At 40.4% G+C, this 288,358-nt stretch overlaps 2 protein-coding genes, 2 long non-coding RNA genes and 1 pseudogene across 7 annotated transcripts; all 5 read right to left on the reverse strand.

The window, feature by feature from the left end:
* Positions 1-1,626: 1,626 nt before the first annotated feature.
* On the reverse strand, positions 1,627-32,801 carry ALKBH3 (alkB homolog 3, alpha-ketoglutarate dependent dioxygenase). 3 transcript variants are annotated; one of them, XM_080641534.1, is made up of 10 exons: positions 32,667-32,801; positions 30,692-30,841; positions 30,247-30,350; positions 28,950-28,984; positions 26,748-26,795; positions 25,741-25,844; positions 23,927-24,015; positions 18,119-18,328; positions 2,969-3,067; positions 1,627-2,016 (listed from the first exon to the last, which is right to left on the reverse strand). In XM_080641534.1, exons 2-10 carry the CDS (start codon positions 30,768-30,770, stop codon positions 1,924-1,926), a joined length of 861 nt encoding a protein of 286 aa, XP_080497660.1. In that variant the 5' UTR covers positions 30,771-30,841; positions 32,667-32,801; the 3' UTR covers positions 1,627-1,923. The 3 variants fall into 3 exon arrangements, with proteins under 3 accessions (XP_080497660.1, XP_080497659.1, XP_080497661.1); XM_080641533.1 differs by having other exon boundaries at positions 32,422-32,787; XM_080641535.1 differs by having other exon boundaries at positions 32,658-32,786.
* Positions 32,802-43,502: 10,701 nt separating this feature from the next.
* On the reverse strand, positions 43,503-184,227 carry HSD17B12 (hydroxysteroid 17-beta dehydrogenase 12). The gene is made up of 11 exons (XM_080643200.1): positions 183,920-184,227; positions 135,038-135,084; positions 129,435-129,510; positions 84,647-84,754; positions 69,561-69,625; positions 68,722-68,766; positions 59,738-59,772; positions 52,298-52,379; positions 50,295-50,360; positions 45,183-45,332; positions 43,503-44,910 (listed from the first exon to the last, which is right to left on the reverse strand). The coding sequence occupies exons 1-11, from the start codon at positions 184,077-184,079 to the stop codon at positions 44,806-44,808; spliced, it is 939 nt and encodes a 312-aa protein (XP_080499326.1). The 5' UTR covers positions 184,080-184,227; the 3' UTR covers positions 43,503-44,805.
* LOC308234807 (TATA-binding protein-associated factor 2N-like) lies at positions 153,536-155,220 on the reverse strand (annotated as a pseudogene). Its single transcript has one exon. The product of its transcript is annotated as a TATA-binding protein-associated factor 2N-like (transcript).
* A 4,820-nt stretch (positions 184,228-189,047) lies between the features above and the next one.
* LOC308233980 lies at positions 189,048-211,942 on the reverse strand. The gene is made up of 6 exons (XR_013959017.1): positions 211,723-211,942; positions 206,525-206,630; positions 205,607-205,707; positions 204,198-204,276; positions 195,987-196,096; positions 189,048-191,437 (listed from the first exon to the last, which is right to left on the reverse strand). It is a non-coding gene; the product is annotated as an uncharacterized lncRNA (long non-coding RNA).
* A 15,196-nt stretch (positions 211,943-227,138) lies between these two features.
* LOC308233981 lies at positions 227,139-270,478 on the reverse strand. The gene is made up of 3 exons (XR_013959018.1): positions 270,345-270,478; positions 265,293-265,407; positions 227,139-227,578 (listed from the first exon to the last, which is right to left on the reverse strand). It is a non-coding gene; the product is annotated as an uncharacterized lncRNA (long non-coding RNA).
* Between the last annotated feature and the right edge of the window lie 17,880 nt (positions 270,479-288,358).

Raw genomic sequence — 288,358 nt, forward strand, 5'->3', positions numbered from 1 at the left:
CATGCAAAAAAAAAAAATGAAACTAGACCACCAACTTACACCATACACAAAAATAAACTCAAAATGGATAAAGGACTTAAACGTAAGACAGGAAACCATAAAAATACTAGAGGAATCCACAGGCAGCAAAATCTCAGACATATGCTGAAGCAATTTCTTCACTGATACTGCTCCTAGGGCAATGGAAACTAACGAGAAAATAAACAAATGGGACTACATCAAAATAAAAAGCTTTTGCACAGCAAAAGAAACCATCAACAAAACAACAAGAAAGCCCACTGCATGGGAGAACATATTTGCCAATGTTATCACCGATAAGGTTTAATCTCCAACATTTACAGGGAACTCATACAACTTAACAAAAGAAAGATAAACAACCCAATCAAAAAATGGGCAACAGACCTAAATACTTTTCAAAAGAAGACAGAAGGAAGGCCAAGAGGCATATGAAAACATGCTCAAAGTCACTAATCATCTGAGATGCAAATCAAAACAACAATGCAGTACCATCTCACACCTGTCAGAATGGCTATCATCAACAAATCAACAAATGACAAGTGCTGGCGAGGATGCGGAGAAAAAGGAACCCTCGTGCACTGCTGGTGGGAATGCAGACTGGTGCAGCCACTGTGGAGAACAGTATGGAGTTTCCTCAAAAAACTAAAAATGGAACTCACATCTGATCCATTGATCCCACTTCTAGGAATATAGCCCAAGAAACTAGAAACACCAATCAGAAAGGATATATGCACCCCTATGTTCATAGCAGCACAATTTACAATAACTAAGATTTGGAAACAGCCTAAGTGCCCATCAGTAGATGAGTGGATTAAAAAACTGTGGTACATCTACACAATGGAATACTACGCTGCAGTAAAAAAGGAGTTCTTACCATTTGCAACAACATGGATGGAACTGGAGAGCATTATGCTAAGTGAAATAAGCCAGTCAGAGAAAGATAAATATCACATGATCTCACTCATTTATGGAATATAATGAACAACATAAACTGATGAACAAAAACAGATCCAGAGACAGAGAAACATCGATCAGACCATCACACCTTAGAGGGAAGGTAGGGGAGGGTGGGGGTAAGGGGGAGAGATCAACCAAAGGACTTGTGTGCATGCATATAGGCCTAACCAATGGACACAGACAACAGGAGGGTGAGGGCATGAGGGGGGGGGGGGAGGGGGAAATGGGGGGATAAGGACACATATGTAATAGCTTAATCAATAAAGAAATTAAAAAAACAAAAACAAAAAACAAGTAGTCAGGGTGGTGGCTTGAAGATGGCGGCCTAGCGAACACTGCCTTCACCTTTATTCCCGGCCGTAACCTGTCTGGGTGTCCCGGGAGGACTGGCAGTTAAATACAGTGCTCCCAGAACACTCGGCTTTCCATTACAATAGCACACGCGCCACACCGCTACGGAGTCAAGGCCGACTTCAGCTAGGCTCCGTGAACCACGTCTGTTTGGGTTTCTGCAGCTGTCTGCCTACGGACGGCTCCAGAGGCCCTGACGCACATTTGTTATCTCCACTAAATTTAGTCACGAGGAACAAACACGTGTGCATTTACACCAGCGCAAAGGCCATTCAGATTTCTTCAAATGGAGCAAGGGAGGGCAGGAGAAAAACTGTTTATGGCCAGAATCATCCGTGAGCACAGCCGTAGGGGTTTTTAATTTGCCTAAACAAAATATGTGCTTTCAAGATGTGATTAGGGATTACTGTTCCCACAGTAAACATATTATGGATGTGAACTGCTGGCTGGTAGTTAACAGGGCTCTGAGCTGGGAAGTCAGTCTACCCTTGTCTTCCAAACAGCCATCCGGGGAGATCAGCTGGACCAGCCTCTCGAAATTTCTTCACATTTGAAGGGTTGCTCAGTCTTGGCACGGCTTCTCTCAAAGATTTCACATCACTGTTGCGCCCCTCTCGGGTCTGGATAGACTGTCCGAAAGGTCAGGTTTATTCTCTGAGCTCTAGAGTGGTATTCTTTGGGCACCCGATGCTAAATGGAAATAGAAATAACTTTGACATAAACACACACACATTTTTATTTCAAAGCCATCTGAAACTTATTTATGAGCACATACACACATTTCGATTTTATGCGCCCTGAAATGAGCAGCGTTAGAGTCTTGTGAAGAAAGGTCTCCTTCTGTGAAACAAACCCCACCCCCACTACGAGATGCCAGCACCCTCACAGTGCAACAGTTTTGTCTTTTCTAATACTTGCTCTTCCTCTCAGCCTCCTCCCATGTTTCTGAATCTCATAAGAAAACAAATAAATGGTTGAGACCAAAGAAAGATGTGGGATTCTGCTCTTATGCTAAGTTCTCACATTAATTTGCACAACATAAAAATGACCTGACTGCTGGTGTGCTTAGCGGTTGAGCGTTATCTATGCACCAGGTCTCCAGTTCAATTTTGGGTCAGGGTACATGCCCGAGTTGCAAGCTTGATTCCCAGTAAGGTGCATGCAGGAGGCAGCAGACGGATGTTTATCTCTCATCAATGTTTCTCTCTCTCTCCCTCCCTCTCCCTTACTTTCCTTAAAATCAAGAAAGACAGTTTTGTTTTGTTTTGTTTTAAATGACCTCCCCTTAAGATGGCCTGGCCTAAGCTGTGGATCTACACAGCTCAATATGGCAGTCACTAGATATCTAAAGCTACTTCAATTTATTTAAATTAAAGCTCAATTCTTCCACACACCAGCCATATTTCAGGAGACCCACAGTCACATGTATCCAGTGGCCAGAACACTGGGCTGCAGAGATATGGGACATTCCCCTTACTGCAGAAGGTTCTATGAGGTCCGGTTTGACTATCAGTAGCATCAAAACTCCTGGGCAATTATAAAAGCAACTTGCTCTGCACCATGTTTACAGAAATGGGTTATTGTAAGCCAGGCAGGATGCTGCCTCCACATGAGCGAATCCACGTTACTTGCACGTTCTCACCTGCCAGTCAGCTTGCGTAGCTCCTTCCATGATTAGCAAGGTCCCGTGATCCAAGGGTATCTTCACTCTTTCCACATATGTGTAGTCTCCATTCTCTTCCTAGAAAACAGCATTCACCGCACTGAAGTTTGTGCTTGTGTGATCAAGATGCAACAGAACACAACTCTGGTCAAAGAAACGGGCGCCTGCCCAGTCAGACTGCAGGGGTCAGTGGACGGCTGTCACCTGGCAGCAGCTTGGCCGTAGGCCAGGCATTTCCCTCTCTGCACTGTGGGATGACGACAGCACCTGCCACATTAGTCACAGGGCCGTCGGGAGCCTCCACTGATGCAGTATGGGGCAATCACCTGGAGACCAGCACAAAGCGAGTCATCGAAGTGCTAGCTGTTGTTATTATTAGTATCAGCATCCAAAACGCAGAAGAGCCCCTTCTGGCCCATGAAGGAATTAAAATTCATCTATCCAAGAACTCTTTACGTCTGCTTTATGCTGTGCGCTGTGTTTAACGTAGCGTGGGAGAATGGGTTTCTAAACAAGACATGGTATGATGAGTTCTGATCATCGTCCACAATTTATGCTAATTCACTAATTAGTACCTATGTTAAAACTAGTCCTTCGGTGTTTTGGCAATATATTCCTGTTTCTTTCCAGAACAGTCAACAGTGAGATTTTCTCAGAGAAGTGAGCTCTGGCTCGACCAGAAAGCATAGCAAACAGCCTTGCTGTTTAAGCCTTGGGAAGTGGACCACAATTCCTGAACACTCGGGACACAGATGCCTGGTATTTTACATTGCCCTGTCTTCCAGAAAGCTCAGGCATGGCCGGTATCATAATGAAGCTCCACGGCACAGCCTGCGAAGCAGCCCACAGGTGGTGTTGCTCCTCCCGCACAGCTGATGGGGTGCATTACACAACTTCCCTGCTCGCAGAGTTGAGACTGGGACAGACCCCCGCTTCCTGATTTCTTCATCTCTCTTCTGAGCAGATCCACCCATTCCTCTGCTTCACTGGTGCACGGGACTACCTCTGGGTTAGTGCAGGATTGATTTCGCTGCAATACCGTGTTTATGCTTATTATTGCAGGGGTGCTTCTGAGAACATAACAGTTTACAATGACTTCCCCCAGGAAAATCAAAATCAAAACAATAATGAACTAGAATAAACAGTCTAAGTTCCAGGCCCCAACCCTTGGTGCAGACTGTGCAAGCAAACTCATAATTTTTACAGGCAGAATGTAAGAAACAATGTTTGAAATAACTTTCTTTCAGTGATTGATTTTAATGGTGTCTGCCACCTCTTTTCTATGCACCAAAGCATTTACCTCTGACCCCGTCAGCCAACCAGAGAGCAGTGGAAAGGTGACCTTGTCCTTCTCAGAAAGGCCCCATCTCAGAAAGCAAAAGTTTGCTCTCTGAAATAAGTGTTCCCGACGGAGGACATGATGTTTTACTGGAGAGAAGATATCAGGAGGGAGTGAGCTGTCCATGTGATTAGAAGGCCCCAGGCCCTGTGACAGGCTGGAGAGTCAGTGACCAGACCAAGGTTCGCACAGCGAGAGACAGACCTGTTGCCCTCTTCATAATCTGGGAGGCCACGGGTCTTAATCTACCAAGTACAGACACGAGGACAGGAGAGGGAAATGAAGCAGAGAGGAAAGACGCTCAACCACAACATGAAGATAATCCTGAGATGAAGATCTCGTAGGACATTTAAAACAATATAGGGAGGAGGGGTGCCAGGCCAGTTGAAGAGAAGAGGTGAGCACTGTAATTCTACCTGGAAACATGAAGCAGGAATAGGCCTAGCGAGTGAGAGAATTCCAACTGCAAGAGGGAAATACCAGTGCTAATGGAAAGTGATGTTCAATTGATCTACATTTCCCTTACTGCCCCTAAGATCTGAACTTTCCACATGAGAGAAAGCCTCAGGTTGGTTTGAATAAATTTCATCCAGTATAACCATTAGTTGGGCCAGAAAGTGGAAGGGGGTGAGCCTGCACTTGGGAGGGAGCTACTCTAATCAACAACACACTGTGCACCCACCATGAAAGGTGACACCAACGCCTCGGGGTTTGTTATTTGTTCCTTCCAATACCCCCCCCCCACCCCCCGGCTTAGAAAATGCGTTCCCAATTTGCAGGAGATAGAAAAGGGGGCAAAGGATTCTACCAGGGCAACACGGAGCTCACAAATGCTTCCTTCTCCTAGGATCAGAGGCAACAGACCGCTGTGTCACCGTTGAACTTAACCAAGAAGCACAGAGACTCTCCACGTAGGAAGCAGATAAAAGGCCAGAGGAGCCCATGTGGCTGTGCTGAAGGCTGAGCTGATCAATGATAAGAGCAGGGGTGGAAGCACAAGCCAGTGAGAGGAGCACACTCACAGGCATCAAGCATGGCTGTTACCAAAACACACCTCTGTAACCTTTCCATTTAACCAGCTCTTTCTTCAAAACGAAACAAAACAAAACACAGCCCTAAAAAACCATGGCTTAGGATAAAATTTTCCATCCCCGATCCCAGTTAAAAGAAGCTTTTAGGCCACAATCAGTCTACAGGGTAGGCTTTATTGGTCCTGGTCTCGGTTTTCCACACGCATGAAACCTCACAATTTGATGGGAAAAGGAAAAATATGTATTTTATATTAGTGGAGATCAGCATTCTCCCTCCTTCCCAACCACAGCCAGTTCATTTGAATATTGAAGCATAATCTCCAAGGAACAGGAGGGCTTCGCAAAGTTCCACAACTCTCATGTCCCCCTCACCAAGATATGAGCCTTTTCAGTTTCCTTTAGAAAAATGCTATTTAGGAAAAAATGTCTGGATGTATTTATTATGTCATTACTAACCACCCAACAGACAGGCTATCTAAACGTTATTTCTTCATTGGAAAGGTAACTTCACACTGTATGAGCTCTGTGTCAATTTTTTCATATAATTATTCCTTCCTTGTCCTAAAAAAGTGTCTTACAAATTACAACCAACCATTAATGCCTGAAAAATCACCATTGGCATAGTTTCTTTCTGCTATAAAATTAACCTAAGCTTACCAAAGTAAATGACGCACTTGTAATTTACCTGTTCCATGTCTGCCTTCCTACTCTGATAAATCCATGAGGGGAGGCCTGTGTTGTCTTGCCTTTCAAAATATGCTCAGTGCCGCCCTAACCGGTTTGCCTCAGTGGATAGAGCATCGGCCTGCGGACTCAAGGGTCCCAGGTTCGATTCCGGTCAAGGGCATGTACCTTGGTTGTGGGCACATCCCCAGTAGGGGGTGTGCAGGAGGCAGCTGATCGATGTTTCTCTCTCATCGATGTTTCTAACTCTCTATCCCTCTCCCTTCCTCTCTGTAAAAAATCAATAAAATATATTTAGAAAAAAAATATGCTCAGTGCCAATCATCACATACATCAACAAATAAGTGCTGAATGACTGAGGAAAAGCACCAAGAAATATAAAAATTACCTTTAATCCTACCATCCAGAATTCATATAACACATGTACAGGAATAGTCTATAGATTATCCCACATTATTCCACAACTGTGCACTCTACATGTTAACACTATATTGTGAGCATCTTCCTATGTCTTAAATATACGTATTTCAAAAATATGGCCATATGATATTCCTTTGTCTGAACATACCCTTCCTTCTTTAAACTCACAAATATATTTTACCACCTGTTTATGTTAGGCACTGTGGTAAGGATAGAGCAGTGAGGTACACATGTTTGGAGATTGAGATTTTCATATACAAGTACGGCTAAAAAGAAAAGAGAAAGAAAAAACTACTGCAAAACATTTCTGAATCTATTTCTAGAATATATTCTTAAAAATGGAATTGCTGGATCCAAGGGCATGAACTTGAAGCAGTTTGAGTTATACCACCAGACTGCCTTCTTAAGAAGGTAAGTGGCAACGAATGATTCCATCAAGAAAGTATGATAGTGCCTGTCTTCTGGCCATATCACTAATACTGAACACTATCAACTGTCTACGATGAAAAAACTTAGGGAGAAATGGCAACTTATTCTTCAGAGTCCTTTAATTAATAACCCAGTTCAACAATTTCTCACATGCCTATTTGCTGTTTGCACTTTGCTGTGAACTCTCTGCTCATGTTTTTGTCCATTGTTCCACAAGATGTTAACATTTTTCTTTTCTTTTTTTTAAAAATATATTTTATTGATTTTTTTTTTTTTTTTTTACAGAGAGGAAGGGAGAGAGATAGAGTTAGAAACATCGATGAGAGAGAAACATCAATCAGCTCCCTCCTGCAAACCCCCTACTGAGGATGTTCCCGCAACCAAGGTACATGCCCTTGACCGGAATCGAATCTGTGACCCTTCAGTCCACAGGCCGACACTCTATCCACTGAGCCAAACCAGTTAGGGCAACATTTTTCTTATTGATCTGTAAGTGCAGATAGTAAGATATTTTGACTTTGTCATACTTTCTCATTTGCTACTTGCCTTCTAACTGTTTTATCATATTTAACACAGAGTAGCCCCAAAACTTTTAGTGTCAACTCTAATGACCTTTCTTTGGCTCTCCTCCACAGTTTTTGTGCTTAGAAAGTCTTTTCCTATCATGAGGAAAGTTAAATATACAACTGCATTTCCTTTTAGTTTAAAAAAAAGGGGAGCTTATATCTTTTAGATTTAACTCTTTAATCCACTTGGAGTTGAGTTTTATTTCTCTCAGGCTTCTTTTTATAACAATTTCCAGGTACTTAAACCAAGGGATCTGCTGGACTTTTTGGACAGAATTAACCGTGGGGTGTGTTGCTCAGGTGCCAGGCATATTAACATACTATTAATACATTATTTCTAATCCTCACTACAGTCCTCTACGGGAGGTTATAGTATCCATTTTTCTTAAGCCAAGGGAGCTGGAGGGAAAGGCAGGAAGCGGGTAGGGCTAGAACTCGAGTTTATATTTGCCTAGTTTTAAAGCCTCTATTCCAGGGGTCCTCAAACTACGGCCCGCCGGCCACATGCGGCCCGCCGAGGACATTGATCCAGCCTGCCAGGTGCCGCTGCCTGTCCTGCTTAGCAGCTGACGCATCCCGGGCCCGCAGTGCGCATAGGAATTTGTTCGTAGTTGTTTTTTTTTAAACTATAGTCCGGCCCTCCAACGGTCTGAGGGACAGTGAACTGGCCCCCTGTTTAAAAAGTTTGAGGACCCCTGCTCTATACTTTCCACTATCCTGTGCTCTCCAAAGTGACCTTTGTTCCTTCTGAAATCCTGTAATATTTCCTGTCCTGTCCTAATTATGTGGCACCCTGACTGCACTGTAAAGGTCACAAACACCAGCAAGTAGCATAAACGGGCGGGGGCGGGGGGGACGGGGCGAGTGCAACACAGCGGGGAGTGGGGACCACGGAGAACCAGGGAGCATGGGGCCTGCACAGGGGTGGCTGCTCTGCAGAGCCAGCTCACTGTTCCCCCATGTTGCCCAATCTGGGCAGCTGATAAGTGAAATTTTTACGTAAAAGCTCCTGAGTTATCCATTTTGGCAACTAATGCAGTTTCTTTAAAAATACTGGGTAGTATAAACAAAACAAGTCTGAGGACCAGATTCAGCTCAAGAGCTGCCCAGCTGTGCTGCCGATGGACCCATCACATGACTCCTCCTTTTAGGCCCATGTCTCATCACCCTGCCTGGCCGGTAAGCTCCTAAGCAAGGCCGTCATCTGCTGGGCTTCTTGATGCCCCTTTGCTATTCCACATAGTAGTGCCTGACAGGAAGCTCAGGACACACATGCTACTTCATCTTCAAGAGTCCTATTCTTAATCTCAGGTACATCAACTCAAGCAGAAAAGGCCGATGAAAACACACAGGAACACACACTCTCTCACACATACACACACACACACACACACACACACACACACACACACGTTACTAAATGCTGGGGTCATAATAATGAATAGGACAGAAATGGACCTTGCCCATATGGCGTTTGCAATCTATTGCCAGTTTATAATCTCCTAAAAATAATGTAGGCAAAGATAGCACAATCAAAGATAATCTTGAACATCCAAATTTAGGGGGTTGAGGCAAAGGAAGATACCTCAAAGGAGATAGAGAAGTAGCAATGGGAAAAGTATGAGAATAACGAATATAATATAGCATTTCAGAAGCCAAAAGGAGAAAGTAAAAGAAGCTAATAGATGGCTGAGTTTCAAGCAGAGAGGTGATGGATATTGGTGACTAACATCACAAGAAAGAAGAGAATAATGACGGAGAAGAGGCCAATGTGTTTGCTCTTTATGTCAATGGTGTCATAATAGCACAGTGGTGGGGATGTACCTAGACAGCAGGTGTTTCCAGAGTGAGGTAAGTTGTGAGGAAAGGGAAACTGCAGATATAGACAACTTATTGCAGAATTTGTGCTTCAAAAGCAAGAAAAAAAGCAAGATGTTCTGAGAATGTCTGCAGCGTCAAGCAAAGTATTTCCTCAGGATGACAACAGATATAGTAGGGGCTTCCCTGGCTCTGTGGTCCAGGATCAGACATATGCGGAGTTCCTTGAGAAGTACGGTCCAGGCTTTTCTTGCAGAGTGAAATACTTCAAAATCTAAATGTCAGCTTGAGCTACAGTTGCTTAACCTGCTGAGGGCCAACTGTCCCTTCACCTGCCCTGGCTCCCAACTTATGACTATGCCAAAATCATTTTTTTGCCTCGCCCTCCGCCCTGGAAATTGTGGTGTTACCTGGCCCTTGAGAACCCTGCTGGCTTCTAGGCTGCTTCCTGGATCATCTGGATCATCTACTCTAGCAGCTATATTTAGACTGCAACATTGTTTCTACAATGCCAACACAAGAGCGTAGCTGGACTTCTTGTCCACAGTGGTAATATATTTTTAAAATATGACAAAAACAAGCATATTAGCTATGAAAATTATGGAAAGACAACAGAGCTAGGACCCTGCAAAGCCATCTCTACAGTGTTCTGCTGACTCAAACCACACTTTAAATGACATCCTCAGCATCGATCTGAAATACATTAATTTCAAAACAGAAGCAGCTGTTTCTGAAATAAGATCTGCTCAAGTACGGCTAGCTGGAAAAGCATAGATTTGAAGTCGCTGAGGTTATCTGTTCAAAAGGTTTTAAACTCACTTGCCAAAACAAATCCTTGGGTTTTTACCAAACTCTTTCTTGATTTTAAGAAAATATACATTTAAATTTATTTCAGAGAGGGAGAGAGAGGTAGAAACATCAATGATGAGAGAGAATCATTGATTGGCTGCCTCCTGCATGCTTCCTTACTGGGGACTGAGCCCACAACCGGGGCATGTGCCCCTAACCAGAATCAATCCCGGGACCCTTCAGTCCACAAGCCGATGCTCTACCCACTGAGCCAAACTAGCTAGGGCATCTCTTTCCTGATTTTTGGCACCGATCTGGCATGGAGGGCTCTGGTGAGGTGAGTGAGAATACTAAGCACAAGGACTGGCACGTGCACTCAATCATCCTATCCTGGCACACCGTGATCTGCACCTCACCAATGCCACACTCACTTATGGAAGAGGGCTTGCGAGGTCAGGGCAATTATTCACTGCAGAGGCTCTCTCCGCAGGCATCCAGAACTTAGCACTGCACACATGACTAGTACGGGGACTCCCGTCTTTCCTTTCGGACTGGACAGGTTAAAGGCAAATGCAGCTGCGTCTGACATACTTGCTGGTAGTGTTTGCTGTTCAGATTTGTTGTTGATATAGTACTGGGGTAGGACAGGGACAAGAAGCAAATTTAAGCAAAAGCAAACTTCTTTACACATACTGTCACAGTCAGTTCAGCTACACAAACGTGCATTTGAAATCAGAGGAGTTCGTGAGATGAAGATTCCATTCTTGGTAATATAATACAGTATTTCCAAGATATGCACCTTAAAGGAGCTGTTATCTCAAAAGAGCTTTCACCTCAGACTGTGGCACCAAAAACAAATGCTCTCTTTCCTCTAAGATTTTATGAAAACACTAGAGGCCTGGTGCATGAAAATTCATGCACTGGAGGGGGGTCCCTCAGCCCAGCCTGCCCCCTCTCACAGTTGGGAGCCCTCAGGGGCGGGAGGCGACCCGGTGATCAGGGGAAGGTGACACCCCATCACACCTCTGCTGCTGCCACTGCCGGGTGCAAGCCTCGGCCGGCCCTGGTTACCTGAGCCTTGGGTGGCCCTCAGCAGCTGGACAGCTGCCATCTGAGGCTTGCCTGCACCTCAGGCTGGCCCTGGGCGGCTGGGCAGCTGACATCTGAGGCTTGCCTGTGCCTCAGGCTGGCCCTGGGCAGCTGGGCAGCCAACATATGAGGCTTGCCTGCACCTTGGGCCAGCCCTGGGCGGCTGGGGGGCTAAGGGGACTGAGGGACTCCAGAGGCAGGCACGTGGGCCCAGCCTTGCCGCGCACCTGCCACCCCGGTGGGGCTGATTGGTCTGGGCGCCACCATCTTGTGGCTGTGGGCGCTGCCATCTTTGAGGGCGTGACAGTCAATCAGCATATTCCCTCCTTATTGGCTGCGGGCACTGCCATCTTTGAGGGCGGGCAGTCAATTAGCATATTTCCTCCTAACTGGCTGTGGGCGCCACCATCTTTGCAATGGCATGAGGGTCAATTAACATATTTCCTCTTTATTAGATAAGATGTTCCACCATTCCTGACATCCAGCTGATCCCAGTCCCCAGCAAAAGTACAAACTTCTCCAGTCATCTGTTAACAGCAGGACATTCAGCCCCAAACCATTCCTGGACATTCCTGGGCTGACCAGACATAATCCCACCCCACCCTCTCCTTCCTGCACCCTCCACTGTGTCTTTTAAAATTCCCATTTGGTGATAAGCAAATACCCCTACATCCTCTCAACCTTGTGTGCTCTGAGGAATCCCTCTACATTTACTTGGCCCAACTGAAACCTAGCTCTCACCAGAAGACTCCAAATTCCCTGAAACTTCCTCACGTGGAAGGTGATGGTGTCTCTCCCATCCAGTAGAGCTCAGAAACAAGAGACAGACCTCCAAACTTTCAGACCATTATTCCCATGCCTCTCTTACAACACCCTCTCTTACAACACCTTGCTCCTTTGAGCTTCATCCACGTGTCCCTCCTTCTCTGCCTCGATCCCACACATGTACAAGGTCTAACAACCGCCTGATGGGTCTACTGGCTTCTACTCTTGATCCTTTCTAGTCCAGGCTCTCCACAGTAGCAACAGACCCTGTAAAATTGTCAGAGAATGTTGCTCTCCTGCTTAACACACTTCAATGGCTTCTTGATGTGCTTAAAATAAAATCCACTCCTTCCCAAGGTTCATGAGTCTCTGTGTGGCCTGGCCCTGCCCACTCACCCCATCCCATTACCCACTACTCTCATTTGCTCACTTCTTCCAGCATGGGGCATCCTTCTTCTTCAAATTCTCTAAGCTCTTTCCTGCGTCAGCTAAACAATTATCCACCATGAAAATGTGGCTTGTGAGAAATAAGAAATCACCACAAGGCTTAGGATTCATTCCTATGAGTAAAGGGAAGGAAAAAACCCCTACCATTGGGACAAGGTCTAAAAAAGCTAAGTTTGGAAGCAGACCCCAAACCCAATACAACAAATCTCATTGTTCGTTCTCCTAAGACTAAAAGCATTATTACCGGAAGCACAAAACTGGAGGGCTCTTTGCAAAATTCATCACACCCAGTGGCCACCAGAGCCTGGATTCTAGCCTGAGATAAGGCCCCAAGGAAGCAAAGAATGATTCCGACTCCCAAAGGATGTCAAGACTGAAGATAATTCAAGTCCTCCCAGGACTGCCTGCTTACACATGAACCCATTCATTTACCCACTCACACTCTCCAAACCACTTATAAATGACCCTAGAGATAGAAGCTCAAAAACTCAATCACCTGCCTGATTCACAGGCCACTTCATGCTCCCCGAGCCTCCTCCACTCCCTCTGTGAATGCCATTTCATGGGCCCAGGCGATCTTGGAGTTCAGCTTCACTGCTATTCATTTCCTTTTTCAATTCCCACATCTACAAAGTCACCATGACATCTAGCATTTGTAACAGTTTAAAAAATTCACTGATTACTGCAACAACTTTCATAGTACCTTTCCTGGGAAAACTTGCTATTACTCCTATCAAGTGGCTGCCAATTACCATCTCCATCTACAAAAAAGGGAGTAAGTATAAATGAGGCAGATGAGTGCTTTTTACCAGCATCATTTCAGAAACAGGAAACAAAACTAGATTTTCTAAATTTCATTAGGGTATGTATTAAAAAGACGATGGTAATCAAGGATTTCTTTCAAGTATTTCTTGTAATTTCTCAGGACAGATGTTATAAGAAGGGAATAGACTAATAAGTATGGATAACTGGAACAGCATGGGGGGGGTTGTTAATACTCTATGAAATACTACACATGGTTTATCCAGTTTTCAAATTGAAGCTAGTCAATATATTATTTTGGTCCTAGCTGGTTTGGCTCAGTGGATAGAGCGTTGGCCTGTGGACACAAGGGTTCCAGGTTCGATTCCGGTCAAGGGCATGTACCTTGGTTGCGGGCATGTCCCCAGTGGGGGGTGTGCAGGAGGCAGCTGATCGATGTTTCTCTCTCATCGATGTTTCTGGCTCTCTCTTCCTCTCCCTTCCTCTCTGTGAAAAATCAATAAAATATATTTAAAAAATACATATATATATTATTTTGGATTCCAACATTATCATTTCTTCTAAAGTCCTGGAAAAATGTCAGTATTTATGATTAAACTGACCTTTTTATACTCTGCTCTTAGCAAGGGAGGCATTGGGAACTCCAGTTCATTGGGCACTCTCAGAGCCTCTACCATTACAAGTGGTTTTACAACCATCTCTTCTGGTGACACAAACAGGGTTCACATCTCTCAGAAGGTGCTAGAGGGAGGAGTGGTAAGAGAAATGTCTAAAGTGCCTCAACTCAATCACCTTGTAGTAGATAAGAAGCCCCTCACCTTTTCAGGATCCAGCTGATGAAGGACAGAACTTATCCATGAGTAATTTGCTACCAAAAAAAAAGGCTTTTGGCATCTAAATCTCCAGTGTATCACAAACTTCCTGTTATTACCTAATAACAACCCCCAACTCAGCCATCACCGTTTCCATGGTAACTGACGGAGAAATAGCAGCCTGCCAAATGGCTTTTGTAGTTCCTTGTCCAGTTTGTTTTTCAGTATAGAATTAAAGCTAGCTGGGCAAAGAACCAGACTAATCTTTACAACAGGGACACGATGCAGTTTGAAAAGTACAACTGCATTTGGGACAAGGAGTGCAGAAAAGCTTTAACAAACTCAGCTTGGTAGAATAAAAAAGGTTCTTGGTTTCTAAAAAAATGTCTTCTGAGGTTTACTTTTGTCTTAAGACAGTATATCCTGACATTGGCCAGTAGATAGATAGAAGTGTGCTATTCACTCAGTCTTTAACTGAATTAACAAAAGGGATGGGGGGAATGGAAGTGCAAGATCCGGCTAGTTTACTATGCCCTAAGCACCTTATTATCATTAAAGGAAACAATAACCTACTCTACAATCACAGTGAATGGGCAGGACAGTGAAAAAGGATGGGCATCTTGGAGGAGAGAAATGTGTAATCCTAGGGATGATGCAAGCATGAAACTGACTGAGCCAACAGCATGAATCAGAGGGGCACTGATGCTTAGGAAACAAAGATCTCCTTACCATCTCAGCACAGGGAGAGATTGTTAGGACTACAATGTGAGGAACTGGAACAGCTTTCAGAAGATCAGCAGCTACAGAGATCTGCTTAAGGTGCCAGACCAAAACCAACAGCTGCTGCAGGGGTGGAGGAGTGTGAATGTAAAAAAGAAAGAAAGAAAGAAAGACTATTTCTCTTTGAAAGTACTCCATAATTTAAACAGATGCCTCTCTGTCTTAAAACTGCATATTTGAATGAAGTGCAGGAAATCTCATGATTATTCTATGTCAGTTTCAGAGGAGAAACTGACTCAAGTCAAACAGCTATTAGCTTCCCTTCTGATAGGTTAAAACGAACAGGATTTTGAAGAGGTTCCCTCTGACAGTCTCTAGCACATTCTGATTGTCTTGGTGACAGGCAGGAAAATTACAACCTATAGTGCCATACGAAGACAGGTGCCTAAAAGCTACAGAAAGTCAGACTCCTACAAATTCCACACAGCAGACTCACCCAATTTATGCTTTTAAATTTATGTTTTACCTGGGGTTGTATGAGTCATGAGTCATGTTCCCATAGCTGTCACCGGAGTGTGGAAAGAAAGTAGACAAAGACTTGCAATAACCATTTCCTTTCCATCCTTCAGAAAGTGATCATTATAACAGGATGAAGACGATGTGCTCTAGATGCCCTGTAGGCTATCAACTAAAGAAAGGCTTCTGCACTTCTAGTTTTGCTAGATTTGCAGAGCCCCCGATTTTTATCTGTTAAAGAAACTTGCAGGAGTTTTTGGAAAAGTTTAAACTTGGGTCCTCTTTACCCAAGAATGGGATCTATAGGTTTGGGGCCGGCGGGGCGGGGGGGGGGGGGGGGGCGGGGGGAGGTGGGTGGGGGAAGGGATTCATTTTTTAAAGGTATTCATTTATGCATGATCATAATTTAAATATATTAACATTTAACTTCCCCATCTTAAACAAAAGCCAGAATTGAAGGAACATACAATTGCATCAAGTTCAATCATAGCTAAGACTATGTAGGAAGCCAAACTTATTAGAGTCAGTAACCTGAAGTAATGACACACTTATATTTCTTCCCAAATCTGTTTCCTTTGCCAACATTGTTTCCAGATCTCAGACAAATTTTCTTACTTATTAGATCTGTATTTTCATCAAATCAGCTACCACAGTTACAGTGCAGATTCCCTTGCTACTGGCAGACAATTAAAGGGACTTGACCACATTGTTAGTGTTTCATGGCCTGTACTTTCCCTCATGTTCATCAAAACAGACTCCAAGATGCCCTGAGATAGGGCTTCAGTATGAGCAGTCCCTCTCTTTAACGGAGGTTTTGTTCCAAGCGGTTGCCCTGAGAAACAGTGCTATGTGACAGTTATATTCTCCACCCACGCATTAAACTATAACATAACTGAAGTATGTTACCAAGAAACAGCTCCTGAACACCATGAATGTTTTATATCAGTAAGTGAAGACCTTCAGCTTCCTGGAGGCGAAAAGGAATGGGGATATTCTGGGCACAAGAACATTATTAATGCTTAATAGTAGCTGGAGACAGCTTATACAGTAAAACTAATTATCCAGAAATAATGCTTTGGGAACTCTAAACTTCAATCTATCAAGAGGCCAAAAATGTTTTTAAAAGGGGATGATGGTAAATGTATGTGTGTAAAGAAACAGTACCTGAATATGTAAATACTTGGCAACAAAGAAAATAACTGTGAAGAACCAGACGCTAGGATTACAGTAAAGATTATGTTGGACTTGTTACAGATATTTGTCAGTCGGAAGGAGGGAAGGACAACCCGGGGGGAAGGCTCAGCACTAGTATGTGCTGGATCATGAGCTCCAAGGGGAGGATCACTTCATCTTTTTCGTGGCTACAGCCCTGCGTCCAGGACCACACTCAGCACATAGCTGGTTTTCCATATGACTGGCTTAAGAAGAGAATCTGAATTAACAAATGAGACATGGTGTTCCTCTGCCACTCATGTAACAGGGCAGGATGAATTTAATTCTTCACATGTGTGAACTTGGGATTTAACTGAGTGGAAGCCTCTGTAGAAACGCGTAAGCAGACCTAAAAGGAATACAGCAAAGGCCGGGCAGTCTGCTTCTCGAATGGTATTCACTGGTACAAGAGAAGGCTGACTGCCAATGAGAGTGCGAAGAGAGTGCTCAGGGAGCAGGATCACACAGTAACTAACTCACTGGCAACTGACAGTCCCCTGCTTACACTGATCACAGTCTCTGTGTAAACAAAGTAAAGGAAACCTAAATCAATGGGAATTTTACAGACAAAAGGTACTTAATGGCATAAATGTAAAATAACACTTTATGCTTCCAAATACTGTGCTTTGAAACCCAAACACAGGTCAGGAAATAGTCCAGTCCATTAACTGCATTCTCAGGGAAGATGACTGACAAAGGACAGACACAAGCACTGACTGACAGTAACTCTGAGGTCTGGATCAAGTCACATTCAAGACAGCCTCGCAGGCCTTCCACACTGCCTGGGTCTGGTTCAATGTTGTAAAAGGAATGATTGGGAACCTTGGTTAGAAAAAGACACAAACTCTAGAAATAAGATAATTTGGGAGAGATTTGTTTTTTTTCTTAGAGTTTCTACTGTCTTTCTATCTACCTTAGTCCTAAGCTTCTATACTTAAAAAAAAAAAAAAATTAACAGCCTTGCATCACTCAATGTTATATAATACAAGAGCTGGGATGGAGAAATGAAATTACTGTATAGTCAATTTAGTCACTGCTTCTCTATCTGAACTTGGACAGACCACCACTTCCGATATCTGGCTTGAACTTCCTCTCTGAAGGAGTGGCAGGTGCATCAGTATTCCGGGAGAAAGCTAAGGAGGCAATGCGAATGCATGTGATGCTCCCTCACAGGGAAGAGGCCACAGTGCCATGAAGAACACTTACTTCAAATAAGGCTTCTTTCGGAGCGTCTTTCCTGGAGCCTCCTTCCTTTCCCTTCGCGCCCCCTCTAGCTTGGGCCATCTCTTTATAAGTCCTCCTTTATAGCATTTACCATCACTGTCATTATGTGCGTAATTAGTAATATCTGTCTACCCCGTCTCCAGGAGCACAGGGACTGTCTGTCCTTTCCACCAAGGACAAATTTTCTTACTTATTAGATCTGTATTTTTATCAAATCAGCTACCACAGTTACAGTGCAGATTCCCTTGCTATTGGCAGACAACTAAAGGGACTTGACCAGCACCTGGCACATGGCAGGCAGTGTCTGGTAGAAAAGTGAATGAGTGAATGGGCACTTTGGAAGTCAAAAGTTAACCATGGAGTAAGCAATCAGTTCAAAATGTTTCATCAACAAATCACACACTTCTATCCCCTAAATCTGAAAATAGGAGCACTCCTTTTTTTCACAGAATAACTGGAGGCAGGAAGAACATAAGAGTTAAAAAACTTTAAAAAAGAGTACTCACTGGCGGGGGCTTCTTTCTCATCTCAAAAGTGCGTGTGGCACCAAAACTGAGAGAAGCAATGACCGGGCACCTCCCCAGCGAGGGTTCATCATCGCTGTGCCAGTCCACACTGTCCTTCTCATTGCGGTAAAGGTTGCAGAGCAAGGAGTTGAAGGTGTGGCCCGTGTTCTCCTCAATTTGGTTCTTAAGTGTGCGCAGCACAGGGTGCCACTGCAGTCACCAGGCCAAGGAAAGGAGCAAAGAGCCACATGGAAAAACAGAAAGAAAATGCAAATTCAGTCACATTTTATACACAGGAGCATGGAATAAGCAAACCACTTGGAATGCAATAGACAGAAGGCAGGAAGAGCAGTTTAATTCCCATCCGTTATTTCTATTTTGAAGCAAGTTAACCTCTGCAATTTTATTAAGGTACTAAATTTAGTATAACAACTCTACGAGGACCAGGCCTATCCACCCATCTCATCCCTTCCATGTTAAATACATGACCCTCAGAAAGAAGAACTGTCCATTCAAGGCAGTCACCTTGGCTGTCAATAAGGTGGGAAGTGGAGCAGTGAGTCTGGTTTGCACCATAGTTGATGGGCTGCCAGGTAGATAGCTAACACAGACTAAGGTGTGAGAAGCGAAACAACTTTCTTGCTGGGTGGCCCTCTGTCCATCCTATTCCTATTTTATTGTGAATGGCAGAATTGCTTTAAAAAATTAATATTTCCCGAGTGGCTAGTTTCCTAGAAACTCAACCTAATGGGGGAAAATACTCCTTTCTACAGGATGAAATTATGATATAGCCTTGATAAGTGTATGGTCTGTGAACTAGAGAAGATTTAAACAGATCCACAGCCCTACCTTCTGAGCACCAAGTTCATTATGTAGTTTATACTTTAGAAATCACAATCTACACTACAGGAAGCTATGACCCCTGACCCTAAGTTGTACTTTGGAGCTATAAGCAGCATAGCTTGTATTGATTCTTGTTAAAATTCTATGTCTTTCCTCCAAGAGAACACAATGCTTTACAGAGCTTCTTTTCGGACAGTGGTTGCACTATCAAAACCTACTGAGGACCCCATAGACCTTCTGTTTATATGAGTTACGGCTATGAGATTTGCCATGTTAAAAATTACAGCGGAAAAAATGTTAAGCTATTGGTTAATTCATTTAAAAAATAGCAAACTCATTACATGTTAACAAAATAATGTTTTATGAAAAATAACTATATTTTCCTATACAAACAATGGGTGAGAAGAGCAGCACTGCTTTGCAAGTCTCTTTAATGTCTGGCTTAACTGAAGCCAGCTGACTGTCAGATCTGCTTCTGCATTCAATCTGTTACAGTATGTTGTTTTTGCTGAAGTATGTGAAGAAAATTGCCTTCACACAGAATGTGGTTAGAAAATAGCCTTTTATAGCCTTTTCAAATAATTACAGATATTCTTTGATATCACACCAAAATTCAACAAGCCCTGATTTCTAAAGGTTAGGTGCAATGTGGAATCTGAAACTGTATGAACAAACTTTTCATATTGTTATTTTGAAATCATTGGTCCATGCTGCATTTCGAATGGGTTTTTAATCCTGTATACTTCTGTAACATCTAGGAAATATTGGTTCACTGAGTTATACAGATCTTCTAACTGTTGACACATTTCATTATAAAATATCAAAAAATCACATCCATTAACATTACCATGGCTCTCATCAGAAAAGGCAAAGTAATGACAAGAGGTCAGGCTCAAGGTGGAGGTTATGAGTTTTTCCAAAATGATAATTTTTGCTTGAAAACGCAACCTTTATCATTAGTAATAAATCCTGTTTTTTTCCTTGAAGAGATACTCACTTCATTCATTTTTTAAAATATGTCTGCCAAATACTCAAGTGTGAATAACTATAGTTTGTCTGCTAGTTGATATTTCAAAGAAAAAATGGCCCATAAAAAAGTAGTCAGTTCAGCTTACGGCTTACACAATCACACACCTTTTTTCTTGATAACCATCATACTGGGCCTGTATCAGGATGCTTTGCACATACTTCCCATTTCCTCAAACTATTAAAAAGATTGAGATTTCATAACACTAATGTTTATCGCTTCATCCAGGGGCATTCTTAAAGGAAACCAGCATTTTTTTTTTTAAAACTGGAAGTGCACAAATGTGAATACAATGGTTATTAGTACAGTTCGATGACAATGCCTGGTTCAAACTAAGTTATATCCACCATTACTTTTTTTATTCACCATCAATGCAAATTCAACATAGTAAAAATGTCACCCAGTCTTAGTATTACTATAAAAATAGTTTGACCTTGTGGATTTCCAAAAAGGATTTCGTGGCCCTCCTCCAGGGTCCATAGATTGTACTGTAAGAACTGATATGTTACAGAAACCCTTCAAAGTCCATGTTCTAGGTTTGGTAGCGAAGGAATGAATGTTCAGCAAAGTAAAGCATAATAATAATGTTATTATATTGTTGTTATTATTATTATTATTATTATTGTTATTATTATTATTATGTATATCCCATGGCTACTGTCAGGTAAAACTGCCATGGAAGCACATGGGGGAATCATTCAGCTTTGCTGTGATAGGGAAACCATGGCAAAAGCTGGGATTCCTTATTATGAATGTTAGCATTACATTCTAACAGAGGATTTTAAAAGATAAACAGTGATAAGAATAAAACTTAGATCAATAAAACAGAAATCTTATTAAATTACCCTATATTCAAGAGAATAATTTTCAAGTGAAATTCCATAACAATGTTAGCAAGCCATATTTCCTATTTATTTTAAAGCTTTAAGCTTAACTTCATGGAGATAAAGATCAGATGCTAGAATTATACTCAACAAGAAAAACCAGAATGTAACGGAGGAAGATAGCTTTTCTGCCATGTGACTGAGAAACCAATTAGCACTTCCCTGACTTGCTTCAGGACTGAGCACTGTAATAACATCAGGTTTGCATTATGTTTCTAAGGGGCTATGTATTTTTTTCTTGGTTATTTTTGGTGGTGAAGTAAGGAGAAAAGGAGAAAAAGGGGGATAATGAACTAGAGGATTAATTTAGACTCTCCACCCAATACTCTATATACAGATCCCTCAGAGCTGAATGTCTAAATTAAAATTCAGCGTCATCTCACTGTGCAGTGAAGCCATGCTATCCTTAAAAGACATTTGAGGAAAGAGCCTGAGAAAATATGAATCGTAGAAGAGAAAGGACGCATTCAGTGGATTTCAAACAGTGTTTTGTACAGTCCTAGGTACCTCAGAGGTGCCTCTGGGATTACACAGGGGAAAGGAGCGGGCACGTGGTGGGACTCCAGGCAGCTAAGGCTCTCAGCTACTTCCATATATCGGGTTCATATGAGATTTAGTTTGAGCAAAGACTAAAAGAAGTTTAATAACCTATGACTGAATCTGCTATGTTACACGATATTAAGCTTGAGATAATTATTTTAAAATCAAACAAGTATCCCCGATACACACATATATACACATTAGTGAATCCCCCTTTAAAATATGAGAAATGCCCTGGTCTGGTGGTTCAGTGGGTTGGAGCACTGTCTCATACACCAAAAGGTTATGGGTTTGATAAGGACACATATGTAATACCTTAATTGAAAAAAGGTTATGGGTTTGATTCCCGGTCAGGAAACAGACCTAGGTTTGGGGTTTGATTCCCAGCAGGGGTGTGTACAGGAAGCAACCAATGGAAGTTTATCTCTCACATCTATGCTTCTTTCTCTCTCCCTTCCTCTCTCTGAAATCAATAAAAGCATATTTTTTAAAAGCAACAATGAATGAATGAGTGGAACAACAAATCAATGTTTCTCTGTCTCTCTCTCTAAAATCAATTAAAAAAAAAAAAGAATAAAATCTTACCATTTGCAATAGAATGAATGGACCTAGAGGGTATTATGCTGAGTGAAATAAGTCAGTCAGAAAAAGACAAATACCATATGATTCCACTTACATGTGGAATCTAAAGAACAAACTAAACAATAAAAATAAAAACAGACTCACAGATACAGGGAAAAGACTGATGGATGGTTGCCAGAGGGACAGGGGCTGAGGACTAAGTGAAAAAGGTGAAGGGATTAAGAACTATAAATTTGTAGTCACAAAACAGTCCCAGGGATGCAAGGTACAACTTAGGGTATATAATCAACAGTATTGTAATAACTATATATGGTGCCAGGTGGGTACTTGAAATATTGGGGTATAACCTTATAAAGTATATGACTGTCTAACCACAATGCTGTATAGCTGAAACTAATACAAAATACATAACACTGAATGTAAACTGTAACTAAAAAACAGAATTTAAATTATAAAAAAGAAATGTGGTATACATAATTTATTTTATTCTTTTCATATATTTGCCTAAAATAAAATAAAGAGACTGGAACCAAAACATCAGGTGGAAGAATTACCCCAAATTTTGGTATTCTTCATGTTTATCTGCAGTTTCTAAATTTTCAATAATACATACTTATTACTTACATTATAATAAAAGGATTGTCATTAAAAGAAATACCCTTTAAGAGTTGTCAAAATGTCCTCCAAGCATAAAAGACTACTCTACTCAGCAGATCCTATGTGCCTTACGTTTATTCTAAAGCAGTGGTTCTCAACCAGGGGCAGTTTTGCCCCTCAGCAGATGTTTGGTAAAGTCTGGAGTCATTTTTGGTTGTCACGACTTGGTGAGAGTGCTTCTGGCATTCAGTGAGCAGAAGTCAGATTAACTGCTAAACACCCTACAATGCCCAGCACAGCCCCAACAACGAAGAATTAACCAGCCTCAAAGCAGTAATTCTAAGGTTGAGGAATCCTGTTCTAAAAGATTAACTAGAATAAATGAGGAGCTTCTTCCCCACAGCCTGCTTAATCTTCAGCTTCTCTGCTGTGACTGCTGACAAAAAGGTAAATTAATTCGGACAGACACATGCAGCAGTCTAAGTTGGGTTGGCCTGGTTCCATTCTCTTGTTTCCAAACCAACCTCAGATATAAGGTCTCAACACCTCCCTGGATCACACTCTAAATGCAGCCCAGAAACAAAGCGCAGAGCTCTCTCCTTACGGAAAAAAGCCACGCACCCCACACCAATGTTTTACCCACGAACGTTTTAGCACAGGGATAGTTTATAATTATAAATTATGAGAAGCTCTGAAGTGTGTCATGTCACATTTCTGTTTATCCCAATGCCGTAAGCAAACTCCATTTTCTTCAAAGTCTCTTTCCATAAAGCATAACATTATCTGCCAAAGGCAAGATTCCAGGGACTAAACAAGGAGCTATTTCTTGGATCTCAACTCCATCCTCTGGACAAGCTTAATTTATACACTAGCATCTCTTTGTCTGTCATGGAAATTTTTAGAAACAAGCCAAAGCAATAAGTTGAGGTCTAAGAAGAAATCCAAAGTCAACAAGAAAAACACCAGTGTTTTCCACAAATGACAACACAGCCTGAAAAATGAAGAGACGTTCTGACCTCGCTGGCCAGCCATAAGGACTCTGGGCTCACAGTAAAGGTGTCCCAGGGTATGCACAGAGGGCTGCAGCCAGAAAGGCTTGGGGAAGGAGGAGACCAGGAGAAGAAGTGGTTCATTTTCCTGAAATCCGGGAGTCTGATTCCATTTTACTTCAGTTCCAGATTTTCTCACCAATGACCGTGCGCACAAAGACTCAGTGTTTGAACCCAGAGGGTTTTTGAACTAGGAACCATCATGCAGCTCTGTAAGGTGTTTTATTGTTCTTTTCTAGTACTTTACAGTTATGTATAGAAATACAACAGCAATGTTCCAACATACGTGAGGATTTGGTTCCATAGTGATTCTGGAGTAAGTGTAAGGAAGTTCTCCATACCATGCTGTGAGTCTTGGTTGCTGGTAAGTTACATCTGAGAAAGAAAATACAGGGCCTTTGAAATGGTTTAATGCTATTTAAGGTGTACCTACTGAGTGCTAACCACAATGTGCAAAAAGCTATGAGAAATACAAAGGCAGAGCAAGGATGGGCGCTGACCCAGGCTCCACCTTCAGAGAGAACATGCAATTTCAAGACGAGAAGAGGTGTTGGCAGAAACAGTCTGAGCAAACTATAAGGTGAGAATGTGTGACTTAGTTGTGTCAGACACAAATAAGAATGAAGGAGTCAACAAGAGACAAGGAGGATCGAAAAAGCAGGACCCAGAGTCTGAAGCCTTGTAGGTAGGAATTTGTGGCACCAACATCCCTACAAAAAAACAGGACAGGCCCTGGCTGGTGTGGCTCAGCTGTTTGAGCATTGTCCTGTGCACCAAAAAGGTCACCAGTTCAATTTCCAGTCAGGGCACAAGCCCAGGTTGTGGGTTCGATCCCCGGTATGGGTGCCTATAGGAGGCAACCAATTGCTGCTTCTTTCTCACATCGATGTTTCTCTCTTTCTCCCTCTCTCTTTCAAATCAATAAAAAAAATATATATTTTTAAAAAGAAACAAGACAGACCATTTACCTATGTGCCACCACCGTATAAGCCCCTTTGATTCTGAACAAAGGAAAACGTACTCTGATCAACCACAGCATGCAGCTGATTTTAGAAATTTTTTATGTCCAATTTATTTAGAAAGGGAGTTATTCATAGATCTATTTTCCCCTGCAACTGGTATCAACTACTACAACAATAAGAACAATAATAATAAAAGCAGCTAACATTCATTGAAGGCTTACTATGTACCAGCCATTCTGATAAGTACTTACCATGCATTATCTCATTTAATTACCACAACAACCTTATAAGATAGGTATTATTATTATTGGCTCCATTTCACATATCTGAAAACTAAGGACTAGGAAATTACTGTATTTTGCTTAAAATTAACAATTACTTTGAATAACAGAGTCTGTAATCAAAGGCAAGTTTGTCACCAAAAGTCCTGCTATAGAAACTGCAGGGAGTGAGGAGAGAGAGCTGAGTTATTCCGAAGTTTGAGTCAAATGAAGCCAGTACACTTGGACTTTTTCTTTACAGAAAACTTAAATTCACTTGATTTGCCAGAAAGGAATTGTGTAAGAGCACAGATGCCCCTCAGTGGCCACCTCTGGTACTACAGGTGCTCTAGTAGCTTGTGGCTGACCACAGAGCAGCTCAAGGCAGGTAATCTTGACAAGCTCAGGAGAGTACAGCTGAAGCTACAGGAGGTGGGACGCTTCCAGTGAAACAAGAAAGAGACTAAAAAGCCGGTAAGAAGGATTGTGAAAAAACGTAAGCCGAGTAGAATCAGAAAAAAATAGAAAGCCCTGGAAGTTTCTATGAAGAAAGAGGGATACTACCTTTATTACATGTGATGGATATGATGGTAGTGAACAAACGCAAAGGGAGATAAGCGTGCCAGCCACAGTTCGGCCAACCCAAACTGCTCTGGTTCCCTGAACCCCCGCCCACCCCGTTCTCCTGCCATGTTCTGAGTACCACCTGTTACTTCTCTATCCCCTTTCTCTGACTGGCTAATTTCTACGCATCCTTGAGGCCTGGGAGGCTTCGAATCTCTATTAAGACAGCTGTGAAGAAAAGAGGCAACGGCGTTGGAAAACACTCCAGAAAGCGAGGCAGGCGGCAACAGCTGCGATCTCAGAGATCCACTTACCCTCTCTGACGCCGGTCCTCTGTTTCCAGGGAACTTCCCGACAAAGCTGCTCCAATACCCAGTCGGCTTCTCTCAAGTCAACAAAGCCAGGATACAAACGCACCCTTGAAGCAAAAAGAACCATTAGTAGCCAAACTACACAGGAAAGATGGGCTGCAGACTCTGTTAGCAGAGGGAACTGAGCTGGATGACGCCTCCTTTCATGGGGAGATGAAATCATCTCACCGCACCTCCCGTAGCAAGCAGAGCCCAACGTCACCCAGGTCACGATGCTCGGATGTAAAATAAACTTTTGTGTTAAGACAAATAAAAGCATGAAGGATAAAGGGATTCATAAGGGCTCTTATAGACATGGTTCAAATTTGCTGCAGCACTTCTTAGCTGTGAAACCTTGGGCAAGTTATTTAACCTCTGAACCTTGGTTTTTGTAACCCGTAACATGAAGTTCATATCCACCTCAGATGGTTGCTGTGAAAAGTAAAGTAAGCCTGGCCCTGTGTCATTTTAACAATTGGTAGTCTTCTGATACTATGCCAATTGTAGGGGGAACAATAATTTATGATTACATTGAAATTAAAATATCCAAATGATGGTTCTTTCTCTCACTGAATATACACTTATTTCAACACTGCTAAGTCAGTTCAAATCATTTTGGAGATCCTTCTTAAGAAGTGTTCTGAAAGCCCATGGAACATTCTCTTGAACTTTTTTACTCTTTGAAGATGCATTTGATATTCTGAAAGAGCCAAAGCTCACCTTAAGCCATACCTGGTTAACAGTGAGATGTGACCAAAATAATGCAACTGGTTTGCTTGTGTGACTGTTAAACTTGCTTTAGAAGGGAGGTTCCAGAAAGGGTTATAATAATGGCAGTGCCACTGAGTAATTACAGAGACTTCTTCTAAGCAATTAATTTAGATATGTAAGTTCTGATATATTTTGCTTCAAATACCTCATTATTTCATAGTGACAATTAGTACACTCATGCATTGATTAATGTCACTTACCTAGATATGCCTGTGGGTGACCAGCTGATTTCATATGCACCCTCTTTCCTAAAGAAACAAAGAAACAAAGAACACAGACTTGTTAGTATCAAACAAAACAATACCCTCCACCCAGTGGAAGGGCTGTCCTTTGGATTCTCAAAGTCCTGGCCCACCAAAGTCATTCAACAAGGAGGGCAAGAACAGCCCCACCTTCTTCTGCCACTGAGATAAGGGGCGAGATGGCAGTACATCATTAATGGCACTGGGAACAGATCCTGACAAGATCAGACCACGAAATGAAGACTGTAATAACATAAACTCTGATCCTACCCCTTTCTGTTCACCCATAATTTAGGCCGAAATGGTGCCAAATAGAGCGCCCTTTTGGAAACTCTGGAAAAGGGGTGCATCTAACAGGTAGCAAGGGCTCTGTGCATCTGTTGCTTTCAGATACATGTCTAATGAGGTTCCTCCTCTGATTAAAGTCCTTCAAGGCTCCCCAGCAACTTGTCAGCATTGCATTTAACGTCCCTGTGACCTGGCTCCACTTCCTGATAGCTCCACCAACTTTATTGCCTGGACTCTCCTGACTACACCACCACGTTTCAGCTCAGCATCACCTTCCTGACCTTTAATCCACCCAAATGTTAACATCTCGTCCTCTGTGCTACCATAAGGCCTTACATACAAATCTACTGTTTCATGATACACAGGATTACAATGTATCTGGTCACATGTCCATTTCATTTACTAGACTGTGGGCTACTGAGGGGTAAGAAATGGGTTATTACTGTTCCCCAGCACCTAGCACATAGTAGCTGAGCAATAAAAGCTAACTGAATTTAATCAAGTTTGCAACAGTACAAAACTGCTGCATATGTGCAGGGTGGTGAGGTCCATGTAAGAGAAGTGTTCCCGACTGAACAGGTGCCTCTATCCAGATAACTGTGCCAGTTCCTTCTTGGAAGGAGGTATGTTACTGAGGATAATACAAAGGGACAGTTTTCACACACCCCTCTACCATGTGAGTGAGTAGCTCACAATCGCTGAGCAGGCTCTTAGGCAGATGTGTGAGCCACTCTGAACCAAAATGTAGCAGAACTACTGTTACACATACAATATTGATCACATTTCTAAACATGTGTGTGAATTCCCAGAAGGTGAATACAATGTTGCTATGTGATATATCTTGGGCCACAATTAGAAGCTGGCTCACTTCAAATGTGAGCCACACTTAAAAACATACTCTTTCTGTAAGTATGATGACATTTGTGTTAGTTTAAAATATTTCTAAGATATACAAGTCAACCTTTAACAGCCAAACAGCTTAACAGACTGCTCATGAGCAATAACATAAGCATAATGCTAACCTGCTAAAATAAAAGGATGCTTTAGACTGACAATTTATGTACATCAGATGGAAATTGAAAAGCAGGAAAAGAAGAGTCAAAACACCTTTAACAATTTTTGAAAAGAACATTTTAGACACATTAATATGAGGAATGGAATGTTTCCTATCATTCACTTGCTCTGAAACAATTATGTGGTTTTAAGAAATAGACTGTAGGGCCGAAACCGGTTTGGCTCAGTGGATAGAGCGTCGGCCTGCGGACTGAAGGGTCCCGGGTTCGATTCTGGTCAAGGGCATGTACCTTGGTTGCGGGCACATCCCCAGTGGGAGGTGTGCAGGAGGCAGCTGATCGATGTTTCTCTCTCATCGATGTTTCTAGCTCTCTATCCCTCTACCTTCCTCTCTGTAAAATATCAATAAAATATATTAAAAAAAAAAAAAAGAAATAGACTGTAGGGTTATCTAGATTTCTAGCAGCTTTCATAAGCATTGCTAGTAAAATGGTACCTCAAGGCTTCTCAAAGAGCCATGTTTCAATGACTCAGGAAAAACGCTCCTCCACACCCCGTCTTAACCTAGGAGATATTTTAGCTCACTATCTGCAGACATATTAGTGAAGTAGGGTCAGGAATCTACACCAGTCAGAATTTAACGTAGACTATCTTGTTGCATTTTCCACACCATCAGTAAATTCAGAAAGGCTTCTCAAAAGACCCAGCTTAACGACATCTGAGATAGGAATATCCCAGCCTAAAATTAAGACACTAACTGAGCTGTTATCTCTTCCATACGGAAAAACCAGGGGGAACAATCCTGGACTCTCCATTTCAATGCGGGCAATAGTCAGAGGAAGGCAGCAAATTACTTACTCAATCACTCGCGGCTCTGGGGCTGTGCGCACCACCTGCAAGGAAACAGGCAGATCTTACTGTGGAATGGCTCCTCACCCTCAGCAAGGCGGACTTGCAGGATTACCATAGCCTTTCATTCTGGTCAAAATAAATCAGGTTCAAAACTATCCTTTTTTATTCCAAGCTTACTATCCCACCAGAAACTCTTGTTTCTGCTCTTCTTAGTTACTAGTGAGCATTAAAAGACGATGCAATTGGAATGGATCCATTTTCCTAACAGCCAGCATTAGGAAAACCTTTCCAGGAGATTTTTTAAAACAGAAGATATTCTATAAAGTAAGGGGTTTTAATCATTTGTGAAATCATTACTAGAACACAGCAATTTTCGATCGCTGTGCCACAAGAATTTTTAACACACGCAATACCTGACTCTTTAGTCAGGGGCACTGACCTCTTTTCACTTAGATTGTCAAATAAGAAAATGACAACAGCCAACACAACAACAGCTATCCGGTGTGAATGCCCTGTCTGAACCATAAATATGTAGGTCATATAATAGGGTTGCATCTTATTGGTTATATCACATAATCAGGTGGCGTCTGATTGGTTAATTCTTGGTACCAGAACTCCTTATATACAAGTATAGGTACCTGATTCTTTAAAAAGTCACATTGGAGAAAAAAAGATGGAGAAAAACTTTCTTTTTGGTAAGCCAATCAAAATTATACCTTTTTAAATGTCAGATCGGCAAAAAATATACTTTTTGGTGTGCTAAAGAATTTTAGTAATTAGTTTACGTGTGCCATCAGATGAAAAAGGTTGAAAATCACTGCTATAGCATGATGCCTGATTTTTAGCTTTCTCCCTTATTATTAAAAACAGTGAATCTTCACTGTTTCTTACATTTTTCCCCATGGAAAAAAAGCGCTAAAATATCAAGCATTGTAGTTGCTGAAATTTCAATCCAATTCCAGAGACATTTGCTGCACTAGCACTGAAGACAGCACCGTTTTAGGACTGTGAGACTTTAACCAATGAAAGCTCTAGTCATGTTGTCACCTCTAACCTCTAATCATGTATAGCCTTTGTGCCAAAAAAAAGGGGGGGGGAATTATACATGCCCATAATTTGGGGGAAGACTACAAAGAATTCTCAGACATACTAAGAAATTGATATTCTACATTTCATTATTATTATAGAGCTTTCATTCTCCTTTTATTAGTGAATTTATTCAGTCACTACTTATTTGCGTGTCTACACTGTGAATGTAACTTATAAACCATCTGTTACTGTTGAAGGAGAAACAAGAATTTACCTGCTGGGGTTCTTTGAATACAAACTGTTTGTCTGATGGATGATGCTCCTTGTTCATCCAGGTCTGACCAGGGCTCTGGTGGAGATGGCTCTTAGCAGTGGTAGCTGAAGCAAGAGAGAGAAAAGTCTGCTCTCATCACCTCCTACTGAGCAAGGACCAATGAAATCCACTTAGAGGTGACCTCTATGACATCTAAAAATTAATTAGTAACATCTACTGAAGACCTCAGCACATGCACTGAAAGGTCTGAGTGTAAAGACTAAATGGGAGAAACACTAAAGATCAACCCTTAGCTCACCGTCAACAAATTCAGAGAAAATACCAGCCACATTTTAAATAATTCTTTAACATCGAAATGGGAGTCCATTATAAAGCAGAGGGATAGAAAGGAAAGAGGATGACAGTTGTCCACATTCACACGCACAGGATCCCCGCTGGTTCTTGCCTGGCTGAGCCACGGTCTGGCTCTTGGCTGAGCCAGCCCAGGCTCCCTGCACGCGGGCTCGCCGTCTTTTGTCCTCCATGTCGACCAAAAAGGCTTCTGCTCTTAGCTTTCAGAAGATTTCATTGCTGGTATGAACTGCACAATGGTAACCTGTTTTTTAAAACACACACACACATGCTTTTAATAGGGGTTGTGAGAACTTCTACTACTAATGGGTAACTCTAATCCTTCCAGGCAGAAGAGATTGCTCAACAGCAATCAGAGCTTCTATATAAAATCAACTTCTGTCATCACAACATCTCAAGCAAGGAGCCTACTAAATCCCTTAGGGCTACTGGTGTTAAGGTTTACCTTTTGCAATCTTATTATAGTACCTTCACGTCATTCACAAGAAAGTGCACGTTAAGAAATTCTACACCAGGATTAGAAACTACATTACTCTTATTAGTCCCCAGAGCAGAATTTAAGGAAACTAATACTCCACCTACCTGGAAACTGAGAAATAGGCTAAGGCTCAGTTTCCAAAGACATTTCCATATCCTATTATCACTGGTGGCATCAAACTTCCCTCGAAGCTTGTTAAAGACATCCATGGCCTTGCCCTGGCCAGATGTCTCAGGTGGTTGGAGCGTCATCCCCTACACCAAAAGGTTGCAGGTTTGATTCTCCATCGGGCACATACCTAGGTTGCAAGTTCAATCCCCAGTCAGGGCACTTATGGGTGGCAAATAATTGATGTTTCTCTCTCACATCAATGTTTCCCTTTCTCTTTCTCCCTTCCTGTCTCTCTAAAAATCAAAAACCATTTAAAAAAAAATCAGTGGCCTGTTAGAAGATTTGATGCAGGATGGATACAAGTGTAATAAGCATTGTAGGAGACATGTATGAGGACCACAAGGTTAAGTGCCTCACTAACATCACTCAAGAAGTCAATAGCAGATATATTACTATTCAAATTTTATTGTTACAGTCTTCAGCTAATTGAAGAATCCACCTCATAATGGTCAGTAACGTCATATTACTTTGACATTTTCACCAATAAAGTTTTAGTACACAGCATATACAGGAGCATGCAGACCTACCAAAACCAGGGAGGTATAGGCATGTTTTGGAACTATGATCCATTTCTTTATAAGCTATCTAAAAAAGCTTCTCATCGCAGGTTCTCGAAGGTAACAAGCATATTTCATAGCCTGTTTAACCACCGATTACCAGGACCCACCCATCCCCCACCCCCACCTTCTGATTCAGGACAGCTGGGATGGGCGCCCAGAAATCCGAATGTTTAACAAATCCCCCAGGTAACAAATATGTAATTCTTCTCAAAAGTGGGGAGGTGATAGGGGCTGTCATCTGCCCCAAAATACCAACTCTCCAGTCCCACAAGACGTGTAGAGGAAGCCCTCGTTTGACATTTTCTCTCAACTGAGGCCTTAAAAGCTTAACACGACAATTAGCTAGAGTTCTTGCTCGGCTCACGGGCAGCAATATGTTATTACATGTCAGGGGACAGATGTTGAAAATACAGGTTCCAGAGCCCCTCGCAGACCTAGCGAATTTATGACGCTGCAGAAACTGTTAATTCACCCCACTCCCCACCCCGGGATTCCCATCCCAGATCAAGCTGGCGAACCCCGCAGCTGGGCAAAGAGCTACGGCGTCGGCCAGGACTCGCTCTGAATCCAGATCTGGCACTTCCCAGCTGCATAACCTGGTGCAAATGATTTCACCTTTGGGGGCCTCAGTTTCCTCCTCTGTGAACAGGACACCAATCTCCCCCTCACAATTGAAATGTAGATTACACGGTCTTCGCGGGTGAAAGCCTGGCCCTCAACCAGGGTTAGCAACTTTCTGTAGTAGACCCTTCCCTTCCAGGAGGCTCGGGTGAGGTCGCGGAGGCCGCCTGGGAAAGGATCTCAGAGGCGGTCCCCGCCCCACCAGCCCGAGCGCCCACTGGTGAACCCACCGGCCGCACCTGCCGGCGGAGCCGGGCGCGCTCCGCCCTGGAAACAACCCTCAGCCTCGGACCCGCTTCGCCGCCGGCAGTCCGGGGAACCTTAAGAGTGCAGCACCGACTCCAGCAACTCCCAATCATAGGCCGTGGCGTCAGGCACTTCCTCTTACGTCATGCGCCGCCGCCGCTTCCGGCGCCAACACCTGGCGTCCGGGCTGCTCTGCGTTCCTGCCTTCCGAAGGGCCGCGTATCGGAAGGTGCTGAAGGGAGGGCCGGGTTGGAGGGGAACACGGGGTTGGAGGGTTAGATGGATCCCCGCGAGGTGCCCGGATATGGCGAAGGTAGGAATGAGGACGTGTTTCCGAGGCCAAGGCCCCTCTGGATATCGCCTATTGGAGACGTCCAAGCCTCTTTTTCCGCCCCGCTAGTGGAAAGGCGAGGGAGTTGGGGAACCAGGTGCTAAGCAAAACTATTTGAATTTTGCCCAGCCCGCGTTGCTCAGTGGTTGAGCATCCATCTATGAACCAGGTTTGATTCCGGCTAGGAAACATGCGGGGGTTGCGGGCTCCATCTCCAGTGGGGGGCGTGCAGGAGGCAGCCGGTCAATGATTCTCTCACCACCTCCTGTGCGTCCAGACCAGGGATGGAACCAGAAACCTAGACGTGTGCCCTGACTGGGAATCCAACCGATATCCTTCCGTTTCACAGGAGGACGCTCCAACCAACGGGACCACACCGGCCAGGGCAAGTTATTCTTTAAGATCTACCACAGCGTAGTCACTGTAAAAGTCTTTAGAATGAGCCTCATACTGCTTACCTGCAGGACGTTCAATATACCCTATCAATGTAGCTATGTTGTTGCTACTATCTAATTTTCACAGCATACACTATTCTTTGTTATAACTTGTAACATTGAAGGAGAAACAATTTAGCCTGGAACTGAAAGGAGGGGAAAGTGGTATGGTCGGACTGCAATTTTTATGTTACACACCCATCAACTAGTAATTTGTCAGTGTCTGCTTCTGGCTCAGGAACCTTAGCTGTATCTTCCAAAGGATGTAATTTGTTTCTTTTTTTTATGGTTAATGGTTTTGGAACAGAAACAAAGAAGTCTGGATTAAGGAGTCCCTAGAAGTAGTGTTCTCCAAGTAGAACACTTCTCAAAAATTAATACATAGCCCGCTTGCATCTAAAATAACTGCATCTTTAACAGAATCACTTGTATTTTTACCAAGTGCCCAAGGTGTTTCTGATACATAGAACATTTGGAAACCTTTTGGATACATGTAGGGTGACAAATTGTTCTAGTTTATCTGGGACTGGGGGTTTCTCAGGATGCAGGGCTTTGTAAGTGCTAACGCCAGGACAGTCCTGGGCAAACTGTTGATCATCCTAGATACATGTGAGTATATACTATTAGAAAGACCATCTTGATGCAGTATGGCATCCTGGGTTGCCCCATTTCTCTTTGCAGGATTTGTTTCTATTAGGGTTGGTGGTGGTGGAGACCATGGAGAAGGGATGAAAATGAGGTGCATTGCCAATGCTTACTGATTCTCAAGTCCAAACCCATCCTTCACTGAGCTGCTCGCAGTACTGGAACATGTCTCCTTTTCCATCTGGCCGGGTGTTCAGTTTCATCAGTAGAGGGTGCTGGAGGGACATACTAGGAGAGGAGGAAAGGGCTCTTCCCGATTCCAGTGTGCGGTCTCAGCTGGCTTTTCAATGCATGGTGGCTAGCCATATTTGGCAACTCTCTGTGGGCTGAATTTCAGTGTTAGTTGAATTTATAGCTTTGTTAAGTTTCTCTTGTGAGGCTAAGGCATTGATTGGGAAGGAATGGGATCCCCAAACTTGAAATAGGCACTTCTGCTTGGGCCCGGATGAAAGTGACGATTTTGAACACCCTGTGCCTCGTTTGGCAGTGGAAGTAGTTTGCCCTTCTTTATCTGGAGACACTTGAAAACGCTGTGAAACCCTCACCTGGAGCAGATGACTTGAAAAATACAGCATAAGTCTGTGCTTCCCGGCAGGTGAGAGTGCTTCCGGCTTTGTGCGTTCCTTTGTATTCTGCCTTGACCTAGAGGTAGACCAACCTAGAGGTACTTTTAAGTGGCTGCTCTCTCTATCTACTGTGTCGGTATTTTTAGAGTTTTCCTTTTCCCCTGTAGGTAATTTCTTATTATGGTGAGTAATTCTTTATTTTATTCCTGTTTGAATTACTATATAGTTTCTGCCGAGAACCAATTCCAGCATGTAATAATTACAAGTTTTACCAAAAAGTTGGTGAAGCTTGGGGAACTCAACAGGGTTGAGTCACATGTAGTTTACCTGTTGGAAACGGCTACAAAGCATTTCCCCCAAACCTGAATAGGATTATTAGCTGCCAGACATTTCAGGACATTTTATTGCCTCCTGTTGGCCAAACACATGAATAGCTGTAGGCTATTCCCAAAACTGACAATGTTTCTGTATACCCTTTGATACCGTACCCTTTGAAGTGTATATTTCCACCTTGCCTTGGGACAAATTGTACTAATAAAAGCAGGTTCCTTGGTCAAGGTGAGAGCCTTCTAGCTCCTTCAGCTGGAAGCTCCTCTGACCCCCAATGCCTTTCAAAACTATCTTTCGTCCACGGACCCCTTCTTAATCATCTACGCGCAGCCCCTTTCTCCAGAATGCTGAACCCTTTGTAAGGCTGGGAAAAAGAACCCCGGCAGTTTCTGTCCATTTGAGTCCTGACTCTTACAGAATGATCATGATATCAGGGCTAGCAAGTGACTGCCCCAGGGTCGGCCTTAAACTGTAAGTAACTGGTTTGCCTCTGATTTGGGCCTTGTTCTAGTGCCACTCTCGGTTTCTTTAGCTGAGACCTCCCTCCTGAAGTCCCAGTAGTTTTTGCTGGCCCAGTTGCCTTGCCTCTCCTCTGAAACCAGTGTTTCTCAGCACATGGTTGGAAGACCATCTGCACAGTCACTGGGGGAATGCGTATAAAAACGGAAGATTCCAGGCCCCATCAAGATTCTGAGTCAGCAGGTCTGGGGCAGAACCCAGCATCTGGCATTTTTAACAGTGCCTGGTTTCAGTTTGCAAGAACATTCAAGAGTTCTGCCTTTTCTGGCCGCCTGCCTTCTCCAGGTGATCCCTTTCCCACTCAACAGTTATCTCGTGCCCTGGATGGCAAAACTGATCGATATTGTACGTGTTGGTAGCTCTTAGAAATGACTCTGGGCGAGTCACACTCTGCAGCCTACTTTCAGTTGCCTATTTTCACAGCAGACTCTTGCCCAGTGTTCCCTGTTTGAAACATGTGCCACTTGTGGAGCGCCTGCTGCTGAATTCCTGAGAAAATCCAATCCAAGGAAAATAATGGCACATCAAGCTAATAGCTCTCAGCAAAGGTGTTGCAGAGGGAAATTCCCAGCCCGTGTCTCACGGCCCCAGGCTCAGCGGTTCCCAGCTTGAGGAAGGAGGGTGGGACAGGAACCTGCCAACTCTGCAGCGTGTTTGTGTGGAGGCTTTCGAGACTTGGCCAATTTTAAACATCTCAGAGAGAGAGAGGATGCTTCCCAGACTCCACTCAGGAACTCCTCCTGCTCCTTGCCCAGCACGATTGCAGATGCTGCCAGAGATAAAGTCTTCCAGAATCCGCAGTGTAAACCATGTGAGGCACAATTAAAGAACAACATACTTGGATGTGGAATTGTGGATAGCAGACAAAAATCTGGGACGGGAGAGATCACTAGAGGTTACAGTCATCAACGAAGGCTTTATGGCGAACAGAGAATTATGCCAAGGCTCCAAAATATTTGGCATTCAGAAGGCCCAAAGGTATTCTGATAGTTATAGTACCCCGAAAAAGAGCAGGCAACGTTTATCTACGCATTCTTAATTATAAAAAATAGCAAATACAACTTAACATTGATTGATAGTGTCTTGCTTGCCAAATGCTGTTCTAATTACTTACATGCTGATCTGATTTTCAGAACGACCTTATGATGTAGATGTATAAATATTAGCCTCCATTTACAAAGGAATAAACCGAACTATGATGCTACATGATGCCATCATCCCACTGCAAATACATGGCAGAGTGAAAGCTAATTAGGAAAGACAGGACTATTCCTGGAACGATATATGGAGCCGTCTCCTGGGACCACATAGCTGGTGTGTTTTTCCGATGACTTCAAAAGTGAAGGGTTGGTGCCCCAACTGGTTTGGCTCAGTGGATAGAGCATCCGCCTGTGGACTGAAGGGTCCCGGGTTCGGTTCCGATCAAGGGCATGTACCTTGGTTGCGGGCACATCCCCAGTGGGAGGTGTGCAGGAGGCAGCTGATCGATGTTTCTCTCTCATCGATGTTTCTGGCTCTCTATCCCTCTCCCTTCCTCTCTGTAAAAAATCAATAAAATATATTTAAAAAAAAAAAGTGAAGGGTTGGTAACAATATAATACAGTGTGGAATATAGGCATTCTCTGTATTTTCTGCTCGATTTTCCTGTAAATCTAAAACAAAAGTTAAATATACAGTCTATTAAAAAAGACAATTAATAGAAAATATCCAAACAGAGGGAAAAAAAGATGGAGAACTCAATGGAGGCTCCTGGCAGTACGGCTGAATAATACAACTCAATTCTGGCTAAATTAGAACAAACATAAAGAGTGACCACAAAGTCCCTATGAATGCTAGCTTGAAGTTGTGTGTGGCTCCTCTGTTCTCTGCAGAAATTAAAAATTGTCCCTTTGTTATTCCATCATATATCTATTAGCTTACATGATACTGAATTCCTACCTAGAAGAAATGTAACACAAGTACCCAAACTCTAATGCAAGGCTAGAGTCACAAAAAGTAAGTAATATCTCCAAGGGCAAGACAACAAACCAAACCAAAGGGGTGAAAAAAGTGTAAGAAAATGAGATCAGAGCTGAAGCAGTTAGCAGTAAGAAAATAAGAAATCCGTGGTTGCTCCTTGGGGGAAACACAGAACCTGCATTTGGAGCAGGAGAGTGACTCGGAATCATTACAAGGTGTGAGAACTAAGCCTGGGACTCTTGCGTGGAGTCATGTACCTCCAGTGGAGTAAGAGTAGTGCCGGGTTGGTAGAGTTCCCAGGCTGCCAACAGACAGAAACAAAAAATTTATCTCTGAAGAGGAACATCCCAATTTAGCCCTCAGGATTCTCTCCAGATTAAAATCAATCAAATAGGATTTCAAAACAAAAGTACCAACAGAAAAGAAAATAAACCACTTTGAATGAGAGTCTGGAGAAATACAACCAACAGATTTAGACTCCTAAGAATTTCAGATTATAAGAATCACCAGATATGGAATATAAAATGTCAATGTGTGAAATACTTCCATAAAATTTTAAGACTGAATTTGAAAAATGAGTAAGCATTATGAAACTATCAAGAATAACCACGCAGATTTAAACAAGAACCAACTAAAACAGCAGTTGCCAACCTTTTGGACCTCACAGACCACCAGCGGTTCGCAGACCACCGGTTGGCCAACGCTGAACTAAAACATGTAAAAATGAAAAGTAAAAATAGCAGTGACTTGCTTTAACAGAAGATAAAAATATATGAAGAAAGAATTAAGGAACTAGAATATATATGTAAACAAATTGCACAATATGCAGCTTGGGAAATGAGAGGTGGAAAATGTGAGAAAGGTTATGAGACAGAATGAAGATAGGACATTTATAACTAGACTCAAAAGACAGAATTTTTTCAGAAAAGACCAAAGACATGAATTCTTACATACAGAAAGCATAGTATAAACCAAGTAGGATACATTTTTTTAAATTCCACACTTAAATACACTGTCATGATACCAAGGCCAGAGTTATTTCACCTATGAAAGAATGCCATACTGACACTGATTTCTGAACCCCAACCACGGAAGCCAGAAGTCAATGAATGATGAGGTATTTTATTAACCTTAAGATGCCATCAGTTCTAAATCACACCTTTACTCATTCAATATAGCACCAACAGAGAAAAAGTAATGGTTCCAATTAAACTATGACATGCCTCAGAAGGAAGATCTGACATGCAAGAGAGGAATGTAAACAAATTGATAAATATATAATTATTTTAAACCAGCATGATTCTATAAAATAATGAAACCACTGAATTTATGGGGTTTAAAAACAAAATCCTAGTCCACGAAAACATAGAAATCAGGAAATTAGGCCAGGGGATTGGGCCTAAAGCCGGCCGGTGGACATCCCCCGAGGGGTCCCGGACTGTGAGAGGGCGCAGGCTGGGCTGAGGGGAACCCCTCCCCCCCCATTTCAGGAATTTCATGCACTGAGCCTCTAACAAATATTTTCTAAGCACGTATGGTACACTTAGGATTTTGTCTAAACCTAGCCATAAAGTAAGTCTCATAAAATTTCTAAAAATAGGGAGTAATAAAAAGTTTAGATATGTATTCTATGTATTCTTTTCCTAAGCTGCTATAACATTACTACAAACTCAGACACTTAAAGCAAGACTGTCCTCTGACAGTTCTGGAGGCTAGAGGTCCAAAATCAGTTTCTAGGCCAATACCAAGGTGTTGGCGGGGCTGGCATCCTCGAACCTCTGGAGAGAATCTGTTTTGTCTCTTCCAGCTTCTGGTGGCTGATGGCATTCCCTAGCTTGTGGCCACATCATCCCAGTTTCTGCCTCCCTAGTCACATTGCCTTATCCTCTTCTGCATGTAATACTTCTCTGCTTGTCTCTTATCAAGGATACTTGTGATTGCATTTAGGGCCATATGGATAAACGAAGATAATCTCATTTCCTAAATTATTCACATCTGCAAACATCCTTTTTAAAATATAAGGTGACATTTACAAGGTACAGGGATTAGGACCTGATATCTTTGGGGGCCACTATTAACCTTCTACAACATTTATATATATTTACTTAATTTCAAGCTGGATTCTGAGCACTTTAAAAATATCAATTTCTGCTCAGAACTCTGAGATAGGTGCTATTAGTATTCTCATTTTTCAGGTGGCAAAAACTGAGGCAAAGCAAGATAACTTGTTCAAGTTATATCATATTCACATGTTCCTTGACCACAATGCAATTGTTTAGAGATCAATAAGAAAATATTTTTAACTTTTATTTTGAAGTAATTTAAGACATTTATAGGACATTTGCAAAAACAGTACAAAGAATTGCCATATACCCTTCACTTAGATTCTCCAAATATTAATATTTTGCCACACTTTGCTTTATCATTTTCTATGTATGTAATTTTTTTCTAACCTTTTGAGATTAATTTGCATATAGTTGCATGCGTATATACTCTATTTTGCATTTCCTAAAAATCGAGGACTTTTTCTTAAGTACTACAGTACAGTGATCAAACTCCAAAAATTAACATTGATACAATGCTATTATTTAATCTACAGATCTTACTCAATTTCACCAATTGTATCAAAAACGTCTTTCATAGCAAAAAAAACCAAAAACTTTTTTTCTCAACCTGGATCCCAACCCAAGATCATGTATTACATTTACTTTTCGGATTTCTTCAGTCTTCTTTAATCTGAAATGTTTCTTAAGTATAGGCTGGTTATTCTGTGAAATATCCCTCAATTTAGTTTTTTCTGATATTTCATCTTGGTTAGGTTCGGGTTATATATTGTGGCAGGAATACCACATAAATGATGTATCTTCAGTCCATCACATCAGAATGCACATAGTGTAAAATTCTTATTAATGGCAACACCAATACAAATTTTGTTTAAAATACATTTGTAAAATTTAAATTTGCGCTTTTAAAAACTTAAGTTTGTGCTTCTAAAAACCATTTCTAAATAATTCATAGTTCAAGGAAATCATAAGGTAAACTTTTATTATTTTTTTAAAATATATTTTATTGATTTTTTACAGAGAGGAAGGGAGAGGATAGAGAGTTAGAAACATCGATGAGAGAGAAACATCGATCAGCTGCCTCCTGCACACCCCCCACTGGGGATGTGCCTGCAACCAAGGTACATGCCCTTGACTGGAATCGAACCTGGGACCCCCCAGTCCGAAGGCCGACGCTCTATCCACTGAGCCAAACCAGTCAGGGCATAAGGTAAATTTTAAATATTAGCCCTAAAAAAGAATGTGTGTATGTGCTTGTTTGTGCACACACACACAATTGTGGGATATAGCAAAAGATCACCAAATAAATTTAGAGCCTTAGACATTAATGTAAAAATAGGGGGGAAAATTGAACATGAATGAATTACATGCCCAAATTATGAATAATAACAGAATAACCCCCCAGAAAGCAAGACATAAAAAGAGCAGAGGGGATCAATAGAGCCAAAAATTGGTCCTTAAAAAAAAAACCTAATAAATAGCCCAGCCAGTGTGGCTCAGTGTTTGAGCATCGACCTATGAACCAGGAGATCATGGTTGGATTTCGGTTAAATTCCCAGTCAGAGCACATGCGCAGGTTGTGGGCTCAATCCCCTGTAGGGGACATGTAGGAGGCAGCCAATTGATGATTCCCTCTCATCACTGATGTTTCTATCTTTCCCTCTCCCTTCCTCTCTGAAATCAATAAAATATATGTATTTAAAAAACAACAACCAATAGACAAACTTCTGACAAAATGGTAAGGAAAAGAAAGTGAGAAGCATAGCAATATTAGAAAAGGAAATATAAGTACATATCCAGCAGAGGTTTAAAAACTAAGAATATTTCTTGAGTTACTTTATGCTAACAAATTTGGAAATAACTAAATGCTTAGAAAACACTTTTGTTTTCTAAATTGACTCAAAAAGTAGAAACCCTGAGTATCCTTATTACCATTAAGATAAATCAGTAATTAAAAATCTTCCCATGAATAAATAGTAGGGCCAGATGGTTCTTATTTACTTTCAAGGAAAAGATTGTTCTGCTCTTTTACATAATCTTCCAGAGAATAGTAAAATAGGCAACACTTCCCAGCTCATTTAATGAAGTTATAATCTTGATATAAAAACACAATTTCCAAAATATAGATGCAAAAATTCCAAATAAAATATCAGCAAACTGCATTCCAGTGTGCAAAGATGGTGAAACATGACCAAGAATGTAAAGGTGATTTAATTCTAGAAAGTCATAATTAAACTAAAGCAAGATCTCTGAAATCTCCAGGAGACACATCACTTAATATATACTTCAATATATGCATACTCCTAGCCCTTCTTGGAACATACCAGACATGCTCTCCTTGGGCTCTGTGCACAGGCTAGTCTGCCTGAAATGCCCCTCCCTCAGGTCACTGAATGGCTTGCTCAAGACTGTTCAAAGGCCACCCTCACTGAAACCTGCTCTGAGTACCTTATAATCACAAGCCTCCCACCCCGACCATACACCAGCTCCCCATCCTCCTAGCCCTGCTTCAGATGGCACTCATGCTACATTAATATTATTCTTTCTGTTTATCATCTGTTTCCCTACGTTGCTCCCTTCCCCTCTCCCAGCTCAGCTGTGTTTGCTGCAGTTTCTTGGGCATCCACAAGAGTCCATGGCACATGACTGACACTCCCATCAACACACACAATGGGACGCCTGGAAGCTTTTGTAACAAGGAAGACAGACTTGCTTATATCCTTTCAGGATGACCTTTTGTAGGACCCAGGTTGCTTATTTTTCAGTGACACACATACAAGGAGAGTAATGTGTTCATGTTAGACACGTGTTCCACTTCTAGATGTCTTCATCCACATCTCAGTAGAAAGAACATCTACATTTCCACAGGGAATTTAAAATCTGTCTATATGTATGTGTTTTGCAGCATGAGTGACATAAACATGCCAATCTAGAAATATTAGAATGTCACAAAGTAGTGAGTTCTTAAAATTTAGTTTCCAACATATTCAATAAAAAAGGCTTCAATACTTCGTTTTGACCCTCGAAAACTATAGCAAAGTAGCAGAATCCAGGACCACCTAAATCTCAGGTAATTTTTTATGTCAACAGACCAAGGGAATTATAGTACTACTTAAGCTCATTTCATTCTCACAAGGTATTATCACAATAAACCTTTTCCTCCACATTGAATCAGCACCATATGTATTGGTATCGGGATTAATGTTCACTCTGTATAAAGTTCAGTTCTATTATATTTCAATGCAATAAATATCAAATGAGAAATCAGAATTCATCTCTTTAGGGCAGGACCACATTTGAGGAAAAGGAGACCAATAACATCACCTGTAGCATTTACTTATTTATTCCCAGTGTACGTGGGACTGACACAAGGACAGGTCAGAACGGCACACACCATTATGTGTGCAGGATAATTTCCCCACTATTCCATTGAAAGGGCAACAAGAGAACAATAAATTAAAATTTGCTTCCTATGTTGTGAGGAGAGCTTAGTCTACATAAATAACCAATACTGTCTCCTACTTGGTGCGTTTTGGGTTCAAAGCTTACCCAGCACATATCAGACAAGTCAATAGGGAATAAGTCTCAAATTTATGCTTTACCATGTTGAAGGTTTTGAGAATATTTGTTTCTTTTTTAGTACAATTTTTCTTTCATGTGTCTGGAAACATAGATTTTCATTTCATCCTCTTCAACCTTGAGTGTCAAATACACGAGGAAATTTGCTAAGTTGAAGAAGTCAAAGCCATAGCTCAGAAGTTTTAAGATTGCTAAGGGATTTCCTAGCCAGAATATAACTATTTCCCAACTGGGGTAAAAGGAAAAATATTTTGTATACTTGTAAACCAATCCCTCCCCTCTCTGCCAACTTTCCAGCAATAACCACATGATAACCATCAACCAATCAACCAGCGTGTGAAGGCAAATGAAATATTGCCCAGGTCATTGTGCTCTCAACAAAATGAAAGAGAGAAAAAGACAATGTTTTTCAAAGACGCTGCCTTTATTCCATTTAAATGAGAATTCCTTATTCTGAGATTATGTTCTTTCCACTTTTTGTATGCTATTAAATGTCTTTTATATAACGATGATAATTTGGTTTTCTGTTTTTATGTCCTTAACTATTAAAATCTAGAAAAACTTAAATACCCCAATTAAAAATGTTTTGTGCTAATTTATTGGTGCTTAAAACTCAGCCTTGGAACCTCAGCCTAGGAAAAGGTCTACCTTTCAGATGACATGTCTCACAACTTTGAATTATTGCTTAGCAATTTCCCCAAACAAGTTATGTAGCAGGATAAAAGTAAGCCTTAATTTATATTAAGCCAGTGTAACAATGGCCTTAATTTCAAGCACTAAAGAAATATATTTTTAATCAACACCACGGTTCTATCACCTTTCATCAAGACTAATTATATCAGTATATATAGGGTACTAATCTCAAAGTGTAAGGCCTCTTCTCTGATGTCACGCTGTTCTAGGAATAGCCTCTGTCACATATGTAAGCAGTATTATTGAAGCACAGAAACCAGGCCGCTGGGTCCACCAGGCCACTTTCCTGGGCAGGGTTTTAGTGGCATCACAGGTGGCTGTCTGGCTCAGTGTACATTTTGGCCCATTTACCTTTATAAATCATACCATACACCTTAAAGTAGCTACATACATTTAAACTGAGAAGAAATATGTATTAGAAGAAAGCATATTTTTATAGGCTTCACGTGTAAAAAAAAAAAACCTCCAAATTAATTTTGTCATTAGCTATTTGGAAAAAGAATAGTTCCATATAAACATACAAATGGGGATAGGCCTTTAGAAAAGCTTACAAAGAAACTATGCAAACTGCAGTGTGTCCTCCCAGTGTAAATCCATTCATCTCCAGTCCCTCAAACTGTTAAAAACAACGAGTAGCTGGCCATGACTTTTTAAAGTATGTTTCAGAGAAGATATAAGAGTCATCATTGGCATTTTGGGCCAGATGAAACTGTTGGGCCTTATGCCCGACTATCCTTCTGTGATTTGCTGAACTTGTGCTCCTTCTCATTAAGTTGTTCTTGTTAATATTAGTTCTATATCCAATTGATATGAGCATTTATATTAAACTACACAATAACTGCTGCTGGTAGCATCCAGAATATATGTCAGGAGCGCCTGATTATGGCCACATTCAGCCTTATTAGTAACTATTAAAATGACTGAAGATTTGGGAGCTGGGTGGGTGGCTCGCAGGGATCCTGCGTGTGGAGGCTGGAGCATCTGGCCGAGCTATGCAGAGCAGTTATCAACGCTTAGTTCTTCTTGACTTTCTTCAGAGAGCGAGCCCGCGTGGACTTGCCCATATGCATGGCCAGTTTAAAATATAACCAAGGAGGCAGCATGGAGCTGAACGTACCCTAGGAAAAGAAATGGGGAGATACGTAATTACAACCTATAGTTTGAGCTAAATTAAAACACGTGATCTTATGTTGTACTATAATTTTATAGGTAGATTTTAGAGTTCTTGGGTTTTTAAAATAAAACACAGATGACTCATTAGTAAGTCTAGCCTATATATATATATATATATATATATATATATATGTTAATTTATCACATTATTTTGTGACTCAATGGAGGAAAATAAAACACACCCAAGTGCTGATCTGGGACTTGGAAATCTACCTACCAGAAGAGAATGGATCGGGTATCCATTGGTTCGGGGTTTCAACCCCACTGTTTTCATCGCCGACTTCACGTATGTCTCTGAAGAGGGTACGTACAAAGATGTTTTCCGGATTTTAGCCAGTTTCGTAGCTACATAGAAGGGCAGGACACTCTAGAAAGGCAACACCCCCCCAGAAGAAAACATGCCATTGATTAGGAAGGCCACAAACTCAGAATTCACAGTGATGCTTGACTGCTCTGTGGCAGAAACATTCTGATAAAATATAAAGTTTGCACCATTAGAGAGAGAGAAACAGAGAAGCCTCTAAAGCCAGCTTGACAGACACATGGCAGCACAAAGCAAACTAATAAGTCAACCTCTCAATGAAGCAGAATTTGAGACAAGAAAGTCTTAAAAACAGCAGAAGTGTACGTTTTTGAACCTTTAAAATAAGGCATCATAGAAGCCTAAAGAGCAGAGATTCTGCTCCGACTAAACATTTACAGAACCACCAAGTAAGAGATTCTTACCATTTTACCCTTATAAAGAGATGATAACACTTTCCCCTATAATTTATAGTCAGTTGAGCTTGTCCTATCAGCTTAGGTCCCTCTACAATAAACATTTCTCATTCTCAGCCTTTGGCTACCACCACTTTTCTTCCTTAGTTTCTTACCACTTTGCTTCTGAGTTTTAATTTATTGGGGTAACATTGATTAATAACATTATATGAATTTCAGGTGTACAACTGCTTCTGAGTTCTATAAACTTGGCTATTAATAAGTAGGAGAACGTAAGCAAACCATGTCACAGCGCTATGCCTCAGGCTTCCTGGTTACAAAAAGAGTGAAGATTAAAAAACTGTTTGCATATATAGACCACAAGCTTCTAAAGTGTTCAGCTTCTCAAGACAAAGATGATCTGGTATTTCCCAATTATTTAATTATGTTATAACAACCCACCCCCTTATATATCTGTATCTGCATAAATTGGACTATTTGGATCAGAATTAAGTCACACTGCCTGGCCAAACCACTTGATGGCGCCACAAGTTAACTCCTCAACTAACTCATCTGGAGGTGGAGAAGAGGAGACAAGAGGCATGCCCAGAAATTGCAAGTCACATTTTCCCAGCTAAGAAGTGTACATTCTATTCTGGAAAGAGCATTCAATTATCTCCACAATGGTTTCAAATCAAGGAGCTTAACATGGCCTGGTAGAGGAAGGAGGGAGTCAGAGATGAAATAACTTTTGAGCTGAGTCTTAAACGAAGTGGAAGAGTTTGCCTGGTAAACAAACAGGGAAGAACATTTTGGGTCTGGGAACAGCAAGAGCACAGGAAAGTGCAATGTCCTCAGAGAACCCTAAGTGGTTCAGCATGGTCCATATATCAGGTGCGTGTGAAGCAGTGGCAGGAGGAAGGCTGAGCAGCACAGAAAATGAAACCCAGTCACTGGACAGTACTGACTGCCAGAGTAAGCTCTAAGAACACATGGTCTTATAAGCCACTATACTGCCAACGCTTAGAATGGTACCTAGAACGGAGCAGAAGCACAAAGAGGAGCTAAAGGAATGCAGCACTGAAGGAGAGCCTGGGCCCTTCCCCTCTGCAGTCTGGGAAGTCATTTACACCAGGAGGCTGACAATGTAACGTGAGAGTTTAAGCCACAATTTTAGATATGCCTGAGCTTAAGCAGGATTACCTATCTAAACGAAGGCACACTACCTGCCCAGAATTTCAAAAGGAACGTTTCAAATTATGTAAAAATAAATACCTTACATGTCAAAATGTCATCTAGGTACATCCTTCAGTTAAAACAAAAAAAAACCAATAAGCAACAATTAATCCATCTTTCCTGCTTACTCAGGGAAACATTACAGTGACCAGGTCAAGAAGATACTTATACTTTCAGAGGAAGTATGTCGGGCAGAGCAAATGTTAAAAGTTGCTTAAGTTCAACAATTTGCCATTTTAAATACTGCCAACTGAAACAGCCTAGATTTTGACAGGTACAGATTTGGGCAAGTGCCCCAGTCTTCAAATTCAGAACCCCAAACTGAAAATAATTAACTCGGTCACAAAGCAAAGCTGAAGTTTGGTCCTTGCCAGCCTATTAAAAAAAAAAAAAATCCCTGGAGACAACTTGGTCTTTTTTCTCACACACTGCAGCAGCTGGCTTAGGTATCTGGTTTTAACAAAACAGTTCAGAGGACCTAAATTAGGAACCGAAAAGCTACTACGATTCAATGTCATGGGGCAGTGGAAGGATGGCCGTCCCATGCTGCACGGCGGGTATTTAAGAATTCAACACTGGATCTCATAACTTCACATGGGAGAACATCTTTCATGCAGCCATGAGTACTACAGACACTTCTCACATTTAAAAATAACCAGAACAATTCACAACCATGCTTTGAAACACACGGATCCAGGCTCATCTATTTGCACAATATGGAATTTAGACATGGCGTTTAATCTGTCTTTTATGAGCATTAAATTCACTAGTCTAACAAGCACATATTCTTAAGACAGAGGCTGCAGCTTCTATGAGGCATCTGAGGGAAGTTTTTGCCCTCAGCTCTGTGTATTCATTTGCCATTTCAGGATCTGTTCAGTTAAAAAAAGCAGGAGTACTATACTCATCAAAAAGGCCAATGTCATAAAAGACAAAGACTGTGCGTGTATTCCAGATTAAAAGACACTAAAGAGGCAGGACAACTATATAATACCTGGTCCTAGACTGAATTCTTTACTGGAAGATAAAAGATGCTATAAAAATATTATGGGGATTACAAATTGGAGTGTAAATGGCAAACTAGATAAAAATATTATATCCATGCCCTAACCGGTTTGGCTCAGTGGATAGAGCATCGGCCTACAGACTGAAGGGTCCCAGGTTCGATTCCAGTCAAGGGCATGTACCTTGGTTGTGGGCACATCCTCAGTATGTGCAGGAAGCAGCTGATCGATGTTTCTCTCTCATCGATGTTTCTAACTCTCTATCCCTCTCCCTTCCTCTCTGTAAAAAAATCAATAAAATATATATACATTTTTTAAAAAGGTAAAAAATAAATAAATAAAAATATTATATCCAGTGTTAACTCTGAAGTTGGTAACTGTATTGTGGTTATATAAAAGAATCTCCTTATTTTTGGAAATATACACTCAAGTATTTAGAGGTAAAGAACCATGATGTATGCAACTCATTTACCAATGGTAAAATAAATGGAGTAAAATGTTAACAGTGACTGAATCTGAGGAAAGGGCATTTGGATAGTCCTTGTATTATTCTTATTCTTGCAATCTTTCTGTAGATTTGAAATTATTTCCAAATAAAACATTTTTTAAAAAACAAGGCTTCTGAAAGTTTTACAGAATGAATTCAAAAAGTAAAGTTTAAGGATGTCATCCTAGTGTCAGCTCTTTCTTACCTGCTCAGCATAAATGGTCAGTGCAGGGCACACAGAGGGGCCCAGTACTGGGGCCCACCAACTAGCCAATCAGGCTGTTTCTGATTGTGCTCTTTCAACGAGTTAAACATAATTTGGACTATGCTTTAATTACAGGGCAATAATGAGGACAGATAGTTTTCACCAACAGAGTACACTTTTGATTAGGTTTATGAAAAGACACTTCTTACCCGCTATTGAAAAATCATTAGACAGGGTTTATCAGACCCAAACTTCGCCCCAAGGGCCTTGATATCACTCAGTCACTGTGGTTTATTTGCATTTCCAGGAAATGCTCCCATAACAGCAAATCTGAATTCATGAAGGAAATTTTAAATGCTCTTATGGAATTATAGGAAAGAAGTTGAGGGGGGTTTCAGTTCAATCCAAAACATGTTGGCATCCACTGGAAAATCACCAAGGAAAGCAATCTTACCTGCGTTGTATTTTAACAATATCACCAGGAAATAGCACGTGGGATGCAGTGGACAGGAAAGACTCCTAGTCCAAAAAATGTGCCGACAGAAAACACCACCAGAGAAAGCCAATCATTTTTAACCCTGAGTGTCATATATAGAGAGCAGATTGTTTTGTCCCTCTGGTCAAAACTAACATGAGACTTCAGCGTTCTGGTATGTTCACACAGAAATGACACCTGTACTTCCCCTCACCAACATCTGAATTTTTATATTTTCACCAAATTCATTCCAAGTTTAAACCCTGAATGAATTCATATGAAGAACGACAATGATCAATGAAATTACATAATTCATCATTCATTATTAGGGAAAATTAAAAATAATCAAAGTCAGATGAATAGATAAACACAATGTGGTACATCCATACAATGGAATATTATCCAGCTTTCAAAAGGAAATCCTGACAGCTGCTGCAACACGGATGAACCTTGAAGACACTATGCTAAGTGAAAAAAAGCCATTCCCAAAAGGACAAATACTGTATGATTCTACTCATATGAAGTATGTAGCGTAGTCAAATTCAGAGAGACAACAAGTAGAATGGTGCTTGGCAGGGGAAAAGGGGAGGAGGAAATGGGGAATACATATTTAATGGGTAGTTTCAGTTTGGGAAGATGAAAAAAATTCTGGAGATGGATGGTGGTGATGCTTACCCAAAGATGCGAATGTACTTAATGCCACTAAACTAAATACTTAAAAATTGGTAAATGGTGTTTTCTGTTATGTATATTTTACCACAATTTTTAAACTGTTAAAAATCACTACTGTATCTACATCACCCTGGTGTTTGCTGTCATCCTTGCTCTAGTAAAAGTCAATTTTGTTCAGCTCTTGACCCTCTCTTGTGGTTATTACACAGTGGCATTGGAACAGTCATGGCACACCTTATATACCTGGCAGCTAAGAGATATTAATAGTCTAGTTCTCTCTAAATAAAATCCTAAGAACTTACAATAATTATGCTTCAACTGTTTACACTACATGTGGTTCTACTCCAGGCATCCTGACTTAAAAATTCTAAGGAGTAATTTTTAAAATCTAGACTTGAAGTGCATAAAGAAAACAAAACACATGTCTTTAATCGAGTGCTAACATCACATTCACTTACTTAGGAATGTGATTTTCTTTCGTTACCAAGACAGCAATAGTTGCTGTGGAAACCACACAAAAACAGGAGTACTTAACTGAAACAAACTCTACTCACCTGCACAAAGATGCCCTTGCTCTTATATTCCTCATGGATGCACTGAGAGAAGAAATCTACAAAAGCCTGGGAGGGGGAGGGGAGTGAGACGAAAACACACACATATCACATCAATCTGTCTGATTTGTAGCCATGGAAACAAAAATAATAAACTATCCCAGTTAACACTATAGCTTCTAATCATTCTTTTTATTTCAAAAAGAATGCAGAAGAGACCTCAGACAAACACCTCAAGCCCTCAAGTCATTTTTATCTGTCACTAAATTATCCTCTCACCAAATATAATATCTAGATCAAATTTTTATTTAACTGGAAAAGGCTCTTTTTTTCAGAAAGAAGAAATGTTTGATTATACAATAAAGGATGCAGTCCTCCTCCCTACTTGCCATTCGAACAGAAACACAATATAAATTCTGTTCAACTCTGTTCTATGGGGATTTTGTTGTCAATAAAGAGAAGAAAAGAACAAGCATCCTCGGCCCTGTAGGGTTCAGGAAGTGTAGAGATGAACCTGACAGCCCATCTTCTTGTAACAGCACGACTTTAAATCTACCTGTGAAATACAATGTACAGGACCATTTTTCAAATGTGAACTCAACGTCAGGCTTAAAATGCAAAGTCTCAATAATGACTCCACTAGGATCCCAATAATTAGTCTTGTGTCCATGGAGCAGAACAGGTAAGCAGTTGGAGTTCACCGATCACTTCCAAACACATGGCGCTCACTATACACATGCCCACTGTGTGTTTCAGAGCCATAGAAAACAAGTAGATTGCATAGAAAGCAGAAGTTGCTGTTTATGTTTTTCCAGTGGACACAAAGCCAAGTGAAAAGGAAGGAAGGTGTATTGCTCTTTTCCTTCCCTGATCTATGGCGAGTTCTTATTATCCTATATAATAAAAGCCTAATACACTAAGTGTCCGGTTGTTTTGTCAACCAATCAAAGCATAATATGCTAATGATATACTAAGGCCGCTCAACTGCTCACTATGACCACCAGGGGGCAGACGCTCAATGCAGGAGCTGCCCCCTGGTGGTCAGTGCACTCCCACAGAGGGAGCGCCACTCAGCCAGAAGCCAAGCTCACGGCTGGCGAGAGCAGCGGCAGTGGTGGGAGCCTCTGCCACCTCCGTGGCAGCGCTAAGGATGTCTGACTGCCGGCTTAGGGGAGCGGGCCTAAGCTGTCAGTCAGACATCCCTCAAAGGCTCCCAGACTGTGAGAGGGCGCAGGCTGGACTGAGGGACCCGCCCCCCACCCCGAGTGCACAAATTTTGTGCATTGGGCCTCCAGTGTATTATATTTTGCTCATTTCCCCCTAAAAGCTTATTTAATTTCAGCACCTCAGCAGGCATATCCATTTTAGAGATGTATCCTATGCCTTCACAATGTATATGCAGATGGTGCTATTGACCTGCAGGCAGTAGGAAATGCATTCTAAATTATCTTCCTAGTAGTAATATGAAGAGGTGAATGGTGGTATATAAAATTAGGACATCTTATACAGAGTTCTGGAAAATTCTCCTCTCATTCCAGAAGTGACAAGAAATATCTATGAATTCTGAATAATGTGTCAAAATACTCACAGTCTATCTTGTGCCTACTATGTGTATTTAAGTGTTGACTGGCTGCAATCCTTCTACTCAGCTCTGCTTACTTGAACTGATGCTGTATGAAGGTGACTTATTCATGAATCAAATCCCCGATCTTAGATTCATTAACGTTATGTTCTGATCGACTGAGCTATCTGGCCTAGGCCAACTTTCTCTGGAAAGTTCAAAATCAATTTTAACAGCAGTAATTTAGTGGGAGGAAAAATACCATCTGTGGATCTGAGATCTTGGTGTCCTGTTTATAAAGTTTATACCAATCAGTTCTCATTGGCTTTGGCTCCCCTGAAACCAGTGTAGGGTATTTTCCTTTTCTTCTCATTCCATTTGAAAACTGAGATAAAAAATAATTCCTCATTCTCATTCCAACACGATTTACTAAAACATTGTTCACCTTGGTTGCAGAGTAGATGGTCAGCAGTGGAACCGGGAACATGCCACTGGCGGAGGAGATGTTCAGAATCACGCCTTTAGATCTAAAAAGGAAAATGTTCTATAAACAGAATGAAATCATACAACTGTTTGTAAATTACAGATGGAGATACAGGTTTGAAACAGAACGACCTAGCTGTTTTTCTAACACACGTCTTTCCTTGCCTGTCATCAGCATGTGATATGCTAGGTCAGTGAGTGAGGCATAACTCAATCAACTAAAAATAGCTCTTGTTTGCAATTAGCTCATTTCTCAGTCTTAGTAATCTGGGGCATGATCGGATCAAATCTATAGTGTCCTGGAGTTGATCTCCACCTTTTGAGGCCTTCTCTGCCCACAGCACCAAGAATTCTCACTTACAGAAACACTCTTATACTCCTTGCCTGCTTTTATTTTGGCATATCATCACATATTCCCTTGTTATGGTATTTAAGCATTTTATGTACACACATATTTCTCTCCTTCAACAAAACCATAAGCTCCTGGACATCATAGCCTTTTCCTCAAAACACTCAGCACAGTCTGAGCATGTAACCAGTACTTAATAAAACCTGGAAATGAGTGACAGGTCCTGCCCTCCTACCTCCCTGGATATTCAGGTGCTAAATGAAGAGTTGACTCTAACATGCGCTACTATAGCTCCTCAAACCATATTCTTTGCCAAAGGCAAAGCATGAAAGCCTCTACTGTAACTTTTAGAGACTAAAGTTGAAAGTCAGAAAGTTATCAGGAGTTACTAATTCTACAAATAAATGAAAAGTAGTTTGAGGAAAGCAATACTGCAAATATATGAGTTGTTAGCAAGCATGTATGGGTTAAATAAAGTGTGGAATGAGGGTTTAGGGAATTTTAGACTTAACAACCAACTCTTCCCCCCTCAAATCCATTCTTCTCATTGGGGTTGGGCCCCTTCTTTAGCTATGGCAACCTGACCTCACCCATCACCTGTCCTCTAGATCACGTTCCTTTCCTTCAACCCAGTTTCTCATTATTCTTTGGCTGAATTTACTTCCCCCAAAGCCTATTTTTTCTTACATTTTTATTGATTTCAGAGAGTATGGGAGGACAAAGAGAGAGAAACATCAATGATGAGAGAGAATAATTGATTGTCTGCCTCATGCATGTCCTCTACTTGGGGTCAAGCCCGAAACCCAAGCATTGTGCCCTGATTGGAAATTGAACCCTGACCTCCTGGTTCATAGGTCGATGCTCAACCACTGAACCACACCGGCCAGACTATTTTTTTTTCAATATTAAAAGAAGGGACTAGATAGGCCTTTTTAATGCAAAATAAGAGAAACATGATTACATGGCATTATATTAGACATAAATCTGAAAGGAAATAATCCCAAAAGGTCACCTAGTCCAGTGGTCGGCAAACTGCAGCTCGCGAGCCACATGCGGCTCTTTGGCCCCTTGAGTGTGGCTCTTCCACAAAATACCACGGCCTGGGCGAGTCTATTTTGAAGAAGTGGCATTAGAAGAAGTTTAAGTTTAAAAAATTTGGCTCTCAAGAGAAATTTCAATCGTTGTATTGTTGATATTTGGCTCTGTTGACTAATGAGTTTGCCGACCACTGACCTAGTCCATCTGCCAGCCTCTGGGCAAGATGCCACATCAACCGTCAAATCGAGTCTGGATCCTCAGCTTAACGGGTCATTGGAAACAAGTTTGTTTTTTAACTGAAGTCCTTATCTGTAATCCGAACTTACCTAAATGGTGAAATCCAAGAACATTTTGGTCACAGAAATCAAATCTCAAATTTGAAAATGTCATATTGGAGTTTTGAAGAAAGTTGGACTTTAGTCAATGTTTTAATTATATAATTTTTGTATTTTTTAAAAATTCAATATTATTTTATATTAGTTTCAGGTGGATAGCATAGTAATTAGATAATCATAAACTTTACAAAGTGGTCCCCTCAATATTTCCAGTACCCACGTGGCACCATACATAGTTATTACAGTATTATTGACTTATTTGCACTTAGATATTTGCACTTAAGTATTTTTTGCTTGTGTCTCTGACAGAGACAGAAAAGCCTTTTCTTTTAAATTTTAAGGTAGCGGGAGTTTGAAGCCAATCACTAAAAAATAAAAACCCGTGAATTAGCAATGACTATCTAGTAATTTCATTTTATCTATATTTATGAGAATTTCCTTTGATCAACATAGACTAAAAACCACTTCTACTACTGGAGATGTTTTGTGTTTTTTTTAAAATATATTTTATTGATTTTTTTACAGAGAGGAAGAGAGAGGAATAGAGAGTTAGAAACATCGATGAGAGAGAAACATCGATCAGCTGCCTCCTGCACACTACCTACTGGGGATGTGCCCGCAACCAAGGTACATGCCCTTGACTGGAATTGAACCTGGGACCTTTCAGTCCACAGGCCGACGCTCTATCCATTGAGCCAAACCGATTAGGGCAAGGAGATGTTTAATATAGCATCAATTTATGATGCTTAAAATATCTTTATCTTTTGACAGTGTTGAAATATTCTGAAACTATGTTGCAGTGATGGCCTCATAGCTTTGTGAATATACTAGAAACCACCAAATTATACATTTTATAAATGAGTGAATTTTATGGTATGTGAAATGTATCTCAATACATCTGTAAAAAAAAGAGAGAACATGTATATTTATGATATATTGGAAGGTGCCACCTTTAAGCTCAGAGCAGATCCCAAAGAAGTGGAAGCTACAAGAGCGATAAGTTCTCACTAGAATGGCCTATTAAAACTTCATTCACCAAAGCAATGATTTCAGTATAGGAAAATTCACTTAATGATAACAAAAACTTCTTTCCTGTTTTCAAATACAATAGACCAATAATCAAACAGGTCACAATCATGCACTCACGCTTCTTTAACTGTTTACTCCTTGAGTCAACTGAGATTTTGGTTTCTCAAATATTCCACCCTAATTAAAATTTCCAAGAGGCAGAGTTAGTTTGAATTAGTGAAAAGTCAGAATTTGAGGGTACTTCATTCACAACACAATATTTGCACTCTAAAAGTCATCAAGACAAGCCTAAGACCAAGCAAATATAAAGCGAGAATGCACTAGACCTAAGTGCATTTACAAAAGGAAAGCATTTATAACCCTACAAAAATGGCAGCAGGGAAAACACCCCTTCTACAAAAACTCTGTGCTACCAAGAAGCACAAGGATTTGTTTGTCTAGCAAGAGCCTTCCTCCCACACACACACACACACAAGACAGTACAAAATCCCCTCTCTTTCTCTCAAAAGATAATCATATTCACCTTAGTTTTGTCTGAATCATAAATAACACACTGGTCTAGCTGCCTTAACCCTTGTACTGTATACAGGATCTGTTCTTTATGCAGAGATGGGGGATGAACATTTGGGAGTGCAAGGCACGGAGGACTGGTCTTTAAAATCAACTACTTTGTTGAGCTCTAATCCTCTAAGCAGAATTAGTGACGTCAAGTCAGTTTCCATGGCACAGCCAGACTCATGACAACTCTGTTATATCAAGCAGAAGGACAAAATGGGCTGCATTTAATAGCACACAGAAACAAACATAAAACCAAGCCCTGGTTAATCTCTCATTTTCCGGGAACTTGGGGAACAATTCTAAGATGGATCGGAAGGTACATTAAGAATATTTGCTGAAGTTCATAATGAAGACTCACATTGCTTCAGCGCATTTCCAGTTTGTTATGACAAATAATTCAAATAAACAAGTCAGGTAATATTTTCTGATACAATATCCTTAATCCATCTCGCTTCTTACTTGCTAATAGCCACATGATGGTGTCTCAGTGGTGCAAGTCACTGAGGCTCTACTAGAACTAAAGCACCGCAGACACAGCAGAGAACACCATTGCTGATAAAGAAGCACCTTTTCCCATAAACATGTTCTCTTCAATTACTAGCCCTTCTCACAAGTGAAATGTTCAACTCACCCAACCCTATAAAACTCAACATCGTGCATTCATAGCTTCCTATGGATAGAATTCCCAATCACAACACTCCTCCATTGTCACCTAGATTTAAAAAATGCCAATCCTTTATTCTTCTACACATGCCCCACTATTCCATCAGTCTGTTGTAGTAACCTTGTCCATAGCTCTAGGAAAACACTATTGTCACAGAGGAAGTGATAGGTCCCCTCTGAAGTAAGTCACCAATTTCTGCCTTCCTCAGGAACCTCCCCACTGCCCCACACTGCAGGTGAGGAGAGAGAGGTGGGGACGTAATTGCTGCTGTGAAGAAATGGAGCATGGTCAACCCTAATGTGGACGGCTCACTGCACGTAGAGTTTGATGGCAGTCAAGGGATACTGTGTAAAAAAGACTATCACAATTATTCATATTCCCATTTCTAAGTGTGCTCTTGGAGGGTCACTGCTTTCATTTCTAAGCTTGAACATAACACTGAACTTGGTACAGACAGTTCTCTAAACAGACTCTCAAGAAGACCGAGAAACGTATCAAAACAGTTCTAGGTCAGAAGAGAATCCTGGAACATGGGGGTCAGGTAGATAATTAGAACTAGCAATCTAAGAGCATTGTACAAATATTGCTTTGTTGAAGAAAGTTTGCAAACACTTACCACACAAAAGAGAACTGCCTGTCCTAAAACACCATAACATGTCATAATTCCACCTTAAGCAATACAGTATGAAAGAAGCTATTTTTAGCTTTTCCATGGTTGTTATGGCAACCACCTCCTGGCTCCAGCTGTACACGATGTTTATAATTCCAGGGAAGTGGAAAGAGCAAATTTCCTCTATAATGCAATTATGCACTTTCTACCTCTCTGGTAATATAATACCTTAGTTTGATTGCAGATATTTGTTTAGTGATGGTCAGTTGGCCTTCGGCTATAGTTCTAGAGGGTTTGGAAAATGTCATACATCAGAGACAGAATCAGTGCAAGCGGGGAAAACCAACAACAAAGAATCTTTATACAGGACTCTGCTTTTACTCAATGTAGATACGAATCCGATGGTAACCAAGCATAGGAAATATGCCATTTGGGACAGTGTAAAGTGCAGGCTATAATATAATCACTTATAATGTATAAGGCTTATCAGATGAGCTGGTAAATTGGAGTTTTTCTTTCTTCTTTGGCACACAGCCTCTGACTGAGTTCTGGACAATGGAATGTGGGCAGAGCTGATTACAGCACTTCCAGGCCTGGCCCATGAAACCTCCATAAAACCATTTTTATTCTCTCACCTCATCTGTTAGCTGGATCCAGACTACTCAGCAGAGAACTGAAAGGCCCAAGGGAAGAAGAGGGGAGGCCCTAGATGGAAGGAGCCTGAGACCCTTAGTAACTAGGGAGAGCAGAGCCCTGACCACTGATTCATATTGGCTGTGCTACAAGGGAAAAAATCAACTATTATGGTGTTAAACCACTGAGATTTGGGGGTGGTCTGTTATAGTAGTTAGCCTACCTTGACTAATTCAACTAGAAACTCTTTTAACTCAAGTGAATATAGCTGTTACTTCCCCCTAACCAAAAGAACTGTTTCATAAAATCCACTCACATTTCTCATTAGTTCTTAACAAGTGCCACAATCACCCCATGATGTCAGTTTCAGTCCAGCCTATGATGGCTTTCGCCAGATCATTTCTCAACCTCAATTTAAAATCAACTTGAAAAAAATAAAATAAAATAAAATCAACTTGATTTCTTGAAGGCAAGGATCCAATGAATCTTCTGTGTACTCCATGATAAAATTTACTTAATGACTGCCTGTTGAATGGATGGATCCTTTTCTTTGCATCCTTTGTTTTTATCTAATGCTCCAACTATAACTGTGATATGACTCTGAGGTCTACAGAGGTAGGAGTGAAGTTCCTAGGGCCTAGTGCAGTTACTAAATATGTAGCTTCATAGCACTCATTTAACTTAAAGTACTGAAATTCTATGACTCTTTGAATCTAATATTTTATGATCTGCAAAGATATCACAATGTTTTTTTTATTTAGTTTTTCACCAACACACTAAAAATGCCTTTTACGATACCCTCTGTGATTTATAAGTATCTGAGTCTTTCTTTTTTAATGGATGGACTTCCTATTCTGAATTAATATCATATCACTTGCAGCTGCCAAAGTAAAACTAAGATGATGGCCCAAATTTCATTCCTCCCAAGTTCTATTCTGTCTGCCCTAACTCTCTGCCGATTTTTAGGGTTCTCGTGTAGTTTGACTACTGTCCCTTCCATATCTGACCATCAGGGGGACACACTCCCATGGTCAACCAACAATAAGCAGCTTGAAGATTTTAAAGGGAAATTTGACTAAAAACAAGCTATTAAAATATACAAAACTACATATAAAATGGAATTACAAACAAAGAGCCTTAGAAGAAAGAAACTAGAAGCAGTTTCTCAACCAGTCTCTACAGATGCCAAACAAAATGGATTCCTAACCTCAGTTTCCTCATCTGTGCAATGGTGGGAGGCTATCAAGGTTAAATGAGTTAACATATAGCATGCTCTTGGTACAACACCTGGCACATAATATGTACTCAATAAACATTAGCTGTAATCCCTGCCTGAAGCTGGTTGCAGAGGTTTCTTCACAGAGGTAGGGTCCGAGGTCTTCCCTTTTCAAAGCTGTGATTCCTTTGGAGGGTCTTTTAAACTCAAAGCTATTTTGCAGAGGAAGGATGACTGTGAAGCCCTAAATTTAGCAAAGGAGCAAGCTAGCTCAAGATGCAAGCCCAGCTCTTTTCAACGAGTTTTCTTTGAAGGTCTAAGCCATCCTTCAGGCTTTTCCAAGGGAAGAACAGTTTAATCACAATTTGACACTTCATGCTATTTCAAATGTAAGAACTCAACAACACATTTCTCAGTAAAAATGAAGACATCCAGCATGTTCTAGTGGAACTCAATCTAAAGTGGAACAATGAGGCTAGTGGACATAGTCTTTTTCCTCCAAGGATGGGGCTGACATCTTATAATCACTTCATAGCCCAAGTTCCTCATACACCCATGCTCCCAGGAAGACCTGGAAAACCAGAGGATGGGGCCTTCCTTCAGGAAACTCCACTGGTTTGGGCTCTGAGAGCGCACAGCTCTGAGAAGGGATTCCCCGGGATATCCCAGGAACTCTATCCACCCCCTCAGAACAGCAGGCAATTGAGTTAGTGTTGGTGACTCAGGCAGACTTTTTATCCAGATCTAAAGGAATCACTGCAACCCTGGAGAGGGGAATGAAAAGGGGAATCGAGTGGAAAAAGCCTCCCCCACCAGATGACTCACACTTTGCCCTGTGACTCATTACTGTCACTAAGACATGGAGGAGAGGTTCATTAGTCACTTTAGTGAATTTTTCAAAGAAAGGATTCTCCCTATAAATAACCATGAGCTGTGTCTCTCCAGTTTGGAGCGTGAGCTCGTGACTCACCTTTCTACCATGCCAGGCAGCACTAAGCGTGTCATCTGCAAAAGAGAAAAACAAAACATTTGTGACAGCTGGGGATGCAGCAGAGAAAAAGTGAAAAGAACCCACCCACACAAACAAGAAGGGAATCACAAAGCCGCTCACCATCTCCACAGACAGCACCTCTATTTTATAGAGTCTATGTAATATGTGCCAAGAAAAGGAATCAGATGAAATTACTGGAGAGAACATTGGGAATACTTTTAGTGAACTTGGCTAAAATTATTCTTGCCTGATATGTTAATACTGGCACAGAGATCTTCAAATAATTAAAGATTTACAGTGAAATCTAAGTATCTCAAAATGCATTCTCAGGAAAGGACAAGGGTTATCACAAGAAATAATGTGCCTACAAGATTGCTTAAGCTTTCTAATCTCAAAGGCTCAAATGATCTTTCCCTATCAAAAAAGCCTTTAGAAGAAGGCCATAGAGTGGCATGTTGGCAAATAATAAGGATTTCTTCGCATTCATTTCTCTTGTTGCTCTAGTCAGCTGTGATTGAAACTCATCCTTAGAGAAAGTTGAGGTTAATTTGTGATCTCAAGTAACCAATAATGGAAAAACAATACTTGCATTATTAAAGGACTTCATAATTGTTTACTACATACACAGAAGATGATGACAGAGACCATTTGTAAACTCTGTTTTATTTAGTAAGCCATGATTAACTAAGGAAAGTTAAGATATTCACTGGCTTAGTCAAGGCCACATAATAAAGTTCTGAGGTTAAAACATGAATTCTTGACTCCTAGATATCACCAATTTTTGCAAGCAAATTATATTTGTATTATGTAACCTCTAGCACTTGGTCATTTTTGGTAGAGAGCAGTACAAAGGAAACACTATTTCATAAATCTCAGAAAGACAACCAAATTCATAATGAAAACATTAAAATTCAAGATAATTTAGTAAAATAAGAAGACATGTATTATCACCTATATCACCATTATATGTAAACTAGAGGCCCGGTACAAGACATTCATGTACTGGGGGGGGGGGGGGGAGGGGGAGGGTCCGAGCAAGAGGGCACAGACCGGCAGATGGACATCCCTGGGGGGGTGGGGTATGAGGGGGTCCTTAGCGCTGCTGTGGAGGAGAGAGAGGCTCCCGCCACCAGCCACCACCGCTGTGCTCACCAGCCATGAGCCCAGCTTCTGGCTGAGCGGTGCTCCCGCTGTGGGAGCGCACTGATCACCAGGAGGCAGCTCCTGCATTGAGAGTCTGCCCCCTGGTGGTTAGTGTGCACCACAGCATTCGGTCCTTCCACCGTTCGGTCGATTTGCATATTAGCCTTTTGTTATATAGGATAAGAAATAGAGTATAACAACTTGTCTTAGAATCCAGGCTATTCACACAATAATTAGGACACCACAAATACTAGTAGCCACTTTGTTCACTTTTGCCCTGCCCTCTACCCCAGAGTAATCTGCTTACTCTGGGAGTAAACAGGATCTGAATTCAAGCAACTGAAAAATGAACCCACACAAAGTAGAAGAAAAATCATACAAATGCTTTAAGCAAGTTCTCAATTGGTATCATTAACAATAATTTTAAAAACCATAGCATAACAGTGAAAAGAATTACATAAAGCAGCAAAACTGTTGCACAATGCCTGTTTTGGAGAAATTAGATGGTAACTCCATTGGAAGTCATATTAGAATAAGATAGCACACATTTCCTTTGGCAAACTGTATAATTTGAGCTCTGTGTTACCAAGAATACAACTTAATTAGAAACCCTTACAATTTAACCTGTATGGCTAACTGAATATTTACTGTGCAGGGGATGAAAGCTTAATTAGGTAAAGTTTAGAGAGTGCTCTGAGATCTCTACATACTATTTGATTTTCTCCTTTATTAATGTTTAAGTCTTTGTGGAAGGTAATAGTCTTCCTTGCCATTTCCCCCCGCCCCGCATGACTGAACCTGAAATTCAACCCAACACCATAAAAACCAAACATTTTGTAATAAATTATGGTTTGATATATACTAAAATAATTTAACGAAAGTAAAAGAGCTTTCCAAAACAGAGGGCTGTGTGTCAATTATTAATGAATCTAAAGCCGTAACTTATAAACTGTCAAAAATTTAAAATAAAAAGAACACATATATCATCATAGACTGTTTTTTTCCTAAATTTAGCATACTATAATATGCTAAGAGTTTCCATCACTTAAATTTTCCCCAAATAAGCTGACTTCTTAAAAAGTGACAGATTTTAGGAGAAAAGAATCCCTAAAGTTCTCAAAGAGATCTTTACATTTTCGCCCACATGTAAGAAACTTCTCCTTTACTAGCTTTACTTTGAGCTAGAAAGAACCTTAGAACCAACCAACAACTACTCCGTTGTGTGTGTGTTTTTTAAAGATGAAAACTACTGAAACAGTGGTTGTCATTCAATTTGGCAAACCCAACATTTTGTAGTTATGTTTGGAACAGCCCATTACTATGAGACCCCATGGCTAAATGTCCCCAGTCATAGAGAAAATTGGAGGAGCATAATGATAGCTGCTTTCAAATGCACTAAAGGACTCTCGGTATTAACTTGTAATGTCTTCATCTAGAAAAGCCCTGGGTGGGGTTCACTGGTGAAAGCCATACTCACCTTCCTGTAATTTATTAATTTCCTAATGTTGTTAACTTGAATTCTTGGGGCAGGGTGGGGGATAAATTCTTAGCATAATCCCTAAATTAAATACAATTAGACTGCTCAACAGCTTCTTCTCACTGATTTCCAAATTAATAGAGGGCTCCCCCTACTGGTACCATGTTACAGCCCGAGGCAAATCCATGTAAGAAAAAGGAAACAAATGCTTCACCTGTGCTTTTCATCCATCTGCCCGCCCCCCCCCACCCCCCCCACACACACCAATCCAAACATTTATCACCAACAGACAGGGCATAGCATTACCTACTTCCGGCTGAGTAACATACCACAAGTACATAGCGGTATCAGAAAGAAAAAGTTAGCTTTTCAAAAGCATGCAAACGGCCTCATACTCCAAGTGCTTTAATTTCTGATGATCAGAGAGTTGGAAGAGATTTCTTTAGTCAAAGCCATTCTAATCTCTCAACATCACTAAACAGTTCTGCAGTTTGAATAGACTGAATGTCTGGAATTCCCTGAACAGGGGAATGCAAACCCAAATGCCTAAAAGGGCCAGGTACATAACATACCCTAGTACAGCAAATCAGACAATAGAGACTAGTGGGGACTGTGGAAATCTGGAGATTGCAAGCCTAACTATTTAGCATAATTAGCTGCTACTCAGCTTAATCACTTGTTGCCACTCAGCTCTAATCATTTGTTGCCACTCAGCAGTTCAGCTCGGTGTTTCCTGATTTTCAGATTTTTCCCAAGAGAAGCTAGAAGTTTGGGTATGAAATGTCCCAGTTTTGAAAACACTGCTTAAGCCAACTGAAGTATGTTGGTAGGGCACATTCAGCCCACAGATTATTGGTTTGCAACCTCTGACCTAGAATCAGAAAAGGAACTTACCTTCTGCCCATTCCCCTTCTGGCAGATTCAAAGATTAGGAAGTTCTTACAATTTACTTCAGTGTAAATATCAACAACTGACCCAAGTTCACCCTTCTAGGGCCCCATACAGTAAGTGTGATCCTTATTCCCAAAGAATTAGAATTTTCAGTTTTTTCATTCATTCTTTTATTTTAATTCAAAAAGCATTCATTTTATGCCCACCACATTTGAGGCTTGGGGCTCAGAAATGGAAAGAAACAAAAAGAACATGGTACCAGTCCTCATGCTGTTCACAATCTGTAGGGAGACACTCAACCAAAAGTGAAAAGCTGAGCAAAGGGAAGACAGGCAGTGTGCGCTGAAACTGCCTGAGAGAGCTTGTCTCTTCTGGAGGGATCAGGAAGGCTCCCTACCTCAGCCCCACCTCCAAGTGCATAAACTTTGAGAACTAAAGGCTGAGTAGAATTAGTGAAGTCTGAGACAAGGGAGACTTCCATAGAGAGAGACCAGCCTGAGGGAACATTTGGTTCAAAGGCCTGAATGAAGGTGCTTTGACCTGAGCACAGTTGGAGGGGAGAGATCTGAAGGGAAACTGGGGAGGTGAGCAGGGACCAAGTCAGGTGAGTCCTTCCCTCTCTGTAGGTCACATTCAAGATTATGGACTTGAGGAAAAGGAGAAGCTGCTGAAGGATTTAACAGGGGTGCAATACAATCCGATGTAAATAACACTTTGCCTAGAATATGGAGACTAGAAGAAGACAAGGCTATTCCAGTAATTCCAGCTGAGAAATTTCACGGCTTGGAATCTGGAAAGTATCACTCGGGATGAAAAGTGGATTTGCAAAATAGGAGGTAGAACTGGCCTTGATGGTGTGTGTGTGTGTGTGTGTGTGTGTGTGTGTGTGTGTGAGAGAGAGAGAGAGAGAGAGAGAGAGAGAGAGAGAGAGAGAGAGAGATGCATGTTTCCTTTCTTCACCGAGAGAGAGAGAGAGAGAGAGAGAGAGAGAGAGAGAGAGAGAAAGAGAGAGAGAGAGAGAGATATGCATGTTTCCTTTCTTCACCCTGAACATCTCTAGTTCTTCCAACCATTCCTAATAAAACATAGTTTCAAGTTCCCACTCTGGTTGAATAGCTGATGAAGGAAGAACTACATTATGAGCCCCTGCTTAACACTCTTCCTCCTCATCCTCAAATAAAGCAAACCAAATGCAGTGGTACTTCACTCGAAGTGGAGGTTATTGATAAACTTTACCTTGGGTCACACCCTCACCTACTTCCTTCTTTGCTCTAAGAAAGGTAAGATAGAAATTTCCTAAGGGATTCAGGTCTAGGCAGGGCCATTCCCTGTGATCCACCTTATTCACCAAGCCAGTAGCAGTTTCTGGGTCCAGTACCATCAGAAGGAATAATTTTCCCACCCTTGGGGAGCTAGTTTGGGCAGTGTCCATCTGAAAAGGGATAAAGAGTCTATGGTATCTTGAGATCCTAAAACTTATTAAAGAAATAAAAAACAAGCCAGAGGAAGGATGGCAACTCCAATTATGGTAAATGCTAAAACAAGTGATCTCAAATCAGAAACAAGCAACACAAGATCTATTTTAGAACTTGTCCTTGGATTGGTGTGAAGCTCATTATCCTACCTGTTGAAACTGGATGTGTATTTGCCTGCCTCTGGAATTGTGGCACTTATTCCTTTTTCACGATTCCTCTAATAATCAATAGCAGCACAACAATTTCATTTGCAAAATCTCTGTGCTTTGAGATGTAAAGCCCTCCAGGCATGAAACCAGAACTATTTTAGAAGAGTGTGGTTCAATATCTGGAGGTTTAATGACCTCTAAACTCCACCATTTCTGCTCTGAAGGTCATTATCTTAGACTAGAGGCCCGGTGCACGAATTCATGCACCAGAGGGGTCCCTTGGCCTGGCCTGCAGGATCACGCTGAAACCGGCTCTCTGACATCCCCCGAGGGGTCCCAGACTGTGAGAGGGCACAGGCCAGGCCAAGGGACCCCAATGGTACACGATGGGGCAGGGGAGGGACGCGGGAGGTTGGCCAGCTGGGGAGGGATGCGGGAGGGCTCCAAGGCGTGTCCGGCCCATCTCGTTCAGTCCCCATCGGCCAGCCCCCAGCAGCAAGCTAACCTACCAGTTGGAGCATCTGCCCCCTGATGGTCAGTGCATGGCATAGCGAGTGTTTGAGCAACCTTAGCATATCATTAGCATATTATGCTTTGATTGGTTGAACGGCTGACCAGACACTTAGCATATTAGGCTTTTATTATATAGGATTTTAGTCACAGACCATCTGAAATCACAAGGAAAAATCCCCAGCTAGTAGGGCTCTCTTCCAGGTTAAGGCTAATCTATCTGTCATATTGGCCACCTATATAGAATTTCCATACCCCTGGCTCTTCTTACCTTGGCATTTACCTGCTCTGAAGGAAAAAGAACAAGACTGAGGTTTAACCCTGAAAGATTTGAAAGCAAAATTGGAAAGCAAGCAACAAAGCTTCTAAACATCCCTTAGGTTGCTTCAACTAACAGTATCATGCCTGGTAAAGAGAAAGCCCAGTTAAGTAAGTCACTGAGAGAGAAAAAAAGGAACAAACCTAAACTATTGAGTAAGATGAAAAGTGAACTGGAGGGCTTGATGGCTGGGGAGAGGGGACTAAACTGGGCTCTACGATTCAACATCAAGGATCTATTGGCAAAAGCATTCAGCTGGCATTTCTCTCCCAGTATTCTTCTGTACCACTCACCACTACTTCGGCTGGTGACGACCTCTAATTCCTTTGGTCAGGATATTTCATTTTTATTATTCTTCTGCTGGAATATGACACTTAAGTGATTTTTACAATGATCTGACCTACTCATATAGGATAGGAGCACATGGACCAAGCAATAATCCTGGACCTGAAGGTGTAAAGCCAGGTCATTCAATGCACAGCACCGAACTTAAGAGATGCTGCGGCCCAACCAGCAAACATCTCCAAATTCCCAGCATGCTTTGCAGCCAGTCAACCCCTATCATGGTTTGGTAAGGAGATAATACTTTGACCAACACTGGTGGTGAGAAGAGGTTTTTCTCTTTCTTATATAAACCTTTTTGATGTATTTATTGTGGCTTTAGGCTGCAGACTTCCATGCCCTAGTTCCCCTGATGTCCAGCCACCATAAAACCTTGTAAGATTCTAGAGCCAGACCAATTCTCATCTTGTTTTAAGTTACCCCAGGGCTCCAAACAACCATTCCTACTGAAAATGCAGCCCTGGCCCTGGCAACATAACACAGTCAACAAAAGGACAATAGGCACAATTCATCAAAATATACCACAGGACAGATAACAGCAGCATGAAAGAGCACTGAATCCGGGAGGCCACACACCAAACTTCATCAAGGCCAATGCCCTTTTCTCAGTATAAGCAAGACAAACACATATACCGTTACATACATATTGCCATGTCCCTCCTGCCACTAGACCTGTCTTTCTGAAATGTAGATCAGATCACACCTATTTCTACTTTTCAGCTTCCTGTGGCTCTCCATCGTTTTGAGCACAGCACTCAGCTTTGCTGCATAATCATGTCTTAACTTACTTTTCTGGCCTTCAGGTTAGCTGCCCCACACCACTCGCCTCCCGCTGTGAGCCAAACCTTTCATACCTGAACTACCCAACTGTGCTGCAGGGATGGTAACTGCACGGACCCCCGCCGACAGTACAATAAAAAGGGGCTGTGCTCCAGATGTCATTAACTCCATGACAACTAAATCAAGAGTTTTAAATGGTTTTTCCAATAAAGTGCGCATCACTAAGGTACAGGAAAATTCATACTTACACTAAAGATAAAGAATGATTATTTGGCTTAATGAAGAAGGGTTTTAAATAGCAAATGCTCTGAGTGTCGTAAGTGAGATTTGATTTGCAAAAAAAACGAGTTAATATACAAAAATGTTAAGCATTTATCCAGTTCTGCTTATGATCCTTCCCATCTACATATATAAAAGGCTAATATGCAAAGCGTCCCCTCAGGAATTCTACCGAGAGGCCAGAAGTTCCATCGCTCGCTATGATGTGTGCTGACCACCAGGGGGTGGTGCGAAACAAAGGAAGGCTCCAGCTGGCAGCTAGAAGGCCCCAATCAGCCCTGATTGCTGGCCAGGCCTAGGGACCCTACCTGTGCATGTATTTCGTGCACCCAGGCCTCTAGTCAACAATATAATAGGATATGGTACGTTTAATAATTTAGCATTGGCTCCACTAACTCATTTCATGGGAACAAGCATATTTGCCAGTGTAAAAAGAGAAAGTGGAAGAGGAAGAATGAAGAGGCGGGAGAAGCATTTTATAATTTGTCAAGATATTAGGACTGGTGGTTCACTTTCATTTCATCATTATTTTGAACAAACTGAAAGGTGCTCTACAGTGCTGTTGGATTTGAGCTGCTCTCTCCACATTTTCCCCCTGCACTGCTCATCTTCAAGCAGGGACATGAGGTGACCACCACTGCACAGGCTCATCTGTGCTCAGATGCTGCTTGAAGGATGCAGTGTGTGGCCATGGAGCACAGCAAGCTGACTGGTTCTCACAGATCAAGGTCAGGACCTTGGCCTTTTATCATTAGTGTTCTGTATACTGCCAACCAAAAACGCATGTTTTGTGAGACCGAGAAGGCCGGGGTTTTATACTTTAAGTATATACACCAGTTCAGTTCAGTTCTGACAAGCAGGAGAAAATACTAACATGTCTAGTATAAAGTTTGTATCATTTATTTGACAGAGAGATTAAAATTATCAGGAGACTAATTTGTAGCTAGTATCAATTCTATAAAATAAAATTTAAACATTTGAACATATTTTTCATCATTAACTCATTTCAATATATTATGAAATATATACATAATTTTAACACTCATTTTTTTAAATATTGATTTTAGATTTGCTAGCTAGCCTTCACTTTAGCATATATTAGCTACGGTGTCTTTGGTCAGCATATACAAGTGACAAGGCTGTAACACATGCCTAGCAACTAGAAACTAGAGTCCTTTTTTCATGGGGCTAAGAAAAATCATTCTTTATTGTCCCATACTTCCAACTCATCAACTTACATGTATCACAGAATATATAAAAGGGGAACAATTTACCAGTGATGACTCGCGTGTAGATGAAAACTTTGTAAAACTTTGTAAAAATCAATCTTCAGCCTAAGTTAAATTGTGTGGTCCCTGGGCCTACCATAGGGTCGCATATAATGGAGGCATTTAATTAATGTCTCGTTACTAAAAAGCAAAATTATACAGACACCAGTTTGGTATTCAGTTCTTTCTACTTCCTGAAGACGTAAGGAAATAGACCACTTTCATCTGGAAAACATACTTACATCAAAAGAAGAGTTGACTGAAATGAACAAGCTGATTATTTCAGTGTTCTTAAACAAAAAAGACCAAAAAGGGTGAGAAGCTGCTTACCTTACAAACAGAAAGAATGTTAACATTTATCATTTTCTTGATGGTCTGCAAAAAAACATATTATTTTATATAGATCATGGAAATGACCACAAAATACACATGTGATATGAATGATCTGGAGATGCAGTGAAAGTTTCCCCGGGTATAGTAGAAGTCTTGGGAAATGACAGGAGTTGGGATGGAGAGAGATTTTATTTTACTCGTACTCTCAGTGTTATAGTGCTTTTCTACCAAAAGCAGCAATTCATGCTAATCTGCAAAACCCAAGGTAGCTGTGCAAGTCAAATCTGAAAGCAAAAAGACAACTTAATCTAAAGTAAATATGAACCATTTGTAATTTCCTCTCTGTTAATACAAAAAGGAGAAATAACTGAAACTAAGGTTTTCAACAATTTTTTTTAAATTTTACATATTCCTTCAATGATACCCTCTTTTAGTCTTTATTAAAGAATTATGCATGTATCAAGGACACAGCTTTCATTTTGGTAGAGCTAGTCTACCTGAATCACTAGTATATTGTTGTCTATTAACAACTTCATGATTTTTAAATTGGTGTTCGGAATCCTAACACTTAAAACAAAGCTATTATTTACCCCTGGGACTGTACAAATGGGGTTATAAATATTTTCTCATTCAATCCTCCTTATGAAGTCTATAGTATGGCGAGGGACCGGACACTAAGTATGGTAGAGATCACACTCAGAGTAACTCAGGTAACAAGTAGAAGAGCCTCAGGCAGCTGGACTTCAGGGCTCACAGTCTGAGCCATTTTACCACACTGTCTTCCCAATACCAGCATGCATTCCTTTTGTTACCATAATATACAAAGAAAGACTTACACTGTCCAAGTCAGGAATTTCCAAAAAGAATTCAGGATATTCATATGATATTCCCACGTTGTTCACTGAAATAAGACAAGATTGTTAGCCTGCTAACATATATATTTTATAGATTTTTTTAAAATATTGGGATTAAATGTTTCAATAATACTATTTATGGTTGGAGTGACCTTTTCCACAACTTTCTATCCAAAAATGTATCCATGTGTGTACAGTTCAAGAGTCTCCTCTGTCATTAAACCTGTTTGTACCTACCACACTCAGCTCCTGACAAAAGAACTTATATTCACCTTCCAATTTCCATAACCCCTTGGAGTAGGTCTATTCTGCCTCTGTAAGTTATTTGTAGACATTGCTCAACTCCTTTCTAGATCTTAAATTTTCACAGTAGAAAGAGCAGAGAGTACTGTAGTAAGGGAGACTGGAAACTTGAGTTCCACTTATAACTATTTCAGAAAATGTGTGACTTGGGATAAGTCACATATGACAGGCATCTGTTTCTTCAACTCTGAAATGAGAGCTCACTTAATCATCCAACAAAACCAGAAGGAAAAGTCAGTTTCTGGCATCATGGAGCATACAATTGAGTAGAAAGAGAAAGGCACTACAAAAAAGAATTAAAACAATTATTTCATTACAAAGTACAAAGTGTTACAGGAGTCTATGCCTGGAGCATCTGAGCTTATCTGGGAAGTGAGAGAAGGTTTCTCTGTGGAGGCCAAGAGAGTGGGTCAAATATCTCCAGCAAACCATCCTTGCCTACTAGCCTATAGGCCTTGAAGTCATGCCTTAGTCTTCCTGTATTCCTACTCCTCAACCACCTACCTAAGATTGGAGCTACAAGACAAGTGAGAAGCTATGAATAAGCATATATAATTAGGTACATGACTAACACTCAGATATCCTTTAGTTTTCTTAGCCCTGGAAAGACAAAGACAAACCTAGAATAAGGAATATTTGCAGGAATCATACAAATAAAATATCTTAGAATTTATTTTAACCAAATACATAGTGAAATGGATTATCTATCTATCTATCTATCTATCTATCTATCTACCTACCTATCTATCTACCTATCTATCTATCTGTATTTAATCATCACAACAACTACATTACCTCCCTTATACATATTAGAAAACTGAAGTTCACAGCAGTTAAATTACTCACCCAAGATCAGAGAGAAGGAATTCAAACTCAGGAAATTTGACTTCAGAGGCTAGGCCCTTAACCACTACATTAAAGCCATCATATGCCTTCATCCAGTCTTCAGTTCAGAAAAAAATATCAGTAATAATTGGAGAATAAATAGAAATCTGATACTGATGTTTAATAAAACTGTGAAGTATTAAAAGAAAGGTTTCAGTAGCAAAAAGATAATGAAGTTATGATGGTCTGCTAAAGCTCATAAGGAATTGTGCCTGATAAACCTGATAGTAGTAATAGTAACTTTTTCAATAGACTAACAAAATTAGTAGCTCAAAGGAACTCAATAAGAGTTCTATATTTAGCAGTAAGCCAGTCACTTGAGGCTGTGAGTCTCAAGATTTTACTTGCACAATTTGGTCAGCATGGCCTGAACAAGATCGCTGAAACCTGTCTGAAAATCTGAAAGCAAAAGATAATGACAATGTAAACTGTATTTAATTAGGATTCTTGCCCATCTGAATAGGCATAGTATCTACACATAATTAATAACAGCAAGTCCAAATCCATTTTTGTTTTATTCAATAGGTTCTCTACCCACCAGGGGTTCTGGGATTCAATTCTATAAAAGAGCTGTTAAAATTAAGCCCAAACTAGTTGAAGGTGGGACTTTATACTCACTGGACTTTGCTTTAACCATCGTTGGAATTAGAAAGGATAAATAACTTATTTACAGCATGACTAAGAGAAACAGCAACACCCAAAATATCTATTAAAGTGCTCCACATAAAATAGTCTTTAAAAAGTCAGGTTAAGATAACAGAATCCTTGCCCTAGCCGGTTTGGCTCAGTGGATGGAGCATAGGCCTGCGGGTTGAAGGGTCCCAGGTTCGATTCCATTCAAGGGCATATGCCCAGGTTGCAGGCTCAGTCTCCAGTGGGAGGCGTACAAGAGGCAGCTGATCAATGATTCTCTCTCATTGACGTTTCTATATCTCTCTCTCCCTCTCCCTTCCTCTCTGAAATCAATAAAAAATGTATTAAAAATAATAATAAATAAATAAATAAAATGTTTAAAAAAAGATAACAGAATCCTTAAAGAAAGAATCTGTCAAATTGTAATATTCATCAGGATTAAAAACAAAAAACAAACTTCCACCTCATACATCATACTCCATCTCCCTTCACTTTCCCGTATCTAGAAAACTTTCTTTCTTCACATTCCTTTCTAGCCCATGGGAAAATGAATGCTCTACTTCAGAATACTGAAGAAAATTGAGTAGTATAATTATAAATCATTTAGATCCAGATTGGGGTTTTTAAAAAAAGTCTGGGATTTTGCAAGCAGCACACAGTTGACTTTGCAATCTTGTGACATGTACTACAAGCACAGAGTCCAGCTAAGGAAGCTCACAAATAAATAACTAAACCAGTAGGAAGTGTTATTCTGGTTAAGGCTACAGTAATGATAGAAAGCCTTCAGATATGTCTCTGCTAACTGAGCAAAGGAAAGCTATAGAAACTTTCTACTCACACAATGAGAACCTGAACATCTCCTTAACACAGCTCTAAAAGAAAACCCAGTCAATATGGAGAACTTCTGCCCAAATAAATAAACAGTATCATGTATAAGGGCTACACTTTCATAACTAAAAATACACACAGAAAAAGAAGATAAAGTGTGAACAGATCTTTCAGAACACTGAACCAAATATTATGAGGGGAAGTACCTGCCAATGTCAGATTGGCAACAGGTCCCAAAGCAGCAATTTTCAACTGGTGTGCTAAAAGAATTTTTAAAACATGCAATAGCTGACTATTTAGTAAGGGGTACTGGCCTCTTTTCCCTTAAATTGTGAAAAAAACAAAACAAAAAAAAAAAACACACAAAACAACAACATAAAAAATGGCCCTGCCGAAACCGGTTTGGCTCAGTGGATAGAGCGTCAGCCTGCGGACTGAAAGGTCCCAGGTTCGATTCCGGTCAAGGGCATGTACCTTGGTTGCGGGCACATCCCCAGTGGGAGGTGTGCAGGAGGCAGCTGGTCGATGTTTCTCTCTCATCGATGTTTCTAACTCTCTATTCCTCTCCCTTCCTCTCTGTAAAAAATCAATAAAATATATTTTTTAAAAAAAATGGCCCTGGCCAGTTCTGCTCAGTGGCTAGAACATCGGCCCATGGACCAGACCAAAGCATGCAGGGTTCAATTGCTGGTCAAGGGCATGCACTTGCATTGCAGGCTCCAGTCAGAGCACCTGCAGGAGGCAACCAATCAATTCTCTCACACTGATATTTCTCTCTCTCTCTCCCTTCCACTCTCTCTAAAAATCAGTGGGGAAGGGAGGGAAATATCCTCAAGTGAGGATTAACAACAACAAAGTGATAACAGCCAGCACAATAGATGTCTGGTGTGAATGAATAAAAATTATACCTATTTTTGTCAGGTCAGCAAAAAAAATGTATTCTTGGTGTGCCGCAGAATTTTCGCTAGTTTGTGTGTGCCATGGGGTGAAAAGATTGGAAGTCGCTGTTCTATTCTAGGGATTAGGGCTCTTAAATCCCTTTGTGCTTTATTGGTTGAACTCTTTGCTAGTGAGATATACGCTACCCACCTTCTCTCCAGAGAGGCTGTACCCACTCAGAGTGCTGTTATTTAAGAGTGTAGAGGAAAAACAACTGTTGCTCTCAAATGGTTATTTCCATAAACTGCACAATTGTGCAAATCTCTTGGAAGAGGCAAACCGATTGCAATTTTATTTTGTGACATTAGGTGGCAGCAATAACCAAATGGCAGGAGGAAAGCTTTCAGGGAACTGGAAAAGGAAGAAAACAGGCTTAGGGTAGGAGTCAAGGATGGAAATATTTCCAGGATAATTTAATTTCATTAAGAATGGGTGCATGCAATGCCATTTTAAATATTACAGGATTCATTATAGGATTCACCAAACCAAAGAATGCCACAAGTTATTTCTACATTATATAGTTGAAAACCTTTCTAAATGGAAGCATTTTATGTCTTTTTTTCTTAATCCTCACACGAATATATTTTTTTCCACTGATTTCTAGAAAGAGTGGAAAGGAGGGAGGAGGGGGAGAGAAAAACATCGACATGAGAGAGATACATCGATTGGTTGCCTCCCCCACATGCTCCTTCAGGGGCTGGGGAATCTGAAACCAAGGAAAGTGCCCTTGACCTGGAATCAAACCTGAGACCCTTCAGTCCACAGACCGACGCTCTAACCACTGAGAAGACCAGCCAGGGCAATGGAAGCATTTTAAATTGGCATTAAATAGCTGTTCATTAGTGTGTGTTTTTTTAATCCTACAAGTGAGGCATCAGAGAGAGATTTAAAATTTTTTATTCAGGGACCCACAGAACCCTTTTACTAGTGTAACACGTCATGTCTTTCAGAAAACAAAGGATGTCTGTGTAATCTGAGAATTCCAACCACTACTCCAACAATCATCACAGGACCATGAACAGATATAACATCTATCCCATCAGTTTCTCACTGGAGTTCCAATACTGAGAAGAGCTCAATAGAATAGAGGAGACAGAGAACAGGGGTGAAGACAGATCAAGAACAAGGACGAGGTGAGTGGTTAGAGGAGGAGGTGGCAGGTTCTCCATGACCCCCTCCACAACTCTCAAAAACACCAATAAATAAGAATTGTCTTTTAAAGACGCAGAAAATCCACAGAGTAATTCTGAATGTTATATAAATATTCTAAATGATATCATGCTGCAGTTTAAAAATCACTTCCACATCTCATACCTAAAAAGAAAAAAAAGCATACACAAGATTTCTGTTTCTTCTAAATTCATTTGCTGCTGCTTCTGACCTACTGGATGTTTAGAATCCTTTATCAAAACCGGCTGCTACAGAGGATAATGATGTCATTAGAAAATTAGATTTTTGGTAACTGGGTTGGGTATGAGGGAGGAGCAAACAATATAAACCAGACAATAAAAATCCATTTGAACAAACACAATAATAACAGATATGAATATACACACACATCACTTTCAAGCTGCTGCTTTTTCTAGATTAATCAGAGAAGAAATTAAGGTGATTTAGAAACACATTGCCTAATGGTTGGGCTTTCTAATATATATCAAATAAGGCAAAGTACTCTCTATTTCCTTCTCATATCAAAGTGGAAACATTCAGTCTACGTTTCAGTTATATTTGTAGTTACATATACTCATTCAGCTCAAATGAAACATTAGAGAAATGAAAAACCTATTAGAGTTCATTAATGAAAATGGATTAGAAAAAGGTGCTGCCACTTCATTATATTTCAAAATAAACCAAAAAATTTAAAATGTAGGCACCAGTAATAGTGTATGTACCCAAAGTGGGGAGAACCTCTCCTGTCTTTAGCTTTTGAACTAAAAAAAGGTATGGATCTCGAAGTCCAATACACCTAGGTTTTAGTCCTGGTTTTACTACTAACAGCTCCTAACAAGAGGATTTTACCCCAAAAAACCTGTTTCCACATTCTCTCATTCTTTCTGTCTCTAAAAATGTAGAGAATTAAACAATAACATGCAAAAATATTGAACTCAATCCTGAAACATATTAGTATGTTGATAAACAGGAAGAGTTGCTGTTATTTTGCATGGCCATTTAGTCATACAAGTGTTACTGAACTCCTATTTCGTACCATATTCCAGGTGCTGGGGAGGAAGCAGGACGGCCAAGGTCACTGCTTTGACTGTATAGCACCTGCATCCTTCTGAAAGAGCTCTGGGCAATGGTTCATCAGAATAAATGTTTACACTGATTATATTTATCCTAATTGCTTCTCTGTCGTCTTTATTTCACTCAAGGAGAACTAGTCTTCCAGTCTACAGAGAGTGTGGAAAGTGATGCAAAGAAAATTCCTTTTATGCCTTATTTAACATATTGCGGGAGCTAGCACATATTCATACTCTGGCAGATGATATTTGGAACACCATGTAAAACATTTTGCAAACTTCACAGTTTTCATACACTTGTGAGTAGCAATTTCTAAATAAAAGAGAGTTTACAAGGCTTTAAATTTGCAGTGCCTTTAATCAGAAATTGGAAAATTAAGATTGAGTCAGAAGCAACACGACAGAATGTTTCATTTCCACTGTTTAATTATAAATTGCTATGTGATCCTCATTACAACACTCAGTAAGATTTGCCATCCATAAACTTAGAAGACGGGATGAGGAAAGAAGGATAACATGAGGTTGGTAGTTAAAAGAGAAGCACCTACCAATTTCATGATTTAGCGTTCTATTTACATTTCTGGAATCACAGCTAATTATCCAGTTTAGAGATTCTGCTAAGTTAAAGATTCTGCTCTAATTAATACCATTAGTGGGTTTCTAGTAAGAGGAAATACGTTTGAATTCTAAATCTTGCTCTCCCTTTAGAAATCCGATCTCATTCCATACATCCAATGGAACTATCCTTAGTCTGATTATGTTGCTGATGACCCTCCTAGTATTAAAATGAAAAATTCCATGTACCTCCTCTGTTTGCCATGATTGGTTACACCAGGATGCTGCCTCATTCAATACAAAGGCGGGCATTTAGGCCAGAGATCCAGTCATCTACTTGAATCTCCCACTTGGATTTCTCAAAGCCCTCTTAAGTTTAGCATATCCCAAAGTGAAATCATCATTTTTCTCTAAAGAATTTGCTCCTGATCCAGGGTTTTCTGTTGTAGAGAAATAGCACCCAGTTGCTTAAGTCAGAACCTGGAAGTTGCTAATTACTAATTGTATAATTTTAAATTCTGTAAGTCTATTTCTTGTCCGTAAAAATGGCCACAGAAATATTAATACCTACCTAGGATTGTGGAGGATTAAATGAGATTCATTAGCATGGTATCTGGCATATTTTAGAAAATGCTTAATGAATGCTGGTAATAATAATTAAAACCAAATAACTATTATTGTTATTCTTCTCCAGACAAGACCTCTGAAGAATACCTTAATCAGATCCTGGTTCTGCTTCTTTTTTTTTTTTTTTTTAAGATAATTAAACTTTGATTTAATAAGGTAGAGCACTTTACACACTATTGATACTTAGACTGAAACAGTAATAACTTATTTTTTCATAATAATTTAAGTTCAAATATCTTGTACATTTTGTTTTACATTTTTTATTGATTAAGGTATTACATATGTGGTCTTATCCTCCCATTGCCACCCCCAGCCCCCACTCATACCCTTACCCCCCGGTGTCTGTGTCCATTGGTTAGGCTCATATGCATGCATACAAATCCTTTGGTTGATCTCTCCCCTTTACCCCCACCCTCCCCTACCTTCCCTCTAAGGTTTGATGGTCTGATTAGTGCTTCTCAGTCTCTGGATCTGTTTTTGTTCATCAGTTTATGTTGTTCATTATAATCCACAAATGAGTGAGATCATGTGATATTTATCTTTCTCTGACTGACTTATTTCGCTTAGCATAATGCTCTCCAGTTTCATCCATGTTGTTGAAAATGATAGGAGATCCTTCCTTTTTACAGCAGGGTAGTATTACATAGATGTACCACAGTTTTTTAATCCACTTATCTGCTGATGTACACTTGGGCTGTTTCCAAATCTTAGCTATTGTAAATTGTGCTGCTATGAACATAGGGGTGCATATATCCTTTCTGATTGGTGTTTCTATTTTCTTGGGATATATTCCTAGAAGTGGGATTACTGGGCCAAATGGGCGTTCCATTTTTAACTTTTTGGGGAAATTCCATACTGTCTTCCACAGTGGCTGTACCAGTCTGCATTCCCACCAGCAGTGCAGGAGGGTTCCTTTTTCTCCACATCCTCGCCAGCACTTGTCATTTGTTGATGATAGTCATTCTGACAGGTGTGAGATGGTATCTCATTGTTGTTTCGATTTGCATCTCTCGGATGATTAGTGACTTTGAGCATGTTTTCATATGTCTCTTGGCCTTCTTTATGTCCTCTTTTGAAAAGTACCTATTTAGGTCCATTGCCCATTTTTTGATTGGGTTAATTATCTTCCTTTTGTTAAGTTGTATGAGTTCCCTATTAATATTGGAGATAACATTGGCAAATATGTTCTCCCATGCAGTGGGCTTTCTTGTTTTTTCTGGTTCTGTTTCTACTTCCTAAACATCTCTCCAGTCATCCAACTCCCATTACCATCATCCTAATATGAAACCATCATCATTTTATGTTTCATTGCTGACATAGACATACTGGTCTCCTTTTATCAATTCTTGTCCGCTTCAACTTGGGAATCAGAATGATCTCTCTAAAATTCTATTATGATGTCAACTTACTTCTTGAAACTCTACAGTGTCTACATTGTCCTTCCAATAAAGTCCAAAAGCTAATAAACCTGGTTTTGTAAGCCCTTTTGTGATCTGGCCCTGCTTCATCTCCAGACTCCAGCCACTTCCTCTGCAATCCGTGCTCTAGATTTACAGGTCCTCTACCAGTTCCCCCAATTTGCCAAGCACATTTTCCTTCTGTTTTCTGCCCAGAAACCCTTCCCATAGCTCTCCTTCCAGGGTTAATCAGCCTTCAGGTCTCAACTTAAACATTACTTTCTCAGACAAAACATCTCAAACACTCTTAGCTTTCTCAGTAACATACTCTTTCATGACATGCAACACACTCCCAATTACTTGTTCAATGGCTGACTTCCATGACAGCAGGAACAATATCAGTTTTATTTACTGCTATATCTCTGCAACTTTACTTGTTGATACTCTGGTTTCTCTACAAATCTGTCACCTTTTACTTGTTGAGTGAATCAGTATATGATTGACTGAATGAATCAATCAACAAATAGGAAAGGAGAACTGCTGTATTGTAATTTTTTTGGTCTTTGTCAGATTCCTAGGGTAGATGTTCTAAACCTTTGCAATTTCCAGGGTAACAGCTGTGTATTTGTTATCCCTGGTGGGCCTGTTGATCACACCAGAGTTTATACTACCAAGATGATTCAGAATGGGGATTGGTCACAATGAAGAACAACTGTGTAACTGGAGGGTTGGTTGGGGCTCTGAGCCAGCCCAACCTCTGGAAAAGGAAGCGGGGCTGCAAACTGAGTTCAGTCACTGGAGAAATGAGTCATGCCTACAGAATGAAACCCAATAGAGAATCTGGACATTGAAGCTCAGTGGAGCTGTCTGGTTGGTGAACCATCAATGTGTGGGGCGTATGAGTCCTGACTCCACAAGGAGAGGACCAGTAGCTGTGTTCCAAACCCTCTCAGACCTTGCCCCATGTGACTCTTCATTGGACTGATCTTGATTTGCATCCGTCATACGAAGGCTGTTTTCTTAAGCTCTGTAAGATGTTCCGGCAAATATCAAACCTGAATTTGTAATCAGTTGGTCAGAAGTGCAGTGCTTGGCCCTGGGGAGCTCCAAATTTGTAGGTAGTATCAGAAGTAAGGGAAGTATTGTTGGGGATTGTGCCCCTGAACTTATGGAGTCTACACTAACTCTGGGTGGTCAGGGTCAGAATTTGATTACATTACAAAAGCGAAGTTTTAGAAGTGTCCTAAACCTCTAGAAAGCATGAAAATCATATCCCAGTATAATAGAGATACTCCATGGTCTCAGGAAACGAGCATCCTATCATACTCCTGTAATCCTTTCCTCTGTAACTAGGCTAATAGCCTATGCCCCTTCTGGGGCCTGAGTCATTTTATGCCTGGGCTACAGGGAAGGAAAAAAAAAAAATTAGTGGATGGAGAAGGGGATTACTTCCAAAAGTATGAAGTTTATCTTTGGTGCTCTCCTAACTAATTATTTTTTCCCCTTCTATTTTTCCTCCCCTCAAGTATCTCACTGATCACTAACCTGCCCCTATAACCTCCTCTTTAAGCCTCTTCTTTTCTATTTCAAAATAATTTCTCCATGTCTTTCACTAAGATAGTCATTTCCTCAAGGTGACTGATCCAGCAAGTAGACAGGTAATAAACTGAATGTACTAATCCCAATCCTATCTAATAAAAGAGTAATATGCAAATTGACTATCACTCCAACACACAAGATGGCTGCCCCCATGTGGTCAAAGATGGCTGCCCCCATGTGGACACAAGATGGCCACCACAAGATGGCCAGCAGGGGAGGGCAGTTGGGAGGGACCAGGTCTGCAAGGGAGGGCAATTGGGGGCAATCAAGCCTGCAGGAAAGGGCAGTTAGGGGTGACCAGGCCTGGTAGGATCGGGCCTAAATGGGCAGTCGGACATCCCTCTTGAGGGGTCCCAGATTGGAGAGGGTGCAGGCTGAGCTGAGGGACACACACCCCCTGTGCACGAATTCTATGCACCGGGCCTCTAGTCTATATATATAAAGCCTAAGCGACCGTTATGAGCAGATGACTGGCCGGTAGCTATGATGTGCACTGACCATCAGGGGGCAGATGCTCAATGCAGGAGCAGCCTCCTGATGGTCAGTGTGCTCCCACAGCCAACCTCCCATGGTCTCTTCCCCCAGCTGGCCAGCCCAATTGGCCCAATCACCAGCCAGGTCGAGGGACCCCACCCGTGTACAATTCATGCACCGGGCCTCTAGTAAGATATAAATGAAGATGGCATTGGTTCTTTCAGAGCTACTTACATTTCAAAAGGCAATTTAAAACTAATTTCTTATTAGTAAAGTTCTGAGAATGGCAAGAAGATAACGTATAGCTCTGTATAGTTCTAAAGTCTCTGAAGACGACGCAACACTCTTCTACTTGTAACTTCCCTCATCAATCGAGACTGGGAAGCTGCATAACTTCCTGGTATGCACGTATCCTTCCTTGGGGGAACATAGAGACAGTTTCCTCAACCTTGGCCTACATCGATTTCTTCTCTCTTTGATACTTTAGGGACTGAACTCTAAGAAGGCCATCCCAATTAATTAGCTGGGAATTTGCCATTTGTAAGCTAACTGGTCCTTTCCCCCAAGTAGCTAATAATTCCCTTGGGTCTTTTGTTAAGAAGCTCTGGAAACTTAAGTATAAACAGATACATAATACTTTCTTTCCTTTCATTAATAGCTCCCTTGCCCCACACTTCCTCCTATAAAAACCTTCCATTTTGTACAACACTCAGAATGCCTTTCTAGTTGCTAGATGGGATGCTGCCCAATTCATGCATCTCTTAACAGGGCCAATTAGAGCTTCACATTTACTTGGTTTAATTTTGCTTTTTAACAGTAATAAATAGGCCTGAATACACTCAGCCAGCACCAGTATGGCTTCACAAGTCCCCCTGTCTGCACCCATGGACTCTCTAGTTTCTACAACTTATAAAAACTGTGACAGTATGGGATGCCGAAGACCTTCGCAGCTTTTGGCGTGGAAATTCTTGGTCTAGGGTAGGATGCATTAAAAGCTATGATTGATTTACTTACTAAATGAATCACAAACTAAGTAACTATATTTTTCCAGGAAGACCCTTCTATTTTTAATTCTAAAATAAAGAATGTCACTTTTTTAAAAGTTAAAAACTCATAGCAGTGTAATTTGAAATAAGTATTATCTGTGGCATACTTGAAATCCAAGGCTACTCTGTTGGCCTTGGTAAATTATGCCTCCCGCGATGCATTGTGCAAAGTCCTCCAAACCAATTTGGAGCACACATGAGAGTCTCTTGAGGAATCAAGTGAGCATTAGAGCAGTCCCATTTTGTTAACCAATTGTTTGCTTACTCAAAGCAATATTGATGTCATTTTCTCTGAATAGTTGAAATTTTTTAAGCTTTCTCAACTCTGTGTTTCCTGGCATTTGCCCGAGAGAAGAGAGCAGATGCTTACTTATTTTACATAACAGCATTAAGAATCCAACCCTCAACCTTATGTATTTAGAGTCTTATCAAGTTACCATGACCTTTCAGTATGAATTCACACAATTTGTGGCTGTTTTCCTTCCACTTATCTTATTGAAAACTTAATGTTTCTCTCATGACAAAGGGCTTTAGCATTTTCCTTGGTAGTTCAGGAAATATTAATTTTCTTTATTAAGCACTGACTATACTTCGGTGGTTAATGCTATTCAAACAAATGGAGTATACCATGGTGATTTATTTTTCTTTTTATCATTACTGGTTTTGTTAATAATCAGTAGAAAAAAAATTCCTTCCTGTAACTTAATATGGATTGCTAGATCGTACCAGAAATCAATTCCCTAAAATAAGGGAATATTAGACAGGGGAGATTGACATTAAGCAGAAGTAGGAAAATAAGATTATTTCCCCTTTATTGGACAGAGGTGGGGGCATGTATGATCTGGATGGGGATGAGAGAGGGAAGAAAGAAGGTAAAGGAACTACAGACCCAGGTAATCATAAGAAAAAGAAAACATAAACACTGTACCACCCCTAAGTTCTGTACCCACACTATAAGAGTTGAAATATGACCTAACAATAAGATAAAATTAGCTCATAAAGGTGTCTTTATAATTCTCTCAAAAATCTTGACAAACTAAAATTATAATGCAATTTAAGTATAAGATATCTGCTAACAACTGTCAATAATAATTATGCAAAGCTTATGATTAAGGAGACAGGTGTGGTAGAGGAGAAAGAAAATTAAATGGATAGCCACTTAATAAGATAATGTATTCAAAAGTGCTGCTATAAACTTTAAAGGATTATATAAATATTACCTATAATTATTTTTATTATCAAACTGTAACCAAGTAGAAGTAAAAAATAATGTTGTGTGTATGTCTCAATAAGTATTCAATCAGAATTATTTAATTATAGTGTAACTTTAAAGTGTTATCTTTCCCATTAGAACATTATACTATTTGATATCAGGCACTTTCTTGTTCAATGTTGTATCTCTAGTTCATTGATGAATGAATGAATATAATATGAACTGCTATTGCAATTTACTAAGGAGCTGGCTACATAAACAATGGTTCCATTAGCATATGTGGCCTAGGAAAACATCAGTCCTTATGTCTAAATATCAATGTTTACGTATTGACACAAGTCCTAGGATTCTAGAAGTGGGGAAAACATGCTTCAGAACCACATGCCCTCTATTCCCATCCTTAACAGATTTGTCTGTTGTGCCTAAACTCATACTGTAGACTTTCTATATATTGAGTCAGGAAAGAACAGATGAAGAACGCCTTTTTTAACCCAGCAGTCCGACAGCAACCAGATGCCCAACGTTTCCATCTTCAAGGGCATCAGCTCTAAGTATCTATAGTTCAAAGTTACCCAGTGAAAAGCAGCTAAAATGTATGTAAAGCTAAGAACAATTGTGATTAACAAAACTACTTCTGAAAGAAAACTTTCTTCTCCAAGAACACAAGTTGAAGGTGTGTCTCTGCTCATTAGAGCTCCTCAATCCATGTCTCTGCCTAAGCCAGCCTTCATTCTTCAGGACATGCCTAGTTTGAAAGGGGTTATGACAGACTATGGCAGTGTCTATTCTAACTAATAAGTCATACCTGCTACTGATTTGAGAATTTAAAAAAGTCAACAATTTTACAGATGTTAGTGGTGCTGCAGGTATTCCAGATCTAAGCTGAGGAAAAAGAATTATGAAAGACTCCAGGCAATATTATAAGTATTGACCCAAGAAGAACGTGTAGACACAAGAAGAACGTCTAGACCTGTGTCTTCACTCATATTTTGCTACTGGCTATCCTATAAGTGAGGAAGAAGCAGTGCGGGTAGGTGGGGCATGGTGATGTGTGATGTGGAACAGGCAGGAGCTGAAAAAGATGGCATGGCTAAGCCAGGGTTAAGGCACTGTGTAGGGCTATATATGTTTAACTTGTTTTTAAATTGCATTACCAAGAAATTATATAAAAGACCATTCTTTTATAGTAAGGGGAAAGGAGGTGAGGTTGTGAATAAAGAAATGTTAGAAAACTGTTTTAAAGCTTTCTTTGTTTTTCCTCCTTTTACAATCCAATAAAGAAGACGAAATTCCCAGGTTCACACCAATTTAGGCAGTGAGATAAACAGGTTCAGCAGAGGAAAGTTTTTCTGAACTACATACTCTTTTTCTTCCCAGAAATGGTTCAAAGAATGTTAGGTAACTTTTCAAAGTCCTTGTTCTTTCCTTAAAAGCTGGCAAATATTTTCCATAACAAGGTACAATATTTCCATATCTCAAAAAATCATTGGTTTTTGGTAATAAGAGCAAGGTATAACAAAAGAGAGAAGCAGACTTAGATTAAAAAAAAAAAAAAAGAGGGCTGAATGCCAGTTGTATCTCTCAGTCTTTATGTGGCCTTAGGCAAGACCCTACGCTCTCTGAGCCACACTTTCAACTGGGGTGATGTCTCCCCCAAGGGGACAAAAATTGGTTGGGGCCCAGCTAGCATGGCAATGCGGTTAGTAGGTTATGGTTCGATTACCGGTTGGGGCACATGTCTGGGTTGCAGGGTCGATCCCCAGTCGGGGGGTGAGGGGTTCAGGAGGCAGGAGATCAATGATTCTCTTTCATCATTGATGTTTTCTCTCTCTCTCCCCCTCTCCCTTCTTCTCTAAAGTAAATAAAAATATTTTTAAAAATTGGTTTGGAGCTAGAGAGCATAAGATCTTATTCTTTATATGTGTAAAACAAAAATATACATACATAAATGAGACATACATAAATAAGCAATGCTTTTCTAAGTCTTCATTTCTCAACTGTAAATATGGGTCAGCATCTTCCACCTTAAAGGATTACTATGATATAAATATAAATATATACAGAGAATGAGAGACTGGAAATAAAGCAAGCAGAGAAAACAACCAAATGCAGAATAGCCATTAAAATATAACTAAAAATACAAAGATTCAAGTAAATATAGATTAATATAATCTAATAATCAATTGTATTAATAATATAATTTTTGACTCACTAGTCATTTCATCAACTGAGCACCTAATCTCCAAAAAAGAAAACATACAGTCATTGTAAAAATCAAACAATAAATGCAAAAAGAATATATATTAGTAAATGTGGCAAAGATACAAACCTAAAACACCAATTTTAAGGCCTGCCAAGCTTGTTTTAATTTTATCATATATATCTTCAGATGCAAAGTCAACAGCAATGGTCTTTGTTTCCACTTTGAATTTTTCTCCTGGGGAGAAATCACAAATGGGGAGAGAATTAATACATGGCAATTAAGCACTTAATGCCATTATCCTTCCAAACTCTTTTTACCCCCTAATTTGATATAAAATTTAGACCAGGATAATTTTAGGCAACCATGAGATGATCTAAGAGATGATATAAAGACAACACAATAGTTCCACAATAAAATTCTAGTGTTGTCACAGAGTTGGCTGGATGGATGTTCCTTAATCAGTCCTCCTTCCAAAAATCAATGACTACTTTTTAGACCCTTAGGTACAAATAATAAAACATGATTCACATTATAATGTTATATACTCTTTAAATATCACTGGCTTTGTGATTTTAATTGCAAACTGATGCTTCATTATCTCAGGAAGAAGTCTTTATGCTGTAATATATTTTAAAGTGTGATATATTAAAACAAAAGTTCATCTTATTAAAATGAAAACAAAAGTAATAGGATTCCATTGGAATTTAAAAGCTCGGTTAATAGTTAATAGTCACTACATTTAAAAATCCACACAAAACAGTGACAGAGCTACAAAGTGACACAAGAAAGACTTCACAAGACCATGAAGTTCCAAACAGAGCTCATGGAAATAACAGATTGAGAAATAAGACCCTGGAAAGACGGGACTCATCTGATGTAACCATACTGTTTACGCCTGCCTGCACTAGGGAGTCCTTTTGAGAAGACAGCATAGACTGTGAGGTCACCCAGACATGGGTACCAATTTCATTTCCACACTTACTTGCTAAATGACTTTGACATCCCTTGTCTCTGTGTGAGGCTCAAGTGTTATCTACTGGCATACAGGAGGCAATCCATAAAAGTTAGTCTCCCCTTTCTCTCCTCAACTAATCCCATGCTCACATCACTTTGTGAAGTTCAGAGGACTAAGAAAGCTTATCTTTGGAAACTGATGAGAATTCATTTTAAAATCCAGTTTCTAAAACGAAATGATTCTCCATTTGCATGCAGGCAAGTAAGTTAGCGCATCACAGAGTGTGCAGCACTAACCCAGGAAGTTTCCACTCCTGACCTAAAGGATTTATTTATGTCTCAAACTAAAGAGCCAGTTCACAAGAGATGTGGTTCTTGGTTAGACTCAATGAAAAGTATTGACCCCAGGTAGGAATTCATGAATAAACCAGAGGGTAATAATTGTATGGCAAATATCTTGCCTGCTGGGAAAGGCATACTTACTATTCCACATAAGTGAGTTACTATATGTGCTCATGAAATGGAGAGGCAGACAGACACAGAGCTGTCATTTCACATAGCTGATCCACCATGTCTCACTATAAATGGTTCGCAGAATTTACCACAAGTAAATAAAGATCTTTTATTAGAACCACAAATTCATAAGGGGGGAGGGGGAAGGGGAGACAAAATCAGAAGGCTGAAGAATACCTTTTATTAACTGTAAAATAGGATAAATTTATCTATTTTGAGAAAACCAAAGTATGTTGCCATACTAGCACCATATATTGACATTTAGGAATATTTCTAGTAATAACGCCACTTCACAACCCCTTAATCAAATTTATTATTTCAAATCTCATAGGATGTACTTATGTTGCAGCCTGATATAGATATGCTGCTAAAAAAATTCAGAGACGCTTTTGGAAAGAACGTTATTTAGTAAGAACCCTCAAGTAAACTTTTTCTTTGTGTTCACATTAGAATAAGCAAAATGGCTTCTGATGCAAGTTTTTCAAGATAACATTATGAACTTATACCTGGATTACTGTGAATCATGTTCTAGTTCAGTTAACACTGCTGCTTGTCTCTTAACTTCCCTTTCCTGCCTTTATTGTAGGCTTTCTCTTTCTTTAACGTAGGTCAGCTCATGTCCCTCTCCTCCTCACAAACCTCTCAGAGTTCCATCTCACTCACAGTAAGAGCCAAAGTCTTGGGCAACAACCTAATACTCTCTGAACTCATCTCCACCTACTTTTCCCCCAGTTGCTCCCTAGCTCCAGCACAGAGGCCCCCAGCAGTTCTTTAAACACACAGTGGTCTCCAAATACACTCAAAGGCTTTTGCTCCTGCTGCTCCCTCTGCCTGGAATGCTCCTCTGCATCCCTTGTCTCCATTGGGTCTTGAAACAGATGTTACCTTCTCAGTGAAGCCTCCTTTGACCACCCTTTAAAAACTGCAAGCACTCCTCCCCTAGCAATCTTTGTCCCCCTTCCCTGCTTTGTTTTATCCTGCTGCATTGACCTCCCTCCAATACACCATGTATTTTCATAATGTATGTGTTTGTTGTCTGTTCCCACTAGAAGTAAGCTTTGTGAAGACAGGACCTGGGTCTGTTTTGTCGAGTTGCTCAACAATGTCACAAAGGATAATGTTCCGTCCTCCTCTCTTATTCCCTTAGGCTGGCTCGCCTCCTGGTTTCAAGAAGGCCACTGCCATTTCAAGTGTCCCATGCAGATGGCTATGTTCTGAGGAAGAAATGGGGTGTCCCTCTTATATGTCCCTTTTACAGTGAGGAAAGCTTTTCCAGAAGAATCCAGCAGATTCCCCTCACATTTCCTTTCCTGGGATTATGGGATGCATGCTCTTGCCGAGGCCCACGTATGGGCTTTGAGGATTCCACACACTGCCCCTACCAAGTTGTGTGAGTCAGGAATAGCAGCACATATATAAGAATAAGACAAGAAATGCCTCTCCCTGGGCATAAGCAATCAGAAGAGAATTATGACGGGTGCTCTAAGGCTGAGATAGGAGGTAGTTGGCTTTCCTAGGAGTGGAGGAAATCTAGTCTATCAGTGCTCAGCTGACCCTACCAACGGAAGTCAAACCAGATGAACAAGAATCCTCTAATATTTAACATCAGCATAAGGATATACTAAGCACCTGGAACAGAAGTGAGGACCATATATTATACAGTATAGCATAGTGCCACACACACAATTTCCACCTTCACCACCCCCACACCTAAGGCTCATCGTAAGACCACCAGTCCACAACTCACAAACAGTCCATTGCTGGGGAAAAACTTTACCAAAGCCTTTGGAGAGGTATTTCTGAGTACTCTGATCCCTGCCCACCACAAAGGCTCAAGGGATGCCGGCCTCAGTCAAGTCTTTCCTCTAGGGTAGGATCTGTGATAGTTAAAATCAAGTCTTTCCTCCAGGCTAGGATCTAAGAGAGTTAAAATACCTTGTAAGTGTGTAGGACAAAGATACACAAATAAGTGAAGTTGGAGGTTGCAATGGGAAGAGATGAACCACTTATTTGTTCCTTTAAGGAAACTCTGGTTGTCCCAGCTTTCGAGTACCAGCCCCTTTGGGGTATTCCTCGGCTTCAGAGTCACCTGAATCAAGATCATGCCCCCTTCCCATGACGTCCACATCCAACGACAGATTGAGGTGGGAGTATAAAGCCATTGGACTGCTTGTACCTATCACATTGTGATTCCAAAATTACAGTAAGTTAAGAAGCCTGGTGCACGAAATTCATGCACAGGGAGGGGGAGGGGGGTTCCTTAGCCCGGCCTGCACCCTCTCGTAATCCGGGACCCCTCAGGGGATGTCCGACTGCCAGTTTAGGGTTAGGCCCGATCGGGCCTAAACTGGCAGCCGGACATCCCTCTCGCAATCTGGGACCGCTGGCTCTTAACCGCTCACCTGCCTGCCTGCCTGATTGCCCCTAACTGCTTCTGCCTTGGCCCCACCACCTTGGCTTCGTCCGGAATGACATTTGGAAGGTCGTTCAGCTGTCCGGTCTAATTAGCATATTATGCTTTTATTATATAGATTTTTCTGTTCTTTCATAATACCCTAGCTTTAATTATTCTAGCCTTAAGATAAGTTTTTTTTTTAAATATATTTTATTGATATTTTACAGAGAGGAAGGGAGAGGGATAGAGAGCTAGAAACATCGATGAGAGAGAAACATCGATCAGCTGCCTCCTGCACACCTCCCACTGGGGATGTGCCCGCAACCAAGGTACATGCCCTTGACCGGAATCGAACCCAGGACCCTTCAGTCCACAGGCCGACGCTCTATCCACTGAGCCAAACCGGTTTCGGCGCCTTAAGATAAGTTTTAATATTTCTGACAACGCAAGTCTCCGTTATTATTACTCTTTTTCAAAAGTTTATTGGTTATCCTTACTTCTTTAGTCTCAGTTTTTATTGGGACTGCATGAAACATTTCAATTAAATTTATGAAGAACGACAATGTGGCACTCCTCCAGGCTCTCCATTTACTCAATGTCTCACAAAAATTGTATGGTTATAAATTCTTCAAGAAATTAAAGTACTAAAGAATTCCACTATTAGAATACTATACATCATTATGCAAAGATACTCAATGCTGCTAATTATTCCTACTGATTTGAACCATTCAGTATTTGAAATTGGATGGGCTGGCATCCTGCTACTTACAGTTGTGGTCAAATACAATCATGCCCCCCTCCCATTCTGAGATGGTCTTGGCCCACTGTCTCTCAGCCTAGTGGCTGAAACCAAAAACCAAGAAGCAAAATGCCCCACAACTCTGATGATTGATATGAGATGTTCAAGGCAATCAACTTACTAGAAATGGAGGCAAAAATCAACTCTGGCTTAAATGGTAGTGAATGAAGCTGAGAAATAGCTGGGCTAATGATACCATTCATTCCCTTTTTATCTACTATCTCACTGAAAACCACATAACCACAGTTGTGGAATTACAGAAAGCAAATATTATTCATTGCTATAGAGCTATATGACAATGAAGGCCCTCACTGTCTCAAGCCACTCCATCACCTGCAAGTACGGGTGCCCCCCTCCTGCAGTCACCTTGCTGATTTTTACTCAGAGAATCTGAATTAGGTCCAGGTCAAGCCTGGAATTGACAGGAAGGAACTGCACCCATACGTAGTCTCAAGATGCTGATAAAACACCTTTCAGTATTAAAACTAAGGTATTTTTAGGTTCAAATCTAAAAAAGTCAGGAACACATTCCAAATATCTTTAACATATTTCTGGTCTGGCCATCATTATTTTCATTTTTCTCAACAAACTGATATCTCTTAAATATAAGTCTTTCTCTAAGAATAATTTTATAGGTCTTAGAAAGACTTTCTTCATTTCCCCCCTTGATGTCGAGGGATATTAGGTCTGAGAATGCTAGAAAAGAGGTCTAATCTACATAAACCCATGCATTATTTACAATTTTTCTATTAATAAAAACCAACGATAATATATTAATTCATTTGTCCCTACATCTGCTCCAAATAAACAATCTGTTTTTTCCCCTAAATTTTAGGTACTATGCATTATGAAAGTTTGTCAAATTTACCCTTCCCCATCTTTTCTGTATTAAAACTTTCATCATTTAAGATTCACACTGTGCCACCACCTCTGTGGACTGATTTTTTACAATTCCCATTTTCTCCAAGGTTAAGCTATTTACTCTCTTGGCTGTGTTCCTAGAGACAAAGCTTCCATATAACCTTATTAAATACTTACCATACTCTATTATTCAAAGAGCCCTTATTTCCTAACAAACATAGATCATTCCTTGTCATCTCTGTGTTCCCAGCACCTAGCACAATGCTTGGCATATATAACAGAGGTCACTCAATGTTTGTTGATTGAGTAAATGCATCTAGGCCAAGAAGGCTGACTTATTAACATCATCTTCTCAATACTTCTTGAACTCTTCCCTATAGAAATAAAATTACATTGCTGGAAAGAGATGTCTATATGAGATACAATATAACGTAAAGGGCTTGCTATAGGCATTTTTAAGCATTGAGAAACAACTCAGTTCTTCCATCTGTCCTACAAGGACACTATCATTCTCATAAAAATAGAAACATTTTAGAATTACTGTATAAGAAACCTCAGAAAACACCCAGGAGCTTAACTCAGGGGCATGGAGATGTTGGTTGAAGGTATGTAAAGTATGGGCCCCTCTCTCTTTACCCTGTCCTGAAAAAAGATAATTAGGGAGAAAGGAGAGACTCTTGGAGAAATAGTACTATATTCAATGACTACCAATTTTTATCTTCTTAAATTTAAATTCATTAAAATCTATTTATAACTATGAAAACATATTGCATGCTTTTAAAAACTCCTCCATTTTTATATAAAAAGTTTTTCAATAGTCAGAGATGTAAAAAGTACAAGTCCTTTGTACTTTCTCTAACTTAAAGGAAAAAACAAACAAAAATTCTCTCGCTGGAGGATCCAAGATGGCAGCGTAGGTAAACACCTAAACTGCTGCCTCGCACAGCAATTTCAAAACTACAACTAAAAGACAAAATGTCTATCACCCAAAACCACGGGAAAGCTGGCTGAGTGGAAGTTCTACAACTAGAAGGAAACAGAAAAGAGCATTGAGACGTGCACAAGTGCTGAAAAGCTGAGGTACGGGGGCGCGCGAATCGGGCTGGCAGCGCTGCTTTTTTCAACCCGGAAGGGAGACAAGCTCCCGATTACTCCGAACTCCAGTTTCTGGGGAGACGCAGGGGACCCAAACTCCTACGGGGAGAAGCTGGACTGTCTGCCATCGGGTCGGAAAGTGAGGATGGCTTGCTTGCAGGGCTGCACACAGGAATAATTGTTTACTGTGCTGGGGCGCGGGACGCGGGGACGTAGTCGGAGACGCAGAGCCAGCTTACTGGCAGCCATCGCTGTTTGCCACGCCCTAGCCTAGTGACGCCCTGAGACCCTGCCCCGCACAACCTACAAACCCACCCAAGCTCCAAGCAGTGGCTTTAGCACATGAATGGCCTGCCCTATTGCAGCTTAACCTAGCAAACTTGCAGCTCAGGTCAGACAGCTCCAAAACCTCCAAACCCCAAGCAAAGAGGAGAAAACTGTAGTTCTCACTGTAGCGCCTGCTGGGTGGCTTCAGACAGTAGCTGACCTGCACCCCATTGGAGATCCAGAAGCCAGTGTACCTAGTGGTCAGTGTGAGACACCAGATTTCAACTCCTCACATCCATAAGTGACACATTCAAGAGGCAGACTCAGTGAGCACCAAAGCCCCACTGAAACAAGTCCTGCACCATAAGCGTGTCTCCAGTGCAGCAGTTCTTCCATTATAGACACAGCGGGTCCTCACAGCCAATTGGCCTGGAGGTCAATTCCTCCCAGTGTACCAACAGCAATCAAAGCTTAACTACACCAAGACTTTGCACTCAGCCCACAAAAGGGTGTACCAAAGGCGTCCACCTCAGGTGATTGGGGAGGCTGAGCTACTGGCCCCTATAGGTCACCTACCACACAAAGCCACTCCATAAACACAGGGAAGCAGCAAAATGCAGAGACAAAGAAACATGTCACGAATGAAAGAAATGGAGGAAAGCAAACTACTGGACGACATAGAGTTCAGAACCACATTTATAAGGTTACTCAAAAATCTTCTAAAAGCCGCTGAGGAACTTAGTGAGACCTTTAAGGATCTGAATGAGAATGCCAAAAAAAAATGGAAAAGGACCAGTCAGAAATTAAGCATACACTGTCTGAAATAAAGAATATACAGAAACTCAACTGCAGATCATCGTACCCCAAGAATCAAACCTAAGATCTGAAATATGAGGAAACAAAAAACACCCAACCAGAAAAACAAAAAGAAAAAAGAATCCAAAAATATGAAGATAGTGTAAGGAGCCTCTCGGACAACTTTAAGCGTACCAACATCCAGATTTTTGGGGTGCCAGAAGAAGAGAGAGAGCAAAATATTGAAAACCTATTAGAAGAAATAATGACAGAAAACTTTCCCTACCTGGTGAAAGAAATAGACTTACAAGTTCAGGAAGCGCACAGAACCCCATACAAGAGGAATCCAAAGAGGACCACACCAAGACACATCATAATTAAAATGCCAAGGGCAAAAGACAAAGAGAGAATCTTGAAAGCAGCAAGAGAAAAACGGTTAGTTACCTACAAGGGAGTACCCATACGGCTGTCAGCTGATTTCTCGGCAGAAACTATGCAGGCCAGAAGGGAGTGGCAAGAAATATTCAAAGTGATGAACAGCAAGAACCTACAACCAAGATTACTCTACCCAGCAAAGCTATCATTCAGAGTTGAAGGTCAGACAAAGAGCTTCACAGACAAGAAAAAGCTAAAGGAGTTCATCACCACCAAACCAGGATTACATGAAATGCTGAAGGGTATTCTTTAAGAAGAGGAGGAAGAAGATAAAGGTAAAGATAAAAATTATGAACAACAAAATGACATCAAATACATACCTACCAACAAGTGAATCTAAAAATCAAGTGCATAAAAAATCTGAAGAACAGAATGGACTGGTGAATATAATAGAATCAGGGACATAGAAAGGGAGTGGACTGACAATTCTCAGGGGGAAGGGGGTGTGAGGGGTGTGGGAAGAGATGGGACAAAAATCTTACACCTATGGATGAAGACAGTGGCGGGGGGTAAGGGCATGGGATGGGGTGGGGAATCAGGTGGAGGGGAGCTATGGGGGGAAAAAAAAGAGGAACACCTGTAATAATCTGAACAATAAAGATTTATTAAAAAAATAAAAAATAAAAATAAATAAATAAAAATTCTCTCCACTTTCCTCTTTTTCTTATTTTCTTTATTTCAAAGAGGCTTTACCATCTCCCTCCACTCCCTACCCCTTGGGGTGAGACATCTCCCTTATGTAGCTCTGGAGAAAAGGTGATTGTACCCTAGGAGGGAATAATTTATCTGACTCCATTTTTAAGGGCCCATTTAATTATAATGATCAGAGATGCTAAACAAATAATGTTCCATTTCTTTTCTACATTGCCCTTGAAAATATATTAATGATAATCTTAATCTCATGAAGAGACCTACTTTAAGTCAAATCAAAAAATTTATCATAGCATTATCAGGATTCCATCTCAAACCAAGTAGCTCTTCCTTTTAAGCCAAGGTTGTTATATTTTATTCATTACAACCTATTTAACTAGAACAACCATCTGTAATAAATAAAAACCTTATACCATGTGAATCTGTTCTACTGATAGGGCATGAATAGGACCCACTTTTTGAAAGCCCTGAGTTCTACCCTTAGTTCAGACATTGTAGACCCTTGATAAGGTACCTTTGAAGAAATTTTCAAATAAGGATGTATATTTTCTACACTTTGGCGGGGAGGGGAGGCCTGGCAATGGAAACATCTGAATTTTATTTTTTGTGGTGAGAAAAATGCAAAAAAAAAAATTCCTAACATTACTATAGTTAAGATCCAATATGATTTTGCTAATACTATGGAAGCAGAGTGTTATGGACTGAATGTCTGTGTCTCCCTAAAATTTGTATTTTGAAGGCCCAACCCTTAATGTGATGGTATTTGGAGGTGGAGCCTTTGGGAGGTAATTAGACTTAGATGAAGTCATGAGGGTGAGGCCCTCATGATGGAGTTAGTGTCCTTATAATAAGAGAGTCAGAGAGAGCTCTCTCTGCCCACTCACATGCACCAAGGAAAGGCCATGTGAGCACATAGTGAGAAGGCAGCCATCGACAAGCCAAAAAGTGGGCCTTCACCAGGAACTGAATCTGCCAGGACTTCCCAGTCTCCAAAAATATCTATAATAATAAAAGTGTAATATGCTAATTAGACCAGATGACCTTCTGGATGAAGCTGCGGCGGCGGGGACCAAGGCAGAGGCAGCTGTGGTGGAGGTGGGGGCCGAGCCCCTGCACGAATTTTGTGCATCGGGCCTCTAGTGAGATGTCTGCTATTGAGGATACCCAGACTATGATGTTTTGTTATTGCAAATCAAGTTGACTAAGACCAAAGCTTGTTTGAAAAAGCATGGTATGCAGTTAGAAGCCCTGGACTTGAGTGCCAGCTCAATCACTTGTTGGTTGAGGGCTCTTCCTTCAAGTCTTTTAAGCTTCAGGAATTCTATTACTATAAGAAATAACACCCACCTTTCAGAGATCTTATGAGGATTACATGTTACAGAACATGAGAATGTACTTTAAGAAACTGTAGAGCAGGGGTGGGCAAACTTTTTGACTCGAGGGCCACAATGGCTTCTTAAACTGGACCGGAGGGCCGGAACAAAAGCATGGATGGAGTGTTTGTGTGAACTAATATAAATTCAAAGTAAAGGAGAGGAGGGGAGAGCAAGAGAACCAGATAGAACAGCCGGATCCGGCCCGCGGGCCGTAGTTTGCTCACAGCTGCTGTAGAGTCTTATACAGATATTTTCTTATATCTGCCAATGTCTACAAAGAAGAATACATCACATGTAGTTGTTTTTTTCCCTAAATAGCACAGGCTATGGTAGGCATTATCTGTATCATTAAGTCTTTTCTCTTTGCATCAGATGCATATCTTTTTTCAAATAGATCGCGGACATCCAACTCTGCTTTAAAAAAGTGATTTATTTATTACGGAATCATCCATGGAATCAATGGTCATGATATACTACTTTTAGCCACACTTTTTGGTGAAGGAGTTATGTGTGAACCCAACTGTTGCTCTAACAAATATGAACAAAGCATGCAAAGAAAAAGCAGCTCATACCTACAGAGTGGGATTTTAAATAAGAGGTGACATTTGCATTGAGTCCTTGAGGAGCAATCAGCCATGCAGAGAATGGGGAGTTTGGCAAAGGCAGAAGTGGAGGAAAGGCGCAACATGTTGAAAGAATCCCTGTGGAGAGAGTACGTGGTACACAGGGAGAAATGAGAAGAAAAAACTCTGAAGAAGGAAGCTAGTGGGGTTGTGTGTGCCGAGATAACAAGCAGGGCCAGCTACATAATTGTGGGGGCCAGTGCAAAATAAAAAGGCGGGGTTCCCCCTTCAAAAAGTATTAAGAATTTCAAGATGCTGACAGCACAGCATTAAATCAAGTCCAGGGCCTTCTAAGCACAAGGCCCTGTAAACAAGCTTATACTTCATCCTGTGTGTTGTAAGTACTTAGCAGAGGCGATTAAGCTAGGAAGTGACAAGGTCACACTTGCAAAATGCTAGTGGCAGAGGAGAGGGCACGTGGCCTGTTATAAAAAATGATGGGGGCAGGGAGAAGGCATAGCATCTGCTGCATGAGCCCCACTAGAGAAGAGGCCCTAAGGGGGAGAGGCAACAGCAGGAGTGGGAGGCAGGCAGCTCAGAGACACTTCTCAGTTAGAGGCTGATGGATTTTCCCACTGATTAGATACACGGCTTTAGGGAGAGAAAGGATACAATGGTTTATCCATTTGCTTTAGAAATCATCATATCTCAGAGCTAAAACAGTCTTCATAGTTTCATGTATGAGGCAATATATGGCTTATCATATTTTTATCATATAAAATATATCCCTGTTATTTTTTAGTAAAGCAAGTTTTGTTTTGTTTTTCTTGAGGTAGCTTACTTCCTTCTCTTTGTTGGTTGAAAAATGAAATTACTACCAATAAGACTTGGGCCAGAGTTGACCAATTTTCCATGCAGGATAACCATGAGCTGAAATCAATTTGGAAAGCAAAAGAGATATTTTTGTAACCCTCCATAACATGCCTCCCTTCTTCTTTCAAAGAGAAAGATAGCTAAAATTAATTAGAAGTCAAATATCACACAGTACATTTCTTCTAAAAATGCTGATAGAGCTCCTTTTTAAAAATAACCTCTTTTAATTTTAACCTGTCACTTTGTTCTTATAAGATTCTGTTCTGGTTTTGTGAAGAAAAGTATTCTTTTCAAGATCTGAGTCTCCCACTTTGGTATTTAGAAAAAGGAAGCTTAACAGTTGCTTTTGTTTCTTTAGAAAACAAAATCCAACCAGAAACTTTTGAAAAAATTACCATAAAATTTTAAATATCAACTATTGAAATGAGTATTTACTTTACAGCAATTAACACTTTGAAGGTCAACATAGTTAAATAAAAAAACCACTCCCTTTCATTTAAATTGTTCAAAGAGCACAGTTTTCACACATTAAACCAAAATAAAAGCAAAAATGCTTTATTTGGAGTCTCCTTCTCCTGCTCTCTAAGAACTAAGGATAAGAACCTGACACAAATTGTCACAATCTGGGACGTCCTAAAGAACCCTGCTCGAATTTGACCAGTTGTCCCAACAATGTCCTTTACAGCAAAAAGGATCCAAATCAGAATCACTAGTCATATTAGCTGCCACCTCTATTTAGCCTCTTCCAATCTGGAACAGTTTTTCAGACTTTTCTTCACCTGTTTGACTTTGACACCTTGAAGATTACAGGCCAATTACTTTGTAGAATGTCCTCATGATTAGATTCAGGTTATGCATCCTTGGAGGGAATTGCACAGAAGTGAAGTGGTGTTTCTCATTGCATCCTATCAGATGGTACACAATTTCAAATGCCCCATTACTGATGAAGATAACTTTGATTTCTTATTAAGGTGGTGTCTCCCCGGCTCCTCCACTGTGAAGTTACTATTTTTCCCTTTGTAATTAACAAGTATTTTGGAAGGCAGCTATGCTCACCATTATACCAACACTGCACACTTAATAAATATTTTAGTCTTTTGTGGGGAGATATTTTAAGACTACATAAAATCCTCATCAAAATTTCTATTTATTATGTATGTATTTATCATTATTAGTATGAGCTCATCGTTTCCTATTTTATTCAATAGATTATAATTTGTTTATCTCCTTTTAATTTTAATGTTAAATTTGTCCAGATATGGTTCATGGGACAGAGTCCCTTGAAGCTGGCTTCTGTATCTTGGTGACATGCCTGCATTTTTCTTTGACTATTTTCTTGCATTCTGGCACAAAATGTTCCAGGTTCATCTTCTATTCTCTCTGCCACAGCCCTGAAACTAGCCATTTCTCCCAAGGAGCTCTGGATCCTTTTTTAGAAAACAGAATCTAGAAACCAAGGTCTGGGCGCTGAGTTTGCTCACTGCTTCCAGGAAAGACCATAAGCTTTAGCGACCAAGTATTGCAGTGCACAGGCACAGTGCAAGTACATATAGGGGAGTGTCCCGAAGAGGAATTCATTGCCATTATCTGAGAAGCTTTGACAGCAGAGCCAAAGATGCAGTAGGTAGGCCTTGGGGTGCTCTTCCAGAGCTCAGATCATTGTAAATCATTTTTTAAATTCAGCACACAAATGTCTTTGATACAAATTGCATAATAAAGGCTGATAAAATGCTGTAATTTAAGCCTTAGTTTAAGAAGGGATAGCTTTATTTGTAGTCTTCACTTGGTAGATACAAGTCTAAATAAAATATTTGAGCTTTTTAGGGGCAAAACAAGCTCTTGGTTACTTATTGAGTTTCATGTTAAAGATATATAAGCAACTCCATTCTTTGCCTAAAGCATTTCCAGAAAGTGTACCAAACAGATATTGAAAAGTAGATTTCCACAGAAACAATTTTATAATTGGAATTTCTACTACTCATATCAATCATAGCTAAGCACAATAACATAATATAAATACACAAACATATAATATCATTAGCCTCTATAATAATTTAAAATAGTAAAATTATGCTCCTAGTACTGATTGTCTTGAGGACCCAGCTTACTATAATATATATATATATATATATATATATATATATATATATATATATATAAAATATAAAAATGTAATTATCACATCACAAATTTGGCCTTAAAATATGTTTGTTAGTCCGACAATACATAATAAAACTACCGTCTTGGAATTTAGGGGAGTTATGTGGACAGTATGTGCCTTTAAATAAAAAGTTCAAGGAAGCATAAGCTAAACCTTTTATATTAACAAATTTCTCTGTAGCAGACAGAGGCAGTGTCATTTCCATTGCCCTTACAAGTTGCCTCAAAGTAATGTCGTAAAAATTCCATAGATATTAGAACGTAGGTAGCATGAAGGCAAAAATTAGTACTTAAAAATAGCCAAAATAAGATTGGCTATTAGGCCATAATATCAATACACATTGATTGGATCCAAACCAGTTATTAGAGTAGCCCCTTAACTCCCTAAAACTATAGGCAAAATATTCCGTATACATAAATCCTCAATGTCATCAATAGGTTCTGAGACTTAGTTAAATGAAACGATGTTTAATGAAACCAATTTATCATAGGCTAATTGATATAAACAAGAGTTAAATTCCTATGGCATATCTCATCAATGTTATGGACAACACTGAATGAAATGATATTATTTGAGGTCCTGCTGTATATACATATTTTTAATAGGGTTACTTTTTTATCATTGAGATTCACAAAAAGATCCATGACACACAAAAGAGGAAATACCTTTGGTTTAACTGCTCCCCAGAAATACCCACTGTGAAAGGTCTAGGCTGTAATCTTCATGATGCATAGCTACATATTATATACACAGAGTTGTTTCATGAGTTTACTATTTGTGGTATGTGGGAGGTTCTTTTTTTTAAACATAAAAACAGACTTTTTCTAAATACACTATTCTGCAACTTACTTTTTTTCACTAGAGATTGCCTTCCATGTCAGTACATACAGACAGACATTTTAAATTACATAGAACAGCTGGGCCATAATTTATTTAATCAGTCATTCAAGACATGAGTAGGCACATATCAAAAGAAGAATTCATTGTATTGGAGAAGAGGAATATAGCAAGTTAGAAAGAAACAGAATGTCAATGAATTCAGAGAAACTTTTATAGGTCACCAAGACTTTTTTTTTTTAAAGATAAAGTAAGGCTGGGAAAACTATAGCATGTGTATATTTGTTACCTCCAAAGCAAAAGCTGCTTGACCAGAAGAAGTTATGGATGCAACTAAGGTTGCCCCTCTGCTTCCAGGACCCCTCTCCACACCAAAGACATTATAATAAAAGAGAAAAAAACATACAAATAAAGTATGTGAAATAAGTCATATCCCACATGTAGTCTAGTGGAAGCCCATCTTAGGGGAAGGTCTGGGGAAGAATTTGGGGAAGGCTATACTATACCACAGGCAACAAAGGCAAGAACTCATAAGAAACAGCATCTGAGTAATGTATAAAAGAGCCACACTGAGCCAAAGCACTCGAGAGCATTTGTGGACCCTAGTCACCTATTTCACCCCCATAATTATGGTCCTGACAGATGATAAACCATGTGGCTGCAGTTTTAATCATTCATTTCAAGGTCTGGAAGGAAACACTGGTCAAGAAGAGGTGGAAGCTTACATTCCCACTGTCTTGTGTACAAGCTGGTCCGATAACACAGAGCATCTGTGAGGGCTGAGCCCTGTCTCTAACTAAAGGGAAGAGTGAACGAGGGAGCAACAAACAAATTAGTCAGTTTCTCATTTTTCACTGCTGTAAACAACTTTATGCTGCCTGACTTTTCTTATAGGAAAAATTTCTAGACGTAGAATAGTTAGATCAGATACATGTGTTTATAGACTGGGTAGAGGAGGAAAGGGAATCACATTTTTACAGTTTGTACAACTGAATTAATTAGTTGGCTAATTTTGGAAAACAAGTCACACTTTTGTCATTTTAAGAGAAAAAAATACTCCCTTTGGTCAAGATTGGCTCCCAGTCCTACAAGAACTATAAAGAGAGCCAGGCTGCAAGTTGTAAAATATACAAAGAAACAAAGCGTGGATCAGAAAACATAGGAGTGCTGGAGTAGGAAAAAAATGAGTCACTGGAGCAGGTCTTGGAATGTTCATCCAAGCACAGGCTGGGGAAAACGGCCAGAGGCATCAAACAGTTGGTATGCTGGCAAGGTTGCTCCTGTCATGGAAATGGAGATGCCAGTCTCTCTTCGCTTCATGCCCTTAAACATGTACTAGTAAACTCTCTGGGCAAGAGATGGCAAGCTCGTGAAGGGAGCCTCTGGCTTTATTTGGCTTCCTCTGTACAGCTGCCTACAGGGAGTAGTTATACTGTCAGTATACTGATTAGCTACACTGTAGGTATACTGATAAGCAAGCACCACAGTCATACTTCCTTTGAGAAAATAAAAACAAAACACAAAACTGAGCATTCGATTTTGTTTACCAGCCTATTAAATGTGGTTTCATGGAAGTTTCCCCTCAAAAGGCATGCTCACTGAGTATCCTGACAAAAGTAGGTTTCAGGACCTATACATTTATCTGCCAGCTCCTCAATCTTTGGTCAGTTCTCAGGAGTCTGCTTTTGAGCCTAACAGGTGGAACTGAAGCTTTCTGTCTTGGAGGCACATGGACTGTCTGCGCCCTGCCCAGATCAGCGGTCTACAGCCGCAATCCTCATCGCTGCAGGCACTGCAGGTGCACAGCCCTCGTCCACGGCACTACCAACGGGCCAGGCTCCACCCTGGGACTGGGGTTGAACACTTTCCTCTTACAATTTAGAGCTCTGTTGTTCTATTTTGGACTTAAATGTTTCTGTCATCTCACAGTGGTGCTCTTTTAAAAAAACACAATAGCAGCTTCTGAGTGCCGGACACTATGCTAGGTGTTTTACTAGTATGTGAATTATCTCAGCTAATTCCCATAACAATCCCGGAACACATTATGAGAACTGTCTCCATTTTCAGATGAGGAAATTGAAGTGAAATAGCTTGCTCAATGCCAGAAAGCTTTGTTAGAGGCCAGATGGGAAGCCAGGTATCCAGCACCTGAGAAGGCATCTTACTTCCAGCTACACTAATCTCTTAATGTCAGATGCTGTTTCCTTGTCAACTGAGGCTACATCCTTGCATTTAGATGCAAATTTTTGTAAGACACAACATAAGAAAATTTTCAGTAACTGTAATTACTCTTGTTCTGCTGAATACTGTCACTACATTTAACCTATAAATCTAGTTTTGAAACTCCCAGTATAGGATCTGGAAACATGGCCCTGGACACTCTGATTGACTAATCTTCTGTTAATAAAATTAATTCAAATCTGGATAGTCTCATGATGGTAAAAAGCATATCCTCCAAAGTCTCTTTATAAGGCAGCTGATGCTATGGACATTCATCCACTCATTCAATAAATATTTATTGAGTGCCTACTATGGGTCACTCAGGCACTGTTATGAGGACTGGGGTATTAGCTGTGACCCGAATCAAGCTGCTTACCTTGGAGCTCAGAATCCATTGAGTCAGTCAGAGAAAGATAAATATCACATAATCTCACTCATTTGTGGAATATAATAAACAACATAAACTGATGAACAAAAATAGATCCAGAGACACAGAAGCATCGAACAGATCTTCAAATCGCAGAGGGAAGACAGGGGAGAGTAGGAAGGGGTGGGGGGTAGAAAATCAACCAAAGGACTTGTACGCATGCATACAAGCATAACCAAGGGACACAGACAGTAGGGGGGTGAGGTCCTGTGCTGGGGGGCGGGATTGGGCTGGGAGAGGTCAGTGGGAGAAAAAGGAGACATATGTAACACTTTCAACAATAAAGAATTTACTTTCAACAATAAAGAATTTAAAAAAAGAATCCATTGAGGGGCAAACAGGAAAGAAACAGGTGAAAATATAATGTATTAGATTTGGTAATAAATGCCATCAAGAAAAAATAAAGCAAGGTGAGAGGTACGGAGAGTGAGAGAACAATTCTTTGAAAATGAGAATATTTTTTGAAGCTAAAATTACTGCCTATTTCCGACTTGTTAAATGGGTACAATATTCTGTTTAAATTCCTATGTCAAATCCTAGTGTGCAACGAATTTGTACTGTCACAGGTAATGAATGGATGCAATTATACAACTGATTGAATGCTGAATCCTTAAAAGTGAATTTTCCTTGTTTTTTTCTATACCTTTTAATTATTTCTAACCAAAATAAACGTTTGCTTGAAGGTATTTATTTTATAAATGTCAACCAATTTAATATAAAACACAATGTGTCTATCATTAATAAACTCCATGTCTCTATATATGTATTTTCAGTCAGATTTTTAGGAAGTCTAATTGGTAGTTTTGAGAAAATCAATTCACAAATCCTAAAGATAATAAACCCAGTCAACTTCTTGGTAGTCACTGAACTGGTTGGTCTGCATCTTACTGGTACCATCTCTTAAATAGGGCTAATAAAAGTGCCAATCTCGCTTAAATGGTTTGGCTCAGTGGATAGAGCAGCCTTGGGCAAACTATGGCCTGCAGGCTGGATCCGGCTGTTCTATCCGGTTCTCTTGCTCTCCCCTCCGCTCCTTTACTTTGAATTTATATTAGTTCACACAAACACTCCATCCATGCTTTTGTTCCGGTCCAGTTTAAGAACCCATTGTGGCCCTCGAGTCAAAAAGTTTGCCCACCCCTGGGATAGAGCATTGGCCTGCGGACTCAAGGGTCCCAGGTTCGATTCCGGTCAGGGTATGTACCTTGGTTGCGGGCACATCCCCAATAGGGGGTGTGCGGGAGACAGCTGATCGATGTTTCTCTCTCAACGATGTTTCTAACTCTCTCTCTCTCCCTTCCTCTCTGTAAACAATCAATAAAATATATTTTTAAAAAAGTGCTAATCTCAGAAAGCTGTTCAATGATTCAATAAGCTGATTTCTATAAAGCTCTGAGAACAATCCCCAGCACATTTAACCACTAATGAAATAATCTATACTCATAATAGGGGAATATGCAAATTGTCCAGACTCTGTCACAGTAAGGACAGAACAGTATAGGCTGCATGGGATGACCAGGCCAGCAGGGGGGTTAGTGAGGGACAACTAAACGACTGAACAGCAGGCTGCGTGGGGCCACCAGGCCGGCAGGAGGGGCAGTTCGGGGCGACCAGGCCAGCGAGGGGGCAGTTGGGGGCAACCAGGCCAGCAGGGGGGCAGTTGGGGGCAACCAGGCCAGCAGGGGGGGCGGGTAGTAAGGGGCAACCAGGCCGGCAGGGGTTGGGGGGCAGATAGGGGCAATCAGGCTGGCAGGCAGAGGTGGTTAGGGGTGATCAGGCTGGCAGTTAGGGGGGGGGCAGTTAGGGGTGATCAGGCAGGCAGGTGAGCAGTTAGGAGCCAGTGTTCCTGGATTGTGAGAGGGATGTCCAACCGGCAGTTGGACATCCCCTGAGGGGTCCCAGATTGAAGAGTGTGAAGGCTGGACTGAGGGGACCCCTCCCCCATGCACGAATTTCATGCACTGGGCCTCTAGGGGCTTGATAAAAATACATAAATGAAAATAGTAGCCCATAGATTGCTGGACTCTCAGTTTTGCTTGTCCACAATTAGGGCTAAATTGCTGTAAAATTGTAAAGTTTTACATAAGACATCTTGATTTCCTCTTTAAATTCGTTTCAAATCACTAGAAAATGTAGCACCTGTGGCTTGCACTGCCACATAGTAACAACTGGCTAGAGCTCCTGTCTTTATGTGGGGTAAGAGCTCTGGTTCTCCAGGCCTCCCCACTCTCTCTTGCCTCACCCTAATTCACTTGGGATCCATTTCCACTGAATGAATGGTCTCTATGACCATAAGCATTTCTGACTTGGATCTCAACTGATCCCTTTCCGTCTATGCCCAGTGTATAACACCGAAACAGAAAAAAAAAACAGGTAGATAGTAAAGCATGTATTTTTAAAACATTCAATGTTTAACTTAAAAAAGGACGAGAAGCAAAAAGTATACTTTCCATGCTATTTTTTAAGTCTAAGGAGGAATCAAATGCAGACATTGAAAAGAAACATTTTGTAGGCAGAATAAGGACAAAATTTGAGATTTAAATATATTTACTTTCAGGAACATGAAAACTTACACTGCACTATAGATTTGGGGTGATAATGATACATCAACATAGGTTCATCAATTGTAGCAAACATACCACTCAGATATAGGATTTTGAGAATAGGGAGTGTACATATGGTAAATTTCTGTACCTTCCACTCAATTTTGTTATATAACTAAAACTGCTTTAAAAAGTAAAGTCTACTTTAAAAAGTAAACTGCAAAATAATTTTAAATCTAGAAAGATAACACCTTCTCCATAAAATATTCTTTACTTTAAAAAAAAAATCTTCAAAATTGCTTGGAAGTATTTTCTTTCCTTCAAAACCATTCATAAAAACCTGACAACTTAAAACACATTCACAAAAAAAGATCAAAAACAGCTTACATTCCCATGATGCTCCACTTTATTCAAGAAAAAGTATGGACTTATTCTCCATTCATACATGATCACAAGCTAGTACATAAGGTATTTTATTTGCTTCTAAAAATATATTAATATTCCTAAAAGTCTGTGCAGTATACTCAATTTTCTTCATCTACCATAAGCAGCTGCATTGTATAAAACTCCCAGGAGCAATTTGCTATGTAAAATGATGATTTAAGTAACATTAAGCCTTTCTTGCAGAAATCATCTTGTAGTTGTGCCAGGAAAGAATTCAATTAATAAAATTTTAGGCATTGCATGTGAAAAGGTGATGGAAAGAAAGCAAAGCCAAAAAAATAACAAAAATATTTTAATTCTTGATTTGATTAAGATGGTACATGTTAACATATGAATGCACATATCTGTTCTATAACATTTTCAAGGTAAATTTTTAAGGGAAAACAAGAATGGAGAGTGAGGAAGGAGGCTTACGCCTGTTTACTTTATATTTAATGCAGTAATTTACAGCATATCTAGTCCCAACTATTTTTAACGTGATCTTTAAAATGATCATTAAATCACCTCACCACCTGGCACCATGCCAAATGAAGGCAAACTGTCAGGTGAACCAACTTATAAAATCTTTGTAGGTTGAAAACTTTTAAAGCAGTTAAATGAAAAGGTTAGATGTTCAGCCTTCAAAACATGGTCAGGTTTTTTTCGGTTTTGTTTGTTTAGGTTTAAAAGTTAAGACGTAAAAATAGTTACTTTGCAATATCATTAAATATCTTTTGTTTTGTTTTTGTTTTCCATGCAGTGCACAGAAGGAATAAGGTATAGGTGCTGATTCTGAGTCTGCTACTATATTTGCAACATGATCTTAAGAAATGTATTGGAGCCCAGCCAGTGTGGCTCAGTGGTTGAGTGTTGACATATGAACCAGGAGGTCATGGTTCAATTCCTGGTCAGGGCACATGCCTGGGTTGCAGGCTCGATCCCCAATGTGGGGCATGCAGGAGACAGCCCATCAACGTTTCTCTCTCATCATTGATGTTTCTCTCTCTCTCTCTCTCCCGTCCTCACTAAAATCAATCTATATATAAAAAAGCCTAATATGCAATGTGTCCCCTTGGGAGTTCGACTGGGAGACCGGGAGTTCAACTGGGAGACTGGGAGTTCAACTGGGATACCAGGAGTTCAACTGCTCACTATGACATGCGCAGACCACCAGGGAGCGGCGCTGAACGAAGGAAGGCCCTGGCCAGCGGCCAGCAGCCGGGAAGGGAGGCCTCGGCTGGCAGCCGGGAAGGGAGGCCCTAGCTGGCAGCCGGAAGGCCCCAATCGGCCCTGATCGCTGGCCAGGCCTAGGGACCCTACCCATGCATGAATTTCATGCACCGGGCCTCTAGTAAAAATATATTTTAAAAAAGAAAGCAATGTATTGGATTACTCTCTACCAAAGACCCTGAGAGAAACAGCAATGCCTTATGTATGACAAAAAGCCTACAAGTACGTCTCAAGAACGAGTTCACTTATAGGTATAGATCCAACAGAAATGTATGCACATGTCCTCCAAAAGACATGCGCAGGACAATGCATAGTAACAGTACTGGTAACAACCAAGACTGCAACAACTAAACTAAACTGTCACATACTCATCAAAGGATGAAAAGAAATGTACTAAAGCTACATGGAAAAATATAGATGAAGCTCACAAATGTAATGATAAGAAGTCAAAATTCAAAGGACTGCGTCCTGTGTTATGCAATGTATATAAAGCCCAAAGAAGTATCAATTAAGTGACAATATTAGAAATTGAGACCGTGGTTACTTCTAGGGTGGAAGGAAGTAGTAAATGGGAGTCATATGATTCTCTCAACTTTGTGATCACTTACTAAGTATTTGAGTAATTTATAGTTTTCCTACATCTTACATTTATATTGTTTTTAATATTAGCACTTATAGATGTGTTTCTGTTATGAGACAAAAGAAAAATTAATGAAGAATATGTTATAAAGTATAAACATACCACACTAGAAGAAATGTATGTCATTGACAATAAGGCATATCCAAGTGATAAAAGGTTCTACATTCCCTGCAAATGAAACAGAATTTCTTTCTAGATGTGTTTCTTAGAAAGGCTGTAAAGGATAATAGTGGATGCAAACTCAGCGGTCCTCAGGGGCCAAGCACGTTACTCAAGTGAGTGAAGAGAGCCTAATAGAAGTATATGCACATGCACTGTGTGAGTGGGGAGGGCTGTGCCACCCTGGACAGGGCAAGGTCGTTTAAAGGGCAACTGGTCCACAATTCCAGCTGATTGCTGCCCTACAGAAAGGTTGGGCCCAGAGTTAAGAGATCATTTGGATTTTCAAAAGAAGACATACATTAAAATTTATGTGACTAACTGACATGTACTGGTTTTTAAAACAAAAAGTGGGACAAGCAAAACTTGTCTAAAAGGTACCTGTTTGATATATCAGAAGAGAAGATTGCTATGGCAACAAGTCTCTAAGGAACCAGGAAAAACCTAAGGAATCAAGATACCAGCAAGAGATGACATTTCTTCCTCTGAGGAAGATAAAAGACTAGGCATCTAGAGACACATGCTGACTAAAACAGGTCCTTTGTTAGGAGGAAAACAATAAGAAATGGCTGAGAAAGTGTGGGGAGATCTCTACAGCAGTGGTTTTCAAACTTCATTGCAATCCATTCTTTTATCAAGATAATGCAAAGCTCAAGTTACTAAAATGATCAAAACACAGTGACCAACACTGAAGCAGTAGGAAAGCTGGAGTCCCACCCATGAGGACGACCCCTATCTGGCTGGTGGTCCAACATCTAGCCACACAAATCACTACTTAAAAAACACACAAAGGATGAATAAAGGCTTTCTAGAGTTGGGTAGTGATAACAGCACCCTCCATACAATTCAGATCTGGGAGTTAAAAAAGACAGATTCTAAGCAATTTGAGATTAGCCAACAAGGTACACATTCAAGGCACCTTGAGATCCTGGATTAATACCATAAAGGATAAAGTGAGGGAGGTGGATAATTAGAAATATCAACCAGGAGTAGAAGGAAAACTAGACCTATAGTTAGATGGCCTGCAAATCAGCTTTTCAGCCTTCCCTGTGATCTTGGGTTACCTTGCCAGATTGTCCACATAATGGTTCATAGGATCAACTATGGATATTCATTCCACCGCTTATTCAAAAAACATCTCAAATATGACTGTCAGACTATTTTTAATCAAAGCTTATTTTAATATCAATACACAGTTTTATTCAGTAATTCAAAGTCATCCTTAAATACATGGCTGTGTCTTAAAAAATGAAGAGAAACAAATACATCTATTTTAATCAAAATTTTCACATATCCTTTAAATGATCCAAAGATAATAACTGTAATTCAAACACCTTCACAATGTAAATTTAGCTTAGTTTTTTTTCTTATTCTCTTGATGCTGTATTATTCTCACATTATGTTTTGGGGATGTACCTCCAAAGTTACCATTCAGTGACCCAGCAATAATGTTTAAAGTATATTTAAGAGCATGAGTGTAATGGAGCACACAGTTATGGAGAAGCTTAAGGTCTGAACTCTGTACAACCGTTATTAATTAGGTATGACTTGATTTCTCAGACTTAGTTCCCATATTTACAAAGTGAGGGTTTTAGTCCATTAGTAGTTTCTAAACAGGGATGTCCTTTAAAATCATGTGGAGTATGTTTTCCAAACTACATATGCCTAAACATGATTCTATGGATTCCACAAAAGTGAATATATTTACATTTGTGGCTTAACATTTTTTAACATATTTTTGTTGACTTCAGAGAGGAAGGGAGAGGGAGAGAGAGACAGAAACATCAATGATGAGAAAGAATCACTGATCAGCTGCCTCCTGCACACCCCACACTGGGGATCGATCCTGCAACCCGGGCATGTGCCCTGACCGGCAATCGAACCATGACCTCCTGGTTCAAGGTCCACACTCAACCACTGAGCCATGCCAGCTGGACTGTGGCTTAATATTTTTATCATTATCAAAGAATGACTCCATTTTAGATATTATACATCTCTACAACATTAAACCAAATAGAAGCACAATAAAGGCTGATTCTATATCAACATTTTTTCTATTTCTAGTAGCTTGCTGTCATTAAATATTAATCCTATTTGTGTGTTTTTTAAGCAAAGGAATAGAGTAATTCAAAATTAATGAAATTTATAGCTGATTTTAATGGACTCATCTTCTCTTTGGTTCTAGTATTAGATATAGCACTAGATCATTTAAATTAGTTGATTTATAGTTATTTTCAAGATTAATTGAAACAAATTATGCATTTAATAAGTAATGGTAGCCCTGACCGATTTGGCAGAGTGGATAGAGCGTCGGCCTGCCGACTGAAGGGTCCCAGGTTCGATTCCGGTCAAGAGCATGTACCTTGGTTGCAGGCACATCCCCAGTAGGGGGTGTGCAGGAGGCAGCTGATCGATGTTTCTCTCTCATTGATGTTTCTAACTCTCTATCCCTCTCCCTTCCTCTCTGTAAAAAAATCAACAAAATATATTAAAAAAATAAAATACTTTTTAAAAAAGTAATGGTATAATGACATCAAAACAATGAATAATTAACAAGAAAATATATAACTTCACTTGATGGAAAAGTCAAATTAAAGTGATCCTTTTCGCCCTAGCTGATTTGGCTTGGTGGATAGAGTATCAGCCTGTGGACTGAAGGGTCCCAGGTTCGATTCTGGTCAAGGGCACATGCCTGGCTTGATTCCCAGTAGGGAGCATGAAGGAGGCAGCCGATCAATGATTCTCTCTCATCGTTGATATTTCTATCTCTCTCTCTCTCTCTCTCTCTCTCTCCCTCTCCCTTCCTCTCTAAAATCAATAAAATATATATCTATATTAATAAAAGGGTAATATGCAAATTGGTCAGGACGCCCTCACAGTAACAACTGAACAGCAGGCTGCGTGGGGCAACCAGGCCAGCAGGGGGGTTAGTGAGAGACGACCAAACGACCAAACAGCAGGCTGCGTGGGGTGACCAGGCTGGCAGGGGGGGACAGTGAGGGGAAACCAGGCCAGCAGAGGGGGGCAGTGAGGGGTGACCAGGCCAGCAGGGGGGGCAGTAAGGGGCAACCAAGCCAGCAGAGGGGGGCAGTGAGGGGCAACCAGGCCAGCGGGGGGAGGGAGGGCAGTTGGGGGCAACCAGGCAAGCGGCGGGGGGGGTGTCAGTTAGGGGCAATCAGGCCAGCAGGCAGAAGCAGTTAAGAGCCAGCGGTCCTGGATTGTGAGAGGGATGTCCCGACTGCCGGTTTAGGCTCGATCCCGATCCCCTGGATAGAGCCTAAACCTGCAGTTGGACAACCCCCGAGGGGTCCTGGATTAGAGAGGGTGCAGGCTGGGCTGAGGGGATCCGCCCCCCCCCCATGCACGAATTTCATGCACCGGGCCTCTAGTTTAAAAAATAAATAAAGTGCCCCTTTTCCATAAAACTTTCAAAGTACTTTCTCTCTACAATGAAAACGGAAGAAATCCTATATAAAACTGCTAAGCTTTATAACTGTTTCAAATAATATGCCTTTTTATATATTCTTTTATAGCTGAAGGCTATACCCCAAATTACAATTATCCACTTATAACAACTAAAAATTCCATAGTGGGAGGAAAAACACTAATCATCTACTTAAATGGGACCCATTTCAGAACACCTTGGTCCCACATTCCCCCAACCAAAAAAAGATTTTTTTACACAAAAATCCCTGAACCATCAATAATCCAAGGAAAGACCACTTACTGTTTTAAAGAAAGCATACGAACATAAGCAAACATTTTAATTAAGAGGTATAGCTAGTGTCTAGCCATGGAGCAGCACACACCCACATGCCAGCTGTAGAACAGCCAAGTTCAAGCAGCTGTCTTGATTGGAGATGCAGTCCAACACATGCTAATTAGGGTGGGCCAACTAATTACTAGGTATGCTACATTTTTAACAAAATATCCACCCATATTACAGATGTTGTTCTCTATCTCAGTCAACGATTGGTAACAAACAGTAGTAACCAAGTTGAAATAAGCTACACTCCGTGAAATTGCTTAGTTCAACAGCTTTACAACAGGATCCCACATTAGCTTAGAAAATCACTTGTGACAAAATTGGAACATAAACTACATTTTGAAAATATCTTTCTGTATAAGATTAAGAATAAGATGAGGTTTCCAAATGGCTCTTCAGGCACCAAAAGAATACTTGTTAAGTAGGCACACCCCTTTAAACCATGCCAGGCTCTGTGCAAACATTTGCAGAAGGATTGTGTCCTTTTCTCTTTAAAGTCTAATGCAGACAAATGTTCTTAGACATGTGTGAATATAATTATATTTAGCAGGAAATCTATAATAGTAAAAAAAAAAAAAAATGGTGCTGGAGGTAAAAAGGGGCCTTCTGCTCCCAGTCATGATGGTGTAACAGAGATCAGACTTATTCTATTGCCTTGAACTAAGAAAAGTGGACTAAATATATGGAACAATGGTTCTCAGACCTTGAACAACAGAAGGTTCAGGACAGCAGTAGCTAAGAGAAGGTAAACAAATGAGGGTGGTTGTCCTAGTTTATAGTCCTGAGATATTTTCTAGGTCAAGATGAAGAGGAACTCAAGTAGAGACCAGCATTCGCCCCTGAACTGAGGAAACCAATGAGCATTTGAGGAAGACAGAGTACAGAGAGAGAAAAGAGAGTGAGAGAGAGAATAAGAGCAAAAAAGACAGACAGAGATAGACAGAAGTAGAGAGAAAGGCCATACTATAGTATTTATGTTCAAGAAAGTAGAGGGAGAACATTTTAAGAAGAGATAAGAAAGATATAAAAATGACCTAACTTTTCATATGGAGAAAAAAAATACAATGTCTAGATTAAAAAAAAAATCACTAACAAAATTAACAGCAGATTAGTCACTGCAAAAATAAAGTTAATGAGTATTAAGACACAGCCACTATCCAAAATAAAACAGACAGGAAAAACAAAAAGGAACGCAACATCAGTGAGTTGAGGGACAACCTCACTCAGTTTATTATATGTATAAATGAAATACCAAAAAAGGGGTGGGAGATAGAAAAAATAATTGATAAATAGCCATATTTTTTCAAATATAATGAAAAATAAAAACAAATAAATTTAAGATAAACAAACTCCTCCAAATAGGAGAAACATGAAGAAAACTACACAAATGGACAAAATATTCAAGTCATTGGTTAATGATAAAGAGAAAATATTAAAAGTAACCAGAGGATATTTTTCTTATTATCACAAGAAAAAAACTGAAACACACACAAAGACAGGGAGGCTAAATAATTGGTTACTAAACAATGAATGGGTTAACAATGAGATCAAGAAGGAAATAAAAAGATACCTTGAAATAAATGAAAATGAGAACACAACAACCCAAAATCTATGCAACATAGCAAAAGCAGTCGTAAGAGGGAAATTCATAGCATTATAGGCTTACCTCAAGAAACAAGAAAAATCTCAAATTAACCATCTAACTTTACACTTAAAGGACCTAGAAAAAGAACAACAAAGCCCAAAGTGCAAAGAAGAAAGGAAATAATTAAGATCAGAGCTGAAATAAACAAAATAGAGTCTAAAAAGAACAATACAAAAGATCAATGAAATGAAGACCTGGCTTTTTTAAGAAGAAGCAAGATTGACAAAACTTTAACCAGACTCATGAAGAAAAAGAGAGAGGACCCAAATAAATAAAATCAGAAATGAAAGAGGAGAAGTAAATGACTGACACCCAATAAATACAAAGGATTACAAGAATACTAGGGGTCCCGTGCATGAATTCGTGCACCCTTGAAAGGAACTGTGGGCTGTGAGGCTGCAGTAGGCACAGCAGCAGGACTTGGCCCATCCTCCATGCCCCCGCATGGCCCCTCCTGCCGCGGCCCCCAGGCCCCTGTCTGCCAGAAGCCCCACTCCTGCTGCTGTCACTCCCATGCACTGACAGCGCCGGCCCCGCTTGCACCCACTGACAGCTCAGAGTGATTGGGGCCAGCGCTGTCAGTGGCGACTGCTGCCCCGATCGCCCCTCAGGCACAGGGGGAGGTGTAGAAGCCCTCAGGGGCAATTGGGGCTGGCAGCTGCTGCTCTCACCCACTGATGGCGCCAAGTGATCGGACCGGTGCCGGGCACCGGCAGTGGGTGTGAGTGGCGGCTCCAGTGCCGGCTGCAGGTACGAGCAGGGCCGGTGAAGACAGTGGGTGTGAGCGGCAGCTCCAGTGCCGGCAGCGGGTGCAAGAGCCAGGCGGGAACACGGCGCGCAGGAGCAAAGAATTTTCAGTAACCACCAGAGGCTCGCCCCGATGACAGCGACCAGCGCCCCGCCTTGGTCTGGTACCCCTGCTCACCTGCTCCACCATCCCGTCGCAGCCAACGCCCACCATGTTCAACACACGCCCCCTGGTGGTCAGCGCATGTCATAGCGACCGGTTGTTCGGTTGTTCCACCATTTGGTCTATTTGCATATTAGCCTTTTATTATATAGGAAGAGGAGGATATTACAAACACTTATATGCCAACAAATTGGACAGTCTAAATAAAATGGAGAAATTCCTAGAAATATACAATCTTCTAAAACTGGATCAGGAAGAATCCAAGAATCTAAATAGAGCAAATATAACTAATGAAATCGAAGCAATAATAACAAAAACTCCCAGTAAACAAAAGTCCTGGATCAGATGGCTTCACAGGTGAATTTACCAAATATTCAAAGAACTAACACTTATCCTTCTCAAACTATTCCAAAAAATTCAAGGAAAGGGAAGACGCACAAGCTCATTTTACAAGGCCAGCATTACCCTAAACTAGGGGCCTGGTGCATGAAATTCGTGCACTGGGGAGGGGTCCCTCAGCCCAGCCTGCCCCCTCTCACATCCTGGGAGCCCTCAGGGGATGTCCTACTGATGGCTTAGGCCCGCTCCCCGTTGGGAGCAGACCTAAGCCGCAGTCTGGCCTCCCTTTGCGGGAGGCGACCGGGCTGATCAGGGGAAGGTGCCAGCCCCATCACCCCGCTGCTGCAGTCACTGCCAGTCACCGCAGCTTCCAAGGTATTTTCATCAACATGGACTCCAGTCCCTTCGCCATGAAAAAATGACAACTTTCTTTAAGCATTTTCAAGATGTGTCTTTCATAGGATGTGACATTTCTTTCTTTATTTTTCTTTTTATCCTCACCTGAGGATACGTTTCCATTGATTTTTTTCCCCTTCCCTCCGATCCCAGGCTCAGCCCCTGCCCAAGCCTAAAGCCTCCACCCCAGGCTTTAGGCTTGGGAAGGGGGACACCAGGCACCTCCAATCACAGGCTCGGCCCCTTCCCAAGCCTAAAGCCTCCGCCCAGGCTTTAGGCTTGGGAAGGGGTTCCCCCACCCGCACCTCCGATCGCAGGCTCGGCCCCTTCCCAAGCCTAAAGCCTCTGCCCGATGGCCCGCTGGGAGTGACCTGGGTGCCAAGGAGGTTCCTGGGACCCAGGTATGTATGCAAATTAACCGCCATCTTTGTTGGTTAATTTGCATACTTACTCTGATTGGCTGTGGGCGTAGTGGAGGTATGGTCCATTTACATGTTTCTCTATTATTAGGTAAGATATCAAAACCAGCCCTAACTGGTTTGGCTTAGTGGATAGAGTGTCGGCCTGTGGATGGAAAGGACCCAGGTTCGATTCCGGTCAAGGGCATGTACCTTGGTTGCAGGCACATCCCCAGTAGGAGGTGTGCAAGGAGGCAGCTGATCGATGTTTCTCTCTCATTGTTGTTTCTAACTTTCTATTCCTCTCCCTTCCTCTCTGTAAAAAATCAATAAAATATATTATATTTTTTAAAAACACAGATAAAGACACTACAAAGAAAGAAAATTATAGGCCAACTAGAGGCCCGGTGCACGAAATTCGTGCACGGGGGGGGGGGGGTGTCCCCTCAGCCCAGCCTGTACCCCCTCCAATCTGGGACCCCTTAGGGGATGTCAGACATCCCTCTCACAATTCAGGACCGCTGGCTCCTAACTGCTCACCTGCATGCCTGCCTGATGGGCCCTAACTGCCCCCCTCTGCTGGCCTGATTACCCCTAACTGCCTCTGCCTGCCTGCCTGATCGCCCCTAACTGCCCCCATTGCCAGCCTGGTCACCCCCAACTTCTCCCCACTGCTGGCCTGGTCGGCCCTCACAGCCCCCCTGCTGACCTGGTTGCCCCCAACTCCCCCCTTGCCAGACTGGTCACCCCCAACTGTCCCCCCCACTGGCCTGGTCGCCCCTTACTGCCCCCCCCCACAGGCCTGGTCACCCCCAACTGCCCTCCCCTGCAGTCCTGGTCCCGCCAACTGCCCTCCCCTGCTGACCTGGTCTCCCCCAACTGCTCTCCTCTGCTGTTCTTGTCACCCCTAACTGCCCTACCTGCTGGCCTGATCGCCCACAACTGCCCTTCCCTGTGGGCCTGATTCCCCCCAACTGTCCTATCCTACAGGCCTGGTGCCCCCCAACTGCCCTCCCCTGCAGGCCTGGGTACCCCCAACTGCCCTCCCTTGCTGACCTGGTCTCCCCCAACTGCCCTCCTCTGCTGGCCCGGTCACCCCTAACTGCCCTCCCTTGCAGGCCTGGTCCCTCCCAACTGCCCTTCCCTGCTGACCTGATCACCCACAACTGCCCTCCCTTGCAGGCCTGGTTCCTCCCAACTGCCCTCCCCTGCTGGCCATCTTGTGGCGGCCATCTTGTGTCCACATGGGGGCAGCCATCTTGTGTGTTGGAATGATGGTCAATTTGTATATTACTCTTTTATTAGATAGCATAGTGGCCTGGTGCACGGGTGGGGGCCAGCTGGTTTGCCCTGAAGGGTGTCCCGGATCAGGGTGGGGGTTCCCTTGGGGCAGGGGGTGGCCTGGGCGAGGGGCCTGTGGTGGTTTGCAGGCCGGCCACACCCCCCGGCAACCCAAGCGGAGGCCCTGGTATTGGGGATTTATTTATCTTCTATAATTGAAACTTTGTAGCCTTTAGCGGAGCCAAGTCTCCTGCTCGTTCCTGGCTGCAGCCATTTTTGTTGGCATTTATTTATCTTCTATAATTGAAACTTTGTAGCCTTGAGCACAGGCCAAGGCAGGCTAGGACTGCGGGAGCTTGGCTTCCTCCATCTCCGGGGGCAACTCAAGCCTCCTGCTCTCTCCAGCTCCGTGGCTGCCGCCATTTTTGTTGGGATTTATTTATCTTCTATAATTGAAACTTTGTAGCCTTGAGTGGAGTTGAGGGCCAGCCAGGTTGTACGGAAAGCTTGGCTTCCTCCATTGCCGGAGAAACCCAAGCCTCCTGCTCTCTCTGTGGCCGTAGCCATCTTGGTTGGGTTAATTTGCATACTCACTCCAGATTGGCTGGTGGGCATGGCTTGTGAGCGTAGCGGAGTGATGGTTAATTTGCATATTACTCTTTTATTAGATAGGATATCCCTGATGAACATGGATGATAAAATCCTCAACAAAATATTAACAAATTGATCCAGCAATACATTAAAAAGATCATACACCATGATCAAGTGGGATTTATCCCACAGATACAATGTTGGTACGATATCTGCAAAGCAATTAATGTGATATACCACATAAACAAAATGAAGAATAAAAATCACAAGATCATATAAATAGATGCAGAAAAAGCATTTGATAAAATCCAGCATCCATTTATGATAAAAACTCTCAGCAAAGTGGGAATAGAAGGAACATATCTCAATGTAATAAAGGCCATATATGACAAACCCACAGCCAACATCATACTCAATGGGCAAAAACTAAAAGTGTTTCCCTTAAGGTCAGGAACAAGACAGGATGTCCACTTTCACCATTCTTATTCAACAGAGTATTGGAAGTCCTAGCCACAGTAATCAGACAAGAAAAGGAAATAAAAAGCACCCAAATTGGAAAGGAAGAAATAAAACTGTCATTATTTATAGATGACATCATACTGTATATAGAGAATTCTAAAGATTCCACCAGAAAACTACTGGAACTGATAAAATGAATTAAGTGAAGTAGCAGAATACAAAATTAATATACAGAAATCAGCTGCATTTTAGAAATGAACTATCAGAAAGGGAAACTAAGAAAACCATTCCATTTACAATTGCATCAAAAAAATAAAATACCCAGGAATAAATTTAACAAAGGATGTAAAAGACCTGTACTCGGAAAAATATAAGACACTGAAAAAAGAACTGAAGAAGAAATATATAAGTGGAAGCATATACTGTGTTCATGAATGGGAAGAATTAACATTATTAAAATATCCATACTACCCAAAGCAATCTATAGATTTAAGACAATTCCCATCAAGATATCAATAATGTATTTCACAGAACTAGAACAAATATTCCAAATAATTATATGGATCCAAAAAAGACCCTGACTAGCCTAAGCAATCGTGAGAATAAATAACAAAGTTGGAGTAATCACACTGCCTGATATCAAACTATACTACAAGGCCATAAAAATAAAAACAACATGATACTAGCATAAAAATATAGACATATAAAGGGTGTCCCAAAAATGTATAGACACACTTTGAATAATTACAAAGGCAGTGTTTATTAAAATACATTTCATTTTCAAAATTGAGCTATCAGCTGTTAAAATGTGTATACATTTTTTGGTACACCTCTAGATCAATGGAACAGAATAGAGAACCCAGAAATAAACTCACGCCTTTATGATCAATTAACATGTGACAAAGGAGGCAAGAACATACAATTGGATAAAGATAGTCTATTCAAAAAATGGTGCTGGGAAAATTGGACAGATACGTGCAAAAGAAAGAAAAGAAGAAAGAAAGAAAGAAAGAAAGAAAGAAAGAAAGAAAGAAAGAAAGAAAGAAAGAAAGAAAGAAAGAAAGAAAGGAAGGAAGAAAAGAAAAGAAACTAGACCACCTTCTTACACCATACACAAGAATAAACTCATAATGGGTCAAAGACTTAAATGTTAGACTCAAAACCATAGGCAGTAAAATCTTGGACATTTCTCGTAGCAATATTTTTCCTGATGTATCTCCTCAGGCAAGGGAAACAAAAGAAGAAATAAACAAATGGGACTACTTCAAACTAAAAAGTTATTTCACAGCAAAGGAAACCATCAACAAAATGAAAAGACAACCTCCTGAATGGGAGAACATATTTACCAATGATACAAAGGGGTTAATATCCAAAATTTATAAAGAACTCATAAAACTTAACAATAAAACAAACAATCCAATTAAAAAATGGGCAAATGACCTGAATAGATACTTCTCCAAAGAGCACATACAGATGGCCAACAGACATATGCTCAAGGCCACTAATCATTGGAGAAATGCAAATTAAAACCACAATGAGATATCACCTCACACCTCACCCATCAGAATGGCTATCAATAAATTAAAAAAAAAAAACAGCAAATATTGGTGAGGATGTGGAGAAAAAGAGAATCCTTGTGCACTGTTGGTGGAAATGCAGATTGGTGCAGTCACTGTGGAAAGCAGTATGGAGTTACCTCAAAAATTAAAAATGAAACTGCCTTCTGAACCCAGAGATTCGACTTCTTGGAATATATCCAAAGAAAACTGAAACACATATTCTAAACAATATATGCACCCTTATCTTTATTGCAGCATTATTTATAGTAGCCAAGGTTTGGAAGCAGCCCAAGTGCCGATCAGTATATGAGTGGATGAAAAAACTGGGGTACATTTACACAATGGAATACTACTCATCAAAAAAAAAAAAAAAAAAAGAAGAAGAAGAAGGAAATTTTACCCTTTGTGACAGCATGGATGACCTAGAGAGTATTATGCTTAGTGAAATAAGCCAGTCAAAGAAAAACAAGTACCATATGGTTTCACTTAGATATGGAATCTAATGAACAAAATAAGCTAACAAACATAGAAACAGACTCATAGGTACAGAGAATAGACAGACAGCTGTCAAAGGGAAGGGGGCTGGATAAAAAAGGTGAGAGGATTAAGCAAAGAAAAAAACACACCTCATAGATATAGACAACAGTATGGTGATTTCCAGAAGGAAAGGGGGTGGAGGGAGGTAGAAGATAATAAAGGAGGGATAAATGGTGATGGAAGGAGACTCTGGGTGGTGAACACACAATATACAGACTATTTATTATAGAACTGTATGCCTGAAACCTATATAATTTTGTTAACTAATGTCACCCCAATAAATTAAATAAATATTTAAAAGAAAAAAAATGCACTAATATAAACTTTTGAAATATTTAAATACTTGTTAAATGAACCAGAATTATATAAGAATCCAAGTTGTACAGAAATCAATTAAGGTAAATCTTTAGCTAATAAGATTTGGTTTGATCATTTAAATTTAAAAATAGGTATATGTCTTCTTTCTGTATAAAATATGCCACTGTTACATTTTATTCTCTGAACTTTTAAATTTTCTACACCAGTTTTACCAGTTAGATATATTAGTACTGCTTCCACAAACGATTTAAACTTTTAAAAATTGATGTCTTTATAAAAAGATTGGCTCTTCTAAACTTCAGACAAAGCTACATATCATTTCATCTTCATTACTCTTCCCATCTCCTGTGTAAAACTTTCAAATGTCCTCTCTGACAAACCTGCTATCAATAAAGGTTGCAATGCTCTGCAATGTCAATCCTATATAATAAAAGCCGAATATGTAAATGGCCTGAATGGCGGAACGACCAGTCACTATAATGCACAATGACCATCCAAGGGTAGACGCTCAACGCAGGAGCTGCCCCCAGCCCTTAGGCCCCAGGCCAAGTTGGGTGCCAGTGGGGGGCCCCCCTATCGCCACTCCAGTCACCCTGCAGATCAGCCCCAATCGCTGGCCAGGCCTAGGGACCCTACCCATGCACAAATTTCATGCACTGGACCTCTAGCGTAAATATAATTCCAATGATTCTTAATTGACTTAAGATACTATACCAATATCAGAGTGAGTTAAATAATGAGGAATCTCTGGTTACCTGAACAATTTCTGAACTCCAATTAGCATGGCAAATTCAATTTGGTATATACATTATTTTATAACATAATAACAGAAAACAAAGTTAATACATTTTGAGCTCCAGGTAAAAGTGTTAACTTGTCATCTGGTATGACATATATTAAATATATTAAAATCAACAAAGAAAGCTTATGAATTAAATAGCTTGAACCCAGTTGTTCAGATGAAAATTGATCTTTGATAATATAATCTTAATGAGAAAGCTATAAAAAATTATCCTGTGCCTTCAGTACCTGGCCTAGCCAGCAATGGTTCCTTATCTCCCCAGAACACTCTCACTTCCTAACAGCCTGTTAACTTTTTGAGCTTTTGTGTTGACTTTTGTCATGCCCTTGAGTCATTTTTAGTAAAACTTTCTTATTTCTGCAAAGGCTTGATTTCCTAATAATTATTATTTCATGTAGCTATGTTTTATTTTAATTACTGTCACTCTAAACCAAGACTATAATCATTTCTTGCCTTGGGCACCTATGACTTATGCTTCTATTTTTTATAATCACTAGTCTCCTGGCAATTCTTTATAATACAGCTTTCACAAATTGGGGCCCCAAATTAAGAATAATAAAATTGTTAAGATATATTTTTATACCCAAACTATTTCTGGTGTTTCTCAGATAGCCACTAGATAGCACTATTGAGCAAGGGGGAGATAAGGAAGAACTGGATTTGTAGTGTCTTCTCCTTATCTTTAATTAGCCCAACTCTCTTGTGAGAGCTGCCCTAACATAAGAAAAGCCAAGGCCTAGCTGGTTTGGCTCAGTGGACAGAGCGTTGGCCTGCAGACTAAAGGATACCAGGTTCAATTCTGGCCAAGGGCACATGCCCAGGTTGCAGGCTTGATCTCCCCCAGTAGGGGGCGTGCAGGAGGCAGCCAATCAATGATTATCTCTCATCACTGATATTTCCCCCTTTTTTTAAATATATTTTATTGATTTTTTACAGAGAGGAAGGGAGAGGGATAGAGAGATGGAAACATCGATGAGAGAGAAGCATCCATCAGCTGCCTCCTGCACGCCCCCTACTGGGGATGTGCCCGCAACCAAGGTACATGCCCTTGACCGGAATTGAACCCGGGACCCGTCAGTCCCCAGGCCGACGCTCTATCCACTGAGCCAAAATCACTGATATTTCTATCTCTCTCTCTCTCCCTTCCTCTCTGAAATCAATAATATATATTAATATATATGAAAAGCCAAGGTATAACCATTAATATGATTCAACATCTGTATACTTTACAGGGTAAAAGAAACATATTTATGATTCATGATATCATGAACAAAGCCTGGCACAACAAGTGAACAAAATTATTTCTAAGGTTATGTTTCTAAGTATACGATGCTCTTGTTAATTGATGGCAATTTAAAAACATACTCTATAGAAGTCCCTGGAGATTTATCAGTGCCTTTAGTGTCCATCACCAGGCTCATGCCCTCAGAATAATCACTGACTAAATTATTAATTAGCTCTATATTATATCCCAACAGGGGATTACATTCTGACACTGTTAATTACTGTAATAAATTAACCAGAGACCATCAGTCTTATTAACAGGTGGCTCCTACTTTTCCTTCAAGCTTGCCAAAAATCTTAAATCAGAAAGTTGAGTCTTTAGGAAGAAACATCCAACGAATAATAGCCTGAGTGTAGGCCTGTATCAGTATGCTTGTCTATTATTGCTGCTGCAGAGAATCAACTCAGGTCAGGCTTCCTTCCCAGTGTAACTCAACACTGCCACCAAAAGTAGACCATCAGACAAATGCAACAGAAAACAGACTGAATTTACAGGCCTCTTTATTTGAAAATCAGACACTGTAAAAGCATGCTGCTGATCCAAGTTCCAATGGAATGAGAATTAATTTTGCAACACTAAATGGACCAATGAAGAAAATTTAATAGTGGTTTGGAGAAAATGTATTTTCTTCCTTCTTAATTTTTTATTAACTCTCATTGTGTCTGGCTATATTTGAACAAATCGGAATGTTAAACTCTGAATGGATGTATGTTTTCTGGGAAATCTTAATATGGCAGATTGTATTTTCCAAATCCAGATTTTGTTTTCAAAAAATATCTCCCTTCCCACATGTTCTCCCTATCAAGTCACTTCCCCATCAAGAGGTGGAGCCTTTTCCTCCCCTCTTGAACCTGGGCAGGTTCAGGGCTGCTTTGACCAACAGAGTATGGCAAAAGTAAAACCAGATGAATTCTGAGATTAGGTCATAAAAACAAATCAGCTTCTGCCTGGTTCTCTTGGAACATTCCCTCTGAAGGAAGATAGTTACCACTGAGGAAATCGAACTACCCTGAGATGGCCATGCAAGAGAGGCTACCCGTGGGCACTCTAGTCACCGGTTCCAGCTCTCCAGTCATTCATTCCCCTATGGCACCAGCCTGTGAGAGAAGCCATCTTGGGTCTTCCAGACCAGACCACCCATCAGCTGAGTATCAGGTGAGGGACCTTGGCAATGCCATAAGGAGCAAAAGAGTCTTCCCACAGTCCTGGCAAAATTCTTGACCAGCAGAATTTATGAGCATCTAAAATCATTGTTATTTTACATTGGTAAGTTTGGGGTGTTATGCAACAAATGTAACTGCAACATAAATTAGTAAATCATTGGGTGAATTTAAAGATGGTAATTGTGTAGAAAACACAACACATTGATTGTCCTTGTCTGCAAAACTAATCAGAACAATGGTTAAATATTATACATGTCTTTACTGAGTTCTTTTATGTTACATGACAATGTAATTATTTGCATACGCTCAATAAGAATCTATCCTTCTCCCTATCAGGAAATAATTATAGAAAACAAATTTGTAGCCATGACCATGCCAGAAATGTTTCATTTAATGGTAAATCTCATTTAATTAGGCATGACAAGCCCACTAGGAAGGAAAAGGATTGCTCTCCATTTTGTGGGATCTTCTGCAAAAGCCTCCCTGGTACCTCCATGGCTTGTGGAGTCCCCATTTTATAAGTAGTAAAGAATGTCACTTCCTGGAAGGCCAGGAACACTGACAAATTTGGGGATCTTGGACAAAACCCGGAAAGGCAAATTGGATGTTTCCTGGTTCCTAACCTTGGACTATGTGAACGAACTCAAAGGGCAAAAGAAATATTTCTGCTGCTCTATGGGCCACATTAGATTAACTCTCTAACATCATGTGGTTCTAGTTTTATTAACCATAAAACACAAAGGTCTTTATGTGATCACTAATGCCTCACTGACCTTATGCAAATAAAATAGGCTAAATATAAAAAGCATTATACTAATTATACTGATAATGCATCAGAAAATTGTGCAACAAACTTATTTGGTCAAATCCACGTCAGACCTGCACAGATTTGATAATAGGTAAAAAATGAAAAAAATGAAACTGATATTTCTTCTACAAGCTTTGCATTTCAAGAGAGAAAGTCATGGTATTACAGGGCCATCCTAAAGCTTTACACCTGAGATAAATTACAAAGAAGAGAAAAAAATTTTTTTAAATCAAAGACAGAAATGTGTGTTTTCTTAAATCGAAGCTGTCTGAACTGTATGCAATCAGATTTATCACATAATAATATAACTGAAAATACCACCACCTCTAAACATATCTTGCAAACCAATAAGTTGTTCTGAAAGCTAGTTTCCCTTGCATTGTGCTTTATTGCAAGTAATAACTCAGGTCAGAGTTCAAATCAAAATTGACTAAAATACTTAATAAATTAATAATCCTGGATAACATTGATAATACAGTAAGCTTATTACATGTGATGACTTTCAGTTTGTCTTAATTCCATAGGTGACAGCCTTACAAAGAACTATAATTTCATCAAAGCAGTCAATCCTGAGAAAGTACTTATCCATTGTTGGCAAAACATTTAGCTCCTTACTATATTATACATAATTCTTTTAAATTTTTTCTGAAGAACTTCAACTGATGAGTAGGTTGTCCTCCACACTCATAAGGAATTGCTTCTAAAGGCATAGAATCCACAAGTCTACATAAAAACAGTGGAGAATTAGAAGGTGAGGAGCCAAAAAGTCCCCTATTTTCAACTGGCACCTGGTTTTCTTTTTCTTTTCTTTTTTAATTGATTTCAAAGAGGAAGGGATAGAGAGAGGAGGTAGAAACATCAATGATGAGAAAGAATAACTGATTGGTTGCTCCTGCACACCCCCCATTGGGGATCGAGCCTGAAACCCAGGCAATGTGCTCTGACCAGGAATCCAACCGTTACCTCCTGGTTCATAGGTTGATGCTCAAACACTGAGTCACACTGACCAGGTGTGGTTTCCTTTTCAAACTCCTCCTTTCCTTTTTTGTTCTTTCAGTCAGATAGGGTGAAAGAGAGATTGAGTTTAACCCACTGGAGTTAGTTTAAGTGCTGTGCTGGGCCAGAGGAGATGAGTTAGCCTAGTTAAACTAACTTGCTAGACTTATTACATGACTGAACTCTGGTACAGTAAATGGTATCAGGAGTGGGGGTCCCACATAAACTTCGGAGAACATTTTTTTTTTCATTTTCAAAAGGGTTTATTTCTGCAAAAGAATCAGTCTGCCCACTTTACATTTGGGGAACAAATATTAATAAACAATTATCTGAGCATATGAAATGTATGTATTCAGTATTATACTGATTGAGGAATTATTTCTTTGAATTTATTGGGGTGATATTGGTTAATAAAATTATAAAGGTTTCAGGTGAAAATTCTATAATACATCATCTGTATATTGTATTGTGTGTTCACCACCCCAAGTCAAGTCTCCTTCCATCACCATTTATCCTCTTTATCCTCTCCTACTTTCCCCTAACCCCTCCCCCTACCACCCATTCCCTCTGGTAATCACCATACTGTTGTGCGAGTCTGAGTTGTTATTTTTTGCTTAATCCCTTCACCTTTTCACCCCCACCAATTCCCCTCCCCTCTGACAGTTGTCAGTCTATTCTCTGTATCTATGAGTCTATTTCTGTTTTATTTGTTGGCTTATTTTGTTCCTTAAGATTCCACACATATGGTATTTGTCTTTCTCTGACTGGCTTATTTCACTTAACATACTCTCCAGGGCCATCCATGCTATAGGATTTCCTTCTTTTTTATGGCTGAGCAATATTCCACTGTATACCACAGCAATATTCCAGATGTACCACAGCTTTCTTATCCACTTTTCTACTGATGGGCACTTGGGCTGCTTCCAAATCTTGGCTATTGTAAATAATGCTGCAATGAACATAGGGGTGCATATATTCTTTGAATGAGTGTTTCAGGTTTCTTTGGATATATTCCCAGCAGTGGAATCTCTGGGTCATAAGGCAGTTTTATTTTTAATGTATGAGGAATCTCAACACTGTTTTCAATAGAGGCTGCACCAATCTGCATTCCCACCAACAGTGCATGAGGGTTTCCTTTTCTCAGAAGATTTGTATTGGTTTGATTTGATCCATCATGTAGTAGCATCACCATTCATCAAATAAACACTGGTTGCTGATTATAATGAAGTATCTACTGAAGATGTGCCCTAAGAAACAAAATGACCACTACATTTGAGTTTGGCAAAAATAAGTACAAAGACTGGGACATGGTAGGGCTTCTTCTGAATGCATTGGAGCACTTACCAAAAGAAAACGGCAAGCTCGGGTCTTTAAACTTTCAGCTCACATTTATGATCAGAGAAACAGAGAATTACTATGGCAGCCCTAATAAAAACTTTTATGTTTTATAGCCACTGAGCTCACCTTGCTAACATCAGACTTAACTGTGCCAGTTGCAGAATTACAATGTAAGTTGAATTCCACACAGACTCACCATGTTTCATGTAAAAGTGAAAGCACAGAATGAGAAAGAGTGAGATCCTGAGACAGGATAGGGATATCTCAGTGGACTCAGCTGAAGCCGAGATTCCTGAATCCGCAAGTTACGTTGAGCCTTCCCAGCCAGTGGAAATAGAAATAGCCTGCTCGCCTGTGTCTGAAGAGATTAGCTCTCCCTGACTCCAAGAACCTGTAATAACCTCACCATAACCTAAGGGTGGTTTTCTTGCAAGAGAATTCCTCTTCTCAAGACCCAACTGGCCCATGCCTTACCGCCACCCATAGTAGGGTTCCAGCAAATATTCTCTGGGAAGGAAGTACCAAATCTGAACACAAAGTAATAACTTACACACAAAAATAATTGCAAGATTTTGCTATTTTGTATTGGTAGAAACCTGGGATATCTGTGTGAGAATGAATTCTAAGAATGTTAGACTAAAGAAAAGAGAATATAACACCAGATTGGGCCTTTTTCTTTTTAATATGAGTCACTTACCAGAGATTTATAATTTAATGGTTAGCTTATACACTGGAAAGGACTCTTAAGAGTTATCGTGGTCCCCATAATAGCCTACATTTAATACGATTGGGAGGTCATAACTTGTCTGGCATAATGTAGAGGCAGGGATCCAAGAGTTTATGGAAACAGGAATGTTGGCGTGGATTTATCACATGTAACTTGCAAACACAACCCCCACCACCTCTATACCAAGAAAGCCCAGTGGATATTCCCTTCACCAAGGCTCCAGCTTCATAATAAGAGTATAATTATATGGGCAAGAGGTTATTAACCTGGCCCTTTAATACTCTGCCAGTTAATAAAACTCACCATGTTGCTACTAACTAAGAACCTCTTCATTTTCTCTCTCTAGCTCCTTTTTTGTTTCCTTAATGGTTCTTACTACAAATGGCAATTATTTGTCTGGTTTTCTGTTTTGCTTGTTGTTGTTCTTTGACCTATTTGTTTCTCTGTCTCTTCCACTAGAATATAAATTCCATGAAGGTGAGGACTGTATCTACCTCACTCACCACTGTGTTCTGACGCACCTGGGACACAGGCATTTGATGAAGATGTGTTTAAAGTATAAGCAGAGTTAGTCTGTCTTTGTCAACATTAAATTCTGGTCCTTTTTACTCCTGGAATAGATCTGTTCATGAAAACATTATCCTCCCAAAGAGATGATCTACAATGAGTTGAAAACTTAAACAAATGTATAAATTTCCTCCATGTACTTCTCCAGCTTAGAACGAATGGCCTGGTCTGCTGATATCATGTCTTCCATTAAATTTTTATTATTCCCAGAAAAAAAAATGTTTTTCAAATTTTTCAACAAGGAAAAAAACACACATCATTTCCTTATAATAAAAGTCAATTCACTACCATCACCATCTGTTCCATCATGAATGTTTGAACACGATCCAGTCTTACTCCAATCATATTTCTGTCCACAATCATATATCACCTCAGATCATAAATTAACCAAATTCTCAAACATCATTAAAGTAGATCTTCTGACTCGTTAAGCAATTTTTGTACAGGCTGTAGCACTTGCTGAAAGAGTGTCATGAGGTAGCTTTTCTTGTTTCTATATCAAGCCAATGGTGGATTCATTCATATCAGAGTATTTAAAAATACAACGTTCCATTTAATCAAAAGCTTCTATTTTCTGCATATGAACTTTTACTTTTGGCAATTAAGAAAGAAACAGTACTAAGCCCTGGCTGAGTGGCTCAGTTGGTTGGAGCATTCCAAAATCTTGATCAGGGTGCATAACCTAGGTTGTAAGTTCGATCCCCTGTCGGGTTGTGTACAGGAAGCAACCGACCAATGTCTGTGTCTGTCTGTCTGTCTGTCTCTCTCTCTCTCTCTCTCTCTCTCTCTCTCTCTCTCTCTCTCAAATCAATAAACATACATCCTCGAGTTAGGATTTTAAAAAAAGAAAGAAAGGAAGAACCAGTACTAAGATCCAGGCAGTATGCAAAGTTCACCTACTATCTAAGTAACTACACTTCAGGCTCATTAGTGTCACAGCTTCATTCAAATTCACACCTCAGCAAAATAGCAAAATACTCTGTGTCTTGGACCTTCAGGGTGGCATTTACATAGTTGAAACCTTGAAAGTTAAAATCCTTAAATGCCAAAGATTTCTCGTGTATCTATATACCACATACTTGCCTTTGTAAAGATCTGTGCTCTCAGCAGGGTCAAAAAAAATTTAACACACGTAATATTAGGAATCTATAAAGATAATTTTTCACCTAAAAATTAAATGCATCTATGTGCAACCTGTCTAATAGAACGAGATATGGTCTGGAAAGAAATAATAACAAAAATATATACCTCACAAGGATCAAAGGGGATAATACATGTGAGGTAATAAATAATAAAGCACTATATAAATGTTAATAGTAGGTGGTAATGTTAATAAAAACACAATATGTTGTACACCTTAAATTTACATAACTTTATATGTCAATTATGTCTCATTAAAAGGTGCGAAAAAATAATAATAAAATACAGTAGCAGTCCCCTCTTCTCAAAGAATTGGGGCAGTTTGTTAGTTGGCTACTTAGAGAAGTCAGTTAAAGCAAGGAATCCTACACAATGGTAAATATACATTGTAGCCACTTTATTTTAATTTAAACCACGTATAAGTAGAATTCATTCACCAGTCCTCTATGTGGGGCCAAGGCCTTTATCTTTGAGTTTAGATCAGCTGATGGAATTCCAGTCTTTCTTAAATAAACCACACTCATAATGCAGCATTCATATATGGCAGTTCCAATTGTTTTAAAATGCAACAAAAGCTTCAACACAAATGAAATAATCAGAAAGTAAATTTCTTTTTATAATTTTTCCAATATTTCACACTCTTTTTAGCCCCTAATTTCTGAAAGAACTCCCTTTTCTCACTTTTTCAGAGCATTCAACTTAGTTTTTATAGAAATAACTCCCCTTTTTACACCAAGATTGCATCAGTTTACAGAATATTTAATAACAAATGCATCAGTGAGTTGGGGAACCAACACAACTGATTCTTAATAAGTAAATAATGTGACTTGTGGGTGTAAAAGTGCATAAGCATCTCCCCGGAGAAGTAGCTCAGTTAGTTAGAGCATCGTCCCGATACACCAAGGTTGCGGGTTCAGTACCCAGTCTGGGCACATAGAATAATCAGCCAGTGAATGCATGGATAGGTGGAACAAAATATGATGTTTCTCTCTGTGTGTCAATCTGTCTGTCTCTCTATCTCTGTCTCTCTCTCCTCTCCCCCACCCCCCGCCCATACTCTCTAATCAATAAATAAAGGAAAAAAGTACACAAGCATCATACTGAGAAGTCTACCAGCCATAGGTCCCATACTGGGAACATAAGTAAGTTTTACCAAGGATATGGACAGTACTGATTTATCCATCTAGCTGGTTAATTAGATATCACTTTTAAAAGTCTTTGCATATGTAGTTCAGGTCTCAACCACAACTGACAAAGAAGAAAGTACAAAATAGTTTCCCCGTCTCCCTCTCTCTCTCTCTCTCTCTCTCTCTCTCTCTCTCTCTCTCTCTCTCTCTCTCTCACACACACACACACACTATCTTTTGTATTTTTCTTCAGTCATATATGATACACACTTTAGAGACAATAAAGTCAACGAGTAAAAAAACACACAAGAATACTGAAATGAAGCAACAGAAAATGTATAAGTAGAACATGATAAAATAATCAGAGAATTTGACTCCTGACAAACTGAGTCAGTAAAAGACATTTTAAGCAAATTATAGTGGCCCTATATTAACTTGAAAACATTGATGATCCACCTTAAAAACAGCCTATTAACAGAATGAAAAAGAAGCTTTTGTATTTATTTTCTTATCATGAGGGCAGGAAGGGTGATGTGAGAACTTACTTATTTCACTGGAAACCTGGTTCAGTTTATCCTGCGACCTGCTGATAAGGACAACCTTCATTCCACACTTTGCCAACTGAAATAGCAAAAGAGACACCAAACAGTTGAGTCATACCTGTGCATTTTATTGAAAACAGACATTAGATATATTCTCATTTTAAGAAAACCTGACCATATGATAATCCAAATTAAAAAACAAGCAAACAGCCCTAGCTGATTTGGCTCAGTGGATAGAGCGTCAGACTTTGGACTGACGGGTCCTAGGTTCGATTCCGGCCAAGGGCACATGCCCGGGTTAGGGGCTTAATCCCCAGTTGGAGACATGCAGGAGGAGGCAGCCTATCAATGATTCTCTCTCATCATTGATGTTTCTATCTCTCTCTCCCCCTCCCTTCCTCTCTGAAATCAATAAAAATACAAAACACACACACACACACTCAAGTAAACAAATAAATTCCAGTGTAATGAATGGGCAATCCAAAATAAAAACTTTACAGGACTCCCCAAGGGTTATCTTTCTAAATCAAACTAGTATACAAATGTCAAAAGGTTTTAGAAGGAAAACTGTTACTTTTCATTTTGTACCCAGCTATACTGTTTGAGTTCTTGTATTCATCATATACACAAAACTTTTTAGTGAACTATTACACACAGCATATAAATGAGCCATAAATTAGCTGCTATGCACTGTTAGTGATTTACTAAACTAATATTCCAGTCTTAAATTCTAAAGTTGTTTTTTATTAAATAATAAGTGATATTGAAAATGAGGATATATAGAACATTTTTTAAATAAAAATAACAAAGGTTGATAATAATTTTATTAAATTATTCTGCTGTAAAACCACTAAAGAACCCATGAGTCCAAACTGGTATGTGGTTTTCTCTTTTTCAATTAAAAGGGGAGGGAGGATAAGAAAAAGCTTTTATTTATAGAAAAATAGCATCTAATAAGTATAGAAGGAAAGATATCATTAGAAAAATCACTATTTTTAAACCACCATGATAACAACTGATTTAGGCAAAAATTTTCAATGGATGTTAAAACCACTGGGTGAAACATTGTTGGGAAATGGGATATTCACACAGTCTCCAAGTACCACCCCATATACTACTTATTAATTACAAAGGGGAAAGGTACCTTTATAACGGAGAATTATGGTGGGCAGCATTTTTATAAATGACTTCTCTTTTTTACAATTTTTATTTATTGACTTTAGAGAGAGAGGGGAAGAGAGAAAGAAAGAGAGAGAAATAAGGTTTTGTTGTTCCACTTGTTTACGCATTCATTGGTTCATTCTTGTATGTGCCCTGACTGGGGATCAAACCCCACAACCTTGGTGTATAGGACCGACATTCTAACCAACTGAACTACCTGGTCAGGGCCAAATGTCTTAAGGTAATCAATAATGAAACAAGTAGACTTCTTGTGCCTCCTGATAAGATAAAGTCAGGATACAATAGCACCTGTGTAGCAATCATGCTAAAAAATGTTTAATTAGATTCTAGTTTAATTAGAAAACAATCAGACAAATCCAAATTGAGAAACTTTTACAAGACAACTGGCCTGGATTTTTCAAAAATGCCAGTTACCAAAAAAAAAAAAAAGGGAGGGTGGGTGGATAACGGAACTCTTCTAGTCAAGAGACATGACACCTAAATACAATGCATAATTCTTAACTGGATGTAAAACCACAAATAAGAGCTACAAGGAAGGTTTTGGGGGCAACTGGGAAATTTGCATGTAAGCTGTATCCTATATCCTATGTAATAAAAGGCTAATATGCAAATAGAACGAACGGCAAAACAACTGAACAACCAGTTGCTATGACATGCGCTGACCACCAGGGGGTGCACGCAGAACATGGCAGGAATTGGCAGCAGGCAGCAGAGCGCGGAACATGGCAGGCGTTGGCCACAGCGGGATGGTGGAGCAGGTGAACGGAGGCGCCAGACCAAGGTGGGGCACCGGCTGCTGTCGTTGGGGCGACACTCTGGTGGTTACTGAAAATTCTTTGCTCCTGTGCGCCATGGTCCCACCTGCTGCTCGCATCTGCTGCAGGCGCCAGCCCCATTGCACCTGCTGCAGGTGCTGGAGCTGCCACTTGCACCCAATGCTGGTACCTGGCGCCAGCCCGGTCAGTGGATGCAAGCAGCGGCTGCTGGCCCCAATCGCCCCTGAGGGCTTCTCCACCTACCCCTGTACCTGAGGGGTGATCAGGGCAGCAGCCACCTCTTGCACCCGCTGATGGCGCCAGCCCTGCCAGCAGACAGGGGGTCAGGGGCCATGGCGGGAGGGGCTGGATGGGGGTGCAGAGGATGGGCCGAGACCCGCCCCTGTGCTAACCACAGCCTCGCGGCCTACAGTTCCTTTCAAGATGCACAAATTCGTTCACTGGGGGGGAGTGGGGGGGCGTCCCTCAGCTGAGCCTGCACCCTCTCCAATCTGGGATCCCTCTCATAATCCAGGACTGTTGGCTCCCAACCGCTTGCCTGCCTGCCTGCCTGATTGCCCCTAACCGCTTCTGCCTGCCAGCTTGATCACCCCCTAACCACTCCCCTACCAGCCTGATCGACGCCTAACTGCTCCCTTGCTGGCCCGATTGCCCCTAACTGTCCTCCCCTGCAGGCCTGGTCACCCCCAACTGTCCTTTGCAGGCCTATTCCCCCCCCCAACTGCTCTCCCCTGCAGGCCTGGTCACCCCCAACTGCCCTCCCCTGCAAGCCTGTTCCCACCCAACTGTCCTCCCCTGCTGGCCCGGTCACCCCCAACTGTCCTCCCCTGCAGGCCTGGTCACCCCCAACTGCCCTCCCCTGCAGGCCTGGTCACCCTCAACTGCCCTCCCCTGAGGGCCTGATCTCCCCCAGCTGTCCTCCTCTGCCAGCCCAGTCACCCCTAACTGCCCTCCCCTGCAGGCTTGATCACCCCCAACTGCCCTCCCTTGCAGGCCTGGTCTCCCCCAACTGCCCACCTCTGCTGGCCCGGTCACCCCTAACTGTCCTCCCCTGATGGCCTGACATCCCCTGCAGGCATCTTATGGCAGCCATCTTGTGTCCACATGGGGGCAGCCAATTTTTACCACATGGGGGCGGCCATCTTGTGTGTTGGAGTGATGGTCAATTTGCATGTTACTCTTTTATTAGATAGGATTATATCAAGTTAAACTCTGTGTGACCATTGTATTGTTGGTTATAAGGGTGAATGTTTTAAGATTCAAGGTGAAATACTTAAGGGTGGATTATTATGATGCCTATAACTCACAAATGGTCCATCTAAATTAGAATTATATAATAAAATTAAATTTGGCAAATGTTAATAATTGGGGAATCCCAGTGAAGGGTATATGGGTGTTCATTATATTCTTGCAACTTTTCTGCAGTTTTGATATTCAAAATAAACTGGGAAAACAAAAGAGGATTTTTTAAACAAAGAAGAACACCCTTTGGGAGTGACAAATGAGAGATTCAGTGGATCCACCAGGATCTTCATCTCACCTGGGCAGGATCATAGGCTGTGGTGCCTTCTCAGAACTGGAAGGCAGGGAAGCTTGCCTGAAGAGTACTGCCAAGGTTCCTGCTTTTTATGATAGCCTTCAGACTATTATGGTTTCCCATCCTTTCATTCCATTCCAGAGAATGTGAACCCTTTGCCTGTGTCTGCCAATATCTTTCTGTCCATCACAATCCTTCTTATGAAAATGATTCCATAAACTAGCATGGAAATATAACCTATATAATAATATATCCACCTTTTGGAAAATAGTTCAAAACTGAGGACTATCCAATTACTCGCAAAAAAAAAAAAAAAAAGCGCCTTCTTACACAATATATTCCATATACAGCTACAACCATAAACTCAAATGAATTAAAGACTTAAATGTAAGACTTGAAACCATAACACTCCTAGAAGACATAGGCAGTAAATGCTCTGATAATTCTCTTAGTAATATTTTTTCTGAAAAATATCTCCTCAGGCAAGGGGAACAAAAGAAAAAATAAACAAATGGGTCTACCTCAAACTAAAAAGCGTTTGCACAGCAAAGGAAATCATCAATAAGATGAAAAGACAACATACTGAATGAAAGAACATATTCCCCAATGATATATCTGATAAGGGGTTAATATCCAAAATTTGTACAGAACTCATATACTGCAACACCAAAATAAACATTCTAATTAAAAAATGGACAGAGGACCTGAATAGACACTTCTCCAAAGAGGATATACAAATGGCCTATAGACACAAAAAGATGCTCAATATCACTAATCATCAGAGAAATGCAAATTAAAACCACAATGAGATATCATCTCACACCTGTCAGAATGGCTACCATCATTAAATCAACAACAAACAAGTGTTGGCAATATGTGAGAAAAGAGAACTCTGGTGCACTGTTGGTGGTATTGTGGATTGATGCAGCCACTATGGAAAACAGAATGGATATTCCTCAAATAATCCTATATAATAAAAGCATAGTATGCAAATTGTCCCCTCAACCTGCAGTTGTCCAGGAGTTCGACCAGGGGTGGGCCGGCTGGGGGAAGGGAGGGAGGCCCCGGCCGGAGGCTGGCAGCCACTAGGGACCCTACCACTGCATTCATTTCGTTCACTGGGCCTCTAGATAAAAATAGAACTATACCCAGTAACTCCGCTTCTGGGTGTATACGTGAAGAAATCTAAAACACTAATTCAAAAAGATATACGTATCCCATGTTCATTATGGTGTAATATTACAATAGCCAAGATAGGGAAGCAATCCACGTGCCCATCAATACACGAGTGGATAAAAACGATGTGGTAATATATACACAATGGAATATTACTCGGGATAAAAAAGAACAAAATCTTACCATTTGTGACAACAGGGATGGACCTAGAGGGTATTATACTAAGTGAAATAAGTCAGACAGAGAAAAGCAAATACCTTATGATTTCACTTATAGGCAAAATCTAATAAACAAAAGAAACAAACAAAACAGAAACAAACTCACAGATACAGAGAACAAACTGAGGGTTGCCAGATGGGAGGAGGGCTGGGGGGCCTGGGTGAAAAGGTGAAGGGATTAAGAAGTACAAATGGGTAATTACAAAATAATCACTAGGATGTAAAATACAGCATAGGAAATATAGTTAATAATATTGTACTAACTATGTATGGTGCCAGGTAGGTACTGAAATTATCAGAGGAATAACTTCATGAATTGCATAATTGTGTAACCATTATGCTGCACACCTAAAACTAATATAAAATGACTTTAAATGTCAACTGTAATTGCAAAAATAAAATTTAAGTAAATAGAAACCAAAAACTGTTCATATTTACACAATATAAAACAGGGGTGGGCAAACTTTTTGACTCGAGGGCCACAATGGGTTCTTAAACTGGACCGGAGGGCCGGAACAAAAGCATGGATGGAGTGTTTGTGTGAACTAATATAAATTCAAAGTAAAGGAGCGGAGGGGACTGCGGGCCGTAGTTTGCCCACGGCTGATATAAAATAAAATTACACTAAATTTTTCACAATTCCAGATAAAAAGTTTTATACAAATTTTGTTTTTGTATTTTTTAATACCAAAAAGAAAGGTCTTGAAAATGACCTACCTCTTCTGCATATGATTTTCCAATTCCATCAGTACTACCTGTGACAACTGAGAAAAGAGAAAAAGTAACAGTTTAGTTTAAGAATTATAATTAAGAATTGATCATACATAGCGAGGACCCACCAATTAAACACAAGAGGACCTGTGTAATACTTTGATATAAATCTGAACCACCTGGAGCAATACCAGCAGTTCAAATTTAGCTCTGAAAACCCACTACAATGGCCAAAATTAAAAAGACTGCAGCCCTAGCTGGTTTGGCTCAGTGGATAGAGCATCCACCTGTGGACTGAAGAGTCCCGGGTTCGTTTCATTTTTACTACTGACCACAGGTAATCAGACATATATAAAAATTCTAGTCTTCTTTAAACTGGGTGAAAAATAAACTTCCATATTGTTCAAGTCACTATTATAGGCCCAGAAAAGCAAGAGTAAACTGTCAGTAAAGTAAGTTATTAAAACAAAATATTTAGTATTCACATCATTATAGGAATATTTATTCAAGGTAGTTCACTGATATCCAATTAATTCTCACAACAGCTATCACCCCAATCTAAGCTATCACCCCAATGTACAAGGACTTGTGCAGTAAGCCGTTCAGTGCTTTCTCACTCAATTCATGCTATACAGTTAAGAATTCATTTTCTGAAACACCACGTTTATGATCTCATTCTCCTATCAAGAAGTGACAATGTTTCCCTATTGCCAGTTAAAACTTCTTGCCATTCACTTCTCCCCACAACTACTACATGGGGCTACCATCATTCATCTCCCACAAAAACTACTGCAACCACCTTCTAATTCACCTGCTCCCACTCTCCAATTCATTCTCCACATTGTAACCAAAGTGATCACTCCAAAGGGAAAATCGGATCACTTCCCTGCCTAAAACCTGTCAATGGCTTCCCACTGCCCTGATTCTTTACAAGGTCTTCCAAACACCATCATTTTCCTCTCACCACTGATGCCTTTGTCATACTGAAATTTTTTCAGTTCCTCCAAGGTAATATGCTCTTTCTTTACAAATGCTGTTCCTGTTACTTCCAGTTTCACTCCAACCAGTGTCTCTCTCCCATCCTTGAGGTTTTCAGTTGAATTTTTCCTCTCCCACCATTCTTTCCTTAACCTCCAGGATCTCAAAACTCTCTGTCCCCATTATACTCTGTACTCCCTCTTAATAGCATTCATCATATAGGTTTCCAAAAGGGTCTGAGTCATCACTTACAAATAAAAAAATTAAAAAGTTATTTTTACCAGCAAAGATGGGCTTATTCAAAACAGCAGAGAATTGCAATTTGGGACAAGCATACTACAGCAAAAACTACAGGCTAGTCCAGCAAACAAAGGAAAGGAAAGTTACTTTATAGAGAAAAAGGAGGAAGTTAGGAGGGGGTGTTTTGAATGAAAAGTCCATGAAGGAAAATGAGAGCTCAGGGTGGTGATGGCTTCCCATTAGCTGGGCTTGTTGCTAGGCAAGGAGAAAATCTTCCTTCCATCCACTGGGGCAATAAAGTAGAGACACAACTTCTTGGAAATACAAGGTATATCTCTTCCCCTGTGATTATCGCTTCTTCCTGTGGAGGTGTGTAACTGAGGTGGAGTGTTAAGGCCTGACAGCTCCTCCTTCAGGCCTCCTTACTACATTTAAAATGAGATTTCCTTTATTCATTTTACACCACAGTCTAACTGCTAGCATAGTGAATAGCAAAAGCAGATGATTAATGAGATTTTGCTGGATGAATGAATGACTGAATGAATAAAAGGAGACTATGACTAGAAAACTTGCCTCTGCTTTATTCACTTTTTTTTTTTAATATTTTATTGATTTTTTACAGAGAGGAAGGAAGAGTGATAGATAGTCAGAAACATCGATGAGAAGCTGCCTCTTGCACACCTCCTACTGGGGATGTGCCCGCAACCAAGTTACATGCCCTTGACCGGAATCGAACCTGGGACCTTTCAGTCCGCAGGCTGACGCTCTTCCACTGAGCCAAACCGGTTTTGGCCACTCTTTTTTTTTTTTAAAGAAATAATGCCCAGTCACCTACTGTACACAACCCAATAAGCTCTTCAACCCCTCTCAACATCAAGAATCCGTGATCTAAAAAAATTTTTTTAATGTAACAGAGAAAAGTTTCACTTTATGGTAAATACGTAGGCATACACTTTAAAAGAATTCTAATGCTCTCCTTGAAATGAGATGATTTTTGATGTTAGAGAGAACTACTTCACTCACAATGTGCCAGGGTGGATATGAAGTGAATAAATCCAAAGCAGGATCAGGGGAAGGGAAGATGAACCATTTTGGTCTACTAAAGCATGCCAAATTAACAAAGTAGGACAATTCACTGTTCTTGCCATTAAGATTTGCTTCTTCAATGAACACCGGGTTGTTTTCATTTTGCTATGAAGTAAGTGAATAAGTTAAGGTACTTTTCAACAATACACAGGAAAAAAAGCTACAGGTATCACCCATAACCAATAGCCTGAGGTATTACCCACAATCCTATGGGCTGTGGGAGTACATATGATGGCCAGGGGCAGACTTGAGGTAAGGGGGAAAAAAAGAAGGGGAGAGAGGAGATAAATAAAAAAAAAAGGCTATGTCTTCCTATATAAATATAACACCAGAACCCAAATTTGCAAGCCTTTGAGAAGATGGAAACTGACAAATATAAAGAATATCCCAACTTGGCATCCAAAAGTATCTAGCTTGTTACAGATTATATAAAATACTGGCAACTGACCAGCGCTCAGCTTCCAGATTTCATACAGTCAACAAAAATACTTGTTTGTGTAGGTTAAAATTATTCTACCTTTTGTCCTCAATTTGCTAGGAACAGATATTTTTAGTAAGTACCAAATCAACTTATCAAAATTAAACATCAAAAATAGACTAGAATAGAGAAGCACTGGAAGCAAACATGCTATTTTTAGCTCTTCTGTCTATTCGCTGCCACTGCCTACCAAATTCTGACTGCAGAGCCCATGCATAAGAGCTTAGTTATTCCAGGCAGGTTCCTTCTCGTGACCCTTTTTTTTCTCCCTGAACACCTGGATGCAGAAAACACTCGATTGATTAAAGATTAATACTGCCGCAAACCGTGACAGCTGCCTTTCCTCTGAGTGCTTTTGGGGGTGGGGAGAATAGAAAATGACAGAGAGCTTGCATCAATATTCCACTTGGGGATCTATTACATGGAAAGAAAATTGCTATTTCAATTCCCTTTTGTTGCTAAAAATAGCAGTCTCGATTGATTCAAGCAAAGGGGGAACCGGCTTAGCAGTGCTGAATTTAGAAACCACTGAAGTCCCAAGAGCAAATGCTAACGATGTCTAACACATGCCAGCTCATATCTAACAAAGAACAAAGAGAAGCATGCAGGCTGCAAGTTAATAAAACAGCAGCAACTTCCTGTGTTTTTATTAAAGGTAATCAGTGAAAGTGATGCAAAATAAGAAAAGACTATTGTAACCTGTTCTTCTAATAATATTTTAATTTTTAAAATTTACAGGAAAAAAATAGATTATGCATAAAACCAGATATTGTGGGTATTTCCCGCAACATCATGGTTTGGGAAAGTTACACATTTTCTTCAAGCACAGTATATTACTAAAGAAAGAAAATGCCCAGTATACATATATGCTGTCCCAGGAGAGAGGCTCCTTCTCCCACACAGTCCGCTCTAGTTCCCTAATGACCAGCCCTCTTCAGCCTTCCCTCCTCTTCTCTTGAGCCAAACAAATACTGCAGATAGTTATAGCATGCCACTTGAAAACCTAACAAACCAAAAAGCAAAACAAAACAACATTCGAAAACAACCCATCGGTTCAGAAGAGAAAGAAGGAAGAAGCTATGAAAAGCAGGATCTGCTGCCGGCTGCTGATCCCCTGGGCTGACTTCCAGGCAAGGACTTGAAATGCCTTCTGGTGGCACTAAAACCCCAAAATACCTTCTGCCTGAATTTTTCACTTTACTTGGTTAACTGAAAACCTTTCCAGATAATGATTCATTTCATTTAATTCCACATCCTCTTTAAAAATGCAAACGCCTGTGTAAGAATTAAAAAACTATCAATCCTGTGCCTCGGTATGATTTAGAGAGGATTCAAACTGCTCTGTGGGTTTTTCTGGGGGTACCCAAAATGTGACATGGAAGGGGCTTCATGAGAGTAGGGATTCTGGCTGGGGGAAAAAGAAGTTACTACTTCTGGACCACTAGCCTAGTAAAAGCATAATGGAAAGATGGTAGGCTTTTGCTATTTTAATATGAAGAGAATATATGAAGTGGTTAAGAATATGGGCCCTAAAATGAGACCAGAAAGGTTCAAGTCTAGATTCAAATACCAATTCTACTATCTATCATAAGCTAGTTAACCTCATTGTCTCAGTTTCTTTATCTGTAAAATAAAGACAATATTATCTGTCCCATAGAATCATTGTAAAGATTAAATTAAAAATGTTAATTATAGCACCCACCATTTATACCAGCAATTTTCAGTTGAAACTCAAGACTGCAAAATGAGAATTGTTTGAGAATTACATGGGACAATGTATATAATGTACTTAGCATGGGACTTGGCACATAGTAAATGCTCAGTAAATGTTAGCAATAGACAAGGAGCACTAGAAAGTGGAAAGGAAAGTTTAAAAGTAACTAAGGTTAGATATGATACCAAAACTACAAGCAACAAAAGAAAAAGTAAGTTGGACTTCATCAAAACTAAATGTTTTTTTGTACATCAAAGGACACTATCAAGAAAGTGAAAAGATCCCAAAGAATGTGAGAAAATATTTGAAAACCACCTATCTAATAAGGGTCTGGTATCCAGAATATATAAAGAACTCCTACAACTCAACAAAAAGATAACCCAAGATTAAATTGGGCAAAGGATTTGCATAAATATTCACCTAATGAAGATATACAAATGGCGAACAGGCACATGATAAAATGTTCAACATCACTTAAGAAAATGAAAACCAGAGAAGAACCAAAATGGCAGCATAGGTAAAAACCTGAACTTGCTGCCTTGCACAACCATTATCAAAACTACAACTAAAAGACAAAATGGATATCATCCAGAACCACAGGAAGGTTGGCTGAGAGGAAATTACACAACTAGAAGGAAAGGGAAAAGCGCACTGAGACTGGGAGGAGGTGCGGAGGTGCGGAGGTGCAGAAGTGAAGTGCGGAGGTGCAGAGTCGTGCGTGGAAACGGGCTGGCAACTGGGTATGCTGTTGTCTTTTTCAATTGGGATGGAGATACAAGCTCCTGACTGCTTTGAAGTCCAGTTCCCAGCGAGACTCTGGGGACCAGACTCATATGGGGAGAAACTGGACTGTCTGGCATCGGGCCAGAACACAAGGGTGGCTTTCTCTCAGAGGTGCTTGCAGCGATCATTGTTCCTGCACGGTGCCGCGGGACACAGAGACATGGGGACTTTTTCGGGGCAGGGCTGACAGTCAGCCATTGCTGTTTGCTCCGACCTGGTGATTCCCTGAGACCCCGCCCCACCCAATTTACAACCCCACCCAAGCTGTGCATAGAGGCTTTTGCATATAAATGGCCAGGCCTTTTGCAATCTAACACCTAACAAATGGCAGCTGGGTCAGAGAGCCCCAGAGCCTCCAAAAGAAGGCCTAAGGCTGGACAGCAGCTTGCATTGCTTCACAGCTGGGCCTCATCTGGGCACCTCCAAACCGCAAACAAAGAGAAGGAATCTGCAGATCTCTCTGTAGCTCCTGCTGGGTGGCCTCAGGCAGAGGCTAAATTATCACCTCCTTGGAGATCCAAGAGCCAGTGTACCCAGTGGTCAGAGTGAGACCATCCAGATTACAACTCCTCAGATCCATAAAAGACACACTCAGGGGGCAGACTCAATGAGCGCCAAAGCCCCACTGAAGCAAGTCTTGCCCCATAAGGGTGTCTCCAGCACAGAAGTTCTCCCATCGTAGACACAACTGATCCTCACAGCCAATTGGCCTGGAGGTCAATTCCTCCCAGTGATACCAACAGCAATCAAGGCTTAACTACAACAAGACTGTGCACACAGCCCACAAAGGGGTGCACCAAGAGTGTCCACCTCAGGTAATTAGGGAGGCTGAGCCATTGGGCCCTATAGAACACCTAGCACACAAAGCCACTCTATCAACAGAGAAGCAGCCAAAATGAGGAGACAAAGAAACAGGTCACAAATGAAAGAAATGGAGGAAAGCAAACTACTGAATATAGAGTTCAAAACCACAGTTATAAGGTTACTCAAGAATCTTCTAGAAACCTGAGAAATGTAGTGAGACCCTCAAGGATATGAAAAAGGACCAACTAGAAATTAAGCATACACTAACTGAAATAAAGAATAATATACAGAGATCCAACAGCAGACTAGAGGATCCCAAGAATCAAGTCAAAGATTTGAAATACGAAGAAGCAAAAAACACTCAAACGAAAAAGCAAAAAGAATCCAAAAATATGAAGATAGTGTAAGGAGCCTCTCGGACAACTTCAAGCATACCAACATCTGAATTATGGGGGTGCCAGAAGAAGACAGAGAGCAAGATATTGAAAACCTATTTGAAGAAATAATGACAGAAAACTTCCCTACCTGGTGAAAGAAATAGACTTACAAGTCCAGGAAGCGCACAGAACCCCAAACAAAAGGAATCCAAAGAGGACCACACCAAGACACTTCATAATTAAAATGCCAAGGGCAAAAGACAAGGAGAGAATATTAAAAGCAGCAAGAGAAAAACAGTTAGTTACCTACAAGGGAGTACCTATACAAATGTCAGCTGATTTCTCAACAGAAACTATGCAGGCCAGACGGGAGTGGCAAGAAATATTCAAAGTAATAAACAGCAAGAACCTACAACCAAGATTACTCTACCCAGCAAAGCTATCATTTAGAATTGAAGGTCAGATAAAGAGCTTCACAGATAAGAAAAAACTAAAGGAGTTCATCACCACCAAACCAGTATTATATGGAATGCTGAAGGGTATTCTTTAAGAAGAGGAAGAAGAAGAAAAAGGTAAAAATAAAAATTATGAACAACGAAGTGACAACAAATACATATCTATCAACAAGTGAATCTAAAAATCAAGTGAATAAAAAGTCTGAAGAACAGAATAAACTGGTGAATAGGATCAAGGGCATAGAAAAGAAGTGGACTGACAATTCTCGGGGAAAAGGGGTGTGGGAAGAGACTGGACAAAAAGCGTACACCTATGGATGAGGACAGTGCAGGGGGGGAGTAAGGGCAGAGGGTGGGGTGGGAACCGGGTGGAGGGGAGCTATGGGGGGAAAAAAGAGGAACAACTGTAATAATCTGAACAATAAAGATTAGCAAAAAAATTTTAAAGAAAGAAAATGAAAACCAAAACTACAATGGCAAACTAGTTTGGCCATAATTTTTTTAAATGACAATGGAAAATAAAGTGTTAGTGAAAATGTGGAGAAACTGGAGCCCTCGTATATTGCTGGTGTGAATTTAAACTGGTGCAGCACTGAAGAAAACAGTTTGGTGGTTCCTCAAAAAGATAGATAGAATTACCATATGACCTACTAATTCTATACACATAAAAGAATTAAAAACAAATATTCAACCAGAAACCTGTACAGGAATGTTTGTGACAGCCCTACTCACAATAGCCTAAAAATGGAAATAATCCATATGCCCATCAACAGATTAACAAATTTTTTTAAATGTGGTATATCCATACAATGGAACATTATTCAGCCATAAACAAGAACCAAGTACTGACACATGCTACAATGTGGATGAACCTTATGTATGAACATTATGCTAAGTGAAAGCCACTTTATAGAAACATCTAGAATAGAGATGTTTAGTGGTTGCCAGGGGCTAGGGAATGAGGGATGAGGAGTGACTGCTTAATGGTATAGTGTTTCCTATGGCGATAAAAATGTCTTGGAACTAGACAGAAGTGATAGTTGTACAGCACTGAGAATGTACTGCATCCCACTGAATTGTACAATTTAAAATTATTAATGGTTAATTTCATGTTAAGACTTTTACTTCAATTTTTTTTAAAAAAATCTCTTTAAAAAACAGTAAATACTAGCTTTTTACCAAGAGCTATATCAAGAAAGAAAAGGAAATTGCTATTTCTCTTGCTGTGTTACCCCTTGAATTCAGGACGTAAAATTTTAATCCATAACATCATTCAATTTATACAACAGGAACAGCCCAGCTGGTGTACCTCAATGATTGAGCATTGATCTATGAACTAGGTCGTCACAGTTCGATTCCCAGTCAGGGCACATGCTCAGGTTGTAGGCTCAATCCCCAGCAGGGAGTGTGCAGGAGGCAGCCAATCAATGATTCTCTCTCATCATTGATGTTTCTCTTTTTCCCCCCACTCTTCCCTTCTGAAATCAATATATATATATATGGAGACAAAGAAACATGTTATGAATGAAAGAAATGGAGGAAAGCAAACTACTGGACGACATAGAGTTCAGAACCACATTTATAAGGTTACTCAAGAATCTTCTAAAAACCGCTGAGGAACTTAGTGAGACCTTTAAGATCTTAATGAGAATGCCAAAAAAATGGAAAAGGACCAGTCAGAAATTAAGCATACACTGTCCGAAATAAAGAATATACAGAAACTCAACTGCAGATCAACGTACCCCAAGAATCAAACCTAAGATCTGAAATATGAGGAAACCAAAAACACCCAACCAGAAAAACAAAAAGAAAAAAGAATCCAAAAATATGAAGATAGTGTAAGGAGCCTCTCGGACAACTTTAAGTGAACCAACATCCGGATTTTTGGGGTGCCAGAAGAAGAGAGAGAGCAAAATATTGAAAACCTATTAGAAGAAATAATGACAGAAAACTTTCCCTACCTGGTGAAAGAAATAGACTTACAAGTTCAGGAAGCGCACAGAACCCCATACAAGAGGAATCCAAAGAGGACCACACCAAGACACTTCATAATTAAAATGCCAAGGGCAAAAGACAAAGAGAGAATCTTGAAAGCAGCAAGAGAAAAACGGTTAGTTACCTACAAGGGAGTACCCATACGGCTGTCAGCTGATTTCTCGGCAGAAACTATGCAGGCCAGACGGGAGTGGCAAGAAATATTCAAAGTGAGAATAGCAAGAACCTACAACCAAGATTACTCTACCCAGCAAAGCTATCATTCAGAGTTGAAGGTCAGACAAAGAGCTTCACAGACAAGAAAAAGCTAAAGGAGTTCATCACCACCAAACCAGGATTACATGAAATGCTGAAGGGTATTCTTTAAGAAGAGGAAGAAGAAGAAAAAGGTAAAGATAAAAATTATGAACAACAAAATGACATCAAATACATACCTACCAACAAGTGAATCTAAAAATCAAGTGCATAAAAAATCTGAAGAACAGAATGGACTGGTGAATATAATAGAATCAGGGACATAGAAAGGGAGTGGACTGACAATTCTCAGAGGGAAGGGGGTGTGAGGGGTGCGGGAAGAGATTGGACAAAAATCTTACACCTATGGATGAAGACAGTGGTGGGGGGTAAGGGCATGGGGTGGGGTGGGGAATCAGGTGGAGGGGAGCTATGGGGGAAAAAAAAAAGAGGAACACCTGTAATAATCTGAAGAATAGAGATTTATTTTTTAAAAAAGGAAAAAAAATATATATATATATATAATACAGAAAAACCTAAGTTTGGATTGTTCCTATTGGTAGAGCAGCAATTTTCCATGTATCCAAATTTAATGTGTACCTACACAGTATCAAACAGACATTTTTAATTTTCCCAATACTTTATTAGGTATAATTAGTAATTGCCCCAATCCTCTATAATAAAAGGGTAATATGCAAATAGACCAAACAGCAGAACAACCAAATAACCAATCAAAGCAAAATATGCTAATGATATGCTAAGGCTGCTCAACCGCTTGCTATGATGGCACTGACCACCAGGGGGCAGATGCTCTGACCAGTAGGTTAGATTGCTGCTGGGGCCTGGCCAATCAGGACTGAGCGAGATGGGCCGGACATGCCCTGGAGCCCTCCCATGGCCCCTCCCCAGCTCGATAGTGCACCAGTGGGGTCCCTCAGCCTGGCCTGCGCCCTCTCACAATCTTGGACCCCTCAGGGGATGTTGGAGAGCAGGTTTCAGCCCAATCCCACAGGCCACTCCCCTTGGGAGGGCGCCAGATGCAGGGCTCATGGCTGTTGAGCGCTGCTGCGGCAGCACGAGCCTCTCCTGATCCGGACTGATTGGGCGCGAGCAGGCACAGTGCGGTGGGGATGAGCTGGAGCGGCAGGTAGGAGCTGCAGGCAGTGTTGAACTGCGGGTTTTGGCCAGATCCCTGCAGGCCACCCAGAAGGACCCCACCCATGCACGAATCGTGCACCAGGCCTCTAGTAACTATATAAGTGAGGATTATACATAATAAGAACTTATTATAGTATCTAATTTTAAAATAAAGAAACCATCTCAGAGAGGTTAAGTGACTTGCCAATGGTCTCATAATCTTAAATCTAATCACCAGAACATGAACCCACTACACAACAGAATAGTGACTTACAAACTTGGAACTATCTGTAATAGTCATGTTTAGCGATAATGTATGGACAGTACCCATACTTCAGAGTTCCTTGCTCATTAATCTGATAATGCCAAATCCAACTTTATTTTTCACTACTATTTAAGCAACCCCTCAACCCCAGCCAATCTGTCTAGTACTTCCCAAATATAACATGGCAGGGAATCAGCTCCATGTTGTGCCCAAGTCACTCCTCATATTGAGAATGACATTTTTCCTTACTCCTCACCCCCATCAGCCATCTTTCAGTAACTGGAATTTCTAAGCTTCACAGAACACAATAATCATTAAATCTGACTTACCATGTGGCCTCTAAGATGTCAAAACCCCCTGTTAGAAGAGGCTAAATAATGTACACAAGTTCAAAATAACTGGAAGCAAAGAAATAGAACCAAAGTTCCCTGACTTGTTATCTGGTTCTTAATCCTAATGATTAATTAGATCATGACATACAGCAAGGAAAAAGAGTTGGTGGAATAGTTATGAGAGTCTTACCTCTGATATGCAATGTAATACCGGTTTTATTTTCTTGTTAATGTGCAGTAGTTAACATTCAAATGAGACTTGTCCAGCCTATGCAATTGTTTTATGTTCAACATAAACCACAGCATTGCCTCTATTCCTATGTAAGAAATTTATATCTCGTAAGTGCCTATAGGTTTGAAGTTACTTCAACAAGTCCAAATTGGAACAGTCCTATAGCTCAAAATAAAAAATGTTGGCTTTGACATACCTTATGATTTTACACATTTAAATGGTAGAGTAATAATGAAATCAATATTCCCTTAGCTTATAAACAGTATGCAAATCCACTAGTCGGACAACAGTACCTACTATATGAGTGTCCTTGAAATATATAACACCAGCCTGGTAAAGTGAAAAAGCTGTAATGAACCTAATTGCTAATTCCAATAATTAGCTTCTTTTGAATGGTCCAAATTTATAAACACCAAGGTAGATATATAGGGAGGATTTAGTGTAGGTTATTTGGCTTATTTCAACCTAATTCATCCCATTTAAGCTTTGAACCAATATTCTTTAGATAAGAAGTGGGTAAATTGCTCCAAAACAAAGAGATTTCAGATATCAGTCACTCTGATAATTAAGTCCCTCCCTGCTAAGACACTATTCTGCTTTTAAACAACTAGGTTTCTTACAGTAACACTACAATAAAGTCCTATTTTGAGCCAGAGTTTCTTAGTGAATAATCGCTTTTTCTTCAAAGATTAAACAGTTCCCTAAAGGTCTAAATGTTGATGCGTAAGCCAAAGCAAACAGGCCTCACTACATCCCTAGGTACTTTACCCGCAGGAGAAATCAAGTTCATCTACTTGTCAACCCTGATGCTGGCCCGGTCAAGAACTTTAAAACAGCCTCCTCAAAAGATAATTTGATAAACAATTTACAATATATATCTTTTTTTTTTTTAAATATATTTTATTGATTTTTTACAGAGAGGAAGGAAGAGTGATAGATAGTCAGAAACATCGATGAGAGAGAAACATCGACCAGCTGCCTCCTGCACACCCTCCACTGGGGATGTGCCCGCAACCAAGTCACATGCCCCTGACAGGAATCGAACCCGGGACCCTCCAGTCCGCAGGCTGACGCTCCATCCACTGAGCCAAACCGGTTTTGGCTACAATATATATCTTGATGACTGACTAGTATCAACAACAAATTCAAGGAAGGAAATAAAGAATGCTAATCTATTCTCTCTACTAGTTTTCGTTTGTTTGCTTTTGTTTTGTTTGTTTTTAAACTCATCACTGAAAAGCCAAAACCATGGAAGCACAATTCCCTCCTGTCAGACAACATCTGGCTGGAAACTCTATTTTTTAGGAAAACTCAAGACTGCCAATGAAATTATGTTGAGCAACTCAACAATTATAACACTTTTCAAAATGAGCACTCAATGAAATGCATTTCCAACTGAAATCTTTTTAAAGGAGCTTCATGTAATCCAACACTATTTTTCTCAATTACAGAGATTATATTCCACATAAAATAGTGGAGAGTTGACTAGCAGTCAGGAAACCTATGTTCTAGTCCTGGTTCTGCTAGCTAAATGAACCTGGACTAGTAATTAACATTTCTGAGCCTGAGTGTCAACATCTTTTAAGTGTAGTCATATATTAAATGTATGGCCAAGATCCTATGATTCCATGACTATGATGGATATAAAGTCATAGCAATGGCTTCTCTCTCATCTTTAATGTCTAAAACACACACACATCCACAAGTTTTAGAAAGAGTATTAAGTCAACTCAGAACTGTGATTTAAAATAATAGAAGAGCCCTGGCTGGTTTGGCTCAGTGGATAGAGCGTTGGCCTGCGGACTGAAGGGTCCTGGGTTCGATTCCAGTCAGGGGCACATGCCTGGGTTGTGGGCTCCATCCCCAGAGTGGGGCATGTGGGAGGCAGCCAATCGGTGATTCTCTCTCATCATTGGTGTTTCTGTCTCTCTCTCCCTCTCCCTTCCTCTTTGAGGTCAACAGAAATATATATTTTTTTAAAATAAAAGATCCCAGCCGAGTGGCTCAGTTGGTGAAATGTAGTCCTGTGCACTAACCTTGGTCTTCCCTGGAGCCTTCTACTCAGATTTTATTTAAATACAACAGGGCTGCCCTGCCAGTGTGGTCTAGTGGTTGAGCATCCACAGTTAGGTTCCCGGTCAGGGCACATGCCTGGGTTTCGGGCTTGATCCTCAGTGTGGGACATGCAGGAAGCAGCCAGTCAATGACTCTCATCGTTGATGATGTTTCTCTCTCTCTTCCTCTACTCTGAAATCAATAAAAATATATTTCAAAAAAGAAAACAAAAAAAATGTTTTAAATACAACAGGGCTACTTTGGGGATACCATATCGAATAAGAATAATTAAGGACATATCTACCAAAAATAATGAGGACTGTAACATTTTACATTAAATTTGTTGTCTGTTGGAATCTACTTATTCCTTCTGACAAGGGCTGCTGGATCTAACAGGACCAGTAAGGTTCCACAGGCCTCTTGGCCTTTAACGGGCAACAGTCCTCTCTGTCACATGCTTATGTGACTACACAATTGTCCCTGTCAATGAGAATGAGCATGGCATTGTATCATGACCCAATACTCCATATAAAGTATATTTAAGTAACTTTACCCTTTAAATAATAACAAGGGCTCACATTTATATACTGTATATAAAATCTGCTAATTCATTGCATAAAGCAAACTCCCCCAGTTAACTTAATAGAAGCCTTAAAAATATTTTTAGAATGCAAACTCACATACATACACACATTAGTTATTTTTATAAATTTCTATTTTTTTACACTAGGTTTCTAAAGAGTGGACTACACCTGTATTCTGACAAACTGGCAGTTTCTAATTAGAGACAGAATGAGTACTAGAAACCATATGGAAATTTTAATAGACAGGCCATGTCATAACATTTGTTCTAAAAAAGCTATTCAGATACTACCTTAATGTGCTTAATCTTGGAGACTCGGTCCATTAGAAGGCCAGTGCTAAAGCTGGGAAATTCCTTTCCTATAATTCAAGAGATAACCAAGTGAAGAAACAAAGACATTCTCCAACAGCAAAGGATTCTAATGGTACCTGTTGAGCAAGGTATATGCTTGGGGCTTAGCAACGGAAAAACTCTCTGAAATATGACAGAGCTCTGGACCAAATCACATCTAATGGTAAGGCTTAGTTGCAGAAATCAGGGGAAACTATTTATACAGCCCTCTCAGACCCAATTCATGCCCTCAATTTCTCCTTGTTCCTTTGCTCAAGCTTTAGGGATTCAACCCCATTAGCAGTATTCTCACCTACTCTAGCCACTGGTCCTTAAAGATAAATACCCTGATCCAATTAACTACCTCAATTCACTCATCTATAAAATGATAATAGTGATGGTACTTAATTCAGAGATTAATATATGATACCAAATCCTTATAAAAGTATATGGCACATAATTAGCATTATACTAGAGGCCCAGCGTGCACGAAATCGTGCACAAGTAGCTCGCTTCCACTTGCCTCAGCTGGCAGGCCCGCCCATGGCCGCTAGTAGATCTCTGCCTTGAGTAGCTTGTCACAACAAGCATCAGCCATGTTTTATTATTATTGTTTAGTATACTGTTTAGAACTATATATTAGTATCATTATTGTTAGTTCTTTTAAGAATCTGACTGCTATTATATAAAGTGAGAAAAACAGTAACACGGGAAGTTTTTTAAATTTAGAAATCTTACAAAAACTTATATTCGAGGTTCCTGGCTACTTGATAACTAACACAGCACTCTCACCGAGAGTCCATTTTGAGGAAGGACCACCATCCTTTCTTAATCTGTTCCTCTCTTGTGCCTTTCTCTTACTTAGCCTTCACTTACTAAAATTAGAATGTTTTCTTATAACCTAATTTAAATAGGCCCTTCTTTATGAAACTTTGAGACCCACCTTCTAATATACTAATAACTTACATTTTTGTTTATTTCACCTCTCTCCCCAATTAGAATGTAAGCTTCACAAGGATAGGAAGTATTATATTTTATTTATGGATGAATCCAGGTAACTAGAATAGTACCTGGCATATAGATTTTCAATAGCTATTACTGAATGATGAATATTCAATATGGCCTTCAGATCAATAGCAGTTTCCCATAATAGACAAGTAGAGATGCGGAAGCAGCTGCAGATAGATGAATGAACTATGTGATACTGAAAATCTGTGAATTGAAGTATCTAATACATGAAATAAAAACATCCTCCTCCTCCAAACAGCTGTATGAACAAATCAAAGGGAAAAGAAGAGTTGGAGAGAAAGTGAGACAAAGAACAAAATCTGGCCTGTGTGACGCATTTATAAAACTGATGGCCTGTGAGCACGACACTGATGAATATTTTTGCAGGATAAAAATGGCAACCCAGTGTCTAAAAATAAACCACTGTGCTGCAGACCTGTCTGGTTCAGCTATACCACTGGAATACAAACACACCCACTCACTAGCACATTTTGACTCAAGGTTTCACAAAGACAGAAAAACTGAATGTTTTGTTGGCAAGAGAAGATATTTTACATGGTTTTAAATCAGTTATATTCTCTATGTAATATATCTATATCTGAACTTGAATTTAACTTTAAGTGATTTTCACTTACTAAAAAATGAAAAATGGTAATAGTAATAAGCCATTAACTCACCTTATGTGAAAGATTAATTTCTCTCAGCCCAATTATAGTAAAATTGAGTACCATTATGACCATCTTGGGATAATATCCTAAAATCGCAATTTAAAAATAAAATTGCAAATGATTTCTAAGCCATGCTGACTTAAATGGCAGATCTTGTCAAAATGTTATCTGCAAATGACTTTGGAGATGAGGTGAAAAACCTGATCTCATTTTGCATCTGAACTCTACAATAAAAAGTTGTTAGCTAAAATGCAAAAGTGAATATACAGTCCTTCACAAGCAGCGCTTTAATTCATCAAACCCAGTCACCTGACTCAATCCTGCCTTATGTGGTTATGATTCTGCTCTTAGCTAAATTATGATTTCAACTCTAAGAGTTACAAGCCTCTGGGAGGCTCTAGAACATTCTGAATACTGTCATACCACCATTTTTAATAGTAAAAATGAACTCTCCATAACAATAAAATGTGAATAAATTACACTTGATCCTTTATGACCACCCCATTGGAATAAATAGAAAAAACACCCAGATCAACACTTCAGGAACCAATGAAGTTTTCACAACACAGTACAACAAAAACTGCCTAATTCTTGCTGTGCCAATCACTGCACAGCAACTCACTATGCAGTTTTCCTGGTGGGTGTGGGCAGGTGAGGTGGTAGGGGTAGACATCTTGTCTTCTTAGTTCACAGACCTCCAGATCAAAAGCTGCACTGAAGCAGATGTGCCTGAGAAACTTCATGTGTATCATGACTGTGATAAGATCCTGGACTTCAAGTTGATGCCATAATGAGATAAGACTTCTGGGAGATGGGCAAGTGTATTCTGCATGTACAAGAAAATGTGGATTGCTACACTCAGAGAGCTGACCATAGCAGATCCCTTCCCAAGATGGTTGCAACAATACCTCCCCCTCTTATGCCACTTTGCTGTGGAAATCTGCCATTCTTCAATCAAAAGATGTAATCTTTCCCCTTCTGCTTGATTTGGTCCTGTGACTCCCTTGAGTCAACAGAATGTGGCAAAAGTGGCACTGTCTGACTTCTAGGTTGAGGCTTTAAGATACCTTGCAACTTCTATTTTTACTTTCTTGGAACAACCTCAGTGAGATGTAAGGAAGCTCAACCTAGTAGAGAGAATGATTACAGGCCACCCGGAGAGGCCACATGGAGGAGAACTGAGGCTCCCTCTAGCCCCAGTAGAGATGCCCCAGCCAATACCATGTGGAATAGAGAAAAGCTATCTGCACTGAACCATGCTCAAATGCTCGATCCACAAATCATTAACAATAATATGTTTGGCTGTTTGCTTAAGCCACTGAGTTTTGGGACAGTTTATTATACAGCAGTAGATGATTGAAACATTGAGGAAAAGGTCAGTCTGAGTAATGGAAATGTGTGAATTTTTCAATTTTGAAAAAATACATTTTTAATACTTGTAAACATTCACAATGATTTTTAGAATAATAATCTGGGAAAATATCAGTGAATTAAAGCCTTGTGGAGCTTATATTATAGTGAGGGGAACAAGGAGGGAACCTTAGGAATATGCTTTAATAAAAAAAAATGATTTCTAATTAGTACACCAGTATTCTAAGTTAGTGTTTGCTAAATACTGTAACTAAATCTAGTTTTAACTTTCTCCTTGAAATTGTTACATGGATGCTTTATCATTGTACCAGAAGCTATTTTTAGCCAGACCTTCCTCAGACTGAGCCAGAAGAAAAACAAGGTCAAGATGATATAAGACCACATTTTGTGCACCTGAATTTTCAGGTATCTTCAGTGCACTGAAGTAGAACATCAATACTGTCAAACCTTTGCTCCTGCTGACTGCACTTCCTGGAGTGCCCTTTCCCCACTTCTTTACCTGGTGGACTCCTGATGCCCTCATCAATCACTCACTCCAGGTGCTTCTCCTGCTCTTCCACTACAGCCTATGCATACATATAGCATAATAGTGGGTATATCATAACTTCTTATTTGTTTAATTGTCCCCACTAAATTGTTAGTTCTTCCAGGAGAGAAATTGTTCTTCCATTCCTAACATAGAAATCTACATGTAATAGTAAATGAACAATAAATGCCTTTTGAATGAATAAATCTTAAATTTTTTATTAAATCATGGTTCCCTCTCTGAAAAAAAAGGTAGCTAATAATCCAAAAAGATGGAATTGCAACTGCCTGGGAAACTATAAGGCATTATTCAAACTTTTTTATCATTATTTATCAGATAGGTGCAAAATTTTCCTCTTTCCAATACTCAAGTTCACTCTCAAAGTAGGAAGACTTGTTATACTTAAGGTCATTCAGAAAAGCATACCAACTCCCAGATAAAGTTCCTACACAGGTACCTGTGAGTTCCGGTTTGCTGTTTCTTTGGTGTTATTTTCTTTCTTTCCTTCTTTCTTTCTTTCTTTCTTTCTTTCTTTCTTTCTTTTTTTTTTCTCCCCACAAAACAAGAAGCCTTTATTGCAGTATTATAAAACACTTTCCATTTTGGCAATATTTTACAACGCACTTAGCTTCAAGGGTTGGGAAGGAGAAAGTTGGAAACTAAAGGGGAAAATTCCAACAGACATTACTAAAAGAAAAACTGTCCCAGCCCTCCCACCCAAATAAAATTCTAAATGTCACTTAATTTCACTACCCAAGAAGAGGCCACCAGGAAAGCAGCAGGCAAAACTCTGGCGATTTCAATATGGATCATGTCAGAGACAAAGGAACATTCAAAACAGTCATCAGTATGGTCAGTTGCGCTGATCATTTCTGTAGTCATTTCTTCCTTCCATTTTGCCTCCATAGCCACTCGGTCTCCACCATAGCCACCGCCACAACCACGGTCTCCTCCGTAGCTCCCCCCACCACACACTTCGGTCTCCACCGTAGCCTCCTCGGTCCCCACCATAGCCTCCTCGGTCCCCACCGTAGCCACCTCGATCTCCTCCATAGCCGCCTCGGTCTCCTCCATAGCCACCTCCTCTGTCCCCACCATAACCACCCCCACTTCTATCTCCACCATAACCACCCCCACTTCTGTCTCCTCCATAGCCACCCCCACTTCTGTCTCCTCCATAGCCACCCCCACTTCTGTCTCCTCCATAGCCACCCCCACTTCTGTCTCCACCATAGCCACCTTGGTCTCCACCTCTGCCCCCATGACCTCTATAGCCCCTCCCTCCACCGTAGCCTCTTCCCCAGAAATCTCCTCCTGAGGGACAAAAATCCTCTGGTCTGGGCTCATTGCATTGATTGCAGGAGTTCCTTCCAGCATGACAGATTAGGGCAAACCCAGTTCCCTCTTTTGGCGTCTCCACCTCTCCCCTGAAAGCCTCCACGGCCTCTATATCCTTCACGGCCTCGCCGCCCACCTCCACTTCCACCTCCCCTCATAAATTCAAGTCTTCTGGTAGCAAAGGACACTTTAATGACGTTGCCATGAAATCCTTTCCCATCAAACCAGTCAATGGCTGCCTTAGCTGAAGGAGGGTCATCAAATGACACTATCGCCTCCCCTTTTGGCTTCCCAGTGTCCTTGTCTGTGTACAGATTTATCATTGGTTTTCCAGTCTTCTTATTTGTCTTGATCATTCCTATCTGATTAAAGAACTCCTCCACTTTATCCGTAGACACACCCTCCCCAAGTCCTTGTACAAAGATTGTGTTGTTATCTGAATTATCAGATTCTGAATCAGCATCTGATCTGGGTCCATAATCCCTGTGACCACCAAAATTTTTGAAGCCACCACGGTCACCACTACTTGATCCTGTCATAGGACCTCTTCCGTCCTTGTCATATCCCCCACACCCTCTACCTCCTCCCTGTGACCCGCCATATCCTCTATTATCTTCTCCATACCTACTCACATCACACGGTCATCTTGTGTGTGGTGGCTGTAATTTTCCCTTTGTGAATGGTAGGACTGCTGGTTTTGATTATAGGAATCATGCTGCTGATCATAATTTGACTGCTCGTCATATAAACCTTGATGATGATCATAGCCTGACTGCTGGCCATACGAATCTTGTTGACCATAGTTTGACTGGTCATATGAAGGCGTTCTTCCACTTTGGCCTCCTGATGATTCCGTGTTTTGCTATCCCTGGTTATTATAAGATTGCTGGCCATATGAGCTCTGTTTTTGATTCTCATAACCACCGTAGGATTGTGAATAACCTGATTGGCTTTGTCCATAATTGGAGTAGCGCCATAGTTCTGTCCATATGAGGACTCAGTAGTTTGCCCATAACCAGAATAGCCTTGTGGTGCTTGTCCATAACCTTGATTGCCTTGATTTCCATAGGAAGAATAACTTTGCTGCTCACCCCCAGACTGACCGTAACTTCCAGAATCCGACATGATTAACGGCCGTGGCACCAAGCCCCCACAGCCTGCCGAGAACAAGGAATACGAAAGCCAGGCGGCACAGCGGCCTAAGCTGTACTCTCTGGTGTTGTTTTCATCAGCATTCTGTTTTGCAGTCACCTGTCATATCCTGTGTATCTATATTTTTATCTCAAAAGCACAAAAGAAAACCTTCATGGTTTGAGACACACCCAAAGGGCAAACACAATTTGTGGGTTTTTAAAGTCACAGGATTCCAGACCTAAACAGATTTTAAACCTTACCAACTTAGTTTTCAGGACACAATTCCCCTTCTTTTCACATAAATTTGGTTATTATATAATATCGCAAGCAAGATTATAAAAATGTGGAGGAATGAATGAAGAAGCATACAGACCAGCAGAGTCATAATTCAATCCCTGATACATCTATCACCTAGCAGAGGCGCTTTATATCTATGCTGCCCAACGCAGTGGCCACTAGCCACAGGTGCTGTTAACTTAACTTTAAATTAAAATTAGATAAAATTAAAAAATTCAGTTCCTCAGTCTCACTAGCCAAATTTTAAGTGCTCAATAGCCACATGTTGCCGATGGCAACCAAACTATGCAGAGTAGGTATAGTGTTCTATGGTCAACACTTCCTTAAATGACATAAAACACAATTTCTTATCAAATTACAAGAGAATTTTTCCATATGGTTTCTGCCTGCAGTAATGAAACCTGTGTGATATTTCACAAGAAATGTTAAATAGAGGGGTAGTCAAGGAAAAAAGAAATACATCATTTTTTTCATAGTCTGATAGGATGCAAAGGTTTACGTTAAAATTCATTTTTTGAAGTGACATATTCCAATTAATGAAAATTCACTTTAATAAACTTTTCTTCCAGTAACATAAACGTTTTTCTTAATGTATATGTTCAACATCATCACCTTCTGAGTTTGGGTAAAAGGACAATTTTTGAAAAGCCTTCTCATCTTAAAACTCCAATCATTTTCTTAAAATTATCACACTATAGTTTTAAAGTATTTTACCTGCTAGAATATATAAGGCATATGTTATTTGGAACTCTAATAGCTAAACGTTAATTCTATAAAATCTAACTTTGGAATACACTTTTTAAACAGCTTCTTTCTAAAGATAAAATAATTATCTGCAAACTTATCTAAATTTAAAAGATGAAAAATGTATCCAGTGCTAAGATTTATCTTGTATATCCATAAAATAGATTCTTTTCTTCTGAAATATTAAACAAGCTTTCAAAAGTGGGATTCAAAGGTGGTTTATAGAAATTTCACAAATTCATTGAAATTTTCAAAGAATTTCAAAGTACAATGGTAAATTATTTGCCCAAGTAAAAAAATATCCTAAGTACCTTTGTTTTGAGCTCTGTTAGGCAAAGTATGTATTTATGTTCAAGTACTACTAGTAGATTAAAACGCAAAGGAAACATCATTGTAATAAAAATCATCTTCAATATATATTTTTAGGAAGTGTCTGGTGCTCATTAGCACCCTCTAGAGTCAGTTATTATAGTCCAAATGAACCTGATCTTCAAACGTAGCAATTCATTATTTAATATAAAAGTGACAAAGGTAAAGAATTTTAAGAAACTTAAATGACATTCATATTATAATTTTCCCTCATAAATTTCAAAATGTCATTTAAAAGTCCACATGTGCTTTTTTAAAATGAGTTCATTTTGACAGTGTCTCTTTAAGAAATTTATGTTGTTCTATAAAAGATAGTTCAAGTGAAAGACATTAAGCCTTTTAAAGTTTACTATGCAAAGATTCTTGCTCAAAAACCTGAGTTTTAAAGGTTTTTTTAGTCACATGTTTTTATTTCTAATTGCCCTCCATATGCCTAAATTTTAAGAATCACTCTACATGTAAAAAAATTTACATAATTCATTCGCCATTAAAATAAGATATGGAAGGAAGCTTGTATTTCTTGAATATGAAGAAAATTTCAAATGGCAACTCATTGTAAGGACAGTAGGGCTAGGTTTTAGAGTTAAGAAAAAGGAAGCCTGAGTGTATCATTTCTCTGATATCAACCACTAAATTCCTTTAGTGAAACTTATCTCTACCAACACAAAAACTACCATCAAATCTCCTTTTATGTTTCCCCTTCTACCAACACAAAAACTACCACCAAATCTCCTTTTATGTTTCCCCTTCAAAAGGGTAATTTAGTTCTCCCTCCCTGGAAGGCAGACACAGAGAACACCTGCAGGCACAATGTGCACATCATCATGGTGCAGAATTCAGCACCCTGGACCCCTGGCTCCATCCCCTGCCCAGTGCTGTCACATGCACCAGCCCACGTCCTGAGCATGTGCCTCTGCAGTGCTCTCAGGGGCTCAGGCACATGCAGTCTCTGTTCCCCCAGATGAAACCCCCATGTGACCGCAGTCAGGCCTGCAGTTACAATACAAGACAACAGCCCTTTCCATCCAAAAGAGAAGGGAGAAGTGATCAACCACAATTTTCTGAATGCTTTAAATAAACATAGATATAGCAGCAAAATGTTTCTTGTTTACATCCACTAAATTATTTTTGGTTTTTTCTTTTGTCTCTTCAAAAATTAAAAAAGATAAAGTCATCATCTGAGTTCACTCTAGGGGAAAAAATCCAATTACTCCCTACTCTCCTCTTACTAGATTTGCCTAATGTTTCATAACGGAATACGTCATTAAAAAGGGGACAAAACGGAGCAAAGCATTGCATCAACTACGTTGTTAAAGGCAATTAAGTCAAAGCACTGCTAATAATCCCTCTTCAGCTCTTCAACAAACTCACAAAGAGGAGGACTTATGCCTAACATTCTTGCTTATGAGGGGTGAAAACAAGCTCTTCCTTTTATGGAGAAAATAGTTACGCAGCTTGGACCTTACCTGGATCTGTTACATCCTCTCCTCTCTGCTGCTAGTTACCTGGGCTATTTCTCTGCCCTGTGTTTTCTCCACTGGAGGGCACAGTTAGCTAAAAGAAAATTTGGTGAAACCATTTGTTCTGTTCTACAGTTCCAGAAAAAGGCTGGGTGAGAAAGGAGGAGAAGCTGCTATCATAAAGGATGTTTCAGTACTATTTCTCAATTTCAGCTATTCTCTGTTATCCTGAAAATCATTATAAAAGATAATCACTAATTGGCTAAAAGTTAAGACAAAAAAATCTGTTCCAAACACGACTATCTATAAAGTATAAATAAAAGATGAGGTGGAAAGCAAAGAATAATTTTTTTAATGGTGGACACCCTAGGTACCCAATAACCTAAAGTGTGAGTGCAAACAGAAATTCTCCTTTACTACAGTACCCACAAAGCATTTTCACGGGAATGTGGTGTTGAATTAATCGGTTCTTTTGCAATGATATAAATCATGCCCAGTAAAAATAGCTCATTTTTATTTTCTATTTTTTTGCATTATCATTTTAGAAATAAGCCAACAGGGGATGCTATTCAGCAATTCATTCATAGCTGCCTTTTCTTTATAAACCTAATCAATCTTAAGGGTTTAGTGCAAAATGTTTTCAATATGGTTAGAAAAAAAATTAGTAAAGAGACACATAAATACTGCATTTCTAGATAAATTAAATAAATGCAGTTTTCAGGGTAGCTTATAAAACAATAGCCTCCTGTTTTAAGACTTGCTTTTGAATAAAACTATTAGGTTTCCACTTACCAGTAAGCTTTCTAAGCTTTTACTGTGTTGAAAGTAATGTGATGGAGGACACCTTTCTATGGATATTACGCAGGGCATCTTGTTTTATTAAGTTAACTGACAAATTATTATAACTTAAGTTTTTTGTTATAGATAGGCAAAGTTAATTTTTTTTTAAAGTTAATTTTTTTAAGTAGAAAATGGGGCAAAATAACTTGAGTGGGATTACACTTTCAAAAAATCATCTAAATATGTATATTTAAACAAATTATTCATGTTATATTAAGTGATTTACTAAAGAAACCCACAAGTCCCAGCTAGGGCTTCATAATTCAATGGCCTCCGGACCATCCCCTGCAGTCCTAAGAAATAATTCCATTTGCCTGACAACACAATTGGTTGCTCCCAATTCTTTCCCTATTTATTTATATCATGGCTATCCATACAAAGAGTATTCTAGGCAGAAGGGTAAGCTAGTACAAAGTGTGTGCTGTAGATGCACAAGGAACAGCAAGGAGGCCAGTATGGCTGGAATAGAGAGAGGAAATTCTACTCAGGTCTGAGTTTAAATGTCACCTGATGAGAAAATCTTGCCTAACCACCCTATGTAAAATAGCAGGAGTAAAACTTCCTTTCCTTCTTCCTCTGTTATTCTCTATCATCTACCTTGCTTTATTTTTCTTCTTAGTACATCTCAACACCAGACTTCCTAAGTATGTGTTTGCTTATTATCCATCCTTCCCTATTAAAATGAAAGCTCCATGACAGCCAAGGCTGCCCACTGTGTTCACTGCTACACTTCCAGTACATTACGAAGTATCTGGCACACCAAAGGTAATCAAATGTTTGTTGAATAAAATAAATAAAAGAAAAATGATGGGAGTTTGGAGAGAGCTCAAGAAGAAATGACACAACTTCCGTGATATTACCCCTTATCCTGAAGCTATCCAAGATATATGTCATATGCCTGACATGAGGTACAAATACCAATAAAGGGGCAAAATGGCAATGATATAAATATCTCCCATTCAGTAGATCAGAATTAAATTATGAAGAGGAAGAGATTAATTTATACTTTTAATACAAACTAAACCTATAAGGTCCATTCTCTAATCACCTGTAGCTTTTTTAAAAATGTTAAAATACTTAAAATTAGGCCAATCCACCTTAAGAAGTGACAAAACATCTACCCACAATGAAAGATACATACATCAACTTATGCCTCAACTCCATTTCTTTGATTATCTCCAGAAGTTAACTCCTTCTCTACCTTTTCCTTGGTCTTATTTTGTTGCTTTGTTTAAAGAAAATGAAACCAAGGGCAAATATTGTGATGGGAATTAAGCTAAGCTGGTGGTGCCCCATCCATACCTTTGGAGAGCACATTCCAAATGCAACTCTTGGCACAAGGATTTTCTCTGTAGCTGAAACCAGCAACACCCAAGCACACAGTGGACAGAAGTGCTATCTAATTAATGCTTGTCTCCACCAACAACCTTCACCCAGTGACTAATGGCTGTGGGTGTATAAATTCTGAGCATTCTGACCCCAGGGGTGAAATAACTCTGAAACTTAAATTCTAGATAGCTCCAGAGTTCTGCAGTGGGATTAGAATACAGTTGACCACAGCGCTTGACAATGGCCCTTTTATTGGCTGAGTTCCCTTCCCTGTCTCCCTCCCTTATGTCAAGCTTGAAAGTTTTCCAATTATATCACAGTTGAAATGGCACTTCACTACCAATAATTCAACTATATCCTTACCATTACACCTAACCATGGTTTTTGCATATGTTAAAAATAAAGTTGAAGCTTAAGGTATTTCTTTAAAACTAACACAATTAGTGCTTAAACTAGTTTAACTTTTAATTCAGTAACCAGCTTACAATAATAAAGCTGTCAAAAAAAATCTGTTTTAAGATACATTCTAAAATTGACATATTAAATAATCACATCAAAAGAGACTTAGGTGTTGATCACGACAAAGTTGCAACAGATCCCAAAATAAATCTCTGAAGCAATTTGAACCTCGCACAAAGGGTTTGATCAACTCATAGGGCAATTCTATTTCTAGGCTTCTGACTGAGAATGGAAGGGGAGAAGGCAATGTCTCATTTGTGTATAATGCTTTGTACTTTCTACAGTGCTTCCAAAGACTATTCAGAGACTCTTAACATTTTTGAAGACAGAAAAAGTAAGTATTTTTAGACATATTTGATAGACAAAATAAACAGAATGGCTGACCAAAGATTCCGCAGCAAATAAATGTTAAAGGTAGGAAGGTGGAATATGAACTCAGGTCTTCTAATGGTCCAATACACTTCCTTGCTTTTCTGCCTAACAAGGAAATAGCAAATATTTACCAAACTAAGGCACAAAGTGCTACAGGGAATACACTCAAACTATTCAAAAATAATGTTCTCCCTTTCCTAAAATAGTACATGCTGAGGCTCCCAACTTGTCTACAGTCCTGTATAATATGGCATGTAATTTATGACTACTATAAATGGTAGCCGAAACCAAAGGACTCTGGTAAGGAACTTAGAACATTAGCTCAGCCTAGTCCTATCTAATAAAGAGGGAATATGCAAATTGACTGTAACTCCGCAACAAAGATGGAGGCACCCACAGCCAATAAGGAGGGAATATGCAAATTGACATGACAAAGATGGCGGCGGCCAGGCCAGGAAGCTTGTGACGAGGCAAGGGGATAAGCAGCACGATGAGCACCATTAGCAGGCCCATGCTGGTTGTCCACTGCTGCAACAGTGGCGCGGGGCCCTCGCTGGCTGGGGGCAGCAGCGAGGTGGGCGGCAACACGGGCAGCAGCAGTCTCGCCACGGTGGCTGTGCCATCAGGGAGAGGCACAGCCGATGACAGGTTGCAGGGCTCGGAGGCACCCAGGGCAAGTGCCCCCGCACCCATGCCAAGCTACGGAGGCCAGGGGTGGGGATGTGGCAGGGTTGGGCCACATTTGGGGAACACCCCAGAGGTCGGGGCAGCTAGACTCGCGGAGGGAGGTCGCAGCCAGGTCAGGACAGCTGCGGCGTAGAGCCGGAGGCATGGGCGCTGGACGCCTTCCCCGCCGGAGCTGCACACTGTCTCCACTGCCACCAACGCCGCCACTTCCACCACTGGAGCCACTGCCACTGCTGGAACAGCCGCCAGGACCTCAGCCCAGGCACCCAACACCCACCTCACCCCGCTCCCACTCCCGCAAGCCAATCTCAGGAGCCTCACATCAGACTCCTGCAGCCAACCCGGGCAAAGGCACGCCCCTAGCTGTCTTCCCCTACCCCTTGCCCCAACTCCCTACATCCTCCTCGCACTCACAGTTCAGAGACTCTGGGGAGTCCACTGCAGATCTCCCAGCCAGTGCCTCCCGGGCACCTGCCGGTGCCTGTAAGTGCACCCTTTCTGCACCCGCCGGTTCCGGCGTCCCATTTCCCCAAGCTCCCTATGGCATCTGGCTCTCACCCGCATCCCTGCCGGCTCCCGAGACCCCCACTCTCTCCTGCACTCCGTTCCTTTCTGTGCTTCTTTTGCCTCCTGCGTTTAGCTCCCTCCTGCACCCCCGCTCCCCTGGCTCCCCATATACCTCCAGTGCCCAGATTTCCAGCTGGGCGAGCCCATGCTCAGCATTCTCTAAACACCCGAAAGCTTTGGACAGCCTATCCACAAGGGTTGGAGGAGTTTGGCTGAGAGATTGTTCCTCAGGTCGGGCAGCCTAGTGGAGTGAGTATAAAACCCTTTCCCCTTCTAGCAGGGACCCAGTCAGCCAGTGCCCTGCCAGCTCCGGGGATTGAAAGCAGGTATTCGTAGTTAGAGGAAACTTTCCAGCCAAGCGCCTGGCTAAAGCAAACTGCGCATCTGTCAGGAACACTCTCTGGGTGCTGTTCTTGCCAGGAGCTTGCGTTCCACTGCGGTAGATGCAGCAAGGAAGCAATGATTAGTGCATATGACAGCTAACGCTGAGGACCGGTAGGAAAAACATACACTCCCCAGTCCCAGCTGGCAAATCTGAGTATGATGCAACCGTGTGTGCCTGTATGACAAAGAGAGAGGAAACGAAAATGTTTAAGCGTAGAGTAAATGACACTGCCACCAAGAAAGAGCACACTTAGTTACACTTTGGACTTTTCAGAGTTAGTAAGGACACCTGTATTTTGTGCTTTATGATTCACATGATCTGATCATTTGAGTTGGGTCAATACAAACAAAAGGGCACTATTAGTTTTGGTTGAGGTAATGAACTGAGATTTCAGATTTCTTGCTTGTTTCCTCCTTTGCCCAAGTTCCCAGATTCTCAAAACCCTAGGATTAGTTTTGGGAGGAATGAGAGAAGAAAATATGTAAATACTCAGGATTAAAATCAGATAGCAGTTGAGATTATAGCCATGGTTTTTGAGTTGGCAAATGAATCTGTTTCAAATTCCTGAGTCTGGCCTCTGGCCAGGCTGGGTGCAAAACGCTTGCGTCGTTGCAGACCAGGCTGAGGAACCCCCACCCCCATGCATGAATTTCATGCACCGGGCCTCTAGTACTAATCTGTAAGATTGCTGACATTCACACAGAACCTGTCACAAACCAACCTCATTATTTTCCTCCCAAAGCCTGTTCCTTCTCTTTGTTTTCCCAATGTCAGTGACTAGTGCCAGCACCTACCCAGACCTCACTGTCCTTGACTTCTCGACTCAACTCCATCACCCCACAACCCAGGACTTCCACCTCCTATCTCTCCCATCCAACTCCCTGGCTTACATCCCCCTCTCCCCCCTTAATTAGCCACCACTACCCAATCCCTGGCTTATCACCACCACAGGTCTCTGTTGATCTCCCTGTCTCCTGGGTTGCCCTCTCCACATCCATTCTCCAAAATGTCAGAGTAAACTGTCGAACATATAAACATAATCATGACATCTACTGCTTAAAATCTTTCAGTGATTTCCCACTGCCCTTAGAATAAACAAAACCCTCACCAATAGCCTCAAGGTCCTTTGTGACTGCACCCCTGCCCATTTCCCTATCTAGTCTTATCTTTTGCCTCTCTCCTCCCAAAGAATCTCAGCCCAAAGTTCCTGAATGTTCTCACTTGCCTCAAGGTCTCCACCTAAAGTGTTCCCTCTGCAGGAAATATTCTCCTGCCCTCCAACCCCTCTTGCCTGTCCATCCCTAATTCATCAATGCAATTTGCATAGTGGTTAACAGGATTTCAAATTCCAGATGCTCCTCCATTTACTAGTATGAGAGTTTGGGCAAATAGCTTTCTTTCAGCAAAAATGAGGATTTTATAGGACCTACCTTATTGGATTATAGGAGTAAATGAATTTATTCAGGCAATTAGAAAAGTATCTGGTACATGGTAACCTTTTTCATAAACATTGTGTCTCATTACTATTATGAACATCATCATCATCTTCTTCCTTCCACTTCTTTTTTCCCCACATCTTGGATTAAGTGTTACTTCTTTCAGAAAACCTACTCTAAACCTTTGGACTATGTTAGTGTTCCCATAGCTGGCTCCTATTACATGTTTTGGGGCTGCTTATATTAATAACTAGAGGCCCGGTTCACGAAATTCATGCACTGCGGGGGGGGGGGGGGGGGGAGTGGTCCCTCAGCCCAGCCTGCACCCTCTCCAATCTGGGACATCCCTCTCACAATCCAGGACTACTGGCTCCCAACTGCTCACCTGCCTGCCTGCCTGATTGCCCCTTAACCGCTTCTGCCTGCCAGCCTGATCACCCCCTAACTGCTCCCCTGCTGGCCTGATTGCCCCTAACTGTCCTCCCCTGCCGGCCTGGTCAACCCTAACTACCCTCCCCTGCTGGCCTGGCTGCCCCTAACAGCCCTCCCCTGCAGGCCATCTTGTGGCGGCCATCTTGTGTCCACATGGGGGCAGCCATCTTTGACCACATGGGGGCGGCCATCTTGTGTGTTGGAGTGATGGTCAATTTGCAAATTACCTCTTTATTATATAGGATTATATAGGATGATCTATCTTCTCTACTACACCAATGGAGGAAAAGATCATGGCTTTCTTGCTCACCACTATATTCCATACTCAGTACTATATCTAGAACACAGTCAGCACATCATGAATATTCCCCTGCTGAATAAATGTGTGATCCAATTCCACTGTTTAATCACTACAAAGATCTCTGAGCTGGCCAACTAAAATCTAAATTTCTTCTGGTTAAACTTAATCCCATTTCCTCCTTCCTGATCATTTGGGAGGACTTTTTAAAAAACTTAAGGAAAAAAACTAATTGGAACAAACTCTTTTAAGTCTATTGGCTCTTTAAGAATCATCATCAATAAATACCACATTAATTTCACAATAAAGATAATTTTTTAAAAATCCACCTATAAAAAAAACAGACTTAAAACTTTCTTTTCTCTAAGTGTAAAAAAAATAAAACAAAATCTTCAGTTATCCTTTTATGGTCTTACTTAAACATAAAGCAAATAAAAACTTCTGTTATTTGCAGCTACCAAAAACCATTCTTATTCACCCTCAATCTCCAATTAGTAAAGACTAGGAAATCTTGGATGTGCTGCTTGTGGTTCTCATTGCATAGAAACATGCTGAAGTTCCAAGTTTCTTTTTTTTCCCTAATCTATTTAAAATGCACAAACACAGAACTAGCCTAAAATAGAATCTCTATGTAATTGTCAAAATTATAAGTAAATATTTAATACAGAAATCATTGGAGGTTTTAACACTATTATAAACCAGGCTCTGGTACCGATAATAGATATCCAGTTAAAAGCCTGCATGAATAGCCCACTGACTTCTTCTAGGACTAGCTTGACCTTAATCCAGTGTTTCCCAAAATGCATGATATTAAGAATTATCTTATTTGTTAAAAATACTTTCCCATGTTCTTTTCTTAGAGATTTTTATTTACTAGGTCTGTAGCCATATATATATATAATCATATATATATGATTTTATTGATATATATATATATATATATATATATATATATGATTTTATTGATTTTTAGAGAGGAAGGGAGAGGAATAGAGAGATAGAAACACTGATGAGAAACATTATCAATTGGCTGCCTCCTGCATGCCCCCTACTGGGGATCAAGCCTGCAACCTGGACATGTACCCTGACCAGGAATTGAACCAGTGACCTCTTGGTTCATGGGCTGATGAGCCACACCGGCAGGGCAACCTAAATTTATATTTGTAACAAGCCCATCCAAATGTTTCTCATGATCCACCTAGTTTGGATATTGCCAAGGCATAAATAGACCTTTCACTTTCAGATAACATTTGAGGAACTCTCCAATTTATAAGCTCTTGCACAGGTATTCCAAATTGCCTCAAAATCATCCTTATCAGGAACTTTGGCAGGAAATTGGAAAGAACATGGAGCCTGGAGTTAGAAAACCTGGATTCAGTTTCTTCTGCCATTTACTGGCTGTGTAACCTTTATACCAGTCACTGGTCCTGGCACATTATGTGGAAATAACAAAACCAACCCCAACCTGTTTCACCAGCTTGTTGTAGAAATCATTTGAGAATACTTGCAAAAGCACTTTGTAAATTAAGATGTCATCGTCACAGTTAAATGTCATTAATTCAGCCTCTTCTAATTCATAATGTGTGAACATCGCTGTATAACCTGCTGTGTTTTTTTCCACATTATCTATAAAGAAATCATCGCCTCCTTTCACATGACAGGCACTGATAGGTATTGGAACACACAGATAAGCAGCACCTTCCTGTTTCACAGCAAAATTATGAGACTGAATGGGCAAGATTAGGGGAGTTTATTTATTGTATTAGTTCTGTTTATGTGACAAGGCTGGAGTTTCAGCTATCATTAAAGTAAGCTTGGCAATATTTCTACTGGAAGTTAGGTTGGTGGTGAGCCGTAAATGCCAGTCATTACAGTAAAGCCAATCTGGAGAATGAGTTTTCTACACATAAGGAATGTTAAGGGAACTTTAAAACTGGCATCTACTGACTAAAAGATACTGTCTTTTCCTGGCCTCCGTGAGAAGCGCATACTAAAGCAATACAGTATTATTGCCTTGGCAATTCAGTGTCATCAGCATAATCTGTAGTTTGGGGTACAGGTAAGGCTAAGACTATAGGTAAGAGATACTGAATGGACTCACTTAACTTGTAGCACTATATTCAGTGAAAACGTTCCCCAGTCTTAATGTCCATGTAGTAGCATACCAAGAGCATGGCATAATGGCATGCTCGGGGGCTACAGAGGTACTTGTCATTTCTTCAAACGTTCAGGTCTATACAAAGAGGACTGTTTTTGCCCCATCCAGTTGCAGGAATGTGTGACCAAGTCTAGTTCTGCCAGCATCTTCATTGTTACCACAGATCACCTCTGCTTATCCTCCTCACCAGTTTCCCATTCTTCATTCATCCCCAATGAGTCTCTTCTACTCTGCTGTCAGCAAGTGCTGCTCATCACTCCTCCCACTGCTTTTAAGCAATCTACCACAGATGCACCCTGGTGACCTGCCTTGTCTAGCTGTTCTCCAGCTGGATGCATGAACTTCAGCAAGCCATTGCCTCTTCAAGCATACTTCCCTTAAAATAGTTCACCTGAAGAGTCACCCACAGCCCTCCCAGTTTTGTTAACCTATCATTATTCTCTTCTGCTTACTAATGATTTTGCAATTTTCTCATTTCACAAAATGCTGACTACACTTTTGTAAAGATTGTCAACCAATTGTAGTATTCATTTTTTTTTCCATGAAGCAATTACACTATATGTTCAATGCTCTTGGTTAACTTTCTAGCACTTATTAATTATATACTTTTACCTTTCAATGCCTTTACTACCAAAGAGACTTTCCAAGGAATTTGGTTCGATGTCTCTCTCCAACAATTCAAAAAAGTCTAAAGGTTTTGGATGGCTTGGGTTCATTTTATCGGGTCTTCAAAATAAGAAAACTACATTTTAGTCAACATATTCTAGAATTTAACTTTTTTACTAATTCATCTCAGCCTTACCAATTAGCAAGGTTTTATTGAAACCTTAAATTGGAAGTCTTTCTTACAAAATGAAAATCTATTTACAACAATTGTGTAAAGATTTGGGGATGAATAATAAATATAGTACCAATATTATATTAATATTAAGATTAGTTGGTTTCCTATAACAATTTCCTAAACCTTAGATGAAGAAAGGCTAGCTTATTACCAATGCTACTCAAGGACCTCTTTTTTTATCTCATTGCATTCTACTCTTCCAAAACTGTTATCTCAACCCTGTTGCAGTAATTTTATAACCAGTCTTTATCTAACCAGCTTTGGTTTAATTTCCATCTAGCTTTTTAGGTGTTTCACCTGAAGTTTTAAAACAAAGAGGAAAAAGGTATACAACTTATTTTACAGCACAAAACCAAAAATTATAAACCAAAGCAAAACACCCCACCCCAACTGAACCTCAGGGGAAAAAAAATATTCATTCACTATTTATTACTTACTGTGCACTCCTGAGGGGCTTATATTTTAGAACAAGATAATGCATGGAAACACATGGACGCATATGCATGCTTACACATATACACACACACACACACACACACACACACACACACAGAGCAACGACTAGAAAGGGAAAATGGAGAAAAGCCCACAAGAAAGAACAAAACAAGAGTTCCAACAGTACATGATCACTTCCATGTGGACAGCTGCAAGGAAAAATTCCAAAGCTGGACTCTGGGAGAGGGTAAGACTTCAAAAAGAGAAAGAGTGAGGAAGAATGTGCAATATAAGAAAGAGCACTCCCAGCAGAGTGAAATAAACGTTCAGCAACCACTGAAACTACTAAATGTCTCTGCACAAGCAAAACCACAGAGAACTGGGAAGAAGCTGGAAAATACAGGCATGCCTGGGACCCAGTAAGTCATTCAGGGATGCATCCAAGAGAGGATGCATAAAGGGCCACATTAGGAAATGAGACCAGAAATAAACCAAAGATTCCAAATTGATGTTTGCACAGACATTAGGAAACTGAAGTTTTTGTGTAAGATATAAGAGGTAATTCAATTGGAGATTTTCTTCGGAAGATGAAACTTGCAGCAGAGTGTAAGATTTAGAAGGGAGGTGTTATATCAGGGGAACCTTGAGAAAGGTATGGATGGGAGAAAGACTGTGATGATAGATTCAGTAAGACATGGCAATTCCCTGTCTAGGGATGGAAAGAAAAGCATAAGACTTGGAGACAAGGAAGCAAACTGGCCAATTGCTGTATTTGATTCACTGGCACAATGTATTTGCCCATAGAGTGAATGTGGGAAATGTGCATCAACCTTAAAAAATTAAGAAACTTTCCACAATGGGGCCCACGTTACTGAAGGGCAACAACTGCCTGAGTAGTGGCCATGCTAAGTCAACCACATTGGTAACCTGGACAGTTTCCAGACATGTGTTTACACCTGATCCACTTCACTCATTTACTTTATCTTCTGAAGACATTTGAATTTGCCATCCTGATTTAGAGGCTGGGTGATTCTAAAATTAGCAAAATAAGGAAGTCAAAAACAGGTTGAGAAGAATAGAAAAGATGAGTTTTAGACATGCTAGGATTGAGATCTTGGATAACCAACCAGAAGGGAATAGACAGAAAGTTATTAAGAAATTTGAGAGGAGAAACCAAGATGGCGGCATAGGTAAACACCTGAACTTGCTGCCTCGCACAACCACTTCAAAACTACAACGAAAAGACAGAACAGACATCATCCAGAACCACAGGAAGGCTGACTAAGTGGAAATTCTACAACTAGAAGGGAAGAGAAAAGCACACTGAGACTCAGAGGAGTTACGGAGCTAAAGTCCAGAGGTACGGAGGCGCGCGCACGGAGAGGGCTGGCAACTGAGTAGGTGGCTGGCTTTTTCAATCCGCAGGGAGACACAAGCTCCTGACTGCTCTGAACTCCAGTTCCGGGCGAGACTCTGGGGACCCAGACTCATACGGGGAGAAACGGGACTGTCTGGCAGCCGGCAGAACTCAAGGGCGGCTTTCTCTCAGAGGTGCTTGCAGCGATTACCGAGGGACACTGAGACCCAGGGGCCTCTTAGGGCAGGGCGGACGGGAAGCCATTGCTATTTGCTCCACCCTAAGACGCTACCCCATCCATGCTGTGCGCAGAGACTTTTGCATATGAATGGCCTGGTCCTTTGAAATCTAAACTTACCTAACAAACTGCACCTGAGTCAGAGAGACCCAGGACATCCAAAAGAAGGCCCAAGGCCCCACAGCAGCTTGCATTGCTTCACAGCTGGGCCTCATCTGGGCACCTCCAAACCGCAAAGAGGAGGAATCTGCAGATCTCTCCATAGCTCCTGCTGGGTGGCCTCAGGCAGAGGCTAAATTAGCACCTCCTTGGAGATCCAAGAGCCAGTGTACCCAGGGGTCAGAGTAGGACCATCCAGATTATAACTCCTCAGATCCATAAGGGACACACTCAGGGGGCACCAAAGTCCCACTGAAGCAAGTCTTGCCTCATAAGGGTGTCTCCAGCACAGAAGTTCTTCCGTCATAGACACAGCTGATCCTCACAGCCAATTGGCCTGGAGGTCAATTCCCCCCAGTGATACCAACAACAATAAATGCCTAACTACAATAAGATTGTGCACACAGCCCACAAAGGGGTGCACCGAGAGTGTCCACCTCAGGTAATTGGGGAGGCTGAGCCACTGAGCCCTATAGAACACCTAGCACACAAAGCCACTCTATCAACACAGAGAAGCAGCCAAAATGCGGAGACAAAGAAACAGGTCTCAAATGAAAGAAATGGAGGAAAGCAAACTACTGGATATAGAGTTCAAAACCACGGTTATAAGGTTTTTCAAGAATTTTCTAGAAAAGGCCGATAAATTTAGTGAGACCCTCGAGGATATGAAAAAGGACCAACTAGAAATTAAGCATACACTGACTGAAATAAAAAATAATATACAGAGATCCAAGAGCAGACTAGAGGACCGCAAGAATCAAGTCAAAGATTTGAAATACAAAGAAGCAAAAAACACCCAACCAGAAAAGCAAAAAGAAAAAAAGAATCCAAAAATTTGAAGATAGTGTAAGAAGCCTCTGGGACAACTTCAAGCATACCAACATCCGAATTATTGGGGTGCCAGAAGAAAAGAGAGAGCAAGATGCTGAAAACCTATTTGAAGAAATAATGACTTCCCCCACCTGGTGAAAGAAATAGACTTACAAGTCCAGGAAGCGCAGAGAACCCCCAAAAAAAGGAATCCAAAGAGGACCACACCAAGACACATCATAATTAAAATGCCAAGAGCAAAAGACAAAAAGAGAATATTAAAAGCAGCATGAGAAAAACAGTTACCTACAAGGGAGAACCCATACAACTGTCAGCTGATTTCTCAACAGAAACTATGCAGGCCAGATGGGAGTAACAAGAAATATTCAAAGTGATGAATAGCAAGAACCTACAACCAAGATTACTCTACCCAGCAAAGCTATCATTCAGAATTGAAGGTCAGATAAAGAGCTTCACAGATAAGAAAAAGCTAAAGGAGTTCATCACCACCAAACCAGTATTATATGAAATGCTGAAAGGTATTCTTTAAGAAGAGGAAGAAGAAGAAAAAGGTAAAGATAAAAATTATGAACAACAAAGTGACAACAAATACATATCTATCAACAAGTGAATCTAAAAATCAAGTGAATAAAAAATCTGATGAACAGAATAATCTGGTGAATACAACAGAATCAGGGGCATAGAAAGGGAGTGGACTGACAATCCTTGGGGGGAAAGGGGTGTGGGGAGTGCAGGAAGTGACTGGACAAAAATCATACACCTATGGATGAGGACAGTGGGGGAGGGGGGTTTAGGGCATGGGGTGGGGTGGGAACCAGGTGGAGGGGAGCTATGGGAGGGGGGGGGGGAATAGGAACAACTGTAATAATCTGAGCAATAAAGATTAAAAAAAAAGAAATTTGAGAAAAAGTCTGGAAAAGATGGATATTGATAGAAGAATCATTCCCAGAAATAAATGTGATAGCAAATATAAAAACAGCAATATCAGATAGCTTTTACTATTTAAATGCCACATACTTAGAACAGTATCTGGCATCTTACACCCATTAACTCATTTAATTATTACTTTAAATGTATTATTATCCCAATTTGACAGATGAGGAAACTGACCCATGCAGAAGTTAAGGTGATATTGCTTATAACTGGCACACCTGGGATTCAAAAGCAAGTAGTCTAGTTTCATAGTTTATACTATGAGAATTCCTTCCTTAGGTTATAGCCTGTATTTTGTTTCTTAGATTCATAATAACTTAAGAAAATATAGAAAGAGAAGATAATTCCCCCAAATTACATTATCCTTTAATCTCAATAATACTGGAACAACTTACTTAATAGATATTTTCATTCATTCAACAAATATATATTAACACCATGTGCAGGCACTGTTCTAGGTGCTTAATATACTTAAGTCAATAAAACAATAAATTAAAAAAAAAACAGACCTTGCCTTTATGGGCTTCCATTCTAGTGGGTAGACAAATAAGAAATATCATAAATGAGGGAAGTATACAGTATGGGAGATGGTGACAAAATCTATGACAAAAAGGACAAACAGAAAGGACAAAGATCACAAGTGGGATGCAAAAGAGTGGATTGTGAATTTGAAGGTAATAGAGAAGGTCTCAATGAGAAAGTGATATTTGAGAAACGTTTGAAGAAAATAAGAAGAGTGAGCCACATGGATATGTGGGGGAAGAGCATTCTGGAAGAGAGAACAGCCAAAGGCCCCAAGGCATCAGTGCCATGCCAAGTATGTTCAATGGATTGAGTTCAAGGAAGTGTGTTCAAGCAAGAAATGCATGTGTTAGAAGGGAGAGTGAGAGGAAAAGTGGGCAGAGATGAGGTGAGAAGTAAAAGAAGGCAGGAAGCAGGTGGCTGAAAGCCTTGTCAACCACATGAAGAATTTTGGTTTCAATCTCAACAGGATAAGAAGCCATTGGAGGGATCTAGGCAGAGAATCACATGATCTGATGAGATTTTCAAGGATCACTCTCGCTACTGTGTCAGAATCCATTGTAGGGAAGCTATGGTGGAATCAGAGCACAGGAGGCCTTTGCAGGGGTCCTCAAACTGCGGCCCGTCGAGGACATTTATCCGGCCCGCCGGGTGCCGCTGCCTGTCCTGCTTAGCAGCCGACTCGTCCCGGGCCCGCAGTGTGCATAGGAATTAGTTCATAGTTGTTTTTTTTTAACTATAGTCCGGCCCTCCAATGGTCTTAGGGACAGTGAACTGGCCCCCTGTTTAAAAAGTTTGAGGACCCCTGATTATAGAGGCAAGAGATTTCAGTGGCTTATCCCAGAGTGGTAAAAGGAATTGTATTCTAGATATTTTGAAGTTATAGTCAATGGGATTTCCTAATAGACTATACTTGGTGCAAGAGAAGACTCAAAAATCACTGGAAGGTTTTTATAAATGTAATTGAAAAGTTGCACATAACAAAATTTTTCTAAGTCTATCGTATCTTGGGTTCACTAGGGAGAACCATATTTCAAGGAACCACTTAGTAAATCTTTTCACAAAGCAAGGAATTCTCCCTGCAGTAGCACTAATCACCTCCTAATTGAACTGTTAATAACTTCAGATTTCCAATAGTATGTCTGCTGAGTAAACGACATTACTTCTTGGTTTCAACAATCCCTTTTCATAAAATAAGACTAATTTGTACCAATAAAAGATGTTCTTAACTATGTTACTTGGTATCCATAAAAACAATGAGGACTACACTAGAACCTCATTTACATCTCATTTCCTTGTCATCATTGTGGAGAGCGGCTATAGAGTTTGGACTGGTTCAAGCCTTGGACTAATGAGAGGGCACAGTCCTCTCATGGCCACGTGCAAGTCCCAGCTTGGAGGGCAGGGCCCTCCCAGCACAATTATAGCCAACAGCTGTAGTTGTAAGCTTGAACCTATGGTCCAAACACATGGCCCCACATGCCTGAGTAATATAGGCTTCATAGAGTTCAGGTGCGTGTAGTTGAGTAGGATTGAAACCCACGAGAATGTTGTAAACATCTTGATCACGCCCTTACTTTGCCTCGTGGCATCTGCTATAAAATAAAGATGCGGCTTGTGGGCATTGTCACTGTCTCTCAGAAAAGCAGCGTCCCACTGAGACCCAGCTTTCATTCTCTTGTCTGTCTTTTCTAAGCCTTTCAGCCTCTTGTCTGTCAGGTTCAACCTTGGCCGTGCTGGCATGGCCAGCATAATCCTGGAAAAGAATCAGCTCCATTTAATAGATGAAGGACGTTATGCTCACAGGCTAATGATCTTGGCCAAAGTAAAACAGCTTAGTAAACAGCAAAGTTCACCCTTGCTGCACTGACTCCAAAGCCAATTCTCTTGTTGTCACTACTGTTCCCCAGTATAATATTACTGAGAAGCAGTAATTGTTCAAAATCTTGTTTTCTAACCTCCCCTCCCATTCCACACTGACTAGGTCATTTAAATAGAAATAACTTCACTTAATGGTGGTAAAGATAATTCTTCAAAACCTGGATCATCTCCCTGGAATTGTCAGTAGAAAGAGGACAAATGCACTGTTTCATTACACAAAATGAATACATAAAACAAAGCATTCTCTCAGATATGGATTTGTGACAGGCTTCTCAACTATCACACCAGTGACTTCAAGAAAGCAATCACCCAGTTTCAGGGTACATTTAATTACCCTAAATCCCCAGTAAGACTAGAACTTCCCACATACAGTGCTAGATATTTTCCCCCAGGGAGAAATAGTCTCTGAGAGATGATATACCCAAGAAGCGCACAAAAGTGGCATCCCTTACTATGAAGTGTGAACTTCTTTTTTAAAGGCAATTTTAACTGAGATTATCTGAATAACTTGTACTGGTCTATCTTTGTGGCAATGCATCTTCAGGAAGATCACAGAAACAAGGGGTTCTGTTTAAAGTTGCACTTTGACATTACCCTCAATTGTTTCCCATGTTCTTAGGGGTCATTAAACAGCCTGTGTGCTGGCCCCCTCTTCACGCCCATCTTACTCATGTCCACCCTTTCTCAGCTTTAGTCACTATGCCTTGTTTTACCATGGCCTGCTCTGTTTCTGCAGTGTGAGCCAACCCTTTTAAAGGAATTCCTGGTATTATTATTTCAACCAATAAGAATGAGACTTTCCCAGTCCAATCCAATCAGACCTGCGCACCTATATCTCCATTAGCATGTTCACCAACCAATCAAGACAATGCTTTTCAGACCAAACTATGAAGATTTGGTGTCCTCATTTGCATAAGAATGGACCAATCAGGGACCAAGTTTGGGGATTTGTCTCTATATAGGTCAGCTCCACTCTGGCTCATAGAGCACCCTTTTCCTTTCCACCAAAGACTGAAGACTGTGTTTCCCCAGCTGGAGCTGAAACACCAAAGGCATCTCACAGATTTCAGCAGAGCTGTCTAGCAGGAGAGAGGCCTCGCCCTAGGGCCACCTCCCCACACCCATGTGTTCAGTAGCTCAATATTACAGTTGAGATGTTTGAACTAAATAGTTTCCTTCTTCATTACAACCCAAATTGGGGATTCCTGCTGGCACTGAATTGGCATCAATGACCAATGGTTGACAATATAAATATCTACACTAATAAAAGAGAAACAGGCAAATTGACTGTCCCTCCGCTATGCCCACCAGCCAATAAGGAATATGCAAGTTAACACAACAAAGATGGCGGTTAATTTGCATACGCAGGACGAAGACTGAAGACAGCATAGAAGGAAGCCAAGCACTGCAGAAGGGAGCAAAGCAGCGAAGAAGGGAGGGAGCAAGGCAGCGGAGAATGGAGGGAGTGAAGCAGCAGAGAAGGGAGGGAGCGAGACAGCAGAGAAGGGAGGGAGCGAGGCAGCGGAGAAGGGAGAGAGTGAAGCTGCAAGAAGCCCTATTCTTGCAGGAATAGGCCCGAGGAAGCCCTATTCTTGCAGGAATCTTCCTGCAACGGACCTCTAGTATATTATAATATATAATAACTACAGGCCCGGTGCACGAAATTTGTGCACGGGGGTGCGGGGGGTCCCTCAGCCTGGCCTGCACCCTCTCACAATCCGGGACTGCTGGCTCCTAACCGCTCGCCTGCCTGCCTGCCTGATCGCCTCTAACCACTCTGTTTGCCTGCCTGATCACCTCGCCCCTAACCACTCTGCCTGCCTGTCTGATCACCCCTAACCACCTCTGCCTCGGCCCCCGCCACAGTGGCTTCATCCAGAATGACGTCCAGAAGGTTGTTCGGCTGTCTGGTCTAATTAGCATATTGCGCTTTTATTATTATAGATATCCTCTCTAATAAAAGAGTAATATTCAAATTGACCGTCACTCCAACACACACAAGATGGCTGCCCCCATGTGGACACAAGATGGCCGCCACAAGATGGCCAGCAGGGGAGAGCAGTTGGGAGGGACCAGGCCTGCAAGTGAGGGCAGTTGGAGGCGATCAAGCCTGCAGGGGAGGGCAGTTAGGAGTGACCAGGACGACGGAGGAGGGAAGTTGGGGGCGACCGGGCCTGCAGGGAAGGGCAGTTGGGGGGGACCAGGCCTGCAGGGGAGGGCAGTTAGGGGTGATCAGGCCTGCAGGGGAGGGCAGTTAGGAGCAATCAGGCTGGCAGGGGAGCAATTAGGCATCAATCAGGCTGGCAGGGGAGTGGTTAGGGGGTGATCAGGCTGACAGGCAGAAGTGGTTAGGGGCAATCAGGAAGGCAGACAAGCAAGCAGTTGGGAGCCAGCAGTCCTGAATTGTGAGAGGATGTCCGACTGCCCGTTTAGGCCCGATCCCAATAGGATTCCTGCAAGAATAGGATCGGGCCTAAACGGTTAGTCGGACATCCCTCGAGGGGTCCCAGATTGGAGAGGGTGCAGGCTTGGCTGAGGGACACACACCCCCGTGCATGAATTTCGTGTACCAGGCCTCTAGTAACTGTATATAATAAGTAATAACAAGTTATTAAGCAGTTATATGCCAGACACTGCACTATCTATTTTACATGCGTTCTCATTTATCCGTCACAACAATCCTATGAAACAGACACTAGTATTATTCTCATTTTGCAGAGGTATTTACTACCTGGATCAATGTTAATAAGTACAGGACCCAGAATTCAAGTCTAGGTTCGAGTCTCCAAAGCCTCAAGTTTGACCTCCAAATAGGAAACTGGACATTGCACAGAAAGGAAGGAGAAGAACAGAAAAAGTGGGGGTGGGAGGAGACAATGGGGACTGGTGGGAGGGTGTGTGGGTGAAGGAGATATTCTAGTTCAGAGTACAGAGGACAGAGGCTGAATTTCTAATTCCAGGAAACCTTCCTCCTCAGTTTTTCCTCCAAGTAAGATCAAGGCATGCATTTATTTATTTATTTATTTATTTATTTATTTATTTATTTAATACTCACCCAAGGACATGCTTAGAGGGAGGAAGAGAGAGAGAAAGAAAGAGAGAGAGAGAAACAGAAACATCAATCGATTACCTTCCACACATGCCCCAATGGAGGACCAAACCCACAACCCAGGTATGTGCCCTGACCAAATCAAACCAACAACCTTTCAGTGCACAGGACGACACTCAACCAACTGAGTCACTCCGGCCAGGCAAGGCATGCTTTTAGGTCTCCAGCTGCATCTGCTGCTTCTTACACACTTCTAGCACTAGTGCTCTAAGGGTGCCCTGCTAACTCCAATCTGGAGATCTTATTCCATTTAGGCCATGGACTCTGTTTTCAGAGATGAAGTACAAATATCTTTCAGAATTTTTATAACTAAATCCATTTGTTTCTGTGCCCTACTATAGCTGTCCTGCTTTTTGAAAACAAAACAACAGTTTTGCCCTAACCAGTTTGGCTCAGTGGATAGAGCATCAGCCTGTGGACTGAAGGGTCCCAGGTTCAAATCCAGTCAAGGGCATGTACCTTGATTGCGGGCATATCCCCAGTAGGGGGTGTGCAGGAGGCAGCTGATCCATGTTTCTCTCTCATCGATGTTTCTAACTCTCTATCCCTCTCCCTTTCTCTCTGTAAAAAATCAGTAAAATATATATTTTTTTAAAAAAACAGTTTTAAAAAACAAACAAATACACCTCTACTATGATCAAAATCAGCTCACCAGCAAGAACATGTACACTAGTTTCCTGAATGTGTACAGGGAACACATTACATTTACCAAGCTGGACCTCCAGAGAGTCGCTAAATCTATTTGAGAATGCCAGAGTGATAAACAGAAAATAGCATCAAAGTCAGGTCCAGCCATATATTGAGCACCTGAGTGCCTTTCCAAGTTTTCTCAGGCAGCAACAAGATTCATGATTGCAAATCTGAAGAAAATCCTGACCTACTTGATTCTAAAATCAAGTAGCTATTTTGCAATGCTTCCAAAAACACCAAACATGTGCAAACTTGAAAGTGTGCCTTCAATCAAAAAGTAATAAAGTTTCTAGAGTACAGAGGAATCCACCTCCACAGTACTATGCAATATGTAAGCTAATCACCCATACACACAGCATGTGGATGTTGCAGAATGGACAACTTGGTTCAAATATGATTCTGTAACTCACTAGCTATGAAACTGCAGACAAGGGATGTCATTAACCTAAGTCTCCATTTCCTCCTCTGGGAATAATGCAATAGAGTTCAAAGAGAGAGTAAAGATAATCTATGTGTTCGAGCCTCACCTAGAGCACCAATATACTCAATGGTGAAAAAATGAAATCTTTACCTGTAAGATCAGGAACAAGATTAAGTAAGCCGCTCTCAACACTGTTATTCAATACAGAGGCCCGGTGCATAAAATTTGCAGGGAGCAGGCCTAAGCCGGCAGGCAGACATCCCTTTCGCAGTCCAGGACCCCTCGCTCCTTGCTACCCGCCCACCTGCTTGCTGATCCTTACCCGCTTCTTAGCGCTGCCACGGAGGTGGGAGAGGCTCCTGCCACTGCTGCTGCACTCACCAGCCATGAGCCTGGCTACTGGCTGAGCGGCGCTCCCCCTGTGGGAGAGCACTGACCACCAGGGGGCAGCTCCTGTGTTGAGCATCTGCCCCCTGTTGGTCAGTGCGCATCATAGCGTCCAGTCGTTCTGGTCATTCCACCGTAACAGTCGCATAGGCTTTTATTATATAGATAATATTGGAAGTCTTATCCATAGCAATTAGGGAAGAAAAAAGAAATAAAAGATATCTAAGTTGTAAATGAAGTAAAACTGCCACTTTTTGCAGATCACATGATTCTTTAATATAGAAAACCCTAAAGACTCTACCAAAAAACTATTAGAAAAACAATTAAAAAATACCATAAAGTTGCAAGATATAAAATCAATGTACAAAAATCCATTGTGCTCCTTTACACTAACAATGAAATCTCAGAAAAAAAAAATGAAAAGAAAAAAAGAACATTTCCTTTTGCAATTACAACAAAAAGAATAAACACCTTGCCCTGGCTGGTTTGGCTCAGTGGATAGAGCATTGGCCTGGGGACTGAAGGGTCCCGGGTTCGATTCTGGTCAGGGGCACATGTCCAGGTTGTGGGCTTGATCCCCTGTAGGGTGCGTGCAGGAGGCAGCCGATCAGTTATTCTCTCCCATCATTGATGTTTCTCTCTCTCTCTCTCTCTCTCTCTCTCTCTCTCTCTCTCTCTCTCTCTCTCCCTTCCTCTCTGAAATCAATAAAAATGTATTTTAAAAAAATAAAAAAGAAGAATAAAAAAGAATAAAACACCTAAAAATAAACTTAACAAAGGATGTGAAGGACCTATATACTGACTACTACAAGACATTATTAAAAGAAACTGAAAAAGATACAAAGAAATAGAAAGATACTCCATGTTCATGAATTAGAAGAATCAACATGGTTAAAATGGCCAAAGCAACATACAGATCTAATGCAACATACAGATCTAATGCAATTGCCATCAAAAATTACAATGGCATTTTTTTTAAAAAAAGTCATCAGATATGTATGGAAACACAAAAGACCCCGAATAGTCAAAGCAATTCTGAGAAAAAGCACTTAAAATGAATCTTGAAATATGTGCTAAAGAAGCCAGTCACAAAAGGACAAATATTGTATGATTCCATTTATATGAAATATCCAGAATAGGTAAATGTATACAGAAAGTAAATTAGTGGTTGACTAGGACTCAAGGGGTTTGGTGTTCGAGAGTGACAGCTATTGGGTACAGGGTTTCTTTTAAGGAGGATGAAAATGTTCTAAAATTAGATTGTAATGATGATTGTACAACCTTGTTAACTATGATAAAAATCTTGAATTGTACACTTTAAATGGGTTAAAGTGTATGGAATATGAATTATATCTCAATAAAGATATTTTAAAAATCTAACCCATTAACTGATTAGTGGATCCCTTTTCTTTCCTTCCTAGAGAAATATCCTCTCCATAAAAAAACTAAAAAGAAGAGCTCAGAGTGCTTTCTTGGGTTTGAAGCTATAAAATATCTTGGCTTTGGAAATATGCTTACATCTCTTTGCATTCGTCATCTCCACTTTATTTCAAATATCAATCATTTTTTATGAACTCAAATGAATGCAAAATATTTATGCCAGGATAAATGCAAAATGTATCTACGCTCAAACTAAATCCTACAGATTACATTCTCTATTGCTCCCCAACAATAACTGTTCTCTGTTTTAGTACAAACTGACCACCTTTGTTAACAATCTTCTTTTGAGTACTGGCTACAGTGATTTTCAAACAACTAAAACTCCACTTTCACAGGAACTCTTTGTTCTCCTAAGAAATACAGGGAGTATGGCATCACAATGACAACCAAAACAGTCTTTCCTATTAAAACTGGCTAAACCCATCTGCTAAGGACCGAGTGACATCAGCATTATTCACTTGACTGGGAATGTTACAGGAGCAACCTAGAGAAGAGATGATCTTGCTCTTGGTTAGGAGATAAAGGAGATAAATTAATATATGGGCCAACTAATGGATGATGGTCTTAAAAACCTAATTAGACTAAGGAATCTGTTGTCTGGAATATTTTTACTGATTGCAAAGGGAACCTGTATTTCAGGAGTTTTCCAAGCTTTTTTTTTTTTTAATATATTTTTATTGATTTCCAAGAAAAGATGGGAGAGGGAGAAAGAGAACCATCAATGATGAGAGAGAATCATTGACAGGCTGCCTCCTGCATGGCCCACACTGGGGATTGAGCCAGCAACCCAGGCATATGCCCTGACTGGGAATAGAACCATGACCTCCTAGTTCGTAGGTCAATGTTCAACCACTGAGACACCCCAGCTGGGCCAAGCTTTTTTTTAAGTTTAGAAGAGCTTATATCTGATCAATGTGCCAGTTACTGTGGGAAAATACATAAAAATGCCTCTCAGAATCTAAAATATGAGGAGAAATTAAACACAGTCAGATAAAGAGACTTAAGAATAACAAGGATAAAAATATACTATCAACTCAATGTACCTCCTATATAATAAAAGCCTAATATGCTAAGTGTCCGGTCATCCATTCAACCAATCAAAGCGTAATATGCTGATGATATGCTAAGGCTGCTCAACCGCTCACTATGATGTGCATTGAACAGAGGGCAGACAGTCGACTGGTTGACCAGCCACTATAATGTGCACTGACCATCAGGGGGCAGATGCTCCGACTGATAGATTAGCTTGCTGCTGGGGTTTGGCCAATTGGGACTGAGAGAGACAGGCTGGACACACCCTGGAGCCCTTCCACAGTCCCTCCCCGGCTGGCCAACCTCCCGTGTCCCTCCCTAGCCCCAATTATGCACCGGTGGGGTCTCTCGGCCTAGCCTGCGCACTCTCACAATCCGGGACCCCTCGGGGGATGTCGGCAAGCCAGTTTCAGCCCAATCCCACAGGCCAGGCCAAAGGACCCCACTGGTGCACGAATTCATGCACTGGGCCTCTAGTTACTATATATTTAAAATATTGACTTGATTATGGAGAGGAAGATGTTAAATGAACATTAGTTCTAGAAAGTAGGCGATGCCTCCCTAATACTGCCTGCTACTTGTTTTTATTCAAGGAAGGGTGCACAGGTCTAAGTAAGCAATTCTGTAAGGAAGAAAACTTATTTGTACTATTTATATACAAATATTAATTCTAAACTCCTAATCTTGATTGAACAAATTACCTATTTTTTAAGCACAATTTAACTCTATTTCTTCAAGTGTCATCTCTGCTGGTTTGTTCTTCAAATTATTTAAGTTCACCCCTCCAACTGATACAAAGAACTGGTTTCTACGCTTAATAATGTTGTTTTTTAAGATTCCCTGACTTTGGAGTGATAAAGGGAGTATTTTAAGATCCAGGCCACAACTTATAAGTAATGTTACAAATAATTTGGTCATTTCTTCTGCTTAAGTACTTTAAAAAGAGAGATTTTCCAACAATTCAGGGTAAACTCAACAATATTTCACTTTATGACACTATGATCCTCTCTGCTATATTCCAGTTCAAATTTCATTTCTAAATCTGTTAGACATTTCCCTTAATTCATCAAAAATCCTTCCTCTGGGATCAAATCTTTTCAATACAAATATTACTCATCAAATGACAATGTCACATCACTTGACTTTTACTGTGGACTCATATAGATGACTTAGGCCATTTGAGTTCTCAGCCACTATGGTCAATTATAGAGATGTTTTTTAAGCTATTAACATTAATCTTTGCTTACAAATTGCAGAACTTCATCTTGACATAGTATGATTTCTTAAGATACTTGAATCTTGCGTATCTATTTCAAAAGTCCACAATCAAGTTCTCTGAACCTCACAATCAGAACTTGGGCAAGCTAATTGTGAAATTATAATCTTGATTATAAACAAGTTGAGCACTTCACTTGTACTTTCAAGGATTTTTTTTTAAGTGATTTTTAAAAATTAGTCCTACGTTAATAGCTATTTCACATAGTGGACAGAGCTCTCACATACACATTCCTATTTGAGATGTTTTCTTTACGTTGCCACCCCAAAAGGTTATTTAAATGTTTTTGGATGAATAATGAATATGGAATAACATTATTTGTGTACCTTACTTGAACCTAGTCTGATAGCAACTTATAAACATCCCAAAATTCAATAGAATGCTTGGTCAAGTGAACATTCAATTATAAAACAGCAGAATAAATAATCACATCAGAGAACGACCACAACATATCACTTGGTTTAAAAAAACTAAAACCAAACACTAAAAGAAACGAAAAATAAAGATTTTTTAAAAAAAAGTACAGTAAGAAAAAAAAGCAAGCACATGACGTTCCTGCAGGCAATATTCTCAACTCCAATCTGACCTTCCTCTTCCATTTTCAAAATCCTCCGACTGGATGGAACAAGATCCATTTGTTTAGCTCACTCTTTGTGAGAATAGTTTTTTCTGCACAATATATATCTGATTTCTACATGAAGAGTCACCGTTTTGCAGAAGCAACAGTTCTTACTATTTTTTAGATTCCAGAACAGTTTAGCGAGGATTTTTTTTTTTTGGAGGGAGGTGGTAAATTACATGAAATTGGCCGAATCCAAGTGATTCCAAGGAGCAGAAAGACTTTGGAAAATTCTATGTCCTCTTCCTCCAGCCCTCAACCCTACCCCTCCACCCAACCCTTACCCTCCCCCCCAAAAAAAGTCAACAGAATGCTTTTGCATCCTTAGCAGAGGGCCAGTGTTCAAATCAAACGAAAAACTTTATCTTTAAAACACTACTAAGGGGCGAACCAAGGTGGGTAGAGAGTAACCGAAAAGGCAGCAAGGAGTCTGACTGACTACATGCCATGAACCCGGAATGGCTTAAATGACACAAGCCCATGAGAGTTCAGTCCAGATTTCTTCCGCACCTACCAAGTGGCACTTTGGAGTCGCTGAGTTACGCCACGAGTGTATTTAGGTAGCGCTTAGAAACTCTGCAAGTCTAGGCAAGCCAGACATGGCTAAGGCGGGTACCCGGGACGCAGGAAGGAGGAGAGGAGAGTTGGAGAAGGGAGGCCACGCGCTGGACCCGGAACTGGTCAGCGCCAGCCAGGCCGGGGCCCCGGTCGCGCGAGCCGCTGCAAGAGTGAGGAAGCGGGCGGCGCTGGATCCGACTCACCTGCCCATTCACCGAGCCCTGGTCCAACCCCAGGCTCGTGACCCAAACCCCAGACCTGAAAGGCCGTGAAGAGCGAGTACGAGATGCGCAGGGCCAGGTAGGCCACGGTGCCCGCGCCCACCCAGTACAGGAAGCCGGCCGCAGGGAGAGCGCTCTCCATGGCTTTCAACCAGACCTTACTACCCTTGTGAATGAAAAAAAAACAACAAAAAACTAATGAATGAATCCTGGAAGAGGCGCCCGTCGTGACGCACGGACAACCCTAATAGGTGCCGCTCCGACACCGTATTTGCCTAAGCCCCGCCCACAACGCTATATCTGTGCCACCATTGGTGATCTATTGTTTCCTTTGCGCGTATGCGTCAGCCATTGGCTAACTTCAGTTTCACTTCCCCGCCCATATCCCCTCCCTTGCGCTCACCGGGACGGGTTTCCGTTCTAGAGAGGCTTATCACCAGCCAATCAAGATTCAACCCCGCCCTACACGTCACCACGCCCCCGGGATCTCGACGGAGGGCGCCGGTCTCACCCCACCAAATAACCCAGGTCTTTCATTGGCTGCAGCGGTCCTCGCGATTGCGGAAGACTGCACTCCGATTGGCCACTCAGACCCAGCCAGGTTTGAAGACGGAATGGGATCAGAGAAGCCACTAGTGAATAGGCGGATTGTAGTAAGAAGTAGGCGTGGAACCAGGATGTTATTTTCACCCCCTTAGAAAGTATTTTATCATTGTTAATTGTGCTGTTATGGTTTCCATAAACTTGTCCAGATAAAGACTTGCATCTGCTGTTCCTGTGCCTTCCCCACAGCACCTCTTCGCTCTGGTGACACTCACTTATTGAGGGCTTTCTGAATGCCAGGCCTCCCTCCCGGACTGAGCATTAAACTACATACATAGTCCCCAGAGTCTAGGAGTTCAAAGCAAATGGCTTCATGGAGACAAATAACTAATACACTACGACATAGAGCTGTAAGATGCATGAAAAATATAGGAGCACAGTTTGATGAACAATTAGTTCGGGGAAGGAACTCCATGTTTTAACTGGGCATTAAAGGATGATGTTTTTCTTTTACTTTCTTTTTTTATTTCCTTTGTTGTTGTTGTTGTTGTTGGAGAGAAGTGAGTTGTGAGGGGGCACAAAAGTGTGCAATATGGGAACTACCTCAGCAAAATTCCAGAGGAGTGAGTCCATAAAATAAGTTTAAGAAATTGTGTAGTGCAATAAAATGCTTCACACTTACCCTGTTATCCTCCTATCAAGTGTTTTTGTTTCCTTTTCTGGTATGGATTTGGGCTCATATAAGGCACCTAAATTTTTTTCCTTTATCTCTTTCTGCCTGCCACTCTCTTTTGAAGAATAGAGTGAAGAAATAAAATGGAGTCACTATAGTCAAGATGCCAAATTACTAAAATCAAGTAGGTTGAGGCATGTGAAAACAATTCTAGTCCCATTTTAACTAGACAGAAAACTTAAACTTTCAAACTTTCCAGTCTTGTATCAATGTGTGGATATACATCAAACCTCCAGAAAACCCTCTACCCCTTGAAGGACTAAGGAAAGAATGTTCCTATATCCAGACTGCCTGACATCCATTTTCCAGTCATCTACAGGATTGTCACATTGGACCAATCCACAGGCTAAAAATACAGAAGTGATTCTTTTTAAGAATGTACTTTTTACTATAAGAACTCTTAGCTTTTCTTTCTTCTTCAGAACACTCTGGGTATTGCCCAATCGTGTTTTCAGTTTGCAAACTCTAAGATCCTTGAATAAATCTTTGTCATTTATTTCTAGCCAAAGCCTCTGGACTCCTTTTGAGTTCATTAAACATTTATCAAATTCATTAAGTATAACCCTAAAGCTGTACTGTTCTTCATAAACTGTCAATTGTCCAGCAGAATTCATCCATATGAGTTGAGCTGGCACCGTATTTTGTTTTAATTGAATTTGATACCTTTGTCTGGGACTGCCTCTCCAATTCAACTGAAGTCCCACCATTCCTCTCCCTCAGCCTCTCCCTTGCTCCCCCCTCTGCCTACAGTATAGTCCCAAATTTATATATCCCAAGTTATTATTGCTCACCGCCAAAGGCACTCCAGATAGTCACTCCCCTTCTCCTTAGAATAGGGTGGGAGGAGGGGAGAAGAGATCTTATAAATTAAAAATACCTATTTTTGTTGCATTTGTATGCATGTTGACGGCCACATTAGAATTTATGATTATTGGGAACTGTATGCTGACCTAGAACAGTTCCTGGAACCTAGGGACCCTCAATAAATGTCTGATGAATAAATAGAAGTGCAGATCCATTCATTCAACAAATATTATTGTGTTCTAATTATGTACCAGTAACTGGGCTAGGTACTGTGTATACAATAGTGAGCAAATGGTCAATTCTTAGTCCTCGTCCTACTCTACCATACCACAGTCGGGGGGCCACTGTTTTCCTCAAGAGCTGCTTCTTCCCAAAGTTCTTTGCTGGCCCCTCCGCATGCTGGCCTCTAAATGATGCAATACCCTTGGGCTCAGACCCCAGCTTTCTTTACTTCTCTACATGGTCTTCTTACATGTTAGTATCAACTATAAACTGATGACTTCCAAATGTCTCTGGCCAACCTCAATTTCTGTGTGTGTGTGTGTGTGTGTGTGTGTGTGTGTGTGTGTGTGTGTGTCCACCTGTCTGTCAATATCTCCACTGAGGTGTAAAATAGAAATAAATATCTCAAACTTAACATGTTCAGAACAGAAGTCTTCCCCCACCACACATACACCTCTTTTCTTCCCATCTTTGTTAAAGACACCACTATTTACCCTCTTTTAAAAACCTAAAACCTAAAGATCAACCTTGATTCTCTTTCCATTACATTCTCATGTCCAATTCTTCAGCAAATCTTGTTCACTCTACCTCTTATATGCAGGTTCTGGTTCTGCAGGTCTAGGGTAGAGCCTGAGATTCCACATTTCTTTTTTTAAATATATTTTTTATTGATTTCAGAGAGGGAGAGGGATAGAAACATTAATGATGAGAATCATTGATTGGCTGCCTCCTGCACGCCCCCTACTGAAAATCGAGCCCGCAACCCAAGCATGTGCCCTTGACCGAATTGAACCTGGGACCCTTCAGTCTGCAGGCTATCCACTGAACCAAACCGACTAGGGCTAAAATATATCTTAACCATTCTTCCGAACTCCTGCTACTACACAATCCAAATCATAAGCACTTCTTGCCTGGAGTATGGCAATGGCCTCCTAATTGGTCTCCCTGAAGTCTGGCTTGAAGTTTGTTCTCCATGAAGCAACTAGAATATATTTTTTAAGTAAATTAGGTATTTTTTCTTTTGCTCAAACACCTCAAGAGCTTTTTATCACATTAAGAACAGTCCTCTAAGACTAGTTTATCTGCCCTGACTTCTCCAGCAGCAACCACCCTCTCCAATGCTTACTTGATTCCAGGCACACTTCCTGCAGTTTCTCAAATAAGTCAAGTTCATTCCAGTCTCAAAGCAGTTCTACTTTCTGTTCCCTCTCCCTGGAACCCCTTGCCCTCTATTTCTCAAGGCTCACTTCTTTGTATTATTTAGGCTTTTGCTCATACATCCTCTCCCTTGAAGTGGTTTTCTCTGACTGCTCTACATAAATACCCCAAATAGCTTCTTCTCCTTTGCCCAGTTGCTACTTATTTTTAGCCTAATTTCTCTCAAAGCACTTAATGTTTTCAAATCTTTTATTTGGTTTTGTCCATCTTCCCCAAAGAATGTGAGATCCTGAGAACAGTGACTTCTCCTTGTTCACATTATAACTTCACTTAAGATGTGCACCTAAGAGTACTTGACACTTTGTAGGTATGCAATAAATACCTTTTGAATGAACGATGAGTTGGTAAGTGGATATATGAAAACAGTCTAATGAGAGATATAGACATCTAACTATATATATATATAGTAAAATTCAGTAAGTACAAAGAAGAAAAGAATAGGGCTTAGGGGAGGAGGAGAACCTAATTTAGGAGACTGCCCGCAAAGGCCTTTTTAAGAAAGTAGCATTTGAACTGGTATCTAAGGGTAAGTAGAAATTAATCTGGCAAAAAGTAGGGTGGGATAAAGGAGAGAAGAGAGCAACAAATATTAAGTTTTGTTGTCATCTTGAAAAATACATATATGTGCCTCTAGCACATACCACAGCATCTTACACAACATTAAATAGGCATAAAAAATAGTTGATTTTGAATTTTTAATAAGGACAGCTACCCTAGCAACAGACTTTCTATGGATGTTAGAATTCATATTACGTATGTTCTTTTCATTAAAGGAATATTGAAGATTGAAATCATCTCATTTTGGTATCCATTCCTTCTATATAAAGTTTGGGCACTACCAATGCAATTAACAGGAATAATCGTTATTAAAAATGCATTATTTTATTCTGATCACATCAGCCTTCTTTTCCCAGTAACTATTCAATTGACTCAAAGAAAAAATAGTGATTCATAGAGTGAAGCGGTAAGAGCCAGAGTTAAGCTTTATGGGTTCAGCTGGTTGCACATTTTTGGAATTGAACAATCCTTTGTCTGTGGTTAAATTGTATGAACCACTAAAAACTAATGCTTATAAGAACCTATAATGATGCCCTACTCCTATTTAGCAGCTTTCTGTGCTACAATTTAACATACAGACCAGGGTTTCTAGAAATTAACAGAGCCATACTAACCAAACATGAAACCATTAAGCTTTCCAAAGAGAAAGCATTATCATAACATTTTTTTTGGTCTCAGGTAAATCTAGGACCAAATCCTAATTCTAACTTTTATTAGCTGTATGATTTTGTGAGGATTTAGCTACTAAACATTCAATTCTACATCTGTAAGATGGGACATTATTCTTAAGTGTTTCCCAATGACTGGCAGATAGATACTAATGTTCCGTGAGGTAGGTACTACTCCTATCCCCATTTTAAAGATGAAGAAACTGAAGCTTAACCATTAGACAGTAGATGGAAGAAGTGTGGTTATGAAATTATATCTCAAGAACTAGTTCAAAGAAGGCAACATAAAAGCATGGTTAAGGCACAGAGAAGTTTCTAGAAATATTTGGTCGTTACACAAATAACATGCTCAGATACATCCACATTGGATTTCAGTCTCATTTATTTAAAAGATTTAAAGTTCAGAATAGTCTTTAAAATGGAAAAATGAGAATAAACAATATTGTGTCATATTAGTATACAAATGTTCCCATTTAACTTTAAATTCATTTTCAGTACTTCTGTAAATTTACTTTTAGATCAGATTTTCATGAGGAAATCAGGGGTTGTTCAATGTATTGAAAGAAAATTCCACAATGAGGGAATTTCACAGAACTGAGAAGTTTTTAAGAATACCAGTACAACAGAGCTGAATCCTTTATTCGGGTGCACAATAAAACTTGCATATTTTAACAGGTCAGTCTTCTATCTCATCTTCGTTTAAACATAGCTAAACATACTGCACTTGCTCTCTCCTTTAAGTTCAGTTGAGAGGGTGTTCAATCCTGGGTTAAGCAACAGTGCCGTGAGAAACAAATCAATTTAATATAAATAAATTTTTAACATTAGAAATTGTGTGGTTACCAAAAAGTTAATATTTAACTTCCTTAACAAACAATATTACCATAGGAATGAACATTAACATTTATTATGCTTCAATATTGAATTATCATTTTCAAAATGACCTCACATACATTACCCTACACAAATACCACAATAGCACCCACATTTTTCCAACAAGGAAACAGACTCTTTAAGATGAACTTCTTGCTTAACACATTGCGGACCAGTGGTTTTATTGCTAGCTTTACCCAGTAGCCAGATAAGTTTCTACTGAACGAGTACAAAAAACATTACACTTATGTAACATTTTACATAAATGTTAAAGGCACGCTTTAACATTAAATACCCATTTCATTTTGAAGTTATTTATTACATGTTCTTACAAGCTAATATCTTTTTTAAGTATGATACTTTGTAAAACACTGTGTAATATGAAGCAAGAATTCTCGTGATCTGTCCGCAATGTGTTAAGAATCACTCTGGGTGCAGTAGGCCTGGTTTTAAACCAAGGAGTCTGCACTGAAAATACAGGGCTCTTCCTACTCTACCACCTACTTTATAAGAGAAGTTAAGGTCATGTTTCATAGATCCTCCTGTAAACGTATAAAATGAAACCGGTCATTTTGAAACAAATGTTTAAAAATATAATTTTAATATTTTATTTTTTATTTTCAAAAGCTCATAGAAGCATATAAAATGAAACAGTATCCCACCCCATTTCCTGTGCCTGTACATTGCAGCTGGCAATTTGGTGTGCATTCTTCCATTTCTTTTTCTCTGTAGGTATAAAACTATATATGTACAACATATATACATACACACTTGTTTTAAAAGTAAAAACTTTGATCATACAATCTGACAACTTTCTTTCTCGTCGCTATACCATTCAAAATACCACAGTGAAATCTTGACATATTAATATTGTAAATCAACTGGATTTCTTTATTGCACCAGCCTAATATTCATCTCAACAACCTGACCAAAATGCTCTTCCACTTTAAAAAAAAAATGTATCATTGTCAGCAAACCAGTTTAGAGCTGGGTGAAAGGGAAAGTAAACTGATAGTTGGGCAATATCACACTTAAAGCCAAAAATAACAAAACTTGATGAATATTACCCAAGCAAACTTAAAATAAATAACATAGGGGAATTTCAGAAATGTTCCTTCACTTGAATGCTTACTTTAGCAATGGACTCAGAATTTGCTATCCTTACTCATCCTTACTCATATTTTTCCTAAAATTTGTAGCTTATGTAATTTCTATTCCTTTTGCCTACTTTTCTCCTTTCCCTTTATTATATCTGTATATATTTCAGCATGTATCTAAAATTATATTTGCTTTTTAACTATAATACCTATACCCCCATCTGAAAATTTAAAAATAGTTCCTGTATACCATCAAATATTCCCAATTTTTGTATTATCTTAAAATATGGTGCATTTGCAATTACTGACATGATTAAAGTGCTTTCGTTTGAAGCACCTCTAAAGCAAGCACCTGGAAGTCACACATCACCTACCTTTTTCTCTTTCAAAGTTTCAAGAATACATACATGGAAGATTCATCATTGAGAAAATTTTAATGAACTGGAAAACTGAACAAGAAAGTAGGATTATATAAAAAAATGTTTGCTTCGATTAAGGCAGCTGCAAAAATTGCTAGCTAACAATACAAAGAACTACTGAAACTGAGGTGCTAAAAACAGATGTGAAAACAGTAAACTAGATTCACTACAAATAAAGAAATCATCAGAAACATGTACAAACCAAGTCTAGGATGCAACATTCCACTTTCTGAATACCACAGGGAAAAAAGAATATGTGCATATCCTAAAGGTATAATACATAACTTCCTTCTGGGAGCTCAAAGCAAGTGATCTTGATTTACAGTTGAACACAATGGAAGAAACTGCTCGTGGGTCCCGAATACCTGTATTAGATGAAATTCAGAAAGAAAAAACATGGTACAAATGTCAATAGCTCTTTGAAACCAATCATCTGGAAATAAAATTTTGAAACTCTAATTTTAATTTGGGAGAAAAGACCTATATGCAAGACATGAGTAGTTTTAGGGTTCTGTTTTCTATTCCAATCCATACAGTCTCTTACACACTCCTCCTTTACAGTTGTCTTATTTATAACTGCATTCTACACTTTATTGTATGTGTACATTTGTGTGCTTAATGAAGATATGAATGAACACTCTGTAAGTCCCTTAATATGGGTCTCTTTTTGGTCTGGTTTGTAGAGAGACCAAAAAGCCCAAATTTATTATTTCCACAAATTCCTCATAAATGAGCTACTCACTCATCATTTCATGAATGTGATATTTTAATCATTTACATGGGAATGTCAAAAAGACTTCCTACCAAAACTGAGAATATTTCTTATTCATACAAAATGTTTAATAAACTTGGCTTAACATAAAGGACCCTGTTTATAGAAATACAATTAATTGCAAATTTGTAGAGAAAACAACAAAAAGCAATTTGTGAGTGAAATCATTTTTAGTATGTTTCCAAGTATATAGAAAACATTACTTTAAATATTTGAATGCTCCCACTAACAATATTTTTCTACTTTACTTTCAAAATTGTAACTGATACTGAAAAATATATCCACTTATATTTAACTAGAAGCCTGGTGCATGAAATTCATGCACAGGGCTGGGGCAGGGCGTTCCCTCAGCCCAGCCTGCACCCTCTCCAATCCGGGACCCCTTGGAGGATGTCCGACTGCCAATTTAGGCCTAAACCTGTAGTTGGACATCCCTCTCACAATCCTGCACTGCTGGCTCCTAATTGCTCACTTGCCTGCCTGCCTGGTTGCCCCTAACTGCCCCCCTCAGCCAGCCTGATCGCTCCCAATTGCCCCCCCCTGCTGGCCTGGTCACTCCTAACTCCCCCCCCCCTGCTGGCCTGGTCACCCCTCACTGCCTCTGCCTGCCAGCCTGGTTGCTCCTGCCCCCCCCTCACCGGCCTGGTCACCCCTAACTGCCCCCCTGCCAGCCTGGTCACCCCCAACTGCCCCCCCACCACTGGCCTAGTCACACCTAACTGCCCCCTCCCTACCAGCCTGGTTGCCCCCAACTGCCCCCCCTCTGCCAGCCTGGTTGCCCCCAACTGCTCCCCCCTGCTGGCCTGGTCACTCCTCATGGCCCCCCGCACTGGCCTGGCCACCCCACGCAGCCTGCTTGTTCAGTTGTTTGGTTGCCCCTCACTAACCCCCCTGCACCAGCCTAGTCACCACACACAGCCTACTTGTTCAGTCGTTTGGTCATCCCTCACTAAACCCCCTGCCGGTGTGGTCATAGGCAGCCATCTTGTGAGGGCATGACAGGCAATTTGCATATTACCTCTTTATTATATAGGATAGTTCTTTTTCCTGTTTAGGTACTTCTTGCTGTTCCAGGGTCTGCCAAAGTTGGCACCTCGAATCTTTTAAGCAGACCTTTAACTTTCCCACTCTCACGGAATACTTGGATGTACTGGATTCTTGGCCCCAGATCCTGTCACTGCCTATGTTTTCTTCTAAGAGTTTTATGGTTCCAGATCTTACATTTAAGTCTTTAATCCATTGAGTTTATTTTTGTATATGGTGTAAGAAAGTGGTCCAGTATCATTTTTTTTCATGTATCTGTCCATTTTTCCCAATATCTTTACTGCATTATATATCCTTGCCTCCTTTGTTGTAGATTGACCTTACAAATGAGATATTTGGGCTCTTTCTTTTATTCCATTGATCTATTATGTTTTAATACCATATTAGTACTACTTAAGTGGTTTTGTTTTCTTAATTTCAACTTATAATTGTTTGTTGCTAGAACATGAGCATTTTTAAGGCTCTTGGTAAATACTGTCTTTTTTAAAAATGTTTTTAATTGATTTCAGAGAGAGCAAGGGAGAGAGGTAGAAATGTCAATGATGAGGATCATTGATAGGCTGCCTCCTGCACGCCTCCCACTGGGGATCGCACATGCAACCAGGGCATGTGCCCTGATGGGAAATTGAATCATGACCTCCTCGTGGTTCATGGGTTGATGATCAACCATTGAGTCATACCAGCAGGGCAATACTGTCCTTTTTTAAAAGGTCATACCAATTTACATATCCAACAACATATGAGTGCCTGTTTGACACTTTTTTAAGCACTGACCTTAAACATTCCCACCTCCCTAAGTGTGGCAGATTTTAAAAATAGATTTAGTCTTTCAATTTACTTTGATTACTGGAGAACTATAATGTTCTCTTCTTGGATCGAGGGAGTAGTATTTGACCTCAGGCACAGAAAGTTTGATCATAAGCCTTGTTTATAGCACACCATCATTACTGGCCTTTTAATTTAGTTTCTTTTACCTCACTCCCCACTCCTATTCTTTCTCCTTTCCCCTCTATGGGTAACTTTTTTTGTCCCTAGATTGTTCCAATGTGTTTGACGTTTTTGAAATTTTCTTTCAAAACATTTGTACCCATGTATTTTAAGTTTATACAAATGGTATTGTTATAGATTTTATTATTACTCACTAAACACTGTATTTTTAAAATATATACATATGTGGTGGATATATGTAGTCTTTTGCTTCTATTTAATGTATAGCACTATCTGTATGAATACCTCTACCATATTTTACCCACCCCTCTCCCAATGATTAAGAACCCAAGGTTGGTCCTAAGCTTCTGCCATCCAAGCATGTGATCAATATCCTCATATTCGCTCCTTTAGAGACCTGTGTAAGACTTCTTGAGGACAAACACTGAGAAACAATTTCATTATCTATATTCATTTAACTAAATTCTGCCAGATTGCTTTGCAGAATAGCTCCTACACTTTACATGTTCAGTAATGGTGTGAGGGTTCCTACCCGTCCCATTTTCATCAATACTTGACATCACCCATATTCCTAATTTTTGTTAGTCTACTGGGTATAAGGATATATTTTATTATGGCTTTAATCTGAATCGCTCTGATTACTGAACTTGAGCATATCTATGTTGTTAGCCTGTTCATAACCTTGGTGCATGTTTCTACTGTAGCTCTTGTTTTTTGTTTGATGTAGTGTGCATTCCTTGTTGTACTATAGAAAATAATTCCTTGTCAGATTTAAACATGCAAATATACTCTCCTATACTGCCACCTATTATAAATTATGAAGCAATTTTCCCAGTAATTTTTTCCAGTTATTACTGCATTACAAAGTATCCCAAACCTCAGAAGCTTAGAACCACTTTATTTTGCTTATAATTTTATGGGTCAAAAATTGAGAAGGGATCCAGTGGGCAGTTAGTCTTATTTACACAGCCACAGCCAGGGCAGTTGGTGCTGGAGAATCCATTTGCAAAATAGCTTCTTTCCTTACATGTCTGGTTCCTTGATGCTCCTAGCCCCCTCCACTTGATGTCTCCAGGGCCTCTTTACATGACTTTGGGTTTCTCACAATATAGTGATTTCAGGGTGATTGCATTTCTTACATAGTAGCTGGCTTTCAAGACGCAAGAAAAGCCCTATCCAGTTTCGCTCAATGGATAGAGTGTCAGCCTGTGGACTGAAGGGTTCCAGGTTGATTCTGGTCAAGGGCACATGCCTGGGGTGTGCAGGAGGCAGCTAATCAATGACTCTCTCTCATCATTGATGTTTCAATCTCTCTCTCCCTCTCCCTTCCTCTCCGAAACCAGTAAAATATATATATATATATATATATATATATATATATATATATATATATATGCAAGAAAAAGCTGTCTGTCAGGTCAGGTGAGAGCCACACTGGGACATCACCATGTCTACCACATTCTCTTGGTCTAAGCCAGGGGTGGGAAACCTTTTTTTCTGCCAAAGGCCATTTGGATATTTATTCTTGAGCTATACAAAATTATCAACTTAAACATTAGCCTGCTATATTTGGTTAAACATTTAATTAACTCACTCACCCCTAATGCTTTGGCAGGGCCAGAACAAATGATTTCATAATCCTTGTATGTTCACCACACCTGGTCTAAGCAGTCAAAGGGCCTAACAAAACTTAAGGAAGTGTAAAGATGCCACCTGTTGATAACAAAGTGATATCATCACATGCAGAAGAGCATGGGAACTGGGAGATGTTGTGGCCATCTTTGGGAAATATCATCTACCACATTATTTACTGACATTTTTCTTTTTCTTTTGAGAATTGTCAAACCATGCTTTAACAATTTTCCTAATGATTTATAAAAAGTCTTTATATTACATATCTCAAACCTTTTGTATTTATAAAAATTATGTTTCTTCCAAGTTTTCCTCCTCAGGTAGAAGAATATGATAGAAGTCTGTTCCATTTACTTTACTGTTATGTTTCTTTAAAAATATAATTTGTTAGGACAAAAAAATTACATGTCTATGCACCTCAAAAAAAGTAATGAGCCCTAGCCAGTTTGGCTCAGTGGATAGAGTGTCAGCCTGCGGACCAAAGGGTCCCGGGTTTAATTGCAGTCAAGGGCACATACCTTGGTTGCAGTCTCCTCAAGGCCCTGGCCCTGGTTGGGGCTCGTGCAGGAGGCAACCAATAGATGTGTTTCTCTTACATCGATGCTTCTTTCTGTCTTTTCCAGTCTCCCTAAAAATCAATGGAAAAATATCCTCAGATGAGGATTAACAACAACAACAAAAAAAGAATGATACGTTATAGGATCTTATTAAGGAATAAGTCATTTCACAATTATCTTAAAATTAAACCCATTATATTATAAATTCAAATTTGCTAAGACAATTGTAACAAGTGGTACAGAAAAATTTAAAATCACTGATGTCTTCATTTTTAACTCTAATGCAATGGGCCTTTTTGTCCCCTTTATTCTATACCTTGGTTAATACTAAAATAAAAAGAAACAAGTTGGTCATTCTTTTTAATATATATATATATATATATATATATATATATATATATATACATATATATATATATACACACACACACACACACACACACACACACACACTAGAGGCCTATTGCACAAAGATTCATGCAATAGGCCTTCCTTCCCCTGGCTGCTAGCACCGGTTTTCCTCCGGCAGGTACCCGGGACCTGGGCCGCAGCAGAGCCAAGCCTTCAGCCTTCAGGCTTGTCTCGGGCCGCAGCGGAGCCTTCAGTCTTCGCTCCATGCCTGTTAATTTGCATACTCACTTCTGATTGGCTGGTGGGCATCGTGGAGGTACGGTCAATTTGCATCTTTCTCTTTTATTGGTATAGATTTTTATTGATTTCAGAGAGGAAGAAAGAGGGAGATATAAACATCCATGATGAGAACCATTGATCAGCTACCTCCTGCACGCCCCACACTGGGGATGGAGCCCGAAATCCGGGCATGTGCTCCAACAGGGATTCGAACCATGACCTCCTGGTTCACATGTCGACGCTCAACCACTGAGCCATGCCAGCTGAGCTGGTCATTCTTTTACTAGAACTTCAATGACAATATGGTTCCTGCCCCCTCAAAGAAACTTCTTTAAAAACAATTTAAAGCCCAAAAATATGTTTATTTCAGAGTTTAAAAAAACAAATTGTAAAGCACTTTACAGATAATTTTTTAGATTAGTACACAGAACTGCTTTCTGCTTTTATGTGAATTCAAGGCTTCCTTCTTATATTGTCTTGAACCTTTCACAAATATGTATTTCATGAGCACGTCAGGCAAGAAGTAATACTGTCTACAAGTTAAACTTGTCTAAAAATTACAAGTCATACATCTTTACTAACTAAAGACTGTTAATGTTAATAACAGAAAAGCAATCTAAAGCTATGTGTCTTGGATTTTTTTTGCCAGCCAAATTGTGGCACTTTGTGCTGAGGTTTAAAGAAGTCATTAACTCATTCCCCCTCCATCCCCCTGGAATATAGAAATATAATATTTACATCATTTTAATTATAAAAATGTAATGACAAGAATGGTTTATTAAAATAACATTCTTATTAAGAATATTTTAGATGAAAATCTTTTTAAAAGTGGGAACAAATAATTTAAGAAATATCATTTAAGTTCTAGAGCTCCATAAGCACACTGAGAAAGTTGAACCAAAAAAGAAAAGAAAAATAAGGAAGGCGAAGGACAAAGCAAAATTATCTCTTAAGATCTTTTGAAGCTTTAAGATATAGATAGAATCCTGTGACAGTATATATGCATATGATCTTCTTTCCTTTCCAATGGAAATTAATATCCTTTCATCTGACACAGTATTTTGGAGTAATTGTTCATTTACTGTCTTTTGCCCCAAACCTATACTAATAAGAGAAATATGCAAATTGATCGTACCTCACAATGCCCACCAGCCAATCAGGCATGAGTATGCAAATTAACCCAACAAAAAAAATGGTGGGTTAATTTGCATACGTAGGCACAGAGCAGCCAGACAGGGCAGGATGCCTGCTATGAAGAGGAAGGCAGGGGGCGGAGGGAGCTATAGGAACGGTGCTCCAGCCCGAGTGGAGAAGGCTGAAGGCTCTGGCCAGAGCGAGGATGGAAGGCGGCAGCCAAAGTGAAGGCCTGGGTCCCGGGTGCTGGAGGAAAACTCGTGCTGGCAGCCAGGGGAAGGAAGGCCTATTGCACAAATCTTCGTGCAATGGGCCTCTAGTATCATATGATTAACACTGACTTCAAAAACTAGGGCCCAGCATAGCAGAGATAATGTATTTTGTCCTGTATATGTATGTATGAAGAATCAGAAAATAAAATTAATCATTGACAGGCATGGAAAAATTTTAAATACTTTTTCTCTTTCACTCAGACACCTTAAGTTCCAAGAAGGTAGAGGTGAGGGGGTGGAGATACACTTGTTGTGTAAGAGTATTGCAATCTAAAAATAAATGTATTAAAATTAAAAAAAAATACAAACCAACAATTCTTTCTCTTCAAAGAATGTAAATGAAAGCTAAGAGCCAAATTCTGAATGGATGGTTTGTTGTCTTGCATATGCAGGGTTACCACTCACAAATGTTCAGATGCAGAAATGCATTAATAAGAAATGCTTACTTTCAGCAATGTGAACAGTTAAGTAAAGGGAAACAAAATTAGAAAGGACTTGAGACATTTCCACCCAATCCCACCACCCCCAGTGTTTCTAAATTTTTGCTACAACCTAAAATCAAAACTTTAATTTTTCATTATCTTCCAAATTATATTATTTGGAAGTAAATTTGTGTTTCCTTTTTTTTAAGTGAACACCAGAACTGAAGGCTTTCATTTATAACACCAAGGTCAACAAAATTACCCTTTAGTGTTCTCTCATCAAAAGGAGTTTCATCAAAACCATGCAAAGCCGAAGTTTCAAAAAGCTTTTGGCATAACTATCAAATATGTATACACAACCTTAGGAGTAATCTCCAAAAGGTAGTGGATCTACCATACTTTTCTGAAACTACAGTTGATGCTATGTATTACAAAAAGCATTTCACACCAGAAACAGAACTGAAGTGATGGAGGTGGAAAGCAGAGTACAAAATAAAGGCCTAAAAGATTAAATGTTAGAACTCTTGGGTGTAAAACCTCACCACATTCTAGAGAGATGTGTTTACTCATAAATGCCCAGAGGGTTATTTGCAAATGCAAAGTTTATCTCTAAACTTACCAAATAAGTACTCATCCACGTTCAAAGCACTTTCTAATAAAGTCAGTGGTAACTTGGTAATTACAAATTTATGTATCTTCTTTCAAAGCAAACGGTGGTTGTGGTTGGTTTTAAATAATTCTGAATGATTCTACAAATCTACAAAGTCTGGCCATCCAGTTTTCCTAAAATACAAAACCAACTCACCAATATTTTACTCACCACCAAACAGTAACAAATACGGACACTATTGGTCTTTTTAAAATAAATTTCCCAGTATTTTTTCAATCGGCAAGTTAGTTAATATTCCAAGACACTCTGGGGTCGGGTCAGAGAGAAGGAAATACTTTTCTGACACTGACTGGCATGCCAACAATATTAGTCTAGCAATCTATACCCGAAATAACATTCAGGAGAAACACACATACAAATCCATCCAGCTTTGCTCCTTTCTCTACCATTACTATATTCTCGAGTAGTCAAGTACTAAGCAAACCCAGACAAGAAGGGAATTATGAAAACCCAGTTCATCACAAAACATCAAAAGGCTGTTTAATGATATATGAACGAGGTCCAATGCAATGACACAGAAACAGGTTTTCTGTGCTCTAAAATGCCAACAAAAACAATGCAACACACACACACACACACACACACACACACACACACACCACAAACTCTCTTTAAATCAATTCTATCATGTGGCCTAGCCCCAAATTAAAAAACTGACAGCTGATTTCCAAAATCTTGTACTTCTTGTACCTTCTTTCAAATCCCCTACTTCACCAAGCAAGTGAAAAAACTTTCTTGACACTAGTTTTACCTGTTGGGGGAAAAAAACTTATAAGTACATTTTGAAATGGCTTTTCATGACCAGTTAAGCCTCAAGTTACACATGAAACAACCAGACTGTCGAAATAAGGCAAAATTTGTACAGCAGTGCCTGGTGGCAGAAATAGTGAGGTCCAAGTTTGCACAGGCAGGTAAGGTAAGTGCTGAGCTGCTTGGCAATCTGATGTTACCCCGAGATCCTGACACATGCAGTTACATGTCAGTGGTGTCCCACTTTGCCTCACGTTGACAGAGCACCCAATGACAAAGGAGATCAAAGTGTCCCGACATACAGAGCACCCCTGTGAACTAAGATTAAGGTGGCAGAGCTCAAAGCAAACCAGATCCCCATAAAAGTACCCAGACGACTTCACAGCACTTAGAGCAGCCCAAGCCCCTGGCTCCCTAGAACTAAAGTAAAGGTACCTGCGATGCTAGCATTTGTTTTCAATTTATTTTTGCACACAATAGCTTTCTACAAACAACTGCAAAACAGTTTCCTGGAGACTCCAAAGTTTTACGAACACATCCAAGTCAACAGAAAAACATTTCACAACGGCCTGACACCGCCTGGCAGCATTAGCAAACAAGCTCAAGGTCCACCACGTGCAGCGGACGCGAACCTCACGCCCACGGACACGCTCACAACTCGGTACAATTTCTTAACCCTAAAACAGGACAGACAACACCCAGAATATTACTGTCCACACTTTCCAACATCCCCACCTCTTGCAAAAACCCCACCGGACCCTAGAAAACGAGCCCACCTAACCCCAAATAGTGTCGTGAACATCACTGACTACATGACAGAGCCGACCTCTATTAAGAAAAGGGGGAGGGGTGCAGGACACAAACTACAACAAAAGAACGCACACCCCAGGACCCTGAGACGCTGGTCGCCCAGATATTTCCTAGGCAGAAGGCCTTTAGACGGCCAGGGTCCGTCAGGACGCGGCCCCTCGTGGACCCCGTAGCCGCCAGAGGCCCCCTGGCCCATCCGGCGACAGCAGGCCCCTCCATGCACCCGCCGGGCCGCTCGCTCGTGTCCCGGCATCACAATTAAAAGGCCCTCGGCCACCTGGGGGTTGTTGGCGGCCTTCTGACGGTACAAAGAGCCCTCAAAACGTCCGGAACAACAGAAACCCTCAACTCTTGCCTCGGCGGCGGCCATCACAACAGGAAAGCGGACTTTTGCGACAATTCCCACAATGCCCGAGGCCTACAACTCCCAGAGTGCACCGGGCTCGCCGCGTTTAACCCTGTCGTGGCCAGGAGCTGGCAACCTGCTCCCTTCTCCCTCCCAGCTCCCAATTGTTGCACTTACTTTCACCCGCACAATCCGAAACGAACTTTGCACATTTTGTCAAGCAGTTACCGTTGTGCTATCTCGCCGCCTTCCTTTACCACACAAACAACCACAGCCACCCAGAAAGTGATCCCTGACAGAGTACTGTTGGTTATCTTGAGAGCACTCCTCCCAGTGCCAAATGTGTATCATTTAAAAGGGTACATTTAACTTCAATCAGTGTTCCCTTTCGCCTTTATAATTTTCTGGCATGTTTCTAAATTATTATAGCCCAGAGGTTTTGGTACTCGACATTATTAGTTTAAAATCTGTTTTCTAAGTTCTGGGAATCCACAAGAGAGAAAGACTATCCTATATCTGACTACAATGTTCTACAGCTCTCCATTTCATAAGACAAATTTCCTCAAATATATTGATTCAGAAAATTCATGCGACTCCAAATAAGTCCTAATAACAACAATTAGTTATGGGCAACATATCTTTTCAATTTCAAGTTTGTTTGTTTTTAAGGGAAAACACTATTGTGCCAACACATTTTGCTTTCCCTTTCTCCCTCTCTCTAGTGATAGAAAAATGATCAGAAATAACATAATGCTGCTTTATTCCTTTCTGACGTTAAAATATCAGCAAACAACAAGTAAATAAACATTTTAATATAATTTGAAAATAAAACTAAGAGTTCATTCTTTCAAAAAACTGCACAGTTACATATTTTACTCACAAAATAACTCCTTCAAAGTCTTTCTTAGTTTAATGAAAAATAAGTGTTAAAAATGCATTTCTTTTCAATACATTGCCCATAATTTCAGTAACGATGACAATCACATTTAGAAATCACCGTGTCATCAATGTAAGTTAAATATCTAAGATGTACTTACACAAACTGTAACTTGCTTAGACATGTAACTGACTGACAGACAAAATAATTGTTTGGTATTTGATGCATGCACTAAAAGAACAACTAGAATTCACCCAAAGCATCAGCTATTTTTCTCATACCCAAATATAAAACAAAATGCACACAACGTCTGATTTTTTTCCACAGAAACATTTTGCCATTTGAAAGGGCACTCAAAATGTATCATGAATTTCAAATCACAAAACTCAGAAATACTAATACACACACAAAACCCAAAGCCTTGTTGGAAAGATACATCCATAGCAAAATTTTATTTTAAACGTGTCTCTTAATATTACATTTAATTTATTAGTAATTTTTTAATCTAGTAACCTACAGTGAGAAAATACTTCTCCATCATTTATTTTTTCACTCATGTTACAGTTAATGTAGTTTCATTACCAATTAAAATAAATGCTATATACCAAGACATAAAAAATTGTGTATAAATATAGATTTTGAATTTTAGTTAATTATACTATTTTAGCTTCTGTATTTTTCTAATTTTCACTTAGCACTTTAGTTAGAATTTAGTGAGGCAAAGTTGCATTTTCTCCTCTCTATTTTTAACAGGCTATAGAATTAAATGCATAGTTTGTATATTATTCTCCTGATGTCAAAATATATGATTCATAAGAAAGCCTTAAAAACAAGTCAAAAGTGAAACTGATCTCCTTGTATATTTATTACATGCTTACAGCTCTCTTCTCAGTATTATGAGGTTATATTTTCCATTAGGATGCTAGTCATGTTTTACTTTATTCTTCAAAATATAAGATTTTAAAATTAATACAGCATATTAAAGGGCTTTATTTAAAGATTACATGAGACATAATTTACATACTTTTTCAGTTATCATAATTCTTTTTTATAAAGTAACTTAGAAGTTTAGTATATCCTAATTAAGTTTTAACCTACATGCTCAATATTAACATGATTGTCTTAAGAAGAAAACAAATTTATTCTAGAAATAAATTCTTCAAATTCATACAAAAAATTTTAGTATTTTTCTGTCAAAATTTTTAGATTCTATTTAACCACATGAATTTTTACCTGTATTTCTTAAAAACCTAAACCTCTGTACTATGGTTTTCAAAAGTACTCATATGTAGGAATCTTGTTTACTCTTGAGAATATATATTAATAGAAGACAAATATTGTAATCTATTTTTTTTCCAAATGTGGTATTGATAACAAAGCTAGAATGTACAAATTTGTATATCTTATAACAGATTCTATGTATAATTTCTATAACTACATCTTTCATTCTTTTAACTTCATAAAATACTTCAAAGCATCCCTAATGTTTGTTTAGACATTTTAATTGCATTTTTAGTTTATTTGCTTTAAAACATTTGCTTTTCATATATGTAATTTATACTGTTCATTCAAGTAAAATGCATTAATAGAATTACTTCAAATATTAAATTAGTTGCTAATATTCTAATATGCTCAAAAAGTTAGTCTTTTTCTTTTCTTATGTTACCAGTATGACACAAACCAAAACTGAAAAACAAAGGACAGGTTCTTGCCTTATTAAAAAAATTGTTTATTATGATCTTACAAAGCAATATTTTCCTAGCATGGGACTATATCCCAGAGTTTATGCTTCTCTGTTATTGCCCAAATCTTAAGTAACTTTTATTCACTGGCCTGCTTATAAAGCAGTGACCAGTCTTTCACATTTTCACAATAGTCCATTTTTTTTAATATCACACACATTTACATTTATGTTTAGGAATATTCTAAGTGTTTGAAAAAACTCTAATTCCTGATTTTGCTAAATGTGATTTTAATTTTGTTATCTCTTAAATACTTAGACAAGACAGATGGTGGGAATCCTATTATCATGTCAGTCTATTAGAAAGTGCAAAAAAGGGTCTCCCACAAAAAATGATCTTTCTAAGTGAAATATTTCCAATTAATTTGTTTCATTTAACTTAAAAAATCTGGCTTTCTATCATCTTCATAATGTTTTATATCAATTAAGTGAGCAAAGCTTAAGTATATGTTACTTCTTTCCTCTAATTGAAATATTCTCTTTCCAACAGATAGATAAATAATAGAAAATGTTTCCTTACCTAAAGATGAAACGTTTCACCTTTAAAAGAATCTCCCCAATTCTTCAGGAGGTAAAACTTTTTTATTTTTCCTTCTAGTCTGTGAAAAAGAATAACATAGGATAATGAATATTTCACATTTTTTATCCTAATTTTAGACAAGGCTTAAATATAATTAAATTAAATTAAAGCTGTCAATTAAAATATCATCCTGTTTTAAACTTTATCACAGAACCACTATAAGAAGGTGGTTTCTGCACTGACATATCTTGTGAGTCTTATTTATGACTGAATAGTTTTAGCACTCTTTCAATTTTTTGTAAGTCATTAACTATACTTATATGTTTTAAGATTCTTTTTAATACATAATAATGCCTGGCTTTTACATAGATTCTGTAGTCTAAATTTCCAAGAAATAGTGAAAGAAAAAAATCTAAACACTAAAATTTCTAACATTTAAAAGGCCTTTACATCAATTTCTCCAAAAAGAAATCATTAAAACACTACATACTCTAAGATAGAAATACTAAATACTTTAAGACAGAGTAAGTTTAGGCTGAATTTATTAAAACAATTATCCTCCTTGTCCCTCTCACTCTTTCTGCTCATAATTTTCTCTCCATTATAGCACAGATCTACATTCATTAACTGACATGCCTTCTCTCCAAAGAAAAATTATCTTCTGCTTAGGAAATGTTCAGATTCCTTACATTTCCCCTAATTGTACATATGGATCTATTATTTCAAATTCTAGAAGGGGAATGTGAGAATTAATGTTTCTTCTTCCTAGATCTATTTTCCAATTCTTCCCTCAGTAGGATTGTGCCATACCCCACGTAGCTTTTTCTTTTTTCAACAAGATGTGCCTAACATACCTCTCCCCAACATTTGAGGGCGTATTCTGATTTTGTTTCTGTGTTTTAATGTATATATCACAGTGTGGCTAATGCTACCTCTCCATACTCCAAACATAAATATTTGCAGTCTCCTCCATTCATCAGACCCTAGCTATTTCCTGTTCTTCACCAGAATGTCCCATTTGGGATTCGAATATAGAGGAGACCTTAGGTAAGTTAGAACCACAAAGAAGAATGTCGACCACAGATATCACCATTCACGTCTTTGAAAGTATCTTGCTCATAACTCATCTTGATACTTCCGAGCAATAGAGAACCTGTAAAATTCATACGCACGAGCACTAGAAAATTCCTCTCCCTTACGTCACTATTGCCTACTTTCCACTTCCAAAGCCATATTTTCAAAAGATGTGACCTTTCTGGTACAAATGATCTTTGCAAGTGCCAAGCGGAGTTTTTTATGAGGGTAGGAGAGTTGGCCACTCACAGACCCAATCAATTTCTAGGGCATCTGCAACATGACCCACCAGGTCTCAACCCAGACTCAAAGCCGGAGCTCTGCCTTCACTTCACCTTGCCATGGCTCCTGAAGGATTGACGGGAAGCACATCACTGCATGGCGCCTCATTTTCTTCACCTCTAACTTGACTCCATCGCCCAACAACAAGCAGATGCTGAAGTGAAAGCAGGCAGGGGAGTCAGGATCAAAGAGAAGAAAAAAAGACACCCCCCCTCCCCCCGCAAAAGACTTGAATTAACATGACATCTATTCCTCAGCTCTACCCATTTTCCTGAAGCCTTTCTCACAGCCATGGAGGAGGCCTGTGATACTGGGCCAGGTGGAGGGGTGCAGTACAGAGAGCCTCCAATGTCCTCCAACCCCACAACAGCACAGACAATAATATGGGCAGAAATAACAGCAATGTTTTTCTTTTTTAATAAAAAAAAAAAATGACAACTAAAAGCTTTTTTCTAAAATTACTGACATGGCAGGTAAATGTGTGTGTGTGTGTGTGTGTGTGTGTGTGTGTGTGTGTGTGTGTGTGTTTTATCGAGAATAATACACAAGTGGGTTCAGAGACATAAAAATCTTATCTTTTCTTCGGCCTCCGTGCTGTAGGCTTCTTTTTCTCCGTGTAAACAGACAATCTAGTCCTCATTCAGTAACCCAATGCTATTGTAACTAGGGAGCCAGCACAGTGGGGAGCCTTTAAGCCCCTCAGGGAAACTCCCTCCAACCCAATCCTGGCTTGGAGAATTGTAAAGGAAACTCCACAAAGCATTTTTAGTGTTCCAAAAAAGGATTCCTGCCCCCTCCCCTGCTCAAAACTCCACACCAAATTTATCGGACTCATTAGTTCCTATTGAGACACACTCAGTTACTTAAAAGAAAGCACTAAGCATAAACTTGGTGGGAAGTGATTTTTTTTAAAGCCAAGAAATAGTCATCCTAAACAGTAACAGATTAACAGATGAACATTAACTGCTTACTAGTTTCAACACCAGCTGCAAATGGGTTGATTCTTCATTTGTTGGAACCATCAAGGGTGCCAAACTCTTCCCCCAAACTTCCTTTCCATTTTAGAAAACCAAGTTCCTAGAAATAATAATAGTAAAAAAAGAATTTTCTTTATCAGGGGCTTTTTAAACATTAACTGCAAATCCAATCTAACACTGTTGAGCATTAAATTAGCTCTCCTTCTTCCCTCTCTCCCTCTTTTAATTTGGGAAAATTCACTGTCTTCTCTACTCTGCTTTCTTGCTCTAAAAGTGAAGGAACTTCCTCCTTCTTTCCCTTCATCCTTACTTGAAATCCCTCTTTTAGCACCCCACACATTTCCCTGGCTTCACTGTATTGTGATACTGGCCAAATTTCACCAAATGCTATCCTCATAGAAAGAGTAAAATGTAAAATGAGGGGGTGTCACAGGATAATCTCCAAGGTCCCATTTAGCTCTCACATTCTGTATGTGTCTAGTATGATCCAGAAAAACTGAAACAACTCCATATAAGAATCCAAATTTGGATCTCATTTCTATGTTTTCCTGCTGTCACCGCATTTCTATAAACTTTTTGCTGAATGACAATATAACACACATTTTCCTGCCAGCAATCCCCTCTTTGCTCTGCTTCTTCAACCTAATTCCTTTCCTCTCTAAGAAACCATTCTGTATCACTAATAACTCCATTCTTTCCATCAAGACCACCACCACCACCACCACTAGCAGCCTTTTTCTGACCTAATCTCTTAATAAAGTCACATGTTCTCCTAAGTAAAACAATAGTACCTACCTACCCAGCCCCTGCTATCATCCTCATCATCCACGTCTATAACATTTACTGAGAACTTCCTAGTTGAAAGAAACTGTTCTAAGCAATGCACATTTAATCCTAACAACCTTATAATGCAGATCTATTATCAGCCCCATTTTACAGATGAGGAAATTGAGGCAAACAAAGGTTAAGTCAGTTGCCCAACAGGTATTCTTATTGAGGGAGGGATCCAAGTCTGAAAGCCACACATTTTGGGTATAGAGTTTGCACCCATAATCATTCTGATGCACTGCCTCTCAGTTTAAATTATTTCCCTGGGCCCTCCTACTTCTAAAATTCATTGATCACCCAGCACTTGATTATCTCAGAATGTCTAGTCTCCTAATTGATAAATTAGACATAATCAGAATAATTTACTTTATGGAGTTGTGAGAATTTAAAAAATTTAATGTAAAGCACTCACAACAGTGCCGGGCACAGAGTAAATAGTTTAAAGAAATATTAGCAACTATTTAATAAGAGCTCTCAATTTGCAGATGAAGACCCTGAGGTCAGTAGTTAGTAGAAAAACTAGAACTGGAAAAAACTAGAAATAATGTGCCCTGCTCTTTAAAAAATACCACTTATTAATGTCGTGCTAACTTCAAAGACACACTTAAAGTTTAAAACTTTAAAATAACCCTCATCTTGTGTTTCTTAGTCCAGGGTTTTTTCTTTTCTTTTCTTTTCTTTTCTTTTCTTTTCTTTTTTTTTGGTGCCCTTGACCAGAATCAAACCTGGGACCCTTCAGTCCGCAGGCCGATGCTCTATCCACTGAGCCAAACAATCCAGGGTTTTTTCTGTTGAACCATACTCCTTCTCTGGCTAAAAAGCAAATTTCTGAAATCATGGATTCTGGATTTGCCTGCCCACTCCTCCTATCACAGAGCTGGATGGTGTACCAGGAAATCACCAGCACCAAGTTCACCACAGGCTTCATGTCTATTAAAAATCACCTGCATGTTGAGTGTAGGTTTAAAGTCATTTCAAATGGTGATACTGATTGGATGAAACACAAAGCCCCGTATTTCAAAACATTATTTTATTAATTGAAAAATAGTTTTTTAAAAGGAAATATTTTCATCCCTGTATAAACAAAACTGGGACTCAGAAGGGTTGTACAGGTAACGCTTATATTTTTAAGTCAATGTGATATGTTAAAGGTGATGATAACAGGAGATGAGGGCATGCATTTGTGAGTAGCAAAGAATCAAAGACACTGAAGTCAACCCAATGGAAGCTGGGCTCTATCAGAATTTTGCATTATAAATGATCCTTTCCCTATTAGAGGTTTATTTTCTTTCTGTGGCCTCATGCAATGAATAAATAAACACACGTGTTTTGCGATAAATAGATACCCTGCTAACATATCAAAAAAGTATCACATTACTTGGGTAGAACACAGCTACTGTTCAAAAGACAAAAGAAGCATTTTTAAGAAGCTCATTAACCTGGTAATTCCAAAGACTAATATAAAATCATCTCGGGCCCTAACCGGTTTGGCTCAGTGGATAGAGCATCGGCCTGTGGACTGAATGGTCCCAGGTTTGATTCCAGTCAAAGGCATGTACCTTGGTTGCAGGCACATCCCCAGTGGTGGGTGTGCAGGAGGCAGCTGATCGATGTTTCCCTCTCATTGATGTTTCTAACTCTCTATCCCTCTCCCTTCCTCTCTGTAAAAAATCAATAAAATATATTTTAAAAATAATTAAAAAATAAAATCATCTCAGTATGGTTTATATTTTCATAATTTATGTCATTAACTTCAGACTTTCAATTCACTTATACCATGATTCTGGCTACACTTATTTCCTCCCAAGTTCTTATCTGAGAATCTAAGTTTCTCAAACCTTTGTATTACTGTGACCTTCCTCAAGGAACATTCCACTCATTCTGAGGTCAGAACCCAAACTTTTCAGCATTTAGTTCAGGTAAATAAAAATGAGTATGTCTTCATTTTTAAATGTCTAATGTGCTTTTATTATAATTTCAATTCTAGAATTTTAAATGCAATTTAAAAAATAATAATTTTGCACAGAATTTTCATTTTACGCTGGTTTATGAGTTATCGACCATATTCCAAGAACTAAAACCCTACTTCAGAACATCAATTCCAAGAAATTTTAAATCCATGCTCCCCTCTTGTGCATATACAAAAGTATTATCTCAATTAGGTTGTTTTTTTTACAAAGAAAAGTAGAAAAAGTGTAGCAAACATTCATGCATCATAATCTCTATTCAGTAGTTATTAACATTTAGTTATATTTGATAATACCTCTTTTTTTTGCTAAAGTACTCTAAAAAATACAGATATGGCATTTCTCTCCCAAACACTTCACTGCGAATGACATTTTCCTACATCACCAGAATGCCATTATCACTCCTACAAAATGAACAATAATTTCTTAATACTCAGGCCATACTCTAACGTCTCCACTTGTAATCCAATTTTCTTGATAATATCCTTAAGTCTCTATTCTGTCATCAGTGACAGTACACATGTATTCTTAGACAAAAGCTACCTCTAAAGTGGCTAATTCCAACCAGTTCTGCTAAGGAAGCAATGCCTTCCCTGAACTGCTCCAAGCTCATTATCTGATAGATCATCAGGCATCTTCTAATCCTGCCCTTATGCCTATTGGGGATGTCACGTTAAATCAAACACTGATGAGAACTAGATAAAAGATCCGAAGGGAAAACAGATATTTCCCCTCAGTAATCAGTGTGCATTGGAGAGCAAAGAAAGTGAGACGAGGGACCACAAAACCCTAAATATAGTCACAGTTTTAAATGAGATTGTTTTGCCTAACCATCCAGTATAGGCATGTATAGCTCAATCTATACAAGATACAAAAGTTGTAATTTTCTATGGAACAAATTCACTGAAACTCAGAAAAAAAAATCATATTCACATTTCCTTCAATCATTTAGTTAGCTCAGTAAAAGTGAAACTATAATAATCCATGGAATAACTGAATTATTTAGATTTTCTAGCTGTACGAAATGAAGAGGTAGAGCAATTAGACAAGAAGAAGAAATAAAAGACATCCAAAGTGGAAAGGAAGAAGCAAAACTGTCATTATTTGTAGATGACGTGATATTGTCAACTCTGAAGGTTCCACCAAAAATGGCTAGAACTGATAAATGAATTCAGTAAACTAGCAATATAAAAAAATCAATATCCAGAAATCAGTTGCATTTTTATACACCAAAAATGAGCTCTCAGAAAGAGAAACTAAGGAAACAATTCCATTTACAATTCCATAAAAAAATATAACACACCTAGAAGTAAATTTAACCATAAATGTAAAACACCGGTATTCAGAAAATTATAAGACACTGAAGAAAGAAAATGAAGAATATATAAATAAGTGGAAACATGTACTGTGTTTATGGATAGGAAGAATTAACATCATTATAATGTCCATACTACCCAAAGCAATCTGTAGGGTTAATGCAATCCTATCAAGATACCAATGGCATATTTCACAGAACTCGAATAAACCATATATGGAACCATAAAAAACCCCAAATAGCCACAGTAATCATGAGACAGAAAAATAAAGTTGGAGAAATCATGCTATCTGATTTCAAATTATATTACAAGGCCACAATAACCAAAACAGCATGGTACTGTAAAAATAGACATATAGATCAACAGAACAGAATAGAGAGCCTAGAAATAAACCCATGCCCAGTTAATAGTTGACAAAAGAGGCAAAAACATACAATGGGGTAAAGATAGTCTATTCAATAAATGGTGCTGGGAAAATTGGACAGATCCATGCAAAAAAAATGAAACTAGACCATTTTTTACACCATACACCAGAATAAACTCAAAATGGATTAAAGACTTAAATGTTAGACTTAAAACCATAAAAATCCTAGAAGAAAATATAGGCAGTAAAAGTTCAGACATTTTGCATAGCAATATTTTTTTCTGATATATCTCCATGGGTAAGAGAAACAAAAGAAAAAATAAACAAATTGGGCTACATCAAACTAAAAAGTTTTTGCACAGCAAAGAAACCATCAACAAAATGAAAAGAAACCCCACTGATGGGGAGAACATATTGCCAATGATAAGAGGTTAATATTCAAAATGTATAAAGATCTAATACAACTCAATACCAAATATATATATATATATATATATATATATATATATATATCCAAATAAAAAATAGGCAAAGCCAAGAAACTAGAAACACGAATCAGAAAGGATATATGCACCCCTATGTTCATAGCAGCACAATTTACAATAGCTAAGATTTGGAAACAGCCTAAGTGCCCATCGGCAGATGAGTGGATTAAAAAACTGTGTTACATCTACACAATGGAATACTACACTGCGGTAAAAAAGAAGGAGTTCTTACCATTTGCAGCAACATGGATGGAGCTGGAGAGCATTATGCTAAGTGAAATAAGCCAGGCAGAGAAAGATAAATATCACATGATCTCACTCATTTGTGGAATATAATGAACAATATAAACTGATGAACAAAAACAGATCCAGAGACAGAGAAACATCAATCAGAACGTCAAACCTCAGGGAAGGTAGGGGACGGTGGGGGTAAGGGAGAGAGATCAACCAAATAAAACAGCAAAGCAAAGCAAAAAAAAAAAAAAAAAAAAAAAAAAGGAGATATACTAAAAGTAAAAATAAAATAAAAATAAAAAATGGGCAAAGCACCTGAATAGACACTTTTCCAAAGAGGACATACAGGTAGCTAATAGACATATGGAAACATGCTCAATGTCACTAATCACCAGAGAAATGCAAATTAAAACCACAATGAGATATCACATCATGCCTGTAGGAATTGCTATTATCAACAAATCAACAAACAACAAGTGTTGGTCAGGATGTGGAGAAAAGAGAACCCTCATGCACTGTTAGTGGGAATGCAGATGGGTGTAGCCTTGTGGAAAACAGTATGCAGTTACTCAAAAATGAAAAATGGAACTGCATTATGACCCAGCGATCCCACTTCTTAGAATATAGCCAAAGAAATCCCCAACACTAATTCAAAATAATATATGTACCACTATGTTCATGGCAGCATTATTAAAAATGGCTAAGTAGTTCAAGTGTCCATCAGTAGATGAGTGCATAAAAAATAATGAGTGATACATTCACACAAAGGAATACAACTCAGCCATAAAAAAAAAAGGAAATCTTACCTTTTGTGACAGCAGGGATGGACTTAGAGAGTATCATGCTAAGTAAAATAAGCCAGTCAGAGAAAGAAGAGTACCATATGATTTCACTTATATGTGGAATCTAGTAAAAAAAATAAGCTAACAAAATAGAAACAGACTTTATAGATACTGAGAACAGACTGACATCAGTTATAGGGGAGGAGATTTGGGGGGCTGGGTGAAAAAGGTGAAGGATGAAGCAAAAAAAACCTCATAGACACAGATAACAGTATGGTGATACCAGAGGGAAAGGGATGTGAGGTAGGTAAATAAGGTAAAAGGCGGGATAAATGGTGATGGAAGGAGACTTGACTTTGGGTGGTGAACACATAATACAATATCCAAGTGATGCATTGTAGAACTGCACACCTGAAAACCTATAGAATTTTATTAACCAATGTCACCCCAGTGAATTCAATAATCATTTAAATAAAGAAATAAAGAGGTATTTTGGGGGTGTGGAAAGAGACTGGAAGTTGCCCTGACATAAATTTTAAGTCATGCTCAGTCATAAAGACAGGATGAAAGGTCTCTCTTGTCGTTTTATATGAAATAATAAGAAGAACAGAGAAAATAGGTAAACTAACTAAAGTCATCTTTTCAATTTCATCTGTAAGTGACGTGTTTTTCTGGAAATGACCAAGTCTCCTTTATATGAGTCTTGCAAACAAGGGAAGATGGTCAAGGATTTGCAAACTCTAACACTTGAAGCTGTCCCTAGGGTGTTTTAATTTCATGCCATTTATGGTGGGACAGCTTGGAACAGCTAAACAATATCCTTTCTTAATCTTTACCTTTCCCGTATCTTCTCCTCCCTAAATTCACAAAGCAACCTTAAAAATATGTGCTATGTTATTATTTTTAAATTGTTATTTTTATTGGTTTACATATGACTGAACTAGTTAAGGAAATACAAATTTTGTTTTTTCATTAAGGTAAAACTGTATGGGGAAAAGATAAAGATACCTCCTCTTTCCGTTGTCACCAAAGCATATCATATTACGCTTTTCTATGTTGCTTTTTTCTTTTTTAATAAGGATATGATAACAAAAGTATGAAGTAGATAATATTTACAGATATTACCAGAATTCAATGAGGCATGCCCCATCAACACTCAGCTATATGCCACCCCCTTAAGATTCTCATTCTAAAAGACATGCCAACATGAGCACATGTACATTCACAAAAACATACGTGTAGAAATGTTTACATTTGATACGATAACTTATATAGAGGGAGTCAAAGTGAGCTGCTTCCAAAATGAGACCAAAGGACAGCTTGGGAAAGCAGAATCCAAACAACTTCAAAATAAACACACACACACACACGCACACGCACACGCACACGCGCGCGCACACACACACACACATGCACACACACTATAGAACTTTAAATGCCTCACAGGAAAGAGCTGTTTTTCCTCTAAGAGGTTTTTTTCTAAATAAAGTTTACAGTACAAGCAGTTCTGTCTTATGCCATCCTTTACAGGCATTCAACTGTTCACAAAGCAGAATGTCAGCATCACTTACCTAATAAATACATGTTGGTTACCCCTACATGCCTGGTAATAGAAACACTGGCCTTTCAAGTTGTAAAGGTTCTTGGAGATCATCTAACTGAATGTATTCACTCTACAGATGAAGACAAGGGAGGTAAAATGACTCACCAAGGCCACACGGCTTGCTGAACTGCTTACCTTCTTAAATAGATGATGGCAAAGAGCTCAAAAAAAAAAAAAAAAAAAAGAAAGAAAAGAAAAGAAACTGCCAAATAGAAAGCTATGAACATGACAGAGGACAGCTACCAAAACTAGAAGAGTAAGAATTGTACTTTCTGACAACTTTTCAGAAGAAGAAAAAGTTGTTTCCGGTAGCATCCCACTGAATGAGGGCAGGAAGGCATCAGTAGCGATGCTCACACGGGTAAGGAGCCTGTCTCTCCATCTGCACATAGGCTGAGTGGCTCTGCAGCCAGTGTCATGGTCAGTGATAGGTTTCTGCTTTTTTGGATCACCATAGCTGCTTTGCACTCTTTACTTCTTATATTTGCCATTTTTTCTTGCTTTAAAGGTGTTTTTTTTTTTCTTTTCTTTCAGGAGAGTGGTAAGGGGAGGGAAACTAAGTTATTTATTGATTTTTCTGGAAAGTTTTGGTGACTAAAGGAAAAGATTGAGGACTGTCTTTGTTTTAGAGGGTGCTAAAAGGTGATCAATTCAATACAGAATAAGAAGCTGCAGTCCCTAGGAATTCACTAAATGAAACTGGTTCTAAAGCCTGTCAAGCCCGTGGCTGAGGCAGTAGGTCCTTCCGCGTAGACCTGGAGAGAAGTGGTACCTGAGGAGGAAACATCACCAGGCAGGCTCGATAAACTCAGTGAATGGGACCACCATGGGGTTTGAACCATCTACCATTGATCTCTTCTAGACTAAAGACACAATATCTCTGTTGGTTAGAATCGCCTAATACATTTAAAGCTTAGAAACAGAGAAAATTGAACAAATACTATAAATTGAACAAACAAAAATATAGTAGTAACTTTCTCAAGTTATATTTAGAAATAATGAACCAGAATTCTATTAACGAACAAAGATATCATAGGTGACCACAACTTAAATACCAAGAGGTTACAAGACCCCATTGGAATCATTTGACACAGCTTATTTGGAAAATTGTAATATTATAAAAACTATTATATTTTTTCAAGAAGTCTGGATAATTTGTTCAATGCAAAGGGATTGCAAATAGGCTTGGTCAGACATGGCAGTTAGCTAATTTTTCCAGGTTTGTGGACAGAGAGGAATAAAGATACTTCCTCCCTCCCGCCCCCCTGCATCTCACTCCCATCCACATTTCCTTAGAAAAAGAACCCTGGCTAAAACAATGTCCAAGCCCTAACTGGTTTGGCTCAGGGGATAGAGCATCGGCCTGAGGACAGAAGGGTCCCAGGTTCGATTCCGGTCAAAGGCATGTACCTTGGTTGCAGGCACATGCTGATCAATGTTTTTTTCTCATTGATATTTCTAACTCTCTATCCCTCTCCCTTTCTCTCTGTGAAAAATCAATAAAATATGTTTTTTAAAAAAAAAAGCAACGTCCAAATCCATCAACATAGAAAACAAATAGGTTAGGGATGGGTACACGTTTGGCCAAGTATCAATTATAAATATAGGCTCAGACCTTGGGTGAAATGTGGGGTGAGATTAATGATATGGGTTATCAATAAAGCTGAGTGACATTCTTAAATGCTTACATTAAATACCCATAATACTTCTGGTTAAGCCAGTCAAATAATGTTGCAAAAACCAACACTACTTGTTTGAAAATTATTTAGATGATATATAAAACCAAAAGAATGTATGTGTATGTATGCTTCCATACAGTCATTCATTTCTCTGGCCATGGCTATAATGCCGGTTAAGAAAACAAAATTTAGAAAGTTAACACAGCTCTGAAAACCAGCTCTAACCCACCCAAATTTGTTTTTAAGGCAAAGTAACCTGAACATTTGCTTAGGGGTAAAGTGGTCTTCTTGTCCACTTTTATTGGCACTTATACTGGAGGGGCAAAATTAGGTTTACAGATGTTCATATGGAAAAGAATACAATAATTAATAAAGAATAACAAAATAAAGTCTGTGCTTTGCATACTCACAATTGTAAGCCTACTTTTGCCCCACCCTGTATTTGAGCAACATGTTTTCGAGGAGCTGATTTCTATCTGTAAGTTGTGAGCTACTGCTCATCTGAATGCCTAACAAATCTTGAGGATTAAAAATGCTTTTAAAATTCTAGTCAATAGTGACAGTGAAAAGTGATCAAGGCCACAAGGGTTGTTTTGTTGTTTTTGTGGGGAGCATGTTTTTGGTACCATTTGGATAGCACAGGGGACGTAGTTGATAGTTTCTAAGCACTAACCGGTAACGATGTCATTGAGAATGCTTCAATCTTTTTTTATTTGTGGTAAATTTCAAATAGAAAGTACTTCAGCAAAATGGGATATCACTGTAAAAACAAGACCTGGGACGCTGACAAAAAAAGGGAAAGGAAATTTTTTGTTTATAAGAGAAAAGAAAGTTTCATTTGAGGGTCTAATTCTGGGGTCTAATTTCCCTAGTAATTTTTAAAAATCATTACTTTGTAATATTTATTCTATGTGGCATGTTGCAAACATTTTAAACTATCATCATATTTCTTTTTATATGGCATTTTGTAAATAATAATAATAATAATAATAATACCCTGAAAATAAAAACTCCTGGACCAATATTGAGTTTTAAAACATTATTACTATTTGCATTAAATTAGCAAAAGGAAAATTTTGCCAGTGCTTTTTATTTTTTTCTAATAATACTTTAAAAATGTAGATAATATTTTTAAATTAGGCAAGATAAAAACTTAAAGATTTATTATTTATCATGATACATATTTTAAATGTTAGTATTACAACAGAATTTTTCAATCAAAATCTAAAGGAAAGAATATCATTTAGAATATCTGAAAATATATTTTAGAAATAAACACAATTTACTTGTTGGGTTTTTAGTAATTTCGGCAACTGCTTGAAGAGACCAGAATGTAGATTTTTTTAATACTATGAAATTTTTTAAAGCTAATGAAAAATTACATTCTAACAACTATAATATCACTATTTTTAAATGTTCAAAAACATTTAGAAAATGCATAATATGTAAATAGTAATAAAATAGTAACATACCACTTTAGTTTTTATTTGTGGCTCTTATTTAATATTACTGTGAATATTTTGTTAAATTATATCATTTTAATTTAACTCAGAAATATTTTTTTTCTTAAATGCAGTTTATTATAGTCAAGTTAAATTTTTTTAAATTAAGGACTAATACTTATACATTTAGATAGCAAATTCAGGAGATAATAGGGTTTATCCTTAAATTTCTCTTAATGTTGGTATAGATCTATATAATCTCTATAAAAACAATTACTGTGCTTTTATAATGTCAGTCTATCTATATGAAAACCAGAAATCTGCACAGGGCTATGCTGCCTGGGGAGCTGACAACTGAATGTTTGTAAATATCACGTAGCTAGAACTGAGTCATATTCACATTTTGTACCCTCTAAAACCAAGCCATCCCTCCTTAACTTTCAAAGCTGTGAGATTAATTTCTAAAATAAAGTACTGTAAAGTAAATGTAACTGATTAGCCATGGATTTGAAGATTCTAAAACTGTATTAAAATTTCCCTCTGTATTGATTCTTTCTATGGTAGTTTCTATGTAATAGCCTTTATTAATATTATTATTATGTGTATTCCATAGAACATGTAACATTTATTCCTATATCAATGCAAAAAGTTATTTTAGTAAGCTATAATTATAAACCATGTTTTGAGTTACATTTTACATCAAAATTGTAATCTGCTGCAGGTCTTTCTTTTAAGTCTAAGAGTTCGCAAAAGGGAAAATTTAAAAAAGATTGTTTTCCTTTGAAAACGTTACTTAAGATACAAGTCTCAGATAAAATTAATACAATATTTTTTCTGAAATTATTTTTAGCAACTTTAAAAAAATAAAATGCAAAAAAATTTCAATATGCCATATAGTTTCTGTTTCTTGTTACTAGTTTATGTATTTGCATGTAAAACAAAAGCACATGATTTTATATGAATTTTAAAAACCAACAAAGGAATATGTGACTAGTTCTAGAATGTATACTCTACCTTTAGAATTTATTAAAACATTGAAGTAAATGGAAGGTTTATCTTCCAACTAAAAGATACAAAAATCAGAGTAATAAAATATCAACTTATTTAAATATTTGCCATTCAAACTAAAATTTTGTTATTCTGCTTTACAAATCTGGAGTTTAAAGTAATTTTTAAAATTTTATATTTTGTCAAGATTGCTTTTAGTTTTTTAGCAAATGTTTTTAAATAGATTTCTATCCAGAATGTATACATTTCCATTGTTTTACAAATAGATATAATAGTTTTTTCAATTAACTTTTCAAATATTTAAATTTTTAAAATCTTAAGCAATTAATACTTTCTTAATAATTCCTTGCTTTTTCTGAAAATTAAACTTTTAACTAATGAAATAAGCTCACTTTTATTTTAGTCTTTCAAATATTAGTATTGCAAATATCAAGAATTTAAGCTGTTCTAAAAATCATAAGAAGAGTTTTAAATATTTACAATGATTATATTCTTAAATAAAAATATTTAGAAATTAGAAATAATTCATACTAAAATTTAGAAATTGCCAATGATTCCTTATGGGAGAAAATAAAGAATTACTTTTTTTCCTCCCCTCTGTAATAAGTATTAAGTCTCCCCATTTCACAAAAGAATTATATTAGTTTTTAAAATAGTTAATTCTTATTCCAAAGTTGTTTATTTTGGTCTTTTTAATGCTTTTTTGAGTTAGTAAGGACAGATTTCAGGACTAAATTGAGAATGAACTTCTATAGTTACCAATTTGCCTTCATCAAAATGTCCCTGCTTGGCAAAATTTAAACAAAATAACTTGTAGAGATAACATCCCCTTTTTCTAATTTTGTTGTTTCTTTTAAAATAAGGTTCACATAAACATGTGGTAAAGTTTCTTGCATGCTTACAACATATTTATAGGATGTGATTCCTAAAAAAACATATTTTAGTCAAATCTTTTTTTTTTCTGAACTACAAATCAATTGCCAGATTGATTCTTTGGTAATAATAAAAATTTAGTTTTTCAGATTATTTTAGAATTGTCTATTTTTGCTTTAATTCTGAAAATATATTAAGTCAAAAAAGGTATAATTATATCATTTTAAACAGTAACCATCAGCTTAGTATGTAAGGATTAAAAGCAGTATTTTGCCACAGGCTTTATAAAAGCTTTATGTTAAGAGTTTAAAATCTTGTATTATGCCATCTTGAAAAAAATCTTTAAATATTATAAAGCTATAATGAAAGATCTTAAAGGTTAATTTAGAAATTTTTTAATTTTTGGTTTTGTTTTCTCTTTATACTTCTGCAATCTAACTCCATAGAGTTTAGGTTTTTTGTAAACTGATACCAGCCATATCATTTCTGATATTTGGAAACATTGTTTGGATAATATTTTTGTTTGTAAAGCTGTCTTTTAAATTGTGTGTGTACTTGAACCTTTTTTTAAAGCAATAATAAAATTAATGTGATTCTGTTTAATATATTTCCCAAGTCTATATTTGGAGAACAAGTAGGATAAATAATAAGCTTCTTTTTTATATTCATTTAACTAATCCTGGGTTAAATATTGTGCTCCTAATTTTCTAATGGGACATATGACAGACTGTGGCAGTAGTAATTTCTGGCATGAATGATTTTCAAATTTTGTTTTAATTTGAATATATGATATAATTCGTGGACTACTAATGTACCCCATTTTTATCTAGAAATTTGCAGTTCAGTTTTATGTCAATATTTACTTTAAAACTATAAAAATATATTCATCATTGGTTTTAAAAAATATTTTTTAAATATCATGTATTTTTAGCTGGCCGGATCGATGTAATTACTTTAGAAATTTTGAACCTTTGTAATTTCATAGCTTGGCTGTTACTTCCGCATCTATCAATTACCTTTGTGTGTACTAGACACACTGGTAGTAAGTCCTTTATTTAAATTGTGTAACTCACAAGAATATACAAATACCATGTGAACAGAACCATAGGGCATCACATCCAGCTGACAGCTTAATGAATTTCTTTTATCTTCTGTTAAATGTGTCATCTCATCTGAAAAAAGAAAGGTACTTAGCAAGTTAGTCTTGAGAAAACTTTTTTTGGGGGGAGAGGGAATTCATTACTACATTTGTCTATCCCTCAGAAAAATAACTCGATTTTCATGAAAGAGGATTTTCCAGGAGTTACTTTCTCTTCCTTTAATTTATATTCAGTTCATTGAGGTTGAATGCATAGGAAGAAAAAGGAAAAAAAGAAATGTTCATGAAATTTGTTCCTGACTCAAATCCTATAGTTCTCTTCAAACTCTCAGGTGAAGTTCAATTACCTGGTGACTTGATCAGTGAGGATAAACAACGTGCGCACGTAGTTCAGGCTTCTCCAATCTTCTTTCTTCAGTGAGGAATTTTTTTTTCCTTTGAATTATCTGAATAACTGCTTCAACTCTTCAGTTCAATTTGCATGTCTAGACAGGAAACTAGACTGAATAAGGCTTGGGAGGACTGATTTCTAAAACTACTTAAAAAAACAACACTGCATTTTGAATTGTAATTCTTACTATCTCCCATGTGTAACCTCGCCGACTGCTTGCATCTGAGGCCTTCCAGAAATCTTGTGTCATTTTAAGCAGTCATTATCCAGAAATATATATACATTTTAAAACTTACCAGGGCCTGTTTTACTATTTCTCTTTTAAAAGCCCACCACAGATCTTAATTTGGCACTTATATACAGGAAAATATGACTTGTCTCCCCCCCCAAAGCCAGTTTTTATGAACTAGTAAAAGTGTTTTACCTCGTTATACAAAAAGAAAAGGTATCTGGGGTTTTTTAAACACATTGCTGTTTAAAGATAACTCTTTAATGGCAATTACTTAAACGCAACACTTTTTAGAGAAGAAAAGGAATGCAGGAATAGTTTCACTTGTTACATGTAAGATTTGTTTAATTACATTTTGCTGAAACCCTTTTTTAAAAAGTTATCATTTCATAAGACAATAAAAAACAGGCTATTTAAAAAATCGTGTTATTTGAAGAATATGCTTTCTTCCTCATTCTTCCCAATGGCTAAATGGCAGACTGGAAAGAGTTGAAAATATGGTCTAAGGTGGTCAGAAGGTACAAATTTCCAGTTATAAGATAAATGATTACTGGGATGTAATGTGTAATATGATGACTACAGTTAACATTGCTGTATGGTATGCTTGACAGTTACTAAGAGTAAATTCTAGAAGTTCTCATCACAAGGAAAAAATTTTTTATTTTATAAACACATGGGGTAATGGATGTTAACTAAACCTACTGTGGTGATCACTCTATAATATATGTACATCAAGTCATCATGCTGTACACCCTCACTTATATATAGTACTGTATGTCAATTGTATCTCAATAAAACTGAAAAATAAACAAGAAAGGAGAAAGATACATGATTGAATCAGAAGCTCTAATCAATGTCAGCTTATTGTTCCAACCATTGCTATTGCTGTATGGGGCTAGACCTTATATGGAATACTTCATTTTCAACCATTTTTAATAAAGTACGCTCCCTTCAGATTAAAACCGGGAAAGCAAAGCTTTAGTCACGAGGTCCCAAAAACTGTATGCCTCCTTGGATTTTGTTGATCAACTGGCCTTAAAACTTTCTGAGCAACACTATTTTTCCTTGTTGCAGTTCTTGTCCAGACCCACAGAATGGAGGCTGAAAAACACGCTCTTTGGCCTCATGAATGGGGTTGTTCATTATTAATCAAGTTGAGCTAGCCAAAAGAAAACAGAAAGGCAAAACAAAAAAGGCTTTGCTTGTAAACCTTGTAGAATTGTTAAACACCAAGCCATTAAACATGAAATTGCCTTTTGAAAACGGTCCTTTCTTAAGCCATTTTGGTTTGGGCGCACCTACATAAATTCTTCTTTTTTTTTTTTTTTTAAATATTTGTATTGGTTTCAGAGAAAAAAGGGAGAGGGAGAGAGAAATAGAAACATCAATGATGAGAGAGAATCATTGATAGGCTGCTTCCTGCACACCTCACTTTGGGGACTGAGCCTGTAACCTGGGCATGTGCCCTGACAGGGAATGGAACCCTGACCTCCTGGTTCATAGGTCAACACTCAACCACTGAGTTACATCGGCTGGGCCCTATATAACTTCTTACAGCCTCTCCTCCCCTCCCCAGAAAAATTTTCCAGTAGAAATCAATTTCCCAATAGACTTCAAAACAGTAACTGAATAAAATGTCTTGTTCTCCAAACATCGTGCAGTGCATTCATTTGGAACCTTATCCTATGTCTCCCTTCCTAAAACAATACACCTCTCTCCAAGACCAGAGCCCATGTAACTTTATAAAACCACATCAAATCGTTTAAGTGCAAACCCTTTTCTGTTTGGGAGGAAAATGGGTAAGACTGGAACACCTGCTATATAACTGGTTCTATGACTCAACTAAACCTTTAGTCAGAGATGGCTTTTGTTCTCCAGAAGAGAAGCCTTTACAACTCAGCAGATGGAGATTAGCTACGATTACCCATAAGTGTGGAGACCATTTCAGTGTGGATTTTCTAGTGCAGCCCCAATTTTAAATATACACTGAGTGGCCAGATTATTATGATCTCTGAACACATAATAATCTGGCCACTCAGTGTGTGTGTGTGTGTGTGTGTGTGTGTGTGTGTGTGTGTGTGTGTGTGTGTGTGTGTATACAGAGGCCCGGTGCATGAATTCATGCATGGGTGGGGTCCAGCCAGCCTGGCCAGGGGGAGGGGACAAGGGCGGTTGGCCAGCCTGCCTGCTGGTCGAATTCCTGGTCAAGGGGACAATTTGCATATTAGCCTTTTATTATATAGGATATACTCTGAATGGCCAGATTATTATGCGTTCAAAGATCATAATAATCTGGCCACTCAGTGTGTGTGTGTGTGTGTATATATATATATATATATATATATATATATATATATATATATATATTATTCTTGCACAGCCAATGTAGCTCAGTGGTTGAGCGAAAAACCTATGAACCAGGAGGGCAGGGTTCAATTCCCGGTCAGGGCACATGTCTGGGTTGCCGGCCCAATCCCCAGTGTGGGGCATGCAAGAGGCAGCTAATCTATGATTCTCTCTTATCCCTCTCCCTTCCTCTCTGAAATAAAAAAAAAATTGTTAACTTTACTTATTTATTTTTGGAGAGAGAGAGGGAGAAATATTGATTTGTTGTTTCATTTATTTATGCATTCATTGGTTGATTCTTATATGTGCCCTGACCAGAAATGGAACCCAAAACCTTGGTGTATCAGGATGATACTCGAATTAACTGAACTACCTGGCCAGGGCCAAAAATATATGTTTAAATGTTACTCTTTTCAATAAAAATAAATTATTAAACATGCACTAAATGTGATGCAAATTTATCGTTCTGAAAGACTTTTCCTATCAACAGAAAAATAATTCAGGAAAATAAAAAGACATCCATCAGCTTAAAAAATCCTCATTTCTAGTTGGTGATTTAGTTGCCAGCATCAAACCTAAGAGTTTGGAAAATATTTCTTTATAAGGGATAGAAGCATGAGTTTTAAACTTTCAGTCCTCAGGCTCCTTAAAGGATACAATATCTGGTAACCAGGGTGTAGGTTTACATTTTCATTTTGAGACATACTGATGACCACAGTTCCTTTACTCTTGATCTACCTATTACATATTCCTATTTTTCTACATAACCCTAAAATAACCAATCAGTTTAATCAATTCCATCAGTACTATGACGACTGAAATAGGGCAAGCCAGCTGTTTGCAGAAGAGATTCCATCTGATTGGTCCATGTAGCCATGGCTTTCCTGCTGATGACTGAAGTGTTCTTGTTGACTCTCTGGTGCAGCCAGCAGAAGGAAGGACCTCAGCCTTCTCCGCTACCTCATGCACCACCTGTCAACAGATTTCTGACTCTAGCAGACCGGCCCAGACAGCAAAAGCGAGTGCTCACCGTGGACTTTGCAGATCTGAGGAATTTACAGATCCAATAGAGGAGGGAAAGTATGCTTTGGGTTTGGGGCCCAAATCCTTGGGTCATATCCATTTCAGAGAAACAGCATATGGAACTGGAATAAAATGTTTTTAAAATCCTTGTAGGTGGATTTTTTTGGCGGGGGGTGTTGTTTGTCTGGGTTGTTTTTAACTATAAATCTACAAAGCATTTCGATCACTGTGTTTCTAAATTTACTGTTTGTAAGTGTCCATTTAAATTTCTACTTGAGAATAAGAATGACTTGGAATTGTGTATATTTTATTGTGGTGGTGATTTAAGGAACATTATGTCTCTGTTTCATAGACTCTGATCCTCTTATGACCTACAAGCAAACAAATAACACTTTCTAGATTATTGGTAACTTACATTATGGTTCCTAGGGTTTTTGAGCTGAATTTCTGTGCAAATGTCTTCATAGCTTAAACAAATAAGCAAACCAGTGCAGCTTCACTCAAAGGTAACGAATGGACAAGAGTTGCTTCTCTTTGTCTTTTAGGTTGCCCAGACTTCTAAAAACTGATACAATCTATAGTGGAATTGTCATCCATCATACCTTATTTATGTAACATATCATATTTAATAATTTGATTGGGTACTGTCATAATAATTGCCAAAAATAATGTATTAAGGAAATACTAAGTTGATTCACATAGAACAAGTAAGCTCTGTTGTCAGCATTTGAGAGGACTTCTGCCATGACCATGTCACGTAACTACTAGTTTTCCCTTTTCTTAAATGATCTCATTATAACAATTACAATACTTTACATGTGTATGTGACTCTGGTGCTTTTACAGACATTATCTCTTTTGATACATGTCAGTGATGATGTTATTATTGTTCCAATTTCAGGGAGATTAAAAGCTCAGACTCTGAAATGAAACTGATGAGAATTTGAATCTTGGTCTCCTTAATTTTCAAGATATAATCTTCAGCCTGCTTCATTGCCTTTCTGAGCCTCAGTTTACTTATCTGTAAAGTGGGGGTATAATATGATTGTTGTGAGGTTTAAATGAATAAAAGTCCTGAGCGTGGCTGGCATGGCTCAGTGGCTGAGCGTCAACCTATGAACCAGGGGGTCACAGTTTGATTCTTGGTCAGGGCACATGCCAGGGTTGCAGGCTCAATCCCCAATGTGAGGCGTGCAGGAGGTATCCAATCAATGATTCTCTCTCATAATTGATGTTTCTATCTCTCTTTCCCTCTCCCTTCCTCTCTGAAGTCAATAAAAATATATTTTTTAAAAAGGGTTGATAATAGTGGTTGGTACATAGCAAATACTCAAGAAATGTTGGCATTTAAATAGAAGGTAAATGAAGCTTAGAGACATTGAGAGGTGTGCCCTTGATGTGTAACAAAAACCAGGACCCAGGATAGCTGACTTCAGAGCCAACAGTGAAGCCCTCTCACTTTGTTTGCAATGCAGCTGTTTTAAAGTGTGACTCAGCATTGTTTCTAACTACCTTCTGCCTACATACTGATCAAACACAAAAGCACTTTTTCCTCTTAACCAGTGGACTTCAAAAACCTTCCATAGATGCCTTCATAAAAGTCAGTGGACACATGGGCCTTGTCCTGGTACAGGAAAATGCAACAAGATTAACTCATAAAAGTATATCAGTAAGAAAAAATATGCCACAAAATGAGCTTCAGTAGTAGCTCAGAGCCCCAGCAGAAAGCTCTTCCAAGAAGCAAGCTGACAAGTGAGACTGAGGGAAGTCTCAAAATCTTTACATCAATGTAATTTTGTCTCTCTTTTTAAACAGACATTCTTAGTACACCTATATGGCTATCCTGCTGGTTTATGGGGGAAAATGTAAGCCCTGGCTGGTGAGGCTCAGTTGGTTGGGCCGCATTGTCCTGTGCACCAAAAGGTTGCTGGTTCAATTCCTGGTCGGGGCACATGCCGGGGTTGCAGCTCGATCCCCAGTAGGGCACATGCAGGATGCAGCTTTCACATTGATGTTGCTCTCTCTTTCCCTCTTCCTTCCTCTCTCTCAAAAAATCAAATAATTTAAAAATATAAAATAAACAGGGGAATGCCTTGGGTTTAATGTATGGTAAATGCCCAGAGCTTCCAAATATAGATACCAGTCCCCTTACATCATCATACATATTCTTTTCCATCTCTATTGAGAAAGCTTATAAATGAAACTCATTTTGGTACTATGATTTGTTGAGTTTTCTAATGAGGCTCTCTCCCTTGAGTTCTAAGTGGGGCCATTCTCAAGAACAAAGTTCCTTGTTACTGCTTCACAACTCAACTCCCTCGGTGCTTTCTGAGTCACTTCAGTTTAATTTATTTACCCTTTGGCTGACTGTCTTCGTATTTGAGCCCAACTGATGTTCGAGTATGTCATAATCACAGGCAATAAAACTGTGGTCCTCTATTTTCAACCTTGGAGCCAATGACATCCCATCTCTGAACTTAATGTTCTATGCTCTTGAGCCCTAAATTTCTGGTTACATTCTAATCCTGTAATCCTCTGAAACTGATGGTGATGTTTCATAATTTCAAGCTCAGCATTTTCTTACATGGAACTTTGCCATTAGTTTGCCAGAGGAGAGAGACTCTGTTTTGTTTCTGGGAGAACTAAAAGATGGAGAGAGATGGAGTATAAATGTAGAAATAGAGACAAAATGTAACTCACTCTTCAGTAGGACATTTTTTGAATTGGCTATTATTACTATGGTTGACTTTCAAAACAATTGCTCTCAAATATTTAACCAAAAATGTATAGTGAAAAATGGCTCAACTTCTTTGTTCGGTGGAATGTCAGTTGGAAGATATCTTGAATATACACCGTGTAAAAAAATATTTCTTGCCGAAACCGGTTTGGCTCAGTGGATAGAACATCAGCCTGCAGACTGAAAGGTCCCAGGTTCGATTCCGGTCAGGGGCATGTACCTTGGTTGCGGGCACATCCCCAGTAGGAGGTGTGCAGGAGGCAGCTGATCGATGTTTCTCTCTCATCGATGTTTCTAACTATCTCTCTCCCTTTCTCTCTGTAAAAAATCAATAAAATATATTTTTAAAAAAATAAAAAAAAATATTTCTTGGTTTTATAGGACGCATAAGTTGTCAAGCACCAGCTGAAATTCTTCTTGAAATAAACAAAAAACAACACCAAGGTTTGAGATTCTTCTTCAACCAGCACAAGGAAAATTAAAAATTCTAACCGGGTTCTCTGAAGATGACACATTTTTTCATGTAGAGAAAAACAATGACCATAAATAAATAAAATCAAAACTATCTTGATGTTATTAGTCTTAGAGGAAAATTCCCTGGAACTTAGGCATCTCTTTAGATTCTTTCTTCAGCAGGAGACTCCTTCCAAAAAGAAAAGAAAAATAACAATTATATAGAATAATTACAGAACTCTGGTTGACAAGCCAAAAGGGACACTAGTTTTCTGGCTTTAAAATGGGCCCAGGTAAATCTGTCCAAATTCAGGTCTTCCTAGTAAATAAGATGTTACCTTTCCAAATACAAACTCCACCTGTTTCATTTCATAAACTGTAATGTCTAATACAATTTCCTTAAACATTACAAATAAAATATGATCTCCCTAGTACACGGCTCACTTCATGTAAAAAGGAGATGATTCATTAGTCAGGAACCTTGCAAAGAGCAGAGAGAATAGACAATGGTGCCTCCTGTCTGTGAGGACATGAGATTTTATACCAGAAAGATATCTGTGGAACGGACACTTGAAGGTCCATACCAGCTGCAAGGCATGGGTCCTGGCACTGCTTCCAACCCTATTCATCGCTGTCTTCTTGATGGGTGCTGGGTGACTCAGGGGCTTGGTTTTGGCACACACAGACTTTGTCCTCTGAATTTCAAAGGCAGTTGAGTTCAACAGCCACTGAACGGAGTGGTTCATGACTCAGGATACAACTGTTTGGTGGCCAAAGAGAAATGATGTTGCCATAATAATAGCCTGCAATCTGTTATCTCCTTCCTTCCTAAAATCTTCAAGATCACTGGAAGAACCCATCTTGAGATAGCAACTCTCAGGTAGAGAAGTGGAAATCAAATCCTAGAGAGACCCAGTCCCTCTAGTCCAGATCAGTATTCATACCCCCCTCCCCATCTCACCATCCCCCAAGTCAGAAGCAGAACTAGTCTGAAAGTCTCCTGGTGTGAATTACTGATAATTTAGGGAAGTGATTTTCCCTCCCCCCAACAAGTTCCTGTATCTCAAGGGAGATGGGTCATCCCAATCATCACCTGGTTTCTCAAACTGTCCAAATTAGGGACCGAAAATCTCCCTGAGTCATGCAGCAAATTTTGTCCACACTTGAAGGTCGCTTGAATATTGAAAAGATATACTGGGGTGGGGGGCAATGGGAGGATAAGGACACATATGTAATACCTTCATCAAAAAAGAAAAAATTTTAAAATAAATAAATAAAAAGAAAGAAAAGATATACTGGTGATTGAAGTTGATGAAATGGAAGATGCTAAAAGAGTCCAGTGTGAAAAATCTATGGACCAACAGCATGCCCATCTTTTCGATTGTCAAGCATCCTCCACCAGCACCAAACCCCAGGGAGGCTTTTATAGCTCACTGAAACTTAACAGGGAATTTTTTTTAGAGGACAGAGGAGTGAGGAAGAGACTAGAGGAGACATTAACCAAATCCTTCTCTGATATGAAGGAAGTGTAGAGGTTAAAAACGTAGGGTTTTGGATGCAGACTGCCTGGGATTAAATCCCAACGCCTCCTACCTATTAACATTGCAACCATGGGCAAGTTATACCGTCTCTTTATATCACAGTTTTCTAATCTGTAAAATGGGGATAAAACAGGCACATATCACAAAAGGTTGTTGTGTAGATTAAATAGTTAAAATATGTGAAACACAGAAAAATGCCCGACACGTGGTAGGCATTCAAAAATGTAGCTAATATTGCAGAAAGAGTTAAATTTTTTAAGTTTTAAATTACTTTCGTGCTGAGTATTATTTTTTAAAAACAAAGATTTTGACCCTTTCAGTGTGTCTTCCTACTTTTATATTCGCTTGGCTTCTCTTTTTCCTCTCCTAATACTTGTTTGCTCTCACTCATACTCTCACACACAAATACATAAAAGCATACAACCATACATACAAAAAAGCATTAAATCAAAGTTTGCAAATAACACCTTGAATTCCACATATCATTTCGGCCGTGCTCTTGGTCTATCAAAAATATATTTTGTTCACAAGCCTTGTCAGAGATACCCCATTTCTCATAGGTAATACTATAGCCATTTAAAATGGAGGTTTGTGAACAACTGAGAGTGAATCACTCAGTTGTACTAGAGACTTACATTTTCAGCCATGATGGCCTATTTAGTACCAAACTAGTCCTCCTGTTATAAACAAATATAAAACTGAAACAGTAGTTTTCAAACTCTAGACAACAATCAGAGAAGGAATGTGATCCTTGAGAAAAGGAAAATACATGATGTCAGCCCAATAATCACCTTCAGCCTTCTGCTAGAAACACCCTAGACTGTGATGCATAAAGGAGTAGCTTAAGCAAAGGGCAATGATCTCACTGAGCGGATGGGGTAAAGACTGAAGTTCAGCTTTGTGTATCAGGTACCAGAGAGAAAGAGGCTGTACACACACACACACACACACACACACACACACACACACACCACACACACACACGCAGAAAGAGAGCTCCAGAAATATGCATAAAAGTCTCTTTTAATATTTTACTGAACACTAAATTGTACATGTAGAAGGAAAGACTCGTGAGTCACGGCAGAGAATAATTACTGAGGAATTGTGAGCTGAACAAAGATTCCAAAGATTGTATAAGGCTTGGAGACATTGGAGAATTGATCAGATAGATTCAATTCAATTAAAATTTCAGACTCACTGTACATACTGGGCATTCAATTAAAATTTCAGAAAGGCAAATTCTTAGGAGTAGGGTTTTTCTAGCTCTACAATAAGGGTTACTTTATACTTTCCCTAAAAACTTTTAGCACAAGCCTCAAGAAGATCAAGCTAGTCTGTGAGCAAGTTAACTATCAACAGAACAAAAGTCAAGACTCTTCAAAAGAAGACAGGTAAATCCAGTTTTGTGACAATGTAAAATCCACAATATCCAATAAAAACAGTGAAAAAAATTACTATCTATGTAAAAAAAACACATAAAAAAATGTGACCTATAACCAAGGGGAAAATACATTTAAAAGAAATAGACCCAGAGATAGCTCAGATGTTGGAATTAGTAGACAAAAACTTTAAAACATATCAAGAATTTAAAGCAAACTAGACATAATAGGTGAACAGATAAGGAATCTCAGTACAAAAACAGAAACTATAAAAAGAACCAAACAAAAATTCTAAAAGTAAAAATTATTATATCTGAAATTAAAAAAATTTACTGAGTGAGTTTAATAGCAAATTGGACAGTACAAAAGAAGAAATCAAAGAACTTGAAGCACAGGAAGTAAAAAAGACTGAAAAAATGAATAGATCCCAGAAACAATATAAAATGGTCCAATACAGGTATAACTGGAGTCCCAGAGGAGAGGAAAGAGAAATTGAGTCAGAAAAAAAGTATTTGAAGAGTCAGTGACCAACTTTCTCCCCACATCTGATGAAAAATGTCAACCCAAAGATAGCAGAAAGTTAACAAATCTCAAGAAGCAGATACAAACAAAACAACAAGAACCTTGTAAATGGCAAAGTTTGTTGCTGAAATCAATGGTAAATATAGGAATCTCTAAAAAATAGCCAGACAATTATATACAGAGGAACAAAATTTAAAATATTTCTTTTTCATCAGAAACAACGAACGTCATAATTCAATGGAATGATATTTTTAAAGTGCTGAAATGTATAAAAGAAAAACTCACCAATTGAGAATTCAATCTCCAGTGAAAATCTCTGAAAAAACTAAAGGCAAAATAACAACTATTTTTAGGTAAACGAAAGCTGAGCTAATTTAGCAGACCAGAACTATAAGAAATGATAAAGGAAGTTCCTCAGGCTGAAGGAAAATTGCATACACAAAGGTACAAAGAGCATCATATATGTATGTGGATAAATATAAGAATTTTTGTTCCCTAATTTCATAATTCCTTAAAAGTAATTGTGTAAAAGTATGGTTTATAATATATGCAGAAATAAAATACATAATAATGTCACATTGTAAAATTCTTAGAATGTATATGAAATGGCATTATAAGTTAAGAATGCAAATAATTCCTAGACAAACCAGAAAAAATGAAAATCAAACAGACGTAGTTAAAGCTCATAGAGGAGATAAAATAGTAGCAGAAAATTCTGAATTATTATAAAAGAAGGCAGAAAATAGGAACAAAGACTGAGGGACATATTGAAAACAAGTAGCAAGATGGTAGACTTAAACTCAACAACTATGTTAAATGTAAATTGATTAAAAACTCCAATAAAAAGGCAGTTATTGTCATACTGGAATGAAAACAAGACCTTAATATATGCTAAAGAGTTGCACTTTAAAAAGAAACAAAAGATTCATTAAAAGAAAAAAGAATGGGAAAAGACATAAAACAGAGACACTAAACACAAAGCTAAAGCGATATTTAAATTAGATGATATTAATATCTGACAATATGAACAGAAATAAAAAAGAATATTTCATAATAAGTTTAAGTCATTGAGAAGAAACAATGATCCTAAATGAGTATGCATCTAATAACAGTGCCTCAAAATACATGAAACACAAACAGAACTAACGGGAGAAATAGACAGATGCATAATTATTGTTAGATTTGAACTCTCCTATCTCAGTAATTGACAGAGCAAGTAGATGGAAAATTAGTGAGATAAGATTTGAACAATAGTATGAACCAAATGAATCAAGTTAACACTACTGAATGCTAGATCCAAGAACTTCAGAATACATTTTTTTCAAGTGCTCAGGGAATGCTCACTAAGAACACATATGGGGTCATAAAACAAGCTTCAATAATTCTCAAAGGATTAAAATCATATATGGTATGTTATCTGACCACAAAAGAATTAAATTATAAATTATCAGCAAAAAGAGACCTAAAATATCCCTAAATTCATCTAATTTGAAATAAATTACAATTTTTTAAAAAATCACATATGAAAAGGCACATTTAAAATCATGTGAAGGATTCAGCTAAAGCAGTGCTGAGACGGAAGTTTAGAGCTTTACTTACAAATATTAGAAGAGAGAAAAAATTAAAAATAAACGATTTGAGAAGCTAGAAAAAGAAGAGGAAATTAAAGCCAAAATATATGGGAATAAAAATAATATTAATAAATAACATAAATTAATAAAATAGAAAAGAAAATAATTGGTTCTTTGAGAAAGATTAATAAAATGAATATATTCTTTGGGTAGAATGATCAAGAAAAATACAAATTAACAACATAATGAAAGAGGGGCATCACTACAGATCTTTCAAACATTAAAAGGATAATAAAAGATTATTATGAACAACTTTATGCCAATAAATTTGAAATTTTAGTTGAAATAGAATTTGTGTCCTAGATAGTTAGAAGAAGAACTTGAAAATCCAAATAACCCTATATCATCTACCTATGTGGGAAGAATTAAAAAATCTTCCCCAAAGAAAACTCCAGGCTGAGAGAGTTTCACTGGTGAATTCTACCCAACATTTAAAAAATATTATAAGCCCTAACCTGTTTGGCTCAGTGGATAGAGCGTCGGCCTGCAGTCAAGGGCAAGTACCTTGGTTGCGGGCATATCCCCAGGGGGGTGGTGTGCAGGAGGCAGCTGATCGATGTTTCTCTCTCATTGATGTTTCTAACTCTCTGTCCCTCTCCCTTCCTCTCTGTAAAAAATCAGTAAAATATATTCAAAAAAAAATATATATATATATAAAATAATGCCAATCTTATATAAATTCTTTCAGAAAACAGAGGAGGAGGGACTATTTCCCAATTAACTTTATGAAGCCAGCATGACCCTGATAATAGCCAAGGACATTATAAGAAAAGAAAATTATAATAACTCTCTTGAACATAGACAAAAATAATTAACAAAATATTAGCAAACTAAATTCAACAATAAATAAAAAATATATTAGGACCAAATATAGCTTATTCCTGGAGTGTAATATTGATCTTATATTTGAACATCAATGTAATTCCTTACATTTACAAAATAAAGGAAAACAGTTGCATGATCATTTCAATATATGCAGAAAAAGAACTTAACAAAACGCAATGATCATAAGAATAAAAAACTACAACCAGTTTTAGTAAACTAGGGATGAAGGAGACTTCCATAACCTGATTAATAGCATTTATGAGTAACCTACAACTAATTTCCCACACCGCACTAAGTTTTAGGACAAGGTAAGAATGTCTGCTTTCACCATTTCTCAACATTGTACTGAGTGTCCTCATCAGGGCAATAAAGGAAAAAAATAAAAGAATCAAAAGCCACAAAGTTTAAGGGGAAAAAAGGAGAAGACTTTTTATTTATGGATGACATCAGTACTAGAAACAAGGTCCAGACCCAGTCATATTGTGCACCATGTCTTCGGTCACCAAACCACATAACCAAATGGACAACTGCCAGGAAATCCCCCTAATATTGTGAGCCTGATGTTTCAGGATTTAGTCCAAAGCCAGGGCAACGGACATTACTATTAAGGAACTGTTTTCGCAGTGGAAAGAATCCTGAGCTAGAAACACCCTACTACTGGATTTGCCAGTAAGAAACTCTGTGACTTTGATCAGTCACTTCACCTCATCTTTGCCTCTATCATTTCATCTGTAAAATGGGAAAGTTAATAATTTCTGATCCTAAGATTCCAATTTTGGTCCTGAATAGGCAGATACTTGTTCTTAGGATTCTAGCCCTAGACAAAATTTGGGCAGTGAGAGCAATGCTCCATCATTCCCAGGTTGCTGAGAACACAGAAACCCTAGACCCCATGAGCTGTAGCTCAAAAATACATCAAAGATATATATGCTTCCCACCATTGCCCACTGTCATCTCTCATTTGTTATTGCCTTTTAATTGGTCTCCCTGTTTACTTTTTGCTTTTCTTCAATCCATCCTGCACCATCAGCCAGAGATATTTTTAAATGATTTTTTAACTATAATAGTTGATATACAATATTATATAAGTTTCATGTGTACAACACAGTAGTTAGACATTTATATAACTTATGGAGTGATCACCCCAATAAGTCTAGTACCTGACACCATACATAGTTACTACAATATTATTGACTATATTCCCTATACTTTACATCCCCATGACTATTCTGTAACTACCAATCTGTACTTTTTTTCTCGGTCAGGAAACTCAGGTTTATTGAGATTAAGGTGAACAAATTCTAAATCATTGATTTATGAACCTTGAAAGCAAACTGTGAAGCTTCAGATTTTAAGAATGTGAGGAATAATTAAAAGATGGCCTAAATTATAAAATTGTTTGGCTCAACTTTGTTATCAAAGGCTATTTCTTTTTGACGCACCACCTTGATATAAATATATGCAGTTGTACAAAATTTATTTGAAGAATGACAAGCATCATCTTTTGACTATCATGTAGTATGAGCCCCAATGAACCTGTGGTGTGAATCCTAATGTGGTTGCAGAAAGAGTACATATTGATTCAATGCAAAATACAACACCGCCCTCAACTTTACTCTCCCTACGATGCCACTTTTTAATAGCTATTTTCTTTATTTTTCTTTTTTATTAAATTTATTGGGGTGACATTGGTTAATAAAATTATATATAGGTTTCAGGAGTACAATTCTATAATACATCATTTCTATATTGTATTACATGTTCCCTACTCTAAGTCAAGTCTCCTTCCATCACCATTTATCCCCCCTTTAACCTCTCCCACCTCCTCCGACTGCCTTTATCTCTGGCAATCACCATACTATTGTCTGTGTCTGAGGTTTTTTTCTTAATCCCTTCACCTTTTTCACCATCTGCCTAACCCTACTCCCATAGCCAAAGAAATATTTTTAAGACTATATCAGAACATCTCATTCTTCTGCTTAAAACCCTCAATGGCTTGCTCATTGCTCTTGGAATTAAACCCAAATTCTTCACTGAAGCTAATAAGGCCTAAAAATGTGGCTCTTCACCCAGGTTTCATAGAGACTGCTCTCGACCACCCTATCTAAAGTAGACACATACTTTGCCCTGCTTAACTCTCTTTCATTTTAGCCATTTTCATTTTCTTCATTCCCCAATGCAATCAGTAATTTTCCTATTTATACATTATCTACTTCCTTCACTAGACTTTATGTCTTTTGTTCACAGCTGCTTCCCTTTGTCTGGAGCAGTGTCTGGGATATAGTAGATGCTCAATGTACCTTTTTGAATGAATGAACAAGCTCCATTTTATCAGACTATACAGTATATAGTGCTTGAGTTGCCATTGAACTAGCCTGCCTCTGGGTTAGCCGAGACCAAACCAGACTTTTCCCAGTATACCTCTTAAAGCAAGTAAATGAAATTGTACTAAGCACAATATATTTATTAACTATCACCTAAGCACTTGTTATGTGGATGCAGAAAATAAGGCAAGATTCCTACGCAGTAGGACTTACAATATAATGATGAACACAGACCAATAATAATTATTATTGTTACAATATTACAACATTCTAATAATTATTAGAATAATAGTTACAATTTTAATACCTACAATTTCATGAATACTTTCCAGATTTCAAGGTACTTTCATATGAACTATATAATTTAATACCAAGAAAGTGGCTCTCTTTTCCCGTCATTATTTTTAAACAGAAAGGAATCAGACAAAGAAAAGATAAAGGTACCCTAAAAATAATTTTGGGAGAAACCAAGATGGCGGCATAGGTAAGCACCTAAACTGCTGCCTCGCACAACAATTTCAAAACTACAACTAAAAGACAGAATGGACACCATCCAGAACCACAGGAAAGCTGGCTGAGTGAAAATTCTACAACTAGAAGGAAAGAGAAAAGCTCACAGAGAATTGGAGGTATGGCAAAGGGTCTTTGTGTGCGCAGAGAGGAAGGGTGGCTGAGAGCCTGGCTGACTTTCTCTGGCGGAAGGGGGAAGGAAGCCCCCGACTGCACTGAACCCCAGTTCTGACTGCACTGAACCCCAGTCCCGGGTGAAACCCCGTGGACCCAGGCTCATACAGGGGGCGTCTGGACTGTCAGGTAGAGAGAAAGGCACCCGGAGACTCGGAGACCCGGGGGAGACCTGGGGGAGCCCTGGTGGGCAGGGGTCTGGAGAAGCACGTGCCAGTGTGCACAAAGGCTGCGGAGGTTGCCACAGGCTTTCCCTAGCAGAAGGGAGTCGGAAGCACCTGACTGCACTGAACCCCAGTTCTGACTGCACTGAACCCCAGTTCCAGGCGAGCCCCTGGGGACCCACGCTCTTATTGAAGGGAATCTGGACTCTTGGGCGGAGACTCGGGAGCCAGGGAAGGCAGAGGTCTGAAGGCGCGTGTGTGCCAGTGCGCACAAAGGCTGCTGAGGTTGCCACAGGCTTTCCCTAGTGGAAGGGAAGTCAGAAGCTCCTGACTGCACTGAGCCCCAGTTCTGACTGCACTGAACCCCAGTTCCAGGTGAGCCCCTGGGACCCACGCTCTTGTTGGGGGAATCTGGACTCTCGGGCGGAGACTTGGGAGCTAGGGAAGACAGAGGTCTGAAGGCGCGCGTGTGCGCGCACAAGGGCAAGCTGACTGGAAGCCAAGACTGTCTGCTCTGCCCTGAGACTCCACCCCATCCAAACTAAGCACAGAGGCTATTGCAATTTGCCAAGTCTAATCCTATAAGGCTGTCTCCAGCACCGAACTTCTCCCAGCGTAGACACAGCTGATCCTCACAGCCAACTGGCCTGGAGGTCAATTCCTCCCAGTGATACCAACAACAATCAAGACTTACTACAACAAGGCTGTACACACAGTCCACAAAGGGGTGCACCAAGAGTGTCCACCTCAGGTTAACTGGGAAGGCCAACCCACTGGGCCATATAGGAAACCTAGCACACAAATCTACCCTACCAACTCAGGGAAGCAGCAAAAATGTGGCGTCAAAGAAACAGATCACAAATGAAAGAAATGGAGGAAAACAAACGACTGGATATAGAATTCAAAACCACGGTTATAAGGCTTTTCAAGAATATCCTAGAAAAGGCCGATAAATATAATGAGACCCTTGAAGATATGAAAAAGGACCAACTAGAAATTAAACATACACTGACTGAAATAAAAAATATTATACAGAGACCCAACAACAGACTAGAGGAACACAAGAATCAAGTCAAAGAATTGAAATACAAAGAAGCAAAAAACACTCAACTGAAAAAGCAAAAAGAAAAAAAAATCCAAAAAGTTGAAGATAGTGTAAGAAGCCTCTGGGACAACCTCAAGTGTACCAACATCAGAATTATGGGGGTGCCAGAAGAAGAGAGAGAACAAGATACTGAAACCTATTTGAAGAAATAATGACCAAAAAACTTCCCCCACCTGGTGAAAGAAATAGACTTACAAGTCCAGGAAGCACACAGAACCCCAAACAAAAGGAATCCAAAGAGGACCACACCAAGACACATCATAATTAAAATGCCAAGAGCAAAAGACAAAGAGAGAATCTTAAAAGCAGCAAGAGAAAAACAGTTAATTACCTACAAGGGAGCACCCATACGATTGTCAGCTGATTTCTCAACAGAAACCATGCAGGCCAGACGGGAGTGGCAAGAAATTTTCAAAGTGATGAATAGCAAGAACCTACAACCAAGATTACTCTACCCAGCAAAGCTATCATTCAGAATTGAAGGGCAGATAAAGAGCTTCACAGATAATAAAAAGCTAAAGGAGTTCATCACCACCAAACCAGTATTATATGAAATGCTGAAAGGTATTCTGAAAGAAAAGGAGGAAGAAAAAAGTAAAGATAAAAATTATGAACAACAAATACATATCTATCAACAAGTGAACCTAAAAATCAAGTGAATTAAAAACCTGAGGAACAGAATAATCTGGTGAATATAATAGAATCAGGGGCATAGAAAGGGAGTGGACTGATAATTCTCAGGGGGAAAGGGGTATGGGGGTGTTCAGGAAGAGACTGGACAAAAATCATACACCTATGGATGAGGACAGTGGGGGGGAGGTAAGGGCAGAAGGTGGGGTGGGAACCGGGTGGAGGGGAGCTATGGGGGGGAAAAGGAGAAACAATTGTAATAATCTGAATAAAGATTTATTAAAAAAAAAAAAGAAAAGAAAAGATAAAGGTACCCTGACATAGTGGAAGAAACATGGGGTTTGGAGTTCCCTAGAAGACTATACTCATCACTTTAAAATATACTAATGATGATAATAATATAAGTAACATTTTAGTAAGAACCTACTCTGAGTCCAAGCAGGACTAACTTATGCCATACAATTAACTTGGAGTCAGTATATAATGGGGAACCTTGGGAAAGTAACCCAGCCCCTTTCGATCCCAGTTTCTCATCCCTAAAATGCTAAAAATTTACATGGTTGTTGACAGAGTTGGAAATAATTTGTAATGGGTAGTTGGTAAATGGGAGGAACTGAAAGTATGAATTACTGTTTTTAATAATTATCCCAAATCAGATGCCTTAGAGCTATATTGATCACTGGGGAGAACTGTATCCTTGCCAGACCAGAATCAGTGAGGCTCCATGACCAATATGGGAGTCTGCAGTCACAAAGGATTAAAACAAAACAAAATAAAACTACTGGCAATTCTGTTAAACATAAATTTTTCAGAGTAAATTCGTAATTCTAGTATTTTATTTACATGTTGAACAAATGAATGTTGCTGAGCTGCCACAAAACTGGCCCTAAGCAAGAACTCATCGACCAATGTGGAGCTGGGGGAAGGGAGGGCCTCATAAAAGGAGTGTCATTTGAGCTGGCCTGAAAGGATGGATAAAATTTGCCTGTGGGGTAATGAAGTTATCCCTATGGGAGGGCTAATTCAAAAGCACAGGATAACACGAAATATTTGGGATCCCATCTACATATAAAGTAGATTCACTTTTCTGGCACTGCTTGTTGTTGTTGCTCTTTAAAAAAAAAAAAAGATATTACAATAATTTGCATTCCCTAAGCAAGTCAATTAAAGATATCAAAGGTTTTTCTAGAGGTTTTTTGTGTGTGTGTGTCAGGAAGAAGACAGGCTAAATGTCATGGACTGACATATTATAGATCAAATAGGCACATAGATAACAGAAAATCAAATATACTAGGTTTTAGGAAGGACCAAATTTCAAACCCTTGGAACACTGGACTTCCCTAATGAATTTCCAAGAAAATGTGATCATTGTCTGCCAAGTGGCACTCTCTAACGTGCAAAAATGATGCCCACAGGAGGAAAAACACCATGTTCCTCTAGAAGACCTTATATATTCTCAGATATCATGAGCAATTAAGAGTGGGTGCACACATCAGTGTATTCACGCAGGTCCATGTACACGTTCCACTGATGGACTTAGCAGTGAGGAAAAATATCACTTTTGGTAGCATTAATTTAAAGATGCCCAAGAACAAAATTTTCCAAAGATCTGCCCTGCTGCTCAAGGTCCACCAAAAGCATCTTGTAACATCTTATTTCCTGAAGAGGAATTCCTCTGTAATGAGCCCCTACCATATACTAGTCATATATATAACCATGACAATGAGTTAAGCATTGTCATCTCCATTTCACATATGAGAACTCAGGTACAGGCCACTCAGCTCGTAAGTGTCAGAGCCAGAATTTCAACCCACGTCTCTGTCTCCATTAGGCTTCCTCCTAAGTACCCTGTACCTACCAATACTTCCTAAGACTCCTACTGAGCTAGTTGTCTGAAACCAATAATTGATGAACTTACACTATGTGGACCCCTGTCTGCTTACCAGTTTGCCTTTAGTAACAACAGTCATTAACCACCAATAATGTTTCAGACATTACGTCGGATGCTGGAGTAGATGCATCAATGTACATGGGTTTAGAGATCTCATCATGTAGGCAGGAACTCAGTTTTAGCTGGTTCTCTGTGATGCCAAATTATTTTTTTAATCCCTTTATATCTGAATCAACCTACCCAAATAATAAGGGAGCAATCCAAGTAGCTAAAAGAGAAAAATACATTGAGAAAGGAATCCTTTAAAGGAAAAGAGGTAGGAAAATCATATTAAAATTTTTTGTTATATAAAATATATATATATTTTATTTCAGACAGGAAGGAAGAGAAACATAGAAACATAAATGATGAGAATCATTGATTGGCTGCCTCCTACACGCCTCCTACTGGGGATCGAGCCTGCAAAGGGGGCATGTGCCCTGACTGGGAATAGAACCATGACCTCCTGGTTCATAGGTTGACACTCAACCACTGAGCAACACCAGCTGGGCAGGATATAAAACCCTCTTTCTATCCCTTACTACCAGCCTTTCAGAAAGAAGCAGATAAAAATGTGCAATCATAGGTAATGGACTTAAACTTTCCAGATAATTCCTGTTCTGAGTCTATCTAAGAGTTGCTCATAAGGACCATATCAAAATCTTGATGATGCAAGTCATATAGTACAACCCTCTCATTTTACAAGTGGGGAAATAGTTCCAGAGAGAGAAAGTGACTTGCTTAAACTGTCAGGGCTGGTTAGTAGCAGATCTAGGATTAGAATCCATGACTTTTTGCCAAGTTGGGAGCTGTCTTCACTGATCAGGGGTACTGGGATAAGAAATTAGATATATACTGAATTATATCATCATGGTTTAACATGTGTAAAGGATTTCACTGTTCTAAAAAGGCAAAGTACATACATTATCTCCACTATTCTGGTATTCTAAACCTCAGAGGGCCCCATGAGGCAGTAAGGGGAAATACTATTATTCTTATTTTACTTATGAGGAAAAGTGAAACTCAGAGGAGTCATCAGATTTTCCCACTATCACACAGCATAAAGAGACAGAGCAGAGATTCAGGTTTCTAACTCCAGTCCACTACTCTCAAAACTCCTACACACTGAGTTGGGGGTAGGGGTAGACAGAGAAAGGGAATAAAACACAAAAACCAGCTCTTTGAGAACTAGCAGAAGGACCTTACAGGCCTGGCTTCATTTGGAAATGAGGTGTTCCTCAATAGAGGCACTTTCTCAGGTAACTGAAGCAGACCAGTTAAGAGTCTCACGCCCTTGTTTTAACTCTCATTTCAACTGCTTTGATTGCAAGGCCTTCCAAAGTGCTTCACTATGTGGAACAACTTCTCTGAAAAGCAATGAGGCAATAATTTAGTCTCAGAAATTATTAGGGATCTTCACAAAGACTTAGCTACAAATATTTTCATTGCTGCATTAGCTACAATAGCCAAAACACATTTTTTAAGTTGAAAATTTTCCAACAATAAGGGACTGGTCTAATGTATCATGAGACATGCATGTATTGTAGTTCTACTCAGCCACTTAAAATTATGTTGTAGTGAATAGATATTACATGAAAAACTCTTTTCTCAATATGTTAAGTGAAAAAAATGCATATTTAAGCTTCATTTTGTAAAACAAACTATACACAGATGCACACACTATGGTGCTATCTCTGAGTGATAAGATTCTGAGTATTTTTTTCTTATTTTCAATTAAGTGTACTTTCTATTTTTTCCCAAAGAAATACCATTGTTCTTTAAATTAAGAAAATGTTATTTTTACTTTTTAAAAATACATATGTCATGCAACTCAATAGCAAAAATACCCAAACAATTAAAAAATGGGCAGAGAATTTGACATTTTTCCAAAGAAAACATATGGATGGTCAACAGGTACATAAAAATGTGCTCAAATCACTAATCATCAGGGGAATGCAAATCAAAGCCACAGTGAGATATCACCTAACACCTGTTAGAATGGCTATTTTTAAAAAGACCAAAAAAAAAAAAATAACAGGTATTTTCAAGAATGTGGAGGAAAAAAGAATCCTTGGTGGAAATGTAAATTGGTATAGCCACTATGGAAAACAGTATGGAGGTTCCTCAAAAAGTAGAACTACGATATGACTCAGCAATTCCACTTCTGGGTATTTATCTGAAGGAAATGAAAACACTAATATGAAAAAAATATCTGCACTCCTATGTTCATTGCAGCATTATTTACAACTAGAGGCCCGGTGCATGAAATTTGTGCATGGGGTGGGGGGGAGGGGTTATTCAACCCCTGGTATAGAGTTTCCTCAAAAAACCTCTCCAATCCTGGGACCCCTTGGGGGATGTCCAACTGCTGGTTTAGGCCCAATACTGGGGATCGGGCCTAAACCAGCAGTTATACATCCCTCTCCCAATCCTGGACTGCTGGCTCCTAATCGTTCACCTGCCTGCCTGCCTGGTTGCCCCTAACTGCGCCCCCCCCCCCCCCCGCCGGCCTGATTGTCCCTCACTGCCTCTGCGTGCCGGCCTGAACGCCCCTAACTTCCCCCTGCTGCTGGTCTGGTCACCCCTAACTTCCCCCCGCTGCCGGCCAGGTTGCCCCAACTCTCCCTCTCTGCTGGCCTGGTTGCTCCTAACTTCCCCCTCTGCTAGCCTGGTCACCCCTTACTACCCCCCCGGCCGGCCTGGTCACCCCCAACTGCCCCCCCACCAGCCTAGTCACCGCTCACTGCCCCCTAATCACCCCCAACTTCCCCCTGCCAGCTGGTCACCCCCAACTGCACCCCCCCCCGGCCGGCCTGGTCACCCCACACAGCCTGCTTGTTCAGTCGTTTGGTCATCCCTCACTAACCCTTCTGCCAGCCTGGTCGTAGGCAGCCATCTTGTGAGGGTGTGATGGTCAATTTGCATATTACCTCTTTATTATATAGGATAGCCAAGATAATAGGAGCAACCTCAGTATCCATTGCTAGATGACTGGATAAAGAAGATGTGGTATACAATACCTTGGAATATTATTTGGCCATAAATGAGAAATAAATCCTGTCATTGCAACAACATGGATGGACCTTGAGGGCATATGCTAAGTGAAAGAAGTCAGGAAGAGAAATACATACTGTATGATCTAACTTTTTTGTGACATTTAAAACACACAAACAACCACCTCAGAAATAGAGGTGGGAGTTGGTGGGTTGGAAAAATGGGTGAAGTTGGTTAAAAGTACAAACTTCCAGTTATAAAACAAGTCCTGGGCTTAAACATAAGACAGGAAACCATAAAAATACTAGAGGAATCCACAGGCAGCAAAATCTCAGACATGTGCCAAAGCAATTTCTTCACTGATACTGCTCCTAGGCAATGGAAACTAAAGAGAAAATAAACAAATGGGACTACATCAAAATAAAAAGCTTTTGCATAGCAAAAGCAACCATCAACAAAACAACAAGAAAGCCCACTGCATGGGAGAACATATTTGCCAATGCTATCACTGATAAGGGTTTAATCTCCAACATTTACAGGGAACTCATACAACTTAACAAAAGGAAGTTAAACAATCCAATCAAAAAATGGGCAACGGACCTAAATAGATACTTTTCTAAAGAAGACAGAAGGAAAGCCAAGAGACATATGAAAACATGCTCAAAGTCACTAATCATCTGAGAGATGCAAATCAAAACAATAATGAGGTGCCATCTCACACCTGTCAGAATGGCTATCATCAACAAATCAACAAATGACAAGTGCTGGTGAGGATATGGAGAAAAAGGAACCCTCATGCACTGCTGGTGGGAATGCAGACTGGTGCAGCCACCGTGGAGAACAGTATAGAGCAGCCGTGGGCAAACTACGGCCCGTGGGCTGGATCCGGCCCGTTCGGCTGTTCTATCCGGCCTGCGGAGCCGAAAGAGCAGAGGGTTCTCTTGCTCTCCCCTCCGCTCCTTTACTTTGAATTTATATTAGTTCACACAAACACTCCATCCATGCTTTTGTTCTGGCCCTCCAGTCCAGTTTAAGAACCCATTGTGGCCCTCGAGTCAAAAAGTTTGCCCACCCCTGGTATAGAGTTTCCTCAAAAAACCAAAAATGGAACTCCCATTTGACCCAGTGATCCCACTTCTAGGAATATATCCCAAGAAACTAGAAACACCAATTAGAAAGGATATATGCACCTCTATGTTCATAGCAGCACAATTTACAATAGCTAAGATTTGGAAACAGCCTAAGTGCCCATCAGTAGATGAGTGGATTAAAAAACTGTGGTACATCTACACAATGGAATACTATGCTGCGGTAAAAAAGGAGTTCTTACCATTTGCAACAGCATGGATGGAACTGGAGAGCATTATGCTAAGTGAAATAAGCCAGTCAGAGAAAGATAAATATCACATGATCTCACTCATTTGTGGAATATAATGGACAACATAAACTGATGAACAAAAACAGATCCAGAGACAGAGAAACATAGATCAGACTGTCAAACCTCAGAGGGAAGGTAGGGGAGGTGGGGCTAGGGGGAGAGATCAACCAAAGGTCTTGTATGCATGATATAGGCCTAACCAATGGACACAGACAACAGGGGGGTGAGGTCATGAATGGGGGGAGGATGGGGAGATAATGGGGGGATAAGGACACATATGTAATAACTTAATCAATAAAGAAATTAAAAAAAATAAAAATAAATAAAACAAGTCCTGGGGATGTACAGTATGGTGACTATAGTTAATAATAGTGTATTGGAAGTTGTTAGGAGAGTAGATCTTAAAAATTCTCATCACACTCAAAAAGTGTAACTATGTGTAATGATGATGGTTACTGTGGTAATCATTTCACAATATATACATCTATCAAATCATGTTGTACAACTGAAACTAATAAAATATTATAAGTCAATTATATGTCAATTTAAAAAAAAGAAATATTGATGAGCTAAAAAAAAATGTGCAGCCGAAACCAGTTTGGCTCAGTGGATAGAGCGTCGGCCTGTGGACTGAAGGGTCCCGGGTTCGATTCCGGTCAAGGGCATGTACCTTGGTTGCGGGCACAACCCCAGTGGGAGGTGTGCAGGAGGCAGCTGATCGATGTTTCTAGCTTTCTATCCCTCTCCTTTCCTCTCTGTAAAATATCAATAAAATATATTAAAAAAAAAATGTGCATACGTTCCTCTCATCTTCAGAGGACCATTTCATCTTGAAGGCCTAGTCATCAGCATGAACCTGTTACTGCTAAACCTGAGCTGCCAAAGACAATGGTATAAATGCTTTTCAAAACAAAAACACCAGAGGCCTGTTATTCATTCATTTGCTTATTTATGAAACAAAAGTGTACAGGATACTACTATGTGCCAGGCACTGCTGCAAGCACTTTGTGTTTACTAGTATACATGCTTTTATTATTGAATTGGTAACAATGGACATGTATTAATTTTGTGACTAAATATAATTCCATCACAGTTTTTTAAATGTGCTATCAGCCCCTTTTGGGGTTGCCAAAAGTGGGTTTACAGTTGTGAGTACAATAAATACAGAGTTTATTCTTGTATTATTATTTACTAACTAGAGGCCCGGTGCACGAAATTCGTGCATGGGGGCGGGGGGTGTCCCTCAGCCCAGCCTGCACCCTCTCCAATCTGGGACCCCTCGAAGTATGTCCATAAATGGGCAGTTAGACAAGCCTCTCACAATCCAGGACTGCTGGCTCCCAACCGCTCACCTGCCTGCCTGCCAGCCTGATCACCCCTAACCATTCCCCTGCCAGCCTGATCAACGCCTAACTGCTCCCCTGCCAGCCCAATTGCCCCTAACTTCCCTCCCCTGCTGGCCCAGTACCCCTAACTGCCCTCCCTTGCCATCCTGGTCACCCCTAACTGCCCTCCCCTGCAGGCCTGGTCCCCCCCAAATGCTCTCCCCTGTGGGCCTGGTCCCCACCAACTGCCCTCCCCTGCAGGCCTGGTCCCCACCAACTGCCCTCCCCTACAGGCCTGGTCATCCCCAACTGCCCTCCCCTGCAGGCCTGGTCCCCACCCAACTGCCCTCCCCTGCAGGCCTGGTCCCTCCCAACTGCTCTCCCCTGCTGGCCTGATCGCCCACAACTGCCTTCCCCTGCCGGCCATCTTGTGGCGGCCATCTTGTGTCCACATGGGGGTGGCCATCTTTGACCACATGGGAGCGGCCATCCTGTGTGTTGGAGTGATGGTCAATTTGCATATTACCTCTTTATTAGATAAGATTATTGTATTATTTTCCATGCAAACAACTGTAGACCTACTTTTGCCCACCCCAGTATTCCTGAGAGACTGAAGCAAGACAGACAGAAGTGAAGCCCAGAAAAAGACTCTGGGCGAGAGGAAGAGTCTCACAGAAATCCCTTCCCCAGTACTTAATGAGATAACAACAAAGCTCTCTACTATCTACAAAGACAGGGGCAAAGCCAATACTATAAGCAAAGGCTCAGAAAGTCCTGGCTAAAAAAAATACATCAATTTGGGGGTGGAGTTGGACCACAAAATGGCGAGTCTCCCAACTGCATCCTGACTTCTCAAACATTTCAGTGATCAGTCCAGCCAGTCATGAGAATTCTCACTTAAAATTCCAAACCTGGAGAGAAGCAAACTGAGGATATCCTAGTGTTTTTCTTCTTCACTGGGAAGTAGTGGAAACAGCTGCAAACAGCTGTCGGAGAGAAGCAGAGGAAGTAGACAGGAGGCTGCCTCTGGCAAAGGGGAGCTCCAGAGCTACGTGGTGAGTGGACAGAGAGAGGGTATCTAGCCATCCACAGGAGATCCACTCCCAAACCAGATGGTGTGATCTCTGGTACAGAACAACTAACAAAGCCTCCGATGGGGGCGTAGAGCCCAAGCTCTCGAACAAAGCCTGCCTCAGGGGGTCCTCCCTGCCTCTTTGTTCTCAGGCTATAGAAAAATCTGCATAGCTCTTAAAGGGCAGGACCCTAAGGAAAAACAAATGATACTGTGAGATGATAGTCAAGACATCACTAACATTATAAGAATAAATAGATAGAAAATATAATGTGGGTATATAAGTGCAAGATAAAAAGAAATAATACACAGCATCAAATAAGTATATAAAACTAATATAATGTTATATGTCAATTATATCTCAATTTAAAAAAAGAAAGGGAATGGCACCAATGCAAGTATATATGAGACATACACATGCACACACCCAGCATGCAGAAGACACACAAATAGCCAGCCTAGAAAATATAACACAAGAAAGAGAAGAAAAACCCTTTATCTTGCATTTAAATAAAAAAACAATTAAAAACATGAGTTCATAAGAAATGGAAAAAGAAATAGCAGATCTAAGGAAACAATGGATGCCAAAACAATAGCATTAAAAAAAGAATAGATAAATAAAAATACGAAAGGATAGAATACACACAGCTAAAAATAAATTATACTTACAGAATAAAGGATTCAAAAAATCAAAGTTACCCATACTGAAAAGACAAGGCATGTCAAGGAGAGCATATCACGAAGAAGCCAATAGACATGGAGGATAAAATTGATCAATGATAATAATAATAATAATGATGATGATGCAGCAAATTCATCAGATAAAACAGGAAAAAGTATGGAAAGATCTAACACAAGAAAATTTCCCTAAAAAAATAGCAACCTTTAAAATAGGGCTTATTATGTGTCAGACACTGTTCTACACACTTTACATATATTATATCCAGTTATCTCAATGGTTCTATGAGGTAGATATAATTATTTACATTTCACAGGTAAAGAAACTGAGGTATAAAGAGATTAAACAACTTGATAAGGTCTTACAGCTAATAATATTAAGCCAGGTAGAACTACATCTGAAAAGCACATGCTGGGTTCTAGAAAAATTGAATGTAAAACTCACAATGCAAAAACATAACATCAAGGATTTTAAAAAACAACTTTTAAAACATTCAGTCAGAAAATATAAATCACCTACAATGGGAAATAATCATGCTGACAGCCTTCTTCACAATAATACTCAATGCCAGAAAGTATGGAGAAATAACCACATAGTTCTTTAGAAATAAAGTGTGACCCAAGAATAGTATGCTTATTCAAATATAAAGGCAACATATTAAAGAATTCAATGAAACAGTACCAATGAATTATTCAGAAGAAGAAATGTTTATAATGAAATCCAGCCAATTAAACAATAAATCAAAATAAAGAATTCAAGGAAGGAAAAGCTGTGGTTAAAATATATGTATAATGAAAAACACATATTCGACAATAGCTATGACTTATGGGTACAGAAATAATACAAAACTTGATCATATACAAATAATAATGTAGCTAAATAACAATAACAAAATAATGTAAGTGATATAACAATAAAAATCAAAATAAGGGAGAAGGAGTGGGAGGAATAAAAAGAGTGCTTGCATGGCAGGGAATAAATCAATACTGCCTAAAATGGAATCATTTAGGGTAAAAAATATGCCTACAACCTATTAAGGTACTTCATAATCTCTTCTTAAAATTAGAAGAGATATTTTAAGAAATGATATTTCTCTTAATAAAAAAATGTTTTTTTGAAGTTAATAATTCCTTCAATTCCTGTTTCTTCTCCTAGTTTGAGTAAAACAAAATGTATTCGTTTTGTTTAAAAGTAGCAGTATGATCTCATTTTGTACATAATAATATCTTTTTTTTAAAAAAAATACATTTTATTGATATTTTACAGAGAGGAAGGGAGAGGGATAGAGAGCTAGAAACATCGATGAGAGAGGAACATCGATCAGCTGCCTCCTGCACACCTCCCACTGGGGATGTGCCCGCAACCAAGGTACCTGCCCTTGACCGGAATCGAACCCAGGACCTTTCAGTCTGCAGGCCGATGCTCTATCCACTGAGCCAAACCGGTTTTGGCCATACATAATAATATATTGAGTATCTATCTCCATCCATCCTCCATCCATCCATCTACTGTTCTATTCTTCTGTGCTTATAAAATTTTTTAAATCACAAAGTATTTTTTAAAAGTTTAAGCTCTCTTCAAAAGCAAAAACAAATGATTTTTTTTTTGTAAAGAAATAAAGTTATAATCATGGATTTGAAATGCTGGATGGGACTTTTAAAGTCTTCTCTGAGTCAGTGCAGGTGAGAGGTTGGGTGGGTAAGGGATGTTGTTTTTAAGTAGCATGTTGTTAGGTTGTATTTTTTTTATGAACCTTATTTAATACTGTTCATTAGCTGTCATGCCTGGTCAGAAAAATGCTTTAATTTTTACGTGTAGAACATGACTCAGTTGAGTTTTTTATTTTTATTTTTTTGTGAGAAATGTAAATGCAGAATTGGAGAAAATAACATGGGCATGTAGCCTGATGTTAGGCTTAGTATTTTATTTTATTTTATTAAATTTCCAAAGCAGACATGAAGTAAGGAATATGCACACCCAGAATAACTCTCCGGGCCACAAAATCCACCTGGGGTGCTGACCACCTCTGGACACTGTTTGAAATGGGCATGGTGGTGGTGGAGCAGGCCCCATCAATTAAGTGGAGCATGGGGAAGCAAAGGTTTTCTCTCCAACCGTTAAAGCGGGTTTTTGTTTGGGATGGGTTCCCCTTGCCCCACCCCCTGTGGATTTTTACTTTTTAAATCTTAAATGTTATACTGGTCACAGGCACAACAGGCATTGAGCAGGTGAAGAGCCAATGGAAAAGTGTTCAAAAACGCCTGTGTTACCTAATGGGCTTCTGAATGTATCCTGTGGTCCATCGAGAAGGCTGGAGAAGGTGGCAAGGAGATGCCGCGCCAGCTACTGCAGCCTGAAGAAAAGTTGGTGTCTCTTTGGACTTTAAAATTATTCCTATGCAGCTTACTTTATTTTTGTTTAATCAAATAAACAAATGTGTTATCCATGTGAAAAAATAAAATACAATCTCTTCCTCTGTTATAATGGTAAAAAGCAAACAGAAAAAGAAAAAGATTAAGTACTAAGGGACACATAGGCTGCTGTGATCTGAGCCAACATTCATCCCATTCTGGTATTCTGATTTCCTATTAAGAATTTAAGCAGTGCATAAAGGCATCGAAAAGAAAGGTTTTAGAAAAATCACACTAAGTCCTACTATCTAGAAATAGCCATCATTACCATTAGGCGAACAGCATTGCAAGTAATTTTTAGCCAGATATCCAGATATAAAAATTAGTGGATAGATGCATAGATGAGCAGAGAAATCTATCTATATAAAAGCTTAAGTGACCATCGCAACTGAACGGACGACTGAACACACTGCGTGGGGCAACTAGGCCGGCAGGGGGGTTAGTGAGGGACTACCAAACAACTGAGCAGCAGGCTGTGTGGGGTGACCAGGTCAGCAGGAGGGTTAGTGAGGGGCGACCAAATGACCAAGCAGCAGGTTGCGTGGGGTGACCAGGCCTGCAGGGGGGTTGGTGAGGGGCGACCAAACGACCGAGCAGCAGTCTGCGTGGGGTGACCAGGCTGGCAGGGGGGGCAGTTGGAGGCAACCAGGCCAGCTGTGGGGGGCAGTTGGTGGCGATCAGGCCAGCAGGCAGAGGCAGTTAAGGGTGATCAGGCTGGCAGGGGGGCTGTTAGGGATGATCAGACAGGCAGGCAGGTGAGTGGTTAGGACCAGCGGTCCAGGATTGTGAGAGGGATGTCCCGGATTGGAGAGGCTGGGCTGAGGGGACCCTCTTCCCCCAACCCCCCCGTCCATGAATTTTGTGCACCGGGCCCCTAGTAATATCCTATCTAATAAAAGAGTAATATGCAAATTGACTGTACCTCTGCTATACCCACCAGCCACGCCCACCAGCCAATCAAGAGTGAGTATGCAAATTAACCCAACCAAGATGGTTGCGGCCATGGAGTGAGCAGGAGGCTTGGGTTTCCCCGGCGATGGAGGAAGCCAAGCTTCCTGCACACCCTGGCCAGCCCAGGCCTCCGCTCAAGGCTACAAAGTTTCAATTATAGAAGATAAATAAATCCGAGATACCAGGGCCTCCGCTTGGGTCACCGGGGGGCGTGGCTGGCCTGCAAACCACCACAGGCCCCTCGCCCAGGTCGCCCCACACCCCAAGGGAACCCCCACCCTGATCCAGCACACCCTTCAGGGCAAACCAGCTGGCCCCCACCCGTGCACCAGGCCTCTATCCTATCTAATAAAAGAGTAATATGCAAATTGACCATCACTCCAACACACAAGATGGTTGCCCCCATGTGGACACAAGCTGGCCGCCACAAGATGGCCAGCAGAGGAGGGCAGTTGGGAGGGACCAGGCCTGCAAGGGAGGGCAGTTGGAGGTGATCAAGCCTGAAGGGGAGGGCAGTTAGGGGTGACCAGGCCGGCGGAGGAGGGAAGTTGGGGGCGACCAGGCCTGCAGGGAAGGGCAGTTGGGGGGGACCCAGGCCTGCAGGAGAGAGCAGTTGGGGGTGACTAGGCCTGCAGGGGAAGGCAGTTGGGGGTGACCAGGCCTGTAGGAGAGGGCAGTTAGGGGTGACCAGGCCTGCAGGAGAGGGCAGTTAGGAGCAATCAGGCTGGCAGGGGAGCAGTTAGGCATCAATCAGGCAGGCAGGGGAGTGGATAGGGGGTGATCAGGCTGGCAGGCAGAAGCAGTTAGGGTCAGGAAGGCAGGCAGGTGAGCAGCTGGGAGTCAGCAGTCCTGGATTGTGAGAGGGGTGTCCGACTGCAGTCAGACATCCCCCGAGGGGTCCCAGATTGGAGAGGGTGCAGGCTGGGCTGAGGGACACCCCCGCCCCGTGCACAAATTTCGTGCACCAGGCCTCTAGTTACAAAAATAAAAGGAGATTATATGTGCTATTTACTAACAAAAAATCCATTTAATTCATAAACCATATATTGTCTAAAGTGATATTAGAAATCAGACCCATATACCTCCTAGATACCTATACCAGTGGGACATCACAGTCCCACCTCTACACACACATACACACACAGACAGCCTACTCGCCTGGTGATCCTACATTGTTCTGAAGTCTGTCTGAGTCTTGTCTGCACACCTAGAAGGGGTTAGTTACCCTTGACTAACTTGTCACACCTCACTCTGAAGGCATGATGCAGGGACATCAGAGCAGAGACCTGAGATGTATGTATGAGAAAAGTTTCAAAAGGAAGGGCAGTTCCCATGGCCTGGTAGCTCAGTTGGTTGGAGCACTGTCCTGATCGCCCAGGTTATGTCAGAGCACATACAAGGAACAACCAGTGAATGCATAAATAAGTGGAACAACAAATTAATCTCTCTCTCTCTCTCTCTCTCTCTCTCTCTCTCTCTCCCTCTCGCTCTCGCTCTCGCTCTCACTCTTTGTTTCTCAAATCCATAAATTTAAAAAATTCAAAAGGAAGGGTAGTTAAAGCCAAGAGGACTGAGAGGAAAGGGCTTAGGGACAATGATGTGAGTACTAAGGAGCAGCAGAAGAAAATAGGTGGGCACAGGGTGCAAGAAAACAGACAAGAAGGGAAAAGAGCTGCAGGGTGGGGTGAAATAGAAGAAAGATCTGGTTCCCACAGAAAAGACACTTTTCCAACTGGCATGGGCTGGCATGAACAGAAATGGGGATGTGAACCGAGCGAATCAACTTCACAGAGACCAGGTTTGGAGGGAAAAAGAGCCCAGCTCAAGAAACTGGCGGGGCAGGGGGGGGGGGTGGGGGGCAGGGAGGTGCCACCTAATCTGCAGATGCAGTTCAAAAGCAACATCAGTGACCCCGGAGCATATAACATAAAACTCTGGGTGAAGATACTGGCTATTTGGACATGATTCTCTCACCCAAGACCATGAGCCTTTTCCTCCCAGGAGGGATACACACACAGAGAAGGATGCCCAGTAACTTGGCTGCTTCTTAGAGCGCATTGACTGGTTCTAGAAGCCCTGAATTCTACAGGGAAGCCTAACTAAGGCCCACGTAACTACTCAGACCACCAGGCTCCTAATCAAGTTAATAGTGACACCCTCATTGGGTGATGATACAGGGACATCTCAGGTCTCTGCTCTGATGTCCCTGTATCATCACCACTGAGTTTCTATCAAGCACCATCATGATGTCTTGACTTCATTTGAAGCAATACCAAAAAATCAGGTCTTCCCTAATGACCAGAACTAATCTGAGCAAACTCCGTTTCCATCTTCTTGCTCTTCCAAACCACTCTCAACTACAGATCAACCCCTAGCTGAAAGCATTCAGTGGCTCTGTAATGCCTTCAAAATTTAGCACAAAGTCCTTTGCATTCCAACTTCCTCTACAACCTGGCCCCTGTCTTTGTGGTTTTCTTTTCCTCTTCATCATTGCAATCACTCAGTGATCTGAAAGATTATCTGACATTTCCAGAACACACCAGGCAACCACCACTCCAGACCTTTATTACGACGTTCCCATTGCCAGACATGCCTTTACTCATGATCTTTCAATCAAAATCCTACTCATCTTACCAGGCACATAGCTCACATGCTCCCTAACCCCCTGAACTCCCATCAGAATTAGCATCCCTTCCTGTCAGTGCCATAGCAATTTGTTTTTACCTTACTTGGACTTCATTCTTTTTTGCCTTGTATTAGATGCTGTTTAAATCTGTCTTGACTGACATCTGTCCTTATAGGTGGGAAGTGAATGAATGTTTATTGAACATCTACTGTGGGTACCATGCACTTTCATAGACATCATCTAATGTATCCTTCTGCTGCTAATTTGCAGTAGAGTGCTCACACATTTCAGGTGTTCATAAATGCTGATTGTGTTACTCTACAAAAAGATCACTATGTCTCCTCTAGGGGACTTGGAAGAAATGAGAAAAAGGGTTAGACTGATCAACTCGGTTGGATGGCCTGGAGCAGGGGTGGGGAACCTTTTTTCTGCCAAGGATCATTTGGATATTTATAACATCATCCAAGGGTCATACAAAATTATCAGCTTAAAAATTAGCCTGCTATATTTGGTTAAACATTTAATTAACTCACCCCTAATGCCATGGCAGGGCCAGGCCAAATGATTTTGTGGGCCTTCTATGGCCGGCGGGCCAGAGGTTCCCCACACCTCGCCTAGAGAAAGGGTGACAAATATTTAGTCTTTGATAAGTTTGTGTTAGAAAAATGCCCTAGCCGAAACCGGTTTGGCTCAGTAGATGGAGCATCGGCCTGCCGACTGAAGGGTCCCAGGTTCGATTCTGGTCGAGGGCATGTACCTTGGTTGCGGGCACATCCCCAGTAGGAGGTGTTCAGGAGGCAGCTGATCGATGTTTCTCTCTCATTGATGTTTCTAGCTCTCTATCTCTCTCCCTTCCTCTCTGTAAAAAATCAATAAAATATATTTTAAAAAAAGAAAAGAAAAAGAAAAAAGAAAAATGCCCTAGCCAGAAAAGAACAACTTTTTTTCCCCCTTATGCTTATTTTTCTTTGCCTCAACCAGGAATTCTGAAAATCTCATCTCTATTCTGCCCAGAGCCAGACCTCATCAGACTCATGGTTCTAATTCCATCACTAATTGTCTGTGGACTTTAACCAGAAAGTTGCCCCTCACTCTGTCTCAGTCTTAACTTGTATAAAATGGGGAGTTTGGGGAATTTGGGCTGCATGATCTCAAGGGTCTCTCAGTTCCATAAATCCTAAAATTCTATGTTGAATAAGCCTATACTGAATGCCTTGGAAATTGACTTATTGGCCAATCTGTAAATACCAAAAATGAATGGGACATTATGTAGAGAGGGCAATAGATCTGTGAATGTTTTCTCTGTGGGCGCATCTGGGAGAGAGTGGGAAAGCTGTCAATCCATAAAAGTATATTTTCAAGGAATTTTTAAATTTATCCAAATGGATAACTAAATGGTAAAAACATCGCTTGGATACTCCCCACAAGAGTTTACTTTTGTTGTTGTTATTGTTGTTACTGGGAAACCAATTAATTTTAAATACGTTAATCTTACAGTGAAGAATCTCATAAAAAAAAAAATCCACAGACCAATAGAGTTCAATGATCAACATTAACAAATAAGTTCTCTTCATTTACATTTAACATCTGACTAATCATCCAGAAGGAGCTTGTTGACTACATGAATAAATAAATCAACAGTGTTTGCCTCAATGTCTGCAGGGGGAGAGGAAGCAGGTAACAATTGATTTTGTCAGATAATCAATGAAAGCACATCACTCACTGCTTAATAACCAGTTGATCTGAATTCAACTATTGTTTTCAAAACCATCAACTAGACTGGACTATATACCTCCCCTCAGGGAGGGTGAAAAGATGCAGTTTATAGATAAAGCCTGTGCATATACAAAAAGCAACATAACCTTGAGAACGTTCAGCCTGATTTTGGTGGGGCCTACCATGGATCTCTGCCTCCCAGACGTACCGAAATCCTTTGTCCCCTCCCCTGTCAGTGAAACCACGAATAAACAGGCTCTTTGGCTGCTAGGGTCAGGGTCAAACTCACACCTTTGTTTATATCAAATATTTACTTTGTGCAGTTCTGATATTTCCACCACGATTGTTTTACCCAGGGCTGTAGAATAATGGATCTCAAATGTAGAAATGCCATGGTGGTCCCAATAAAAAAGGCCCTGACTATACTATTCGTTTGCTGTAAGTAAAAGGTATTTATTCTGCAGGAGGTGGGGAGAAATAAAAGAAAAAAAAGGAGACCAAGAAATTTTTTTTTTGATGGGGTACTTTTGGGGATAGTGGGGCTAGTATGATGTGAAGAAAAAAATATATATCCAGAAAGAAAAGGGAAAAAAGAAATAAGGAGTAATGTATATACCCCAGTATAGTATATTTTTAATGAAAACGTGCGAGATGCAGGGACCTTCCGGCTAAATACAGTTAGTTTTTCAGCTCTGAGAAGGACAAACCAAGCCAGTCTACAAAGAGGGGCACAGTTGAGAGATCAAGGCTGTGAAATCAACACAATTTTTTAAAAAAGAAGAAAAAAAACAAATCAGTTAATAGAATTTTGGGCAAAAAAAAATCAATGAAATATTTTTAAGACTCAACTTCCTCATATATTTTTGTATCCTTTTAAAGTTTATTTTTTCCACTATAATGAATGCCTTTCAAAAGTATTTTACTTACTAAAGATTTCCCCCCAAAAGAACATTTCCCCCAAATCTATATTTTCAACCTTTTTGTTTGGTTTTGTATATATTGCTAGCATTTTTTTCCCGAAAGGTCCTTTCCCCAAGTTGTATTTTTTTTTAATTCAGGGTATTTAAAAATGATTACTACTTTTTCAGGGATTGTATCATTATGGAGTAATTAAGATTTAAAAATTTTAACTATCTTTATGATTCAGAAAGCCCTTAATCCAATTATTAGGGTGAAGGAGAAACTGACCTTCCCCCTTTTCAATACTGATTCTAGTTTGGAAAAAAGAAATCTCTTTCAGAGAATACTGATTTCTATATTTACCAAAATATAATGGGCAAATTTAACAGCAGTGAAGTTTTAAATAAGCTTGACATATCAATTTACAAAATGCCTCTTGTGTATAAATTTTGAGTTTATGTATATGTGTTCCTGCAGACGGGCACAGAGAAAAATGTCATTTGATATTTATATTATGTGTTTAAACCTACCTCAAATAGTCCTCTAAATTTAATTTCCTGGGGTCAGGATTTTTTCTTTACTTTTTCTATTTTCCTTTTCATTTCTTTAATTATCCTACTATATACATATTATTTTCTTTTTGCTCATTAGTAATGTTTTAATGACAAAGTAATAATGAGAGTATAGTAACCAGGAGGTTCGAATTATATTACCTATTGCTTTCCTGCTACAGATCTCAAGGTAGCTTACAAAGAGAAAATGAAATCAGTGTTCTTTCTCTTCTCACAGGATTTAGAAATTTGACAATTGTCATTTTTTCACATGATTCTGATGCTAAAGCATTCCAGATAGTGCCTTTTCTATATCATGATTGGGATTTCCCTATATTCAAGGTTAGAGATTAACATTTTGTTTAAAGATGTATGACTTGGGAGTCAGGCACTGATAACTGCACAGATCCATGTCAGTCTTTTTAAGGAGACAAAGGGTGCTAGGTTTATTTCAGACGTGAGAGTAACCTACTTTTGAAAAAAAACAACGCTACCCTATGTCAAAAATAATGTCAATATTTAGCTTATTTATGTGGTAGACTCCACTTTAATTTTAAATGAAACTCAGAAGAATTCATATCTTCTAGTATGCTAGTCAGCCAGCATGACTATGTTTTAACATTAGGATACCTTCAGAGACAAATGGTTAACTTCTATCTCCTAGGTGAGAAGTGTGCAGATGTGCATGTGTGTACAAAAAGATAACCATAATGAAATTACCAACATGTGGACGGATGTCCAGTATGCAATTTCAGGGTTTTGATGACATCACTCAGCTAAGGTGTTAGAATAAACTCCCTGTGTCTCTCTTTACCCTGTCCCCTCCGAGTCCCTTTCTAGCTGGTGTCATATTTCTCCCTCATCCTTTCAGGATCTTTTAAGATCACAGCCTCCCTTCCCTACTTTCAGTAAATATATATTAGCCTCCAAGTATACATGGCATCAAAAATAGAATTCTGACTCCCTTGAAGAGAAAGGAGAATTCACAGGCATCAACCTCCCTTTCTGAATACCATAAAAACCTCCATTTAATATAAGATAGCTCTATAATGCCCCCCCCATAAGGTTGCATATTACCAGGCAGCAGGAAGAATGAAAAAACTTGTGTATATGGACATCTGTCTTAATCACCTCGTGTTTCATATTCTCTTTTCTATGGCACACATAGTACATTTAAATGCAACAGGTTGGTGGGCATGATGCAAGGTATGAGAAACAATTTGTGAAATCTTGAAAAAAAATATAATTTAGAGCAATTCTGTAACCTGGGTTTTCATATTTTTATTTGGATATATGATTTTTTGAATTATAATAATTCCTGGAGATTTCCATAAACTCCATTTCATTATTCTCTAATATGACTCCTGAAGCAACTGTCAGAACCTACTACTCTAACTTATTTAAGGTTCTGCTACATTGAAAACAACACAACAGAAATATTTTTGCCAAAAAGCAAACAGTAAATAAATAACAGTTCCTATTTATAATCAATTTTTATAAGTATGACTACTATAATTAAAACAATCTATTTTGATGTGTTATAATAAGATCTAAAATTTTATAATTCTTGAGCATATACAGAAAGAAAAGAGATAGGAAATGAGCCAAGTACTAAAACATAAACTCCTAAAATTTATATTAGTAAAAAAAAAAAGTGCTTTCAGTTTAAAATTGTATCTGGAAAGATATTTTGACTAAAAATTATATTTATAACTATATTATTTTCAAATTAAGAAATGAATTATGAATAGTAGAAGAAAACAGCACATCTCCCAAAAATAACCATATTAATGAAATTACATATCTCTAGGAAGTTGTATTTATTTTGTGCCACATAAAAAAATATTTTATATTCATAAATAAAATATCTTAGATATTGAACTTTGGTTAACTGATAATATTTACTGGGATAAATTATCTTTAGTGTTGTAGACTCTACAGAAAACAAACAAAAAAAGGAACAAAATTTCATGTTAAATCTCAGAGTAACTGAGAGGTAGTTCACTGAGAAAGAAGATTTTCAATCATAAAAAAAATGTATAGTTTATTTAGAAAGGTTCCCCCTTTAAAAAAAAAAAAAGATTTCCCTTTGCTCAGAATTCTAAATCATCATGAAAAATAAATTCAAAAGTAAAATCTCATCCTAAAAGAAGAAGCTTATATCTATATTTTTGAAGTATTTGTTTGTTATTTAAAGAGATATCAACTTGTTTTCATGATCGCTTTGTATGGAAATGATGGAAATGCAATTATTTCTTATGAAACAGGGTTTTTTGTTTTTTTTTTTTCTGGATAAACTTCCTAAAAGGTAACTTTGAGAGGGAAATATCTATGAATTAGAGTTTTTATAAGTCTGCAAATACATGAAAATATTAGATTAGTATTACTGACTAAATGTTTTCTTTTCCTTAACATTTTCATTTTAATTCTTTGACATGTTAATTAGCAAAATTTAACTCTGGAAGCTATCAATAAAAAATAATTCTTTATTTTTAAAATTGTATTATAAATGACAACTTCTGTGCTCCCTTAACCATATACATGTATTTTAAAATTAAAAAGACAGTTAGGCATAAGGAAATTCACTAAGGGGAAATTCACTAAGTCCTCTTTTATGTAAATATTATTTCATTAAATGTGGTGTTAATGCTCAGAAGGTGGAAATCTAAAGGATAAAGTTTGGAGGTTATATCTGATTCATTCTTCCTTTTTAATTAATTTATAGGCTGCCCATTTACTCATTGTCCTTCAATTGGCTGAGAAATAAAAGAATTTTCTGGACAATTCACTTTGGTTCATAGAACCCCCACCTCTAGCAAGTAGGTTTTATGCTCTTTTTCTTATCCCCAACCCAGTGCTCTTGCCACAAATTCAAAGGTTAAAGGAGTCCCCTTAACTTAAAAAAAAAAAAAAAATGTATTTGCCTTTTTTTTTTTTCCTACTAACGTAAGATTTGGCCTTAAAGACAATTTGACCCTGGGGTTATGACTCCCTTACAGGGTTAATTTGCTTGTTGAGATATTTAAGGGATCAATGCAGTATATGTAAATAATTACAAGTTGAATGACCAGCCCTGAGCAAACTCCCTCATGTTCTCACTACGTATTTGTTCAGCTCCAGACCAGTTCCCTGACCAATTCACAGCATCTGGAAAATCTTGGTATGATCCAGACCCTCCTTGATTTTAGATTCATCTTTGACCTTCTGAGTCCTAGTGACTTAACCTTTCTGCTTCCTTATTCCTATTTTCAACTCTCCCAACTCATCCAGGGCTATCTCTAGTCCTGGGTCTGTAGGGACCTGTCTTAATAATAACAGTTCATATCAGTTGAGTCCATTCTACATATCTGAAATAGTTTACTGACATATCATTTCATCTTCCCAACAGCCTTATGAAATAGGTCCTTGAATATCCCCATTTTACAGGTGAGGAGACTGATTCAGAGAAAGAATTTGCTCAAGGGTAAGCAGCTGAAAAGAGCAGAACTGGGGAGTAAAACGAGGTCTCTCTGGCTTTCTCAGCCATGAGGTGTTACTGCTTCCTCAAATTATGCTGCTCTTACCCTCCCCTTAAAAGGCTACAAAGTAGAGATAGCAAGGGCCACTTTATAGACTGCGTTTGACATGTTCCTGAGCTTTCTATTATGTTTTGTTTTGTTTTGTTTTGTTTTAAAGAAAGAGACATCACTGAATAGAAGCAATGGGTAGGCTCTGGGTTAAAAAGTCGGAGCAGAAGGCTCCAGTTTCAATAAAAAATAAATAAACAAAAACAGAAAACCGTATCTTCCTTTCCCTTTGAAATGTCTTTGAATGTGCCAGACAGGTTCAAGGGTACAAGCGTGGTCCTGGCCCTTTTTTCCTAGTGCAACCCAGAAAACATAGAGACCACATCAGATTCTCCCCATAACCACCCCTGCAATTTGCAGCCAAGACAAAAGAAATGCCTGATAGATAGGACAAGTTAAGTGCATCAAAAAGAGGAGAGTAAGATTGTTTTTTGGGGGGTAAGAGAAGATGAAAAGATTTATAAGGCCGTGAGTGAAAAATGAATCTGGAAAAAGGAAAGAACAAAGATAAAATACGGGTGGGGCAAAAGAAGGTTTACAGTTGTTCATATGGAAAATAACACAATCATTAATAAATAATAATACAATAATAAACTCTGTATTTCACATACTCACAATGTAAACCTACTTTTGCCCCTCCCTGTATGTATGAAAAGGAAAGAGAAAATATCATTTATGACAGCAAATAGTGTTATCTATTCTTGCCCTTCTATTTTTCCTTTATTCTTTCCTTGGAGGAAGTCACTTAAGCTCTGCAAATTTAGGATATAAGCTGAAAGTAAAAAGTAAATGGCAAGTTTCTTAGGCGAACTGCTTTTCCCCCTAATCAAAACTTAAAAAAAAAAAAAGTACAGAGTGATTTGCAAAAACAATTGTGATTAAATTCAACAGATTTTTAAAAGAACTTGAAAGGAAGGAATTACAGGGAAATGAAACTACAAAGAGATAATCTTTGTGCAGGGATGCATAAAGGAGAGAAAAAGATTTTCCCCTCTGCTCTTCCGATTTGCTCTAGCCGGGTAATCCTGGGTACTGGCAGACTATGGAGCAAATGGACAGATGCTTCCAGAAAAGATTATCTTTAATCTGTCACTCAGGGAATAACTCTGGCGCTATGACTGTAGATTCTGTGATCTAAACCTTGTATAAACCTTGCTATATGTGTCAAGCAGGAAAAAAAAACCACCCATAATAATAATAATAATAATAATATTAATAATAATGATAATAATGACAATAACTAACATTTATGAGCACTGATGAGGTACAAAGCACTTTCTATGTATAATCTCACTTAATCCTCACCAGAATCTTATGGTTGCTGTCATTATTCCCATTTTACAGATGAGGAAATTGAGAAAACAAAAAGAACCAGTTGTATTTAGATGGCTTTTCTATACTTCAGTCTCAGCAGCAGCAATCTGCTGTGTTCTTACTTAAGTAGAAATACACATGCTTCACCCTGTCCTCCCACAATCTACTACAAAAATCTTTGCAAATTCAGATCCTTATCTGGGCCTTTCACTTCCAGGGTAACCCCCAGCTATGACTTCCACTGGCTGTGCACCCTGGGAGTGTGGAATAAGAACATCTAGCTCCCCCTGAAAATAAAATTTACATCAGTATTGATCCGTGCTATAGTCAGTAAATGCCGTTTGCCCTGACAGAGGCCTTTCTCATTGCCAGGAGGAACTCGGAGGGCCCTGCAGGGCTGGGAACTAGGAAGAAACCTTTGCACAGTGACCTCTCCGTATCCATCTTGGGCCTTAAAGACTTCCAATTTCTCCTTCCCTGACTGGCCTGCCATAAAGCCCCCTGCTGTGCTATGTAGAAGCAGTCTACTGTCCTAACAGGGCCAACCCAACTGGACAGTCAACCAAACTAACAATCCAACAAATGCACCATTCCTTTCCTTCTCAAGGAACCCCTATCCCATCCAGCTGTGACTTCCCCTGGACTTTGCCAAGAACACGCAGAACCAGGCTAGCTTAGTCATTAAAACTTCTCATCTGCTTCTGTCCCTCAGCTCGAGGCCCACCTTGCCTTTCAGTTACTCGTTTTCTGTTTAACATTTATTCTAGCCATTTGCTAAGTATGAACTAAGTTTTAAGTATTTGGTCTCCAAAAAAGGGGCGGGGGGCAAAATGCTTGATGAAAATGCAACAGAATGCTACTGGGAGAAAAAAAAAAGGAATAGCTAGAAATCAAGATTTGAAGATGCAACTTAAGCTTCAAACTTTAATATTGTAAAATATAGGCCTTAGAGATTAACTAGATGAAAAAATGTTAATTTGGGGTTCATGGAGCCTAAGGAAGTCATGAACTCCCTGAAATTGTATGTAAAATATCTGTGGGGTTTTTTTTCTTTCTTTCTTTTTTTTTTTTTTTTTTGTTTTGCTTTTCGGGGAAGAAGGTCCATAGTTTCATTAGGTTGTCAAAGGAAGGTAAATTTACTTATATCTCCAATGCCTAAAATAAGGCCTGATATACAGTAGGGACTCAATAAACATTTTTTTGAAAAAAAAACATTCAACGTTTGTTGAATAAATGGATGGTTGAAGGGTCTGAGTTCTAACACATCTAATTTTATAGATGGAGAAATTGAGTCCTAGAAAGGATATAACTGCTTCTTCAAGGTCATGAGCTTAAGTAGTCAGGACTGGTAGTATTGCTGTTTTAACTCTTTCCACTGCTAGTTGGTGTTTTTTTGCCTTTTAACTTAATCATATCTTTCACTCCATTTCATTTTCTTTCTCCCAAACCATTTCTTTTTAAGCAGAAAAATGCATCTTATTTCCTAGTTATAAGTTGCCAGCTAGTGCATATCCCAAAGGGGAGGTGGGGAGCGAACAGCAGGAGGGTCTATGGAAAAGGCCACCAGAATAATTTGTTTGTGATAGCACACACAGCATGGCTACCATTCCTATGTGTGGAGGACTTGATTAACATGGTATCGAAATGGCTGTGATTGATGGGAATATGTGAAGCTAACGTAAGTGAAGTTAGATGTAGGAGGTGGCAGTAAATCTTAAGCTTAAAATTGGCCAGCCCAAGCAGCTTTCCTATGAGCAGGCCTGCTTGGTTGAAAGCTCCTTTGGAGGGCTTTCCTTGCTTGTAAAGTAATTAGGAAATTGTGGAGAATTCAAAGCAGGCCTTCCTACCCTCCAAACAGTTCACAGTCAAACCCAGCAGACAAGGAAGGGGAGACTCAAACTGCCACCCAGAGGAGAGAGATAGGGAGAGGGCCTCGTCCTCAGAGAGCTGCTCCTAGGAGAGATTTTGAAAGAGACCAAGGGACGCCTTCTGTGACACAGCAAATTTCTTGTGCTAACAATTCCCTCAGCAAACTGAGGCCAACAGGAAGACTCTGAGGTCTAGGACATGTCAGAGGCAAGGGAGGAGAGCTCTTCTTAACCTAGTGACACCCCCAGAATGCTAATTACTTGCAGAAGATCCTTTCAGTAAACTCTTCTTTGAACCCCCAGCCCCCCATTGTAAATGCAGGTCATTTTGGAAGGGAATCTGTTACAATGCTCTGGGTTGTTTTTTATGGATTCTCTGTATTATTTGGTAGTGGTAGAAAATATATAGTGAGGAAGAAAGAACCCAGAGGGGACAATAAACAACCTGAGTCTGAGTGAGGCCCAGCTGTGTGACCTTGATGGAATCACTTAACCTCTCTGAACCTCTGTTGTTTGATTTGTAAAACAAAGGTTTCAATTTATATAGCCTCAAAAAGCACTTTCCAGCTTTGGCATACTACATACTATATCTAAGTTTGAGGTTTAACCCATTGACAGGTTTTTCAGACATGATCAGAAGAGGTTACCCTTCAGCCAGAACAAAACAAAACAAAACACAAAAGATCTCACCGCCCCCCCCCCCCATATTAGTTTCTTAGATTTCTCTTCCAATGGGGATAGCAATTAAAGGGAAGAGGGAGGGATGTTAATTTATTGCAATGAACAGCAACCTTATTGCTCTAAGATAGATGATGAAAATTTCAGAATTTTACGTTCAAAGGGGAAATTTTTAAAAAGAGAGGCTCAGCCAATGATTTAAGACCTTGCCTTCACTTTCTTTGGTGGGATTATAGATGATTCCAGCCAATTTATTTATTATTTGGGTTCCACTCTCAAAATGTAGACATTTCACAAAATCTACGTAGCAGTCATTTCATTAATAGAGCAAATAGGTCTGTTTTGTGGTGATCTGGAGGCCCTCCATGCAATGTGCTTCAGTTCTGCCATGAGCCTCAAGTTTCCCTGAAGATTGCTAACAGCTTTCTACATTTTGCTCACAGAACATCCAAGGATTAGCCAGGTAGCTCAGTTTCTCCCTTCCTCATAAATCTAACAACGCTGGGGTTTCAAAATTCTCTGCCAAGCTCTGGACTGCATTCCCCAACAAGAATCAAATATGACACTGAAGCTCAGAAAGGCAGCTAAACAAAAGCTCTGTAGCAAAGGACTTTGCAGGTTAATAGAAAAAGTAAATGTATTTTGAGTTTAATGTGTTACCCTTCAAAAAAAATCCATAACCTAAAACTTCCATCTATCCTATGCTGAACTTAAGGAGACATAACTCAATGATTCCGTTTCCTCAGAGAAACTGAGCTCAGCAAATGACCCAACTCTGCACCTCTCCTGGGCCCCTGAGAGGCCTGAAATAGCCCAAAAAGTGGGGAGTGGAGAGCAAACTGTGAGCCCCACTGAGTGAGGCCTGCCCCCCTTAGTAATGGGGACTTGGGAGCCTCCAAACGCAAAGGCCCAGCTCCTGATGGGGATAAGACAGGAAGGGGGCCTGACTCCTGGGGTACTGTGTCTTTCCTTATGTCGTCTATGATGGGTGCCTTCCTTGCCAAAGACTAAGCCCTTTGAGGATGGTCCTCAGTGTTGGATCCCTGGCATCCCTGTGTCTCATCCCCAAGTGGGGAGTGTGTGTGGATGCCCTTGGGCCTGCCTAGGCCAAGGGCAGTGGGCCGAGGTATCTGCACTCACCTGGGACGCCAGCGCTCACTTGACTGGACCCTTCAGCTCCTGTGACCTCTGAGACCCCTTCCTCCGGTGGCCACCCCTCAAGCAGACCTTTGGGTGTCAGGACAGGTTTGACCACCTGAAAGGACAAATAGAGGGGTAAGTTACTCTGCTGGCTCAGAGGAGAATGGACAGATTGGGGGCTGGGTCATTTTGCAGGAAATCAAGGAGAGCGGAGGCTGAAGGGTAGGGGAAGGGCAAAAAGGCACACCTGGGCCAAGGGCTACAGGGCAGGGATGCTGATGCAGGAGAGCCTTTCAGAGGTGCCCACAAAGCCTCCCCGTTTGAGAAGTGTCTGGGACAGAGAAGAGGGTCCTGGTCTGAGACCGAAGCGAGCGTGCCCAGGACGTTTGACTCCATCCCTTCCTTGGTCTCTCCAGCCTAAGGCAGGTAAGGCAGAGGGACTCAGAGCAGCCACAGGTCTTGGAATGAGGATAGAAGGGGAGAAAAGGCACAAAGGGAGGAAGGCTGGCTCCAGCTGGGTATGGGAGAAGACCCAGAAGGGAGCAGCCAAAGTGGGCCCGAGGGGGCAGCATGCAGCAGCCACTAGAGGGCAGGTGGCGGGGAGGGGGCTCTGCGGTGCCCTCGCCCCTTCCTTACTCCGGAGGCAGCCTGGTTTTCTAACGCAGGCAAAACCTAAGCTAGTGGACTGGCCTGGGAGGACCAAGTTGCCCCAGCAGCTTCCTGGACACTTTCCACTATTGGGGGGCGGGGGGAGAAGCAGACTGAGGTGGGGAAGGGTCTCCCTTCCCTATAAGGGCTCTAGGAGTTGGCATCAGGTGCAAATGCTTGGAAGTTTCCATCAGGCCCTTGATTAACTAAGTGACAACGTGGCTTTTTTCAAAAGGGGTGCATTAGCAGTTTGAAGGTTCAAAGAGATGCCCCCCCCCCCTTTGCCGACCTTCCCCAGCAAAGGCAAAATGGGGAGAAAGGGCTTGATCAGCTCCCACTGGCCCCAGGCTGACGCAACCGCCCTGAGGAGGGAGGGAAAGACGCACAAAAAGCCATAGGTTTTCACTCATTGTGAAGGGGAAGGGGAGAGGGTCTTTGCCTGGGGTCCCACCCTGAGTGAGACACCCCTCCCGGCAAGCCCCTTCCCCCCCCGCACCCCCGGGAGGGATTGCAAGCGGGCGCCCCAGCCCCGGCGTGCGGCCGCCCCAGCTGCTGGGCTGCAGCAGCAGTAGCTTCTTGGAGGCAGCAACAGTTGTCTGGCCGAGGCGAAGCGAGGCGAGGGCTCGCTCTGGCGTGCACGACGCCGGCTGCGGCCGGGTGCTCCTGGGCTCCGCAGCCCGGGCCCCAGACCTAGCCTCCGTGGGAACAGGGAGGGGACCCCCGGCACGGTAGCCCCCAGCCGCCTGCGCTGTGGTTGCTCAACCCCTTCGGTGCAAGTTCACTTCTCTTAGGTCACCTCTCTCCCAAATCTGGTGGAGAATGAGGCTTTTGGAGAGAGGAGGGCTTTCTGGCTAGGGAAAGGAAGGGAGGGGGGGGAGTAAGAAGCAAAAGACAAAAGCAAAGCTGAAGGGACCCAGGGTGAAGCTATTTTTAATCTAACGTGGCTCTTTTGCCTCTCCCTCGGCGAAGCTATCGCTCCACAGACGGCCCCTCGTGAGAGGCAGGGAGGAAACCCACCCAGAGCTTTTGCTTTTGCTCCATCTCCTTTGAACATCGTAGAGACCCTTTTACTCTTTCAGAACACGCAATCGGGGAGGAGAAATCTCCTTTATCTGGGGAGAGGGACTCGGATTTAACCCTAGAGCTTGGAGTCCTCGTCTTAGGTGCTTTCTCGAAGGCTGAGCTAGAAAGGCTGACTCTGTCCAGCAGTGCCCGGGTCCGTGCTCCTTTCTCTACTCCAGAGAGGGGAGAGTCTGGGTGCCCAGCTACCCGGGAGCGGAAGGATGGTGGTGGTGGTTGGGGTGCGGGGGATTCAGGCCCTCCCCGAAAATGAGGAGCCTTGCAGCCCTCGGGTCTTGGACTCTCATATCCCTAGACACATCCTCTACCCCTGACCATCCCTCTGGATGCCTGCGTGTGTCTGTGTGTCCTTCTGGTCCAGTCCCTAAGGACGTCTAGCAGTCCCTAAGGCGAAGGGCATGGGGCGCAGATCATGGCGAAGGCCTGATTGCACCACTTGTAACCAAAGTGGTCACGACTGCAAGGAGTGGAGGAGGAGGAGGGGGACCACAGACGGTCCCCAATCCTGCAGTTCTGCCTCCCTCCCCAGGACAGGGTGCCTCAAGAGGCCAGGATGGGGCTGCTGCTGCTACTCTAGGCTGCAGAGTCGGGTGCAACCTCGTCTCTAAAAGCTCATTCTCTGTGTGTATGGGGGGGGGGCAGTTTTTTTTTTTTTTTACTGTTTTACCCCCTTGGGTGCTACTTAGTTTTGAAAAAGACAAGATGGGGTGGGGGGAACCCGATGCTGCAAAACGCCCTAAATTAGGTTGGAAGCAGGTGCCCGGGGGGAAAAAGGAACTCCGGAGATCGGGCGATGCCTGGATTTCCCCTCTTTTCGGAGCCACCAAGTCACCGCGGCTCGCCTCACCTTGGGGTCCCCGGCTAGGACGGAGGATGCCCGAGGCCTCCTGCCCCTCCCTCAAGGGTTTCCCCACCCCCACAGTGCGGTTGGAGCTATAGGGTCCAACGTGACCAGAAAATGTCCTTAACTGATGCATATTCCAGGTACTGACTTGGCTCTAAGACCAGTGAATGGGGTTTTTCGGGGTGTGGACGGGGGTAGGGGGGAAGACACAACTTCTGTAAACTTTTATTGTATTTTAGCTTCTTCCTACTTCTCCGAAAACACACGCACACCGCCTGCTCCAATTTCCCCCTGTGATACAAAGTCCATTAAAAAGTTGGGGGCGGGGGACCCACACGAAGGACAGGCGGGTGACCAAAGCCTCGGCGAGCGCTGGAAGGACGGCAGGGAAAGAATGAATTCTTCCCTAGAAAACGGGGACAGGGCTGGGGAAGGCTCCGACCGCGCCGCGTCGGGAAGGTGTATGAGCTTCGGCGGTCGCTTGCAGTCTTCTCGACGAGTGCGCCCTCCGCGAATGCTTTTTGGGGTAAGGGCTTCCGGCTATTGAGTTATGTACAGCAAGCCCAGACCGCAAAAAGATTCGCGAAGGGCAGAGTCTGCCGGCTTCTTCGGGCCGCCGCCGCCGCCGCCTTCAGCCCAGGATGCCTCCGAACCCCAGAGCCGAGCAGGCTGGGTCTCCCCAGCGCGCTCCAACGCGGCTCAGCCTTCCCACCCCGCACCGTCCGCCTTCTCCCGCCCCTCTCCGCGCCCCCGACCCATCCCTGCATTTCTCCACACCGTCCGCGATCCCCCAACTCAGCCGGCACAGCCTCGAGCGAGGTGTGCGGAGAGCGAGAAGAGGAGCGCCGAGAGGGACCAGGAATCCCGCCGCCCAGCCTCCACCCCTCTCCGTAGCTCTAACACTCGAGCCTCCCCGCCTGTCTGTCCTATCACCCCCATTCCCCTATCCAGGGCTCCGCCAGCCCCGCTGCAAGGTCGCGGATCTCTAAACAGGTAGAGTTCGGATTCCCCCTGAAACCCTTCTTGTCCCTCCTAGTCCCCCAGCCGAGGTTCCAGCCGTGACTACAGGCGCTGCGTAAAGAGAAAAACTCCCCCAGAGCACTAAATAAATACAGACGAGGCTGCCAGCTCATTGGTACGGACTAAAATCGTCACCCACCAATCAGGAGAGAGCTCACATTTTCTTCTTCCTTTTTTTTTTTTTTCCATAAGGGGGAGGGAGAAAAAAAATATTTCCATTTCTAATTATTCAACAAAACCCAGATTGGAACACGTTAAAATATTGTTGTTGCAAAAAAGCTGGCCATGACCCCCATTCCAGCCCAGGTGAGGGGAGGGGCGCGAGATATTGGGCAAACGGGGTTCAAGAGCGCGACCTCTCCCAAAGGTACCCAAGCCAGAAGATTCAGACAGAAAATGACAGGCAAAGATGAATAAATATAAAATAAACTCGAAGTCCACCCTAGTCAACCTATTTCTATAAATATGGTAATCTCCCCCCCCCCTTCCTAATGCTCAGTAGGAAAGGTGGAGATCCTCCCTTCTCACCCTCCCCCAAACCCGTCTAGATACTGGTGTCCAATAGACCACTCGCCTCATGTGCCCTCTCATTGCTGCAGCCCCTCCCCCCACTCCGTACCCATTCTGCAGAATATTGGAGGAACAACAAGTCTCGAGCCCCTCACAGACCGCCGCCTCCTACAGACGCGAGAATCCAGCATCTGCGCGGGGCGGGTGGGGGGGGGGGCGGGTAGAAGGAAGGAAGACTACAGTGGAAAGACAGAGAAGATCTCTTTCCTGCGTTCACCCTCCTTCCCTCTTCCTTCTCTCCCTCTAGGTCCCCTCCGGCATCCCCAAAATCCAGACTTTGAGAGGGTGCCTTCCTACTTCCCAGGGCAGCGCCACCCTTCCAAAGCCTCTCTTGCCCCGCCTCCCCTTCCTCCCCTACTGTGTCCAAGAACGGTGTGACCATCTCCCCCCCTCCCTCACCCCCCCCCCCTCAGCAGTAGTCACCCGGTAGGGAAAAACACAGCCAAGGTAGGATGCTGCAAAATTGCAATAACTTAGGACGAAAGTTGCCATATTTGTTCTTTGCCACTTTGGAATCGACGTGCGCTGGCGCGCGCGCACACACACACACACACACACACACACACACTCTTGCTTAGCACTCTGGGAGAAAACGTAGCTAGGCGAAGTAGTCACTGTCTCCTGTCGGCCCACCCCCTCTGCTCATCCATCACCCTCCTGCGGCTCTGCGACCCACCCACCCTCCCGCCGCCTACCCTCCGCTCGGCGACCAGCAGACGCACGCACACACCCTCCGAGCGTCGGTGCGCCTGGCGCGCTCCAAAGGGGGCTCCACAGGCTGCTCCCGCAGCCAGTGCGGCGCCGGGCAACTGGGGGGAAAAAGTTCTGCTTAGCCGACCACTGAGCTACCCACTACCGGCCGACCCTTAAACCAATCCCCTTCTCCTTACCTCGGTCCGGAGGCCCCGGGAGCGCGCTCGTCCCGTCCGCACTGCAGTCAGCTGGAAGGAGCCCCTCTCCAACAGGCCCGCTCCTCTCGCGCCCCTCCCCGCCCCCCACAAGTGTTTGCCCAGCGGCAAAGCAGGCTTTTCCAGGTAAGTATATAAGTTACTGTTCTGTGTGGGAGGGTCACGATCTTGGTAATTGCGGCTTTCCAGGGTTAACCCCTGCGTTCCTGCCTTCCTCCAACTTGTTGAGGACTCGTCGAGTCCCAGGCTGAGCGAGCGAGCGCGCCAGTGAGCGCGCCAGTGAGCGCGCCGGCCGGGAGGGGAGAGAGGTGCACCGGACAGCGAGGGGAGAGCGAGGCAGCCAGTGGGGGAGTTCAAATGTATTCCCTGGCAGCGGTTTTCATTGGATAGGTCCTTCCCCCCACGCCCGTCCCCCCTGTTTCGGTGCTTCCCCCCCCCTCCCCCGTCTCCCTTGTAGGGGACGTCTCCAGGCAAAGTCACGATTCCTTCTCAGTTCGGAATGAACTGTGACTAGAGCCATGACGAAGCCAGAGCGCATTACTCACTTTTTGCAGTCACGACTTGGGAATCCGTGCTGGTTCCAACCAAAATTACACCGCTACCATTGAATTATTTAATAGGTTCCAGTTTGGGGTAAACTTGTGCATTGTGTAAAGCGATGGAGGAGAGGGAGGAGGGGGAGGAGGGGGAGGAGGGGGAGGAGGGGAAAATTAGAACCTGGGGGTCCTCCCCACTCCCTTCATGACACTGGGACATCCCCAACCGCTCCACGTGTTGCAAGTGCTTTGTTGCACTACCACCCCTCCCTGCCCGACCGCCCCTCCAACCCCAGCTATTTTCTGTGCAAATGTGGAAGAATTTGTAAACACAACCACGCAACTTTAGGGCGAGGCTTGGGAAAGGGAACTAGTAGGATGAATGAAGAAGATGGTGAGGGGTGGGCCGAGAAGTTTCAAGCAGCTTTGGTTTAAGCTGAATTGTCAAGACAAAGTGTGTGATGCAACGTTGTGTTATTCTGCACAAATAAGTAACAGCCCTTGTTACTATTATGAGTTGGCGAATACTCAATCTCAGCCAGGGAATCTTCCCAGAGAGGGACTGCTTCTGAGCTAAAAATAACTCGACCTCCCACCCCTCAGGGCTGCCCCTCGCAGGTCACTAAAGCCAGAGGCTGTTGCTGGATTTGGATGGGGCATAGAGGGCAGAGAGTACCTGAAGACTAGCCCCCCTCAGATACTTACCTCACCGTCCCGAGTTTATTATTTTTAATTACATAGAAGATATCCCTGTGTGCATACAGCTTGCTGCAGGTCCGCAAGATTGCCTCCTTTCCCCCACCGTCTACAGTCCATCCTTGTGGCCAGTTCAAGGATTCATTTTTATTATTCCTCTACCAGTAGTTAATCAGTATAAATGTCTTTGTGCGGGGGGAGGGGGTGATATTCATCCCCACCCCTGGCCTCTGATAACCTTCCTCTCTCCTCACCTGCCTGGTTACTGGTTTGGTCAAGGTGTTGTCTGGATTTGATTGCAATAAATCTCACTCTAGGTCGAGCCCATAATCCCAGGGAGTTGATGGTCTCCCCAATAACATTTGCTAACTAGGAGAGCCCCTCTCCCCAGTTCCCCTCAGAGCCAGTTTTCAGAAATCCTTTGGCTTTAGGTTTTAAGGCGCCGGGCGATGTTCCCAAGCCTGAATTCTCTGTGCATCGTACCAGCAACTCCTGTGCCTTGGCTTCTAATGCATTCACCCCACCAACTCCTTCAGGGCTCCTAGGACTAGGACGCGAAGCGGGGATAATAAGAAAAATGCCATAATGCACAGATACACCCTTACATACCTCACAGGAATTGCAAAATGTGGGAGTGTGGGGGCATGAAGTGGGAGGGGACGAGAGTCCAAATAAAGCAACCTATAGCCTCTTATTTTGAGAGTCACCACCACCGGAGAGAAATCTTTCAAAGCCACTGGCGGGAAGATGCGGACGCCTGGGAATGGAGACCCAGATAGTGTCTGGCCTCTGCGGAAAAAGCCAGTGAGGCACCCGGCCGTTCGGTTCCTGGAGCGCTGGGCCTCGGCTCATCCTGGAATCTAACACTTGGTTCCCCCTCCTTTAATTTTTTTTTCTTTCCTTCCCACTCACCCCTCCTTTTCCCTAAAGCTCTCACCGAAGTCACGACTATCCCCTTTGAACATCCTTAACTCTCTCCTCTCCGTAACCTCCTTCTGCATCCAGGGCGGGGCTATCCGCAGCTAGCGCCAACCCCGCCCCCTGGCGCTCGGATCTGAACTCGCAGAGGACCAAGGAATTATCAGCACCTGCCTTCCATGGACAGCTACCTCGCCCGGGGCCAGCCGGGACCAGGATCGCGGTCCTTCCGCTCCTGGACCAGAGCACGCAGGGAAGTTTGTCAGAGGAATAGGGATCCTACCCCTTTATCTCCCAGCCCCATCCATGCAATTTTAATCTGTAACTACCATTAATCTCCCAGAGAAATAGCCCATTAAGTCGTATCTGGGCACCCTTTAAGACAGAGAAAATGGGGAGGGGAGGGGGCAGTCGGGGGAATCGAGCTCAACAGCGCCGACCCATAAAGAGAGAGGGACTTGCAGCAGCTATTGATTCAGAAGAGATTCGTCAGGGTGATTCCCGGCTCAGCGAGAATTTCCCCTTTCAGTTCCTTTGCATGCAGCCCAAAATTCATTATGCACACACTCACAACTATACCCTTCACACCACCACCCCACTCAGTCCCACCCTCCTCCTTAGAAAGGGGTAAAAGGCAGCCAAAAAGAACCTGGGGGCATGCACAAAGTAAGCCTCGGCTTGTACTCACAGTCTGCGGCATGCACATGACATAATATTACTTACCCGAACGGGAACTCCTTAAGAGAGAAAAAGAAACATAGGGGGAAGGAAGAGAAAGTGGAAAGAGAGAGGGAGACAGAAGAGAGGAGAGGAAAAATCCAACAATTAATTTCAGACATAGTTGGGGGGAGGGAATGCGGTGATGTCCAGGTTTTCTTCCACCCGCGCTGGCTTTTTATCCCAGTGCAGCCCTCGGTCTATTTCTGGAACACGATCAAACCCTGATGCTATTTTTAGCAAGTACTGAAAAAACCTCCACACACAAAGGCATTTCGCTGGAACGTTTTGTCCAAAACATTAAATGTGCATTAAGCGCCCCTCTCCCCACCTTTTTCTGCACCGCCAGCCTCACTTGCATTACTGCAGATGATATGTTTCAAGGCAGAAAAATACCCCAATATTTCTTATATTCTCCCTCCCTCCCGTTAACTCGCGTTTGCCTCTGCCTGTTGCAAGCTCCTCGCAGCCTTCCGGAGCAGAAGGCTTTGGAGGGTCGTATTCTTTTAGAGCCTCATGTCTCCATTGACCAGATTCCCCGCATTCTGGGGCAGAGGAGGCTGCTTAGGCCCCTTCCCCAGAGAGCTTCCCAAGCAAGCTCTAGTCTAGAGTCTAATGCTATCCGAGATGGAGATTCCCAAATGAGCGGGGGGAATCTTCCATACCCGTCCCACGTTCACCACCCATGCTTTGCAAAATCGCGCAGTGTTTGCAACACACCGCCTTTGGAAATGTATAATTTGAAAGCTGCATGTGTGTGTGTGTGTGTGTTTTGCGTTCTAGTAATTCACTACGAGGGGGCTGGAGGAAAGAGACTCAGGAAGGCAGCGCAGAGCAGCCGCCTTGAGTCTCCTTTGCCAGCCTGCGTCAGTCATCAGCTACTGACGTCACGTGCAGATTCTCCTCTTTGGTGGGTCTGGTTCAGCGGGGAAAAGGCTTCTGCACGGAGACAGCGCTTTGTGTTCGGCGCAGCCACTAAGCAGGCGAGGCTGCTGAGGCGGGCGCCACCCCAGGCTCGGGCTGGGCAGCTGCAGAGGAAGCTGCAGCCCTGTTTCCACCCGGAGTGCGCCCCGAGGGTGGGCGTGCCCAGCAGGAGAGCCCCCTTCCCAAATGCCCTCAGCTACCCCCCGCCCCCCCTCTCCGCCAACTCGGCTAGGTGTGCACAGACTCGCGCAAGCGTCCGTTCCCCCGCCCTTTCGCAACTGGCCATGTAGCAGAGACAGCTATGGCTATAACTCGGATTAATTCTGTGTGTTTGTCGGGCAGAGAGCCTCGGCTCCTCCAGTGACGCAAATAACAGATTCTACGGCTCCTGCTTTCTCCCCTGCTCCCTTTTTCTCCCTCCCTCCTTCTTTTCCCTCTTCTGTTTCCTGCGCCCACGCATCATGCTTGGTCTCCCACGGAATCAGCCAGCTACAGCTTCCCAGAGAGCAATAAAATTCCAAGTTACAGACAGACAGATTCCCAGAGCAGGAACAAATAAACCTGCAATTAAACACAGCCCTTTGCAAATGGCCAACAGCCTTTAGAAGCTGCTTTGGAGGGGGGTGGGAGGAAACAGGGCTTGCTGCTGCAGCTTTTCCCTCTCCTCACCACCCCAAAAGGAAACCCACCTCTATAAATACCCAGATGGCAGGGTATTAGCAAATAAACAACTTCTGCTGAATGGCAGAGGAGGAGAAAATTCAACCAAAACTGAAAATGCTTAGTCTCTAGCAACATAATCAGGACTTTCAAAGACTAGGTGATGGCTGGTTTACCCTTTCTCCTTCTCACAGATCAGGGGATCCTTTTTCTTCTTCTTCTTCTTCTTCAAAAATGTCCCTGAAAAATGAGCTCAGTGGGTTAGTGCTATTTTTAAACCAATTTGAATGGAGCTTGTTTCTTGAGAGTGACAAAATGTGTGTGTGTGTGTGTGTGTGTGTGTGTATACGTGTTTCAGTGAATCTGAGGTTTTCAGCAGAAGACATGCCACACCTCAGCATGATAAAGGGTTTATTGATTAGTGGTGATGGAGGTGGGAAGAATCCTTGCATATTGGAAGATCTGAACAACATCTCACACACAGAGATCCTCCTCCCCAAATCTACACAACATCCCAGACCCACCTTGCATAACTTCTGTACTGGGGGAGTAAGAGAAGCAGAGAACTATTTAGTCATGGCTTGATGCATGGGTCATCTCCTTTATTAATCCTAATTATCAACGTTCCCGACAGTGGTTTTCCTTAATGACAATAAACAATTTTCCAGAGCTTACTACCAGGATTTGGGCCACAAGCCTGGAAGACAGTGATCATAAAGCTGATCTTTAATCAGTGTGATCTTTAATACCCTCTCATCTCCCTCCTCGGGGGCTCCTAGCCTTTGTAACTTGCCTTGGAGATTTTGGGTTAAGCTTAAGCCCCTCCTTTACCCTGAACTCCCGTCTCTGGGTCAAGCCTGGCCTACTAAAGGGAGACAGAGGACAGCTCCTCAGCATGGAGGACACCTTCTGGCGGTCCATCAGCAGCTATTTATTTTTAGCTCCATGAATGCATGTATGTATGCATGTGAGAATGTTGCTGCAGTGGGGAAGCCTGCAGCCAGGCAGTCAGAATGAGAAGTAGGTGGCCCTGGTTCTTCCACTGAAGATGACTTATCACATAGGGCCTATGTCATAGGCTCATCAAATGTGGCCCAACAGATAGGAAAGCTTCCCCTTCAGTGTTTCAATGAAGTCTTCTGGGGTTCATGAAAATTTCAGACTAAACATGTTTTTAAAGGCCCAGAGTTGGTATGTTTCTAGAGAGGTGAGAGTAGGTATGTGTAAGCATAAGTTCACATTCACAGAAACCATGTAGTTTCTCTATAAGCTACATAAACTCTGTAAAGAAGAGACGATTTAGAATAATGTGACTTGGTTTCTATGGCAGTTGGCTGCTATTGTGTCTGATGCTGAGACCAAGGCAGGTTCATTTAAGATCCCTTTGGGGGTTCCCTAACGGCTTCCAGCAAACCTTGAGTATAGCCCTAATAAATGAGGTAGAGTTGGAAATATAAGAAATGTGCTTAGACTCTGCATCTCAAAACTTTGAGAGCAGTAGTCCAAATGATACTAACGGAACCTTGGCTGCCTGGTGAACTCAAAGTCTCTGCCCCTTTCACAGAAGGGCACCCCTTGGCTTTGTCTGTATCTTACTAGGGTAATCAAGCTGACCAGGTAGATGGGGAGGCCGGGCTGGGGAGGAGATGCCTAGGAAACTCAGCAGAAATATTTACAGAAAGTTAGGCCTCCAGAGCCAGCATCTCTGTTTTTTGTACACACCAATCAAGTCCTTTGGCACATGCCTGAACTGGAGCTGGTGACATTGGATTTCTGAGCAGTCCTACCGTTCTTTGCTAAGGGCTGTGCTGCCCAGTTCCTGTTGGGGCAGTCAAGCTCAGGACCCAGGAAATTAATTGCCTGATGTGGAACCTGTCCAAGATGCAAATTGCCTTTTGCACTGTCAACTGATTTCTGGGCATCCCAAGCATGAAGAGGACTTTCTTCCCCTAATGCTCCCACAGAGGGCCTGTAGGGGTAGGCTGTTGTCACAAAGCCCTTGAAAAAGAACTGAGTCTCCTTTCTTTGAGGATCAGTGAAACCCAGAAATGTCCTGCCTGTGTCTTCTCTTGTCTCCTCTCCAAGGACCAAGAAAAATGCCAGTAGGTAAAGTACTGGGTTTAGAGGAGGAAAATAATCTCTGCTCCCAGGAAATCAACCAATAGTCTATCAGGGAAGAGACTCCTCTTTGTCTAAAGTCGTCTCCCTCAGGGAGCAGAATTATTTTGGTCTAAGTAATGTATGGGATAAGGGAGAATAAACCACTAGTCATTGAGTACCTACTATGTGCCAGACACTGTGCCAGGTGCTTTACTTAAGGCAATTCTATAGGTGTCATTATAATAATGTTACCTGCCCCATTGGGTTGTGGAGCACAGAAATCACTTCAAAAAATAGTAGTTACGATTTTCCCCCATTTTATAGCTAAGGAAGCAGAGGACAGATAGTTTAAGTGACTTGTCCAAAAGTCTTAGAGCTTGACATTGTACCATTAGGGATCCAATCAAATTCATGTCTGTGTGGCTTCACTATTTATGCCAACATTCTATCATGTTGCCTCTAACTTTTATATTCCAGTTCTAGGCTTCATTATTTGGAATTGGAGATGTTTGGGACTTTCTCAGTAGTGACCCAAACAATGAAACTGATTTATTCCTCCTAATGAGCCCTTTAGTCAGTAGACATACCCACACACAAGGCTATCTGCCTGAGAAGAGACGCCCTCCATTTTCCACCTGGGAAAGCCCCAGCTCATCCAAAACTCAAAAGGATTTGTCCCAACCCAGCCAGTGTGGATTGTAGATGCAGTGAACTTTATGCCCATTCAGGCTGCTACACCCGCCAGGTTCCCACCTCCACTATGGAAGCCCCTTAGGTGGCACTGAGGAGGAGTTAGAAATTCCCCTGTCCCGTCTTTCAAGAAAGCTGTCTTAAGGTAAGATCAGCAGCAAATCTGCATTTTGTTTGGCTGGCCATTGGAGTCCTCCTTCACCATTTAGAAACTGGCATCCCCGATTATTTTGATTCTGAAAACTTTAGAGGCTAAGCCATTAGCACAGTGGGGGAGCTGATCCACAGCATGCATAATACAAGCTATTCCATGATCCCCTTCCCTTATTAAATGCATGTTTTCATCACTTACCCTGATCAAGAGGTACATTCTGTCTCAGGAAACATCTCTTAGAAGCCAGCATACTTGGAGGTTTGAGGTGATATTTTTAAGGACCATTCGCATGCTGGAGCAAAGTGACTAGAATTTCACCCCACCCCCTTTTTAGCTGCCATCAGCACTCAAGAGTCTCAACTCTCCCTCTACCTGAAAGCAAGTGCAATGTTCAACATCAGAATAGTGAAGACAAGCTATGCTCTCTACACACCTCTTTCAAATGCTGTCCTCCCTACACCACTGTTAACTGCTGGATGCCTTAGAGAACCAGATGGTAGGTTTCCAATGCCTTGTTGATAGAAGGCACATTTGGGAGAATGGGGACCTAGAGAGCCACCCAGGAATATCTAGAGTGAGTTTCATGGTGAGGATCTAAGCAAAGACATGGAAGCCAGAGCAAGCACATGATAGGGGGCTGAGGCTGCAGGGGTGAGAGTGTGGTGGGACTCAGGATGCCAGCATGTTTCAGTTTAGCAGAGGCTAAATAAAAAAGAGTCAGAGCTTGAAAAAGCATGCACCACGGGGAGAAAGGAACAATCTGTAGGGTGCTTCAAGACACCTGCATGAATTTGGCCTTAATCTTGTGGTTGGTGAACAGCTATCTACCCCATCTGAATTCCGTGGGCAGAGGAAGCTCAATTACAAATTCATGGGGGAGGTCTGTTGGGTCTGAATTAGCTGCACTTGTTATCTTTCACTATTAGAGCAGTCTTGAAAGTAGCTGCTAGTCTCCTAGGCTTGGATCACTACATCTGATAGGGCAACAGTAAAACATGGGCATTCCATTCTTTAATTCCTAGTTCAATAACTATAGGCTGTGAAACAGGGGCAGAACAGACTAAGGTATCGGCTGGGTTGGCCAGGCTATGAGTTAAATGATGAATTAGGTCTGAATCTCATCATGAGAACAGAGAACTTCAGCTTGCCTGTGAAAAACTGGCATCTTCCATTAGTTCTAGTTTACCCCTCAAAGTGGAAATAGATGTGGGTAGAGAAACTACACTTTATACGTACAGTAGGTTTTCTGAGAACCATGCTCTTTGAAGTGATTGTCTTTGAGAAAGAGAGCACTTTAGCCTCAACAAATTCTGATCTGGTTAAACTTGTGGATCTGTTTTATTTTATAGAGTTTGGGGTTAACATTGTGAGGCTGGACTGAAGGGCATTTGAGTCAATAAGAACCAATAGAGGACAAATCTCACATCCTAACAGGGTGGATCTGGCTCATCAGCACCGGGTTACTGAGGTCATTACACATCACCCTAGACAGTGCTGGCAAATGTCACTTACCTCACCATCCAGGAACCTGTGGCTCAGAAACGAGGAAGCAAAGCCTTGGGTCTCAAATGAAAATGTCTAGAGTGAAGCCATCGCAATGTGGTAGGATGAAATGCAAATTTAATTGGACGGGGGAAAATTGAGATGATTCCATCCTGTGTATGGGGGCAATCCAATTCTGAGGCTCTTTCTCTTTCCTCCCTACCCCTATGTTCTCAATCACTCCAAACAATCACGAATAAGCTCTTTCACTATATCTGACTGGGATTAAGGGATTGCTGGTCCTTCCATTTGGTGTCAATTACATCACATTACCTTGGGTACCTGTACTGAGTGTGACTGCTCTGGCAGAGAGTCTTGCAACTTCATATTGGAAGAGGTAGGATTTTCTGTCGCTTCCCTGACCTGGGGGCTGAGTGTTGGGCAGAGTCTGACAGGAGACAAGAGTAGGAGAGAGGGAGCTCATGTTAGCCACCTGGGTATAACTCAGAGGGAAACTTGCCAAACAGAAAGCAAAGCCACCACCCATGAGAGGGGCACCTCAGAAAAAGAGCTGAGAGGGTAATGAATGGAGGAAGGATGGTGATCAGGAAGGACCAGGAAGGATGGTTAATAGGAAGATGAATGTGAGCAGCAATATTGCAGAAAGCACGAAGCAAAGGGTGAGGTGAATCCTGGGTGTTTGAGAACTGCTTTGAAACCTCATCTGGTCTCCTCTTGGTCGTTGGTGCTCCTACAACAAGCAAGAATGAAAAGGATATGGTGTCAGCAATCTACATCCCATCATTCAGAGTTCCTTGTGAGCGTTCAGTCCAGGCACTCCCCTCCCCTCCTTCAGTGGTATCATTTTGGCTACCCTGGAGGTGGCAGGGGACAAGACACAGATTCTCAAGGCTTACAGTTAGGTAAAGAGATGCTCAGGCTTACCAGCAAGTGGCTAAATACGAGTTCACTCCAAATTGGCAGGTCTAGACCAACTATTCACCAAGAAGTCACATTTCTGGCAAAGTAGTTTGTGGGATTAACAGGTCTAACCAGAGAGACAGCCACTTCTATTGGTAGCTGGAGGTCAGGAGGTGACATCATGGGCAAACATTTTAAATCCAACCACTCTGTTTAGGACAGTGAGAGCCCAATTGCTCAGGAGGTGCTGCAGAAAGCCTCCTCTTGTAGCTGCTGTGTTATTGTCAGCAGGCACCATCTTGATCCCATCACGATATCACTCTGCCTTTAGGGGAGGAGGCAACTAGAAGGAGATCCTGAATTGGGGTGGGTGGTGTTGGGTAATATGTGGTGTGGCTGCTGCCCCATTGTGTAGATTTAGGGACATAGCAGTGAAACTGGAGACCAACACCCAAACCAACAAGGACTGGGAATCCTATGCCTTACCCATATCTCATTTCCCCAGGAAGAACCAATGTGGAAATAAGTGCTGTGAGGTTCTCCTGCGTGAAGAGGATTACATCTTTGCATGATTCCGGAGAGTTGAAATAATATTTGAGATTCTCCCAGGGGCCTACATATCTTTAAAATGTGGGCTGGTGAGAGACCAGCCTTAAAAAGATAAGTGGCTTGTGTAATTCCTAATTCCCAAATGACTCAATATCAAGGAAGCTCAATTATGAACCAACCTGAAAGAGGGGAAGGAGTGACTCAGGACAGGATCTGTATGTAAATCAAGAAGGTGGCTTCACAATCTTTATTTCCTGCAGTTAAAAAGCCCAGGAGAGACCTGTTTCAGCCAACACCAACCAGAAAGTCAGCAGTTCAGCTGAGAATGAAGAGTCCGGTCTTAACTCTGCCATTTGCTCCTAACCAAAATCTGGAACACATCACTCAACATCTTAAATTCCCACCTTATAAAATGTGTGTGCCTGCCCTACCTACCTCACAGGATTTTATTTTAAAACTAAAGAAAACAAAACAACAACACAGGGATGAACACTTCCCACACATTTAATGGAAATCCTTCTTAGTCACTGTGGGCATTACTCTTTCTTCAGTCTGGGCAGCACAGTGACAGCACAGATTGGACACACATTGTCATGTAATTGTCTCTTGGGCTGGATTTTTTTTTTTTTTTTAAAGCAAGATTGAAATGCTCTAGGACCAGGAAGTTTATGGAGCAATCCCAGAGCCAGCACAATCTACTTATATCAGGTGATGAGAACCAGTTTCGCTTCCAATTTCACATCATCTTTTGGTTCCTGCTTCTCTTGAGTTCTCTCTCGGGAGAATTCTAGGTCACTGAGGTGGTCTGCTAATCTCTGGTGATGCCAGGAATCTTGGCTGCCTCCGTTTGTAAACCCTGCCACATGGAAGTAAGATACTTAGCACCGTGTTGGCGCTCAGTAAATATTAGATGAACTTAGGAAGGAGGCAGAAGAAACCAGTCTCTGCAGTTTCACCTTCCTTGGTGCCTCAAAATACCTTATTTGCTCCTTGTTTCAAGGCACCGAGGTGTTCAGACGCCGCAAGTTGATCCCCACAGGGCAGGGCAGATAACTGCTTTGGAGTTTCTACCTAAGAGCCAGTAGAGGGAGCTCCCGAGTAAAACTGCTCTTCTCTGGGCCACGTTTCCCTCACTTCGCTCTAAAACCAATCTCTGCCCCACAGGCCACGGACTTTTTCTCAGAACACGGGAGAAAACTGGAGCCCTCATTGAAAGACCTGGGCCTAGTCCTGCTTTCAGGGCACCCAGTGGTTCCTGAACTTTAGAGACAGCTTGAGTCCCACGCCAAGGTTCACCCTTGGGCTCCAGTGCCAACTTGGAATAATGAAGATAGTTCCTATTGGGGCTGATCCCAGAGACCTGGGGCTGAGGCTTTGAAGCTCACACTTTTCTGGCCCTTGGAATTTTGAGTATGTCTGGCTTTCTAGTCATCTTCTTCCCACAAACACCTAGATTATAGTCACTAAAGGACCTTGCTTTAAACTTGTTATAAGGCAGCCATGGCGCCTGGACGCTGGTAAGCAGCAGAGTGAAGGGGATAGTCTTTGCCTGCTCCTAGGAGCCTTTAAACACAAGTAAGTACCTGAGAAACCCAATTCTGGACATGGCATTTCTCTCAGATAAAAGACCTAAAATGGCTGCCAAAAGGTGGCAGGAGGGACTTTGCTGAGGCTCTGGGCCATGCTTGTCCACAGTTCCTTCTCTTCGCAGATTCCTCAGGTCAACCAGGTGGCCCAAACCTTTTTTCTTATCCTTATTTTCTGGCTCACAGTTAATCAATGCAACAGTAGGAGCCCCAAGAGATGATGGGAGATCTTTCTAGGCTTTCTTATAATTAACATTTGCTCACAGTTTGCTTTTGATTAGAAGTGGCCTCATTTCTTTTAGGGTACCCAAGGGGCTCTGTGCCTCATCTACTTACAGGGTGATACAAGACTCAGAGTGAGGCAAAGACTTGCCATCCAGGAAGGTTAAAACATCGGAGAGCTTCTGTGCCCCCTTCTGCTGGCATGATACCAAGAGTAACAATAGCTGATATTTATGGAGTATTTACTAACCTCAGGTATTCTGCTAAGAGGTGTGTATACATTATTCCACTCAATTCTTAGAGAAACTCAGTGAATCAGTTCTTATTACAATTTCCATTTTAAAGTTGAAAAGCTAGGGTTTGGAGAGGCTAAATAAACTGCCCTAGGTAATAAAGCTGATAAGTATAATGGCTGGTATTCTGAAATACAGAACAGCCCCCCTCTGGGCTCTAGCTGGGTCCTCCACAACTGACAATAGTGGAGTTCCCTTCCCTTCAGGATTAGGAGATGTTTCCAAGGATGAGGGGAACCTGGGACTTAACCCTTGTTAATCATGTCTTTCTCAGTCTATTGTCCCATTTCCACAGGGCAAGTGCAACCTGTCTCAGGAGGAAAACTTGCCCCCAGGATGAAGCAGTTTACCTTCTTTTTCTTCTCTAAGATAATCCTTTGGATGAGAATTATTCAACTTGCTCTGCACAGCAGTCATGAGATTGCGTACATTATGGGGCTGGTTGACTCTGATCCCTTGTTTTAGGAATGAGGCAAGTGAATCACCTAAGTTCGCTAAGTTAGGGCAGAAGAGCCTGGACTGGAACCCTAGGTTCGACTCCTAGTTCAGTCAACCTATCTGATCAGAGGGTCTCTGCAGAATGGGGCACCAATAAGAGAAGGTAGTTATGGCCACTGATGCGTGAGTCTGCTGATACTCAAAAAAAAAAAAAAGAAAGTGAGGTATTCCTCTAATCCATTTAGGGAAGCTGGAGCCTGGAAGAAGAGTCAGCTGGACCCAGGTCACGGGCCAAGTTAGGAGTGAGCTCAATGATTTCTATTCCCAAGTATCCAGTTAACCAGATTCCCTATCTAGCTTTTAAAAATCTGAGAGCTTATAAACCAGTAGGCTAGTGTAAAAGAGGAGAAAGCCTCTTGCCTTGGTGTAAGTGGATAAAGGAGTTTTCAGGGAGAGATGGTGGCTATTTTGCTCTTCCCTTTTCTCTTGTATCACCTCCCCAAACAATTTCTGTTTTCCAAATCTGTGTGAATTCAATATAGAAAAGTAAATTGAAGCAAATAAAGTTTGTAATGAATAGGATCCTAACTCCTGCCTGCCTCAGACTAAGGCTAGGTTAAGGCTACTCCCTGCAAAGCAGGTCTTCTCAGGCTTGGTGGTTCTTACTACCCAAGATGTGGTGGTCAGGGAAGGTCCTGTGGTCCTGGGTCCTGTGAACCCTCACATAACCCATGGGCTTCCAATAGAATGAACTACCATGAAAGCCTGTCCTCTTCACCAAATGTTACCAGGAGTCTCTGGAACTAAAAATCTGTATCTTGCCGAAACCGGTTTGGCTCAGTGGATAGAGCGTCGGCCTGCGGACTGAAGGGTCCCGGGTTCGATTCCGGTCAAGGGCATGTACCTTGGTTGCGGGCACATCCCCAGTGGGAGGTGTGCAGGAGGCAGCTGATCGATGTTTCTCTCTCATCGATGTTTCTAGCTCTCTATCCCTCTCCCTTCCTCTCTGTAAAATACCAATAAAATATATTTAAAAAAAAATCTGTATCTTAATGGATGGAACCTGTTGCTCTTTCCCAACTGTATATCCACACTCATATAAACTCATGGATTAAAGGATTCCTGGTAGAACAGGACACAGGATAGATAGGTTTAGGACAGGGAAGGGAAGCTTGTGGTGGCTTATTGGTCAGGCAAAGGTTTTATAAAAATCCAGGGTTACCAAAAGAAGAATGGGGACTTCCAAAGGCCTCTTTCACATTCTGGACTATGAGTGCTGTGGTGGCAAGCAGGATGCATGTCTTAATTATCTCTGGGTTCTCAGAACAAAGTACATGGCCTGCTATCTACTGGACCCTCCATAAATTCTTGCTGAGCTCCAAATTTTGATAAGGCCTTGGGGTTCAGGTAAGGGATTACTTTATTCTGTTCTCCATTTTAAAATGAGGTCATTGAAACTCAAGATCTGGATTAGGAGTAGCTAGATAGTCCTGCTTGCCTCCAAGGGATTACTGAGGGAGTCTCACGATGTCCAAGGAGGACTTGGAACATCTGCCCCAGTGGAAAGGAGGAGCCTCGAGTCTTCAGGCTCGACTGAGTCAAATGCAGATGATCTTCTCATGCATAGTCTTGGGATCCAGATTTGTGTTAAACATTGACCTGGCCCCTTTCTCCTTACCAGGATGCCTCCTCATTCAGGACTGGAGGCTCCTGGAGGGAAAGGGTTTATGGGCTCTGAGCTGAAGTGAAAGCTCCAGGAAAGTTTCCCAGGCCTGCCCCTGGCTTAGCCGGGTCAGTGGAGAACAGTTCCTTTGGCTTTCAGTGGGGTAAGGAGAGGGGAAAATAGATTTTACCCAGTGTCTCCCAAGAGGAGTCCCTATGTATGTGGAAAGTTCTAAGAATGACTCTACTAGCTTGAGAGAAGGAAGAACCTACCCAGGAAAAAAGGCACATGATGGAAATGCCACCCTACAACATGCTATTTAAAGATACTTCCAAGTCACTTTTCTGATGCTTCCTTTGTCCCATGAATGGCCAGAGGGGCAATAACAATAAAAATAACAATAAAGTAGTAATATATCAGCCATTTGGTATATGCCAGGCACTGTGCCAAGCCCTTTGCAAATAACTCAATGAACCATCATAACTCTTTGAGGTAGGTACAATTATTACTTTCATTTTAAGTTTAAAGAAAACTATGCTTTGGGAATTTATATAACTTGTCAAAAGTCACATAACCAAATACAGGAGCCAAGAACTGAAACAAGACCTGTTTGGTTTTAAAACCTGAATGATTCACCATCATACTGTACTTAGGACACTGTGAGAGTCCAGACTATGAAAGACCTATGTCTACCTCCATTGCTGAGTGAGATGGGAGAGAGAGGAAGGCAGGATTTTTAAAAAAGTTAACATCTGCCTCTGTGCACACATATGCACAAGCACATGTATCACATATGTAGAGCACTCTAGAGTGCTTTTGATTAAGCCACCATACTTCTCATTTCATTTTCAGTGGGGTAGGTGAATATTTCCATTGTTCAGGCGAGATAAGCAGGTCACAGAGAAGCTAAATAATTTGCCTCAAATTATACATCCACTTGGTTGCCCAAATCTACATGGTTTGATGGCAAATCCATGGCTCTTTGTAACGTTTTGCCACAATAATGAGGCATACTCAGAGTCAGCTAGCTTTTATTAAACACACACCAGGGGTCAAGCACTGTGATAGGCTCATTCACAAGCAGTAAATAATTACTCATTGATTGGTCTTCCAGTCTACTAACTGGGCTGTCACTGCATCAGCTTCCAAGTCTAGTAAGGGTTACCCAAAAGAATAAGTGAGAGTAATTCCTTTCCCTCTTTTTTCTAAGTATTCACAGTAGCTTAGTTCAAGCTAAATATTTAACCAAAAGGTGTTGCTGTCATCTAAAGAACAAGAAAAGAAAGAAAAACCAGATTAAGGATGAAAAACACAACTCTTAAACTCCCTGAACCAAGTGTCTTCCTTCTCTAGATTGGATTCATTTTTAATGCCTTCCTATTTCCATCTAGACCACCTCACATTTCTGAGGTGCCCTCTAGCTTTGCTCCTTAGAGGGTAGTTGATGCAGAAAGAAAAGATTCCCTTTCTACTGGGGTCTATCAGAAATATAGGATTGTCTTCTTGACCCTTTGAGCCTCAAGCTCTACTTCTCCCATGTCAACATCAATTGAATTTACTGCCAGTCATTTCTGACCAAGAGATTACTGGGCAGACATTGGAGCAGTGGTGAGATAAATAATAACTAATAGCAATAAGTGCTAAATAATTAGTCCAATTACTCATGAAACAAGCTAAATATTATTTTATTCATTTGTAGATGGTGGACCTAAATACATATCAAGCAGAGGATATTCTTCGTGGAGCCAAGCTCAAAAGTGATGGGTGGGGATTGGATGGATGCTTAATTTCCAAGGTGTGGGCTCTAACCCAAGGCTTCAGGAGACCCAGAAGGATCAACAGATGAACTCTCTCTTCAAAGCTGTGACACCATCACCAGGAAGTGGTGGACTTTTCACAGAGTATGACTTGGAAGAAAAGAAAATCCCAATGGATCAAAAATGGAGGCTTGCTGAAGTTTTGTTGCTGCAGACAGGATGATTCTCTTGATGAGGGAAGATAAGCCACAGGGTTCTCAGTCTGGGACCTGGGTTACTTCTCACCTACTCCTGCCCAGGCTGGCTTCATGGGCATGTGACGTGTATAGTCACACATGGCCCTGTGCTCAGAAGGGCCTTGTGCTTGGTTTAATACTCTGTTGTCACTATCTTGTGATTCTTAATAACTTTATCTTTGAACTTGTGTTTTGTAAGAAAAGTCTGCAGGGAAATGCCTGGGTAGAGAAGATATGCATACTACACGCGTCCACCATCCTTGCTGCCCTGCAGTGTTGACAATATACTAATAGTACAGAATTTCAGTGGGAGCTCAGTGAGACTCAAAGCAAGTAAAAGGTAGTCTATGACTAAGTAAGTGGAAACACTGACAGTACCTGGAGGTCATGCTTTTTGAACCAGGACTTCCTTTGAATGCAGAAAGAAGGGTTCTACCAAACACTAAAGACCAAAGAACCCTATGATCTCATTTCTTGCTGGTGTTCCTTCCCTGCATGTGCTAACCACCTGTGCTGAAAACGATGACATAGAAGGAAAGGGAACGATAAAGCACAACATAGTTCCTTTTCCTTTTAGTCCTTCCTTACTTATCAGCAAGCTGAAGTCAGAGTGCTGGTAGAACATTCACACATAAGAAATAAAATACCATAAAGGCAGTTGAGTTCATTTTGTTCAATGTTTCAATTGTTCTGGTAAGAACAAAATACATATGCATGTACGACCTATCAAATACCAATTATGCAATTTAAGTGATTCTGCAAATGAATTAAATGTTCTTATATTTGCATATAAAACTACCATTGCACAACATAAAGATGAGTGGTAAAATTCATGCTAATAATTTAAATTTTTATTTAGCATGACATTAAACAGTAAATTAAAAAACATCACAAGTTGAGAGAGATGGTGGAAGAAAGAGAAAAACTTTGTATTTTAGTCCTTTTAATAGCACTTTTTCCTGGGTTTTGAACAAGGGGCCCTTCATTTTCATTTTATACTAGGCCCCAATGAATTATGTAGCTGGCTCAGCTCCTGCCCTTATTTTCTTATAAGAAACCAAGGAGACACATCAGGTCTCATCCATGGTGATGAAGGGACAAAGTAGACTTTATTCTTCTCATAAGTGGGTAGACATCAGCTTGCAGTAATGCTCTCCAACGTCGAGTGAAGGGGGAACTGACACTCCTGAATGAATATGAGGAAACCCAAGGCAAATTCAGGTTCACCACATACACTCAGGGACATCAGATCCACCCCTAAACCGGATGTGGCAATTCTCCACTGGCATCTTCAGGCTTGATAGATGAAGAGGTCCTCTCTTGTGTGAAGCTCATGAGTTCAAGAGTGGAGAGAACTCTGCACACACACACACACATGCACGTTGTGGCCTTGTCACACATATGTGCATATATACTGCATATATGTGTTTGCATGTGTTGTGTGCCTAGGCACT

This window comes from Plecotus auritus, assembly GCF_963455305.1.
Source record: "Plecotus auritus genome assembly, chromosome: 9".
In the NCBI taxonomy this organism is placed as follows: domain Eukaryota; kingdom Metazoa; phylum Chordata; class Mammalia; order Chiroptera; family Vespertilionidae; genus Plecotus; species Plecotus auritus.

Coding starts and splice junctions, on each gene's coding strand:
- ALKBH3 (XM_080641534.1), bottom strand. CDS start 30,770: ATGGAGGACAAAAGACGGCGAGCCCGCGTGCAGGGAGCCTGGGCTGGC. Junction 25,845..26,747: donor TCACCCACAGGCATATCTAG/GTAAGTGACATT, acceptor TTTTGCTTCAAG/GGTGCGTTTGTATCCTGGCT. Junction 2,017..2,968: donor CTACGCAAGCTGACTGGCAG/GTGAGAACGTGC, acceptor ATTTCCATTTAG/CATCGGGTGCCCAAAGAATA.
- HSD17B12 (XM_080643200.1), bottom strand. CDS start 184,079: ATGGAGAGCGCTCTCCCTGCGGCCGGCTTCCTGTACTGGGTGGGCGCG. Junction 45,333..50,294: donor GCAAGGGCATCTTTGTGCAG/GTGAGTAGAGTT, acceptor TTGCCTTTCTAG/AGTGTCCTGCCCTTCTATGT. Junction 44,911..45,182: donor ACCCGATCCATTCTCTTCTG/GTAGGTAGATTT, acceptor TTCTTTTCCTAG/GGTACGTTCAGCTCCATGCT.